The 288,358-nt window shown below is 44.0% G+C and overlaps 1 protein-coding gene and 1 long non-coding RNA gene across 6 annotated transcripts; one reads left to right on the plus strand and one right to left on the minus strand.

Annotated features, from left to right (window-relative positions):
- Window positions 1-87,376: 87,376 nt before the first annotated feature.
- On the minus strand, window positions 87,377-166,953 carry LOC146810030 (uncharacterized). Of its 2 annotated transcripts, XR_014966539.1 has the most exons (4): window positions 166,768-166,953; window positions 141,132-141,280; window positions 88,463-88,693; window positions 87,377-88,128 (listed from the first exon to the last, which is right to left on the minus strand). It is a non-coding gene; the product is annotated as an uncharacterized LOC146810030 (long non-coding RNA). The 2 variants fall into 2 exon arrangements; XR_014966540.1 differs by lacking the exon at window positions 141,132-141,280.
- LOC146810031 (uncharacterized) lies at window positions 130,779-229,283 on the plus strand. Of its 4 annotated transcripts, XR_014966536.1 has the most exons (6): window positions 185,158-185,311; window positions 206,844-206,912; window positions 207,781-207,865; window positions 218,138-218,209; window positions 223,469-223,519; window positions 225,928-229,275. XR_014966536.1 is itself a non-coding variant. In XM_085616911.1 (3 exons), the coding sequence occupies exons 1-3, from the start codon at window positions 219,080-219,082 to the stop codon at window positions 226,147-226,149; spliced, it is 381 nt and encodes a 126-aa protein (XP_085473037.1). In that variant the 5' UTR covers window positions 219,000-219,079; the 3' UTR covers window positions 226,150-229,283. The 4 variants fall into 4 exon arrangements, 1 of the variants encoding a protein (XP_085473037.1); XR_014966538.1 differs by lacking the exons at window positions 185,158-185,311; window positions 207,781-207,865 and adding an exon at window positions 130,779-130,981 and having other exon boundaries at window positions 225,928-229,273; XR_014966537.1 differs by lacking the exon at window positions 207,781-207,865 and having other exon boundaries at window positions 225,928-229,270.
- The last annotated feature ends 59,075 nt before the right edge of the window (window positions 229,284-288,358 follow it).

Consider the following 288,358-nt stretch of genomic DNA (forward strand, 5'->3'; position numbering starts at 1 on the left):
TGGTGTTGTAGGCAGTGTGAAATAATAACCAACATTGTTTTGGTATGTTAGGAACACCCCAGGTCACCTCTAGGTGTTCCAGGGCGGGGAGTCCTATAATTATGAGCAGGGGCTTTATAAAAGAGGTTGAGGAAGTAATTGCACATTTAATTTTTTCCCCTTGAAGATAGTTGGCCTCATAGGCTAACATGGCAACATGTTATGGACGCATAACTATTGCTAGGAGAGTGTAAAATATCATTCAAAGACTCAACAGAATGGTATTACTAAATCCGGCAACTTGGCATTGTTGAATTTATTACAACTTGTACAGAAAAGAAGTTATAAGACTTTCTTCTCTGTAAGCCGAAATCCAACCTCTAGCACTCTTCCCTGATTGGTCAGCCCTGAGGGGATTAGCCAGGCTGCCTTGATTAGGTGATAAGTGGCCTGGCCTGGCAGAGGCTATCTGGTGGACAGAGCTCTGGGAGGCATAGGAAAGCCAGAGCAGGGAATTGGGCCATTAAGTATCAGCTTCAAATGAAGAACAGGTCAAGCAAGTCAGGGCCACTTCCTCTCCCTGCCAGATGAGAGGCTTAAGGAAGGAATTCACAATGTGAGTGGGGGAGTTTATGGAAATAAGCCATACTCTGAGTTTGGTATAATTAGCTCTTGCTGCTCTGCTGAAATTTTAGTCATGATGTATTTTGAGAGAATAGTTCTTTCTGGGACAAAACTATGCCATGCTTTGAAGGAAGTTGTCATGCTTTGGGATGTTGCCCTGCACTTAATTGGACAGGGGTGCTCTCCGCTTGTCGCCAGAGAACACAGGATAAATATGTGAGAGGTGCAGAGCCTCTCAGTTCTGCTGCCTCAAACTACAAGAAGAAGGAGGATTTTCCTGCTAGAATCCTGGTGAAGACTGTGCCTGCCTCATTATCTAGGACTACAGCTCTGAGGACTTTGCCTTCCTTCAAGAGGGAGTAAGGAGCAGACTCCCTGCAGCTATATGTTAACAGAGCCTAACTGACCCTTTTCCAGCCCAGAGTCCCCCTCCTGGAGTGCATCCAGTGGAGTTTTGAGGGGTTGGCCAAGTGTATTGTGTGAAGTGAAGTCCAAGGCTGCAAAGGGTCATTTGGGAGATTCCAGACCCTTGAATTTGTGTTTTGGGCACTTGAAACCCACCAGAAGACCTTCTGGAATGTCCTCCAGAAGTTTGAGAAAGATTCAGAAACTTTTGGGAAAAAGCCCTAGAAGGTGACCGACCTGACCGCGAGAGCTAAGCCAGCCACCTTCAATCACGACCTGCCCAGATTTAATTTTCTTCCTGCTGAAAAGAGATCCGGCTTCCAGAGTTTGACCGGGAGCTCCCTGAAAGTCAAGTCGTCGTACGCTCACCGAATCTGGACGGGTGGAGAGCAGTGAGGGCCCTCGGCGGAAAACACTGCAGAAAAGTCCTAAGGTAAAATTTCGACGAGGCCTACCGCGTGGGGTATCTAAGCAGGGCTCCATCGCGGTCGGCCTCAAACTTTGACTTTGTCCTGGTGAAGCGTGACCAGAAGTCCAGAAGAGGAGATATTGGTTTCTCATCACCAGAAAGTGTTTATTCTTTAAAAAATCATATCTCCCATTCCCTGCATTGAATTTTCATTGTTTTGGTGTCATTTTAAAGATACAAATTTCCAATTTTTATAATTTGGTGAGATTTTTATTGTGTGCGAGGTGGGTCGCACACCGCTCGTCATACTAGCAAATAGCCCCATAGGATTCTGGAGGATGTAGTGACAGCGGCGGGTACACCTATGCCACGAGTAAATAGTTAAAATGCCATCCCTGGACACGTGTTTCGAGGTAATTGCCTCTCGTCAGCAGGGAGCAGGTAAGTATGCGGGGTGCCAAGTAGACTGCCAAAAAATTATCAGGTATAGTACCTCTCACGGCGCGCGGGTGCGGGATCCAGGCTCGTCAACCCATGGCTCAGGGAGCTTAAATACAAAATGCGAGGTGGGTCGCACACCGCTCGTCATACTAGCAAATAGCCCCATAGGATTCTGGAGGATGTAGTGACAGCGGCGGGTACACCTATGCCACGAGTAAATAGTTAAAATGCCATCCCTGGACACGTGTTTCGAGGTAATTGCCTCTCGTCAGCAGGGAGCAGGTAAGTATGCGGGGTGCCAAGTAGACTGCCAAAAAATTATCAGGTATAGTACCTCTCACGGCGCGCGGGTGCGGGATCCGGGCTCGTCAACCCATGGCTCAGGGAGCTTAAATACAAAATGCGAGGTGGGTCTGATAATAATTTTTTGGCAGTCTACTTGGCACCCCGCATACTTACCTGCTCCCTGCTGACGAGAGGCAATTACCTCGAAACACGTGTCCAGGGATGGCATTTTAACTATATACTCGTGGCATAGGTGTACCCGCCGCTGTCACTACATCCTCCAGAATCCTATGGGGCTATTTGCTAGTATGACGAGCGGTGTGCGACCCACCTCGCATTTTGTATTTAAAGCTCCCTGAGCCATGGGTTGACGAGCCTGGATCCCGCACCCGCGTGCCGTGAGAGGTACTATACCTGATAATAATTTTTTGGCAGTCTACTTGGCACCCCGCATACTTACCTGCTCCCTGCTGACGAGAGGCAATTACCTCGAAACACGTGTCCAGGGATGGCATTTTAACTATATACTCGTGGCATAGGTGTACCCGCCGCTGTCACTACATCCTCCAGAATCCTATGGGGCTATTTGCTAGTATGACGAGCGGTGTGCGACCCACCTCGCATTTTGTATTTAAAGCTCCCTGAGCCATGGGTTGACGAGCCCGGATCCCGCACCCGCGTGCCGTGAGAGGTACTATACCTGATAATAATTTTTTGGCAGTCTACTTGGCACCCCGCATACCTACCTGCTCCCTGCTGACGAGAGGCAATTACCTCAAAACACGTGTCCAGGGATGGCATTTTAACTATATACTCGTGGCATAGGTGTACCCGCCGCTGTCACTACATCCTCCAGAATCCTATGGGGCTATTTGCTAGTATGACGAGCGGTGTGCGACCCACCTCGCATTTTGTATTTAAAGCTCCCTGAGCCATGGGTTGACGAGCCCGGATCCCGCATCCGCGTGCCGTGAGAGGTACTATACCTGATAATAATTTTTTGGCAGTCTACTTGGCACCCCGCATACTTACCTGCTCCCTGCTGACGAGAGGCAATTACCTCGAAACACGTGTCCAGGGATGGCATTTTAACTATATACTCGTGGCATAGGTGTACCCGCCGCTGTCACTACATCCTCCAGAATCCTATGGGGCTATTTGCTAGTATGACGAGCGATGTGCGACCCACCTCGCATTTTGTATTTAAAGCTCCCTGAGCCATGGGTTAACGAGCCCGGATCCCGCACCCGCGTGCCGTGAGAGGTACTATACCTGATAATAATTTTTTGGCAGTCTACTTGGCACCCCGCATACTTACTTGCTCCCTGCTGACGAGAGGCAATTACCTCGAAACACGTGTCCAGGGATGGCATTTTAACTATATACTCGTGGCATAGGTGTACCCGCCGCTGTCACTACATCCTCCAGAATCCTATGGGGCTATTTGCTAGTATGACGAGCGGTGTGCGACCCACATCGCATTTTGTATTTAAAGCTCCCTGAGCCATGGGTTGACGAGCCCGGATCCCGCACCCGAGTGCCGTGAGAGGTACTATACCTGATAATAATTTTTTGGCAGTCTACTTGGCACCCCGCATACTTACCTGCTCCCTGCTGACGAGAGGCAATTACCTCGAAACACGTGTCCAGGGATGGCATTTTAACTATATACTCGTGGCATAGGTGTACCCGCAGCTGTCACTACATCCTCCAGAATCCTATGGGGCTATTTGCTAGTATGACGAGCGGTGTGCGACCCACCACGCATTTTGTATTTAAAGCTCCCTGAGCCATGGGTTGACGAGCCCGGATCCCGCACCCGCGTGCCGTGAGAGGTACTATACCTGATAATAATTTTTTGGCAGTCTACTTGGCACCCCGCATACTTACCTGCTCCCTGCTGACGAGAGGCAATTACCTCGAAACACGTGTCCAGGGATGGCATTTTAACTATATACTCGTGGCATAGGTGTACCCGCCGCTGTCACTACATCCTCCAGAATCCTATGGGGCTATTTGCTAGTATGACGAGCGGTGTGCGACCCACCTCGCATTTTGTATTTAAAGCTCCCTGAGCCATGGGTTGACGAGCCCGGATCCCGCACCCGCGTGCCGTGAGAGGTACTATACCTGATAATAATTTTTTGGCAGTCTACTTGGCACCCCGCATACTTACCTGCTCCCTGCTGACGAGAGGCAATTACCTCGAAACACGTGTCCAGGGATGGCATTTTAACTATATACTCGTGGCATAGGTGTACCCGCCGCTGACACTACATCCTCCAGAATCCTATGGGGCTATTTGCTAGTATGACGAGCGGTGTGCGACCCACCTCGCATTTTGTATTTAAAGCTCCCTGAGCCATGGGTTGACGAGCCCGGATCCCGCACCCGCGTGCGGTGAGAGGTACTATACCTGATAATAATTTTTTGGCAGTCTACTTGGCACCCCGCATACTTACCTGCTCCCTGCTGACGAGAGGCAATTACCTCGAAACACGTGTCCAGGGATGGCATTTTAACTATATACTCGTGGCATAGGTGTACCCGCCGCTGTCACTACATCCTCCAGAATCCTATGGGGCTATTTGCTAGTATGACGAGCGGTGTGCGACCCACCTCGCATTTTGTATTTAAAGCTCCCTGAGCCATGGGTTGACGAGCCCGGATCCCGCACCCGCGTGCCGTGAGAGGTACTATACCTGATAATAATTTTTTGGCAGTCTACTTGGCACCCCGCATACTTACCTGCTCCCTGCTGACGAGAGGCAATTACCTCGAAACGCGTGCCCAGGGATGGCATTTTAACTATATACTCGTGGCATAGGTGTACCCGCCGCTGTCACTACATCCTCCAGAATCCTATGGGGCTATTTGCTAGTATGACGAGCGGTGTGCGACCCACCTCGCATTTTGTATTTAAAGCTCCCTGAGCCATGGGTTGACGAGCCCGGATCCCGCACCCGCGTGCCGTGAGAGGTACTATACCTGATAATAATTTTTTGGCAGTCTACTTGGCACCCCGCATACTTACCTGCTCCCTGCTGACGAGAGGCAATTACCTCGAAACACGTGTCCAGGGATGGCATTTTAACTATATACTCGTGGCATAGGTGTACCCGCCGCTGTCACTACATCCTCCAGAATCCTATGGGGCTATTTGCTAGTATGACGAGCGGTGTGCGAACCACCTCGCATTTTGTATTTAAAGCTCCCTGAGCCATGGGTTGACAAGCCCGGATCCCGCACCCGCGTGCCGTGAGAGGTACTATACCTGATAATAATTTTTTGGCAGTCTACTTGGCACCCCGCATACTTACCTGCTCCCTGCTGACGAGAGGCAATTACCTCGAAACACGTGTCCAGGGATGGCATTTTAACTATATACTCGTGGCATAGGTGTACCCGCCGCTGTCACTACATCCTCCAGAATCCTATGGGGCTATTTGCTAGTATGACGAGCGGTGTGCGACCCACCTCGCATTTTGTATTTAAAGCTCCCTGAGCCATGGGTTGACGAGCCTGGATCCCGCATCCGCGTGCCGTGAGAGGTACTATACCTGATAATAATTTTTTGGCAGTCTACTTGGCACCCCGCATACTTACCTGCTCCCTGCTGACGAGAGGCAATTACCTCGAAACACGTGTCCAGGGATGGCATTTTAACTATATACTCGTGGCATAGGTGTACCCGCCGCTGTCACTACATCCTCCAGAATCCTATGGGGCTATTTGCTAGTATGACGAGCGGTGTGCGACCCACCTCGCATTTTGAGATTTTTATTGTGTGTTGTGTCTTACTTATTTACTGTATTGGTGTTTTCAAATGGTTTACTTGCCTGTCTCCTAAGTTAAACTTTAGTGCTTGGTGTCAGCTACCCTGGGTTAAGCAAGGGACTAACTTATAGAGACCTTATTTAGGACACATTACCGTGTTAGTGGCCTGGTTGCTGCAGTTTGGTGCCTACCTACCACTCCCTATAAACCACAAGCTAACAGTAATTTATTCATTAAAGGTGAACAAAACTTAAATAGTTTAATTCTAACCTGTACCCATTGTTAGCTGCAACTTGATGAGAGCAGCTTCAACTGTAGACAGAATGTGTTTTTAAAAATGCAAAGAGATTATTTTGTAAAAGCCAACGCAGACTACAAAATGAAGCATCGGTCTCTTTACTGTAAACAAACAAAACTATTGTTCAGCATGGCACATACTATTTTCAATAAACCTTTCCCTGTTTGAGAAAAACTTCTCTTATAAGCTAACTACCCCAAATAAACAAGTAATGTAAAAAATAGTTAATGAGTCAAACTGGCGGTCGCCAGTAGGTAGTTTTAGTTGGGACCTGATTTCTATTAAAAACCTGTTTTTTAGTTGCCTATATCTTTGGTGTCTTTGATGAATCTTCCTGAAAATTTCAAAACTAGTTTGACGTTCACTTCAGCTGCTGTCTTGAAACTTTCGGGGTGATCTGTCAATCGGGTCCGAGAAAAAGGGGGGTTTCCAAAACGCTTTTTCCCCATGTTGATTTCTATAGGAAACTTTAGACTCGCCTACAGCCGAAACTGCTGAATGGAATTACACCAAATTTAGCATAAAGGTAGATCTTGGTCCAGAAAGCAGCCTTTATGTTAAATGGTTTAAATCTGTTCAGTAGTTCCTGAAAAACTGAAAGATTTCTCAGATATACAACTGTGGCCACGGTGGATCCATGACCCTTTCAGATCTCATGTCTGAGATCTGATTGGCTGCCAACACTGCAAACCTGGAAGTGTTGGCAGCCATCTTGTGACTCGGTTGAATTGAGTCACAAGAAAAAAGATTAATAGAAAAGAAAAGGGGGTAGGGGAGAAACAACCTGACCCCCATGCCTCTAGGGAGGGGTGGTCCCATATGGACCACTCATGGGCAAAAAATATTTTTTGTTTTCAAATTTCCTGCAGGAGTTGCGCCGGGTCCATGAATCCCACTGAAATAAAAAAAAAGTAGCACGGCTTCCCGCGCTCCATTAAATAAAGGCCCCTGGATGGGCCAGGTCCGGGGGCAGTTTATGAGTTAATGCATGGGTGCCTATGTGCCTATTTGGCACCCCCACGCCCGGAGGACCACCACCGCCCTGGAACATAGATAATTAAAGGTGTGCGGCGGCCCGCACGGCCACCCACAGCCCCGTGGGCCGCTACCTCCCTGGGGCTGTTTTTAAAAAATGGGCTGGAGAGGTTCTATGTCCTCCCACACAACCCCGGGGACTGCCACGTCCCCGGGGCTAATGTAATGGGGGGTTCCAGGACCCCCACTGCCTACTGGGACCACAGCCTCCCTGAGGCTTTAACAGTTTAATATCAGGTGCCTCATGGACCCCGCGGCCCTAGGAACCTCCACCTCCCCGGGGCTTTAACATTTTAATGTGGGGTGGTCTTATAGACCCCTCCCCGGCCCCGGGGACTACCACCCACCCAAGGGCTTTAACATTTTAATGTGGGAGCCCCCCGGGCCCTGGGGACCACAAAGCCCTCCGGCCCTGGGGACCACCACCTCCCTGGGACAAGACTCAATATTTAGAAAATGGGAGGGGGGCGTGGCCCCCTTCCCAGGATGTTATGGGCCCCAGGGACCACCCTCTCCCCAGGCCAGGCCCATACTCAAGGACGTGCGCCCCCCTCCTGGAGCCGTTGATGGCCCTGGGTACCACCACCCCCAGGGCAGGCTCCAGAAATGTCCCAGGGTGCCCGACCCTGGGACATTGCAGTGTGCTATGGCTTGGTAGGAGCGGTGCTCCCACCATGCCAAGCAAGCAAGTGTTCCGTTACAGAAAGCAAGAGCATTTTGCTCTCACTTGCTGAAAGCGGAGGACTTCGCTTTTTACACACAGGGAAATGCATGTTAGCAGCCGCCTGCCGGCTCCCACAGGAGGCAGGAAGCAGGCCGGGACCGCGGGGGCCTTCAGGCTGTCCCCGTGGTCCCATTGATGAGTGGGGGCCCTAGAGGCACCCACTTTAAATGGACAGGCCCTGGGAGATGGGGTGCTCAGGCCTGAAAATTTTAAAAAGGAAAAAAAGAAATAAAAATAATAAAAGGGTCATGACCCGTGGGATGGGGTGCCCGCGGTGAAGTGGCCCAGGAAATTCAAAAGAGTCAGGCCATGGGGGATGGTGTCCCTGGGGCCCAAAATGGCCCAGAAAGGGGGGCCACTCAAAAGTAGAAAAAAAAAGTCAGCAACTCGGCAGAAGCCCGCCCCCTTTCTCTACCACTCTGGAAACGCACCTCCTGGTGCGCTGCTGGTGGGAAGATAAAGTGCTCTTGGCTGCTGGTGGTCCTTAGGGGCCAACAAGACCTCCTATTACCTCCACCAAGCCCCACATAGTGGGATTGCTGAAAGGTGGTCAGAGGCCATGCACCTCCAGGCATACTGCTGTGGGGTGGTGAGGTTCCCTGGCCTCCTGTGGGCCGCAGGACTAAAGTGGATTTCTTCCCCCAATCAGCAGTGCACCAGGAGGCGCACTGCAGAGTGGTGGGGAAAGGGGGCGTGGCCTCTGACCACTTCTCAGCTATCCAGCTGTGTGGGTCTTACTGGAGGTAACAGAAGGGATAATTGGCACGCAAGGACCCTCAAGAACCAAGGGGACTTCATGCCCCAACTAGTAGTGCACCAGGAGGCACATTTGCAGAGTGGTGGAGAAAAGGGGCATGGCATCCAACCAGGCCTTAGCAATCCTGCTGTGTGGGACTTAATGAAGGTAACAGGAGAGGTAGTTGGCCACTCTGGAAATGCGGCTCAGCTCCTAATGCACTACTGGTTGGGGCATGATATCCACTTTACTGCTGAGGGACTTCCTGTAAGTCCTACACAGCTGAATTTCTGAGTACTTATCGGAAGCTTAGCTCTCCTTTCTCCACCACACTGCAAACACGACTTCTAGTTTAAAAAAACGTAGAAATTCACTGAAAAAAACAAAGGTTACAAGGACGTTACAGTTAGGAATTAGCATTTTAAAAACCTTAGAAATTCACTGAAAAAAGCAAAGGTTATAGGGACTTTATAGTTAGGGTAGAATTTCACTCATACAAAGCCAGTGAAATTCAGCAGTTATAGTTAGCTGAGCAATGCACTGCTCATGACCTCACATATTACATCACTCATGAGAGGGTCCGTGACATCACTGAAGACATCTCAAATGATATAACTGATGACATCATCCAGTGACTGTGAGTGTTTTTATAGATGTTATGAATGTTAAATATATATACCAAGGTGTATTGGAGAATAAGTGGGTGTATGAGTGCCTGTATGGATAATTCAGTGGGTGCGTGACTGACTTTATAGGTGAGTGATTATGTGTCTCAGTGAATGTATGGGTGAGTGACTGGTTGTGGGAATGTTTGTATCAGTCTGGTAGTTGATGTCTAAGTGGCTGTATGGGTGTGTGAGTGGGTATGCGAGTGGCTGTATGGGTGATTGATTGGTTATCTGAGAACCTATATGGGTGTCTGACTGTCTGTGTGGGTGGGTGAGGTGTGCGTGATGGTCTGTATGGAAAAGTGAGTGGGTGAGTCAGTGGCTGTATGGGTTAGTTGGTGTGTGAGAGGCTATATGGCTGAGTGAGTGTGTGTATGGCAGTGTGGGTTAGGGAATTAGTCAGTGGTATATGGGTGAGTAACTTGGTATGTGAAAGACAGCATAGGTGAGTGATGGGGTGTATGAGTGACTGTATGGGTGAGTGAGTGAATGTAAGTGGCTATATTGGTGAGTGTGTGCTTGTGTCAGTGACGGCATAGGTGGGTGAGTGAGTATGTGTTAGTATCTGTATGAGTAAGTAAGTGGGTATGTATTTGTAACTGTATGGGTGAATACATGGCTGCGTGATTGAATCTATGCCTGAGTGAGTAGGTGTCTGAGTAGATCCATGGGCGACAGAGCAAGTGTGTGAATGGCTGTATGGGTTTATGAATTGGTATGTCAGTGACTGTATTAATGAGTGAGTGGGTGTATGAGTGGTTGTATGGGTGAGTGAGTAGATTTGTGTGTAGATCTATGAATCAGTGAGTAGGTGTGTATTTAATGGTATGCGTCCGTGAATGGGTTTGTGAATGGTTGTGTGGGAGTGAGTGTATGGAATGTTTTATGGAGGTGTGAGTAGGTGTGTTAGTAATGTGGATGATGTCATCCGTAATGTCATTTGAGATGTCATGAGTGATGTCACTGACCATGTCATGAGTGGTGAAACAAATCCCAATTAGAGGGAAATAATGGTGCACAACACATACCACAACTCCCAGTATGCATGAGAACTGAAACTCACTTGGGAGGCCCACCTGAGGGCAATTATTTACTAGCACGCAGAGTGGTGAAGAGGGTGTGTTACCGCTTCTGTGGACTGTTAGCAAGCTTCTGATGAAAGAGCAGGAGCTGTGAAACGCGCCAGGCTATGGAAAACGTTTGGAATAAAATGCCGGTTTGAAAGTAAAGTTTCTGATGAAACATCCTTTGCTGAGTACGTCCTCAATTTTAGACAGCAACTTGAAAACATATAATCATGGCAGTCCAGCTGTGGAACACTGCACCACCAAGAAAAGTGTATTTAGGGCTGAGGGGCTTTGAATCACTCTGAGCCTGGGAGCAGCACAAAGGATTTTTATAAATGCAAACTAAAATTACATTCTGAGGCCCACTGGAGGGCAAGGAAAATGTTTCAAACAAAGCAATTCACTAGGGAGGCCAACCCGAGGGCAATTACCTACTAGCATGCACAGGGGAGAAGGGGGTATGTTACTGCTTGTGTGTACTGTTAGCAAGCCTCTGATGAAAGAGCAGGAGCTATGAAACTCGTCAGGCAATAGAAAATGTTTGGAATGAAATGCCGGTTTGAAAGTAAAGTATATATATATGTCTGACAATGGAGATGCTTTTCTACTGGACCCTCATAGATCTAATGGCAGTGTTTGATTCAGGTGGCGATCGGCAACTCCTTGTAACCGAAAAAAATAGCATGGGTCCCTGGAACCACACTACATTGGTTTACTTTATACCTACAAATTGGAAAACAGTTCATGAAATTAAATACCCAGGCGCCTGAAATCCTTCCTGTCCCCTAGGGTGTGCCATGAGGATCCATCCTTACCCCCACATGGTTTCACTTACACGTTGATCCACTTGGTGCCTTGTTAAGAGGCTCAATGTGTTCATTCACCAGTACATGGATGAGACACAATAATACATTAAAATAACCAATGTCGCCTCTGTGTCTAAAAACAGTTCAGAATTGGATGTCGATAAACTACCTAACTGTAACCCACCAGAGACCAAATTTATACTACTCAGCAAAGACTTACCACAAAAAATTGACACTGACTGACTAGCTGAACTAAACTCAGAAAGCTTCACATGGTATCTGAAGAAATAAGTGAAATCTCCAGTCTTCTGGATAGACTTAATATGTTGTCCATGAGCCCCCCAGATATATCATCCCACCAAACCAGCCTGAGCAGCTGCAATGTACTCATTAAAACACCTCAAACTCATCCTCACAAATCAGGATTTTCGATCTGTTAAAGAAGCCATTGTCATTTCCATGATTAAGAAAATATCTTGCTTGCAGGAGCTATAAAGACAGCATTGGAACCTCTAAAATCTGTCCTCCATTTGGCTGCTCTGCTATCAATGAACTTTCAAGAAATTTTCTGAAGACCATTTTCTGGCTTCCCCTTAGCAAGAATTACTTGTAAGAAATTGGGTTATTCAATCAATCAATCAATCAGGACATTTGTAAAGCACACTACTCACCCGTGAGGGTCTCAAGGTGCTGGGAGGGGGAGGGCTGTTGCTACTGCTCGAATAGCCAGGTCTTGAGTAGCCTCCTGAAGGTTAGTAGGTCCTGGGTCTGCTGAAGGAGGATGGGGAGGGTGTTCCAGGTCTTAGCAGCAAGGTGGGAGAACGATCTGCTGCCGGTCGTTGCTCTTCAGATGCGGGGGACGGTGGTGAGGGCGAGGTCGGCGGAGCGGAGCTGGCGGTTCGGGGTGTAGAAGGTGAGCCGTTGGTTGAGGTATGCCGGAGGTATGCCGGACCGGTGTTGTGGAGTGCCTTGTATGCGTGGGTGAGGAGCTTGAAGGTGATCCTCTTGTTGATGGGAAGTCAGTGCAGGTCTCTTAGGTGGGGTGTGATGTGGCTGTGGCGAGGGATGTCGAGGATCAGGCGTGCAGAGGTGTTCTGTATGCGTTGGAGTCGTTTCAGGAGTTTGGCCGGGGCTCCTGCATAGAGGGCGTTTCCGTAGTCCAGCCTGCTACTAACGAGGGCCTGGGTGACATTCTTCTTCTTTTGGTGGGGATCCACCTGTAGAGCTTGCGGAGAATGCGGAGGGTGCTGAAGCAGGAGGACGAGACGGCGTTGACTTGCTTGGTCATGGAGAGTGTTGAGTCGAGGATGAACCCCAGGTTGCGAGCATGGTCGGTGGGTGTCGGTGCTGCTCCCAGTGCGGTCGGCCACCAGGAGTCGTCCCGGGTCGAGGGGGTTACAGCTGAGGATGAGGACCTCCGTTTTGTCCGAGTTCAGCTTCAGATGGCTGGTCTTCATCCATTCGGCGACAGCTTTCATTCCTTCCCGGAGGTTGGCTTTGGCGGTGAGGAGGTCCCTGGTGAGGGAGAGGATCCACTGGGTGTCGTTGGCATAAGAGATGATGTTGAGGTCGTGCAGTTGGGCGACGTGAGCGAGCGGTGCCATGCAGACATTGAACAATGTCGGGTTGAGGGATGATCCTTGGGGTACTCCGCAGATGATCTCGTGGCTTTGGATTGGAAAGGGGGGAGGCGGACGCTCTGGGTTCTGCCGGAGAGAAAGGAGGTGGTCCATTCCAGGGCCTTGTCTCGGATCCCTGCGTTGTGGAGGCAGGCGCGTAGGGTGCGGTGGCAAACGGTGTCGAAGGCGGCTGAGAGGTCCAGGAGGATGAGGGCCACGGTTTTGCTTTGTCCAGCAGGGCCCTGATGTCGTCGGTGGCGGCTATGAGGGCAGTTTCGGTACTGTGGTTGCTGCGGAATCCGGACTGGGACGGGTCTAGGATGCTGTTCTCCTCGAGGTAGTGGGTGAGTTGTCTGTTGACAGTTTTCTCAATTACCTTTGCCGGGAACGGGAGCAGGGAGATAGGACGGAAGTTCTTGAGGTCCTTCGGGTCAGCTTGGGTTTTTTGAGTAAAGCGTTGATCTCTGCGTTATTGGTTCAGGGGTTTGAAGCCCCATTCAGGCAACAACAACTATTCTTGTATGAGTACCTTAGACTGGAAAGCAACATATTTAAATCTAAGTTTTGAATAAATCATTTGTGGGTATAGCTCCCACTCTCTGAAACTCACTACCTGAAGATATCAGAGGGAAATACAAGCTAAGACTTGAATAAAAGCTAAGCACCTTCATGTTTCCGTTGAGACAGAGGCAAAGATATGCAAATGAGATCACCTTTTTGAAGCCAATTTGCCACTTTTTTCACATGCTGGTAACTTATTTATACCAAACCACGAGAAGTACACTTTCTGAGTGAAGTACTACATTAATGCCAAGTATGCGGCATAAGCCATTCAGCTTTTATTGCTGTAATGGGCAGTTAAATTTCTGATGGGAGCTAACATGGGAAAACATTATTTTGACTCCCCTTTAAGTTTTTCCTTTTTCATTTAACTGCAGGAAAATCGTAGCTTCCTAAACGAAGCGAATGCCAAATTTAGTGCCGATCTGTTCAGTGGGCTAAAATTTAGAGAAACTGTTCAAATAAACACAAATTGACACATTTATTACTGCAAAGGAAAGAGCACATTCGAGTTTATTACTACAGTTCTGCTAAATAGGCATGGGAAAAACACATTGTATGGGCTCCCAGGATTCATATAACAATAGCTTTAAGTGCGTTGGCGGAGAGGGAAGCGTGGATATTACCAACGTGTTGCACCGCCTCTGGGCATCCGAGGCACCAGCGTCGACTCAGTCACCAGGCATACAGGCTGGTAGGGATTGGATATATACCGACCCTTGCGCAGAGTGCAGCAGAGCCCAAGGTTTGACGAGGGGCTCCTCAACCAGGGTCAACATTACAACGAGTGCGGTATCTTTGTAATTGAGCAGTGGTGGAGGCACTTATCGATACTTGGGAGTGCCATTTGGCTTAATATGCAAGACAGTCATTTTCCATTGGGACTGAGACAACTTTTAACAAACACTCCCGAAGTATGGATGTTGCGGTAACAGCAGGAAGTGTAAAAGACATTGACGGACAAACAGCCAATCCCTTCCCTCCTTTCACTCACTGCGTCCAATGAGAAGCCATCTAGCAATTTAAAGCACCGACACTTACATACTGTATCATTTCCCCAATGCGAGCAGAAGAAGGCAGAACGCCGAAACGCGTCCTCACTAAATCAAGTTGAAGGAACCCCGTGAGTGCAGTGAGTCTCGGAAACGGGACGCAGGAGCGCTGATGTTGTGAATGGATCCACCTCCATTCTATGTGCACCCGTCAGCAAGAGTGCAGACCACGTAAAGGCGGAGAGGGAAGCGTGGATATTACCAACGTGTTGCACCGCCTCTGGGCATCCGAGGCACCAGCGTCGACTCAGTGGCCAGGCATACAGGCTGGTAGGGATTGGATATATACCAACCCTTGCGCAGAGTGCAGCAGAGCCCAAGGTTTGACGAGGGGCTCCTCAACCAGGGTCAACATTACAACGAGTGCGGTATCTTTGTAATTGAGCAGTGGTGGAGGCACTTATCGATACTTGGGAGTGCCATTTGGCTAAATATGCTAGACAGTCATTTTTCATTGGGACTGAGACAACTTTTAACAAATACTCCCGAAGTATGGATGTTGCGGTAACAGCAGGAAGTGTAAAAGACATTGGCAGACAAACAGCCAATCCCTTCCCTCCTTTCACTCACTGCGTCCAATGAGAAGCCATCTAGCAATTTAAAGCACCGACACTTACATACTGTATCATTTCCCCAATGCGAGCAGAAGAAGGCAGAACGCCGAAACACGTCCTCGCTAAATCAAGTTGAAGGAACCCTGTGAGTGCAGTGAGTCTCGGAAACGGAAATTCCTTCTTTTATTTTGGTGATATGGCATGTTTGGCTGGGAAAATGATTCCTATGAAGCTACTTTCGTGAGGATCAACCGGTTGTTGTGAGCATTTCACCTACAGGGGCAACTCTCTTTTTTGTAAACACATTAGCGGCCAGCCCGGTCGCGAAATGCACCACTGCTGGATTGTAGCAGGGCCACAGTCTGCTTATTTGGGCGGACAGGTGTGGCACAACCGGACTCGTATAAAAAGAAAGCTGCCTCTATGGAGTCCTCGCCATTTGAAAGTTTGCGTGTGAAGTGGCGATGTCGGCCCACTTGGGCTTAATTTATCATAACTTTGCACTACGGTTCCCATGAGGCACTGCACTTGCAGTTTGGATTTCCATATCACCAAAATAAAAGAAGGAATTTCCGTTGGTGCATTTGACATTCTAACCACGTAATGCCTCTGATGAGGGCGGTGGCCCGAAACGCAGCTTGCGTCAGGCATGTTTGGCTGGGAAAAGGATTCCTATGAAGCTACTTTCGTGAGGATCAACCGGCTGTTGTGAGCATTTCACCTACAGGGTCAACTCTCTTTTTTGAGTCTCGGAAACGGGACGCAGGAGCGCTGATGTTGTGAATGGATCCACCTCCATTCTATGTGCACCCGTCAGCAAGAGTGCAGACCACGTAAAGGCGGAGAGGGAAGCGTGGATATTACCAACGTGTTGCACCGCCTCTGGGCATCCGAGGCACCAGCGTCGACTCAGTGGTCAGGCATACAGGCTGGTAGGGATTGGATATATACCAACCCTTGCGCAGAGTGCAGCAGAGCCCAAGGTTTGACGAGGGGCTCCTCAACCAGGGTCAACATTACAACGAGTGCGGTATCTTTGTAATTGAGCAGTGGTGGAGGCACTTATCGATACTTGGGAGTGCCATTTGGCTTAATATGCAAGACAGTCACTTTTCATTGGGACTGAGACAACTTTTAACAAATACTCCGGAAGTATGGATGTTGCGGTAACAGCAGGAAGTGTAAAAGACATTGGCAGACAAACAGCCAATCCCTTCCCTCCTTTCACTCACTGCGTCCAATGAGAAGCCATCTAGCAATTTAAAGCACCGACACTTACATACTGTATCATTTCCCCAATGCGAGCAGAAGAAGGCAGAACGCCGAAACACGTCCTTGCTAAATCAAGTTGAAGGAACCCTGTGAGTGCAGTGAGTCTCGGAAACGGAAATTCCTTCTTTTATTTTGGTGATATGGCATGTTTGGCTGGGAAAAGGATTCCTATGAAGCTACTTTCGTGAGGATCAACCGGTTGTTGTGAGCATTTCACCTACAGGGGCAGCTCTCTTTTTTGTAAACACATTAGCGGCCAGCCCGGTCGCGAAATGCACCACTGCTGGATTGTAGCAGGGCCACAGTCTGCTTATTTGGGCGGACAGGTGTGGCACAACCGGACTCGTATTAAAAGAAAGCTGCCTCTATGGAGTCCTCGCCATTTGAAAGTTTCCGTGTGAAGTGGCGATGTCGGCCCACTTGGGCTTAATTTATCATAACTTTGCACTACGGTTCCCATGAAGCACTGCACTTGCAGTTTGGATTTCCATATCACCAAAATAAAAGAAAGAATTTCCGTTGGTGCATTTGACATTCTAACCACGTAATGCCTCTGATGAGGGCGGTGGCCCGAAACGCAGCTTGCGTCAGGCATGTTTGGCTGGGAAAAGGATTCCTATGAAGCTACTTTCGTGAGGATCAACCGGCTTTTGTGAGCATTTCATCTACAGGGGCAACTCTCTTTTTTGTAAACACATTAGCGGCCAGCCCGGTCGCGAAATGCACCACTGCTGGATTGTAGCAGGGCCACAGTTTGCTTATTTGGGCGGACAGGTGTGGCACAACCGGACTCGTATTAAAAGAAAGCTGCCTCTATGGAGTCCTCGCCATTTGAAAGTTTGCGTGTGAAGTGGCGATGTCGGCCCACTTGGGCTTAATTTATCATAACTTTGCACTACGGTTCCCATGAAGCACTGCACTTGCAGTTTGGATTTCCATATCACCAAAATAAAAGAAGGAATTTCCGTTGGTGCATTTGACATTCTAACCACGTAATGCCTCTGATGAGGGCGGTGGCCCGAAACGCAGCTTGCGTCAGGCATGTTTGGCTGGGAAAAGGATTCCTATGAAGCTACTTTCGTGAGGATCAACCGGCTGTTGTGAGCATTTCATCTACAGGGGCAACTCTCTTTTTTGTAAACACATTAGCGGCCAGCCCGGTTGCGAAATGCACCACTGCTGGATTGTAGCAGGGCCACAGTTTGCTTATTTGGGCGGACAGGTGTGGCGCAACCGGACTCGTATTAAAAGAAAGCTGCCTCTATGGAGTCCTCGCCATTTGATAGTTTGCGGCTGAAGTGGCGATGTCGGCCCACTTGGGCTTAATTTATCATAACTTTGCACTACGGTTCCCATGAGGCACTGCACTTGCAGATTGGATTTCCATATCACCAAAATAAAAGAAGGAATTTCCGTTGGTGCATTTGACATTCTAACCACGTAATGCCTCTGATGAGGGAGGTGGCCCGAAACGCAGCTTGCGTCAGGCATGTTTGGCTGGGAAAAGGATTCCTATGAAGCTACTTTCGTGAGGATCAACCGGCTGTTGTGAGCATTTCACCTACAGGGTCAACTCTCTTTTTTGTAAACACATTAGCGGCCAGCCCGGTCGCGAAATGCACCACTGCTGGATTGTAGCAGGGCCACAGTCTGCTTATTTGGGTGGACAGGTGTGGCACAACCGGACTCGTATTAAAAGAAAGCTGCCTCTATGGAGTCCTCGCCGTTTGATAGTTTGCGGGTGAAGTGGCGATGTCGGCCCACTTGGGCTTAATTTATCATAACTTTGCACTACGGTTCCCATGAGGCACTGCACTTGCAGATTGGATTTCCATATCACCAAAATAAAAGAAGGAATTTCCGTTGGTGCATTTGACATTCTAACCACGTAATGCCTCTGATGAGGGCGGTGGCCCGAAACGCAGCTTGCGTCAGGCATGTTTGGCTGGGAAAAGGATTCCTATGAAGCTACTTTCGTGAGGATCAACCGGCTGTTGTGAGCATTTCACCTACAGGGTCAACTCTCTTTTTTGTAAACACATTAGCGGCCAGCCCGGTCGCGAAATGCACCACTGCTGGATTGTAGCAGGGCCACAGTCTGCTTATTTGGGTGGACAGGTGTGGCACAACCGGACTCGTATTAAAAGAAAGCTGCCTCTATGGAGTCCTCGCCGTTTGATAGTTTGCGGGTGAAGTGGCGATGTCGGCCCACTTGGGCTTAATTTATCATAACTTTGCACTACGGTTCCCATGAGGCACTGCACTTGCAGTTTGGATTTCCATATCACCAAAATAAAAGAAGGAATTTCCGTTGGTGCATTTGACATTCTAACCACGTAATGCCTCTGATGAGGGCGGTGGCCCGAAACGCAGCTTGCGTCAGGCATGTTTGGCTGGGAAAAGGATTCCTATGAAGCTACTTTCGTGAGGATCAACCGGCTGTTGTGAGCATTTCACCTACAGGGGCAACTCTCTTTTTTCTAAACATATATGTATATATATATATATATATGTATATATATATATATATATATATATATATATATATATATATATATATATATATATAAAAAATATATATATATAGTTGCTGCTACCAGGTACACGAAGCACAGCACTCGCGGGAAACTGTTAACCCAAATTTTATTTAATGTTACAAAGCACAAAAAGAAGCGTTTCAGCGACTGCCTTTGTCAATATCACACGGCAGCCCGAGACAGCGTTATTTAAATAGACCAGCAAACACACATCCAGTTCATTGGTGGTTCGAATCCAATGAAAACGAACAAAGGACTATTGAGATGGACACAGAAATCATTTCGGCCATCTTTTAACATGCAAATTGCAATAATTAATGCATGTCTATACAGCTAAATTCATATAATAAGCTATACATATATACATATATACATTTGTTGTTATCATGCCCTGAATGGGCTGAGGCTATAAGCATTTAGCAAGTCCATCCCAAATATTTTGGTTGTTATAGGCAATTGTAGATATTGAACATAATTCCGCCCGGAATGGGCAAATCCACTGCCCCAATTATATAACGCTAAATCATCATACATCGATTGGATGCTCACTGACAACTTGCCAGTAAGCCACAAGAACTCGGAGAAGAAGTAAAAAAACCTAAATGAAAAGGGAAACCACTCGAAACAAAATCAGAGAAAATAACCAAGGAACTTCAAAAAAGCAAAGAACTTCAAAAAAGCAAAGAGCCCATATAGTTCATTACAGGACTATTTACACTATATACACACAATCCAGAAACCACTGATACTACTATTTACAGATGTACAACTAGTTCCTCCCCACTATTGAGTCCCTGAGGCATTTTAGTCTGAATGTTAATGATGCACCTGGACTCAAGTCTTCGGAGTTTTAGTTGTCTATCTCCTCCTCTGACATTGCCTGGCACATGGTCTAAACAGATATAGCGCAACAGGTCCCTGTTGCTGCTATGGTGGCTTTCAAAATGGCGAGCCACCGGATAAGTTACATTCTTGGAGGCGATGGCTCTCATGTGCTCTAAGATCCTGATTTTGGTAGGGTGTATGGTACTACCGATATACTGGAGTCCACACGGACATACTAATCAGTATACTGTGTGGTTGGTGTTGCAGTTCATGAATTTTTCTATCTTTTTAGGAATCTTCCGACCTGGTACATCATATGACAAGACCTTGTTGCTACTCTTGCACGCCTTGCACTTTTTGCAAGAATGAAAGCCCTTGATCTGGCCAAAGCGTAAATCACTTCTCCCTTGGGAATAGTGACTTTGCACCAAACGCTATCTATTTTCACAAATAGATTAAGATGCACGCAATTAGACATTATAGTTGAAATCATATATCTTGAGTATGTTTTGGTCCTGGCACCACTTGTTAATAGACATAGAAAAAGGTCTCAAATTCATATCCATATTTGCATGAAGTCAGAAACTTAAAATTGGAATACAACAGTAATCCCACATCATTGCTTCAGTGGCAACTATGTATGTTTGTGTGTATATATACATATATATTCACTGAAAAAACCATAGGTTTCAGGGGCGTTATAGTTAGCTGGACATTTCCCTCGTACAAAACCCTAGAAATTCCCCCGTTATAGTTAGTTCAGCTAACTATAACTCGCGCCCCCGCAATGCACTGCTGATGACGTCACATATTACATCACTCATGACATGGTCAGTGACATCACTGATGACATCATTGATGACATCTTAAATGACATCACTGATGACATCACTGATGACGTCATCCAGCGAGTCTGTGTTTCTGTAAAGTTTTAATATGTTTAATATATATAGGGAAAGGCCTGTTGAAGAATGAGTGGGTGTACAAGTGTGTGAATGGATGATTTTCTAAGTTCGTAACTGACTCTATAAGTGAGTCATTAAATGTATCTTACTGCAGACTAGTGACTAAACTGTGTGAATGTCTGTATGTGTCTGTCTGTTGGTGTATAAGTGGCTGCGTAGTTTTGTGAATAGCTATATGAGTGTCTATATGGGTTATTGATTGGTTGTCTGAGTATCTGTATGGGTGCCTGAGTGTTTGTGTGGGTAGGGTGTATGTGACTCTGTGCATAGATGTGTGAGTGGGTGATTCTATGGGTGCATGGTTTTAAGAGTGCAACTGTGATGGACTGTATGGTTGGGTGAGTGTATGTATGGGTATGTTAGTGATTGAATGTATATCTCAGTTGTACATGTGTCAGTAACTACATATGTGAAACGCAGTGTATATGTGTGTAAGAGTATATAACTGTCTATATGTGAGAGTGTGTGATTGTAAGAGTGGCTGTATGGATGAGTGTGTGCTTGTATCAGTAATTGTATAAGAGTGTCAGAATGTGGTAGTATTTTTATGAGTAAGTGAACTTGTGTGTGTATAACTGTATAGGTGAGTAAATTGGAGTGTGATTAATTATTTGCATGACTGACTAGGTGTGTGAGTACGTCTATGGATGATTGGTGGTGTCTGAGTGTCTATATAGGTGTATAATTGCATATGATAGTCCTGTACTGAGTGACTGTAATTATGTTTGACCGTAGAGGTGAGTGAGTGGAGCTGTGTGTGGACCTAAGAGTCAATGAGTGGGTATGTAGTTATTGGTATTGGAGTATCTATGGTTTTGAGAATGGCCGTCTGAAATTTTGACTTGGTGTATCAAAGGTTATATTAGGGTGTGAGAAGATGCACTAATTTATCACATGGATGACGTCATCAGTGATGTCATCAGTGATGTCATTTGAGATGTCATCAGTGATGTCACTAACCATGTCATGAGTGATGTAATATGTGACGTCATCAGCAGTGCATTGCGGGGGCGCGAGTTATAGTTAGCTGAACTAACTATAACGGGGGAATTTCTAGGGTTTTGTATGAGGGAAATGTCCAGCTAACTATAACACCCCTGAAACCTATGGTTTTTTCAGTGAATTACTAAGGTTTTTTAAATGCCAATTCATAACTATAACGTGCATCAAACCTATGGTTTTTTCAGTGAATTTCAAAGGTTTTTTAAATGCTAATTCCTATCTATAATTTATCACTAAAGCTATGATGTTTAATGATTTTCATTGGATTTCTAAATTTTTCTATTCCAGTCTGTCAATTCCTTTAATTATGTTTTTTTTAAATTAATTTTTATCACCTTTTTTTAACGTAGTTTTTCAATTAATTCTTTTAAAAATCAAAAAATATTATTTGTTTTTATTGGGTTTTAAAAAAAAAATTGTTAATGTTTTAAAATATATTTTTATATTTTTTAAACTATATTTTCAAAACTTTATTTTTTATTTTGTTTCCCCATTTTTGGGGGATCCGCGCACCCTATGCGCACCCTTCACGACCTGTACGCGAAAGCATCCGTGTACGGTAAGCGTTGGGTACGTGTTTAGTGCGCGATTACAATGCGACTGGTACGCGACTCCAAGCCTATACGCGACATGTACGATGCACGTTACGCAATTCCGCGATGCGTCATGTGCGTGTATGACACGGTGGGTGCGCGAATCCCGCTAAATATTTTACATTTAAAAAAACATATATATATGTATTTCGTGTGAATATTAATTGAAGACAAACTCTAAACTACTCATAAAAGTAATATATTTTTACATTTAATCCTATATTCTTTTTAAATCCAATTTCGCGGATGCGCGCTGGGTGCGTGCTGCCTATAGGCACGGTGCACGGATCCCATGTGACCTGAAAAAAAGAGATTTGATTGGTTCATTACACTTCCTGTTCTAACTATTGAAAGACTCCACCCATTTCAATCATTCTTCTTAGACCTTCTTTGGAGGAGCATCTCTTTGCAGAGAAGAAGCTTTTTTTACTAAGTTTTCACTTAGTTCAAACTTTTTTACAAAACAATGGCTTCAGGGCAGGAGGGATCTCCAGCATCTCAACATTCTTCTGGAGGTGAATTTCTGGCTGAAGCATCACGCCCGGAAAGATATTCATCCATCGTCTTGAATTTTTTTACTTTTCCAGAGGGGCAATCGAAGACCAATGCCACCAAAGTGACATGCAAGATATGTCAAAGAGTGCTCTCCCGTGGCGATCCAACAAAGAAGTACTCATGTGGTACAGCGAGCATGAAAAAACATCTCAAAACCATGCATCCAATAAACTTGGCACGTGAAGAGTGCCGAAGAATGAGAGTTCTTCCTGGACCTTCACAGACATCAGAGCCAAGTACTTCCCGCGTCCATCCATCGGACCAACACCTGGACATCCGTCCTCAGTTTGCCACACTGAAAGTACTCTGCTTGAAGTGTAATGAGGTGCTATGCTACGGAGAGCAGTCTATTGGCTTAATTTGCAGGATGCAAGAAAGTCATCATTGTAAGGTTTTGTTTTTTTTTATCCTGAAGTTCATTGTTTTGTGCCTCCAGCTCTGTTGTTTCCTTTTTTTCTGAAGAAAAACCCAAATAAATTAAAAATTGTTCAAAACCCCCCACAAAAATATATATAAGAAAAAAGAATGAAAAAAAAGTTCTTGTAAGAACTAACTTTCCTGGTTTAAAAAAAGAGCTATATTTGTTTGTAGGTGTGTGAACGTTTAGATGAATGTATGTGTAGTATGTAATTGACTGAATGAATGTATTAATAGCGTATGGTGAATGAATAAGTGCAGAACTAAGAGGAAGTGCTGAAGCATCATACAGTAACCTCTTTAACTGCAGTGTGCTGTAGTACTTCCGAAGCACAGGGATGCAACATATGTACATAAATATGTTGCAAATCTATGCTTCTCTCTGCACAGCTGCTTAAATTGCAGCCATGTGGTGACACAGGCACCCTTGCACCATGGTGCAAGGATATCCGTGTCATGTGCTGTTTGTTTTTGTGCAGAAAGACACACCTTCCTGCACATAAACAATCAATAAACGCATTTTTCTCCTTCAATGTATGCTGAACATTTTAGCATGCATTGAAGATTTAAAAATGAGGAGAAAAGAAAACAATTCTCCTTGTTCTGCTTTCGTACACCAATTAGAGAATGGTGCAGCATTCACACACATATCGAGATTTATGATTTCTGAGAAATCTGGAGATGTGTCTTGTTCTATGAGTATTCAGTGCAATCATACACAACAACACTTATAGAACAACCTTTCAAAGCAAAGTGGTGCGTATGATGAGGTTGTATTTACATGGAGTAGAAAAAGTACACAGAGCGCCTTTTCCTCTCTTTGTAAATATGAAAGAGTATCTTGCGAAATAACTATGTTACAAAAACTGACATATTTCTGTTTTAAAATTGCTTCCGAATAATTTAAGGTAAGCACAGAGGTTTGTCTGCAAAGATGCTCAAAGAAGAATGATTGAAATTATTGCTGTCCTTCGATAGGTCCAATGGGAAATATTATGAACCACTCAAATCTGTTTTTTTGCAGGTCACATAATACCCGATAACAGAGAGATTTCAAAACTACATCGGTATAAACAGAGTGTAAGTTGTTTAATCTTTGTAGGTTCTTGCAGATCTGCCCATTCTGCATATTTATACTTACTTAAACTTACCTTCACAGTAATAGAAATTAAAAATGGTATACATTTTTTTCAGATTTTTTTTGCAATAAAAATTGATGTCAACTGCTTATTTTAGAATTAGGATCTGTAAAGAAAAGAGAAAATAGTTATAAGATGTAATAATAAATTTTTTTTACAACACAGCGTAATTTCAACAAAGTAATTTGTTTGCCTTTTTTGCTGTTCTCAGAATATATTGAATTTCACTAGAAATAGTGATTTCAATCGTACTCATCACTTAACAGCAGGCAAAAAAAACCAATCAAAAACATTGTTTAAAAAAACCCAACATGCTATTCGCAGTAAAATACCACAAAATACAAATCACACATATATGAAATGCTTATGGCTAACAACATTTTATAACATTAACTTATAAAAACTGTAAATGTTCTCGCTTAAAAATGAGTCAATGAGCACAAAAAAGTCCATAATTCAAACATATACCTTTCCTTGAGGCCAAATGGTATTTTTGCACTCCTTTTTATGTAAATTGTCCAATGGTAGTCTTATTAAATTATAATAATAAATTACTCAGAGAGTGAATTATCTTCCTAAAACTTTGACTTTAAAAATATTAGGTAGGAATTTGGTAATTCCCTAGGCAAACGTTGTTTAAAAACCAACTGTGAATCATTACAAAGTGTCCAGCCTTTGTCACATTTTAGATAGGCAGTGTAATGTCCAGATGTGGTGGAAGGACCATCATGGAAAATTATTGCAATTGCTACAAAAGTCCTTCCTGATATTGATACTTGTGTTGCTACGAACTGCTTTATTAAAGTATACAATTTTCTTCCATCAGCTGTACAACGTTGCATCATTAAAATTATGTATTGTCCATATTTTCTTAAAAATAATGTGTATAACATTTCTGATTTACATTGGCTACACTCCATGTTTTGATTTGCACCTTTAACTAATTTATTAAAAGAAACTGATTTACAGTCTGGTAATGTTAAATACAGAAATCTTTCAGTGTCTACATTAGTGGAACATGTATACATGCAATTTTCACAATGATGTTCCCATTTGTAAGAAAGGCCAAAAATATTTATTTCTACACCTTCATTTTCAAAAATGGTAAGACTATACATTAAAAATTCCTGAGCATCTTGTTGGATATTTTGTGTAAATTGTGTAGAGCCAGAACACACATCCCAAAGATTACAAACATCTGAAATAGATTGTATTTTACTTGTATCTGTTGTCAATTTTTCAAAAACAGAATGCAACAGAGAACAAAATCTTTGTTGCCGATTCTGCATAATTTGTTCTTGCAAACCTTCAAGATAAAAAACAACATTGACCACTAAATTAGCATAGCAGTTGACACCTGAACTATTTTCAAACTGATAACCAACAACCTCTTCAACAGTGTATAATTTCTTTTTACTTGCAATCACAACATTATCTTGTTCTATTCCCTTCTCAACACCATCAGAACAGATATTCTCAAACCTTCTTTTTTGACTAACCACACGCTTTTCAAATACAGGATATTGACCTAAATTTGGAGCATACACCCTTCTTAACCTATTATACTCTTTTACACAGTTTGCATCTGCAGTAACCTTTGTCTCATCAAAATCAATCAAAAACAAACCAGATAATGTTCTGACTCGCGACAAAGCAACATATGCCATACCCTCTTTAAATACAGTAGGTCCAATGTTCACCAATGCACTGTCTACACTTAATCCTTGAGATTTATGAATAGTCACTGCATATGCCAGAGAAAATGGAAATTGTTTCCTACGGACATATAAATCTTTAACAAGCAAAAAACGAACTGAACAACGACCAATTTCTTTAACATCTTCAAATTCAATTCCTTCTTTTTTCTGATAATTAACAAAATCTACCACTTTACCCATTGCGCCATTAACCCCTTCAGTGCCACGCCCTTTCCCCCTCCTGTGTTCCGGGCGTTGGACTAGTGGGAGGGGTTCATGACGAGATAGTCTCGTCATGGGCACAGCGCAACCGTGCTCCATGACGAGACTATCTCGTCATGGGCACTGAAGAGGTTAACTAACCCTTTTTCTACATCCAAATTACGCCTTAAAATTACCCGACAGTTTACACACGCATACTGTGTCTTTTCTAAACCAGCTGTTTTATATATTTTTTTTTCTAAAGAATCCAGTTTTGTTTTCAACTTTCCCGTCAAAATAATAGTGATTCCTTCATGCTCTATTTCATCGATGGCTTCCATTTTTATAATTTCTTCATTTTCCAATTTCAATAGTTCTTCGTTGAATATGGAACACTCGCGCAGTGTTGGCATTAAACAGATCACTGAATTATTTTCAGCAATTTTCATGTACACTTTTGCAGGAACTACATTTTCATTTGGAAAGACATTGCAAAGTAATCGACTTTCCAAAGCTTGTTTGCCATGTTTTGTAAGAATTCCAATTCTTATATCTTGAAGAATACTTCCATATTCAGCATCATTTGCCTGTCACATATTTGTTGTCAGTTGTTTGTATTCAAAATTAGTCCAAATGTTCACATTACCAACACTCCCAAGAGACTTTCTGGTATCTTCATGTGCACGTGTTCTAAATACCGGTTGTCCTTTTACCGGAGTCAGTTGCAATAGATCTCCAAAAACTATGACGTGTTTTCCTCCAAATAACACGTCATACTTTGTTTTAAGAATTTGCTGCATTCTTAAATGCACAAAGGCAAGCATCAAGTTTGAGACCATGCTCACCTCTTCAATAATGAGAAGTTTCATTTTCTTCAAGACTCTTGAAACTTCACAACAAGTTCTCCAGATAGCTTGTGGTATTCCAATTTGTTCTCATGCTCTACTGGTAGCATTAGTAAACAATGTAAAGTAATTCCTTTAATGTTATGTGCTGCCAACCCAGTTGGAGCAGTGACAACACAAGACAAATGCGACTCAGTTGTTTTTTGCAGATAACTTATAATTACTTTAATTAAGAAACTTTTTCCTGTTCCAGCTTGACCACTCACATACATTTGGATAGGTTGAAATGATGTACATGAGCACCCTTTCTTTTCATGAAGTAATCCATGGTCAATCTGCTCTTTCACTTGTTGATATATTTGTTTCTGTCCAACATTTAGTTGTTCTTCCAAGTTTCCTAACTGTATTACATCTTCTTGAGCTTGATACATTGCTGTTTCCACCTCATTCATGGCAGTCGCTGCTTCATTTCCAACAATTGGTTGTCCAAGTGGATCTTGACTCTTGAGTGCAGCAGATCTTTGACTGTCTTGAGAACTGTCTCTAGCAATCTCAGCTGCAATTGTAGCTTCTTGATCAATTTCATCATTCAACATTTTCATATAATTTGCAAAAGCACTGCATTGTATGCTATCTTTACAAGCATTAAATGAATCTTCATAGCTCTGAAAATCTCCAAATAATTCGAGTTCTGAACGCCATGGTTTGAACATTTGCAAAAGGGCTAAATAGTAAAATTCCCTTTTATCAGCACTGTTGCAACTCAGTTTCCTGTGATTAATTAGGTTTCCTTTCCTTTGTTTCCCCAGACATCCTTCAGAACCAATCACTGCATATTTTCCATCATTGATGTTCTCTGTAGTATTCCGTTTAAAAGTGTAGTTTTGCAGCACTTCATAGAGAAACATGTTCTCAAGATGATGACTTCTGTTTGGGTAATATGTGTCCAACATATTCGTTTTCAAAATATCTGTACTTTCTGGTTCTTTTTCTGCTAAATATTCAATTTCTTGCACAGATTTCAGTACCCGATTTCACATTCCTGCAAGACCTAGACTCACCCAAATGATTCTTCTACTTGTGGAATATAGACTTGCAGATGATAACCGATCTGAACATTCATATGCTCCAATTTCACGATGCGATAACATCTTCAAACTGAAATTGTATAATTTTTTACATAGAGTCTTCTCGTGAGAAATCTCTTCCCACATTTCTTTCAATTCCGTCTTTTCTGATTTAGTAATGTAGGACGTTACATATTGTGCAACAGCAATGGAATTGTCCGCAACATACTGAATATCCATGTTAGCATTCCACATGGATAAAATAACTGAATTGTAGTCATTTATGTATTTCGATTCTTCACTTCTTTTTAAGTTGTAGGTATTTTCCGGAGACTTTCTTGTGATGGTATGTCGCATAGCTGACATAAAACTCTTCACTCTTCCTTTAGATAATACAAGACGTGGAAATCCAAAACGACATTTGGTATAGAACTTATCCTTTGACTTGTACTTTCATCGACAGTATTTTCCACATCGATGGCTTTGGAATCGTAAGACTTGTTGTTTTAAGTTTTTATGTTCTTTGCTATTGGGTACAGCACATGTGGCATAATCTTCAATGAAAGACAAAACAGTTTCATCTGAATCTGTTCCAAATTTGGGGGCGTCCTTGATCCATAACAACATATGTATATGAGGAGCACCTCTTGCTTGATTCTCCTTTCTCCCCAAAAAATCCACAACTTCTCAAAGAGGAGGATTCTTTTTATTGCAGATGAAAGACATCATAGTTTCAAATCTATGATTGAAATATCTGCATACATTAACAGGATCCAAAGAGCACAATTCTCCAGGTGTCTTTTATTCAATATTTTTTATATTGGAATTTGCCTCTCGAAGAAATTCAAGTAAATCATCCCAAGCATACTCAGCACAGCTTAGTGTAACAAACCATGTAGGAGTTCCCAAGTTACGTAGCATACATTTCAGTTCTCCATGATGACGGTACCAATATTCATTAGTCTCACGCTGACATGCCATCAGATTAATCAACTGAGATTCTAAATGATCATCTCTCTGATGCACTATCCATAAAATCCTTTGCAGTTACATTTTGCAGATGCATTCCAGTTTTTAAAATGTGATTTACTGCATATGAAAGTCCAGATAAGTCACTTTCAAACAGAAGATGAAACATATAAGGGATACATTGTCGAAATCTTGGATCTTCTTTATAATCTTGTTGTCCGATATTCAGATGCAGGAATCTGCACAGGACGTTCATCATATCATCCACCTTTTCCTGTTGGAAACAACTGCAGGAAACAATGAGCCTCCAAACTCTCTTCCCATACACTCATGGGACTTCCTGTTGCTTTTTTCATTTGGAACAACTCAATCGTATTCCCCATCACCTCTTTGGAATGAAGTGGATGTACACTGTAATGTTCATAGATTTCTTCACATCTGGACATGTCCACTTTTTCTATTGTTTCAGTATCTTCTGCTAAATCTATTTCTTCTTCTCCTACAAACACATTTCTATAGTACTCATTATTTTTTAACAGATACAATGAGGCCTTTTGCACTTTTCTAACATCCACTAACTCTTGACAGATTTTCTTATTCTTAGTAGTAACACCATTAACTAGAATGACTAGTGGCTCATTTTCTGCATGGTCTACACCAATAGTCTCAATATTTGTCCTTAAATCTAACGGTAAATACACAACTCTTCCTTTCAATCCTCTTTGCAACTCTGATGGAGGTAATTTACCTGTTTTAGGCTCCATACGAACAATAGCCCGAAACGGGTGAACACATTGAATGAGAATAGACTCATACGTATTTAAATCTATCAGCTCTGGAGGAATAGCAACCAACTCTAGATTATTATGAACAGCTCTAGCAGGCATTTTATTCTCATCTAATTTGTTATAACAATATTTGCAAATACGCTGCTCAGATCCCAAATCGAAACAATTCTCTACCAACAAATAAGTTACAAATTCCATCCACTTATCATTATCTTCTATTTCACTTTTTAAATACAGATTAACACCCCTAGTCTGATTTTTATAGTGAGTTCTCCGACAACAAATACAAGAAACATTTGGTCTTTCACCTGAAATTACCTTAAACTTTGTGATTTCATCCTCAAAAATTTTTGTAATCACGGGTTCTACATTGTCTTCAACATTTTGTTCTACTAATGTGTCAGTTTCTGCACTCTCTTGCTGAGTGCCAAGGTAACAAAACTCAATATCATCACAAACCTTCTTCACATCTGATACTGAGCCACGCAAAAGAGCACTGTTCAACTCATTTAACTTTAGTGCTGGACTTTTCGCATAATTCAATCTTCTCACTAACTTCCGCATTTGAGTATGATGTACTGCCAGCATCCTGAAATGGTGAAAAACACTTTCACAAACTTTCCTAGAAAGACAAGCCAGAGAATGACCTTGCAAACCAGTATTTTTTCTCGCTCTGCAAGGGTCTAGTCCTTGCAACACCTTAATCTTTGGTTTAACACTTTTACTATATGCTCGTAAAAAACTACATAATTTATCAATAGATTCCTGTCGTACACTACACATACTACTGCAATCCCATGTATACACAGGGTGTTTAGGACGTCTCCCTAGAACTTCAGCAGCTATCACTTATTCTGCATTTCTTTCAACCATTTTCTCTTTCTCAATTGGACAACCATCTCTAACTTCATAACCTCTACTACTGGTGTCAACTGCAAACAGTCATTTTTTGCTCTGTAAATAACTCTCTTCATTAAAGAAAGGCTCTGAACTGGAACTGTGTTTCCATTCTCCCAAAAAAACCTCACAAACATTTTTTCTATTAATTACTCTTTTCCTCCTACTTTTGGCCTTCATTAAATTGATTGGTTTATCTAGTGATCGAATTCTGTTTAATACTAAAATAAATAGTTTCCTTTTTACTTCAAAAGCCTTTTCAACAATGTTTTCAATATGCTTCTTCTTTTTATAAAATAGAGCTCTCTTTTTATATTTCTTCACATCTTTCAGAAAATTATGAACTACTCTCTTGTAAAATATTTTTTTGCGTAATTCCTTATATTGATTTTGCCTTCTTTTAGCATACTTTGTCTTCTTTGACTGAACATTTGTTGTTTTGCTTTTCCTCTTATTTTGATTTTTTTTCTAGTTGTAACATTCTCAGTGGTTTCAGCATTCTGTACACTCTGTTTGCTCCTACAAACATTTTTAATAAATTGCTTTGTGATCTTATCAGAAGATTTTTTCTTTTTAGCCACATTATCTTGTACATTCAATACTTGTGATTCATGTTTCTTCAAGTAATTCTCCTGTCTCTGTTCTTTTCTTTTTCTTTTTTTTCTGGCATGATTGTTCTATTTTAACGTTGAAAAACAGTATTTGTAAAAAAGAATCACAAATAAAAGTATATTAATAACCTTCACATTTATACCATTCTATTACTGTAGAAACACATTTTATATAAAAACTGACTAAGAAACTATAGCCCTGAAGCACAAGTGTGATGATGGTTAAAACACTAAATGCATAGTGCATACTACTTTGAAGCAGTTCATGCCCTAAAGCCTACCTCACTAAAAGAGTACATGCTAACTGACTGAATGATTACAATACTATAAGGAGATACACTGGGTGAGTAACAGGGTGTTTCCTAGAAGTGTATGAATACTGACATGGATATTGATGATGTGAAACACAAGTGTGTAGGCGATGAGACCTACATAGATAGTGGACACATGTTTCAATCCATCCATATGTTAAGGCCTGTCTCACTCCAATACTACTTGGATACTGAATAAAGGATTAGAGTACTGCAAGGAGAGTGCCTGGGTAAATTTTTAAGTGTTCTGGTTTTGGCACAGTGAATGGATTAATCCATTGTGTTGAATGGGTCACTAGAGGACTGCAAGGGGAGTGACAGGGTGTTTGCTAGAAGTGTATGAATACTGACTAGGGAATTGAAGGTGTGAAAGACACGTGTGTAGGTGGTTAGAGGACTGCATGCATAGTGGATATGCATTTGAAGCAATTCATGTGCTAAGGCCTGGCTCACTCCATGAGTAATGGGGAATTAATGAATGATTAGAGTACTGCAAGGAGAGAGCCTGGGTGAATTTATAAATCGTTGACTTTTGGCGCGGTGAATGGATTAGCACATGATGCTGAATGGGTCACTGGAGGAGTACAAGGGGAGTGATAGGATGTTTGCTGCAGTGTATGTATACTGAGTAGAGAATTGAAGGTATGAAATACAACTGTGTAGGTGGTTAGAGGACTGCATGCATACTGGATAGGCGTTTGAAGCAATTCATGTGCTAAGGCCTGGCTCACTGCATGAGTACTTGGGTACTGACTGAATGATTAAAGCACTGCAAGGACACTGCCTGGGTGAATGTATAAGTGGTTGCCTTTCGGTGCAGTGAATGGATTAGTACATGGTGCTGAATGGGTCACTGCAAAAGTATAAGGAGAGTGACAGAGTATTTGCAGGAACTGTATAAATACTGTCTGGGAAATTGAAGGTGTGAAAGACAAGTATGTAGGTGGCTAGAGACCTACATCCATAATGGATAGACGTTTGAAACAGTCCATAGAGTAACACTTGGATCACTGCAAAACTACCTGACTACTGACTGAATCATTAGAGTACTACAAAAAAGAGTGACTCGGTGAATCTTTTTAAGATTTTGGATTCTAGTGCAGTGAATAGGTTAGTACTTACTGCCAAATAAGTCAGTGGAGGTGTGCAATTAAAGTGACAGAGTGTTTATTCGAGTTTATAGATACTGACAGAGAAATTTAAACTCTGAAAGGCAATTTTGTTGGTAGTTACAGGCCTCCATGCATACTGGAAACACGTTTGAATCAATCCATGTGCTAAGGCCTGCCTCACTCCATTAGTACTTAGGTACTGACTGAATGATTAGACTATTGCAAGAAGCGTACCTGGACGAATTTGCAAGTGTTTCAGTTTTGGCGCATTAAATGCATTACTACATGGTGCTGAATAACTCACTGGGACACTGCAAGGGGAGTGACAGGATGTTTGCTGAAAGTACATGAATACTGACTGGGGAATTGAAGCTGTTAAAGACACGTGTATAGTGTGTTAGAAGACTGCATGCATACTGCATAGACATTTGTAGCCCTCTATGTGGTAATTCATGGTTTACTACATGAGTACCTGCAAACTGACTGAATCATTAGACTACTGCTAGGAGAGTGCCTGGGTAAAACTTTTACGTGTTTCAGTTTTGGCGCAATAAAAAGATTAGTACATGGTACTGGATCAGTCACTGGATGAGTGTAAGATGAGTGACAGGATGTTTATTGAAGTATATAGATACTGACTAGTTATTTAAAGAAGTGAAAGACAAGTGTGTAGGTGACTAGAGGCCTGTATGCATACTGGATAGGGGTTTGAAGCAGTACATGCTGTAAGGCCTGGCTCTTTGCATGAATTGTTTGGGTTTTGGCAAAGTGAATGCTTTAGTATATGCTGCTGAATGGGTCACAAGAGGAGTACATGAGGAGTGACAGGGTGTTTGCTTGAAGTATCTGCATACTGACTGTGGAATTAAAGGTGTGAAAGAGAACTGTGTAGATAGTTAGAGGACTGCATGCATAGTGGATAAGCATTTGAATCAATGCATGTGCTAAGGCCTGCATCACTCTGTTACTACTTGAATATTAACTGAATGTTTACAGTGTTGCAAGGACAGTTCCTGAGTGAAAACATAAGCAATGACTACCTTCTAATTCTAACAAAACTTGAGAACAAGAAAGTTTTTAAGCAGTTATGCGTATTCAAACATATGAAGTACCCAAATGCTTCTCTCACAGTGGTTCCCAAATGCACACAGACTCACAGTGTGATTCTAGACGAGCAACACTATCCCTAGGAGTTTACCAAAACTCATTCACTACTGTGGAAGGGGTAAGGGTACTGCACACAACCTACATATTTCAGTACTGCACTTTACTGTCAATCCCTGACTCATTTTATCAATGCATAAACATTGACTGGCTTCTAAAGCTACTGAAACTTGACAACATGACAGGTTTTAAAACAGTTATATGTCAGCAAATACACGATGTTACCAAATGCTTCTTTCACAGTGGTTCGCAAATGCACACAGACTTACAGTGTGATTCTAGACAAGCAACACTATCTCTAGGAGTTTACCAAAACTCATTCACTACTGTTGAAGGGGTAAGGAGACTGCACACAATGTACATATTTAAGTACTGCACTTTAGTGTCAAAGCCTAACTAATTTTATCAATGCATAAGCAAAGACTGGCTTCTAATGCTACTAAAACTTGACAACTTGACAGGTTTTAAAACAGTTGTCTGTCAACAAATACACGATGTTACCAAATTCTTCTCTCACAATCCTTACCCAAACGCGCACAGACTCACAGTGTGATTTTAGGCAAGCAACACTATCCTAGGAGCTTACCAAAACTTATTCACTAGTGTAGAAGGGGTAAGAGTACTGCACACAATCTACATATTTAAGTACTGCAATTTAGTGTCAAAGCCTGACTTATTTTATCAATGTATAAGCAAAGACTGGCGTCTAATGCTACTAAAACTTGAAAACATGCCAGGTTTAAAAACAATTGTCTGTCAGCAAATACATCATTTTACCAAATGCTTCTCTCACAGTGGTTCCCAAATGCACACAGACTCACAGTGTGATTCTACACAAGCAACATTATCCCTAGGAGTTTACCAAAACTCATTCACTACTGTGCAAGGGGTAAGAGGACTGCACACAATCTACATATTTCAGTACTGCACTTTGGTGTCAAAGCCTGACTCATCGTGGCGCCGCGGCCAGGGCTAATGACTCTGGAATCTGGGGATCATGGTTCGATCCCCAGCACCAGAGGCAGATTAGTCCAGCACCATGTGACTCTGGGCAATAGCTTGTTTAATCTTCCCGACGGCCCCCAGCGCCTAGAGACCCTTACGGGTGATTGTTTGCGCTTTACAAATGTGGATTATTATTATAAGCAAAGACTGTCTTCTAATGCTACTAAAACTTCACAACATGACAGGTTTTAAAACAGTTATCTGTCAGTAAATGCACGATGTTACCAAATTCTTCTCTCACAATCCTTACCCAGAAAGAACACAGTCTCACAGTGTGATTCTAGACAAGCAACACTATCCTAGAAGTTTACCAAAACTCATTCACTAGTCTGGAAGGGGTAAGGGGACTGCACACAATCTACATATTTAAGTACTGTACTTTACTGTCAAAGCCTGACTCATTTAAATGAATGCACAACCAAAGACTGACTTCTAATGCTACTAAAACTTGAAAACATGGCAGGTTTTAAAACAGTTATCTGTCAGCAAATACATGATGTTACCAAATGCTTCTGTCACAGTGGTTCCCAAATGCACACACACTCACAGTGTGATTCTAGACAAGCAACACTATCACTAGGAGTTCACCAAAAGTCATTCACTACTATGGAAGGGATAAGGGGACTGCACACAATCTACATATTTAAGTACTGCACTTTAGTGTCAAAGCCTAACTCATTTTGTCAATGCATAAGCAAAGACTGGCTTCTAATGCTACTAAAACTTGACAACATGGCAGGTTTTAAAACAGTTATCTGTCAGCAAATACATGATGTTACCAAATGCTTCTCTCAGAGTGGTTCCCAAATGCACACACACTCACAGTGTGATTCTAGACAAGCAACACTATCACTAGGAGTTCACCAAAACTCATTCACTACTATGGAAGGGATAAGGGGACTACACACAATCTACATATTTAAGTAATGCACTTTAGTGTCCAAGCCTAACTCATTTTGTCAATGCATAAGCAAAGACTGCCTTCTAATGCTACTAAAACTTGACTACATGACAGGTTTTAAAACAATTTTCTGTCAGGAAATACATGATGTTACCAAATGCTTCTCTCACAGTGGTTCCCAAATGCACACACACTCACAGTGTGATTCTAGACAAGCAACACTATCACTAGGAGTTCACCAAAAGTCATTCACTACTATGGAAGGGTTAAGGGGACTGCACACAATCTACATATTTAAGTACTGCACTTTAGTGTCAAAGCCTAACTCATTTTGTCAATGCATAAGCAAAGACTGCCTTCTAATGCTACTAAAACTTGACAACATGGCAGGTTTTAACACAGTTATCTGTTTGCAAATTAATGATGTTAGCAAATGCTTCTTTCACAGTGGTTCCCAAATGCACAAACACTCACAGTGTGATTCTAGACAAGCAACACAATCACTAGGAGTACACCAAAACTCATTCACTACTATGGAAGGGATAAGGTGACTACACAAATCTACATATTTAAGTACTGCACTTTAGTGTCCAAGCCTAACTCATTTTGTCAATGCATAAGCAAAGACTGCCTTCTAATGCTACTAAAACTTGACTACATGACAGGTTTTAAAACAATTTTCTGTCAGGAAATACATGATGTTACCAAATGCTTCTCTCACCGTGGTTCCCAAATGCACACACACTCACAGTGTGATTCTACACAAGCAACATTATCCCTAGGAGTTTACCAAAACTCATTCACTACTGTGCAAGGGGTAAGAGGACTGCACACAATCTACATATTTCAGTACTGCACTTTGGTGTCAAAGCCTGACTCATCGTGGCGCCGCGGCCAGGGCTAATGACTCTGGAATCTGGGGATCACGGTTCGATCCCCAGCACCAGAGGCAGATTAGTCCAGCACCATGTGACTCTGGGCAATAGCTTGCTTAATCTTCCCGACGGCCCCCAGCGCCTAGAGACCCTTACGGGTGATTGTTTGCGCTTTACAAATGTGGATTGTTATTATAAGCAAAGACTGTCTTCTAATGCTACTAAAACTTCACAACATGACAGGTTTTAAAACAGTTATCTGTCAGTAAATGCACGATGTTACCAAATGCTTCTCTCACAATCCTTACCCGGAAAGAACACAGTCTCACAGTGTGATTCTAGACAAGCAACACTATCCTAGAAGTTTACCAAAACTCATTCACTAGTCTGGAAGGGGTAAGGGGACTGCACACAATCTACATATTTAAGTACTGTACTTTAGTGTCAAAGCCTAACTCATTTAAATGAATGCACAACCAAAGACCGACTTCTAATGCTACTAAAACTTGACAACATGACAGGTTTTAAAACAATTTTCTGTCAGCACATACATGATTTTACCAAATGCTTCTCTCACAGTGGTTCCCAAATGCACACAGACTCACAGTGTGATTCTAGACAAGCAACACTATCACTAGAAGTTTACCAAAACTCATACACTACTATGGAATGGGTAACGGGACTGCACACAATCTACACATTTAAGTACTGCACTTTAGTGTCAAAGCCTAACTCATTTTGTCAATGCATAAGCAAAGACTGGCTTCTAATGCTACTAAAACTTGAAAACATGGCAGGTTTTAAAACAGTTATCTGTCAGCAAATACATGATGTTACCAAATGCTTCTGTCACAGTGGTTCCCAAATGCACACACACTCACAGTGTGATTCTAGACAAGCAACACTATCACTAGGAGTTCACCAAAAGTCATTCACTACTATGGGAGGGATAAGGGGACTGCACACAATCTACATATTTAAGTACTGCACTTTAGTGTCAAAGCCTAACTCATTTTGTCAATGCATAAGCAAAGACTGGCTTCTAATGCTACTAAAACTTGACAACATGGCAGGTTTTAAAACAGTTATCTGTCAGCAAATACATGATGTTACCAAATGCTTCTCTCAGATGGGTTCCCAAATGCACACACACTCACAGTGTGATTCTAGACAAGCAACACTATCACTAGGAGTTCACCAAAACTCATTCACTACTATGGAAGGGATAAGGGGACTACACACAATCTACATATTTAAGTAATGCACTTTAGTGTCCAAGCCTAACTCATTTTGTCAATGCATAAGCAAAGACTGCCTTCTAATGCTACTAAAACTTGACTACATGACAGGTTTTAAAACAATTTTCTGTCAGGAAATACATGATGTTACCAAATGCTTCTCTCACAGTGGTTCCCAAATGCACACACACTCACAGTGTGATTCTAGACAAGCAACACTATCACTAGGAGTTCACCAAAAGTCATTCACTACTATGGAAGGGATAAGGGGACTGCACACAATCTACATATTTAAGTACTGCACTTTAGTGTCAAAGCCTAACTCATTTTGTCAATGCATAAGCAAAGACTGCCTTCTAATGCTAATAAAACTTGACAACATGGCAGGTTTTAACACAGTTATCTGTTTGCAAATTAATGATGTTACCAAATGCTTCTTTCACAGTGGTTCCCAAATGCACACACACTCACAGTGTGATTCTAGACAAGCAACACAATCACTAGGAGTACACCAAAACTCATTCACTACTATGGAAGGGATAAGGTGACTACACAAATCTACATATTTAAGTACTGCACTTTAGTGTCCAAGCCTAACTCATTTTGTCAATGCATAAGCAAAGACTGCCTTCTAATGCTACTAAAACTTGACTACATGACAGGTTTTAAAACAATTTTCTGTCAGGAAATACATGATGTTACCAAATGCTTCTCTCACCGTGGTTCCCAAATGCACACACACTCACAGTGTGATTCTAGACAAGCAACACTATCACTAGGAGTTCACCAAAAGTCATTCACTACTATGGAAGGGATAAGGAGACTGCACACAATCTACATATTTAAGTACTGCACTTTAGTGTCAAAGCCTAACTCATTTTGTCAATGCATAAGCAAAGACTGCCTTCTAATGCTACTAAAACTTGACAACATGGCAGGTTTTAACACAGTTATCTGTTAGCAAATTAATGATGTTACCAAATGCTTCTTTCACAGTGGTTCCCAAATGCACACACACTCCCAGTGTGATTCTAGACAAGCAACACTATCACTAGGAGTACACCAAAACTCATTCACTACTATGGAAGGGATAAGGTGACTACACACAATCTACATATTTAAGTACTGCACTTTAGTGTCCAAGCCTAACTCATTTTGTCAATGCATAAGCAAAGACTGCCTTCTAATACTACTAAAACTTGACTACATGACAGGTTTTAAAACAATTTTCGGTCAGGAAATCCATGATGTTACCAAATGCTTCTCTCACAGTGGTTCCCAAATGCACACACACTCACAGTGTGATTCTAGACAAGCAACACTATCACTAGGAGTTCACCAAAACTCATTCACTACTATGGAAGGGATAAGGGGACTGCATACAATCTACATATTTAAGTACTGCACTTTAGTGTCAAAGCCTAACTCATTTAGTCAATGCATAAGCAAAGACTGGCTTCTAATGCTACTAAAAATTGACAACATGGCAGGTTTTAAAACAGTTATCTGTCAGCAAATACATGATGTTACCAAATGCTTCTTTCACAGTGGTTCCCAAATGCACATACACTCACAGTGTGATTCTAGACAAGCAACACTATCACTAGGAGTTTACCAAAACTCATTCACTACTATGGAAAGGGTAAGGGGACTGCACACAATCTACATATTTAAGTACTGCACTTTAGTGTCAAAGCCTAACTCATTTTGTCAATGCATAAGCAAAGACTGGCTTCTAATGCTACTAAAACTTGACAACATGGCAGGTTTTAAAACAGTCAGCAAATACATGATGTTACCAAATGCTTCTCTCACAGTGGTTCCCAAATGCACACAGACTCACAGTGTGATTGTAGACAGACAACTATCCCTTGTACAAAATACATTTACTAGTCTACAAAATCTAAGGTGACTGCACACATTGCAGAAAATCTACTACTACAGATTAGTACCACAATGTTTGTCTCAAAATGATTCCTAAATGCACACAGACTCACTGTGTGATCCTAGACAAACAACACTATCCCTTGCACTATACCAAAACACATTTCTTAATCTACGAATACTACATTTTAGTGTAGAAACATGACTCATTTTGCAAATTCATAAACAATGACTGATTTCTAATTGTACCAAAATATAACAACAGCACAGTTATCTTCCTGCAAACACATGAAAAACACAAATGCTTATCACAGAATATCTATATGCACACACACTGTCAATAACATTATAGACAAAATAAGTACTCCCTGCACTATACCAGGAAAAATACATTAGTCTGATTAAAATCAAAATACAGCACATACATCCCATTACAATTAAATAACTCACCTTTCAAGTTGTTTTGTAGATTAAGAACTATATCAGTCACACACCAGATTTTCTTATACAGAATCTCTGCACTGAGCACCTGTCAGCAAAACCAAAGAATGGCAAAGTTTCCCTCTCATTTTCCACACATATACTTGTAAACACCAAATCACATTCCTTCCCACATAAATTCAAAACCAAACACACATTTCTATTGGTTAAACATTTCAACCCTTTCCAAATGACATAAATTTCAACCCTACCCCCAATCTGCCTTCTGCCTGTTACCATAGAAACAGGTCATGGAACATTGAACTGAGCACACAGGTCACAAGTTCAGCACACAATGTTGCTAATCAAAACAGCAAATGTGCTTGACTTTTCAACATATCAGCTTATCATATATAATGTTCCTTTTAATCACTTTTTGTTAACCAATAAGAATCATGCGTTTAAAAAACAGAAACATGCACCCTACCTTTCAGTGTAGAAGGTTGTCAAACAACCAATGATTTCTTGTCTTTTTTCAAAACTGCATCTTAGCCACCATTTTAGAACAATCTTACTTTTCAAACTGCCATTTCATTTACAGAGACCATCTGAGTGCACCCAGACCTCCCTTCAAGATGCTTAGAGTATGGATTGTGGGACACAGCTATATTTTCTGGAGCCAAAGGTATACAGAAAACAAAGGAATTCACAAAGACCTAGGTTTGCCAAATGTAGACATTAAGTGGATTAGACAGAGAGGGTTAAAGTGGCACCAATTGATGCCATTGGTAAAAACCTTTATGCATATCCAACACCCTGACCTCATAATAGTGCACTGTGGTGGCAATTACCTAGGCACTTTGACTGGGGTAGGTCTGGAAATGCTTATGAAGGACACCTTTGCAGAATTGATTTAACTTTTTCCCCACACCCACACGGGCAGGGTTCTCATCATATTTGAACTGGTGCCTCAAAGAATACCGTGCCTGCTTTCATTTGAAGCCAGAAGCCCATGAAAAAGTGCCGGGGGGCTGGACTGGAGATCTGGCAGAAGCAGTCAGCTGTTTGTTGCTCCACGGCATCTTTCAATAAATGAATGGCGTTACTTACCTCCTTGTGTGGACCCCTCATTGCAGGCAACTTGATGTTTGGAATATATATATATATATATATATATATATATATATATACATATATATATATATATATATACACACACACACGCACACATCATATATATATTGCTTGTTACTGTTGGTTGCAACTTATATAATCAGCAGGTGGCTCGACGGTACATAATAAGCAGTGCTGAATGTAAAACTACCCTACTACTACAGTTTTAGAAGTGAGGTTGCGCTGCTAGGAAATGTGCAAAGGTACAACCCTGATCCTTATAAGTTCTGGATCTACTTGAGCCATGAACATTAGCATGTATACTCTGCGAGACAAGAAGCTTCAAACTAACATATAACATCCAGATTTGATTGAAATAGTTGATACATTCAGGTTTCCGTATGCAATCGATAACACTGTATTACATAAGGGTATCTAAACATAATAAAGACAAAATATAAGTTTTCAGAGCAGTGGAATGTTTTTCTGAGAGGAAAATTTCCGTTTACTACAGTGTGATAGAATACAGCCTCACCATTTCTTTATGAATCTTGTCCTCGCGGTCCTGAGAAGTAACAAGCATAAAACTATTGGCAGTACCTATATTTTTGCAAGAGCATTGGATGATGCACAGCATTAGTCTATTAGCAATATATAGGACAACCACAATTAGCACAACACCAATAATGGATTCAAAAATGTTCATACCCCAACAGCTGAGAACCTTCAATGAACCACGTCCAGGTGCCGTTGGGACTTGGGTCAGGGCCACTTTGAAGCTCATAAAATTTCCTTGCATTTTCAATGTTATCTATATGCTAAGAGAAGTTTTGAGAACATGAGTGCAACAGTATGTTCCTCCCCCTCCTTGCGTGTAACAAGAGGGAGAGAGAGGACTAGTTAGCTAGTCCGAGTCCCCGAGGGTTTATATGTGATTAAACAAAGAGGACTAGCTTAAGTTGACCAAAGTGTTACAGTACTCAAATTAGTTCTGTCACGGGCACCTTGTTGGTGTATTCATGAAGCCCTCACCCACCAACCTAGTTGGTGGCATGCTTCATCATCGGGCCCACCCAGTGACACCTAGTATGTCCCGGGTGTGCTACGACGCCTGATTACAGCGGAGTTGGTATATTGCTAAGAGTTCAGTGAGGTTGGGTGAGTTGTGATTTAAAACGGCTTGGTGGTGGTCCCAGTACCCGAGGGTAAATTAAATTTTAATAACAGACTTAGTGTTGTGGTACAGACTAAGTGATACACTCACTAAGGCGTTTTTCTATATGTGAGAGGGGGATTCCCTTCTCATGCATATGCTTTGGGTTATTAGCCAAGGCTTCCTGGAGGGAAGCGGTAAGGGGATGACCAGTCTTTCTGGTCAGTGCCTGCCTTGTACCTGTTGCCCCGCCGTCATCCTAGTGAGTGTATCACATAGTCTGTACCACAACACTAAGTCTGTTTTATTTCACCACACCTTTTTTAAAAAAACGGTCCTGAGGAAAGCCAGAACACTCTAAGGCACTGGCTGAAACATGTCGACCATCTGAAGGACGCAGGGGGCAGTAACTCGCCACCCTCACGCGTCCTGTAGCCTTACTTTTAACCGCTGGTGACGGCCCAGTTATTAAAATTTAATTTACCCTCGGGTACTGGGACCACCACCAAGCCGTTTTAAATCACAACTCACCCAACCTCACTGCACTCTCAGCAATATACCTGCTCCGCTGTAATCAGGCGTCGTAGCACACCCGGGACATACTAGGTGTCACTGGGTGGGCCCGATGATGAAGCATGCCACCAACTAGGTTGGTGGGTGAGGGCTTCATGAATACACCAACAAGGTGCCCGTGACAGAACTAATTTGAGTACTGTAACACTTTGATCAACTTAAGCTAGTCCTCCCCCTCCTTGACCACTAAGAAATCATCTAAAGGTATTCTGTTTTGGATCTGCATTTTGGAATGGGTCTCTAACTGCTCTGGCATTAATCCTAAAGCTATTCCACTTGAATTTTTCTATTTCTTCTCAAATTTCTGCCTTTCCCTTAATCTCATCTGAAGCAACAGTCATTCTGTACATGGGGATTAAATAATAGAGTATGCTAAAAGTAGTTGAAACAGTCCACTACCCCTCTTTGATAAACAAAGTTTCTTATGACTGGATTGATGTGCCTTGAAAAACAAGTCTCAGTCTAGTCCAAAGTCAGCCAGCATTAGGCTTGCGCACCACAAATGAAACATGTATAACTTCCGTATGGGAGGCATTTGAGAAACAACAGACCATGGGGGAATGCGATACTCAAAAGGAGGTTACTTGAAAGTAATATTCTCCTCTGTGATATCACATGCAATATGTCCAAAAAATACTACAGACATTTGCTTCTTGGTGCTCACAAATAAATCATTACACAGTCATTGCAAGATCAGTCCTTTTTGGCATATTGTGGTTGAAAGGATTGTTAATCTTTTCAAGGCCTTGGAAAGAAGAGGGAGAGATGCCAACACACCCTGGCAGTCTATGCACAACGTGAAGAAGACATACTTTCACAGCAGTAACAAGTAGGTGATACCCTTGAAAGCAGTGCAGCTGCTCCATGCAAGGAAAGGTTTAGTACAGTTCAGTCTTGGAATAATTGCCCATTCTGTGGCATGGATGAACTCCACCACCACTAGCCAGGTGCTCAAGGCAGCAAGGAAGATAGCAGGCCAGACTCACTAGGGGCTCGGGTATCCAGAAGAAGGAGGCTGCTTACCTCGAATGGAAGCAGTAGTAATAAGTAGCTGTTGAGGCAGCATGGCACAGCGGTGGTGAAGCAGGCAAAGAAGGCTTGCACAGAGGCGTTGATCCACCAATACATGATGAGGCTGCAACAGAAATAGCTTCTGCTGCTTTAGGGCATGAGCCCTAAAGCAGTGGCAGGAGCACCTTTCTGTAAGAGAAGTGACTTCATTTGCTCACAGGTGTGTTTGTGATGAGAAGAATCTTGTGTGGTCAGTGCAAGCGGGGCTGTAGTGGGGTCTTTCTCTGGAACATCCAAACATATATCCACTTACCATGAGAGAAGGGCAGGTCTCAGTTGGACACTCAGGTAAGGTAGCTCACACCTGAGAACAGAAACTGTAGAGACATTATATAAGCTTTCTTCAGTATAGTAATTTTCATAATTTCATTTAATTTAACTGTACCTTTGGCCTGGCAGAAGAGACAGGAATGAGGGTGTCATGAGTTGGTGCATGAATATTTCATATGGGCTTAATTTTGTCTTCTGGGCAGGGATCACTCTCAAAGACCACAGGGATAATGGCAGAGATCTGGGATATTTTAATGATGTCTCCGAGCATATCTTAGCTATCTTCTTCAACAGGGTTTTTTTGGGTGCCATAATTCCTTGCTACCTTGCCAGTGGACTGGGAGTGATAGGCACAAGGCAAATGCTGGTCTATTCCTAGGGACTTACAGACTGCCTCCACTACTGGTGACACAAAGTGTGTCCCTCGATCACTACTGATTTGGCTTGGCATCCCAAAGTAGAGGGGGGAGGTAAAGTCTGAGTAACCTCTTAGCTACTGTAATAGGATTTGCACAGACGCATGGATATGATTCCATTCATCTTGAAAACATACATAATACAAAAGGAACATAGGAATCATTTGTACATTTGTGGATCTGAATAAAGTTCATTAGCGTGTGCACGCATTGGCCCTGTGGCAGGGTGAGCAGCAGAGGTGGCCCTTAAGCCCTTTTCCAGCACTGTTTCACAGGCATATGGCACAGGATTGACAATAGCTTTGAACTGTATGGGAAATGAAACACACATACCAAAGGGTTGCAGCTGCTCGTGCCATTACTACCAACATGTATTGCTCCATGATGCAACCTGGGAACACAGAGGAATAGAAATTCTGGTGTGACTAAACATCCAATGCTGTCTCTCCAGACCCCCTCAGAGTCTTTTTTACATTGCTGCTTTATCCAGAACAATTTTTCAGTTTTCGGAGGCTAACTCCTACAGTTGAAACAACTCCTTTAAAGTGGATACACAAAACAAAAGAGGCCTTACAATATACAAAGCAACACCAGCAGCTTTTGACAATGCAGCATTCTTAGGAACTGAATCGGCATGGCATTGCCTCTTGAAACATCATCATGAATGTGCTGGTGAGGGCTGTCAAGCACCACTCATGATGGATGATGATGGGAGAAGATAGACATGTCTGTACATGCATGATATTACCAGCTGGGGTTGTGTCAGCCATGTAAACTGTAAGCAAAGTGCTTGTTTTCTCTACTGTCGATACTGTTGATACTGTTTAAACTTAATAAAGATCCACCTGAAAAGGAAAATGAGGGTGTTGGTGACTGTGGTTTTCCTATGGTATTGGAATGTCATTGTGCATTCTACACTAGAGAGGTTCCACACGGGCGGTTGGGAGAGTTATGTAAAGGTTTCCGCAAGCTGTGGTTGTTTAAGCTGTCTTCTCTGAATAAACCTACTTTCATGGTTCAAGCTGTGTTGGAAAGTTAATTCACAATTTGGCGAAGACTGGGAACTAGGGACAAGACAGCGCTCACATGTTTGGCTCTTCAACAGGTATTTTGTTTTCATTTAATTTTGTGTTATGAGTACACCAGCGGTACAAAAGGGGGTGGTGATGGACGGAGCATCAGAACCAATCAAACACTCACACCCAGTCAACAGATCTGGGTTTGATCCATCACCGTTCTTTAGCCCACTCTGCCACCCCAGTTCAGACATGGCCATATGCAAATCAGTCTGACCCTGTGCCTCATGGGAACAGTCCAGCCCGAACTGCCAAGTGCCATGTCTGAACTGGGGTGGCAGAGTGGGCTAAAGAACGGTGATGGATCAAACCCAGATCTGTTGACTGGGTGTGAGTGTTTGATTGGTTCTGATGCTCCGTCCATCACCACCCCCTTTTGTACCGCTTTGTTCGCCATAAGTTGGCAGGGTATGCTCAGACGTGAGTCCCTTGCTCACTTTGCCACTGGATTCAAGCAAGCCTGGCTGAAGACGGCTGAAATGCCAGAAACCGGTCCTAGGAAGCTTGTTTCCGGTCCAGGGAAGGCATGGCTTGGCATTTCGGGCTGGACTGTTCCCATGAGGCACAGGGTCAGACTGATTTGCATATGGCCATGTCTGAACTGGGGTGGCAAAGTGGGCTAAAGAACGGTGATGGATCAAACCCAGATCTGTTGACTGGGTGTGAGTGTTTGATTGGTTCTGATGCTCCGTCCATCACCACCCCCTTTTGTACCGCTTTGTTCGCCATAAGTTGGCAAGGTATGCTCAGACGTGAGTCCCTTGCTCACTTTGCACTGGATTCAAGCAAGCCTGGCTGAAGACCGCTGAAATGCCAGAAACCGGTCCTAGGAAGCTTGTTTCCGGTCCAGGGAAGGCATGGCTTGGCAGTTCGGGCTGGACTGTTCCCATGAGGCACAGGGTCAGACTGATTTGCATATGGCCATGTCTGAACTGGGGTGGCAAAGTGGGCTAAAGAACGGTGATGGATCAAACCCAGATCTGTTGACTGGGTGTGAGTGTTTGATTGGTTCTGATGCTCCGTCCATCACCACCCCCTTTTGTACCGCTATGATTACACCAGCGGCTGTTTTGAATTTTTCTGTGCTCTGATGGCACCTGCGGCAGTATCTGGAATTTCTTTTGAAATATAAGTGCCTACGTTAATCCATGTATAGCATGTACCACACTTTAAAAGTGTTTTGATTGCACCTGTGGCTGTTATGTAACTGTTTTGTGTCTGCGGCAGCTCAAAGCGTTTCGTGGTACCGTTTTGCTTTGCCAGGATTCAAGTTAACACATGTTTTTTTTGTCTTGCTGAAGTGTGTGGCGATGGAAATTGGCACACAGACCCAATTGTCGTCTGGAGACAATAATCGCAACGTAAAGGAATTGAATGCGCGATTGATTTGACTAAGAGTTTCTATCACGCTATGCTGATGTTGGATTTTGTATCATCCTAAATTTGTCCTTGGGACTGTAGTAACTTTATCCATCAACGTTATTACCTGCATTGTGATTGTTTGAAAATCACTTACCAGATCGTGCTCGAGCACTCCTTCTTCGCGCGCGCCTTGAGGAAACCACAGCGTCTACCATTGTGTGTTTATTTCTTTGCTTCTGCCATTGTTTCATTGTTTACACTGTTAATTGTCCTTACTGTAATGTTGGTTGTGTAACAGTATGAGTACCTCTTAGTTTATTGTGAAGAGGTGTGGCGCCGCGGCCAGGGTGACTCACTCCGGATTATGGGGATCACAGTTCGATCCCCAGCGCCGGTGGCAGATTAGCCCAGCACCATGTGACTCTGGGCAATAGCTTGCTTAATCTTCCCAACGGCCCCCAGCGCCTAGAGACCCTTACGGGTGATTGTTCATGCTTTACAAATGTGGATTATTATTATTGTTAGCTTGTATTATTGTTTTAGTAAAAAAGTTTTTTAGCAATATATATTGTTTGTTTGTTTATGGGTATTATTTTCACGTTTTCTGATTAATTATTGTGTTTATATTTATATATGTTTTTGGGAAATTTTGTGCTTGAACCATTGTTATTTTTATAAACTTGGTCTCTTTGTAGCCATTCTCATTGTGGTGGTCACTTGCCCATACATCATCAGCTGCAGCCCCACACCCATCGGCCAGCACGGGGAACATGTCCAACCAATCTTTCTCCATTGCGTATTCACTGTTCTCTTTCACTTGCGTTTCAGTGGTCTGGGAAAATTAATATGGAGGAGGTACAGCAGTTGGAGCACAAGTTATAACTCTGTCCCTAAGGTTGTTGATTTGATATTCCAGTTTCTCCTTAATATCTTCCATACTACATACTTGGAATTCATGTTTTCGTTTGTGTGCCTTCTCTTGTCCTTCTACAAAGAATGTCCACTGTTCAGCATCTTTTCTATTCAAAAGATATTCATGCTTCTTAGGCAAATTAGCTAATCTCTCAATATCGATGGTACCATGCTCTGCAAAGACTTCGTCCCATCCTCATTAATGAATCCAAACCACTCGTAAATATTTGCACGTGCGTTTATCATATTGTTGTTACATAGAAATGTATAGGAGTCCCATTCAGTAGGGGCTTGCTATGTTTAGATTGCCAATCAATCAATCAATCAATCAATCAAAAAGGATTTATAGAGCACAGCTAGTCACTCGCAAGGGTATCCAGGCTCTAAAAGCCTTGCTGCAAAGGGAGGAATCAGTTGAACAGCCGGTCTTGAGTCCCTTTCTGAATTCTGGGTGAGGTCCTTAGGTGGAGGGGGAGGCTGTTCCAGGACTTGGCAGCAAGTGAGGAGAAGGAGTGTCTCATCCACTGTTGCTTCGGTGGATGCAGAGGGTATGTGCGAGGGAGAGGGAGGTGAAGCGCAGGTGTCTGGAGGGTTGGTGGAAGCTCAAGCGGTGGTTGATATATGCTTGTCCTTGAGTGTGCAGGGCTTTTAGTGCATGGGTCAGCATCATGAATTGACACCTCTTTTGGACGGGTAGTTGGTGGAGTATCTTGAGATGTGGGGTGATGTGGGCCCAATTGGGGTGGTTGAGCATGAGTCTGACAGCTGAGTGCTGTATGGTATGCAGTCTCTGCAGGAAGTGTGTGGTAGTCCCTACATAGAGTGTTATGGAAGTGGGTCCCCTCAGTAAGGACAGCAGGAGACACATATGTTGAATTGAAGGTAGCTTTATTGGGTCACGAAGTTGCAGAGACCCCATCCAGTCCAAGGACCAACCTAAGTGCCACAACAGCAGTTCCAAATAAGTCCCGCCAGATATTCTGGCTATTCTGATTAAATTACACCAGGATAACTTTGTGCGGGTCAGGTGTGGCAGGATGGGGAGTTTAACAGAAAGATTCCCCGTTGACAGGGGGGTGAGGCAGGGATGCGTGCTTGCACCCACCCTGTTCTGCCTCTTTGTCAACGGGGTAATCGCCCACCTGACCAGGATAGAAGATATCGACGCTCCTAAACTGAATGGCAGCAGGGTGCCCACCATAATGTTTGCAGATGACACCCTGCTGCTGTCTAAATCCCCCATGGGAATTCAACGGATAGTGGATGGGTTCTTGCAATTTTGCACTGAGAGGGGCCTCGAAATTAATGCCTCCAAGACAAAATATATGATTTTGAACCCTACCCCCTCAACACGTCCTAACCCCTTGTTAGGTACAGTGCGATTGGAGAGGGTTTCCACATTCAAATATTTGGGGGTAACCCTGAACGAGAAAATGACATGGGGGACACATATGATCAAGGCGAATATGAAACTATCACAGAAAGTGGGAGGTATCATTAGAATGGTGGGCAAATCTATATATCGTCCGCTGGGCCCCTTGATACAGATCTCTAAATCTCAAGCTCGGGGCTCAGTTACATACGGGGGTGAACTATGGGGTCATACTCCTGTTAAAAACCTAACAAGCACAGAGAACAAATTTCTCAGGCAGTTGGTGGCTCTCCCCCCGAGTACGCCGTTGCTTCCTCTGAGATTGGACCTAGGCCTCAGGCCAATCTCCGAGGAACTTGGTTTAAAACCTTTAACCTTCTGGCAACGACTTTGGAGTAGCCAGGAACTTAGTGACTACAGAAGCGAGCTGCAGGACTTCCTAACCTTACCAAACATCAGTAACATCCCATGGTTAAGATATATAAAAAGATCATGTGAGAGTTTAGGTCTAGTGGATCTATGGACCGACCCTGTAAACTCAAGCAGGAGGACCCCTCGAAAGGTACTTTCACAACTCTACTACCAGTCAAAACTGACCACTGCTTTAGACAGTATGCGGGTCGGTTCATTGTCTAATACATTCATACAATTGAAAGATTCTTACCTAATGGAAAGTGTTTTGGATGGTATGGCTCCTGTGATGGCAAGAAAGCTCTATTTGCAGTGGAGATATGGTTCTCTACCTCTGAGGGCCTTTACCAGCTCTTGGTCCCAGCCCCCAACAGCAGAGCAATGCCCAGCCTGTGCATATCCACAGGAAAGTGATTTACATGTGGCCCTTTTTTGTAAAGCCTACCAAAGAGCGAGGAAGTATTGGCTCGTACCCATTCTTAAAAACATGGGATACAGGAAATATTTGCCTGCGTTCAGAATTCTAAAAACCGATCTGTCACCTCCGATTGTTTTTGCAGTGGCAAAGTACTTAATGGCTATGTGGCATGTTCGAATCCGCCTTTTAAAAGAGGGGGGGGTTGTATAATGCCAAAAGATTTTAGAATACTTTTTCATGCTTTTAATGGTTGTATTATGGAATTTTCGAAAGCCATTGTTTACATGTAAATGCTAAAATAACGAAAATTTTACAATTTTAAAATTGCTATGTATTTATATCTTTGATGATCTAAATGATTGAAAATAAAGATTATTTGATTGATTGAATAATTCCTTGGCAACATACTCCACATTCCAAAGCATGTGGAATGTGGGCAACACAAGGGTTCAGGACACCACAATTCCTTCCCCCTTTACTACCCAAAATGAAATTACACATTTTGTACAAACTTAACCAAACAAAAACTGAATGAAACTGAGGAAAAAGAAGGAAGTAAACAAGACAGTATAGTTAATGCACAGAATAAAACAGTACATGACAGATGTCCTAAAGAACATAATCTTGCAAATAGTTAGGAATACGCTTCAAGTGACAAGGCCTACCACCTCTTTCATGCCTAACGGGCTCCTCCAGAACTGCGCGAGTCGCAGCACCTGCAGTGGAGGCAGAAAGAGCAGTAGGTTCAACAGAACATTTCGCCACTCTACTCAAATTCCAGATTCTATGGTCACTTGTCTTTATCGCATTCTTGAAGACTTTAATTACTTTAAAAGGCCCACTGAACTTGGAAGTACCCCCACTGACTTAATCTTGACCCAGTCACCCACAATGACAAAGGTACTCTTCACACTCATTTCATTTCATTTCATAAGGCTTTATTCGAACGTAAAATAAGTTCATAAAAGCACAATTAAAAAGACAACATGATAAAAACAACAGAGGTAGAAAAATCAACAGCGTAAAATTGTTAAAAATTGTTAAAAAAGCATACTTTTCCTGACGTTAATGGATTTGAGAAGAAAAGTAGCCGTGAAAAAACACACGTCTGGATGATACAAATTAAAAAGTAAACACATACAGTCGCGTAATGATTTAACCCCGAATTTAACAAACAAGGGTTTTAAATAAGCTATCCGATGATATTTATACAGCTGACAAAGCAGAAGAAAGTGCATAGTGCTTTGGGGGGTAGAGTTGTCACATGGACATGGACCAGCTGGGGGTAGGTTCAAAGAAGGGAAGGCAACAAGGTTGTGGGCTACTCCCATTCTAAGCCTGGTCAATACATACCGGTGTGCCTTCCAGGTAACCTGAGATAAATAAGGTTGATAACCCGCAACTTCATTCATTTCATGGTAATAGGCATAAGATGAAAGCTTAAGGCTAATATGGTGTCGTTTGGTAAAAGCCTGGTGTAGAAAACGCCGCTTAAGATCAAATTTGGACAACATATCTGCCCCATGGTAATCCATGGTAATATTGATGTTATAGATCTCCCAAAATTTATCGATTACATACTTTAACCATGGGATTTTAGTGTAGTGGTCCAAAGTAAGACAATCAGAAATAATAGCTCTACACAGAGAGGTCTCTTCTTTGGTCCATATGGAGCGCCATAGGATCAATGGTCTAAGTAAAATCAAATCGGAAAGGTAGTCAATGCCTAATTCATTATGCACTAAGGCGTTGGAGACAGAAGTTGGTAGGCACAAAAGTTTCTTCAAAAAATCATTTTCCTCTACCTGGAGAGATCCTGCCGGGGCGTAGCCCCATATACCAGCTCCGTATAAGGCAATTGAAACACACCGTGATTGGAATATTTTCAGCATGTCATTTACCCGCCTATCTCCCAATTTGGTTGCCATGGTAAAGATTCCATACGCGCTCCTGGCCATTTTAGACCGTACATTCTTATGCTCGTTTACCCAGGAATTTTTGTTTGAGAAAGTAACCCCCAAATACGAAAAGTTATCCACAACCTGGACCTTTTGGCCCTCTATAAAAAAAGAGGGCTGTTTCTTTCCGAGCCTGCGACCATATTCCATTACATAAGTTTTAGATTTATTTAAAACTAACTTTCTGCTTTTGATAAATTGCATAAAACCATCCAACAGCTGTTGGAGACCGTATGGTGTACGTGAAATTAAAACCGCGTCGGCCGCGTAAAGTAGCACAGGGACATATTCATTATTAATTTTGGGAGCATCCACTGACAAAGATTTAAGAAAGGACTCAATCTCATTAATAAAAAGTATAAAAAGCAGTGGGGCTAGCACACATCCCTGGCGTATTCCACGCCCGATCTTAAACATGGGAGTGCATTCGCCTTGTGATCCATAACGGACATATGCTCTCAGTTTGGTATATAGGCATGCTAAAAAGAAGACAATACCATCCGGGGCCCCCATTTCTAACAACTTTGCCCAAAAAATGCCGTGATCCACCAGGTCGAAGGCACTACTTAGATCTGCAAAGCAGAGGTAGATCGTGCCAGTCTTGGCCAAAGTATATTTGCTAATGAGCAGCTCTAAATTTAAGCACTGCTCAATCGTGCCACGACCTTTCCTAAAACCAAACTGACTCTCAGCTAAAATACCATTTTCCTCCACCCATTCCTCCAATCTCACTAAGAGCACTCGGCTCATAACTTTTACAGAGGAATCCAGCAGGGAAATTGGTCGATAATTCTTGGCTTCCCCACGATTACCTTTCTTAAAAATTGGAACTAAAATAGATTCTTCCCAGGTCGGGGGCATTTCATTACTAACAGCTGAATTAAAAATATTGGTAAGCAAAGGCCCCCATATTTCTGGGACCAACTTGTATACATCAATTAGTACCCCATCTGGGCCTTGAGCTTTTCCCCCTTTGCTGTCCCGTATGCTGTCTAAAACTTCTTGTACCGTAAAATTTAATAAAAGATGCGGCCATCTATTCTCTAAAACATGAGATGCACCATCTGACTGGAAAATTTTAGAGAAATGCGAGACCCACTCTGCCTGCATAGCGTTCAAAGTTAGTTCCGGAATTTTGTCATCTTTAAGGAATGGAGAATTGACAGTTTTCCAGAACAGGGAACAATTATTCAGTTCAGCTGCCTTAGTCAGGTTGTCCCATGCCTCCTGCTGGAGTTCTAATTTCCTGCGTTTGAGGGTTTCTTTATATCTGGCTCTTAAATCTACGACCAGACCCCTATCTCTAGGTTTTATTGATAGGGCAGATTTCAACTCCCTCAGAGCCAGGGTGCAGGTTGAGTTGAACCAACCCCGCGGTCGATCCTCCTTGTGCTTACATGTACTTGTAAGTTTGGAGTTGATGGCCGCGTTAATATTAATAAAATGCTCTACAGAGCCAAGGGAACCTAAGTTATCTTCTAAGATCGCGATAATATCTGCTAGGCAACTGTGGATGATAAAATCAGACGTAATGTCGGCCTTGTCCCCCTTCCATCTAAGTCTTGTGCCATTAGGGCATTCGGCCTCAATACTAGTGATAGTACGGCCCAGAGTACTGGCATCATCCTTATCCCACAACATAACCTTTACTACCAGGCAGTTATGGTCACTAAGTTGGATGTCTATTACTTTAGGGGCCGCAATCCAGGCCTCGAGACCCGGGGAAATACAAATAAAATCTATTATTGAATTCGTTCCCCGACCTGTAAAGGTAGGACAAATCTCCCCCTTTGAATTTTTCTCATTGGCCATAATACACATATTGTATGTAGCAAGAAGGTTATTTAGGGCGTCTCCATAATGATTATGTTGAAAATGAAGAATCCCATCCTCATGATCGTCCACCAACACGCAGACATTAACCTCTGAGAAAGGACAGGTAGTAATGTTAAAATCCCCGGCCAAAAACAAATCAAAAGCTTCATTAGATTCCTTGAAGAAGTCTACCAGTGCCCTTAAAAGATCTTTAACCAGCTGATCCCTAGAATCATTAAAAATATTGTTGTAAAAATTGATTAAAAGAATGTTCCTACCTCGACTTGTGTGCAGCCATAAAAGCTGGGAGTGAGCCCCAACCTGGACATATTTAATAACCGACAAAGGGGCTTTAATTGACATTAAAACAAGTAGACCCCCCTTGGCTCTTCCGGATACTGAAGCGGTAGCGGGTAACTGATATGAATTGAAACCACAATAGCCTTTAAAGTCGGTGCACCAAGTTTCCTGTAGACAGATAACATCAAAAAGATCTAAAAATTCCGTCCACCCCAGACTATCTGATTTTGATCTAATTCCCGCGATATTCCAACTTACAATATAACATCCGGAGGAACCATGGATACCTGATCCCAAATTAATACAATTACTGCCCTGTTGGGGGGCGACAATGATAGGGGTCTCCTTGTATAACTCAGGGTGACCTACTGGATCTCCCTCCTTACCCTTAGTCATACAAACTATAGTTGACCCAAAAATTACCTCCTCCACCCCAGGCAAACATACAGTTGAGCCTGTATCCAATAAGACTTGATTCCCCTGGGTTACCGGTGGTACCAGACCCGCCTATATTTCGGAATCCAAACAGACTTCAGTGACGTCCATCTTATCCATTAATATGGGCTCTTCTATTAATCCTGAAGCAACACTGTCCTCCTGTCAATCATTTTGGTCCAATCCACTCAAGCATTGAAAACGGTTAGCAGTATCTATCTGGAAACTGTTTACCAAGCTAAACACCCCTTCCCTCCTTGTTTTCCCTCCCCCGCGGTGCATTGAAAAGTGCTCTATATGCTGACTATAGAAAAAACCAAGAGGGCGGAGTGTAATCCCCTGGTCAATACTAGGGCGGGACGTGGCTCTAATCAAAGCTGTCGTGGCAAGGTGGGGAGTACTAAAATGTATAATAACACAATCCCCAGGAATATTTTTAGGGGACATTCCAATCCAGTTAGTTCTAGTAGTAGCCAAAATCTGATCCGCCATAGCCACTGGAAAACCACATTCGCGGTTAAGCCATGCCACAGTTTTGTTTTTAAGGGAATCATATGATTCCACAGAGTGGTAGGGCCTGTCCTCTCTGATAGGTGGTACATTAGTCAGGACTGCCACATATGGTGCGCAATCAGGGGGCAGATTTGGTTGCGAAAGGCTACGATTATTGAGATTCCCCCTTCCAGATGTCCTTGACATAATTCCCGGGGCATGTGTAACTACGTTTGGGGTAATACCAATAGGACATGCAGATATAGCTGGGATAACACTAAGTTCACTCCCAGAAACAGATCGTGTTACATTACCGACAGAACCTTGTCGTTCAATAGCAGGAATGGTCCTACTCTTTGACTGTGTGGGAGTATTGGTGCCCGCGCATAGCTGGCCACTACTAGATTGCTTATTAGGGGGTTGCATGCTTTTACCAGTCAAGCCTACAGTCCCACTTGCCACAACGGGCAATTGAGGGCTATTGTTAGAGTTCAAACCGGATTGCACCATTTCGCCTAATCTGCTCACTTCCCTAGATATAGCCCCGAGTTTATCTAAAAGAGGTATGATAATATTATTTAACTTACTGTCAATCATACCAATTAGCAACTCGAGCTGGTCAGGAGCTAATGTCATATGGGTAGAATGGCCCTCATTATTAGAACAGATATGCTCAGAAGGGCCTGAGTTAGAAACAGAAACAATATTCTTTTTTCTTTTGCGGTCCCCTTTTTTAGAGAAAACCGGTCTGTTAAGATGTGACCCTGATCTTAACACCCTATGTATATTAGGAACCACGGGGGTCACAACAACAATATCGTTGGAAGACCTAAGAGTATCAGATACCCCAGCGACATCAGTTTCTAGCGGAGAAACCTGAATTGACTCAATAACACGTGTACCCTCCCTCACTGGAGAGACTATAGGGGCCGATACTTGGATATCATCAAAAGGGTGGGTCTCAGCAGGAACTGGTTGGCTCGTTATCTCCGGTCTATCGTTACTGGCTAGACCCAGAGATAATCTACGTTCCTTGTTGCTCTTGTCTACAACTTTGACCAAATAATTGTCAAGTGTAGATACAGTAGGGCGAGGGGTCCCAATTGACTTGGACATGTTGCCTGAGAATACAATAGATAAAATATATGGCAAACAAAAACAACCAATTAAAATAAAAAATAGCACTTACTATGAAATGATTTCGACTATTTAAACATTACACATGACACATGCGATAAAAACAAAAGTAGACCACAGCACAACCCTTGTTTGAAACACAAATTGGTAAGGATTGTATATCGAAACAAGTCTGTGATTAACCTGTATTCCTGGGACCATAGGATACGAAGTGCACAACGTTGTGCAACGAACTTAAATCCACAACTTGCAACAGCAACACTAATAGTCCCGACAAATGTAAATGTCACAGTACCTTGCGATAGTGGTCTTATCGAGAAAATATTAGGGGGGTGGCCCGGCCCGGCCTCCTCTGGCCCCTGACGGCCACAGATGGCCCGCCCTCTGCCCGGGCTCAGCCCGGCGCCGCCCGCGCGCGTCCCGCGACGCGGAGGGAGCCTCCGAAGATGTAGCGCCTCCGGGCGCGCTTTCCGCCGAAAGTGGGCGTGCCAAAGCGGAATGCTGGGGGCTGTAGTCTCCCCCTACAGCGGCCTCTGGAAACGGAAGGCGGCGGGGGAGACAAACGGCGATGGAGCAATAGGGCCAACAAACTCTACTCACGAGTCCAGGAGCGCAGGTAGGTGCTACGTGATGCTTGCCAGACTCTGGTTATGAACGAGGACCTCTTCACACTCTTCCTTTCATCATACCTAACCTTCCTTTTATTCATCACCTCTCTTTCCTTCCAGCCCTCAGTTCTTCCTACTCCATCGACCACCAGCAACCTCTTCAAGGTAACCCACAACGGGCAACTTCTATGTTCGGAACCCTTCCTTTAAACAAGCGAAAGGGAGCTACCCCGGTGGAAGAATGAGAAGTAAACCGATCCTCTCGCACTTTTTTTTAACTGCCAACTCCCAGCTTTCACCCCAGGCTACGGCTTGTTGCATGGTATCTTTTTTTTTTTTATTCTCTTTTTATTGAACTAAACCAATGGTACCATGGCGAGACACAGAGAAGCATAATAGTGAGAGATGACAATACAGGCTTGCAGGCCAATGCATACATCCAATGATGGCAACAAAGCCCCTTAACCCTTTCGCTGCGGCGGGAATTCCGCCGCAGCGCTGGGGGGGGTTTGGGGGCAGCGCAGTGGCGCGGTGCTCATGACGGAACCACTCCGTCATGAGCCGCGGTTGAGCTGTGCTCATGACGGAGTGGTTCCGTCATGACTCCGCCCACTGCGCTAATCGCCCACACAGGCGGGGAATTAGCGCCGCGTGGGCGGCGCGGCCGCCTACGGCCGCAGCATGACGGAACCACTCCGTCATGAGCACACGGCGACCGTGGCTCATGACGGAGTGGTTCCGTCATGAGTGGGGAAGGGGTTAAACAGTGAGCTGGTCAACGTGAAGGGCATGGTTCTGCAGTTCAATTGAAGGCGACACACAAAGCCCCCCCCCCCCCCCCCGCGACACATTCCATTTTGCCCATTTACTATCCCATTTACAAGGGCAACCTCTTCGTAGGAAAACGTCTTTTTCAGCAATCATTGCACCGTCGAAGTCTCTGGCCCATTTTGGAAACTTGGGGATATCCACCACTCCCCACCCCTGAGTGATGTTCCTTTTGGCGAGACCGATCCCTAAGGAAGCCCATGTGCACTCCGTTTGAGTTAAGTCTGGGGCCTCCCACAGGTTGCATGGTCTCTTTGAGAACTTTAATAAATCTCTCTACAACACCATTGCATTCTGGGTGATAAAGAGCAGCCCTCTTGTGCGTAATTCCATTGGAGTTTAGAAACTCTTCCATGACCCTTGATGTGAATTGGACACCGTTGTCAGATAAAAGCATTAGTGGAAAACCTTCACATTCAAAAAGTTCTTCTAGAACTCAACTACCACAGAAGACTCAACAGAATTAACAATTTTGATGTCAGGCCACTGAGAAAACATGTCAATGCACACAATGACATAGCGGTCCTAATTCTTAAGCCACACAAGACCTAAGATGTCAATGGAAATGTCCGTCCATGGACCAGAGGCTTGTTCTCTAATGACCATGGGCTGTGTTCTACATTTCAGAACCCTGCCAGAACATGCACACTCTGGGCATGCACGCACTAACCTCTCCACATGCACATCAACAGCTGGCCACCAGTAAGCCTCCCTGATTCTTTCTTTTGTTTTTGCAATCCCTACGTCTGACGCATGAGTACTTTCAATCAACTTGTCTCTCAAGATAAGTGGTGGAAAGAGTTTGCTACCACGCATGAGGAGACCGTCTACAACAGAAAGATCTTCTCTCACATACCAAAAACCCTTGAGCTCCTCCTCACAGTCCTTCTTCTCACACCAACCACCATTGACAAAGGAAATGACTCTGTAAAACAGCATCACAACCCAAACTTTCTCTCCAAACACTCTCGGAAATGAGACCCTCACTGATAAGACACACATTGACTTCTTCTTCAAGCTCCTCACCACCAAACCGCTCAACATCATCTGTCAAATCACCCTCTTCACAGCCGAGCCTGGAAAGGCAGTCCGCCAAGACATTGTTAGAACCAGGCAAATACGAAATATCGAAATCAAATTCCTGTAAAGCCACCACCCATTTCCTAATGCGATGGGAAACAAAGTCAATTCCCTTCTTTGAGTAAACATCCTTAAGAGGTTTGTGGTCTGTAAATATCTTAAATTTCTTCCCCCACAAAAATTCCCTTAGCTTACACACTGCCCAGAACACACCAAGGGCCTCCTTCTCCACTACAGAATAACTACATTCCGCACCCCTCAACAGCCAGGAAATAAACAAAATGGTGTTCTCCTCTCCATCAACCTTCTGCAACAGAACAGCACCCAAACCAGTTGCACTCACATCAGTCATAATATAAGAGACTTTTGTGGGGTCAAAACTACCTAGAGGAGGAGCATCATTGAGGTGTTTCTTGATACAAAGAAATTCCTCTTCACACGACTTAGACCAAACAATTTCACTCCTCTTCTTCAATAGTGATCTTAGGTACAACGTTTTTCCAGCAAAATTTGGAACAAATTTGTGATAGAACACAGCCATACCAAGGAATTTGACTAGTTCCTCCTTATTTGAGGGAGCTCGTAGACCGTTGATAGAACTTACCAAGGGTGCTTTAGGCTTAATACCTGTAGAAGACAGGGAATGACCAAGATACTCTATTTATTTCACATCAAATTTGCATTTGTCTGCTCTAATAGTGAGACCTGCATCATGAAGCTTTTTTAAAACAGACTTAAGTCTTGTGTCATGTTGTTCTAGAGCCACACCAAAGATGAGCACGTCATTTTGGCACACCTTGACACCGTGGAGGCCTCTAAGAATGCCCTTCATTGCTTTCTGAAATACTGACGCAGCAGAGATGAGGCCAAAGGGCATTCTCAGAAACCTAAATGTGCCAAAGGGTGTTAAAAAGGCCGTCAGATCTTGGGAAGCAAGGTGAAGCTTGACTGGGTGGTAAGCGGAGGTAAGATCTAATGAAGAGAAATTTTGCCCCTTCAAGTGAACACAACATCTCAGTTATATTAGGCAAAGGGTAGTGGTCAACAATGACAGCTCGATTGAGTTCTCTTAAATCCACACAGAGCCGGGCCTCCCCATTGGCCTTACGAGCCATCGCAACTGGAGAGACCCACTCTGTTGCTTCAACTTCATGAATTATCCCCTTGGCTAAGAGTTTATCCAACTCGGCCTTCATGCTCTCTCTAACCAATAGGGGCACATTTCTAATTTTGGCAACCTTTGGAATGACACCAGACTTGATTCTTATGTGATGCATATAGTTTTTTAGGCAACCAAGATCACTTGCAAAAACAGAAGGGAATTCCTTGATCCAATCACGATTGGAATTGTTTACCATCCTGACAGGAGGTAATTCCTTTAAACAAACAGAAGGATGTTCATTGGGATCAAGAAACACATGCAAGTCTCTTTGATGAAACCAGCTAATAAGCGAATCACCCTTCATCGAGACATAGGCCTTGCCAGGAATAACCCGTCCCTTGAAGTCAATTGTACCCCAAAAAATAGCCAAGTAGTTGTATAGTTACTCCACCGTATCCTTTCGGTCTAATATCTGGTCTTAAAAGGGTAACCTTGCCCAAAAGATTGCATTCATAAAAGTTCTTTGGAACTAGTGTGATCTTGGCTCCAGAATCAAAGAGCATTTTTACAGGAGCATTGTTGACCAAAACAAGATCATGTGGACCATTGCTACCATCACTTGTAATTTGTAGAATTTCAATTTCCTCGAGATCTTCGTCATAAAAATCAACCTCACTGACTTTTTTATGTCCTTTGTTTGAACGGCAGCATTTAGAGACATGCTCCTTTTTTCCACAAGCTTTACAAACAGCTTTCCATCCTAGACATCCTTTAAAATTTGACAAGTGACCAGGATTACCACATCTGAAGCAATTCCCTTGAAAACGTTTTTGAATGAGTACCTTTTGAGTGGGAAAGGATTTGGGTTTGGTAGACCTGTCTACAACCACTTTAACTTCAGTGTTTTCCTTCTTGTCATTTGATGAGTCTTTACGTATAACATCAATAGAAGCCTTGGAATGCTCATGTATTTTGGCTATGGTGAGAACCTCTTGAAGAGAAGGAGAATCCTTTTGCCACAAGGCATCTCTTGCTTTATCTAGTGTACATCCAAGCATGAATTGGTCTCTTAAACGCTCTTCCAAAGTGGAGCCAAAGTTGCAGGTGGAAGCTAATTTGCGTAAAATGGTTATATATTGTTCAACAGTTTCATCATGTCTTTGCATTCTTCTTCCGAAATGGTAGCGTTCAAGAACAGTGCTTACTTTAGGAGGATAGTGTAAATCTCATTTTTAATACAAATTTCATATTCGTTTAGTGAGGCAGCATCATCATTAGATAGATCTGGAAGATGTTCGAAGATTTCTTGTTATTCAGATCCTAAGCAATGCAGTGATAAAGAAGTGCGTCTCTCTGCACTTAACGAAGTACCACAAACACGAGCATAATGTGAAAATACTTTTTTTCATTTAAGCCATGAAAGTGGAGGATCACCAGGAGTGATTAAGAAGAAGAGAGGGGCAGTAAAGTTTTGCATGGTGATAAGCTGTGTGTGTCAGCGTGTAAGAAGACTCCAGGTGACACCCAGTGCGCAACTAGTATAAGTACCTAGAAGACTGTTCAAACGCTGTGTGCATCAGCGGTTAATAAAATGGCTATGCACGAGTATAAAATGCAACTGTAAAGGTAAATGCAAAAGCTGTGCGCATCAACGGTTAATTAATCACCTTTGCGCAAGATGCAAACATTACAGAACACAAAGGAACACAAGCCGTGCGCATCAGCGATTAATACGTTGGCTGTGCGCAAGTAGTAAATGAAACTAGAACACTTGTGACAAAGCTGTGCGCATCAGCGGTTAATTAATCAGCTGTGTGTATATATTACATGTAACAGAACACTTGTGGAAAGCTGTGCGCATCAGAGGTTGAAAGATCAGCTGTGCACATGTATCGGTTGTATTGTTACAAAGACGGCACTACATGCGATTTGAGAAAGCCGGTCCAGGTTGCTAGGGAACCAACACCAAACAAGCAGAACTTCCTCAAGATGACCGCACGCAACATGACGGCATGACGTAGAAGGAGCGTCAAGCAGATGAGACAGTGAAGCGCATGAGCGCTCCAAGCAGACAAGGAAGAAAAGACTTGAGCGTTTCTCCACACGCTTAAATACACAGTAAGGGCATGAGCATGCACATAGAGGGGTCCCCGCACCTGCCCACGCGGCGAGATGATCGTTGAAAAGGCATCGCGCAGGTATATTGCACGTGTGGCTTTTCTCGCATGTTGGGACCCTCACGTGTTCAGAAATTGGACCCTCTCGTGCCCAGGGACCTCTAAAATTCAATAGTGGACGGGGCCAAGGGGAAAGAGAGTAGAATATGAAAGTCTCAAACCAACCACAGTTCCTCCTTACTTGGAAAAGATGCCATCCTCGTCTCCAAAATGTGGAAATGGGTCCCCTCAGTAAGGACAGCAGGAGACACATATGTTGAATTGAAGGTAGCTTTATTAGGACATGAAGTTGCAGAGACCCCATCCAGTCCAAGGACCAGCTTAATTGCCACACAAGCAGTTCCAAATCAGTGCTTGGCAAAATACTCCACATTCCAAAGCATGTCGAAAGTGGGCAATTCAAAGGTTCAGGAGCCCACACTTGTGTTGCGTAATCCAAGAGGCTAGTGATGAGGGCTTGAGTGACCATACCTCTGGTGCTGATTAGGAGCCATTTGAAGATCTTTCGGGGCATGCACAGAGTGAGGAAGCAGACAGAGAAGACTGAGTTGATCTGGCTTTTCATGGTGGGTTTGCTATCCAGGATGATGCTGAGGTTCTGTGCATGGTGAGTAGGAGTGAGTGATGGCTTGGGTTCAGCAGGTCATCAGGAGTTTATCCGTGGGGAGGTGTTGTTCCTGCATATCAGTACTTCTGTTTTGTCTGTGTTGAGTTTGAGGCATCCAGTCAGCAATGCTAGTCATGCACTGGTGGAAGTTGGCCCTCATTGTGTATGGGTCTTCGATAGAGAGAGGATGAGCTTGGTGTGGTCTCCGTAGGATATGATGTACAGTCCCTGGGTTCTGACTATGTTGTTCAGGGGGGTCATGGAGGCATTGAACAGTGTTGGGCTGAGAGACGAACCTTGAGAGACGCCCATGTGATGTTCTTGGGTTCTGAGGTGAATGGTGCTAGGCGGATTGTCCGATCCCCCATCATGATTCTTTATAGTCCACTCACACTTGGGGAAAGGGTCTGCAGGTACAAAAAGAAACAGAAATCAGAATAGGGTTCCCTTCTGTTATTTCATCTAACTGATCTTGTGGGGGCAGGTAGGGAATGTAATGTGCACTCACATCCACAGTCCTACTTCAGTTTGACAAACCTTCAGTCAACACCCACAGTGTCTAATGAAGGGGTCAGGGTGGCTAGATCAGAAAGTCTCTTTCTCTTACAAGTGCGTCTTGAAGGGCTTGTGCTCTGGGTCCTGACAATCCTGCCTAACATACCTGCTACTACACCACTTCTAGAACCCACCTGCTCTATATCTTGGGTCCACGCTCATACTCATTCTCCTTTTTTCTCTTGAATCCTCACGGTTCAACCTATACAGCCATTTTCCTCTTTAATAACCCATAGTCTCCTACCCAGATGACAATTGTGTATCTTTGATGATACATTAGCCACAGATAATATGCGAGTGAGCAACAGACAAATGGTAAACACTGTTAGACTCTAGCTAAAATTGTGGTTCAATTCGCACTCATTCTTTTAGCCAATTCGCGAGGTCCAGAGCTAGTCAGTTCTTCACACAAGTTGCTCCTTTACCTCTGATGTCTTTTGTCGCCTGCTTTTTTTCTGTTGAGGTGATCCTCGCCACCACATGCCCCACATGTTAAAAATAAAACACAATATGTCAAGAAGCATAAAGTTCAACCAATGTTTAGGGCAAAATTACCAAGCAGCACAGCAAATGAGCAATGGCAATTGTTGATTTCAGCTGACCCAAGCTCTTGATAGAATAAGATCAGCTGGAGTATACAGAAAACATTCATGGACATTGACACCAGTATATTTATGCTTTATCTCAATACCATTTCTTTTAGAAAGTTCAAAAAATATTCATTACATGTAACAGATATCAGATAAATGAGGGAAAAAAGCACACACCAATGAAAAGTTTGCAATTTGGTAATTTAAGGGAATATCAAGAAATAATGTACCTTTCTATTCTATTTATTCACTTTTACGCATTTGAAATATATTGTATATACTATTTATCATCACATGTCACTTTATCACCACAAGTCACCAATATTTTGCTCTTTTGAACTTATGTATTACGACAGCCCATAATACTTTATTCCCTTAAATTACCAAATTGCAAACTTTTCATTGGTGTGTGCTTTCTTTCCTCATTTATCTGATATCTGTTACATGTAATGAATATTTTTTGAACTTTCTAAAAGAAATTAGAAATTCCCGACAGAACCATTGTATTTATATAATACGCCCACCCAGGTTCTGAGGGACACCGGGTCACCCCATTATTTTTGCTCAAATTATCTCAATACCAGTCAATGAAGTTTAATCACATGACAGAAAATTGTTACTCTCATGGAATATGTATCTAATGTGCAGGTGCCAAGATCTACTCCTGAAGAAGGGCTGAATGTCATTGAGGAGAAGATCTCATTCATACATACAACAATAGGCTCATTATTCTCCCAAATTCCAGCTTACACTTGCCAGGTTTGAAAGCGAGGTTGCACTGCTAGGAAATGTGCAAAGGTACTACCCTGAGCCTCATGGCTTCTAGGCACACTAAAGCCTTGAATATTAGCAAGCATGTTCAGTGTCACCTGGAGCTTCAAACTAACATAAAAGAAAATCCATATTAGATTAAAATAGTTGGTATATTCAGGGTCACTTATGACATTGTTAACAGTGTATTACATAGGAGCATATGAACATGATACAGACAAGATTTATATTTCCACACCCGGAAATAGATTGGCCCAAAATAAAGGGTGTTCCTTTAGGGGATCCGACCTCACTGCTTTCAGTTTCAATCCCTATGTGTGTCTGATTTTGGGTGTCTTTCCTATTAGTCTTTTCTATATTACTTGCTCTTACTCCTTGCGGCTTTGTAATTCATCATATATTTTCTCTCTTGTTCCCTGTCCCCCTTACTCCTTTTTGCCCCCCTGATATCTTATAGTTGTGGGTTACAATCACAGAATCTTGCAGGGGGCACTGGTTTTAGAACCAATCATGCAGCATGCCCATAGATGAGAAATGAGTGTTAAGCCATTCTCTTTGTCGGTTGACCATCTTATCCTTGATGCCACTGTGTAACCCACCCTCGTTCCAGGATCTCCCACAAATTCATGACTAGGGCTGTTGTGTGTGTATGACGTATTGCACCTCTCTCTGTTCCGGTGTCAATTCTCTACCATATCAAAGTGCTGTTGAGTTGCCACTCTTTTAGGTTTCACCCAAGGCTGGCAGGGCCAGTCTGGACCCACTTTTCTTTGCCTGGCGAAAGCTGGGGACTCAAAAGCCTCCAGGCTGCAAATTCCACAGGCTAGTGCCATAAAAGCACGCCCTCTCCCAGAGACACTCCTTGCTGAAAGACTGAAAGAGGGATAGGGAGTGAGTGAAACAGGAAGAGACGGGGGGGGGGGGGGGGGAGTACACGGTGCCTAGAAATGAATGATGGAGTGTGAGAGAGGAAGTGCAACAGGGGGGATAGAGAGAGAGTTACACCGAAATCATCATCTTACATAAAACTAAAAGGCAGGGGAGGAGGTGTATGGCTACCATTTTAAACAATGTTATTTCTATTCGCGTGAACATGAGACAATTTTAGAAAGGTATAAACTTCAGTAGTTAGAGTAGTTTAAAATCCAAAATATCCTGCTTTCTACATCTGCCCACATTCATTGAGGACAATTTCCTGGTCGAAATGTTTTCACTTTCGCGTTCTGCCATCTAGTGGCTGCAACTCCTCCTCACAGCTTCATTGACGGCTTTATTTAAGTAAGAAGGCAAATAATACATGATGAGCCACTTGGACGGTTGTTTTCCTAAAGGATCCTTCAACAGCATATTCTATGTTTTTACTTATTTTTTATTTTCTGTAGCGCGAGCGTGACCCACAAGGATTTTAGAGCGCATTACATAGAAGATATGAATAAGAATGAATAACAAGTTTCACATGTACAATGGTCCAGAAATGAAAAGGAAGGTAGGTGCTTGAAAGCAAACATCTACAAATAAATGTAAACTTGGATTGCAGTGGAGGGCAGCAAGATAATTCCAAAGACATATTTGTATTGCAGTGGACTGCGCTGCCAGCCTAGGTCTTCAGTGAAGCAATGATTGGTGTGAATCCATAGATGCCAACCTTTTACAACAGGAAAATTGGGGATTTTGAAAAGAAAATCCGGGGAAAGTATTTTCCCCATTGACTTCTCCTCAAGCAGAGGCAATATCAGGCAGCAGACATCCAAAATAAAGCGATTTTGTGCTTAAAAAATCCGCGAGTCTCCCGTCTCGATAGGGTCTATTGGCATGTATTAATTAGCACAGGAGAAGGATCAAGGTACACAAATCTTGCACCCGTCAGCACAGAATAGAAAAAAGTGGAATAAAATTCACAATGGTGCAACGAACCAGAGGTGCGACCCTTCTTCACCTCTAAAAGGGAATTACTTCCCAAAATGAACAAATACAGCATTGGTTCAGCGCTCAGTTTCTCTTTCTGTTGACCCGGACGCCACGCTGGAACTCTATCGGAGCAATTGCACTCCAAAAATATAATTAAAAACAACATCCATTTTCACCATTCATATAATGAGGAGTATACGGGATGACAACATGTGTATTGGGCCCTGAAGAAGTCCCCGGTGGAGGAGATGCGTTGGCTACTGCACGTTTGCTGTGTTTTTAAGAAAAAGATGACGAATAAAGATTTTTGGGAAGAAACCACTCTCATATTTGTTTATTGAGATGACAGCGATTTATCATTTCAAATCGTGTGCTATGTATTGATGCTTTATGATGTATATATAATGGAACTTGAAACTGAGTGCTGGACGTCTGCTGTATATGTCTATTGGCATTGACGGTGAATCCATGGCTTCCAGCTGTCATTCACACTGAGTGTGTGTTCAATGAGTCCATCAGAAGTTGGTGGCAGATTCAGGAGTAGGTGATTTTTCAGTCGGTTTTGTCACAAAGTGAGGGTTTTGGTCATGTCTGATACTTGTCGGGATGTTGTTCCAGATCCTTGGAGAAAACATAGCTGCCAAGTTATCAGATTGCTTTTGTGTGACATGTACAAGGTTTCAGTGTCTGTAGGAGTGACATTTCAATACCCAAATGTGTGACACTTCGAGTGGTGTTTAAATCACGAAGCAATGAAGATCATGTGAAGAGATAACTATTGTAAATTAGTTTCTTATGAGCATTAAGAAGGTCTAAGAATGGCTTAAACTGCCCTCAAGTTGTAAAGTCAATTTCATGTACTGTGACCGGGTCATACCATTTAAAAATACACAAATCATTCAACACAAACACATGTGTTTCATAATACAAAAAGACGCATTTCCTCCTTGCATGTATCTTTAATTTTAAGTGTGTGCCATTGTTTTTAATTATGAGTAACCTAATGATGAAGAACAACAAAAATAGTGAGAGAAGAAAAATATTTTGTCATTTCTAAGAACGTCAATCACCCCCACCCACTCTGGCACACTATCTCCAATGCAGCGCTTAGGAGTTTGTAGAGTCTGGACTGACCTGGAGTGATTGCCAGGCTGAGGCGCAGACTGCAGCGGCGGCTCATCTGTAATGGCGGAGGAGCGTCGCCTCCCGCCTAAAAGCCAGCAGAAGAAAAATAAAATGATAATAAAATAATTTTATTATCATTTTGTTTTTCTCTCACTGACAGCCGACACAAGTCAACAGTGGGCTGGCCAAACAGACATGCGCACTTGGGTTTCTCCAACCCGAGCTGTGTTGCACAGCTGGGTTGGAGAAACATCACATGCTCCCAGGCACAGTCTGAGCAGCAAACCAGGCCACTCAGACCAATCCCAGTTCTTCTCTCTTGCTGGGAATACTATTCCCAGCCTAAGAGCAGCATCAGGATTGGCACCTAGGAGCCTGTGCAGTGTGCAGCTGTTCGTGGACGTTCGAGAGGTGAGGATCGGGAGAGAGGAGCGAGGCGGCCGCCGCTAGAGCAGCAGGTAAGTACAATTTTATATTTTGTAATTGTCTTCCATACTTTTTTTGTATTTTCCTTCCTTCCTCCCCTGCCCAACCCCTTCGCAATGCGAGCAGCCACCACTGCTGCATATTCGCATCTGTGGATGTGCGGGGAGGAGGGAGCGGGCACAGGGCAGCAGGTGTCACACTATTGTGTCCATTGCAGCGAGGATTGGAAATGTCTCTCCATCTAATCTGACCTCGACCAAATCTTTACAGGGGGCAGCAAGAGAGAGAGGACCCAGTGACAGCACCTGAAGGCGGCAAAATAATTCTGTGCTGCAACTGCTGTCTGCCAGCATAACCATCTCACAGAGCAGCCTGTGAGGGTGGTGATGGTGCGTAATCTAAACAACGGTTTACCTATCACCCTCTGTCACAGATTCTTAATCAGCAAATGATTCTCACATTCATTCACTGGTGGGGCCCATAACACCAACACACGTTCTTACATTCAATAAGTTTCACACGAATCTGTACACGGGTGAAAAACGCCAGACATGGGGTGTACCTTATTATCTATCAGGATTAATTTGCTTTACATTATATACATATTATACAATTTTCATCAACATCTTCAGAATCCTGACCTTAACATCAAGGCACTCCACCACTTGGTCGATGGACCAATTAGTTGGACTGGTTGATGGTGAATTAGAGCTGCTAAAACACAATTAAAGCCTAGGAAACATTTATTTAATTTTCGTATTTAATTAAAAGAACCACAAACTCATTTCTTATTAGTTCAAATTGTGTTTATCTAATAATACATTTCTTTACATTGCATTTATTCCCTACAGCTTATAATATGAATCTAGTTTTATTTAAAGAGAGAGCAAACATTTAGTAATAAGCATGAATTCAGAAAACACAGTCAATTAAATTACCAGTTTGTCGAAAATGACGAAATCTGATCAAACAGAGAGTTATCCGCATTCTCAGGTACGATTCCCAGGACAGGCTGTCTGACCCACAGCAAAAGGATCAAACTGTCAGATAAGATATGGGAAGAAACTTGCCGTGCATTCTATGCAAATAAACCCAAAGCAAACCAAATAAATTACCAACCGCTCACACAACCTAACACCATGTCGATCAGAAGCTATTGATGACCCCAATAGTGGATGAGGGCATTATATACCCTTTCTCCCTCTTACTTCATACTAACATTAAACATTTGGTGACAGAAGAAAATGTTCTGATTGGACATTTCGGGGGGACAGTTCGGGGTTATCTGTAGGTTAATAAAAGTTTCCCAGGGCAACACTGGTTCTCCATGATGACTTGGCATAGGAAGACACAAATTTAACAAGTTTCATTATTTTGCTTCCAGGCAAAAGCAGCGAATGTAACACTTCCAAGATAAAAGTTACATTACACGGGTTCTTTCATTAGAAATCTCAGTGGATATGCTATCACGACCTGCACATCATTATTCGTACATAAGTAATGTGATTGAGCAGTAAAGGTTAAAGCAACAATAAAGGGTGCAAAGCGTAGCTAAATGCTCATCCACTAAGAGCATTAAACGTGTCTTTGCTGGAGATTCAAAGACTTCAATCTAATAAACAAGCCACGTTGCACACCTCCGTAGTTAATGTTCTCTTTTGTTCATTTCTTTGAAACTTGTGCATAAATTGTAAAGTCCATAAATTGTAAAGTTCATATAGACAAGTGAACAAATATCCAGTTTTGAAGACAATGTTGTATTGAATATTTTATTCGCAAAATATATATCCAACTTCAAACACAGCCGGCGCGCGTTTCGCCCACAGGGCTTTTTCAAGGCTGTTTATATGTAAAAAAGAAAGCAAAATACAAGGTCTTCTTGACCACAAAGACAAATGTATTTAAGTACATAATAGTTTTATCCTAAATCATATGGACAATGAAAAGGGAAAGAAAAGTGTGCTAGCGCACCCGTGTTCTTATTATGAAGGAAATAGCAAATGTCAAAAAGACTCCACCACCAAGAATAGTCCCATATCCGGTGGGAATCGAGGTCCAGAAAGTAAGTATGTGGTGAAAAGTTTTTTCACCCGATTAAGACATTTATTTTTAACGTCCAGCAGTCATGATAACAGCACGTCTGTTATATACTGTTAAAAGATAGTATGGCCAATAGATAAAGCCCCACGGTGTTAGGAAGAATTGACTAATGGGCACGAGCGCTGTCTCACCTTAAAGTATCCAAAAACCACTGTTCTAAATGAATTTTCTGTTCGTATTAAATCTCGTGTTGTTGGTTCTATGAGTAAAGAACGCATATATGTTTAACTGAAACATATCCAATTTAGGCTAACAAAATATACGTGTATTTAAAGCACCTGAATTATAATTATTGTCAAGAAACTGCGATTTTGCACAGTTGTTCTTGTATATTAGCAAGTAATGTTCTTACCCCATATAAATGTATCCATCAGGCAATAGTATTTTCATGTATCAAAGCTTGTGATAAACAGCTCTTGGAACAGAGGTATTCGTAAAGAGGAAGCGTGTAAGGACCAGTATCCTTTCTGTTGGAGTGAAATAAGTGAAATAGTGTATTATAGGTTGTCCAAAAATTAACGAACGTGTGTATATTCAACTAGATAAGGAAAGCAGTCTTCACTAATGGTCCTGAATTCTAAGCTGTTACGTTAGACGGACCACATACGATTAAGTAGATGATAATGTTAACAATCGGGATACATGCGGCTCACTACTCAGTAAACATAAGTGTGAACCGGTCAAATATATACCTCAAACATGATACCAAATTCATTACCGACATTCACCAAGTATACGTATAGTGCCAACGGTAATTACACGGGTTCTTTATTGTCCTTTCCGCTGTTCCCACCAATTCATCTGTTGGCAGACGAACACTATCCTTGACAGGGAACACGGTGTCAAAGCTTGGGTCATCTGGTGATCTCCCGAGCCTTCCGGACCTGCGCAGCTAGTATCGCGCTCACATGGTGGCATGTGCTTTATGGGACTCCATCTTGGGTACTGCGGCCTAGTAGGCCCGAATGCCAACTTAAGCAAAAACAGACATAACAGTAATTAAAATATAGAAATGAAGATTATGATGTTTAAACCCACACTAACCCCATTATATATTAGTATTTACCTAGCAGTAGCAATATTTAAAGCAATAATACTTACCACTTAATATCCTTTTGTGCACAAACGATCACAAAGCAACATTAATCATGCAATTTTACTATTCCACCACAATCTAAGGTTAGTTTGCGTACAATAGTTAATTAATTAATTGTTCTGTCATGCAATAAGCATTTTAGTCCCACATGTATCTCGTGTGTATCAAGGTGCAAATTTGATTAATAAGTTTCCACTGCAAACAGGTTATTGGAATTAAAGTTAGAATGATTACGTAATTAATTTCATGCAAATTGGAGGAGGTATACAAAATTTTGTTTTACCTGCTCCATCAATCCCCCCTTTGGTGATTTTAAACATCACCACTACTCACAAATTTCACTGAATTTATCTACGGAAATGGTTTTATTCAGTTCCCCTTGCATTTGTTAGTTTAAATCATAGCATTCTCCATACTGTTTTCTTTTGTTTTCTTGTACACATTATCTTACAATTCTTCTAATCCTATTTCTTCTATCTCTCTTTCTCTTATTTCCTTCTCTTTCCTTTTCTTATTTTCTCTTTTTATCTTATTTTGTAATTTTCTTCTTTTCATGCACCCACATCCTAATCTTAATATTAACACTAAAATAATCACAAAAGTCACAGGTATCAGTATTTTTCCCACAAAGGAGCTACCTAGTTTTGTTAATAGATTCTTAATAGTGGAAAATCCCTTACCAAGTTTCTCCCATACACCTTCAACCTCCATTGGAACAATTTCTCCAGGCAAATCAGTTATATTCTTAATATATTTCTTTAGGCTCTGACTTTCGTCAGGAATGTAAGTACAGAAATGTTGTACTTTCAGCATTCCACAGACTCCTCCCTCTTTTGCCAATATCAAGGGCAAGTCGATTTTGCATTATCATTGCTCTCATGTCATCCATTTCGGTATTTACCATTAAGAACCCCCCAGCTGTGATTTTTGATAAATGATCCACAACTGTAGACAATTTTTTAATTTTATGTGCATTCAGAGATATTCCAACTGCTGGTATCAGTGCTCCAAAGATATCACCTACAATTTCTGACCAACTCTCCCTCCTTCTACATTTTAGTTTTCTACCTATTTCGTGCAATCCGTCATTTCCCCTTTCCACATGAAATCTTTTTGGGAAGACCAGGCATACATAACAAGTCCCGTACCAATGGTCCGGCAACCTATAATAAGCTCTGTTCCTACAGATATAATATATTCCAGGGAATACTGGATCTTTTCCTCCTTTAAATCCCCATCCTCCCATGATTCTGTATAAGTCATGGCATTCATTTGCAGCTACAAAATAATTATCATATACAGTTTTATCTCTTTTTATACATAACTTTCCTCTCTGGGGCCAATCGAAAGCCATTGCGGGATTTGTTTCTCCCTTCAAATGATTTTCCTTCCCAACATCCCAAAACGTTGTTTCCATCTTTTCCCCAGACACCTTGTTTTGCATTTTAACTCTCCTCTCCTCTACCATGTTCAGGAAAGTTTTCTCTTCCTTTCTTAAATTACAAGTAAGTTTATTCTTAAACACATCTGCTAAAGTTAATTCTCTTACTTCCAGAAAAAATTCACCTAGAGTTTTACCAGGAATCACCTTATTTAATTCAGGAACTACAGGAATCTGTGAGAAAATATTATCGATATTAGTGTAATAGTATTCTAACTTTCCAGTTTTATAAAATAAACTGGCTAAGACACTACAAGTTATCCCATATGTCAAAGGAAGGTGATGAGAAGTGACACCTTCTGATACAGATGCAGGTAACTGCATGCAGACATAACAGTCTCTAGCCTCCATTGTTTTCACATATTCATACAATAATTTTGAAAAAACATTGTTAGAAAAATCACTTATGGACCTATCTTTGTGAAGTTCTGTTCTATCTACCCGTTTTGTGACATGACTTTCATCAACTTTCTGCTCATTAGTTCCGTTTACTGTGTGTTCACCTGTATTTTCAAATGTTACTCTAAATGAAATTGTTATTGCTAATATGATCCAAACAAGCATTAGTAATCCTGTACAACAAAAACACATTTTACATCATCTTCTAAGAAATCCACATGTTTGATTTCTATTTTCATTATTTGCCATTTTGGTAATGAGCAGTGTCTTTTGACTTAAGCTCTTTCTTTTAAATTTACCTTTGTCTAAACCTAAGGCCTTAGTTGCCTGCTTGGTTCTTTTTGGATCACGTGTCTTGTCCGGGTTTTAATTCCTTTTTGATTTTCTTTTGTCACTTAATCCATGTATGAATCGTTCTTGTCCTTAGGTTCACAGTCTTTGTTCAGAATTTCCTGATCATCCGTTTCTTCTCTGCTGTCAGACAGGATAACTCTCAGGATTTCCGAATCTTCTTCTCCTTTGTCCACCTCCTGCACAGTCACTCTTAGACTTTCTTGGCTATCAGCTTCCTCTTGTTTATCAGGAAGTGCCACATATGTCCATTCCGGTGACTTGTACTTCTGGTTCGGTTTCTTTATCCTTTTTGCTCTTTGCAAGTTCTTCTGATCAGTGTCCTTTTGTTTCTCTTGACTAGACACTTCATTCACTTGTTCAGCATTATCATACTTTATTCTGGTTAGTCGATATCTCAACCTTTTGATTTTATTGGGCCAAATATCCTCTTTCAAAGGCCTTTTCAATTTAGATCCTTTCCCTTCTCGCTCTGTTTTCCAAGCTCTTTTCCTCAAAGTTCTTCCATTTTTACTTTCTGTTTCGCTTTCTTCAGATTCTGTCTCTGTGTGGATTTCACCTTCTTTGGATTTTATCCTCGAGATTTCAGGTTCACTGTCTGTATCTATCCCTCCTCGTGTTTCTTCCAAGCAATCTTCCTGCTGACTAACTGTCCCTTTTTCTACCTGTGTGTGTTGTGTCCCTACACCTCCTCTGGGTTCTTCCGCAATTACTTCAACCTCACTTTCTGTATCTGATTCCTAACCTTCTATCTCTATTATTTTGGGGGGGGGGATTTCTCTGGTGTTTGTACTCGGAATTTCGTTATCAAAGATTACTTGTTCAGTCTTCTCAGTGGCTTGATTTATTCTTTCTTGTATTCCTACTGGTTCTGTCTCAGAGTCAGAGCTTGGATCAGGAATTTCAAGGCGTCTTCTTAGGGGTATATTTTCTTGTTCAACAATTTGATTTGGACCTGTTTCTTCTGCTTCTGGGTTTTGTCTTGTCCTTGTTTCTTCCAATTCCGATTCTCAACTAGTATCTGATGCTTCTTGGTGCTCTTCTTCAGATTGGTCTTCATGGTTTGGGACTCGAAGAGTGTGACTAGCATGAATCCAGTTCTTTACCCCTGCACACTTCACAGCCGTTGTCGTTGTCAGAATCACTTGTTGTGGCCTTCCCCAGCGTGGAACCAGACAATTTCTTCTTCTGTGTACTTTTGTCCGGACCTAATCTCCAGGACTCAGGTCATGAGCTGGCTTTTTTTCGTGAGTGGTTGCATCTGGTCCAACCTGCAGAAACACAGAATGTACCATATCAGCCAATCTTTTTCAATAATCCAAGACAAAGTCATCAGATATAGGCAGCAGTTTGTTGACAGGAACGAAAACATGTCTCATTACTCTACCCATGATAATTTCATGGGGGCTCAGACCAGTTTTCCTATCAGGAATTGATCTAATGGTCATTAGAACTAGAGGCAAGACATCTGGCCATTTTAGACCTATGGCTAAACACATTTTTCCCAATCTGTTCTTTAAGGTGCCATTTATTTGCTCCACCACTCCAGAAGCCTCTGGTCGGTAGGCACAATGCAGTTTCTGTTCTCATTCTGGAAGTGTGTTCCTCTATCTGTTTCAATTGTTACTGGGAAACCAAACCTAGGAATGAACTCTCTCAGTAGGAGTTTTGCTACAGTAACTCCATAATTTCTTCTGGTCGGGTAAGCTTCAAACCAACGAGAGAACAGACAAATAATCACCAGTACATATCTTAGCCTGCTGCATGATGGCATTTCAATGAAATCATGCTGCATGCGAGTGAAAGGACCTCCCTCCAGTCCTATGGTTCCCAAGCTCACCACAGTTTTTCTTCCTGGATTAAATTGCTGGCATATGAGACATCTTTGACAAAGGCTCTCAGCTATAAGCCGAAATTTTGCATTATACCAGGTCTGTTTAAAAAGTCTAATCATGGTATCCCTGCCTATGAGGGCCTGTCCATGGTACATCCGTGTCATGGCAGAGATCATGCTATTAGGCATTACTGGTCTTCCATCGCTATAAACCCAAACTCTGTCTACTTCTCGTTGTGTACATCCTGATTTTATCCACTGTTTCTTTTCCTCTTCTCCTGCCTCATCCTGTAACTGTCTCACTTCATCCCATGTACTTACAGTGTTAGTAAAAAACAAAGAACATAAATCCATTTCTTTCTCCCTGTTACGATTCAATGATGTCTGATTGCGTGCAGAGTACTGTGCTAGGTCATTGGCAAATTCATTGCCTGCTGACACGTAGTCAGTTCCTTTCCTGTGTGCGCTATATTTTATAACAGCGATCTGTTTAGGCAGCTGTATCGCCTCAAGCAATTTTCCAACTATTTCTGCATTTCTGATTGGAGTTCCACTCGACGTCAAGAAACCTCTTTGGGACCAGATTTGGCTGAAATCATGCACCACTCCAAACCTATACTGGCTGTCAGTAACCACAGTGACTCGCAAATTTCATTACAAGACTGGAGGCTACCATTGTGCAAATACTTTTACTTGCTGCCCAACATACAACCCTTTAAAGAATGTTAATACATCACAATAACTAGAACTTTAACAGTAAGATAACAGGACTGTGTACACTCCAATCTTCCTCTTTTATTCGCTGCTCCTGACACAGCTAAGTACTCCCTCTTGTTGTGACAGTTATTTTCTTATTTATATTTTAGACAATACTACTATATTTTGTTGGTAGATAATCCTATAGATATTATGTTTACTGTGATGCTTACTTGATTTCATTTTATTTTTTCGCATGTTAATTCACCCATTAACGCTTTCTTTCAGGTAGCCCTTCCCCTGTCCAATTTATGGAGGGGAATGGCTTAATAATATCTCCCCTTTCGATCGCTTCCCGATCGAATCATTTCCCCCTACGCGCTGATATTTCGCGCTATTATTAATTTAGCAAAGCAACAATCTTTACCTCCTTTCATCGGGGCCCTAGAAGTAATGCGCGACTAATTGAAATCGGGCCATGATTTAATGCGCGACCTAGAGGAAGCGCTACGTATACGAAAGTAACGTCCAAATCAAAACGAAGACTTTTCTGTCTTAATACGCCCCCTGCCTCTCTCGCGTCTCCTAGCAACCTCTTGGTAACCGGTCCGGAGACGCGATAACAAGGCTTTTGTTTATTAACGCGTGTCCCTGACAACGCGTCCCTTGCATTCCGACTTGGCAGGTTTCCATAGTTACGAATTTAATCTCGTAACGGTGCCTGCCGAGTCGGAGCCAGTCCTGTTTACGATCTTTCCAATTTCAGCCTATTTGAAACTGCTACACCACCCGGTGGCCTATTTTTATATCGCAGGCAATACTTATCTAAAGAGAGCTTATCATTGACTCTTATATTATCTAAACTTACCTGAAAACGTGAGAAAAAGATAATTATACCTGAGAACGTGAGAAAAAGGTAATTATACCTTATTGTACCTACTTTTATATATTTCAAGAGATTTATATATAAAAAAGATCCTCTTTATAAATGGAAACTGATCCTTTACTCCCCCAACATCCCCCTGAGGAGCTAATGGGTGAAAAATTTAAGAAATTTTTGGGGCAAGAACTTAAGTCTTCTGTCAAAGAAGCTGTCGATGCCGCACTATCCAAAAGAAAGAGGACCTCTCGTGTAGAAGAAATTTATTTCTCTCTTTCAGATGGTGATTCACTCTCCAACTCTAGACATACAAAAGTTTCGCAAAACAGGAAACATACGAATGAAGCATTAACTCATGCCAATGAATATGGTAGCCCTCGAGCTACAATAGATCTGGGTGTTCTGAGCAACACAAAAGAGAGATCCCATTCTCTTGGGACTGAGAGAAGAGTTGCCCATAGCGGCATGATAGATTTGGGTAACCTTTACGGTACAAATGATTTTGACAATCCTCAAGTTTCTCACTATAATTTTCACGATTTTGAAAACTCAGACTTTGATGAATTTATTTTTGACCCTCATGATAACTTGGAGGATCTTGATGAGGATCTGGAACAACCCTCTACGTCATCTTGCATTGTTAAAGACCCTCTTGGAGGAGAGATGTACCACGTGGGGAAATATCTGTCTCAAAGAGTTAAAAAACCATTAGATAGGGAAACTCGTAATTTATTACGTAACGAATGCCCTCGGCCCTCTTCGGAGGATAAAGTTTGCAACACCCCCAATCTGGATCCAGAGTTAATTACCTTCCTTTTTAAATATGGAAGGGACCCAAGAAAAGGGATCGAAAAATGCCTGAAACAATGCCAAGATAAATTGCTGGACGTACTTGGACCTCTATCCAAGATCCTGGACATGACGGAAGAGGCTAGGAGCAACAATACTCCAGTAAACATCGAACTACTTAGAGGCTGGTCTCAAAGAGCAATCTGCTTCGTAGGCAATGCTAATGCCAACCTAATCGCTGAACGTAAAAAAGCGGTTCTTTGAAAAATGAACCCTAAACTTGGAGACTTATCTGCTAAGGAAGATTTGAGCGATACCAAAGGCCTCCTCTTTGGGGACAATTTTGTTGAATCATTGGGAAATTACGTTTTGACCTTTAACGCATTTAGCAGAGCTCCATCTAGCATGCGCAGAGTCTTCGGGGGACGACCACTTTTTGGAAGGGCTGACAGAAGGGGACAATCTGTCGGCCGTGGCTGCTATCGGTCCCAATCTATCCCCAAGATGACAGAGGCTCCTTTCGTTCAAGAGGCTTCCGCTACAATTCAAACTTTATCCCCAGAGAACAAGGGGTGGAAGATCTCGTGGCAGATCCAGAGCCTCTAACCAAACCTTACAAGGTAAGTTCAATGCCTTCTCTCCACCTAAAAGTGGCGGGAAGACTAAAATACTTTGCTCACAATTGGGTGAGGGTTACACAAGATCCCTGGGTCCTAGAAACCATTGTTGGGTTCAAGATAGATTTCTGGCAACAACCATCCCAAAAAAGAATTCCAAGAGAATTATCTTTAGACTCGGTAAATACCAAAATGATAGAGTTAGAGATTTCACAAATGTTAAACAAAGGCGCCATCCTGAAGATTCCCTCTTCCAATATCACAGAAGGGTTTTTAAGCAATATCTTTCTGGTCAGAAAGAAAGAGAAAGGTTGGAGACCGGTAATAAACCTGAAATATTTAAACAACTTCCTAACCTACAGACATTTTAAGATGGAAGGCATACATCTCTAAAGGGATATCTTACAAGTCAAGGATTGGCTAGTAAAATTGGACCTAAAAGATGCCTATTTTACTATTCTTACGCACGTAGACTCTCAAAAATACCTCCGCTTTACTTGGAAAGGGACTCTTTACCAGTTCCAATGTCTCCCCTTCAGCCTATCCTCAGCTCCCTGGTGTTTCACCAAGGTCTTCAGACCAGTGGTCAGTTATCTCAGGGAAAGAGGGGTTCGTCTGATTATATACCTAGACGATATCCTCATTATGTCTCAAGACAAAACAGAGATTTTGAATCATCTCCAAATGACCGTAGACCTCTTACAGGATCTAGGCTTTATCATAAATACAGAGAAATCTCTTATGGTTCCCACTCAAGAACTGGAATTTCTTGGCTTTCCAGTAAACACAATTCTTACCAACCTAATCCTTCCCCACAAAAAAGTTACCAAGATAAAGAAACTTGTCTCTCTTATCTTATCAAAGGATCTTATTCGCATGAAAGTCCTAGCCAGAGTTTTAGGTCTGCTATCTTCTTCTATCCAGGCTATTTCTCCCGGTCCTCTCCACTACAGAGGGCTTCAGAGATTGAAAGCTCATTGGTTGAGAAAAGGTCTCTGGTACGAGGACTCAATTCCCCTATCAAAAGACGCTCAAGAGGATCTTTTCTGGTGGTTGAAGAACCTCCAGGCATGGAATGGGAAAGCTATTTTCGGGAACATCCCAGACTTTACTCTAGAATCGGATGCGAGCAATCGAGGTTGGGGTGCTCGCCTAAACAATTATGAGCTTCAAAGATCTTCTAAAGAATTCCAATATCCTAATCCGCCTAGACAATTTTTCAGCGGTTTCATATATAAATCGCTTGGGTGGCGTGAGATCAAAGAACCTCTCAGATATTGCCAAACGGATTTGGTACTTTTGTTGGGATCAAAAGATTACCCTCAGAGCAGAATTCAGTCCGGGGATTCAGAATTTAAGAGAAGATTGGAATTCCCGCTTCCTTCACGATTCCAGCGACTGGAAATTGAATCCAACCCTTTTTGCACTAATACAAGACTTATGGGATCCCTACCTGAAATACTTAAAGCTGCAGATTGATCTAATGCAGACACCTTCTCAAAATTCTATTTGAGACCAACTGAGCATGTTAGCAGTGTAGCTCTACATGGCTTTAAACATTCATAATGATAGCCTCAGGTCTTGTAATGAAATGCCGATTCTCCAATTTTCATGCAGAGAGAATCTTGATTTCATTAAAGACATATGGAGGCTAACATTATCCCACCGCTTCTCCCTGAGATTTTGGGTTTGGGAATATTTGTTTACTTAAGTATATTTACCTTTTGTTGTTATTTGATACATTGTTCTTGCAAATCTTTATCAAGAAGTTATTTCTTTTCACTATACAGTTTTTGTTTCGATTTTTTCTCAGATAACATCTAAGAAAAAGTGGAATTTATTGTTTCTTTCCTGTGTCATCGCTGCCTAAGAGGAAGATTGGAGTGTACACAGTCCTGTTATCTTACTGTTAAAGTTCTAGTTATTGTGATGTATTAACATTCTTTAAAGGGCTGCATGTTGGGCAGCAAATAAAAGTATTTTCATAATGTGAGCCTCCGTATGTCTTTAATGAAATCAAGATTCTCTCTGCATGAAAATTAGAGAATCGTCATTCTTTCCCAACTGGCATGCTCTAATCAGTGCAAAAATGTCAGCAACTTGAGCGGATCGTACTCCTTTTAAACAAGATGCTTCCAACACAGTCGCTACAATACACACAGCATATGCAGCACTCCAAATTCCTTCTCCAGTTCTTAGGCACGACCCATCCACAAACATCACATAGTCGCTCTCTTTCAGAGGCACACCTTTTATGTCTGGACGCGGTTTGGTGCAAAAATCAAGCACTTCAAAACAGTCATGATCAACTTCATCAACTTAACACCGGAGATAATTGCAGGAGTAACACCTGTAATAGACAGAATGATTGAACAAGGAATTCTGAGAGAAATAATGAGGAGTCCATGTAACTCTCCGATCATGGGTTTGAAAAAGCCAAATGGGACCTTTAGGATAGTACAGGATTTCAGAAAGGTGAAGAAAATTGTTGTTCCTTGCTGTCCCGTTGTGCCAAACCCTTCGGAAATTCTATATCAGATTCCCCATGATGCAGAATGGTACACGGTCATTGACTTGTGTCATGTTTTTTTTCTATTCCATTACACCCTGTTAGCCAACCAATTTTTGCGTTCCGGTTCGGGGAGCGTATTTTGGCATGGTGCCGTATCCCTCAAGGGTATACAGAGAGTCCTTCAATATTTAATCAGATTCTAAAGAAGTCGTTGGAAGATTTAAAGATGCTAAGAGGTGAAAACCTCTGCATTCACAGCATCAGGTAGCAATGTTGATGGGTTCACATTAGTGCATCTTACAAGACTCACATTTGTAGCACCTAAAATCACTTTCTCATATTTAGTTAGACGGCTATGCGTCATGAATTGAGTTTTACTTCTTGTCAAAAGGATCGCCACATCATGGGGGACAAACACTCACAGGGTATCCCATAATAATTCCTTCACTCTGTTCTAAACTTTTGCAAGTGGCAGCCACTGCTTGCAAACATCCAGGCAATGCCACAGCTACTGGATCTAGTACAGCTGAAAAATAAGCAATCGGTTGTCTCAATCTTCCATGTCTCTGCATTAACACGGAAAGAGCACATCCATCTCTCTCACTGCAGTACAGTTCAAATTCTTTTTCATAATCAGGCATTCCAAGAGCCGGTGCTTCGCACAAGCTGTCTCTCAATTGTTTTAAAGATTTCAGCTCTTCTTTATTCAGCTCAAGGGGATCTTTCACATCACTCTTTGTCAAACGTCCTAGTGGTTTTGCAATCAGCGAGAAATTGCTGATCCACTGTCAGCAATATCCCACCATTCCAAGAAACATTCTGACTTCTCTCTGTGTCATTGGTGCTCTCATTCCTTTAATTATTTTAATTCTGCCCATTGTTACTTTTCTCAGGCCTTTTTCAATCTTATGACCTAAGTATTGTGACAAAACTGCAATTTTGATGGGGATACCTTAAGTCCTCCATCGACCAAATGATTCAACAACGCAACCGTGTCAACCACACATGCTTCTCGCATCTTTGATGCCACCAATAGGTCATCAATGTATTGAACTAGCACTGAACTTTCTAGCATCTTTAAATCTTCCAACGACTTCTTTAGAATCTGATTAAATATTGAAGGACTCTCTGTATACCCTTGAGGGATACGGCACCATGCCAAAATATGCTCCCCGAACCGGAACGCAAAAATTGGTTGGCTAACAGGGTGTAATGGAATAGAAAAGAAAGCATGACACAAGTCAATGACCGTGTACCATTCTGCATCATGGGGAATCTGATATAGAATTTCCGAAGGTTTGGCACAATGGGACAGCAAGGAACAACAATTTTCTTCACCTTTCTGAAATCCTGTACTATCCTAAAGGTCCCATTTGGCTTTTTCAAACCCATGATCGGAGAGTTACATGGACTCCTCATTATTTCTCTCAGAATTCCTTGTTCAATCATTCTGTCCATTACAGGTGTTACTCCTGCAATTATCTCCGGTGTTAATTTATATTGAGGAATGTTCGGGTAATTTACCCCTTCTTTCACAGTTATTTTCACAGGATCTACCCTTTTTATTAATCCAACATCCTCTCCTGTAAAATCCCACACTTCAGTTTTCACTGTTTTTTTCAATTCTTGAGGTAATCCTTCTGGATCAAATACAACAAAGGCTTCAGTAGTTTCAGGTTCTGAAATTGCCATTGTCATTCTATACAGTACATCTTCGTCGGGAGTCTCAAAAGCTACACCATCAGGTGTACAAAAGATGGTGCAATTCATCTTGCACAATAAATCCCTTCCTAATAGATTTACAGGACTAGTGTCGCATACGACAAATCAATGCATGTCAGGGAATTTCCCTATTCTAACCTTTACAGGATGAGTAAGATAAGCTTTTATCTGTTTGTTTGAAACTCCAACTACTTGGATTGTTTCACCTGAGAGAGGAAGATTTTTCACTTCAGCTGATCTAACAGTTGAACGAGTAGCACCAGTATCCACTAGGAAAGTAATGTTTACTTCATTCACCTTTCCATCCACAAAGGGTCCTATCTGATCTACATCTAGAGTTGCACCAAGTACGCACTCCTCTTCCTCTCCTAGGCACCGTCAATAACTCTCTTCTGACTCACTCTCATCGTGTTGCAGCCAATATTGCGAAATGGCTCCAGTGCGCGGTAGCTTTGTTACCTGTTCTTCGTTGTAGAATCCTGTCTCATTACTGTATCTCTGAGGATTTACGTTCTGTGGAAAAGGTGACTTTGGCACCTGACACTGTTGGGTAACAACCTGCTGCTGTCACGGTGGTTGGCAACTCACCTCATTCTGCAGCTGTGGATTTAATGATGAATTATCACCATTAGCTTTCGGTGGTAATTTACACTCGGATTTCCAATGCCCTAATTGTCCGCAATTATGACATGGCCATTTCTTTTTTGTTTCATCTATGCTAATCTGTCCTTTTCCTTTTCCAATATTAGGCTTTTGTTTTACTTGCCCTATTCCATTAGCTTGTTCGATTAACTGGGCTTCTTGTCGTTCCACCACTTTAACCTGTTCCCACATTGCCTTTTCTTTTAATTTATGCTGTTTAGCTTCAATTTCATCACTAAAATATTTTGCATGTCGTAACACTTCGCCTATCTTTTTGTTTTGCCAATCTACTGTATGTTGCTTAATCATTTCACTAACTTTAGGCCTTAAACCATAAACAAATCGGTACACAAAATGACTCAAATTCTTTTCACTTAATTTCTCGTCTCCACTGTATTGTTTAAAAGCCAACAATAACCTTTCATAATATGGATGCACTGATTCCTTAGCTTCCTGCTGAGTTCTATCAATTTTTACCCAGTCAGTTTCTTTCAAAGGTACTTTATTTTTCAAAAAAGTAATTACCTGATCACATTTTTTCATTACTTCTGGATCTGGGGCTCCCGTCTTAGGATCCCTAGGATACTCTTGTGTTGGCCAATCTATTGTAATCTTACATTCTGCCCATAAATCTGCAGGCACAATTAAATCAAAAAGACCATTCAGATCTATCCATAACACCTTCGAAAGTTTGACAAACCTATCTACCTGTCTGTACCATTCAACTGGTATTTCTCTCAACCTTGGAAAACCGTTTTTAAATGACAAAATATCCTGTCTCGTCCATGGAACATGTACATATCCTCCTCCAGGAATCTCTCTCATGGGACATTCTGTTACTAATGGCTCTTTTTCTCTCACTGGGAAAGCTAGAGAGGCCTTGACTGTAGTTTCCTCTCTCCTTCTAAACCACCTACTTTTCCATCAATCTACATCACCCCATTTTCTTAACAACGCAATTAATTCTTTAATTTGGGTCAATCTCCCTGCAGAATTCAAGTTTTCAATATCCTTTTCAGAAAAATCTACCCTGTATGGCTTCTGTAATGACTTATTTTCTCAAAATCAATTCCCATTTCGCTTGCTGTTTCTTCTAACTTTTCACGCAAAGTCCTTGCTCTCCAAGTTATGCTTTTACATAAAAACATTAACTCCTCATCTTGGTGTGCTTTTCATTTTTCAGCTGGAATTGTTCCTACAATTAACTCTTCTAAAGTCACTTTTAATTTTGCCACATCTAAAGGTTGTGGTTCTGTGTCCTTTCTCTGTAAACTTCTTAACCAATCACTTAATTTTTCAGCTGTTTGTCCTATAGGGGTTGTTGCTATTCTCATTTTATCTGCTATTCCCTCTGGGGTTTCTGGTGCTGATTCTGTTGCCATATGTGTTTTACTTGCTGGACTTTGATTTACAGTTAAATATTTAGGGGTACTTAATCCTGATATTCCTGCAGTAACCTTCCATTCATTTTCTCCTGAACTACTCCTTTCTTTCTCCTTTTGCATACTACAGTTATATGGGACTGTTAAACAATGCTCACTATCTTTTTGTTGATCAAAACAGGTATCACTGGTCCTATAGTTACATGCACAGTCACTGCTTCCATATTCTTTGTTAATTCTCTAATCTTCTCCGTTAATTCCTGTGTAGTTTTAGCTAACTCTGCAGAATTTTCGTTTGCAGTTCCTACGGGTTGTGACATTTCCGAATCTTTAAATTAATTATTTTTCCCTAAATTAGGTGGCATTTGTTCAAAATTTGTATTCATTACAGTCTCTTTTGCTGGTGCACTTGGCGTCACCAACGCAGAATCCTGTTGATATGGAGGTTTTTTTTAATAAAACATGTCCTCCACCACTTCATCCTCTGATTCACTCACTCCATATCTGTAACCTGCTGACTCTGTGTTATTTCTTTTTTTTGTGCATTTCCTACCACTCATCTCTCCAGCATTTCTCAAAGGAAACATACCATCCGTCATGTTTGCATTCCGCCATCTTCTCATCCTGTCCTCATGACTTTCTTGACCACAATGTCTACCAAATATATAATTATGCCTTCTCCCACCCCGATGCCTTTCCCTTTCATACATCTCTTCTTCCCATTCAGTCAAAGCCTCGAATTGGGTAGGTCTAGGTTTTGGTTCTAGTCTCATCATTCTGTCTCTCAAATTTCGTAGTACTGCCAAACTAAATGAATCATTTTCCGGAAACGCTAATACTCCATCATTTTTGGGTATACTTTTCCCAATTCTCCAACCAAATACAAGTATGATAACCATATTTTGCCACCATAAAAGATGCAGGCGTCTTCGGTGGAGGAAGTATCTGCCCTTCCCTAGTTACAATCAGCTTATCCTTTTTAAATATGCTTTTGATTTTTCCAAACCATTACTTTTTCTCTTTCTATAGTGGATCATAGTACATCATTTTTATTTTTAAAAGTTCTTAATGAACTAAGCTTCGTAAATCACTTCTTCACGGCTTCTTCCGTATTCTGACCAATCCTAGCACGACTCACACTAACGCACCAATCCTGAGCATCTACGTCACTCGTGAAATTCTCCAATCCCAGCGCGACTCATACTAGCGCACCAATCCTGTGCGTCTACGTCACTCTGGTAATTCTTCACTCTCAGCGCATCTCACACTAACTCACCAATAAGTGAATGCTTCGTCTGTCTGCAGCTGACCAATCCCAGCTCGGTCTTTCTGACATCAGCCTCTCTCTCACTACTCCTGCTCTTGCTGATCCCTCCTTTACAAAATTTTATCGGCAAACTTTTGTTACGTTTTCTTCAATCAAAATCCGTTCAAAACAACATAAAACATCTCCATTGCCTGTTTCGCTAAAACAAAGATATAGCTTTTTTGTTCATTTACACAAGAATTCTGACTTACCAGTAGGCAGCGCTTACCTCTACCCTACCACAGAATTTTCTGTTTCACCGATAGCATTTCCCTCTACCTTACCCTTCTTACAGGCTTAGGTGAAACCTGTTAGTTTCCCAGGGATAAGCGTATTCAGAGCTCACAATTGACTCCTGTTCTTAAGGCCGCAATTTTACAGGTGGCCTTCTCTATCCATTCACCACTCACACACGGAAAATGTCCCTAAAGATAACACACGACGATGGTACCACTTTGAAATCAGACAATGCGCTGTGCGACTTCACTTGCCACACATTTCCCCCTGCCGGCATACAGGGCAACCAACTTCCTACTTACCGGAAGTCTTTAAAACAATTGCAACATAAAACGCAGCACGAACTCAACATAGAGTGTTAGACATAAACCTTTGAATATAGTGGTTTTATATACACTAAACTAGTCAAAATAATCATTACTAATCACCAAACTGGTCAATAATAACCATCAATCTGCTACCAAGAAATCTGATGGTGCGCAATCTAAACAAGATTTTACCTATCACCCTATCTCACAGATTCTTAATCAGCAAATCATTCTCACATTCATTCACTGGTGGGGCCCATAACACCAACACACGTTCTTACATTCAATAAGTTTCACACAAATCTGTACACGGGTGAAAAACGCCAGACATGGGGGGTACCTTATTATCTATCAGGATTAATTTGCTTTACATTATATACATAATATACAATTTTCATAAACATTTCAGTATCCTGACCTTAACATCAAGTCACTCCAACACTTGGTCGATGGACCAATTAGTTGGACTGGTTGATGGTGAATTAGACCTGCTAAAACACAATTAACGCCTAGGAAACATTTATTTAATTTTCGTATTTAATTAAAAGAACCACAAACTCATTTCTTATTAGTTCAAATTTTGTTTATCTAATAATACATTTCTTTACATTGCATTTATTCACTACAGCTTATAATATAAATCTAGTTTTATTTAAAGAGAGAGCAAAAATTTAGTAATAAGCATGAATTCAGAAAACACAGTCAATTAATTACCAGTTTGTCGAAAATGACGAATTCTGATCAAACAGAGAGTTATCCGCATTCTCAGGTACGATTCCCAGGACAGTCTGTCTGACCCACAGCAAAAGGATCAAACTGTCAGACGAGCTATAGAATGCACGGCAAGTTTCTTCCCATATGCAAATAAACCCAAAGCAAACCAAATAAATTGCCAACTGCTCACACAACCTAACACCATGTCGATCAGAAGCTATTGACGACCCCAATAGTGGATGAGGGCATTATATACCCTTTCCCCCTCTTACTTCATACTAACATGAAACATTTGGTGACAGAAGAAAATGTTCTGATTGGACAGCTCGGGGGGACAGTTCGGGGTTATTTGTAGGTTAATAAAAGTTTCCCAGGGCAAAACTGGTTTTTCATGATGACTTGGCATAGGAAGGCACAAATTTAACAAGTTTCATTATTTTGCTTCCAGGCAAAAGCAGCGAAAGTAACACTTCCAGGGTAAAAGTTACATTACACGGGTTCTTTATTGTCCTTTCCGCTGTTCCCACCAATTCATCTGTTGGCAGACGAACAAGTCACTATCCTTGACAGGGAACACAGTGTCAAAGCTTGGGTCATCTGGTGATCTCCCGAGCCTTGCGGACCTGCGCAGCTAGTATCGCGCTCACATGGTGGCATGTGCTTTATGGGATTCCATCTTGGGTACTGCGGCCTAGTAGACCCAAATGCCAACTTAAGCAAAAACAGACATAACAGTAATTAAAATATAGAAATGAAGATTATAATGTTTAAACCCTCACTAATCCCATTATATATTAGTATTTACCTATCAGTAGCAATATTTAAAGCAATAATACTTCTTAGGTTAGTTTGCGTACAATAGTTAATTAATTAATTGTTCTGCCACGCAGTTACCATTTTAGTCCTACATGTATCTCGTGTTTATCAAGGTGCAAATTTGATTAATAAGTTTCCACTGCAAACAGGTTATTGGAATTAAAGTTAGAATGATTACGTAATTAATTTCATGCAAATTAAAGGAGGTATACAAAATGTTGTTTCTTACCTGCTCCATCAGTAGTGCAATGCCACATTCTCTGGCCAGGAGCGATGCCATCAGAAATAACAAAGTGTTGTCTCCTGGGCCAACCACTGTGGGTGCACATAAAACCAAAGGCGCTGTATTCCACCTAAGGTTGACTCGGGATTCTGCCTAGCTGTGATGTTTTCTGACACCGAATGATTATGTGGCACCGATGGGCCTGGCCTGGTGGAAATTTGTTTATTCAGTGAAACGCTGTGAATAAAATATTACAGCGTTAACAGATTTGACGCAGCCCATATCTCAACATTAATTTTGTCATGTTAGGAGAACTCTTTCTGCAATAATATGGCAACAAGCTTGTTCAACTTAACTAACCGTCATCTGGTTAACCTCATGGATCATAAGCCGGGCCTTACATATCAACATAACATAACATCTACCAAGACGCATATATTCATATCTATTCTAGGCAAAGGAACATTTTAAGCAATTTTCAAACAATCTTTTGGAAAGAGGATACAAGCTTACCTCATAGATATTTATGATTTCTTATATAGGTAACAAATACAGTTGGGCACAAGTCATTCCGCAACATTTGTGATTATTAAGTAAGAACCGTTATTCGGGAGTGTCCATTGAGCTGGGATGGATGGAACAGATGCAGCTACCAATTTACAGCTCAGACCTGGCTTCATAGGGTTACAAGCTTCGTGCAGAATGGTGGAAGCGTAAAGGAGTGGATTACCTAGAAAATTCAGCTGTATTTATGAATACAGGATTGTCTTGTTTGTAACAGAAAACTTAAAACAGTAACCCTCATGCATGGTTGAGGAAAGGGTTGTGCAGTTTAATTTTTATACCAATCCATGGACTTGTGTTTCTGGCGAACATGATCGTGAAATCTAGTCATGGGCAGTGACATCCCAGTTTAGCTGTGTAATAGCTTTCTACTGAGCCTTTCCATGCTGTAGGAGATTTAAATCGTTTAGAAGATCAAGGGCTGATGACATTATAGTGTTTACACAATACACTAATATAGAGAGTGTTTGCATGCCATTATCAATAACTTTATACAGTGGTTTGCATAATTTGCATTTCTCATATTATTTTAGTAGTATCTTTTCCTGAATATCTCTGAATTTCGATATAGATTGCAGAGCCTGAAAAAAAATATGAAGCGTGTAACTTTAGGTGGGTGAGTACCCAGGAAGAAGTCATTAAAATCCATTGTTTTACTAACTATGGAGAGATGCGATGCCAGGCTGGAATGTGCAAACCATCATTGGAACTGCCTACTCACACTGTATGTGGTGACAGTTACAAGTGCATATTTAATATACCTTAGGTCTCGAGGATCAGCTAAAGGATCAGGAATTTTTAAAGAAATTGGTTCATACATACATCAATATTATTCACCCAATGGGGTATGTATCCCTTTATCCCTTCAGGTTGTAACATGGTCCAAACGTCAGTACATTTCTGAATCATTTCATTTGGCTTGGCATACGTAATGTTTTCTTACCTTTGCCACTTTGAAAACTGGGTCAAATTGACTTTTGGAATGGAAGGTTTCTTTAAAACTCTAGTGGGCCTAAATCCCATAGACGTGTTCTGCTTGCCAGTTTTGTAATAAAAAAATCTTTAGGAATTGTGAATACTTTTAATAAAGTTTCCTTATCTCAGGTCTGCCAAAAGCTTGGTTGCCCAAATACTTTTCAATGTTTTCTTTACAATACCCAGAAGGTTGTTGCATCTGATCTGCCAATACTGTTGAACTAAGGGAATTTCCTCTGGAAATCTGTGTTGCTATTTATCGGCGAAACCCTGCAATCCTTCCACAGTATATATTTATATATTTCTCTGGGAGTGCTGATTCTGTCTATGTAATGATGACCAAAATAATGAAACGGAAACACTTCTTTATGATTGTTAGCACTTAAATAAGGGTCTTCATTGTCTAAGGTGCCAATAAATACCAATTTGGAAAACATATGGAATTAGTAAAAGTTTGGTAGGTCCCATTATCTGATAACGTACCTTTTCCCAAATTAACCGTCTAGTACAGGATATGCTGGGATGCTCACAGCATTATGATTCTGACTTGCTCTTTGAGAAGAAGAATGCATTTGTAGTTCTTGAACTGCAGGAAACTTCAGTTTTCTCAGGAATGTAACGTCCATTTTTTAAGAACAGCACTATGATCAGCATAATGATCCACATTAAGAGAAACACTCCAGCAGCAATGCAGAAATAGGACCACAGTAGTATAATGATGATGATGTTGAACAACTGTGGGGTGTATCGGTATTTCATCTAATTCGAAGTCAGAATCATTTCCCTACAGTGTCATTTCTTACAAAGGCATAGTTTCAATTGATGTTGGTTGGCTCATTTGGTGGTTCATTTTAAATCATGGCAGTAGTTGAAACTGTTGGGATTGCTGAAATCACAGCATGATTCTTTTCCATGAAAGTTACCCCTTAGTTTAAAGCTGAAAAGGCTCTGCTGTCCCTGGATTGGGATTCGAGATTTCAGCATGATTGCTCTCTTCTTGGGGTAGTTCATTCAGAGTAGGGAGAGGTTGTAAGGCTCTACTCCGAAGTCTTTTTAATATGAAGAGGGGTTTGCTGAACAGAATCGGCTGCATAGTGCTTTTCAATGTGATAAGTGGACACATTCCTGTTTTGTTTCAAACCAGGCAGCGGAGGTAGGATTACAGTTTGTGTGCATTCTTCCCCAAGAACTGGAATGGGTGGTCTGTAAGATGGCCAAAAACACTTGCTTATTTGGTATCATGTCAGTTGTTAGCACCTTTAGAAACCTTATCTTCGCTGGTGGCAGAGTCGGATTATTCATATTAGATGGCTTGTCTCTGACCGCTTGGACGCTCGCAAGACATTCTAATGTTGGACCAGGTCAAATTCTTTTTCTTCTGCCAACTTTCTAGAATAATCAAGATTGGGTACATACATAGTTACTCTGAAGAGCTTCTCCTATGGAGTGTGACCACCTAATTTTCTTTAATGCTCCATGAACTCCATACATATTTTATAGCCAACTCAGTCCTGTACTTAACACCCTTGTGGTTATGTCTTACTTAAGCGTACCTTTGGCACAATCTTTTCAACTATTGATCTCAGAGCAAAAAAAGGTACGAACAATGCAGACATACTTCCAGAGCAGACATAGCATCCCTGAACTACTTTGTGGGAAACGCAGGACCTTTGTCTGAATGAAAGTTATGAATTGGTCCATTGCTACTAGGCACTACAAGTCTTTTATGACGGTTCGTATGCTCAAGCATTAGCGTTCCTTTGCAGCCAGACCCACAGGAATCTGGAGCATATGCCTATATCATTTTTCTGGATTGATTGGCCCAATATGGTAGAGGCAATTTACCCTGGATGGGCGATTGGAGATAGTAGGTGGAGTCTCCACTGTTCTTGAAACAGTAGAGCATTTTATCTGTTGGCATTGCAGTGTGTAGTTTTTAGTTTATTTAGGTACATTAGGCCAACAGTATATTTGCTGAAGCATGGCCACTGTGGTATTCATGCCCGCCTGAGATGTACTGTACAGGCGAAATGGTTATGCGGCATCCGGCGCTTTTCAAGGTGCCAACTACAAGGGGCTAACTGGCCTGAACTATATTGGATTGCATGTTCTAAATTGGATATGAATCTTACTCACTCACGTTACAGGTTCTACATGGTGGGGTGTTGATGCTGAACGGCCTAATGGCCTTACAAGATTTGGCGACACAAATTAATACTCCCTGAAAAAATCCACTTCTGTGGATGAAATGCGTCTGCTATCTTTGTTGTAAAGCTTTGGAATTCTGTTTTTTAATATGACAAAGAAAAAGAAGAAATGGAACCTTTGGACATTTTTTATGTGGCTTTTCTTTGTGAAAATTTTGAGTGTGGCGCACCTCTGTTTTGCATCGCTATTATGTTTTGACCACAAGGCAGGCACCTTTGGGCAGCAGGTACTCTTAGTGTGTGCACACAGGTACAAATTGGATTGTTTATACCTACTCTTATTGGGACAAAGGGGAGGTGTATTTACTTCTGGCCCGCTGCCTTGTTCTTTTGTTGCCGTAATTTTTAGTTTGCCTAGGTATATAAGGTCAATGGTATATTTTCTGAAGCATGCGTCCCTGGGATGACACTAACCCCTCGTGAGCTGTATACATTAAATCTAATCTAGCAGGCTCATAGGAATTATTCTATCTCCCACTCCAGTTAATGAAACCCTCGGAGTGTTATCTTGATTGAGGATGTAGGGCTATTTGCAGGCAAAGCAGTCCGGAGGCATTTCACCTTCACTGTTGCTTGTATCATTGCCACACTGCCTGTGTCAAACTTGGCTTGAGATCTGGTTATTACTGCTACTTTAAAAGTATGAACTGAGCCTCGGTGGCTAAGTTGGCAGCACAGTTCCCTTTAGTATGGATTTCTTCCATGGTATTGTTGTGTTTTATATTCATGTGTCCCTGCGAGGACACCGTATGTGTTGTGGGATGTATGACGTAACAACGCGAGTCATTACAACGCATGCAGTTACATCGCATTCGTTACAACGACTGCGATGTTACTACACTATGCCATTACAACGCAAGTCTTTACATCGACTTGCGCTAGATGGCGTGCTAACATTAGAAAAGCGTAATTTACTATTCCAACTCCAGTCCACTTAACAGTAGGGAAGGTGTTGGGATAGTAAACTGCACTATTTGTAATGTTAGCACGCCATCTAGCGCAAGTCGATGTAAAGACTTGCGTTGTAATGGCATCGCGTGTTTACATCGCGTTTGTTGTAACGACCGCAATGTAACAGCATCGCGCTGTACTGAATGCGATGTAAACGATGTTTCCCGTATTGTGCATCTCTGTTTCCCTGCGTGGACACCGTACCACCTGTTGCTGTCATCAGCTGTCAGTTGGGCTTTAACAGTTGACAGCTGATGACCCATGCAGCAGCCGCATACCTTGCGCTCCGCCTCCTGTGAAGCCTGTGAATTTAATAAAGACCTTGTTCTACATCCATTTGCATGTCTTTGGAGAATTCTTTACAGAATTTGGCGACGAGCACTAACACAACAACCCACCATCAAAACGTCCTCGAGCAAAGATTTGAAAAATTCAGTCAAACTGTGACTAAAAGAGCCGACAAATCTACAAGTACAAAATTGCGAGAATACAGCTGCTCAAGTAGTTAAGAGTTTGCACGCTCAGAGGAACAAAAGAATTGAGGTCGGTCAGCAAGTTTAACTACGTGAATACTTGGTGAAAGGTCAGCACAGTCGGAAGAAGAAATTTACAAGCTGTGTACAAGTCAATTGAAAGGAGCAAGTACTGTTGAATGAATTTAAAACAAGAGGGTGATGCACTTTTGGACTCAATTGCTCCTTGTGTAGTGTGCCGAACATGTGGAGGAAAAGCCTTTAAATTAAAGATTGAACAAGAACTGTGAATTTTGAAGTAGCCGTAAGAGTCCACTTTCACCAGACAGATTCACCATTTCGTCAGCATACCAGAGCTACAGTTCAACGGTGAACAAACGGCGAAACAACGGTTACCTTCACTGGCAGTTTAATGATCTTCCAACGTTCTCAATCGACTGTGAGCTGCATACTACGCCATCAACAGCTGAAGCATCACTAAGCAGGTGCGTATGGCGCACACGCGCATACGCTGTGGCGGACATCTTAAAACGAGGAAGTCAGCATTCCAGTCTACACGGTGACATGTAACACACGTCTGCGTGGCACCATCTTTGATTTAAAAAAAAAAAATCACCTCACAGCCGGAACTTTGGGGCTGAAGAACCTGAAGCCAACGAACTCCCATATAAACAAAAAGGAGTCGAACTAGTTCAGGTACTGTTTATAAGTGTTGCAAGAGCAAGCCACCATACACATACGCTTTCTAACTTAAAATATTGAGAGCCTATAAATCCCCTAAGTTAAAGGACACAACTTGCATTCTAGCACCGTAAAGACCCATGTAGCGCTGGCTTACTCTGCAGGTGCTTACTTAAACAAGCTAGTTAAACAGCTTTAGCCAAATCCTGCACGATCAAGATACTCACACTGTTTCCAGGCAAGTGACACAGCGCACTCATCTCACCCAGTCATGGCAAGTGGGTACTTGTGGAATCTTTCGCCTCCACAATCATTCTTGCCTACTATGGGTGAACCCATACTAAAGTGGGAAGAGTGGAGAAAGTATTTTATGATTTACATTTCCACAATTGACGAAGAGGAAGAGCTAAAAGTTGAGCAAATGTACAAAATGCTATTGCACTGTCTCGGAGCAGGTGGGATTAAGGTGTACAATAGCATCAACAACAAAATAAGAGCTGAGAATGAGGGTGATGTTTTTATGAATGCCACTGATGACCTCAATACTTATTACAAACCTACAGTTTGCGTGGGTGTGGAAAGGCATAGATTCTTCCATAGAAAACAGGGCAAGGAAGAATCTATCGATGATTATATGTCTGCACTAAAAAACCTAGCCATCAATTGTCGCTTTGGGGGCCTACATGATGAGTTTATAAGAGACCAAATTGTCATGCAAGGGTCTAATTCCAACATCCAGGACAGTCTGTGGGCCAAAGGTGAATACCCGCTACAAAACATTATTGACATTGCAAGGAAAGCAGAGCTTACAGGTCGTTGCGCTAAAACAGTTCTATCGGAGAACAAAGAAAAGAAGGAGGGGGACACTGTGAGTAAATTAACGGAATACAAGCACACCCCCAAACAGACATGGAACAAAAAAAGCCCAAAACCTGTATAAAACGAACAACAGAGTAACAACAAGAGGCATTGTTACAGGTGCGGAAACACCTCCCATATGGCAGATGACGTGAAATGTCCTGCTCGTGGCATAAGGTGCTCTTATTGTGGCATCATCGGGCACTTTCTGAAGGCCTGCCGCAGGAAAAACCCACGTTCAGTCAAACTCGTCGAAGAGGAAGATGCAAACTATCAAGACACGTCTGATGAAGACGACGTCAACATGTTTGTCCTTAACATAGACGACGAGCAGGTGGATAAAATCAGCGAAGCAAGCGCAACCAAATCTAAGAAACCAGTCTGCAACATGACCATTGGGGGGGGTTGAAATAAGCATAGTCGCTGACTCAGGTTCCCCATACACTATCGTCAACAATAAAGTCTGGGAAGAGAAGTTTAAGCCTTGCATTGGTGAGCACCTTGATAAAGCTGACATCACCATCAGATCATTTACAGGCGACCCTATAGACGTATGTGGTTACAGGAAGCAAAATTTTGCATTCAAGGGGAGAGAGTCAATGGGAAAATTGTATGTGTCCTCTGTGGGTCCCTCAGTACTCGGGTGGATGGACCAGGGTAATCTTGGAATAATACTTTACCCAAGCAAACACGACCCTGTCTTAGTAGTCCAAAGTGACGATGACTATGGCAAATCCTTGCTGAACAAGTACCCAAGAGTTTTTAGTGGCAAAGTGGGTGCCCTGAAAGGGTACCAACACAGAATCAAGGTAAAACCTTATAACATTCCTGTAGTACATAAAGCAAGAAATCTGCAATTCTCCATCAAGAACGAAGTGAAAACGCAACTGGACAAGCTTCTAAAAGACAGCATCATCGAACAAGTGGAAGCTTCGGAGTGGTTTGCACCTTTGGTTGTGGCTAAACGACCCAACGGAAAATTGAGATTGTGTGTAGACCTACGAGACTTAAATCAAAACATAGTTGTTGAGTAGTTTCCTCTCCCAAAAATAAGCAAAATGGTTCTCTACCATTGACTTGAAATCAGCTTACCACCAGGTGCCCCTACATCGCGACAGAAGAAGCTAACCACCTTCATCACACCTTTTGGGTGCTTCCGGTTTACCAGGGTACCCAGGCTGCCGCGATGTTTCAGAGACTGATGCACAACATCTTCGATGGGGTCTCTAGCATACTAATCTTCCAGGATGATATCTGTGTGATGGACAGATCGAGGGAAGATCATGACAATAAGGTCAACTAAGTGTTGGAACTCCTTAATGCCTAGGGGTTGATGGCCGAGCACGCACAGTGCAAGTTCACTTGCAAATCAGTTAGCTACCTCGGACACGAAATTACTGGTGACGGTATCAGCCCAAAAGGAGAACTTCTGCAAGCCATCAAAAATGCTCCAGTGCCAAGCAGCAAGGACGAGTTGCGATCCTTTTTAGGTTTATTAGAATTTTACGCGAAATTCATTAAAAACTTTTCGTGCAAAACATACATATTGAGGCAACTACTCAAACTGAAAAACAAGTTTGAATGAACAGATGTGTGTCAACATGCTTTCAGTTCTTTAAAAAAAGACCAGTTACTGGAGAACATTGTCACCACGGACGCAAGTTCGAAAGGTCTGGGCACTGTACTTACTCAAAGGGACTCTAAAGGTGTTGAATGTACAATAGCGTTTGCTTCACGCTCCTTGACCCCCACGGAGAAGAAATTCTCGGTCATAGAGCGTGAAGCACTCGCATGCGTGTGGGCCCTGGAGCATTTTAGACAATTTGTGTGGGGCAACAGGGTCACCTTATGCACTGACCACAAGCCCCTAACTAAGGTATTCGCCACAAAAGGACTGTATACTGTTTCACCGAGACTGGCAAGGTTATCTGTGCGCTTATTCGACTACAATTACACCATTCAGTACATCCCACGTGTGAAAAACATTGTGGCAGACTTCTTAAGCAGAATGCCAGTTGAGTTGGCTGACCAAGACAAAAGATCTGAGGTTGAAGAGTCATGTATAGCCAGCGTTGACGAGAAATTTCATGGTATTTCAAAAGAGGAATGGCTAACTGAGCAATCTAAGGACACTGTTTTATGCCACGTTATTAAGATGTTAACTGAAGGGTGGTCATGCAAGAACAGATTATCTGACTCTTTCCAACACTTTTGGGAGGTCAAGGATGAGTTATCACATGAAGATGGATTGTTTTTGAAGGGTGGTAGAGTTGTCCCTCCCAGTAATCTAAGAATGAGAATACTTAACTTATGCCACGAAGGGCGTTTAGGTATAGGGAAAACTAAATGCAGGGTCAAAAATAACTACTGGTGGCCAGGCATTAGTTTAGCAGTGGAAAGGATTGTCAGGGATTGCACGCTTTGCCTCAACTCAGATAAAACTCAGGTCACCTTCAGACCAACACTGCACCCCATTCCGTGCCCCTCCATGCCATGGGAGAGGATTGGCGTGGACATCATGGGTCCCATACCAGAACATATGGAGCAGTGGTACGTAATCGTCATTATTGACCACTTTACAAAATGGCCTGAACTAAAGTTCGTCAAACAACCTGATTCCTTGTGCATAGTCAAATTTCTAGATGAATTGTTCACACAAGAAGGTCTCCCCAAACAGATAGTCAGTGACAATGGACCACAATTCATGCCTGACGTGTTCAAGAGTTACTTGCAAAGAAACCAAATAGAGCATAAGACAACTTCAGCGTACCATCCGCGGGCAACGGTGCCATTGAACGCTTTAATAGGGTCATTAAAGGTATAGTCCAGTTGGCTAGCAGTAACAACCTAAGCTGGAAACAGGAGATTCTCAAAACACTTTGGGCTTATCGTATAACCCCATGCGACACCACTGGCCTTAGCCCATTTGAACTCATGCGGGGTAGGACACCATTATTCAAAGACAATGTGGGTTGGGTCAAAGCTGCCAAAAGTGTACACTGGTCGGCCGACCATGTAAGGGAAAGATTGGTGCAAGCACAATCCAGTTGCAAGGCCAGGTACGACCTTAAGCATGGGTGCAAGCCAGTTGAGCTCAGAGTCGGGGACACAGTCAAGGTGAAAAGAAGTGGGCACATAAGCAAGGGCAAGGACAGGTACTCCCGCCTCTTCTAGTATGCAAGGTGTTTTGCAACTCTGCTCTCTTGAGCGACGGTAGGGTGTGGCACTTCTCAGCCCTCTCCGTTTGCAAACAGATCCTTAAGGATCCAGACAGAACTGTACCCACAAATCCCTCCAGTGAGCTTCCCATAACCAGCAAGCATAGCAGTGTCCCCTTTGGAACGTCTGATGATGAGTCTGACTTTGAGCCTTTTACCGCCAAAACCACGGCTCACAACTCATCATCTGTCAGTTGGACTTTGACAGTTGACAGCTGATGACCCTCGCAGCAGCCACATACCTTGCGCTCCGCCTCCTGTGGAGCCTGTGTTGGTGAACTTAATAAAGAACTTGTTCTACATCCATTTGCATGTCTTCGGAGAGTTCTTTACAGGTATTTTGAACATCGGCCAAAGGAAGCTTTTTTTTTTTAAGACAGCCCCCTCTCCCCAGAGCTGTTTATCTTTGATTGGTTTCCCTTTTGAATCTCTGAATCTGTCGAATTGCCAATGTGCTAAATGGACATTGTACCTTTGCACATCGAAGGATGAATCTGACACTTGTAATGTAAGTGACTCTTTATCCTTTGAAAGCCAAGTTAGGACTCAAGCTGGACACTGTTTTGGCATCAACAGAAGTTTGAAATCCATAATAATATTTTTCACTCGACAAGTTCCTCAACTGATTGTACAATCCTTTGTTATTTCACACCTGGACTACTGCAATATTCTTTATCGAGGCACTAAAAGATCTGTTTTGAACCGACTGCAGGTTGTCGAAAATGCTGCTGCTAGACGTCTTTTCTCTCTCCCTAAATTCTGCTTGGCTTCTTAACATTTTAGGTAAGCTTCATTGGTCTCCAATTGAGAAGCGTACGAAGTTCAAAGCTCTATTCAGCTCTCATAAAATGCTCAACAAGCAAGGAGCTCCCAGTCTTGCTGCCTTGATGCAATTATATGTGCTTACTAAAGCTTTACGCTCTACAGATGTGAACCTGGCCTTAATACCTCACCCCATAAGAGCCAGAATGGAAGGCCATTTTTTCGATTTCTGACCTTGTGGAACCCTATGCCGCCTAAGCTAAGAAAGATCCAAAATCATTTAAGGTTCCCGAAACAAGTTACATTTGCTCTCCTCCCCTCTACTGCTTTGTCTGACTTGTGATCAGCGCCAGGATGACCATTTTCTAGGGGTAGCTGCGTGCTCTAGAAATCTTTTTAACATAACATAGAATTTAAATTATACCTTGCCCCATAGCTCATAATTGTAAGGACTGGAAAAAGTTGCATTTCTTTCTGCTCGGTGTTGCCTATAACCATATTCCTCTGTTTTAACTTTATTCTTCCCAAGGTCTCAACGTGAGATTTAGGGCCCGATTTAGAATGTAACACAGTACCCTTTCTGCCAAACCCTCGGTCCACCTGCTTAATTATGAGTGAGTAGACCATAAGTTTTTGATGGCAGTGCCCCCACTGATTCCACCATCAGAAAACATACTCTGTTGGAGTAGGGACCATTAGAGTAAGGGCATCAGACTGCCCACTTTATTTAGACTGGTTGATCTAATGTCCTTTATTTCTGTCCATCATCACTAGGGAAAACCTGGTGGTCAAAAACCGAAAAGAATTATGAGCACCCCCTCATACCCTGAAAGAGAACCCTCAAAGTGGCCATTAGTTGTCTGTATTTTAGAAACAGACTCCCGCTTTTTAAGATTGTTTCTGAAAAACAGAATGTTCGGTTCACAGAAACATGGAGGATGTGCACTGAACTGTTTGTGCCTTCGCCGAAGTTGTCGTGGCAGAGGGTTCTGTGAAGGTAGAGGGATCACTCCAGGGCTTTGGATGTGGTGGATGGGAGTCCGGCCAGGGTTATGGAGGTATCGACCTCCACCATACTGACAACCCACCATATTAAATCAGGCTGTTAATTAGGCTGCGTTGCACGAGAGGATGGGAGCAGGAGAGCACCATATCTTAAGACAGATGTCTCTCTCCTCCACTTTCCCTTGCACCGGTGCTGATTTCAGCTGCTGTGCGCCACGAACACACCTTAGCACCGCAGCGCTAGGGTGTGTGTATGAGTGTAGCATAGGTTTTGTTCAGGAAGGATTCCCTTCCTGTACAAAATACTATGCTAGATACAATGCAAAGCTTTTCCAACTTTCAGTGGAGGAGCATCACCCCACTTAAATAACCCCAAAGCCCAAGAGATAAAACATAAAATGGTAATTAATTACCATTTATTTTTGCATCCCTCGTCCCGAACAGAGCATCAGGATGGGGTGGGGCCTGCTGAGTGACAGCAGCAGGGAGGAGGATGGGTTGTATATGCACCGTTTAATGCCTTTTTGGCCGGCCGTCTTGCGATGGCCAGCCACACAAGCGCACTTGAAACATCTCTAACCCAGCTGTCATAGGACAGCTGGGTAAGAGCATGTGCAGGCCTCCAGAGCGCTGTGGAGCACCGAGTAAGGTTGATCTCTCCAATAAGAGAGTTTCTCTCATGCTGCTTAACAGCATGACAGCAACCATGCCAGGATTGGTCAAGCGAGTTTCCTGGTGGCCGGACTGCAGTTGACGAAAGAAGAGATTCAGTGCGGAGGACTCTGTAAGTGTTTAATTTAATTAATTTATTTTATTTTATTTGCGCTTGTGCCCATCCCCGCCCTCCTCGTTGATGCCAGCCACCAAGATGCTGTTACTTCTTGCCTTTTGCTGCTAGTTACCTGTTAGTTACCTGGGTGGGGGAGATTTCTGCTTTTTCATTATCAACACTGCCTGTTCATATAACAACCGCTCTGTGGGTGGCCCTAAGTTAGTGCAAGTGGTGCGCAAGAACACCTGGGGCTATGATAGTTGCATTCCTGGCACACACAATGTCCTTCGCTGATGCCCTCAGCTCCAACAAAATGCATCCCGGTACAGCTAAAATAGTTCTTGATGTAAAAAAAATGTAGGATTTAAGCGTTACACAGAGAAAAAGATAGTGTGAATCTAACCAGCTGCATAGAGCACTTTAATATATTGCTCTAGTGGTGCGCACACGAAGAGTTACACTATATAGTTCGATAGACAGCAGTGGAAAAGAAGTCGTTGTATGCAGGTCATTGCGTACACAAGAAACTGGTGTCACCAGAGCCTTGAAAAAGTGGTAATCCATGAAACATGTGTCAGCTGAATATTTGTATTTTACTGTTTTCAGATGTAATGATGCGGAGCCTTAATATCATTAAAAGCTATTTATTAGACGGACACGGAGCAGTCCGCTTGCTTCATAACTTCCAGTCTCTAACAACTGACAACCCCAGAACCCTTTCTACATTCTACGTGGCCACGGCTACGCGGCCACAGTTCTATCTAATGGCATCACTTCATCTTCCCCCTTCTTGACAACAAATGGCATAACAAATAATAAATGACAAATAACAAAAATAGGGAAATAGAAATAAATCATTAACATTGTTCAATCAGTCTCTGAGGTCTTTTTTGTACCCCTTCTGTTCTTCTAAGAGGAATACAAACATTGGCACCATCCCCTTCTCTACACACTTCATTTGAGGGGCTTAAAAACTTTTTGAAATGTGCCTTATTCCGTGTTTTCACTTTATCCCCATTCTAAGCACTGACAGTTGGACCCTTCACCTTAGTCACTTCCGGGTGAAATCTGCTCATAGACTTTCGTGTCTGATTTTGCCTTACTAATATCAGATCCCCTATATCATAGCTTCCTCTGCGAACATACTTTCTTTGTTCCGCATTCTGCTTCATCTTTTCTTTCATTGCCTCATCTCCCTTTGCAATTTGTGTATGTTCTTTGGGAGGATTCATTGGCATTTGTGGTAAACGTGTTTGTCTAGACAGGGCAAACATTAGCTCTGACGGAGTCTTTCCAGTCGAACCATGAGGAGCATTCCTGTAGTCACGCAACACTTGACACACAGCTTGATTCACAGAAATTTCTGTTAACTTTGCTCTCTGCACACTTTTTTTAATGTGGCCATCAGTCGTTCCACTATAGCATTTGCTTATGGCCAGAGTGGGGTAATTTTCCTATGTTTCACACCCATATAATCAAAATATTTCGTAAATTATTTTCCATTAAAAGGTGGGCCATTGTCTTTTTAAAAAACTTTGGGTATACCCCAAGCTGAGTAAATGTCATCAAGAATAGGCAAAACCACAAATAAAGAAATGGATGACACTGTTTTTACAATTGGAAATCTAGAATATTCATCAATGAGAACAAATAAATAACGCCCAGAATCCAAAGGTTCATAAAAATCACCTGCTAGGTCAGACCAGACAGCATCTGGCAATTTAGACATCTGCAATTCTTCAACAGTTCTTTCTCTTGTGGTGCACTGGCAGAAATGACAAGACTGCACAATTTCTTCTACTTGACTGTCAAGCCTTGGAAACCACACTCTTTATCTTAAAAGAGTTTTTGTCACTGATATCCCTCTATGACTTCCATGCGCAAGACTAATGACACGTCTTTGTAAGCTACTTGGAATGACTATTCTGTTCTCTCTTATAAGAATACCAGAAGTGGCTATTGTCAATTCTGCTTGAAACTTTTTTGAATGCAAGCACATCTCTTTTGTTTACTCCTGGTTGAAATTTCAAAAAAGCATTGATATGCCTCCATTTATTCAAGTTTGTTATTCTTTTCACTTCTACTAAAGTATTGTCTTTATTAGATTTGTGAATTAGTTCTTGTTCGGAGATCACTTCAGGAACTGTTGACTTAATGAAGTTTATGTGGTTTTCTGTATCACTCATTTTATTTGTATCCTCATCTGTTGGATGTCTGGACAAGTAATCAGCTGAATTATATTCTTTCCCTGGTTTATGTATTATTTTAAAATCATAGTTCATTAACTTCAAACTCCATCTTTCAATCCGAAGGGGTCTTTTCACTTTCGGATTTCCAAAAATAGTCGTGAGAGCTTGGTGATCTGTTACTACCACGAATGATCTTCCAAACAAAAAATCATAATAGTACTCACATGCCCAGATTACCGCCAAACTTTCCTTTTCCGGTTGAGAATATTTTTTTCCTATATCCGTCAGGCGTCGGCTAGCATGTGAGACCAAAACTCTTGGGGCATCTTTTCCAAGTTTATACTGAAGCAGAAAGGAACCTAGTCCCACTGGACTTGCATCTACTACAACTTCTGTGCACAAATTTGGATAAAAATATTTCAAACTTGCTGCTGTTGCTATGTCACTTTTTATTTTCTTAAATGCATCATTGCATTCTTTATTCCAAAGGAATGCCCTGTCCTTTTTTCGGGGTGAACTCACTGTAGCATAATCCTTGATATAACGAGAACAATAACTAGCCATTCCTAGAAAAGAGCATAGCTCTGTTATGTCTTTCGGACAAGACATTGCCACTACTGATGAAACTTTCTTTGGACCCGGTCTCATTCTTTTGCTTCAGAATAAATGACCATAAAACGTTAATTCCGTTTTACCAATTTCACACTTTTCAGGCTTCAGTGTTAACCCAGCTTTCATAAGCTCTTGACAGACTTCTCTTAGTGCTTGATCATGTTCAGTTTTTGTTTTTCCAAAAACAAGAATATCATCACTATAATTCATTGAATTTTTTACTGGTCTAATAATTTTTTTTATAATTTCTTGAAAAATCTCTGCAGCTGACCATATTCCAAAATTGAGTCTTTCGTAACGGAATAGTCCCATATGTGTTGAAAAGGTTGTAATGTATCTAGATTTCTCATCAATTTCCAATTGATGATATCCTTTACAGAGATCCAATTTTGAGAAAATGGTCGCCCCATTCAAAATACTGATCATGTCGTTCAAATGAGGCCCAGGATGTCTCTCTCTCTCAATTGTAGTATTTTGTATCCTCATATCAACACAGATTCTAATCTGGCTCATGCCCTTTTTCGGCACCACAACAATCAGAGACACCCAAGGTGTTGGGCCTGTAGCTGACTCAATTATGTCCTGTTTAAGTAACAAATTTGTTTCCCCTTCAACTTTACCCTGCATGTGAATTGGAACTCTCCTGTGCATCTTTGCTACTGGCTTCACTTTCTCTTTTATGGGCAGTGAAATGGTCTTTCCTTTCAATTTTCCAAGATCTTTTGTTAAAACAGGAAATTTCTTTAGTACATGTTGTTCTGTTGTCACATGAAATGTCATACCCAACAGTTCCATTAACTGAGCTGTGACACTGCTTAGCAAACATGGCCCAGCAGTTTCTCCTTTCAATACATGTATTTCTTCTTTAAGAGATACCTTTCCATAAGATAAAGTTTCTTAAAAAATGTCCCTAAACATGCTATAGGGCTTTTTGCAACCCATTGGAAAACTTTGACATTTGATGAAACAAGAAGAGGTTTGTTTTCCATTTTATCATATTCAGTTGTGCACATGATATTACGCGTTGCTCTACAATCTAGCACAAAAGGAACTTTTTGAGATCCCACTAATATGTCAACAGAGGCTGTTTTATCGATATCTTCCTTTTTTAACAGATTGATCTTTTCATCTTCATTTCCTTCTGACATTAAATACAATCGCTCTTGTTCAAATTCATCAGTGGAAGAATCATCAACTCTTACCATTTGCCTGACATATTTCGTAATTCCTTTCACTTGACGCTTCCACATTTTTTCATTATACTTTCTTTTGAATTTGCATGCAGCAGAAAAATGATTCATCCTTCCACATTCTTTGCACTGTTGTCCGAAGGCTGGAAATACATTCATATGTGGAAATGGTTGTCCACATCTATACCATGTTCTTTTCTCCTTCCTAAAGGTTGCTGGTTTTTTCATTCTGTTAATAGTTTTTTCATCCTTTTTTCTTTATCCTTTTCTTCACTTTTGCTCTTTTTCTTGGTCATTTGATGAACTTGTTCCAATACTTTAACTCTTCCTTGCTCCATGTTGTTTGAATGTTTTTTTGCTTGAGCATCAGTACGCGCCATGCATAGAATTGTTTTCAAATCGTAGGTTTTTTCAAAATGTTTCTTCCTGAATTCTACTGAATTGCATCCTTGAATGACCCTTAATCTGACAGCTTCCTCATTATTGAATTTATCAAATTCACAAAACATGACTAATTTTTTTAACTTGGTCACAAATTCATCAATGGTTTCATTGTCTTGTTTATCTATACATAAAAAAGAGGGGGGGACCGGGAGCTAGTTATGGTCCAGTGTCTATGCTCCGTGTTATATCTATAATACTCAAATGGAGACACTGTTCCTGAGGAGGGAAAGGGCAAAAGAGACCAGTTCGGAAAGAGATAAAAGAGACGAAAGGCCTAGGCTAGTATTAGGCCCAAATAAGTTTAGATCAGGTGGGGGGGGCATACCTTAGTTTCTCTTGTTGCCCTCACACACCCCGAAGGATGTCATGCTTCATCATTGGGCGTTTGCTCCTCGTCGGGCCGGCGCTGCAATGCCCTACGGGTCCCCCGAAGGGTCACTTTAGCGGAGATCTTTTAGAGAAAACGCCGTTTGGTGCATGCGGGTGTGTGGTTTGGGTCCTAATAAAAAGATGTGTGGTGATGGGGTGTGTTAGTGACGTGGTAGCCTAAAAATGTCTAAGGGTTACTGGAATAAGGTTTAATGTAAATAGCACCCTTGACATACTAAAAAACCCGTAGGTTGGGTGTTACCTTATTGGAAATGATGTGCCGTTAGGTAACTGGTGTGTGGTCATGTGGTCGACATGTTTCGCGCCCCAATGGTCCAAAAAAGGATCCTTGGCGCTTCCTCAGGACCAAAAAAGGGTGAAAGTGAATGTGGAATGAGGGGTACTACCCTCAGTTACTATCCGGGCGTACAATTCGAGATAGTACTGCTCTCTGTGTGAGAGTCAGGTCGCTCCAGGATAAAAAGCCTAGGTAAATATGGAAAGAAAGAGAAAGGAGAACATCCTGCCTATTAAAGAATGTTCACCTATCCAAGATATTCAAAAAACGAGTACATAATAAAAACATTCAAAAGGGATATCACCTCCACTCACGGGTGGTGGCGTGATGGGGTCTCAACGATAAGCTGCCGGGCGCCTGGGCCAGGGAACGAGACCTGGAATGGAGACAGCCCGTCGCCGATCGGAGTCGCCCATTAGTCCAGGCACTGACCGTGGCAGAGATCAAACCAGATGTCCAAAGCCTCATGCGGCATGCAGTGTGTAGGTCTATATCATTAGGGTTTCCTACTAGGATATGTTACAACACTCACCTAAAAACGGGGAGAATAATGCTCCATAGGTTAGGGGACGAGCGTACACACCTTCTAGTGCTGTGAAGAAGGAATAAATGACAGGCAACTGCTAGTCAACCTTACTCATAATAAATCCAAACTTGTCTGAGCTGTCATATACACTATGTTTGAGTAAATGGCCACTCTCCTCAGTACCTATAAATGCGTTTTTACTCACAGTTTTGCTCCGGCGTGGCCTCTTCACCACCTACCCCAGTCGTCCTCCTACCTGGAATGGAGACGAGGACCTCTCCGGGTTTCTTTTGTAGTTCCCGCGTTGACTAATTGGGGCGATACCCGTGTCCGGTCGTCTACGAGGAGCAGCTGTGTTTGCGTTAGTGTGTGTTGATGCGCATGTGCGAAGGATAGACAGGCGAACTACGCGCATGCGTGTGTCAAAAAATGGCTCTGGCTAGCGTTCTGCTGTTGCCATGGTAATGTGCACAGTTCGAAAAAGCTGATCTCGTGCAGTAAATACGGCGTTCTAATGTGAACAGGTTGTATTATTGTTGGATCGTTATGGTGCCCATGTATGTACAATAAGTTGTAGACTCGGGAGAGTTTATTGTTTTGATGAGTCTCGGGGGCATCGGGGAGGGTGGGGGGAGGAGGGGGGGAAAGAAAATACGTAACTACATAACCAACCCTTCATGGTTTATCGGGTCGCTGCCTACCTGATTGATCAAGACTAAGGAGGGGAAAGTGGAGTTACGTGGGTAGGGTGCTCCTAGTTGCGACAAATCCCCCTAGGGAGGGGCAGATGGTGCCTCAGTCTTAAAGTCATTGTGTGACAGGTGACTCAGTGAAGCATATTCTAGAGCCTCTTGTCTCTTTTGAACAGGGTTGCTCAGAAAGGGAGGTATCACGAAGACAGAGGAGACCCTGGGCATGTTATGGCTTGGTATGAGCTCGTCATAATGTAGTTGTGGGTGTGTGCTGCTAATTTGACTCACAACCGTTTTTAGGTGAGTGTTGTAACATATCCTAGTAGGAAACCCTAATGATATAGACCTACACACTGCATGCCGCATGAGGCTTTGGACATCTGGTTTGATCTCTGCCACGGTCAGTGCCTGGACTAATGGGCGACTCCGATCGGCGACGGGCTGTCTCCATTCCAGGTCTCGTTCCCTGGCCCAGGCGCCCGGCAGCTTATCGTTGAGACCCCATCACGCCACCACCCGTGAGTGGAGGTGATATCCCTTTTGAATGTTTTTATTATGTACTCGTTTTTTGAATATCTTGGATAGGTGAACATTCTTTAATAGGCAGGATGTTCTCCTTTCTCTTTCTTTCCATATTTACCTAGGCTTTTTATCCTGGAGCGACCTGACTCTCACACAGAGAGCAGTACTATCTCGAATTGTACGCCCGGATAGTAACTGAGGGTAGTACCCCTCATTCCACATTCACTTTCACCCTTTTTTGGTCCTGAGGAAGCGCCAAGGATCCTTTTTTGGACCATTGGGGCGCGAAACATGTCGACCACATGACCACACACCAGTTACCTAACGGCACATCATTTCCAATAAGGTAACACCCAACCTACGGGTTTTTTAGTATGTCAAGGGTGCTATTTACATTAAACCTTATTCCAGTAACCCTTAGACATTTTTAGGCTACCACGTCACTAACACACCCCATCACCACACATCTTTTTATTAGGACCCAAACCACACACCCGCATGCACCAAACGGCGTTTTCTCTAAAAGATCTCCGCTAAAGTGACCCTTCGGGGGACCCGTAGGGCATTGCAGCGCCGGCCCGACGAGGAGCAAACGCCCAATGATGAAGCATGACATCCTTCGGGGTGTGTGAGGGCAACAAGAGAAACTAAGGTATGCCCCCCCACCTGATCTAAACTTATTTGGGCCTAATACTAGCCTAGGCCTTTCGTCTCTTTTATCTCTTTCCGAACTGGTCTCTTTTGCCCTTTCCCTCCTCAGGAACAGTGTCTCCATTTGAGTTTCATTGTCTTGTTGACACGTCATGTTAAAGGTGTATCCTTCAAAATCTACATTTCTTTGTGGGTCAAATCTTTCATTCAAACTTTTCATGATGCCTTCATATGTATTTTATATGCATCTGGGAATGTGACAATATTATCTTCCACTTCATCACCCACTAAATTGAGCAGTAAATCCTTTGCTTACTCATCAGTATATTTTTTGCATGTGGCCTTAAGAAAGTGCTCAAATCGTCTTGTCCATTTTTCTCATCTTTGAGCAATTGGTTGCTCATCTGTAATATCAAATGGTAAGGGCATTCTATAAATCGAGCTGGACACATTTTCTTCTTCTTCATCCATGTGTCTGTGTGTTGACTAAGGGTGGGCGGAATTTGCGAAAGTGACTTTTGCAAAATATCGCGAAACGGCAAAAAACTCAGCCATCACGCGAAATTTCACGTGATCGCGGAGATTTTTGTGTGCTGATTAATGCGTTACTGAATTTGACCTTCAACTCGGGCACCTGCTTTATTCATATCTGTAAGACTTACAGATATAAATAAATAAAGCAGGTGCCCGAGTTGAAGGTCAAATACAAGTGCTTCCTGTTGGGGTTTCATTTTTGTGACAGGAGCATCGTGCCAGAATGAATCCTGCCCTGCATATTTACCCAAGAAGATGCCACAGTTTTGTGCAATATCTCTACTCAACTGGAGTACTTTCTACTGGCTAATCAGTAAGTGCTACCTCGTTGGGTAAATGTATAGTGCTTTTCCTACACTACAGCTGCGTAAAGGGCAAGAAAAGTTGACTACAGCGACCATGTGTGTCTGTAATGCAACGTTGCCACAGCGCCCACGGGCGCCGGGGTCCCTCGAGTGAGCTGTCCATCATAGTGGGGTAAAGGGCGGGAAGATGATGCACACCGCTGGGGTGGGGGGTGTGGGGCCAAACGGGAGGGGCTTCCATGCAGTTCACAAGCCTCTTGTTTATAAAGGGCCAGAGAAGGATCAGAGCAGCAGATGAGGAGACAGAACCTCCTGGTGTCAGGAACTACACAGGAATTGCGCTTGAGAAACTCATGGATGCACAGAGCTCCATCAAGGATGACAGCAAGTAGTAGATATGGGGAGAAAGCACACCTGCCTAGGCGACAATTTTCGTTCCCTCGCGGATCGCGGAAGTTTCAACATTTTGGCGTTCCGCGCGAATGCGAAAATGACGTATTTTTGCAATTTCCTCGAACGGAACGGAAATTGTCACCCACCCTGAGTGTTGACACACTGTTTGAACTTTCACCCTCTTCTATTAGTATGGTATCCATTTTAAATTCTTTAGTTGATAATATTCTTTTATTTGATTAAAATTGAGTTGTTTAATTGCTTAATCTTGTTTTATTTGCTTGAAAAAAACTGAATTTGCCTGACCTTAATATGGAGTTGTGTAATATTCAATTGCAATGTCCCAAAACTTGCCTGACTTTAAGAAGGCCACCGAGATTTCTAAAGTCTCATGAGATTTTCTTTGCCTGAATCTAAGATGGCCGCCATTTATGACATATCAGGCAAAATCACGCGAGATTTACTGTGCGCATGCTCGCATTTATCAGAAGCAGTTTGTTCCTCGTGCTGCACTTCGGTGAGGAGTTCTACTTCTTTATTAAATGAATTCAGTGCGCGGTATTAACTTAGCGCGTGATATACTTTAAATGTATTTCTTAATCTGACGACGATTTTTCTTGTTTCAGACAACGCACAGCAAGCGCTCTTACCGTAATTATAAGAGCAGGATGGCAGAGGCAGAAGTGAGTTCGCATCGGCGCCCTTCGCCAATCTGTAATGATGCAGAGCCTTAATATCATTAAAAGATATTTATTAGACGGACACAGAGCAGTCGGCTTGCTTCATGACTTCCAGTCTCCAGCAACTGACAACCCCAGAACCCTTTCTACATTCTACGTGGCCATTGCTACACGGCCACAGTTCTATAGAATGACATCACTACATCAGAGATCCGACAAAACACTCTCAAACCTACCGAAATCTGTGCAAGTTTATTCTTCTAAACAAGCAAAGTGCAGTATTGCTTTGCAAAGCGACACCATGTCCCCTCTATAGCAGTAAGCATCTAATGCTAACCCCTCTCCGATTTGCATTACTTTTTATAGGTTTCTTCAAACAATATCACACATGACAGAAATCGAAACGCAATTCAAAAGTGCAAAAAGGCATTGAGAAAGATAAAAAAATGTAAACTTTCAGACGCTGAGTTAATCTTTTGTGAATCCTCACTTAGTTGTGCCAAACATGGGAGTGAGGCTGAATATGTCCAAAGTGGAAGAACAATACAGCCTGTGTATAACCTGGGCACCAAATGTAAAAGCAGAATGGCAGTAAAATAATCAGCCTGGTATTGCCTACTAGGGTGATTTCAAAGTGAAAGTGATGCAGTTCCAGAATTCCTGCCTTTTGCACCGATTTGTTCAATATGTAAACCAGATCTATAGACATCTTCATTTAACTTTAAGTAGTAGTTATGGCATATCTAAGTGTTAAAATCACAATTACTGTCCGAGCCATCATCGTTATGTATGGTTAATGGAAAGGAAGAGACATCGCCCTTTTAAGGGTGAAGCGAAGAATGGCTGATATGCAAATACGTATGAGAATTAACCGAACTAGCACACTTTTGAGAACCTTCTTTCCCACAACCTTAAACAAAATGCCTTGCAATCAGGACCAGATACTATCTCCATGTGACTCAAAATAAATGTTTGCTTTTTTCAGCTCTCTCTTATTCAATTTAATGTGATATTTGCTCGTGGAAGGGGAAGGAAGTACAACATTGGGCACCAGTTATGGCACGAATGCCAACTTGGTAGCAAGGGCAAAGCCAGGAACAATGTGACAGTTTTCTGAACCACTGACGGATCTGCAATAAGTCCGAATGTGAGGGAGGTGGCATTTGCAACCTCCTCTGGAACTTTAGCAATGTATTGATCTTCATGGAAGGTCTGTTTAAATCGTATATTGGCAACAGGATGGCAAAGAAACGGCCAGTTTAGGGTAGTCTTTATGGTAAGGGAATTTGTCAGGAGTGTGATACCATTGCAGGCATAACACAAGCAAGTGCAGGTATACCATAAGCGGGATAACAGCTCCCTGACCAGTCTCTAGGCAGCTATGCACTGGCTGTATGTGTGCAAAGTAAGGTCATTCTATTCATTGGGTCGACTGCGCGAGGACAGAGCTCCTTTTGGTATCTGGGATGCCAGGTGGGCACAACAGGGAGGCTAATGTTACATTCAGTATGTCCCACAAAGACGCTGCCAATTTGGGATGCACACTCCATGCTATGAGCAGTGCCAACAAGAAGGATGGCGGCAGCCCTGGTACTCTGATTGTCCATGGGTAGAATGGTAAGAACGTTGTTGCACTGATCAGAGTGGAATTGGTATCATAGGTACAGTGGGGAAATCATTGCCAATCCAGCAGGAGAAGGTTGGGCTCTAAATGGTACCTTTCCAAGAGGTGCAAATAAATGTTGTCACTGTGCACTGAGCAACTGTTCCTCGGATGGGTAACAGAGGGGATGTAATTGACATTGTGGCACTCGCCACTATTCATTTAAATAAAGACCCAAACCACAAGGCTAAACGCAAACATAGCTGTCCACACCCACTGTCCGACCCGACAGCATGAGTCCTGACAACTACCACGGATAGAGCTGATAACAGACAAACGTGCTGCATCCTGGGGTAATCAAGGCTACAAAGACACAGAAACTGGTACCTCTCCCTGCAGTCTTGGTATGCATGTATTCAACAATACTGGGCCAGGAGTGGAGAACAGAGCAACGGTAGGAGGCCAGCTGGTGCAGGTGAGCAAAAATATGGAGGTTCATCTGTCCTTTTACAATGGGTGAAATGAATCCAGGCATGCACCCCACAACACTTCACAGCTGTGTGGGTAGTGAACAGAATATGGCAGGTACTCTTCCGCCAGGGCTGCAAGGCAGACTTCCGTTGATGTACTCAGATATGGACCCAATCACCAGGACGGAGGTCATGGCAGGCTTTGGTTGGACCTTCCAGCAGGGCTGCATGGTTCTTAGGACAAAAACTGTAGAGACAGTGTATTAGGTGCCTGCAGTACTGCAGAATCACTTCATCATTCAAAGACAATGCAAGAGTAGTCAATGAATCAGGGCGGTTTAAAGGGAGTAGCATTGGGGTGGCTCATTATTATTTCATAAGGTAGTCCACCTAGAAAGTGTGGCTGTCATTGACCAGATTGCCAGGGGCATGGCGGCGGGGCAATTAATGTGAGTCTCAGAGCAAACTTTGGATAATTTGTTCTTGAGCATACCATTGTGGTACTAAACATTATCAGATAACTTGGCGTGATATGCAGAGTGAGGATGCGGTCTTATTTTTAGGGCTTTACACTCTTCCTACACTACAGAGGAAAGAGAGTGCCTCACATGGTCGCTAGAAATCCTCAAAGGAACCCCAGATTTTAGGGTGAAATCTCTAAGCAGTTTCTTAGCTCCCTTAACAGTGTCAGCACTCAAATTGAAAGGGCCGCTTTTAAAACTGTGATACGGGGGGTGGCAATAAGCACAAGGGTGGGGGCGCGCATTGTTTTACTTGAAAAACTCAAAGAAGTGGAAAATAGGCTGGGTAAGTTAGAACAGGAAGCAGCATCAAGCGACACATGTAAGGATGCGCTGCAAGAGACACACATAACACACGCTGAACTTCTAGAAGAACTTCATACTTTGGATTACCGCTTATACACGCAGATGCAGCATGCAATCGCGGATAGAGCAGGCCCACTACTTGATAGGATTTTTAAAGATGCACCGTCAGTGTCTCCTATTCTTGAAATCAACACTCCAGACGGCGCTGTTGTACGCACTCAATTAGAAATAAACACTGCCTTTAAAAACTATTATGAAAAATTGTATGCGTCGCCGGAAGAGGTTGGTGAAGATGAATACGAGTCCTTCTTTGAGGGGCTGCAGCTCCCACAGTTGCTAAGTGATCACAAACCAGACCTGCAAAGGCCTATACCTAGCATGGAAATAAAAGCGGCAATACAGGCTCTCCCCGCAATAAAACGCCAGGCAATGATGGATTGCCCATCGAATTCTCTGCGACATATTCTGAATTATTAGTCCCCCATCTACAGAGACTGTATCAGGCCTCATTGGACGCCGGTTCACTTCCAATCACTACATTACAAGCGACAGTGGTTATTTCTGCTCCACAGAAATACCACTCGCTATATCCGATCTGCCTGGGCCCCAGAGGGAGCAGAACCTCCAACACACAAATTAACCCACATGCAATACTTGATGGGTCACTTGACAAAATGGTTGCACAGGGGAATTCAGACACACACTTTGGTCTCACTCTAGACCACCCTTAACAAATGGAACACGGATATAGGCCATGTACTCACTGATAAGGAAAGGGGGACACTGTTGGAATACCCAAGAAAGGTATCCAGAAATCCAAAATTTAAATTCATACAGCTCATGATTGTCCACCGCGCTTATTTGACCCCGCACAAACTAAGCTTAATGTTTCCAGACACAGCGGATACTTTCCCCCGATGCCACTCCTCAAAAGCAGCTTTACTACATATGTTATGGGACTGCCCGAGACTGACCCACTACTGTTCATCAATACAAGGAATAGTAAATAGTGTTGCCCCAGTACGGAACAGTGTGTCATTGGAGTATTGTCTATTGGGATTGGGTTCAAAAGGAAAGAAGGGAAGCCCTAGCCGCAAATTTGCGGATCTGGCTCTGATATTAGCTAAGAGAAATATCACTATGAGATGGAAGCCTGCCAAATCACCATTGGTATTAGATTGGTATAATGAAATGGTTAGATGGGGTAGGGCAGAAGGCGCTGAACTTAAGCAGCAGGAACAGAGGGGTTTACGTAAGACACCCAGTTCACTGGAATGGAACGCGATGCTGGAAGAATTTATAGCTATAGATGTGCAAGCAAAATTGTAGAACCCATATATACGTAGTAGGGTCGCTCATAAACCTGTGTTGGGCAAAACGCGGGATGGTGTACGCCAGGCGCGCAACATCCATTGGACTCACAGGGCTTCAGCCCCCCCCCCCTGTTGCGTGTGGCAGCCCGGGATGAGACAGCCTCGCGGCGCACACACAGCCGCACCCGAGCACTTCACAGGTCTTTAAAAGACCATTTGCATGTTAATGAGGCCTCGCTGTTGTTTCACCCCTTCTAAGAGCCCCTGCAGCTCCACTCTGCCTGTGGCTTAAAAGATTCAGCCCCCCCTGAAATTTTTTCTTAGCGCCCCCCCCACCCCCGAAATTTGGCTCTAGTTGCGCCTCTGGTGTACGCCCCTTATTTAATGCAAAGGATATGGAATGTAACTGTGTTATTATGTACAAATGTTTATACTGTAGTGCTGACTGTTAAGCATGTATAACAATGCACGACTGAGTCCGTATGGGGTGGGGGTGGGTAGAAGAGTTCAATATTTGTTTTCATTACTGCAGTGAAATGTACACGCTACGAACAATTGTTTATGAGACTTGTAATGCTAAGAAAGTCAATAAAAATATGATTTTTAAAAAAACTGTGTTAGCACACTGGTGTTTCAATCCTGCTTGACAATATACAGTCACAAGAATATATGAATGGGGGCAATGCTTAGGCATCTCAATAAAGTGCATCTGTGGGTGGACTAAAGGGCCCCAAGAGGTAGGTGAGCAGTGGGAGTGGTCTTAATTCCCTTTCCAAAGTTGTGGGCTTGTCATGGGGCAAAGGAGTGACAAATCTGTTGGGTAACTCAGTGAAAGAAGAGTGCAAACCAGTGGGTTGCTGCAGCAAGGATCGTAACATCTCTTCCAAAATTATCCCGCCAATGGTACAGAATGTAAAGGCTGGCGAGCAGAAACTCTGTGGCCACCACTCTCCCTGTCCCATCCCACCACCCTCCATCAGGGGATAGCCTGTAACTCTGCTTGATCCATGACTATTTTTCATTCTGAGACCCCCTCCTGTAACAGAGACAAGTCCTTAAAAGTGGGTCCAGAAAATGTATCACTTTGTATAATATTCATACCAAGGTCATGGTTTGGAGACAATGCAGCTTTGCTAGCCATCTCATTGGCAAATGCATTACCTTAGGACTCTTCATATTGCGAAGCCTGATGAGCACTTCATTCAACAATAGTAACTTTACATGGCAATATAAGAGCATCCAATAAATTCCTCACATACAATCCATTCTTTATGCAGTAGGAAGAACTACTTTGCAACCAAAGCAGCCCCCAATCGAGAGCCACTTTCAATGTGTATTTAGAATCAGTATATACAATGCCAATTTTGTATGAGGCCAAAATATATGCTTGTGTAAGAGCAACAAACTCAGCTACTTGAGCAGAGTGGACTTGAGGCAAATGTCAGCTGTTTATCACTTCATACAATGTGCACACAGCATATCCAGTGTAAGAAAGTAGGATCTGCTTCTTATGGTTTCCCCCACTATTTGCTGGATGTTACACTGTTTTTGACTAGCATGTCTGGGATCCTGCTAATCAGGAACCCAGTCTATCTGCTTTCTCTCTAAAATGTAATGATATGTACTACTTAGGTACACTCCAGATTGGATACTGGGGTGCCCTTATAAGTCTATAGTATATGGTACGCTGTGCATAGGTACCCCAGAGGCCTCCCGTGGGCTGAAACATGTATTATGCCACCCATGAGAGGCCATGCAAAATGGAACTACAGGTCTGCCATTGCAGCCTGTGTACGCTGGTGCTAGCACCACTTACTATAGATATAGGTTTACACTTAAAACTTATAAGTCACCCCTATAGCAGGCCTTAACAATCCTGGAGCCTTCATAGACCATTCTCCTGGGTTGTCTGTGACTAAGCCAGACATATAGGTAGGGATGCATTATAACCTCGCGGTAAATGCTATCTCGAAAACGGCTGAAACAAAACATATTGTGTTTGGAATCTAACACCTTGGAATCATACCGCCACACCGGTAACCGGTGTGGGGGTATGATTCCACCCTTTTGAAGTGAGCTTCGTGGGGTCACTGGTCTTTCCGGTACCAGCTTTCTCGACCCAGGCAACACAAAATGGTTACCGCCGACCAGAGACACATTTCTGCTTTCCTTCTGCTGAGCCAAGCTCGAGCAGGGGAAGGCAGGACAATAGGCATATGCACACGCCAGGGTGAAGCAGAGCTGCCTGCCGCCCGCTTCCCACCCGCCCTCATTTTAAAATAAGTTAAACTATGTTAAAAATAAGATAAAAGGCCTTAACTGCGGTGCGGTAGCGGCTATCTTGTGGCTCTCCTTTGCTGACATAGAGATGGGATCCTCACTGTTAGATAAGAGGATGCTGACAATTACTCAGTACTGAAGAGTGCCCTCATTGATGGGGTTGGCTTAACCACTGAACAGTACAGGATTAAGTTAATTGACACCCAGAAGGCACAGAATCAGGACGGGGTAGACTTTGTGGATAGTGCTATTAAGGCTCTGGAAGGCTGGTTGCTTGGCAGCAAAGTGAATGATTTCAAGGGATTGTACAATTTGATTATGAGGGAGCATATGCTTAATAATTGCCAAAATCAGTTGTTGCATCAATACCTGGTTGACTCTGATCTGACTTCTCCCCAAGAATTGGGAAAGAAGGCAGATAAGTGGGTAAGAACCAGGTTGAAGCAGAAAAACCAGAACTCTGGTGGTGACCAGAAGAAGCAGGATTCTAAAACTCCAGATAAGGGTGGGGACAAGGGTAAAGATCAAAAGTCTTCATCAGGGCCCCAAAAACCTGCATCTGGGGGGAGTCACAATCCATCAAGGGAAAAGGCAAGAGCAAACCTTGGTGTTACTTTTGTAAGGTAAAGACTAAATCCGGGCGTAGTGCTCCGCTCCGCCCACCTAGTGTATGTAGCGCTGCCTGCTTCGCGGTTTACAAAGTAGGCGTAGCAGGCAGCGCTACGCACACGACAGGGCGAAGCAGAGCTGCCTGCCGCCCGCTTCCCGCCCGCCCTCATTTTAAAATAAGTTAAACTATGTTAAAAATAAGATAAAAGGCCTTAACTGCGGTGCGGCGTCCCGGGGCTCCCTCTTCCACGTTGACAGCAACTTCTTTTCACAAATGCGCATGCGCGGACGCCCTCACATGCGCATTTCATGTGCGGGCGACCACCTGGTGTACCCATGAAGTGGACACAGGTGAGAGCTTACCTGTTAAAAATAAGATTTACAGGCAGCCTGACCATGTCAGAGATTGCATCAGGACTGAGGTCCAAAGATGCTGGAAATTGGAGTGATTGAACCCTCAGATAGTCCTTGGGCTAGTCCAGTGGTCCTGGTACCCAAACCTCATGCCCAGGGTGCTAAGAGAGAAATTAGGTTTTGTGTGGACTGCGGGGAGCTCAATGCAGTCACTAGGACTCATGCTCACCCTATTCCTAGGGCACATGAACTCATATACACTTTGGCCTAAGCCAAATTCTTGAGCACATTTGACCTCACTGCTAGATATTGGCAAATCAGACTAACTGAGGATGCCAAACCAAAAACAACATTTTCAACTCCTGGTGGGCATTATCAATTTATTGTGATGCCCTTTGGCTTGAGGATTGCACCTCTCACATTCCAAAGGCTGGTGAACAAAGTCCTTACAGGCCTGGAAGCCTATAGTTCAGCATATCTTCATGATATAGCTGTCTTTAGCTCCACCTGGGAGGACCACCTAGTCCACCTGAAGAATGTTTTGGAGGCTCTGCAGAAAGCAGGTCTCACTATCAAGGCCAACAAGTGCCAGATAGGGCAGAGTAAGGTTGTATACCTGGGCCACCTTGTGGGTGGAGGTTAGGGTCAGCCCTTGCAGAGCAAAATCCAGACCATCATGGACTGGGTTGCTCCCACTACCCAGACTCAGGTCAGAGCTTTCTTGGACCTGACTGAGTACTACAGAAAATTTGTCAAGGCATATGGATCCATAGTGACTCCCTTGAATGATCTGACATCATCAAAAACAATGCCCAAGAAAACTCAGTGGACAATGAGCTGTCAGAAGGCATTTGATGATCTCAAGCAGGCCATGTGCACTGCTCCCATTCTGAAAAGTCCTGACTATTCCAAACAATTAATTGATTGTCTAAACAGATGCATCTGAGGTGGGGGTAGGGGCTGTGTTTTCACAACTTAATGCAGAGGGTCAGGATCAACTAGTAGCTTTTATTAGCAGAAAGTTGACCCCCAGAGAGAAACGTTCGTCAGCCATTGAGAGGGAAGCCTTTGCTGTGGTTTGGGCTCTGAAGAAGCTGAGGCCATACTTGTTTGGCACTCACTTCATTGTTCAGACAGACCATAAGCACCTCTTATGGCTAAAACAGATGAAGGGTGAAAACCCCAAACTTTTGAGGTAGTCCATTTCCCTACAGGGGATGGACTATACAGTGGAACACAGACCTGGGAGTAACCATGCCAATGCAGATGGAATCTTCAGATATTTCCACTTAGAAAATGAAGACTCAACTGGGCAAGGTTAGTCTCATCACCTTACGTTTGGGGGGAGGAGGGCTGCGTAGGAAAGTAGGATCTGCTTCTTATGGTTGTCCCCAATTTTGCTGGATGTTACACTGTTTTTGACTAGTCTGACTGGGATCCTGCTAATCAGGACCCCAGTCTACCCCAGTCTATCTGCTTTCTCCGTAAAATGTAATAACATGTACTTAGGTACACTCCAGATTGGATACTGGGATACCCTTATAAGTCCCTACTATATGCTACCCATGTACCCAGGGCATAGGCACCCCAGAGGCCTCCCCTGGGCTGAAGCATGTATTATGCCACCCATGAGAGGCCATGCAAAATGGACCTACAGGCCTGTCTAAGCTGATGCTAGCACCACTTACTTTAGATATAGGTTTACTATATCTGTAGGTCACTACACTTAAACCTTATAAGTCACCCCTATAGCAGGCCTTAACAATCCTGAAGGCAAGGTGATGGGTTTTATGTGAGAGGGTGCCCCTGCATGCGCAGAGCCCCTCTGCAGCCTTCAGAGACCATTCTCCCGGGTTGTCTGTGACTCAGCCAGACATATAGGTAGAGGTGCATTATAACCTTGCGGTGAATGCTATCTCAAACGGCTGAAACAAAACATGTCATGTTTGGCATCAAACACCTTGGAATCATACTTCCACACCGGTAACTGGGAGGTATCATTCCACCCTTCTAAAGCGAGCTGTGTGGGGTCACTGGTCTTTCCAGTACCAGTCTTCTCGACCCGGGCAACACAAAATGATTGCTGCCGACCAGAGACACATTTCTGTCCTTCTGCTACTGAGCCAAGCTCGAGCAGGGTAAGGCAGGACAACACACATCCTGTCACAGGGAGGTGTGACCACCTCCCAGACAGGATTTAGTGTTCTGGGGCTGGGTGGGTGCACTTCCAAAGTGCCTGAAAGTCTACATCTGGGGCACACTTGGTGTCCCTGTGCATAGTCTAGTTCGAACCAGTTCTGGGAGCCGTTGGCTCCTACTCTGGCGCGAAACTGGACAAAGGACATGGGAGTAACCTCCCCTCTGTCCTGACCCTCCCCTATGAGGATCCCCTGAATCTGTCAAACCCTCTTCCGTGGGTACATAAGGGCTTACCTGACTGTAGATTTGATGTGGACAAGATTCTGAACAATAAACCACTGACCTTCGACCATCTGGACACTCTGGACTTCGCTGGACTTTGACTGGGCCCGTCTTCGTCCCCCTTTCCATCCAAAGCATTGTCTGTGCCTGTGCACCATACAGGCTCTTTGCAGGACCTGTGGAGCATCAAGGACATCTGAAGAATCTCCCTTGGGGTGAAGGAGTCACTCCCCTGCATTTGCAGGCACCGTAACGCAACTGACCAGTCTGCTGATCCTGAGCTCCTGTGGACTCTGAAGGCTCCAGCAACACAGAAGGTGGGTTCCGATGTTCCTTGACGTTGAGCTGCCCTCTCACCGAGTTTGAAGCCAGTATCCCGGGCACTCTGGTACCCTCTAGTGAGGTGGCTCTCCAACCTCCTAAGTTCCAAAGGGTTTCTTCGAAGTTCACCGAGAAGGGTCCTTAAACTTTCAAACTGCAACCACAACTTCCCCATAGAATTGTACGGAGGCCGCGGACGTGTTAGCACACTGCACCCGTCCTCATTGGGGTCCCTGTTTACTCACCCTGTGTGGTTCCTTGGGGTCCCAGCGATTCTACATACTCTAGACACTGTATCGACTCAAGTTGTGGTTCTTATACCATTATTTTGGTATATGGTTTGGTCTCCCCCTGGAGCCCACTGTGTATGATGCTACTTACAACTGTTTCTTTGCTAAATTATCGTGTGCTTTGTGTTGTATCCTCGTGTAGAGGATACTAGAGAGTCTTATATAAATAAATACATATTTTTATAACTAATGTGTGGTTCTCCTTTCATTTAGTTAATACTAAAGGTGATATTCTGGTAAAACAAGCTGCTTTACATTCCTTCAAGATTAAGCCTGAAGGTTGCACTCCACAGATACCACTAGGATAGCTTTCTAAAGGTTATCTTTGACCTTATACATCATAAGGGTCATTTGGACTGGTGCAAGGTGCCCACTTTAATTAGTGGACAGCATATACCAGGCCAACTTCTCACATCCAGCAACAAGGTTTCCAACATTATTTCTGAGGCATGATCCATCCACATAATAAACAAGGTCGCAATTAGGTATAGGAGCATCAGACAAATTAATCCTAGGTTTGATGAAATGCTGTGTAAAGAGTAGACAACCATACGGTTACCTTTCCTGTATAGTAAGCATTACAGAAGCAAGGTTCAATGCTGGGCAAAGGGCTAATGTGATGTGCGAAGCAGAAAGTAACAGAATCTGGAGCCATTGGTTGCAAATAAAGGGATTGTTGGTGTGAGTTCTGGCTTGGATTTTGGAATTGCTGTGCAGCATTCTGTAACTGCGGGATAGGATGTTAAAATTGAGACATGGCATTTTGAAATTGGTTCATATTCATTGGCATTTGGTTTAAGTTTAATCTAGAATTCCCTATCTGTGTGGGCACAGAAGCTATAATTTGGACCTGTCCCTGCACTGGCATTTGCATCTGTTGCAAAGGTATCTTTGGAATCTGCACCCCTCGTGGTGTTTGCATATTTTCTCCAGCATTTTCAGGATTAAATCGACATTCTAGCTTCAAATGTCCAATTCTATGACAGATGTGACAAGCAATAATCTTTTTTATAGCAGCCACATCTGATCCCAATACTGAACGTACAGGAACACCTCGACCTTTACCCTGTGACACATTCATTCCCACTTGATTTCCCTGAACACCAGGTGGTGGGGCACCTGATTTCCTACTAAAGGAGGATTTTGAAATCCTTTCTGATCTAGCTTGGTCTGGGCCAGCAGGAATTTCTCTTTAATCCTTTTCTGCTTCATGTCCAATTCATGGCTACAATATCACATCAAGAGATTTACTTTACTAACAGATCACACTTTGAGTTATGTGTGTACAGATCTCAGGTTTCAATCCTAAAACAAACTGGGATACAAAAATGCCCATGTCCCTTTCCTCAGGATACTCATGTCCAGTGTGCTGCAAAAACACCGGCAACAATCTTTCATAATACTCATGAACTGTCTCTTTGTCTCTAGTGTGGTTCTTTCAATCTGGAGCCAATCCATATATTTTTGGAGGTACCCTGCCCTTCAAAAAGGTAACAACCGCTTCATTTTACTCCATTGCCACAGGTGATGGTGCATTCATCCCTTTCTCTCTAGGTGTTTCCTTCTTTGGCCATTGCAGCACTGTCTTACATTCAGTCCATAAATCAGAAAGTACACAATACTTTAGAGATTTTTATGAATCTCTCTACTTGTGCATACAATTGCACTGGCTTGTCTCGCAATTTTGGAAATTTTTTAGTAAATGCTGCCAAATCACCTCTGCTCCAAGGAATGTGCACATACGTTCTTCCTGCTATTTCTTCAGGTGGATATACTGTCACTTCATTCTCATATTGTTCATCCTGTCCTCCTCCACTAACTGATTCCTTCTTTTTCTTTTCATCCTTCCTTGAGCATCTAATTTCCAATTTTTCTGTATCCTTTCTTCTGCAAATGCATTTTATCAATTCCACAATATGCAAGTGCATTCCTGTAATTCTCATGTTTTCTATGGCGGGATCATCTATCTCCATTCTTTAACTTTGGTGTAAATGTATGTTATTGGTGAGATCCGCCTCATATTTATTGGCTATTTCTGTCAATTGATCATGTACAAAAATGCCCTTTGTGTAACTTCACAGGTGAATTAATTCTTTCCTCTGGTATTAATTTAAATATTCAAATTACAAACATCCCTTTATCATCTCCTCTAGTTCTACCTCTAAATTTGGTATACCTAAAGGTCTCTTTTTTTGTGTCTAGTTTCTCTGGTGGTTCTACAGCTTACATTTTCTTCAATCTTCTCTCTCCAATCTCTTTTCTATACCGTTACCATTCACTCACACACCTCAAAGAAAACAGAATACAACCTTATCACAACTACAACATTTGCCCTATTAATACTCACACCTTCTAAACCGCAATTGCCTTTGAGTACCGCCTTGTCAGATCTTCAAGTTCTGGACATTGGAATTAGGAGTCAGGACTTTTAAGCAGGGTTTGGGATTTATTTTATAGCTCTATTCACACCGTAAACATTCCCAGTGCTACCAGATTTGTCAGCGCCCAAAATGTGGGGGGCCAATTGATGACCAGTGCAAACCCAAGGCACTTACAACAATGGCCTGCTATTTTTGGCTTTCCTCCATCTTCAGGCAAATGGATCTGTTCCACTGTTTTAGAATAGAGCTGTTCTAAATTTAATTTCAAATAGAATCATCAACTTTTAGGATCTTAATGTTCAGTCAATGATGAGAGGTTTGGAATTGTTTAAAAGCTTTTTTTCTCATTTAAGAGATTAGTACGGTTTTTGCTGTTTTTAATCAAATTAGTCAAATTATAGGAATATCGAGAACGTTTTTGTTAGAGACAGCATAAAATAGACAGTATGTTCTATAAAGGAGATAGTCTCTATCTTAATCAAGAGTCCTAAACTAAATAAGAACCTATAAAGAGTCTTTCAGAAAAGAGCAAGATTCTGGCACTTCTAGTTAGTCAAAGAAATAAGCTCCCCATAAAGAGCAGTTCAGGAAGACTCAGCCTAGTTCCCCAACAAGTTGCTGTAGCAATTGTTGATAAATCAAAATTAATTAATCACAGCAGGAGCTATGATCAACATGTAGAGAAAGTCTCCTCCCAAAAGGGTCAAAGTAAGAGGAAATTGCCATTAGCAGTAGCCCATAGCAATTCAGGCAAGAATAAGGAAAAACAATGCGTAAAGTATTGAGGGTTGGATAAAAAGCATTAAGGAATTGAAGCATAGGATCGCAATGGATTGCATTGGATTGTTCTAGGAACACATATATATGAAAACACAAAACATCTGCAACATTCAGCATGGTTAAGTCATCCTTGTCCAATGGAAATGGGTCTTCTGATAGTCTGTTGTCTCTCCAACCATTTCCCACGTTAATCATTCACACCAGTGAGTAGTTAACTAAATCTAAACGTTTTAAAATGTTTTCTTCTAGATACATGACATCAGCTAATAGAACAAGCCTGCAAAGGTCAAGAGAACCTTTGCAGGCTTGTTCTATTAGCTGGTGTCAGTATCCTATTGCGTAGACAAATTAATTATTATTAATACTGTATTCATTCTAAAATATATTGATATACACTATTTAGAGAAATAAGGAAATTATATGGTGTGAGCAAGCAAAGAAATACATTTCTCTTAGAGCAGCACATTTTACATCCAAATATTTTATCAGCATTTGAAAGCAACATATAAACATTCAAGAGTTACAGAAACCTTGGAAGGCATAGAAAATGGTACCATAAGACATAAGTACTAGAAGGAGTACATGTAAGAATCAGTGTGAGAATAAAGAGACATACTTAATTTAAAACGATATGGACCTACTTATACCGAGACTACATTTAGTGTATCAGAGATTATCCACCCGTTGAAAAATAAGCCCCCCCTAAGATAGGATAACAGGGAATAGTATATTTTAAGCATTAGGAGTATAAGTTACATCTGCTGTATGAGAAATATCCAAGGTAAATACTAGTGTAACCGGGTGAAGGATTGGGGAATGCAGGGGGGAGAAGAGGAAAGGGTTGTGGGATATCCTAGTCCAGGCGTGGGACCGTGTCTAAGGCCCCGAATGTGGTGATAAGTGCAATTGCTTACTTTTCTCCAGAGCATTGAACTTGTTAAGAGAGTGCCAGACAGCACAGGATATCTGGGGATATATTGGGTGGTTGGTTTGTGACCCATACACACCTCTTAGGAAAGAAACCCTAGCCCATTATGTCCGGAAAGAAAGATGGTTGAAGGATTTTCACTCTAGACAAGATGACCTTCAAGCCGATGGTAAGGAAGAGATCAAGCAGTGCCATGTCTATGCTTCGAAGGTCAATCTTAGTCCTAGAAGCCTAAGGGCCTAAAATCACCATGGAAAAATTAACAAGATGGGGGTACTAAAAACAGCTTATAGGTGAGTCTGGATAATCAGAAGATAAGTCGAGGCGCTTCTTATGGTGGTAGATGTTTAGGGGAAGGAAGAAGTGAAATCATTACCTGACAAGGATGTGTCACTTATGAGTTGTTGGGGGTCATTCTATTCTGGCGTGACCGGCCTGAAGAAGCTGCTGGGGGAGCCGCGTGCATTGCTGCTACTGCTGGGGGACTTCAATCCCTACCATCAATTGCCTGACATGTGATGAACTGCGCTTTAAAAAGCACAACACAGCTCCACTGCCTGGGGGCATTCTACTCTGGTACGCCCGTCTTGGAGAAGATGCTAGGAGAGCTGCATGCATTGCTGCTGCTGCTGGATGGACTTCAACACCCCAACATCCCTTGCCTGACAAGCGACAAACTGCGTTTTAAAAAGTGTGCCTCAGCCCTGCTGCATGGGACGTGCCCCCAGGCTGCTCCAGGGCGAAGTCTGGGCCAAGGGCGGGCTAGTTTGTGCCCGTCCAAGACCAGATGAGACTGGGCCACCCCTCCGTTATCGATCTCCCAGGAAAAGATTTCATTATTATGACCATTGCACTAAAGTGGGCGAAAGCTATACAATCAACAAAGGGGCTTCTTGAGTTATCCCACTTATTTGTTGCCCATTTTTGAAAACCAAGGAGGATATTTGGATTATTCCAAGTCTGCTGAACCCTGTGGGAATATGGTAAATAGAAAGCTGCTGGGAGGGAATCCCGCCTCGAGCCCGCCTGCAAAGCATACGTCCATTGCCTGTATGCTGGAAAGAGCTATAGAGGTGGTAATGCTGAAATCGAGCCCTCAAGAGCAGATGATCATTGAGCCTCGGTACAGCCCTCCTTGGGATTACTCTTGGTACAGGACAGCCCACAAATGACTATCTGCTGTCCGCCACGGAACAAGAATCTGTGCCTACTCTTACCCTGAATGCCTCTGTGAGCGATTCCAGTAATATGATCCAAAGGGTGGAGTCTCCAGACAAAAATGCGCCCATGCTCAAGACAAGAATTTGTGCCTACTCTTACCCTGAATGCCTCTGTGAGTGATTCCAATAATATGATCCAGAGGGTGGAGTCTCCAGACAAACTGCGCCCAAGCTCAAGCCTTATGTCAAACAAAAAAGCTAAGGCCTCAACCAGAGGTAAAACTATAGATAGGACTCAGAGAGTATACAAATCATCACGGAAGAGGCCCCTCCTACAAACAAGGGGACCAAAAAGAGATATCGCTACCTCACCACAAATGATGGGAGAGGGTAAGGAACTGTGCTCTATCAATCAGGACATTATGGAACCTTTTTTTGAGAAATGCATACAGCGACAGAGCTACAATAAAACGGGAATTCATTCCTCTCTATGCCCGTATATATGCCATGGAGTTCCATCTTATGGTCTTAAAGAGAACACCAGCCTGTAGCCAACGGGCAAGAATTCTGACTGTCGCAGATATTCCTTTGATTAACATGAATTCAGAGAACCTGGCCCAACAGATGGAGGGGCTGCCTACAAATGAGTGCCCAAAAGTGTGGCAGGGAAAACTAATGCTTCACCAGCACCAGCGATAACTAATGTATCACTAGCCTGAACTAGTAGAAAAGTAAATGATATCCAGAGAAGCAAAGAAAAGACTATGGGAATGCACAAGCCCCGAAAGCTGCTACCTTGAGCAAGCCACTGATTGTTACCGAATGCCCCTTATAAGATTATCCACAATTACCCCAAGAATGTACCCTTATATTATTATGCTAAAAGATGTTGCTGTGCTATCAACTGAAAAGAGTCAGGATTATATGACACTGAAAAACAAGGCGCTAAGGGCCAGATGTACGACCATAGCATTTTGTGACTCGCAAATTGTGAGTCGCAATTTGCAAGTCGCAAAATGCTATGTACAACAGTGTCTGAGACACTGTTTGCGATTCCCAATGGGGTCGCAAATTGCATGCCTCATGAATATTAATGAGGTTGTCGCAATTTGCAACCCCATTGGGAATGACAATCACTCCCTGGGATGGTGGCCTGCTGGGGGTCATGTCTGTGACTGCTTTGCCAATAAAGTCGTTTTTTTTTAATGCAGCCCGTTTTTCGTAAAGGAAAATGGGATGCATTTAAAAAATAAAAATGAAACATTTCAGTTTCATTTTTTAAGGGCAGGCAGTGGTCCCTGGGGCAAGACAAATAGTAATTTGATTCAGATGCAGGAGACTATCTTCCCACACAGGCTTTTGGCTGGCCCACGTTCAACCTCTGCCTACATCATCCATAAAGAACTTGATATCATATACGCAGAAGATTCTATCAAACTCAGTACCTTGAATGACCTTAAATGGAATAGTATTTGGAGCAAACCAGGCGCCAAGTTCACTAGGGAAACCATCCATTGTCTGGAGCTTTGACCACCAAGAATAAATACCCTGGCTCCAGTACATGAAGGGCTGACTACAGGAAATAGAGGAAAGTTTCAGTATCTTGGATCCAACCTGTATCTTACAATTCAGCAAAAAAGAATTCAGAACAGTTTTTCTGGGGAAAGGGGAGAGAGTCCTGGGAAAGACCTAAGCCATCATTGGAGAGATATTGCTTGAGCCCAATACAAGAGGGGATACAAGGCTATCTAATAAATGTGAATATCACCCGAGATAGATACTTGCTAACCAGATTACACCTAGAGTTGCTCCATCATCTAGTTGAATTCCATAAATCAAAGCTATGGCCACCTAATCTATGGGTACCCATACGACAGAAAGGCTAGACAAAAAAAATCCATTTCATGATGTTTTGCAAATTATATAAATATATTAGATCATGTACAATGTGTCCCCTATTTTTAACTAATGGCCTCATTTACCATCAGGAGGCCTTCAATTTTTTATGGAACTTGTCAGACCCTTATACATGTCGCACCCTTCTGACATATATAAAGAAGGCTTACCTAAGCCATAAAACATTGACCCATTTAGATAGACTGTGTTATGAAGAAAGCTGAAATATGGACTGGATGGTTTTAATACAAGTGTCTGAATTTGTTATATTGATGGCATCTTTTAGCGTAAATCATGTATCATATGTTCCAAACCTTAAAATTGATATGTATTTATGGTCCTATGACCCTCTGCTTTTTTGTGCACGTTAAAAGTTTTTTAACATATGCCTATCTATTTTAACTTGATGATTCTTTTTATTAGAAATATTTTTATCTATGTAATAAGGACAGTTTTAAACTTATGTATCATTAATTGTGTGTATGCCACAACTTCTGCACTATAATCATTGGACCGTAATTCCATACTAATATTCTGTTTTTAAATTGTTCGGTGTTGGCAAAACATGAGATTTTTATTCGTTCTCTCTTACTTTTATAGATTTCTGTATATATCCGAATAAAGATTTGAAATGTGAATTTTTTTTAATTGTAGTGGGGAAGAATGTTTGTTATTCAATGTGCATGTGAGAACGTTGTAGGTGAGGCTGAAGTGAGGTGATAAAGTTTTAATAGTATTACAATTTAGAATTGCCCAGATCATTTGATAGGATGCTCAATGCATCTTTGTATTCCTCTAGGTTAAAGGTGGTCTTGTTTCTTTGACATTTACGTGATATATGAATATACATATAATACAAAGAGAACATATTGATAACATTAGAAGGTATAAGTTACATTTAAAATAGTTATAATTAAATAGATTCAAAATGAAACCGTGGTAATTATACCCCTGATGTAGTGCCAGTGATGTAATGACATCCGTGATGTTGAGGTTGGTGATGCAGCGATATACAAGAGCAGGAGTGCTAGAAGAAAGACATGGGTGCTTCCTTTTAGAAAAGAGGTGTTGGTTGGGAGCGGGGCAGTGGTGCAATGTTGACTAAGATGCATAAAGTCCTTATGAGATGGAGATTGAATACTAGAAGGTTTAGAGTAGACTATTGTCTTTGATACAAATAAGACATTTTGAGGTTTCTTTTGGCATTGTGTTGGTGAGAGTTGAGTGCTGGTTAGTGGCTGAGGGGCTGCTGGCTGGGTGGACTAATGGGGCCACTTTAGGGACCTTTGTGCGACCTCATGGTCACAGGTTAAAATCCCGGCAGGTCCACTCATCCTTCAGAGGTCGATAAAATGAGCACCATTAAGTTGGGTAGCAATAAACGTCTGTTATTCTGCACAAGATACCCTTGGGTGAACGTGCGCTATACAAATACACGTTATGTTAGTAGGTAGCTGTATACCTGTTGTGAAAAATGCTGCATATTGCAATTGATGCATGTTTACGTCTACAAAAAACATTGTGGTCACTTCAAATTACCATGTTATATGCTCCCTCCTGGCATATGTCGCACCATATCTAAAGATGAATATCAAGGTCACCTCTAGCTGGTCAGAAGGCATTGTGGTCTAAATCTCCCCAGGCATCTGACTTGCACTTACTCATAGACAGCCTACGTCTCAGGGATATTGAGGAAATGATGGCATGGGAAGAAAAAGAGATTGAAAAGAAAATCAGTATACATGAGCGGGGAGAAGACAGACTGAGGGAAGACAATCTAAAACCTAAATCTAAAGAAGAAATTTAATGGGATGTGCAGAGATAGACAGCAATAAAGAAGAGGTGGGAGAGGGAAGGGGAGAAATGGCAAAGTTGCTGGGAGATGGTAGAAAGAAAAGGTAAGGGGAAGAGAGACTGGAATTGAGCATGCATTTAGTGTGTTGGGGAAGAATAGTGGAGAGTGGGGAGAAACAAAGAGAAGGAGATAGTAAGATAGAGGAGAAAATATAGAGATGGAGTAGGTGATATAATTAAAGAGTTGGGTGAACTGGAGGGGGACAGAGGGGCTTGGAGGAGAGGGAAGAAATGAGAAGAGGAAGGTGACGGTGAGAAGGAAACGGTGTGCGCAAAGAGAAAATTGAGGGGAAATGAGGAGAAAATGAGAGGAAGAAAGAAGGAGGGGGAGGTTGGAAATGAGAAGGTAGGTGCGATAATATATAGAAAATTGGACTGGGACAGAAATGAGATGTGAAGAGAGAATAAAAACGTAAGAGGAATGAGAGCATGGGGAAAGAAAACGGATAAAGATAGAGGGAGTAAGGGAGAGAGTAAGAAAGAGAAGGTAAGAGAAGAGAGGTCAGCACAACGAGGAGAGGGGTTATAGAAGGGCACTTACAAGCTACACCACGGTACAGATGTACTGAGGATGGACTCAGGGGGCCGGTATCAGACCAAGACAAGCGACGGCAGGTTCGGGACAGTAATACTGGCTCAGGGGCGCGGACAGGCTCGGGACCTACCAAGACAGGCAATGCGGGCTCAGGAGAAGCATTAACTGACTGACACCTGCGAGTCAATGGCCTGACGCCCTAAGGAGAATCACGACGAGGGGGAGCCGAACCGACGAGGTGCTGGCCCGACCCTGAGTCCCTGGGGCACGCCCCGCACAGGTTGTCTCTAGGCCCGGGGAGGGCCCTAGCTGGGATTAGAGGGCTTTCACCTCTGCTTCGGCCGTCCCCGGCCCTCCTCACGCCACTCTGAGAATGCCTCGAATAAATCCTCGCCCGTATCCCTAATCCTTGTAAACGGATCATTAAAGCGTGCCGAGAGGGTGGCGAGGACACTGCGCCGCAGCCTGCTCGAGACAGAAGCCGCCTTCCCAGACCTGCCCCGAGGCCTGCTGCGATGAGCCGGCCGCAGCCCGGCGCCTGGTGATGAAGGCTCGGCCATGTGTACCACCATGCTGGTGCTCACCACCCTCGCCCTCCTGCTGCGGCGGCACTTCTTCAACAAGGTGCAACCGTACGTATCGCACGCCTGCCTGCCACGCGGCCACGCGACCCCGCCCCTCCCCCTCCGATCGCAATCTCAAATGAGACTGGGCTTCTTGCAGGGCTTGAAGTGGAATTACAAAACTAGAGGGTCTCTCAAAGGGACGTTGGCGATGTAATTAAGTGCGTGGCTTAAAAATACGCAAGGTAAAAGTCTCTGTTTAGCAAAGTGTGCCGCCCGACTGGTATTTTGCTGTTTCTGTCATTGTATACAGATACATAATACAACAAGTAACATTACATCTACACCAAGTCAGGGCTATTGGCTTTGCCAATGGTTGTTAGTTGTGTAAGATAAGCAACAACTATGGCCTCGTTGTATAGACTATTGAAAATGCTTCAGTTCTGGAAGGGTGAGACTGAAACAACTATAACGATTCTCTTGGAAGTTACCTCAAAGGCAGTGAAGTTTGATACTGCTGCAGAGGTAAGAGTTGTTTCGTCAGGCTGAGGGCAAAAATGGGAGAGCCTGATAGAGACCCGTCTCAGCACCTGCTATTTAGAATTGCCGGCTCTGAGCACTGGCAGGACCCCGGCCCACTTAAAGCCCTTGGTTTCTGGCTCCAGGTCTGGCTGGGAGACATTGAACCTCGTCCACCTGGCCGCAACTGAGTCTTGCTTGTAGCCAACTCCAGAGAGCGTGCCCCTCTGGGCCCTTAAGTTTTGCTGCTCTCCCTCTTCCTATGTTCTTGCTGTGTAGTAAATCCCTAATTTCTTACTCTGTGCACTTGTTTCCCCCTCCTCACTTTCCATTTTTTGCTATCTTTTACCCTCTTCCTCACCTTGCCTTCTTAACCTCTCCTGTCTTTCTGTTTCCCACCACACCCATATCCCACCTAACCAACTCTATGGGGCATATTTACAAGCCCCTATCACCACAGGAGCATCACTTTTTGTGACCTCTGGTGGCTTAGCACAATTTCCCATATTTACAAAGTGGTACTAAGCCACTTAACGTGGCTTTTCGCCACCTTGTAAATATGCCCCTTTTCGCAGCAGTCCTCTGTGGCAAAGGGGCGTGCAATGGGTGTTGCTATGGGCGTTCCACCGTAACTCTCATTGCTTTTTGGCGCTGCCCCAGATTTACAAGGCTGAGGCAGCACCAAAAACGAACGCCATGGATTACCAGGCATTAGAATTGCAATACGAGGAGAAATTATTAATTTCTTCTCATTTTTTGCCCTTTCTATGTGTGTGTCATTCTTCAGCATACATAGAAAGAGCAAATCACCATTATTGATTGTTTATAAATAATCGCCCTTGCAGCGTAGGCAGCCTTGCAACATTGCTGCAGGGTGCCTGCACTGGCGCTAGGAAGGTTTTTTTGCGCCAGTACTATGGGAAACACAGAGGGACACCATATTCTTGTGAATATGGCGCATCCCTGTGTTTTACAAATGCCAGAGCGAGGTGCTGATGAATTTGGCGCAGCTCCGCGCTCCTAAATGTTTTTGTAAATATGCCCTTATATTTCTACTACCTTTACTGTATCTTACTACGTGTGCCCCTGCTGTCCTCTTTCCCACCACACCCACCTGTGCTGCCCTGTTTGTGCAATCATTGTCTTGTCTTACCTTCTCACCCCTGTAGCTCCTGCTGTTCTACCTCTCACCTGTCACCCTTTGGCTCTTTCTGTCGTTCTTTGGTGCTCTCTTTTCACGTGCCTCTTTATACCCTTTTTACCCTTTCTCGCTCTCCTTTGCTCATTTTTTGTCCATCCTTTAATTCCCTTACTCTAGCCTCATCATGCTCTGTTACGTCCAGATTCCCACTTCAAACTCTCCATTACTCCATTTGGCTTCTGTTGCCCTCTGCTTCCCCCTCCCTGCCTGAAGCTGCCTCCTACCTCTCTCACCCTACCTCATTCTGTTGTCTACCTATCCTTGTCTCTCTCAAGCTCTCTACCTCACCCCGCTGTTGTCCACCCTGCGCTTTGCTGTTTCTCACTTCTCAGCCTGCATTGCCCTGCTTCTATACATCATTTGCCCTGTCACCTCCTGCCTTTGCCTCATCTTCTGTAGTTTTGTTTCTTTACCCATTTATATTGTGATTGGAGAGTTTTCTTAGGACTCGTTCTCCTCATCTGGATTTTACCCCTTGAGCTCACCCAATTCTCATAGACTGGGGACAGGGAACTGGCACGATGAGTGAGTGGGGTTCGGTGACGGAGTCCTTCCCTCACCCTTTTGACTGCTTTGTAGCCCTTTGCAGAATTAGCTCATACTGTCTTCATTCAATATCTCAGAGAATATTTTTGAATCACTCAGATCCAGATGTACGACCCTTTTTTGCGGTCGCAAACGGGTGATCGGCCCATTTGCGACCGTAATAAAGGCTCCAGGCACGTACAAACGCTATTTTGTGACTCTCGCTATTAGATAGGGGCGTCCCTTCTTAATAGCTAGTCTCAATGCCATGTACTATTGTTTTCCGACCGCATTTGCAAATGATGTTTTATAGTGTCTTCAAACATATGGTAATACTACCTTCTAGTGTTTCGCAAGCAGAGCATACTCATGAGCTGTTGGTTTGAATATTCTGCAGAAAATGTATGAACTTGTAGTAACAAGCATTGGCGAAAGCAGACACATGTCGATTTTGGGTTATATTAGCTTTGCTAGTGGTTCTCTAGCCATGCTGCTCAGCATTCTAGGATGCTGTGCAGCATGGCTTTTTAAAAAATAATAATAAAAAAAGTCTACAAAGCGATATGCCATCATTTTATAAGCGTGCACACAAAGCATACATGAGCCTTCAAAATGATACAAGCCCTTTTTTTTCATTTTGTTTACCAATCTGAGTTGGATCAGTAAACAAAAAGAAAAAAAAGAATGGCGGTGGAAGGTAAGCAACATACAAGAGAGGGTAAGCAATATGGAGGGGCGGGTGGCTAAGTAACATGATAGATGGAGTGCAGGGGGCAAGCAACAAAGAGGGAGAAGCAACATGAAGGGTGGACAGGATGGGGGCTGAAGCAACACAGAGGGAGGGCAGGGGCAAAGTAACACGGAGAGTGGGCTTGCGGTGGGTGAAGTAACACAGAGGGAGAAGTAACATGGAGGGCAGGGTGACAGCCTGAAGCAACATGAAGAGTACACGAGGGAGACTGCTGGTAAAGACATGCATAACATAACGTATATTTGTAAAGTGCACGTTCACCTGTAGGGATCTTTGCACTGAATAACAGATGTTTATTGCACTCTAGCCTAGTACTTCAACATAAAGAAAAAAGAAGTGCTTGATTAAGGGAACAGTGCAAAGAAACAAATACTTTGGCCATCCTCCAGGGGAGGGTAAAACACATGAAGCGCAAGTGAATGCCACACTCACCAATGTATGAAAAGCAAGTAAATGAGACTGACGTTGAAGCCAACCAGTGGTAAGCAATGGGAAACCTCTAAGCAACAACATGTCTCCCCAGTGACAGCGCATGCAATGTCTCAGGAAGAACCTAAAAATAATCTCAAGTACCAAATAATCACAAGTTTGGAGAACTTGAAATAACTAGACTGTCTAAGACCTGTAAAAGGGAACGGGAGCATGGACCCAGCTGGAGGACATCCTCATTGGATGCACAACTGCAAACTTTACTTCCGCACAGTGGGCCTTACAAAAACTGCCCCACAAAGGTCTGCGCTCCTTCAGTAATAACAAAGCACATAGATAGCGCTAAAATGTGTACACATGCCTGTTCTGCTCTTGGATACAGCTGAACTGGCTCCTGGGCTGAATTTAAACTGGTAACCTGCTATGAATGTAAGCAGAGATATAGGTGTACTGCGCAAATCTAGCCAGGAAGCGTCAAGGCCCACGGGTACATTTGAGTTTTCGTTTACAGAGAGGCAGGTAACAGGTGAGTTTCTGTCATGTGTGGGGATAGTGTTACTTGAAAAGGAGAATCTTCAAGTGCGCCAAGAACATTTACCCATGCAGCTAAATGTGAACATTTTCACAAATTTAAAGAAAATATGCAAATGAAACCTCAACATTGTCTAGGTTAGACCAACCTAGACAACAATGAGGCTAGGGCACACTTATTACCACAAATAACTTGAGCAGCAATGTCCCGACTCTGCAACACATATTTCCTTACTCTTAATAAAATCATAGTAGGCACCGAAATTAGAGAGAAAACAATATGAAAACAGCTTTACTATGCATTAAACTCCTTTGTGCATAAACAAGTCAATGAAGCAAGTAGGCACAAAGCACATTTCTTAATGGGAGTGCAATGTTGCCCTCTGCAGGCCCTGACTCGAGGGTTAGTTTCTGCAGGCAGGCAGGCTGCCAGACAAATATCACCGCATGCTGTTCTGCTGCTGCTACCCTACTAATGCATGTATAAGTCGGGCCAGAGGGGAAATGACGTCACATCATCAGGCCATGTTCTCTGCTGCTAGAGGTAAATGTTTATCAGCAGATCCTACACAACGTCGTGTTTGTGTTTTTTCGAATGATTGTACATAATGGCCATGTTTAGTGTTGTTACTCTGTGCGTGAACGTTTGTATGAAATCCCATGAGGGAAACACCAGCCTGAAAAGCGTCTTCAAAACAAGCATTATGCACTCCCACTGTTTCCCTGCGAGCTGATTGCAAATAATTACAGCACGGCATGAAACAAGAGTAAATGTAAATGTCTGCTGCTGTGAGCTATAATATGTTATGGAACGGCCATGGCAAATATCCTACATCATTTTCATGCCAATAGGATGATGGACTATAGAGGGATGCTCGCCAGCCGAGCAATCTGTCTAATTAACATGCGGGCACGAGAGGAAGCAAAAACAGAGGCGAGGCACAGAAACAAGTGGATTTCAACGGTTGCATTAGTGGCATTCCAGAAGGTTCTCTCTGTCTCAATGTGCCTCACTGGACACGTTGTCTTCCTTTCTTTCAGGACACAGAACATGCAAAAGTCTTAATTTGGAAAACGCGAATAAACTCTAGGTGATGGGTGAAGCGGCGGGGTGGGGAGGGTGTCAGCTGCACCGTGAAGTTAGACTGCAGAGGGGCCACACGAGCCACACGTCAGCAGAAGAGCGCGTGTTTTCAAGCAATCGCCACGAACAGTTGTGCCCTTGTTAGTGTTGACATCCAGATAATCGACGTCTCTAGATACAAATGTGAAATGTGTGGACTGAACAAGTCACTGTCTCCAAGTGTGATCAGATACTTGTTGGTTAGCATCGTGCAATGACCTGTTTCAAACTGCCGGTTAGAGCACGCGCATCATAAGTACTCTGTAAAAATAAGCGATGCTCGACCATCTGTGAGAGGGTCTCTGACCTCTTCATTTTCAAGAGCGCAGTTTATGAAATGACTCAACCAAGGCACCGAATAGAGGCCGATGTATTTTACGAGTTAGGAAGGGACAGGTTGTGAGAAAAGGGAGTAGGGTTCTAGATTAGTAATGGTATTCATACATTCTTGTTGAAAGATCTCTTTGAAACTCAGTCATTCATTGCCATTCACTGAGGAATAAACCATCAATGAATGGATGTTCAGGAACGTCCTATGGATGAGTAAAATAAGACTTAACAAGGTTAGTGTCTAACTCAGGAATAGCTTTTTCTTAGTTGCGCACCAATCACAAATTAGGAATTTAAAAGGGAACATAGGTTAGGGCATGTTTTGACCATTCCACTTCTTTTTTTAAAAATATTTATCATGAACCAGTAGTATACAAATAGAAATAACATGTACAAAAGTACATACATTAAGGTAAATAATTTATCAAGAAACAATCTATGAGAAAGTAGGGAATGAAAAAGAAAAAAGGGGGAGTAGGGAAGGGGGAAAGGAGCTAAAAATTGTTATATTCTTAACACAACTATATTCTGGAAAGGAAAATAAAATAACATATGAAATTAATTTCTGTATGCATACAAGGCAATTTTGAGAAATAAGAGCAACTATTATATTAAGAATTTAAGGAAAAACTTATTTGACATAAGAAAGTTTAGGCAACCAAGACGTCAAGGGGGTTTCCGAACCTCATCTGAAGCATGGACTAATGGAGTACAATGTGAGGCAATATGGGTCAGGTATGAGAATATAGGAAGCCATAAAAGGTCTCTTTTAATGGACATTGAAAGAGGGGAAATGTAACTTGTATCAAGTCTGTGATGGAAACAAACGGCATTCCACCAAGCTTTGAAAGTGACTTTGTCGGCTTGTTTCCAATTAGAGGTTATTAAGTGAAGAGCTATTGCCAATAACAAGTCTACTATTTTGTAATTAGAGGGAGATTGGGGCCAATTAGGTGACAAAGATCCTAGAAAAATGTTGGAAGGAGAAAAGGGAATTTTTGTGTTAAAAATTTTATTAATCTGAGTCCAAACCAATTGCCAGAAATGGTGAATAGGAGTACAATCAAATAGCATGTGTTTGAGATCAGCATTGGTGGAAGGGCAGGACCAACAAGTAGGGGTAGAACTTGTAGAGAAGGAGGCTAATTTTGCGGGAGTAAATAAAACACGTTGATAGACAAAATAAAGGGTTTGAGAGGTATTAGCAGCTCTGGAGGTCTTATGAATTTTAAGCCATATCTTATCCCAAAAAAGAGTTGTCCAACATTCCATAAGATCTTTTTCCCAAGCCAATTCAGCTTTTGTCTTGCTTCGATCAGAAGAAAGAGATAGGGATTTATAAATAGAATAAGCTGAGGAAGAAGTAGAAAGCAAGGGAAATAACAAGGAGCAGCTGGAGGATGGAGAAGACAATGATGGTAATGAACGAAGATACGGGAGAGTGAGGGGAATAAAAGATCATATTGAGTTTTACAGGAAGATGATAAAGCAAATAGTGCTTGAAGATTCAAAAAGGGTAAAGGAATATTGTTACGTATTAGTTGTGAGATCCAAAGTAATCCCTTACTCCTCCAAGAATTCCAGTAGACGGTACGGTTCTTAATGGGTAGTAATCCATTGTGCCAAATGGGCTGTTGATCTAATGAAGAAAACTCTGGATAAGTAGAGGATAACAATGGAGCAATAATTTTACGGGTGTGAGAGATGATTGAAGTTTGAAAAGAAGAAAGATTGTTAGTAAAAGCAAGAGATTCTTGAAAATTGAAAGGTGACATAAAGTACTTCTCTATAGTCAACAGATTGGCGGGTATATATACTGACCAAGAGAAAGCCAACGGGAAGATTGTTTTAAAGAGAAGGTATAATGATATTTTTTAAAGTCGGGAAATTTAAGACCGCCTGAGGTTTTATCTGCTTTCAGAGTGGATAGAGCTATTCTGGGAGATTTATTTTTCCAAAGAAATTTTGTTAAAAGAGAATCAATTTTTTTAAAGTATAATTGAGGAATATTTACAGGAATCATGGAAAGAACATATAAGATTAAGGGAGAAAGCATCATCTTGATAGAATCTAGTCGTCCCCACCAGGAGAGAAAAAGTGGGTGCCAGCGATCAATAGAGTCAGATAAAGTTTTGGTTATGTGCGCAAAATTGAGTTTTAGCGTTTCGGGAATATTAGAAGAGAACCACAGTCCGAGATATTTTATCTTAGAGGTGTTCCAAGACAAAACCTGTGGAAATGAAATCATGTTTGAGGCAAAGCTCATTAAGAGGAAGAACTTCACATTTATCAGAATTGAGACGATAACCGGATAATTGAGAAAATAAATCAACCTGTTTCATAAAAGCAGGAATGGATGTAGAAGGGTTAGAACAATATAAAAGAATATCATCTGCATAAACAGACATTTTAACATGGGAATCAAGTCGAAAACCAGTAATTTGAGCATCTTGCCTAATTCTAGTTAAAAAGGGTTCCAATGCTATTATAAATAAAAGAGGAGAAAGGGGGCATCCCTGACGTACTCCCCTTAAAAGCGGAAAGTAATCAGAAATTTTCCCATTAACAAAAATGGAAACTTTAGGACCGGAATACAATAGTGAAATAAGAGATATTAATTTAGGAGGAATCCCTATCCAATGTAGCACCTGGAACATGAAATCCCAACCAATTCTATCAAATGCCTTTTCAGCGTCCAGCGCTATAGCAGCAATAGGGTAATCAAGAGAGGAAGTTTTACTGGGAATATTAAAAAAGACTCTGGAATTATCGGATGCCAAACGACCTTTAACAAAACCTGATTGCTCTGGACCAATAAGATTAGGTAAAATAGGGTCAATTCGAAGGGCAAGGATTCTTGCAAAAATCTTATAATCAAGATTGACTAAGGAGATTGGACAGTAATTTTTGCAGAGCATAGGGTCCTTATTATCTTTGGGTATTAAACAGATCATAGATTCTTGAAAGGTACCAGAAGAGGCACCAGCTCATAAATGAATTAAAAAGTAAACAGTAAATCCGTCTGGACCAGGTGCTTTCCCTCTCTTTAGAATAGAGACTGCTTGAGTGATTTCGGAGAGAGTGATATCTGTTTCTAAAGACATAAAATCAGTATTATGGGATGGAGGTTGGTCAATTGATTGAAAGAAAGTAGAGAGGTTGGTTAAAGACGGTAGGGATTCGGGAGTGTATAAAGTCTTGTAAAAGGAAACAAATTTGTTTAAAATATTGTTATCTTTGATTAAAGAAATACCCTCAGAATTTCGTATAGACTCAATCTTGGTTCGTTCACGTCGTATTTTCAAATAATTTGCTAATAATTTCCCCATTTTATTTTGACCTCCATAGTAACGTGCACTACTCTTTAAAAGATATGAAGAAGCAGCTTCAGTGGAAGATTTAATAAATTTGAATTTTGCATCGATAAGATTTTTTAATGAAGATTCCGAGTTTGAGTGGTAATAAGTATATTCAAGTTGTTTGATTTCAGCAAGTAATTGGGAAGTTTGGTCTTCAAAATATTTCTTCTTTTGAGAAACAAAATTTATAATAAAGCCCCTAGCAGCAGCTTTAAAGGAGTCCCTGATCATAACAGGAGTAGAATCTGGAGTAGAGTTGAGGGAAAAGAATTCGGAAGCAAAGGAGGAGAATTGGCTTGAGAATTTTGCATCAGATAATAGGGAATTGTTGAAACGCCATCTTCTCAGATGAGAAGTAAAGGGTAACAGATCAAAATCAACAGACATTGGAGCATGATCCGAAATTAAAATGGATCCAGTCTCGGAGTGGGAAACCTGTTGAGACAAGGATTTACTAAAAAAGAGGTAATCTATTCGAGATTGTGAGTGATGGGAGGGGGAATAAAAGCTGTATTTTCGAGTGTCAGTATTAAAAAGTCTCCAAATATCAACTAGGGATTTACGGCTTATGGTAGAAGTAAATTGGGAATGCATCTTAGTGTTGGAAAATTTAACTGAAGAGCGTCTGTCCAAAATGGGATCAAGATCTGGTTACAATCGCCACCAAAAATAATATACTCATCTTCAAGCAAAAGGAGTTTCTTAGAAATATGAGTCCAAAAAACATTATCTACTGTAACTGGAGCATAGACGTTGAAAAGGACTAAAGGTATTTGATTTAACTATTAACCAACGACCTTCTGAATCACATTCCTGATGGGAGACTGACACCTGATATTTTTTATGACATAGAATAGAGACTCAATTTTTCTTACCTAAAGCTTGGGGAGAAAAAACATTACCTATCCAACACCGCTTCAATTTAGACGCTTCAGCATCAGATAAGTGTGCTTCTTGAATTAGTGCTATGTCAGTCTTCAATTTAGCTAAATGGGATAATACCCGTTGCCTTTTTATAGGATTGTTTAATCCTTTAACATTCCATGTAACTACTCTGAAAGTAACCAATCAAAATCAATTTGAACAGTTAGTATGCAAACATTATCGAATAAGTGATACAAAGTAAAATGAGAATATAACCAGATAACTATAATATGAACCGTTGTTATGCAGGTACTAAAAAAACTAAGTTCATTACATAAAGAAAGGTAGAGAATAGGATGATAATGAGAGAAATAGAAGAAAATCCAGATTGGGAAAAAGATAGAGAGAGAAATGAAAAAACTATCACCGATTATGAAGAGGAAAAGGGAAAAAAGAAGAAGAGAGGAAAAAAAGGCAAAGAAAAGAAGGGGAAAGAAAGAAGTATAGGGAGGAAGAAAACACAGAACAGGGATATAAAACAAGTCAAACAACATATGATGATGAAGAAAAATGTCAAAAAGACATACCACAAGAAGACAATGAAGATGGGGAAGGAGGAACCACATAGGAAAGATAACACACCGGACGGAAGACTCCAAGAGGGTGCAGCAAAGGGGAAACCGTCTCCGGGCATTAAACGGAAAAAGTCATACAACAGAGGATCACAGGACCGCACCTGATAAAAAGAAAGGGAAAACATTAGGAGGAATTCTTATACCGCAACCAGATACAACAGGAGAAGGAGGTAAAAACAATTAACGGCAGATATGGAAGGGACAAATAAGATAATTATTAACGAGGAATGTCCATAGAATCATTTCTGCAAGAGTTCAGGAAATGTTGAAGAAGTGCAAGATCTTCATAGTTGGTCGTTTTATTATTATAGGTTACTTTGAAGAGACAAGGATGGAAAAGTCCGTAACGTGCATTCAGGGTACGGAGAGCAGGTCTCATGTCCATAAACAGTTTCTGGCGATCTGCAGTGGCTTTAGCGTAGTCTTGCGCAAAAAAGAGATTTGAACCATTCCAGGTAAGTTTCCCCTTCTGTTTGGCTGCTTGGATAACTTTGAGCAAATCCGTGTATTCAAGGAAATAAAGGATAACACCTCTAGGTTTTATTGACGATGAAGAAAAGTTGGATGAGCGAGAAGGTGGGCCCAAAGGATAAGCCCGTTGAATATTCAATGGAGGAGAACTGGGTAGACCAAGGAGAGTTGGCAAAAAGGATTTAAAGAAAGGTATAGGATCAGAAGTCTCGAGACCTTCCGCCAGACCGTAAATTCGTAGATTGTTGCGCCTGTTGCGGTTCTCCAAATTTTCAACTTGTTGTTTAAGATTCTGTATTTCTCTGTGTATGGCTGGAACCGGGTCCAAGACTACCTGCACTGAGGTAATTCTTGTCTCAAGATCCGCAACTTGTTGCTCGGTATGAGACCAATTATCTTCAAGACTTTGAAGGCATGCATTTGTTTCGGCCATGTATGGTTTAAGCGAGTGAATCTCTTCTAGTAGAAGTTCCATAGATATGGAAGAGGAGGAGTTAGTGGGAGAAGGAGGATTTGCCTTAACTCGCTTTCCTGAAGTGAAAGGTATTTTAGAATTAGGTTTGGAACCTGAACGTGTGAGGAGCCTTTTATCCCCACTGAGTTGGTAAGTGTTTCATCCATGTTGTCCTGTAACACACTAAAGGGGTTGCTATCCTCAAGCGACATGCAGTTAGTGTTCATTTGTTGCGCATTACTGCGATTGGAGCGAGCCATTATATCAAAGAATATGAGCAAAGGAAAAAACTGGAGCCTGTATGTCGGTCCATAAATGGCATTCAAAAGAATATTAAAGTTATATTGAGGAAAGATAAATAGCCACCTAATACATGCCCAGGATAAGTTCAATGACTGAGAAGAAGAATAAACATTGTTATGTAAATCCAGTGAACATGGTATAGGAGAATGACTTGGCACTTAACTCCATGGGAAGACTTAAAATTGCATCCAAGAGAATAAGTGAAACTCTGAGGGAATATTTTGCTCCAGTCCCTAAGAGACTTAAACATATGTAGCAGTCCATAAATGTATGAAGGAGATGAGAAACAGGGTATTTTACCGGCAATTAGGAGATTGGCACTTCAATGCAAAACCTCTGACAGAGAGTTCAGCGGGAAGCGTGGGGAACGATAAGTATGCAAAATGGCCGCCGTGACTCGGCAATGAGCCGCGGCCGTTATCTACCACTCAAAAAACATCGGATACGCTCACCCCGCACCACCGCAATGCTCCAAATATGTGCAGGCGAGGTTCCGCTGCTCGGGGAAGCAGTCCTGCAGTCCGCACTTCCACGCTGGGAGCCCGGAGAGGGCCCATCGCTCTACGCTCTCCCGGAGCTCCTCAGAGCGGCGGCCATTCCCTCCGGCTCTTAAGCCACGCCCCCTGACCATTCCACTTCTGTTGCAAGAGTCTCTTCTTTCACAATAATAAATTCCAAGGTAGAACTCTCCACGTGAGATGGGTTCGAGCGGTGTTGGACCAGCTTGTAAGGTAGGAAAAATACACAAGAGGATAAGTATGAGACAGCAAGGTCGGTGTATGTTTGTAGGTGAGGTTACTATAATGGCACAAACCTAGCTCGGAGCCACTGTAGCAAAGCATCCAGTACAACACATGGTCCAGTATAGATTAAAATCACACACAAATATGTTGTTAAATTAAGTGTTGCAACTTAGAACTGTCTCTTTCTCCCATGTCATTTCTTGTTTTTAAAACTTACATTCTGGCCCACTTAAAAAAAAGCCTTTACTCTTGTCCACCAGAAATGATGGTTCAGGCTGAATCTTGAATAAAAAAAATATGGAAGAGTAGGAAACGGGCTGAAAATAAAAACTGCCGCAGATATTGGGTGCAGCAATACAGGTTTCTGCAGTAATTCCCCATTTCTCAGATGACAATTAGTGTTTCACTTGTAACTGGTAGGTAATTCCACTACTACTACAATTGCATGCAATACAATTACAATTTAGTTATCGAAAAAGGTTCCAAGGCAATTATTAAATACGTTAATGTACGTGTGAGCTTGGAGGAGTAGAGATAGTCTGTTCCAATGTTTTGACAAGATAAAGCTCTACCAGCAGAACAGATGTTACTATCACCCAGATTAATGATACTCGTGTTGTTGCCTTCTGAATTAAGATAGGCTAAGTTGCCTTGCAAAACACACCTATTTGTCAGCAGTGTTTAGCTCAGGGAGCCATCTTGCTGAAGTCAAGATCCAGCATCCTTGTAACTTTCACCTGGTATTACCCTTCTTCTCCAACATCCTGTGACTTTTGCTTGTACACTGTCAACACCCTCCATATCCCAGAGAGAAAGAGAATATACAGGAAGTAGATTGAGGAATAAACACCAGTTTTTTGTGCTACCTCGTTGTCATGGTGTGCTTGTTGTCATGGTGTGCTGAGCCGTTTTTATCAGCTTCACAGCGCAGGTGAAGAAGGTGCAAGGTCGCAGCTGCAAAACAATCGGGTGACTTCAACCCAGCGATGTTTCTGAAGGGTTTTTATGTCAGCAAAAAAGTAGACTTCACTAATGTTTTTATGATCAGTAAAAGTTACACATACCTTCCAAAGCTCTAGGCTTTACTAGCTCTACAGTCCATAAGTTCCAACCTTCATGGTAATATGTGATGGTTATCTTCGTATCTAGGCTGGCTGGGAGAGTGCTTATTGCCTAGTTAAGACTAGAGATTATTTTCTTTCATTCTCCCAGCACATAGCCAACCAAAACATTGTTGGGAAACATAGACATTTCTTCTCAACACTCCTCAACCAATGTTAGGGCATCTCAAGTGGGCTGTTCAAAGGGGACCTCCAAGGTGCTGAGCCCCACTCTCTTCTGATATACATCCCTGTGGGTGAAAAGTAAATATGGAATATAGATGATAATCCCACTTCCTCTTCTGTTGGTTCTCTAAGGCTCCTATCATATTCTCTAATGTTGTGTTAATCCTTTTAATAAGACCGCGGTCCTATGGGGGAGTTATAAAGAGTGTAGAACATGTCTGTAAGGCTGTGCTTATCTCACTTTACGTTCATAAACTTGGACTTGTGGAATTGTTCCTGGCTCAGTATCCTAATAAGGGTTCTGGTTACCATTGATCACTCTTCCCATCTAAAGGACAAAACTTGACTGGCAGTGGATCCAGGCACAACTTTGTCTGCTCTCCTGATTTACCACTCATTTGAGAGAGGATGTGGTGTAATGGCCAGAGCTGCTGACTTTGGAGCTGGGGAAACAGGTTTGAGCCTTGGCGTCAGTTCAACATACTATGACTCTGATAGAGACTTCTATCAGCAGATTCCTCACCTTTTAAACACTCACCAAGCCTCAGAATGGATCTGGAAAAGTATTGCTAGTACCTCTGCCTGCCAATAGGTGGCACAGTGCTCTGCTCTGAAAATTACATGCGGGCCCTATATAGCCACCACCACTCCACACACTGACGTCAGTTCCTTTCATTCCACGCCTCCAAATGTAGATTTGGAGCATCCGATAGAGACTTCTAGCAGCAGATTCCCTACCTTTAAATTTCACAGGCATCAGACTGGAACCAGAAGATTTTTCGTGAGCAGTACCCCTGCACTCCGGTAGGTGGCATCGGACAGCTCCACGTAGTGTCGTCCACGCCGGAAGTGATGCCGTGTCACATATATATTTTACAAAATCAATGGGGAAACCCTGTGTCCCTCAGAACCTGCGTATCAAACAACAAAGCTACAGTGGTTCTGTAGGGTGTAAGACCGATTTCTTCACAGTATTATATTATTTTCAATAGTACCCAATAGGAACACATGCGAAAACCACTTCATGTATACTGAGTTCAATCAGAATATTTATTTAAACTAGGTTTCTCAGGCTGTCAACAAAAAACAGTGACAAGTAGTGCAGTGAAATAAGTGCTCAGTGACTGTTGTGAGGTGGATGCAATATATACAAGTTCAGATAAAATATGTACAAATATTCACAATAGAGATTACAATTTGATTACAAGGGGGGGTCAGTACAGGCTCAAGACTGTCTTCACGGACGATGTGCCATTAGAAATTGTATGCCTTTGAAATAAAGAAAAGGGCTAATTTAGTTCCCAGTCTTCAATCATAAATCAATTAAGGATTACACTGGCTTCTGATTCACATCAGAAACTCTTCGGATTCGAGAAGAAGAGTGCATTTGACAAAGTCAGACCTCAGTTTTTGGCTGTCTACACCCACTCTATAGCCTTGAGGAAGACCCGCCATGACACCCATGAAATAACCTGACGTCAGGGTCGAAACGTCGGTGTTACTAACTTGTTGGCTCAGTAATATCGAGTCTCTTGGTTCTGAATATGATGCATTCTAGCGCACTACCTGAGACATTGATTATACTTGTACTGACCCCACCTTGTAATCAAATTGTAATCTCTATTGTGAATATTTGCAATATTTTATCTGAACTTGTATATATTGCACCCACCTCACAACAGTCACTGAGCACTTATTTCACTGCACTACTTGTCACTGTTTTTTGTTGTCAGCCTGAGAAACCTGGTTTAAATAAATATTCTCATTGAACTCAGTGTACATGAAGTGGTTTTCGCATGTGTTCCTATTGGTACCATTGAAAATAATATAATACTGTAAAGAAATCGGTCTTACACCCTACAGAACGACTGTAGCTTTGTTGTGTCACATATATAGGCACCACCTCAGCGTGCTGATGTCAGTTCTTTTCTTTCTACACCAGCCAGTGCTGATCCGAGACAAGAGCTACTCCTCTGTTTTTGACAGAATATTTGTGACATTTTATCAACTTCTTTTGAGGTGTTTTCTCCTGATGTGCCAAAGATGTCATCAAGGAAAACAGGTTTCAAACCCTGTGGTGCCTGTCACCGCGCCATGTCGATGACCAATCCGCGCCTTGTTAGTTTGTGGTGTCTGGATGCAACCACAATTCCAAATCGTGCTCCGATTGCCAAGCCATGGTGCCGATGGCTCTGATGGAGCTGTCCCTGAAGCTGGTGGCCGCCCAACATGTGCCTCCATGGAAGTCACAGTTCCAGCCGAAAGGAAGGTCCGAAGACAGTTCCTTGAATCCAAAGACCTCTTTGTCCCATTTGAAATCGGTAAGAGGCACAAAAGACACAAGAAGTCGAAGCGCTTCGACTTCTTCTCGTCCGACGTCCAACGCGATGCAGGTGTTCGAAGGCCTGGTTCCTCTGCACCTGCGCCTGGGCCAACTCCGTGTCTCCCCAGTTTTCAGAAGCTGAAGCAACCCCGTTCAAATGATAGAGTTTTATAAAACCATGCGTTTCATATTTGAGTGACCCGACCCCTCCGGCATGCTTTCGGGCCCCATGGGGTCTGAGGTGGCCCCATCTGGATCTGAGCTAGCGGCTCCGGCCTCTGCTCCAATGGGCCTCCATGGATCTGCACAAGCACTGTTCGTGCCATTACGACCTTCCCAGGTGCTGGCCCAATACCGATGCTCCCAGCGCTGACAACCCCGTTGTGATCCCCGAATCCGACATGGAGCCAGAGCTGCATTGACTGACACCGATTCCGGCTCCAACAGGACCCCGTGTCCTAGGTCAGACTTTGAGCCCTCTTCTCAGGGGCTAGGCTTCGGGGAGGAATGGGAGGGGTCACTGGACCCTTTAGAATACCAGTCTTATGATCAGGATATGGACTGGAGTGAGGAATTGGGTGATGCCGGCAGACTGAATATGTCTCCAGATAATGGCATTCTTTCACCCCCTACTGTGACTAAGGAGGTAGGGGCTACATATGCAATGGTGGTGCGGCTGAGGTCCTCGATCTTCAGTTGCCCTTGGTGGCAGCCAAGACCAACATCTTGACAGCGGTGCTGCAACCGGGAGTCTACTCCTCTGAACCCCTAATCCCGTGTAACAAAGCCCTCATCGACGTCCTTCTGGGGACCTGGTCCAAACCCAGCGCAGGGGCTCCTGTGAATAGGACGATTGGCCGCCGCCACTGCCCTGCTACCGGAGACCCAAATTTACTCACCCAACACCCTACCCCAGAGAGATTGGTGGTTCAAACCTCCACGTCCAATGACACATTCCTTCCCGCTCCCCCAGAGGAGGTAATCCGAGAGGCTGGACAGCTTTGGAAAGAAAAAGTTTTCTTCCACCAGCCTTGCATTGTGGTCAGTGAACATCTCATGCTTATTGGGCCACTACTCCCACACACTGTGACAAACGGTTGCGCAAGTGCTGCCGCAGGTCCCTGGGGAGGCCCTGGCCATTCTCTCCCAAGCAGTTACAGACGGGATAGACGCAGCAAAGTTCACTATATGCTGTGGTTTGGACACAACCGACTAGCCGGGCAGAGTGGTTTAGTCGACAGTGGCCTTCAGACACCACGCCTGGCTGAGAACATCTGGCTTTTAGGGGGATGTCCCAGCTTCTCTCATGGACATGCCCTTTGATGGTACCCGTCTCTTTGGAGACAAGGCAGACACTGCGCTGGAATTCTTTAAGAACTTGCTGGATATGACCAAGTCCTCGGGCATCTCGGCTGCCCCAGGTCATCTCCAATCTGCCTTTCGCTCCTTTTGTGGCCACGGAAGAAGTTTTCAACCATGCCAACCCTATCTCAGCCACCGAGCTATGCAAGCTTCCAACCTTTGTATGGATGATGGCGCAGTTCCTAGCGGCCTCGCGAGATGGGTAGCCAACGGTTTGGTCTAGCCACCACCACCCGGCAGCTGCAGCCTCTAAACCTTCCTAATATTGCACTTTTAGATCATGGGCATCCAGTTGGTGTCAGGATCCGCCATCATCTCCACCATTGGCAGTCCACAGCATTGGACAGGTGGGTTTTGTAGATCGTCTGAAGGAGTTACTCCCTCCCCTTCAAGATGACTCTTCCCTCCATGCCACCATCTTACGACCGACTGATGGAGGATCACTTGTCCCTGCTCCGTGAAGAAGTCATGGTTCTCTTGACCAAGGCAGCTATAGAGATAGTTGCATTGCCAGAAGAAGTCTATGGTTGCTATTCCTGCTACTTTATGGTCCCTAAAAAGGACAAGGGTCTTCATCCTATCCTAGATATCCGATCCTCAACTACTTCCTCAAAAAGGAGAAGTTTATGATCTGCAAATTGTCTCCGGTCTTGTCTGCTCTGGACCCAGGAGACTGAATAGTAGCGCTGGACCCGCAGGACGCCTATTTTCACATCCCCCTCCTGCCTTCCCATAAGTGCTACCTGCGGTTTACTGTAGGCTACGAGCATTTTCAGTTCACCGTGCTCCGTTTTGGCCTTACCAGTGCCCCTCAGGTGTTCACCAAGGTGATGGCGGTTGTCACAGCTCATCTCCACAGGTTATGGGTACGATCTTCCCCTATCTCAACAACCGACTGCTGAAGGTGGGCTTACCCCAGACTGTCATCTCCTACCTCCAGTCTACGGCGAACCGCCTGAATTCGCTGGGGTTCACTATCATCATGCTGAAGTCACACCTGACTCCCTCTCAGATGCTCCCTTTCATCAGAGCTGTTTTGGACACACTGCACTTTTGGGCTTATCCTCAACAGCAGCGAGCCCAGAACATTCAGGCTATGATACCAACCTTTCAGCCTTTAGCCTGGGTTTCAGTGAGACTGACTCAGGCTACTGGGCCTCATGGCCTCCTGCATCCTGCTGGTGACACATGCCAGATAGCATATGCTTATTCTGTAGTGAGACCTGAAGTTCCAGTGGGCAAAGAATCAGGGGAATCTCTCCGACATGGTCCAGATCTCGGGAGTATCTGCAAAGGACCTGCAGAGGTGGCTGACAAACCGCAATTGATTTAGAGGCAGACCCCTCTCCCGTCCCCAGCCAGATCTCACAGTAGTGAGAGATGTGTCACTCCTGGGATGGGCCAGACACTTGGGAGAGGTGGAGATAAGAGGACTCTGGTCTCTGGTGGAATCAGGACTCAACATCAATATACTGGAGCTCCGTGCACTCTGACTGGCATTGAAATCCTTTCTGCCCTCCATCAAGGGAAGGCTAGTGCAGGTGTTCACGGACAACACCACCGCTATGTGGTACTGCAACGAACAGAGCAGGTTGGGATCGTGGAACCTGTGTCAAGAGGCTCTGCATCTCTGGACATGGATGCAACAGCAGGGCATTTCCCTGATGGTTCAACACCTGGCAGGTTCCCAGAACGCCAGGGCAGAAGAACTCAGCTTTCATTGGCTAGCGGATCACGAATGGCATCTCCACTTGGAGCCTTAGTTAGATCTGTTTTCTTCCACTGAGAACGCGCAATGTCAACAGTTTTGCGCACGGGAATTTCCAAGGCAGCTCTCACCCGGAGACGCTTTTTGTCTCGAGTGGAGCTGAGGCCTCCAATACACCTTTTTGCCCATACCACCCCTGCCCAGAGCTCTCAAGAAGATAAGGAACAACCAGGCCCAAGCCATCCTTGTGGCTCCAGACTGAGCATGGAGAGTCTGGTATCCAGAGCTTCTGATCATGGACATCGATCCTACAAACAGGCTGCCCCTTTGTGAGGTACTTTTGTCGCAGCAGCAGGGGAGGGTCCTCCATCTGAACCTGTCCACTCTCCGCCTTCTTGTGTGAAGATTAAGCGGTAGCAGTTGACAGCTTTCGACCTTCTTCCTGAAGTCTGTAACGTTAGTCTTGCAGCCAGGCATCCCTCCACCAAGATGGTATATGCCTGCCGTTGAAAGCATATTGTGGTATGGTGTTCATCCAAACACATTTATCCCTTTTCTGTCCCTCTTTCTGATGTGCTGTTATTCATTCTTTCCCTTGCCCAGCAGGGCTCTACACTAGGCACTCTCAAGGGTTATCTTTCTGCTCCCTCTGCCTTCTTGCGGATGCCAGACCAACCCTCCCTTTTCAAGTCCCCTATTGTAAATAGGTTTTTGAAGGGTCCTGTACATTTGTTTCCCCCTTCCCCTTTCGTTATGCTTCAGTTGGACCTAAACTTGGTTCTCACTTTCTTGTTGTGCACTCCTTTCGAGCCTCTACACAATTGTCACCTCAGGCTGCTCAATATCAAAACAGCCTTTCTTGTGTTGATTACATCAGCCCGGAGGGTGAATGAGCTGCAGGCTTTTTCTTCCAAGTCCTACATTCAAAAGAGCCCCCCTATTGGGCCAAAAGGAACAGGGTAGAATAAACCAAAAACAAAAAAGATTTCCCTTTTGTGCTCCCAGTCAGAATGCACTAAATTGAGTTTTCCATATGCACTCTCTATCCATGAACACCAATTATGACTGTCTCCTTTTTACTAAAAGGTTTTTGTGTGTTTATTATTCAAAATAAATTTAAAAAAAATCCACAATATGCATATCAATCAACATTCTATTAAAGATTTAAAAACATGTGGATAAATATATCATCTTAATACATATCAAACAAAGTTTGTATATTTACCCAAACATAGACTGCAGTTATTTAAAATAATTCCTACACAGGCCTCCTTTCTTTGTAGACACTTCTTATATATCCCATAGTATAAATGGCCTTCACTCCAAGGAACAAAGCATTCACAAAAACTGAAGGACGGTAATATGACCGCCAAGTATATACTGGATTACAAATGACCAGAAATCCAATAACATAGAAACATATGGCCTACGTGGTTCCCTCACAATTTTGGAGGTCTTCTATTACACTAAGAAGGGGTGTGATAGCGCTGCAGAAAGAGGGGTGTGGTGTAGAAGAGTATAACCTAGAAATGAAAAGGGCTAGAGAATAGAATACTTCTTCCCTCTGACAAATAGACACACAATTTTATCAGAGGTGACTATATTCAGACCATAGTAATATATTCTTGGAGTGAAGTGCGCAAGGATGAACGATCAAGTAACAATTGTTTTTTGAGTGAAGTTTTATATATGTAAGTTTATCCCAAGGAAGGCGGGGGATTAACTCCAGGAACCACCGCAAAGCCGCGTCGACAGAATTTATATGCAAAAGGACTTGATGTAATAGAATTTTAATCATGTTTTAAAACTGCAATGAAATAAAAGAAGAATTTTGAAGAATACTTGCGGACATGGATTTTATAAAATTCTTTGTCTAAGTTTATCTGTGGTGCACCTGTGCTGTTTGTTCGAATTGTTTTATTCCTGGACTGGATGACATTGTGACAGTGGGTGTTTTCAGTGTGCACACATCTCTCTGGGTAGTTCCAGGTTGCACTTATACAGGCTAGGGATAGCAAGTTAGGTGCTGAGGCCTATAGGGTTCCACTGTCTAGCCTCTTTAACTTCTAATAGAATTTTGATGTATAGGGATTGATTACATTTATTTTTATTGTTTTTATTTGGCTTGTATGTTTATAATGTGGGATATATAAGAAGTGTCTACAAAGAAAGGAGGGTCTGCGTAAGAAATATTTTAAATAACCACAGTCTATGTTTGGGTAAATATACAGACTTTGTTTGATGTGGATTAAGATGATATACGTATCCCTTTTTTTAAAATCTTCAATTGAATGTTGATTGATATGGATATTGTGGACATTTTTACATTTATTTTGAATAAGTGAAATAAACATACAAAAATGTTATTACAAAAAGGAGACAGTCATAATTGGTGTTCATGACAGAGAATGTATATGGAATATTCAATTTAGTGCATTCTTACTGGGTTATTAACAAATATAGACAATTCACATAGGAGCACAAAAGGGAAATATTTTTTGTTATTGGTTTATCATCCAACCCTCATTTCTTCTCTTTTTATCCGGACAAACTGGTGCTCGGGTCTCTTTTCATGTGGGCCAATCTGTCACCTTGCCGACCTTCTACACTCCTAAGAATCCCTTTAAGGAAGAGGAGGGACTCCACTGTCTGGACCCAACAAGAGCTTTGCCGTTCTGCCATGGCCGCATACAAGAGTTCTGGTTGGACGACCTACTCTTCGTGGGATATGTTGGTGCAAAGAAAGGTCGGGGTGGTGCAGAAATGGACCATCTCTCGATGGGTCATCCTCTGCATCTCTGCATCAAGATCACTGGCAAAGAAGCAGCCGCCTGAAGGTTTATGGGCTCATTCCAGTAGAGCTAAAGCTGCGAGTACTGCATTAGCACGTGGTGTCCCAGTCCTGGACATCTGCCAGGCAGAATATAGGGCTTCCCATCACACGTTTACCAAGCATTACTGCCTGGTCAGTGAGGTCCACAGGGACTGGCATTTCACCTGTTCTGTCCTACATGACTTCCTAGTTTAAATTTGCTTGTGTATCTATTGAGAGGTAAGGAATCTGCGGCTAGAAATCTCTATCAGATTAACAGGTTACCTTAGTTAACAGCTTATCTGGTAGAGACTATATCTAGTCACAGATTCCTTTCCATCCCACCCATCCTCCCTGCTCTGCGGACAGATCTCTAGGGTCAGGGCTAATCCCTTTTAGGGCCCTAATTTGGGCACACCAGTGCCACTGCACTTCATAGTTCTGCGCTTCTGCCGTCGAAAGTCGTGAAAAGTAACTGACATCAGCCGCCGAGTTGGCACCTATATAGGTGACGCGAATGTAACTTCTGTCGCGAACTACGCCGCTGCACGGAGCTGACCAATGCCAACTACCGGTGCACAGGGATACTGCTCATGAAAAATCTTGCGAATCCAGTATGATGCCTGGGGAAATTCAAAGGTAAGGAACCTGTGGCTAGATATAGTCTCTACCAGATAAGGCGTTACTGAAGGTAAGTAACTTATTCTTCTCGTCTCTCATTTTCTTCACTCAACATGTTTTCAGTGTACAAAGCATGTCACCTCCAAAGACAACAGGTTCTAAACCCTGTAAAGGCTGTTGGAAGCATATATCTGTGACAGATCCCCACTAGGTTTGCCTGTGGTGTCTTGGGTTGATCAACACCTCCAAGACCTACAGAGACTGCGCATCATGGGAACCTGAAGGCCATCAGTGAATGTGAGGCAAAACTTTATATCATCAAGCTCAAGAAGACACAGTATCGGGACCGCTCTAAGTTCCGCTTGAAGTCTAAGGCTCGATCTCGGTACCGCTCCCTGAGTCGTTGGAGTGGGCCTACTCTAGAGGCCGGTCTTCATTGCACTCCAAGTTCTCTGGTAAGCACAAACAACACAAGATGTCAAATTGGAGTGCTTCTCCTTATCGCCATTCCCACCACCACGGCAAAGTGCATGGGCAGTGCCAACCGCCTTGCTCCTGATCTCAAAGTTAGTCGACAATTATAACAATAGCCCATGTTGTTAAGGTATAAGTTCTTTTAGAACAGCTATCATCTCTACTCTGGGCAACAATAATCTATTGGTCTGTAGGTGCCTCAATAAATACCTTAAATCCTTTAGTATGGCAGCACCACTCCGCATCCGTCCGCTGTTGTTTCTCAATAAACACTGAGCCTGCGTGTAACCTGGCTTTTTATACAGCCTACCTTGTTGAATCTAGATCAAGAGGAGGGCTAACCAATAATGCGACCACACCTCCAAGGAGAAAATATATCCAACTTGAAGACAACCGCAAAGTAGTTCGGCCATCTTGGAATGGTCAAAAGTACTATCTGCTCGGTTCAGGGAACTTTATCTAAGCTTGCACTTACAAGTGTCCTTTACAAAAAACTATATATTATAATCAGCGGCTTCTGTATTTTCATGCAAAACCTTTTCTGCCTACATTGTTGAATCAAGAGGCGGGTCCACCATTAAACCGAAAAATATATCTAACGCGAAGAAGACTGCGAAAGTAGTTTGGCCATCTTGGAATGGTCAAAAAATACTCTCTACTCGGTTCAGGGAACTCCATCTAAACTTGCACTTACAAGTGTCCTTTACAAAAAATATATGTTCTTAGTCAGCGGCTTCTGTAATTTCATGCAAAACCGTTACTGCCTACATTGGTGAATCAAGAGGCGGGTCAACCGTTAAACCGACCACGCCCCAAAGAGAATATTTGTCTAGCGCGAACCAGATCGCAAACATAGTTCGCCCATCTTAGAATGGTTAGAAACAATGCTTGCCTAGCTCACACCATCGGACACTAACAGGTCTATTTGTTCAAAACTATTGGCAGCGGCATCTGTATTTATGTTCCCGACCTTACTGAAAATGTTGCCTCATTTTTACGAGGCGACCCACACGTCTAAAGGTACCACCGTAATAAACAAAGTCATGGTTGTAGCCATGCACGTTGGATGACTCAGCCTAGACTAACATTTGGGCACTTACTACTGGGTACCCAATAAATATAAAATGAACAAATACTGGTAAACCTTCCTCCTGTATGTAGGGCATCCCGCATTACTAGAAGTGGTACCGCCATCTTGAAGAAGTTAAAAGTTGAACCTACACTACTCGAGGGGCTAAAGCTCCCACCTAGTGCACTTACTCGAGGTACCCTAAAACCCTTCACATAAATTTGAGTTTTGCACCTTCAACTGTGAACATGAAAAGAGCTTTAGTTTCAACAAAAGATTTAAAAAAAAAAAAACATTTATGACATTCTTATGCCATTCTTACATGGGCAACAAACCTGCGGGCTGATTTTTACCGTGTCTTAAATCCCAAAACACATATGCTGATATTGTCACCAAATGTAGCACCCAAATCACAGTGCCACTAATTCGTCTGAAAACAGATATTAACCACTCTGGGTTCCAAATGATTATTCCTGGCACTACTCTAGAAATAACCTGTCTTCTTTCATGCATATTGTACATCGGTCAGAGGGTGTCTGGACAACTGATAGACAGCAGTTAATGATTCTGATGCACTGCAATATTCACACAATCAATGCCATCCAGTTTTCCCCGGAGTTTAGCCCTTTCTGCACTGTTCCAAGTTTGCAAATGTACCATTTCTCTGTGTTTAATTTTTTTGTATAAATCACCACCTCGAATGTTCACTTTGATTTTCTCCAAGATGAACCATTTGAACTCACTACAATCATGATTAGCATGGGCATAATTGTCTGTGAGCGTAGCGGTCTCTTTCTTTGTTCTCAGTGCGGATTTATGCTCGAGAAGTCTTAATCTAAGCTCACGACCAGTTTTGCCCACATACCCAAGTCCGCATTGGCATATGAGGAGATATACAACATTCTTACTACGACAGTTGTTAAGAGTATTAGTTCTTATGACAGTACCATTAAACTCACAGTTTTTGTTGATGATACAATGGTCAAAAAATGGAGCAATTGCCACATTTGTAGTTCCCTATGGCTTTAGTGTTCTCAATTGGCTCTGGGCACTACCTATCAGATTCCTATACGTGTTAACCAGGGAATTCCGTATATTTTTTTTTGTCTAAATGAATAGAGAGGTTTTTGTAACTGGATATCCTAACCATCATTCAAAATCTTCCAGTTTCTGTTCACGATATTTTAATCTGGTTGCTCATTGCCGGAAAATTGACTGAAAAAAAATAATTTGGCATGATTTTCAGTCTGTTTCCTATCTTTGTTGATATCCAGCATGTAGTCACGATCATAATATCTCGCACGTTTGTATGAATGGTTAATCAATTTCTTGGGATATCCTCTATCTTTCAGTTTCTTTTTGAGAACATAAGAGTGTGTGTTAAAGTCATCAATTGGCGAACAGTTCCTGCGTAGTTGCAGAAATTGCCCAAAGGGAATGTTAGCCCTCTGCACTTTGGGATGATAACTCCCATAATGAAGAAGAGTATTCATGTCGGTTGTCATCAAAATCATGTTCCTAGTTGCCATCACCTCAGCAGGGTGTGAATGAGCTTCAGGCTCTGTGCGTTCATCCACCATATACTATCTTCTTCCCCAACAAGCTGCTTCTGTGGACTAGGGCATCCTTTCTGCCAAAGGATGTGATACCATTCCATGCTTGTCACCCCTCTAAAGAGAAGGAGAGACTACTTCTTGGACCCCAAGAGAGTTCTGAGCTTCTATAAGAATCGTACCAAAGACCCCCGGGTGGACTATCAGCTCTGCGTGGGGTTCGCAGGAGCCAAAAAAAGGCAAAGCTGTGCAGAAGTGTACCATTTCTCTCTGGATTTTGATCTGCATTAAGATAGTGAAATAGCAGCCTCCAGCAGGATTGCAGGCTCATTCTACCAGAGCCAAAAATGCTATCATTGTGGTAGCACACAGAGGCCATGTCCTAGACATAGACCAGTCAATTACGTGGGCGTCCCTCAACACGTTCACGAAACACTGTTTTCTGGATAGGCAGGTTTGCCGGGAGGGGCCCTTCGCCCGCTCGGTCCTGCAGTTCTTTCTGGTTTGAGTCCTGTTGGACTTGACCCTTTGTGGCTCAAGTTCCTTAACTTTTTGCTTTCCCCCTAGACCTTTTTTCTGACATGGTGTTGCCAACTTAGATGCTTTGGGCACGTTGCCACTGCTGATCAGTTTCAAAGTGCAAGGGCTCCCTGTGTAAAGGGTAATGGTAATTGGTTGTCCATGATTGGTATGGTTGTCTTACAAGTAAAGTCCCTAGTAAAGTGCACTATGTGTGCCAGGGCTAGTAATGCAAATGCTACAAGTGGGCCTGCAGCACTATTTGTGCCACCCACACAAGTAGCCTTAAAGAGAGAACTCAGGCTTGCCACTGCAGTGCCTGCGCACAGTTTGTTAAACTGCCATGTTGTCCTTACAAGTGCACCCACTTGCCAGGCCTTACCCTTCTCTTTCTATGCACATCAAACACCCCTATGGTAGGTCCAGGGTACCCCCCTGGTTAGGGTGCAGTATATGTGAAAGGTAGGACATGTACTAAGGTGTGTACCATGTCCTAACAGTGAAATACTCTCCATTTCGTTTTTCACTGTTGAAAGACCATCTTGCCCATTGGACAGAATGGGGAAGGCTGTGTAATATGTTTCCAGCCTATCTTCCCAAAAGCTTAGGATGGAGAGCTGAAGTTTAGTATGCCTAAACTCACAATTCAATAACACTTTTTTTTCTGAAGGTGGTTTTTGAATTGTGTGTTTAGAAGCCACTCTTTTAGAAGTGGATGGGTGTGTGTGCTCTAACCTTTCTGTGTGTCTCTGCCTGGTTGTGGATTGACTGTCTAGATCTGAAAGTGATAGGATCTGGGGAATGTCTTGACCCAGGCAAGGAGGTGAGACAGCAACAAGCTGACCTGCATACAGAGTGTAGGGGGGAGGAGTAGCCCCTGGAGGTGAAGAGGCCTGGGCTGCAGCCATAAAACAATGGCTCCATCCCCTGCTGAGTTATTAAGGATCCATACCCCCACTATCAAAAGAAGAAGGTGTCACTGGCAGGGAGACACCCAGAACTGGTTTAGACAGGGGTCAGTGCCCCCTGAACACAAAGACTTCAAAGAAATTTAGGGGTATAACTATGAGAGCTGAAGCCCCTGAATGTTGGAATGGAATGGAATGGAACTGAACAGGACTGAAACTACTTCGTGGTCAAGAGGAACCTCTGCCAAGGAAGAAACAGCTGAAGAGACTGAAGGAAAGGACTGACTCTTGCTGTGTGTTCTTGGGCTGGCCTGCAGTTTGCTGCTTTAACCAAGGATAGGCTAAAGGGACTTTGCTGTGTGCTGTGTCCCACTGCTTGAAAGGACTTTGCTGTGCTGTGTCCTGAAGTAACTTAACCCCAAGGGCCCGAGGAGAGCTGGCTCCCTGTTATGGAAACTCAGGAACACAAAAATTTCCAGAAGTGTCTCAGCGACGCTGTGTGTGTGTGCTTTTTGCAGCCTGAGACCTTGGTAAGAAGTGCCCTGTGATTGTGGGCACCTGGAGTCCAAGTAGGTCTCAGCGACACTGTGTGTGTGTACTTTTTGCTGCCTGAGACCTTCGTGAGGATTGCCCTGGGACCGTGCACACCAGAAGTTCAAGTGTGTCTCAGCGATGCTGTGTGTGTGTGTGTGTGTACTTTTTGCAGCCTGAGACCCTCGTAGGAATTGCCCTGTGATCGTGGGCACCAGAAGTTCAAGTGTGTCCCAGCGACGCTGTGGGCGTGTGCTTTTTGCAGCCAGAGACACTCGTAGGAATTGCCCTGTGAACGTGGGCACCAGAAGTACAAGTGTGTCTCAGCGACGCTGTGTGCGTGTGCTTTTTGCAGCCTGAGACCCTCGTAAGAATTGCCCCGTGATCGTGGGTACCAGAAGTTCAAGTGTGTCTCAGCGACGCTGTGTGCGTGTGCTTGGTGTAGCCTGAGACCTTCGTGAGGATTGCCCTGTGATCATGTGCACCCGGAACTCAAGTGAGTCTCAGCAACGCTGTGTGCGTGTGCTTCTTGCAGCCTGAGACCTTCATGAGGATTGCCCTGTGACGTGCACACCCAAAGCTCAAGGGAGTCTCAGCGACGCTGTGTGCGTGTGCCCTGTTGCAGCCTGAGATCTTTGTTATCGCCATATGCAAGGAAGCAACCAAGTCGCATCGGAGGCCCAAGTCACGAGAGGCGGGGAGGAGAGCAAGGCCGCACCCCCAGGTAACGTGTGTTGCTACATGGGGTGGGGTGCGGGCTCGGAGAGATACTCTCTCGGCCTCTCCCCTTCTTGCAGTGCGAGACTCTGTTCCAGCTCGTATCGCGGCCTGTACGTGTCAAGGAGCGGCAGTACCGGGGACAGAGTGTGGAGCTGCACTATGGTTTACACCAGAGCCGTGTTGGGGGCATATGTTGGCAGAAACTGACTGCGAGTCAGTACGAGGGGTGGGGAGACCGTCTAAAGCACGTGATCGGTGCTGGGGTGTATTACGCATTGCATTAATTCTGAATTACGAACTACCTCATTGTTGCATTACGCATTGCATAAGTTAGCAGAACAAACTACCTGATTGTTGCATTACGCATTGCATTATTTCTGCATAACGAACTGCCTGATTGTTGTATTACGCATTGCATTAGTTTGCAGAACGAACTACCTGATTGTTGCATTCTGCATTGCATTATTTCTGCATAACGAACTGCTGGATTGTTGCATTTCGCATTGCATTAGTTTGCATAACGAACTGCCTGATTGTTGCATAACGCATTGCATTATTTTGGCATTACGAATTGCTTGCTTGTTGCATAACGAACTGCATTATTTTTACATTGCAAAGTGCCTGATTCTTGCATTACGAACTGCATAGCATTGCATTAGGACTGCATTGGATCATTTACAATTGCTCATTAATACCGCCAGAGCCTACAAGGGCTGGCTGGGCTAATAACCGGTCAGGAGAAATAGTACAGATACGTATACGTTGGAGTTTTATCGTGTGGTCTCATCATATATCTTTTTATATTAACTTATACTTGTTTTTGTATGAAACTCGTTTGGAGTCCTTTTGTGGTGTCACCATTGGGTCACTGAGAGCGTGGTTGCAATTACTTTAACATTAGCCTTGAAGCTAAGCCTGCTGCTCGTGCCAAGCTACCAAGGGGGTGAGCAGGGGCTATCTGAGAAGGTGTCCTTCCTTTCCCTGACGTGGAAGCGAGAGTCCCTACTTGGCCTAAGGTACCTACCTCAGCCAACTAGGGAATCCCGGTTCTAACAAGTCCATTCACAGACATCCCTCCCATAGGTACTGCTTTGGTATCTATTCAAAAGGTGTGGCATCTATGGATAGAAGTCTCTATCAGGAGAACAAAAAACTTACCTTTGGTAATGCTGTTTCGGGTGAGACTCTATCTAGATGCAGATTGCTCCCCATCCCTCCCTCCCTCCCTGTTCTGTGATGGGATTCTCCTATTAACAAGATCCCATGTCTAGGAATCTGCACACTGGTCTACCAATTTGCTTTTGGGCTCCACATCTGGGAGCACTGACTGTCACGAAAGCAACTGTGCACAGGAGTGGTGCCTATATGCCCAGCACATCATTTGCAGAGCACAACGGCATCACTGCAGAGCTGCATGGTGCCACCTTCTGTCATGCAGAGGTACTATGAAAACATTTTCCGGATCCAGTGTGATGCCTGTGGAATATTCAAAAGGTGAGGTATGTGTAGCTAGATAGAGTCTCTACCACAAAGAACGTTACCAAAGGTAACTAACTTGTTCTTCTGGGCAAATCATGTAATCTTCCCGCAACAAAAAACACAAAAATGAATGTGATTCTGGGTAATGTAACTACTGCTCATGTAAAGCTCTTGATACCTTCCGGTTGAGCTCATGCTATATAAAACTGCTAATAATAAATAAGTAAATAAACCTCCTCCAGGTCTTTCGCTCTTACATCAATTTGGTGCTTCCCCTCTGTATATTCCAGATTACTGTGTTCAGGTAGTGTGACCTGAACACGGAGGAAGGATGTGTGGCATGGTGGAATAGCTCGCCAAGCGTTGGCATCAAATTTAGTGAAATTTGGATACTGTAAAGTAGCCCACCTACTGAATGCATATGTAATAGACTGGGCTGTCCCCCTGCCTTTCTGAGGTAGGACCAACTAACTTGGGGCTACTAGGGACATTCTTAATGTGTTTTACAGAATTTGGACCATATGTAGCACCTTAGAGTCTAACAAGCCACTCCCTTGCAGATGTGACATAGATCTTGGGATCTTACTGGGTGTGACCTCACAGTAGTATGTTCTTCCAGTGAAATACAATTGCACCAACCTTCAGGGCTCGCTCTCTTTTTCCTCCAGCAGAGTCCCCATCCAACACCTTCATATTAAGAGAAATGAAAGAAGATGTATTTCTAACCAAAGGGCTTATGTTAAGGTATGGCTAAACAAGGCTGGGTAGCCTCAGCATAACTTTTTATCAAAAGGTCTCCATGAACCATTGCCTCCCCCAGTCTCTGATTCCTCTAATTTCGTGTGGCCCTTACCATCCAGAATCAAGAAATTTAAAGTTATACCTTGACTGCAGTCCCTCTAAAAGGAGGCTACCCAAACACCAGTACAGTGAACCATGAGAGTGCACTTTAGGACATAACCAATCAGAAAAAAAGAAAAAGATTTGAACACTTAGGAATATAACATTCCTCTTTTCACAGGCTCACTCTGATATCTGTGATGGTGTGTTCAAGTTTGGTGGCATGACTCTTGTGGATGTTTTTTCACCGAAATGGCTGGGGCAGCAGATGTGACATCATGTTTCCATTAGGACTTGATGACATCACAGGGTTGACCACTTACCCCACCCTTAGTTATTTAACAGCCTCATTTATTTATTTAGTTATAGAGCGCAAACATTCATCCGTAAGGATATCACGACGCTAAGGAGAGCACATCCTAAGTGAGGAGTTCAAGGGTGGTGGGGGGGTCCATGGGTAACAGGCCATAATACCTGCTGAAGGGCTAGGAGTGGAAAGCACAGGAAGGGCTCTCTGGACCCATTGTCTTTAGGGTGCTGCTGCTGCCTTCATGATCCCTGAGACCAGAAGTAGCAAGTGCCAAGCCAGGGGTGTAATCATGGGATTTATGTTTTATTTATTAGTTTATAATGCACACCATCACTCATATATAGCGTACTCCGCGCAGTCCCTTTGATTCCAGCCTCAGACATAAACCATGCTGCACAGTGGATGCACAGCCACGTTTTAAGTTGTTTTCTAAATTTCAGGAGATTGGCTTCTCCTCTCAGGGAAAGTGCAAGAAAGGACCAGAGTTTAGGCGTAGGGTTAAAAAACTATTCTCCCCATTTTTTCAGGTGGATTATGCTTCTCTGGTTTCTGGGAGAGAAAGGAAGGCATAGTGCATTGGTAGATTTTATGAAGTAAACAAGCAGCTTTGAATTGAATTTTCTTTTGAGTGACCTCTCGCCCGTATATTTCAAGGACCGTCCGTTATTTGGGTATCACGACCATTGTCCGTGATGATCCCTCATACGGCCGCCTTTTGTCTGTAATTCTGGGGATGGCAGTGAGCTGTGCTGCTCCCCTGTGAGAAGCCTCAGAGTTCTGCAGAACTACCTGCTGGGCCAGCTCTCACTCCTCCTCAGAACTAAAGAGGCTTTAGTGCCACCCCCAAGCTTAACACAGACTGTCGTCCCACCCATTGTCATGCTGTGCTGCTGGCTGATTGTCACATACAGAATGACTATGGGCCAGTTCTGGGCAGTTATGGCATGTGGTGGGTCTCCTCCTGCCCCGGCCTAGGGCACGGCATTCGATTTTTGTCTAGGGGCTTGCGTCACCGTAACAGGGGGCAAGCTCTGGGTGAGGTTGCATTTTGAAATATCTAACATAGACTTCAGTGTTCCTTGTGTGCCAACAAGTTTTATGCGATAACAAAAATGTCAGTTTGACTCTGGTGATTAATGTAAGTGTTGGAGAGATCGGAGTCTTGCCTAGTCCCAGTTTTCACTTATAAAGTAGCATAAAGGGGTAATGTCCCTTCTGCAAACCACAAGGTTTAACAGGCAGCTCGAATAATTGTTTTTCTGTTGATAGCTCACTGGGTTACTGCTGCTGTCACAGAGTTCTTTTTGTTACTTCCAGTGTTTTTCCCCCAGTCTTTCATTAGTCTAAGGTTGCTAAATAGTGCTCCTTTGGATATTAATAAACACTTATTAGGAAAAACAACCCCAAACACTATGTTATGTTTTAAAATCCTGAGTTTGTATTTCTCCAGAACAGGCACTTATTATACAATGTCTACCAGTATGGATGACATGTGGCTCCTACAACTTGTAGCCCTCATTATCTAAAGTAACATTTCCTATACAATGACATACACACATGAGTCATTGCCTCTGTACATTATGTGTGTGATGTAACATTCTTCAACACCTTGCTCTACATACTTTGGATGAGGACGGCTATAACATAAAATCTATACACATGAGAGAGGGTCTATGTAGAGATGAGGGGCACCTTTGGAGGGTGGTAGTTAGGCCATCTGTGGAGAAGTTGGTCTTTTGTGGGCAGGGCGGGGCCGAAAGCAAATATTATCACGCCGGCTGCCACCAGCAATAAAGCTGGCCCTGTCAGAGGCGTAGCTAGAGGTGGGCGAGCCGATAAAAGCTCGAGCCAGCCTTTACCCTAAAGCCTGGCTCAGGCTCAGCTTGAGGTCCCATTGGAACCCATAAAGAGCCGAGCTTTCATATGGCTTCAGCCTGCCATCCTCATTCTACCTTCATGCACAAAAAGGTAAAAATTAGGAATTAACATTTGAGGTAAATGGGGAGAGACACATGGTTACCCATTTAGTGGCTGTTTTGTACAAAGTGAAACTGCAAAACCTGGATTAAATCACAGCTCCCCCCTTAACTAAATTGGATTTAAAATGAAATGGCGCAGTGCGGCGCCGTAAGCAATTTTGTTGCGCCGAGCTGCGTCTTTTCAAAAATGCAGGGATGCGCAGTATTTACAGAAAATGGTGCACCCCTATGCTCTCCCCTGCCCCGGTGCTAGAAAAAGCAGATGTAAGCCAATGCAGACACCCTTGAACCATTTGTGCCTGCGTTGCAGGGATGATTGTGTTTGCGCAGGAAGGGACACCTTCCTGCACAAAATCAAATATTGATGGTGTTTTGCTCCTTCTATGTGTGCGGCAGAAAGCAGCAGCACACATAGAAAGAGCAAAAAACAAGGAGAAATAAAAGTATTTCTCCTCGTTGCGCCACTTTAACTCCTCCCCTTGAAAGGCGTTCGTTTTTGGCGCTGCCTCAGATTTGCCAATCCTTGTAAATCTGGGGCAGTGTCAAAAAGCCATGGGTGTTGTGTGGAAAACCCACAGCAAAACCCATGACACCCCCTTTAACGCAGAATAGTACATGAAAGAGGACCATATTTTTTTTAAGGCCGTGTAAAGCCAATCAAAGTGGCTTTGTGTGGCCTTGTAAATATGGGTCAACACACAGCGGCACCGATGTGTTACAATAAATGATTCTCCGTGGCGCTAGGAGTTTGTAAATACGCCCCCTATTTCTTTAAAGTTATTATTTCAACGTTTCCAGTTAACGGAGAAGGAAGAGCATAATTAGAAATGCCTAATCTCAGTTTTTGAAGGATGGAGCTTCAAATATGTTTAGGCATTCAGTTTTGAGTGTTGGTAAGTATTATGTCTATATTCGCTTCATAATCTATAGATCTGGTCAGTAACTTACACAAATTGTGTCATCTGCATAATAATATGTCTTAATATGAAAATTTTGCAGTAAGAAGTAGCGGTGTAGATTGTGAGACAACATCCTGCAACACCAGTGCTTAATTTGTAAAAAAAAATAAGTGCCAGGGCTCTCATCAGGAGGCCACTGCAGATTCAATACATATTGTCTCTGCTATGTTGTGTGATAATTCTGACTATTTCAGGCGGCCAAAGCTAAAAGAATGGCTTGGGCGACAGATAATAATAATTTTTAATGTATATTAAATTATTAATTAACTGTTGCTGTGGTAAACTCCAAATTAGCTAGACAGCTCCACCTTGTGGCAGACTGTCACAAGCACTGGTGTTGTCAATTAAGCACTGATGCTGAGCTTGGAAACCACCTATTCAAATTAAGCACTGTATACAGTTTGCGATCTTCCATATTAAAAAAAGGAGATTATGTTTTTAAGCAGCTTCTCCTAAGGTTAGGCTTTCAAGACGTTGTTGTAACAGAATGCAGTGGTCTCACACAGAGACGGCTGGCAGCACTAGAAAGTGGTGGGCACACAAATGGGTGGTGGGTGAATAACTGCATTACATAAACTTATACTTATTAAATATATACTTAAACATATCCTTATTAAATAAAGCAAAGAAATAGGCACTCACCTTCCTACATGAACGTCCTAGTCGTTCCAGTTTTCTTCTCCTCATCTCTGCCTCCAGCGCGGGAGCCTCAACAACTCCCCTAACCAATCCTGGTGCTGCTCTCATGCTGGTAACCACTGGGAGAGGCGAGCGGACTCTCCCAGCGCTCTCAAGAGCACTGGAGGCCTGTGCTTTCTCTAACCCAGCTGTCTAAAACAGCTAGGATAGAGAAGTGTAAAATGCGCATGTCTGGTAGGCCATTGCAAGACAGCCGGCCAAACAGACACACACACTATTACACAGCCTCAGAGAAAAACAACATGCAGTTTGGGCACCCCTTCCTCGAGCAGTGAGTCCATTTTGGAAGTCATTTGTTTCAATGTGGCATCCTCATGTGGCCATATTCAGTGGTACAGTAAAAGCAGTCTGTAGTGCCCCTCTAGCACCTGTAATGCAGAGGGCGCAGCTGTTACCCCTGGCGGCCCCTGACTGATGTGCATGGATTTTCCATCACTGTCACTTAGGATGACAGGATGTCCACATTTCTAGTGAGGCAGGCCCAGTTTACCACGTAATTGCCCGGTATCTTTAGGGGGATCTGAATTACAGTGATTGTCATTGTGTTTTTTCATGTAACAATTTTAAGTAGGATAATTCTCATTATAGTGCATGTATAATTTATATTTGTTATTGACATGTTCTGCTTTATTGTGAAGCGCTCTGACGCCCCCAGGCCATGTCAGCGCTATATGAAATCACAAAAATAAAATAAATTCTCTGAACACATCTTTTGTGTTACACTGTGTGCTCCTCTGCTCATTCCGGCAGGGAAATCCTACACATGAACAGAATCGGGGCGAAAGCAGAACACGTGTGAACAACAGTAAACAATCTTAAGACCAAAAGTATAACACATCATAAACGCATTAAAGACACAGTTGAATTGAGGATTAGAGTTAGAGGTGGCTTTCCTGGTGGGATAAAGGTCTGGGCTCTGGAATCCATGGGCTTTCTATTGTGGTCTCACAGCCTTTGCGAGCTTTTAAGGTCATGCAGACCTAGCGCTGGAGCGCGCATGCACGCTCCTCGCTCTGCGAGGAGTTTTTGTAATCAATACGATTTTTGAAGGGGACTTGAAGCCCCGGCCCTTCTTTCCATTGGCTTGCATCATAGCTTATGCTAAACGGTGCCTTTCTATTGCGAAGAAAGCTTTTTAATCCCTCCTTGTTACCGCTCTGTCCGCTTTTAGCCCCGCCCACCTGGACTGGATGCTTTACTGGGGGCGTTACATTCTTAGCACTTTTTTTTACCCCTCCCTGCCTCACGGACATGTGTCAGACCCTGCCATGAAATGTAAGAGCCCGTCGGGGTTGGGGGTGTGGCCCCCTCTGTTCCCTCCTATCCCTGGCTCTTTTGGAATAGCAAAATGTATACAAATAGCCGGGTTTTTAATCTGTAAAGGTACCAACTCTAATGGCAGACTTGAGCCTCTTCCATCGACAACGCTTTGCAATCAAAACCGAAGGTCGGCAAGAGAACTTACCGGCCGTATCCCCTGTGCCACAGCCTTGCAAAAACCTCCTCGGCCCAATAATATGGCAGATATAACGCTTTGACCTCTGCTCAGCGCTGACATCTTATGTAGATCTTGCAACACCGCAGCCATATTTGCCGTGGAAATAAACTAGAAGACGTGTTTGAGCCATAAACTCAGCTGAGCGCTGTAAGAGCAGCCATGTTGGATAGGTCATTGCACGTTCACAGAACTCTAGGATGCAGTTAACCATTCCCGTAGTGTTAGTCCTTTTTTTACGTCTATTGCCCAGGGTTTGCCATTGGTGGAGATGCTGATTTGTGTCATGTCCGAGTTGTTTGTTAGGTTACGGCGGAGAAGCAATAGCCTTTACTGAAATGCCTCGTGACTGACGCTAAGCGCGTACATAGTGATCTGTGTGGTGGAAGTAAAATGTTGCCTAGCAGCATCCGTGTTCCTTGCTCGGAGTTAGATATCTGACAGGCGAGTGCCCAGTGCGGATTTTGCTCTGAAGTGTGGCGGAAATGCTGTGTTGTATCTTACACTGCCCGTTGCCTTGCTTGTCAGTCGCTCTCAAGATGTCTCTGTTTTTTCATGTGCTCTTCATGCTTGCCATCCCAGCACTTTGGGCTCGGTACACCCCCGACTGGGATTCCTTGGACGCGCGCCTGTTGCCTGCCTGGTACGATGAGGCCAAATTAGTGATATTTCTGCACTGGGGAGTCTTCTCGGTACCTTCTTTCGGCTTCGAATGGTTTTGGTGGGACTGGGAAGGCGAGCACAAAGCAGATTATGTAAACTTCATGAAAAAACGCAGTTGAAAATATTGTGACAAAATTGTGTGGTGTGCCACGTTAGAATAGTGAAGTATGCCACTCAGTGACACAATTAACAAATTCACTATTTTACATAGGTCAGTGCAAGCGCTATTCTAGACCTCCTGTGAAGTGCTCTTCTCGGTTACTCGTTCTCCCCCAGCTCCATTGTGTTGCACATTATTTAATGCTCAACATGTGAGGTGTTCTATTATGGGTGGAAAGGGCTTGTGCGTGTTTTTGTGTAGAGTGTAAACACTGAGTGGCTGTGTGTTTTTAGTCCTCCCTTTGTCAAACAATGTGTGTGGTGTGGTTGTGGGAGGTCCATGCATGCTTTGTATAGACAGCGTATGCTGAGTGGATCTGTGTGTCTGTATTAAGGCCGATCTGGGGCAGTGAGACAGTAACACACTTTTGTTAGACGAACCAATAAAATACTCTCCAAAAAAAACTATTATTTCAAACACTGCACAACTCTACAACTAAATCTAAAACCGGGAACTTCACTACACACCACATACACTCCATAACACATGGATAAAAGACATTGCCAGTTACAACGCCATTTACAACGCCAATAGCTCTAACTTAAGCAAATGCGAGACCTATGCATTTCCAATGCTTGTTAGGATGAGTCATAACCTTACAGCAGATGCCCTTTCCCCAGTCCTACTTTTCTGATAAAGGCCCGTGGGTGTCTCCTGGTTCCCATACAATTCAGTAAACCTCTGAGGATGAGTGGGAGAAGTTAAAGCAGCTGGGAAAATCAACGGTATGCAGACAGACAAAGGGAAAGAGAGAGGAACGAGAGGAGGCATTAGAGAAGAGATAAATAAAGAGTAGGCACAAGAATGAAGAAAGGATGAGGAGGAAGAGAAAGTGTAACAAAAAGAAACTATGGGAGGAGAATGATTTGGATTAGGTCTTAAAACTAGTTACGAAAGCAAATAAAGGAATACACGAGAGAAAGAGTAGAAAATAGTGAAGAGTGGGGAGACCACAAAAAGTAACATTTAATTGTATGAGAGCAAAGAGAAATAAGATTTTTTTAAAGTCAAAAGAAAGCAAATAAACAGAAATTAAAAAAATAAGAAATAGAATATGTAGCAAGTACGAGAGGAAGGTCGAAGGGTACAAAATAGAAGATGAAGCACGTATGAAAGTGGAAAGAACAGAAGAGGTAGCAAGTAAAGAATAGAAGTTATGGTATGAACAGAAAAAGGGAAGACTGGATGAGACAATACATGAAAGAAACAGTCTGGAAAATAAAAGAAAAATTGTTTGCACTGAAAAAGAAGGAATTCAGGGAAGAAAACATGTAAATGAGGAGAATTGAAGTTGTGGTATGAAAGAAAACAAACTAAAATTAAGAAAGAACCCCTACAGACCACGCACGCAACCTCAGCATCATCCTCGACTCTTCCCTCACCATGAACCGCCAGGTCAACGCCATCGCTTCCACTAGCTTCAACTGCCTGCGCATCTCCCGCAAGACCTTCAAATGGATCCCCCGACTTCAGAAAGACCGTCACCCATGCACTCATAACCAGCAGACTGGACTATGGCAACGCCCTATACGCCAGATTCAACAGATCTCTCCTACACAGACTCCAGACCATCCAAAATGCTGCCGCCAGACTCGTACCTGGGACCCCACGCCACGAACACATGACCCAACACCTTCGAGACCTCCACTGGCTCCCTGTCGAGAAGAGGGTCATCTTCAAGCTCCTCACCCACGCCTACAAAGCCCTCAACAACATTGGACCCAAATACCTCAACGAGAGACTATCATTCCACGTACCCAAGAGGAACCTCCGCTCCGCCGACCTCTCCCTGGCAGAGGTCCCCCGCATCCACTGAACAGCAGGGACAGCTTTCTCCTACATCGCAGCAAAGACCAAGAACAAGCTCCCTGTCAACATGAGACACTCGCAAACTCTGCACACTTTCAGAAAGGACCTCAAGACCTGGCTCTTCGACTGATCCAGAGCTCCTCCTCCTCCCCAACCCCTCCCACCCCTTCCTCCCCCCACGTCTTGAGACCCTCACAGGTGAGTAGCGCGCTATATAAACCCCTGATTGATTGATTGAGTGGAAATGAATGTTAAGGAAACAGTAACGAGGAAAGAATAGAGCAAATGAGCGGATATGAGGTGTGAAAAAAGAATGGTAATGAAAGTCAAAGTATAAGAGGAGAGAGAAGGCAGGAAAGTGAGAGGAAATGAAAGAAATAAAGATAGTGTAGGAGAAGAAGGAACAAGAGAGCTAAAGTAGGAGACTCTGTTAGAGGCAAGCTGTAGAAAATAATTGAAAATGAATGACAATAGAAAAGAATGAATTAAGTGGGAAGAACGAAGGACAAAACAATTGAATACAAAGAATGCACGAGAGAAGAAAGGGCATAATAGAAGGGAATGAGAGGGTCTGAGCCAGACAGCAAGAAACAGACTGGGGACAAAAGGAGGGTACAAAAATTCAATAGAGATGAATAGAAAGAACTGAATGAAGGAGATCACGTGAACAGAGAGGATGATGGTTAAAAGGTTAAGTATAAGAAAAATATGAATACGAAGAAGGAATGTCTCCTGAGAATAAAAGTTGAAGAAAAGGAAAGAGAATGTTTGAGAGGTGTTAACGATTCTAGTGCTCCGTACTGAACCCGAGTACACTCGTTGCTCACGATCAGAATGTATCACCATTCTTGTACTTTCTTGTCAATGCAAACATATATAAATATATATATCCCTTTAAAAGCTTGTAAATAATAAAAATGGCTCCAAAATAGATATTTAAATTGTTACACTTGAAAACTAAAATTCGTCACATATTTTCCTGAAACAGAAAAAACATCATTGAGCCCCATGAGATACCTGCTTTTATATTCTGTCTTATGTTTGATCACAATTCTGCCCCTCATCCTTCTTCTGTGTATAGTAGCTTCCAAATTGTAGTCCTCCTTTTATCTCAAAGGCAGGTCCCACGTTTTGTGTGGAAAGTATGGTCGCCTTACAGTAAATGTGTGTGGGACCTCCAGAAACCGGGGGATAAGAGAGAGAACAAAAGAGAGAGAAAATTATCCTATTCTCCTACGTGGTATAGGAATTCATCTCTCTCCAGTTCTGAAAGGAGAGGGGGCACCGTAAAGTTTCTTAAGAAAAAAAAAAGCACCAAGAGGTCTTGGAGACATGAAAATATGGCGCCTTTTTAGGCCCTAACATATTTGGTTGCTACCCTTTAAGTCCAAGCATGTTCCATTCTTGCACTGTTGTAATAAGATATACGGGGAGCTTCTTCATTATAAATAAGAGCTCTAAAGTTAAATTTTACTGCATGTTTGAGAAAGGCATGAAGGGAACAACAGAGAAAGTACACATTGGTATCTGGGTGTTTCCTTCCGCTGTCGGGGGTCGGTGAGTGATGTGCAAAGTGTGCCTTTCAAAGTGCACTGTTTATTGCGCCATGTGATCATCTATAGCCGCCAATATCTTCATGCATATTCATTTTGGCCAGGTTTCAGCTTTGGATATCATTATTATTATTATTATTATTATATTTAAGTTTGTAAAGCGCTCAGCTACCCATAGGTTTCCCGGCGCTAGAGACCAACTGAGAAGGGAAAAGTCAGGAGGAAGCTGTTACATATTGAATAGCCAGTTTTTTACCTGTCTACGAAACTTAAGGTAGCAGGGTTCAGTGCGCAACCGGAAAGGAAGAGAGTTCCAGAGTGAAGGGGCCAACCAAGCGAAGGAGCGGCCACCCACTCTGGATCTTTTGATTCTAGGGACCGAAAACAAATGCTGATTACATGATCGCAGAGTACGGGGGGGGGCAGTAGTGCTGTACCAAGGAGTTAAGATAGGACGGGGCCGAACCAGCATTTATTCTGTGCATGAAGCAGAGGGCCTTGAATTTAGTCCGGCTTTTGATGCGGAGCCAGTGCAGAGTGCGTAAAGAGTTGGAAGTAGAGGATGTATTGGGTAGTTTACAGAGCAGACGCGCAGCCATGTTCTGGACTGTTTGTAGTTTACGAGTCACCTCTTTACAAGCTCCCAGGAGAAGAATGTTCCCGTAGTCCAGTCTGGAGGTGATTAATGCCTGGACCACGGTTTTCTGAGTATCCTGAGGGAGCATCCAAATGATCTTACGCAACCACTTAATGATAGTGATACAAGTGGAAGAGGTCTTAACCACATGATTTTTCATGGATAGTTGGTCGTCAAAAATGACGCCGAGGTTACGTGCTGTTTTAGATGGAGTAGGTAAAGTGCCCATTTGAGAGGGCCAATGTTGGGGTCCCCATAAGGTGGTGTTGTGACCGAACAAAAGAAGCTCCGTTTTCCCCCCATTCAGTTTTAGTTTGTTATCAAACATCCAAGCTGCGATGTTACTGAGTCCTGAACAGAGGGAAGAAGGGGAGGAATGTGAACCAGTGGAAAGAGAATAAATTACTTGGGTATCATCAGCGTACGAGTAAATAGTGAACCCGGCTTGCTCCGCAATAGTCGCCAAAGGTCTGACATACAAATTAAAGAGCAAGGGGCTCAAGATGGAACCTTGCGGAACGCCGTACGTTGATTTATAGACTTGAGATGCAGATGAAGAAGAGAAGACTTGAAAAGTACGGTTTGATAAAAAACTAATGAACCAGTTGAGGGCAGAACCGGTGATTCCAGATGATCTGAGGGCATTAATAAGAATGGGGTGGGAGACCGTATCAAATGCGGCACTCAGATCAAGCAAAATGAGTGCCACGGTTTCCCCCCCATCCACTCGGCGTCGTATGTTTTCAGAAACTCCCAATAAAGTGGATTCCGTCGAGAAACCTGAACTAAAACCGGATTGAGATGGGTGAAGAATTCCCCTTGATTCAACATGGGAGGAAAGTTGAGAATTGATGTGTTTTTCCATAATTTTGGAGAAAACTGGGAGAAGTGAAATAGGACGAAAGTTGGATGGAATGCTAGGGTCGGCATTGGCCTTTTTTAACAAAGGCACTATCATCGCATGTTTCCATGCAGTGGGTACAGTGGCTTCTCTCAGAGAAGAGTTAAGAAGATCCCTGATGAGTTCAAGGGACGAATTGTCCAGCATTTTTAATATTTGAGGGGGGAAGGGATCCAATGGGGAGCCAGATTTAATTTTTCTGATAATGTCAGAAAGAGTGTTGATGTTAAGAAGTTCCCAAGTATCGATCAACTGTGGAGCAAAAGAACAGGTATCTTGCAGGACCCCTGAATCCCAGGAGGTCGTAAGATTGGGAATTTTGGGGGGGGACAGCTGGGCAGGGAAATAGGACCTATCCTTTGGAGTCATTTGGTCAGAAGATGTAGTTAAGGCTGGTAGGTGAGACGGAAGAAGAGGAGGGACAGATTTGTCAAACTCAGAATATATGGTATCAATTTTATCGATAAAAAATTCAGCCAAAGAGTTGCACTGAGCAGTATCGAGACAAGGTGGTTTAGGCTGACATAAGGCACCCGAAAGTTTTTGTACTACCTTGAAAAGTGCTTTAGGACGATTTTGTGCCTCAAGGATAGTTAAGTTGACATGTTCAGCTTTTGCAGTCTTGCATAAGGAATGGTATTTAGTTAAGGCAGCTTTGTAAATTTGCTTGGAACACGGATCATATTTTATACGCCATTTACGCTCGAGGTTTTTGCAGATGGTTTTTTCTTTTTTAAGAGCAGCTGTAAACCAGGGCGCAGGCGGATGGTGGAAGTTGTGTTTTTGTAAGCGCTGCGGTATGCAAGCATCGGCAGCATGTGTCAACCAGGTATTAACAGCATCAGCTGCATTAATGCTAGTGATTTCCGTAAAAGGTTTGGAATTCTCAAGACATGAATTGAGTTTCTTAGAGTCCAAATTATTCCAATTTCTAGATAGTCTAGATTCTGTAGAATTAGGGAAAATATTCGGTGGACAGCTAATAGTAACAGAGAAGGTCACCATATAGTGGTCAGACCATAGAATAGGTGACGGAACCTCACATATGATGGTTTCCAAGTTAGAAAGAATAGGGCCGGAGCTGTGTAGAGTAATGTTTAAAGCAGCCAAATCCTGTAAAAGGTTGGTGCTGGCGTAGCAGGAAGGATCATTCAGGTGCAAATTCAGATCACCAATAATTGAGAAGTTTGTCGACTGCTGAATTATAGGTGCTACATACTCAGGAAAAGTGGCGGCCCAGGAGCTCGCTGGGCCAGGGGGACGATAAATGAGCATTCCAGAGAGAGTAAAGTTGGGAGATAACGAAAGTTTAAAAAGGCCGGCTTCGCTGTTAGGAAGTTCAAAGTCATCCCATTTACAGGAATACACTCTATTGTAAATTATGGCTATACCTCCACCATCCTTCATTAATCTATTTTTACCAACATAAGTGTAATTGTCGGGGAGAGCTGCAGCAATATCCGGGCCAGAGAAGTCTTTTAGCCATGTCTCAGTGAGGAATAGAGCTGCAGGTTCCACCGAGGCGAGTAGATCAAAGATCTCTCTCCTATGTTTGACTAATGATCTACAGTTTAAACTGATCAACGTGCGAGTCTGAGGCAGGGCAACAGATGTAGGTTGTAAACGTGATGGCGGGAAATCAGATGAGGCTATGCTGGTTAGGGAGGGGAAGGATGACAGGGAAATAAAGCAGACTGGGCAGGTTAAAGGAATACAAAGAGGATCCATAGTAGTACAATGAGGACACTGTGTTGGCCTGAAGCTAAGGAGGGCCTCCTTAGAATAGATATAACGTGGACCAGGGAGTGTACAACTAGGGGTTATAGCCCCTAGTCCCGGCCCATCGCGGACGGGCGCAGACGGGCTTGCCTTAAGCGCGCCTTCGGCGCGCAAACGGCGCGCCCGCTGCGCTCGTCCGCTGCGCTTCCTAAAGCTGCACATTTATATATGTAATGGAGGATAAACAAGGGGGGTGTGGCCTCAAAAAGGGGCGTGGCCAGCGGCCGCGCTGCTGAAGTCGGCGTGGTGTTCTGTGAAGCGCAAAGGAGCCGTTACATCGCTCGGACTGCTTCACAAAGACCCCAGGCGAGTGAGAGCAATCAGGTAGGTTTAGAGTTTTAAAAACACACACTAGTTCGAAATGTTAAAAATACACAGCCTACTCCCGGCTTTCCACCTCAGGAGAAATGGTATCAAGATCGCTCGTTAAGGGCGCTGGTTAAGTATCGTGGGCGGGGGGCGTGGCCTCAAAAAGGGGCGTGGCCAGCGGCCGCGCTGCTGAAGTCGGCGTGGTGTTCTGTGAAGCGCAAAGGAGCCGTTACATCGCTCGGACTGCTTCACAAAGACCCCAGGCGAGTGAGAGCAATCAGGTAGGTTAAGAGTTTTAAAAACACACACTAGTTCGAAATGTTAAAAATACACAGCCTACTCCTGGCTTTCCGCCTCAGGAGAAATGGTATCCTCAGCAAGCTATGACTCCACAATATGTTTCTTTTCTCAATCTGAACCATAGACTTCTATACATATTCTTATTATTTGTAGTTTTTAACCATGTTAGTCAGAAATATGTCATACGATTATTAACAATTCTTGCTTTCCTGATCCTTGACACGTGCCTGTGCTCGTTTAAATTCTAGCCATAATGAGAGACACAGAGCACTTGTTGCATACATGTTTTGCGATGTACTAATTGTGATATTTTGACTATCTAATAAACGCCTATTGGAAGGAAGTGTCGTTAGACCAGTGGCGGCTGGTGACATTTGAAAGGGGTGTGCGTAAAAGTTTGTAATGAGTGCCCTGTGGCGAGCGAGCGCTGCGAGCGAGTCATACCGTCATAAGGGTTGTTCAGCGGTGTTCTCCCCTCGAGAAAATTTTGAAAAAAGAGCTGGCAAATGGTCCATTCTTAAGCATATTTGAGGAAGCAAGAAGGTTAATAAATCAATAAAGAGACTTCATATGATAATGACATAGGCAGCTGCTTATTCAGTATAACCACAGAACTTCATAACAGACTTTGAGATAACAATGCTGAGTACCTCACAGAAGTTAATTCATAGTATTCTCACATAAGAGAAAAACGATTGAAGAGGCTCCTTAGTGTTCGAGCGTTTGCAAATACATGTTAGGCAAAAATAACCATTCTGGAGTTCAAGTGACTATGCAGTAAAGCGGCCTTTAAATTTTGTCTTTATCTTGTCACATGCACATGATTTGCTGGGGGTCCAAAGACAGAGGTGAAATGTCAGGCAGTGTCTTCTGACAAATTGCTGCTTTTCTCTTCTGATTGACATTGATGTTTGCTCTGACTGCAAAGTGAGAGGATTTTGTAATGCGAAACAAATGTGTGACAATCTTGCTGCTTGTGCTAAAGGAGGTGTGGAACTGAGGAAAAGGCTGTATTATCAAAACACATTTGTAACACAGTAAAATGTAATAAATGCCTTCAAATAAACTGTACACATGTTTCAAAATATATCAACAGTTAAGAAACAAAATAATTTCCCACACATTGTAAGCGTTTATCATTTTATCAGTAGACACACTGTGCAACATAGATCTGCTAACAACCGTCCTGGTCACAACATTAAAGACAAGGCTGGGATTTCCTTTCCCAAAGTTTACACCACAGCACAGACTACAGCCTGAGGCCACACAAGTCGTGCCCTCTGTTACACAGCCCACGGCCCTTGTCCTGACAAATGTTTTGTGTTTATTGCTTCACCTGCATTTGGAAGGAGCATAAGTGTCTGCTATTGGCAGTTTCATTAGGATGAATCCATTTCTCAGGACATAAACTCAGGGCTGCAAACTTGCTGAAGGAAACAATCTATGACAATGCTGCTGTGGGCTTTAGAGGAATGCTTGTCATTTACACAGGTGGCTTTTAGAAATTGCATATTTTTTCTAAGGACAGTACCAAGACACCTGGCTACGTGCAGAAAAGAAACAAAACACATGCCTCATTTCACAATACTAGTGTTACTGCTGATGCATTGGTACCGCACAAGTGCATGTTCAAATGTATGTAAAATACGGCGTCGTTGAGAAGCTTCAAATCAATGCATTTTGTCACATCATGATCACATGAGCGAAATTATCCATCATGGCTAAACACATACAGAATGGGATGCGTGTTGGACCGCATTAGACTCCAGCTTAGCTGAGCAGCCGGGCTTAAATCTGGAGGTCGACAAAAATACATGTCCTGGGTTTTGCAAATGGACTGATAAATCTGCCAAATTATAAGTTTGGCTGAAGCCAGCATGCCAGAAGATATCTACTCATTCCGTTGAGCTATGCTAGAGGGTATTAATGAAATTTGTTATATGTTCAGCTGATTAAATCCCTTATTCAGCTTGCCACATTTACTTGTTTCAGCTTTTCTTTCACATTTGCCTTTTTATAAGGATTAAGTTATGTGTGTACTGGTCATAAATGTTTGGCGCGATAAAAAGACAGCAGTTTGTTTTCATTAGGGAGCACAGTCAGAGCAAATTCTATACATTCTAAAATGCCACAAAAGACACATACAACCACTGTTAAGTTAGGGTTAAGTACCCACCAACACCAGCGCTACTGTGGCACTACCATGTAGTTAACCTTAACCTTGAGTCCTGAGTGACGCCATTTTGTCACTCACTTGTGTTATGCAATTAGAGCCAAGGATGGTGTATATTAAACAACAAAGGCTATTGAGGCCATGCATCAGAAAAGCTTCACAGTACACCACACAAAATCCAAATATAAAGCGACATAGTTCAGGGAGCTAAGTATGTCATTACATTACATATATTGTTCCATTCCATTCTAGGCTATCCACAATTTCTTGATGACACACGATTCACTAGATGCAATGCAGGGCTGAGGTGCACTGACAGCCTTCCCATATCCTAGATTTGCAATAGCAGGGTGGGCTGGCAGCCTAGAATTGAGATGTACTGGCAGAGCTTTGACAGATTCTAGCACTGCAATAGATGGAAAGATACAATGCAGGGCTTATGCGCCTTGACATAGCTATCTTGGGCCTTAGATTATTCACAGAAACAGGAAAAACAAGGTTATAGTTTAACAGAACTTGGGAGGGTTTTATGATTGTGACAGGAAGGAATAATCAAGGTGCGTTTACAAGGATGTGCAAGCTCCGCTCTGGAACTGTGATGGCTTGAGTGGCTAAATGGAGGACAGGGAGATTGGCATTGCTTGCTGGCTTTGGTGTATGGAGACAACAAAATAGAAGAGCTACAATGAAGACATAATGGGGCTCTATTAATCGAACATGAGTGGTCCAAGCGTGTGTGCGTGTTTTCATGTGGTTGTGTGTCAGTCTGTCTCTCTCTCCGGTATTGAAATTGATAGTGATATAAATACTGCTGGTTCAGACTGAGATGCACTTCACTAGTTGCAGACCAAAACACGGTATCAGCGGAATCTTTAAGCCGCTACGCTTTGCTTAAAGTTTGTTTAATTCAGATTCAAGCATTAAAAAAAGTAGCGTGTGATTTATAAATTCTTGATTAATTCATATGTTAATAAAGATATATTCTCAGTCCATGCACTCTTTGTCATCCAATCATAAACTGGTCTCTTGGGAGTCTTTCAGTAAATGTATCAAATTTTATTCAATCCATGAGATATCGACATAAGAAGTCAAAACAATCCAATCAATAATCAAATTGATCTAGCCAACGTGTTTCGTCCATTTTGGACATCATCAGGGCTGCAAATTAAAAAATTAGCAATTATGATCAATGAGCTTTTACGGATATGGATCACGGTAAGGAGCTAGATGGAATTAAGTCTTACACTTGGAGAAGAGTATACGATTAAGGAACAAGACAGAAATTTGTGGATTTCGAAAGAGGGATAGTAATTATGTGATGTAACAGAAACCGCATTCAGAGTTGAAATATTAATTGTTGTGCAGGATGCACCCGGGAACACTGGGGGTGGGATGATGGGTGAGAAGTCAAGCCGGATGGAGTTCCAGAAGGGCTATGCCTCGATACAGGCAGAGGTTGGTTCGCCTAGGCGAACATTGCTGGCGACCGGACAGGATAGGGGGAATAGAAGCTGGAAATTAATCATCCTGGCCCGCCATTGGTTGCTCAACAATGGGGGCCTTTGTCTATTGGGCTGAGTTTGTGTGGACCGGAAATAAACATATGTGGTGTAACCCCACCCTCCTTTTGAGGTTTGAACTGTACAACCAGTTCCTGGATTGGAAGACATGACGATATAACACAAGAGGGATTTAATGACCCTGCGTAGGACAGTAATTTGTGTATCGATATAGTGGTGGTGCGCCTGGGCGCACTTTTCTGGCGCATGGGAATAGGAGCCGGAAGTCAACGTCACAGCCTGGGATTGGTTGCGGATCTAAAGGAGAGCTTTTGATTGGTCCGAACATGTGCAGACCGTAAAGGAACATATCTACCACGAGCTCAACCACTATTTCAGGTCTGAATCACACCGTTCGAGTCCTTATTGGCTGGCATGACGATATAAATAACAGGATTTAAATGACCCAGTTTATGGCGGGAATCTGTGCATCGACACAGCAGTGGTCACGGAAGAAGGAAACGCGAAACACAGGAGGTGAATGATATGGAATAGAGAGGTCCAGATGTGATGGACAGGGCATGCCACAGCTGAGAGGCTAAGTGGCAAATGAAATTGAAGTTGTGGGTTTTGTTAGTATCTAGGGCGGGTGGCTAGTGAAATGGAAGTGACTGACATTTTGAAATATTATCTTTGGTCGGGATAATATTAACAGGTGAACTGTCCGGATCGACCGAAACAGGAGAAGGGAAGATTTTGCCTCTACGACATAGAGGGACATGGAAATGAAGACAGGCAACAAACTAGGAGATGGAAATGGACATGAGAATAAGTGACAGTGTTAATGGCAAGCTAGGTGGGCATTATAATACACGGGTGAATTCATGATGAGCTATGGAAGATCATTGGGGATTACATGGGTTTTTCTTTCTTTGTAGATGGGGAGCAGGACTAAAATTATGTATTAAGGTGCCAGGATAGGCACATTATATGGAAAAATATAACTTGTGAACATCATGGGATCATGAGGTAATTCAATTTTGTATGACTAAGGGTGAATGGGAGGATATATTACTTGCAGCGTAGGGAGTTGCAATAAGAAATGCATCCACAAAGAGGGATCGTATATATAGGATGTTGGTGATACATCAGGTGAATGACAAGTCATAAGTGGGAAAAGATAATCCTTAGTAGAAATGTTATTATAATATATGGAACATGTACTGAATGCTCATGGGTAGATTGTATATAGGCAGGGAGTCTGGGAGTTTTTCAGTAGGGATATCACAAAATTCCTGCTATTTGATATGATACAGTATGTAGATACAGAGGAGTTTTTTGTTAAATGACCATGATTACTGATATGCGGTTTTTGAATTTGCAGCCCTGATGATGTCCAAAATGGACGAAACGCGTTGACTTGATCTATTTGATTATTGTCTTGATTGTTTTGATTTCTTCTGTCAATATCTCGTGGATTGAATAAAATTTGAAATTGGATAAATTTACTGAAAGACTCCCAAGAGACCACTTTATGATTGGATGACAAAGAACGCATGGACTGAGAATATATATGTGGTAATAAAGCAGGAAACAGGAGTTGTCTTGAAAAGATTTAATGTGAGGTTACATGGAAGAGGAGCTAGCTTGGAAGCAGCCAGCTCCAACAGACGCCAACTCAAGAGTAAATCATATACATTCTAATGTAACTAAGCAGCATGAGAACATTCTAAAATAAGCTAAGACATTACAAATACAGACTAACAATAATAGAAGGATATAATAAAACTGAGTAAACCATTAATGAAGGAATAGCTAAACAGATTACTACATTACCTTCCCTTCTTCTAACACAAAAAAATAAAATATTAACAAGAGAAATATAAACATTAAACTCTATACCTTGTAGGTTTAACAATGACACAGGAACTCCTCCTGGCATTCCCTGGGACAGATTCTGTCCTGACAGAAGAGTAACTATCTTGCATGGATGATGAATACGGAGCAGAACATTAAACTTTGGCAACCTTGCTTAGGTTTCACCAAAACCCTCCTTCGACTTGAACAGCATTACCCACAATCTTAATCACCTTGACCGGTGGACCAAATTTACTTTCACCTTTGTTGACATGTACAGTCTTCTTGATTTTAACAGTATCCCCAATCTTGAGGATAGTGGTCTTTGAACCTCTCTTAGAGTCAAAACAAGCTTTTTGCTTAGCTTGAGTGGAAGTAACATTACCTTTCACAATAGACATCAATTTCAAGACATCTGACTCAGCGTTAACCCACTTGGACATCCACCCTGGACGAAAAGATGTATTAGGCTTTCTTCCCCTCATCAATTCAAAAGGAGACACTTTGGTGGACGAATGTGGAGTGGTTCTATAAAACCATATCGTTCTGTTAAGGGATTTAACAATATCATGGTTGCTGGATTTGGCCCATTTTACGCAGTCCCCAACCACTCGATTCATCCTTTCAACAAGTCCATTCCCTTGAGGATGATAAAGGGAACTTTTTACATGTCTTACACCAGAAACAGACAAAAGAGATTCAAAATCTTTACTGACAAACTGTTTCCCATTGCCTGAAACAAATATTTCCTAGACCAGACCTCGCTTAAAAAATCCATGACACTTTTTGTGTCCGCCTCCGTGACAAGCTTGTACTCAGGCCACTTAGAGGCATAATCAACGAGAACCAAAATAAATCTCGAACTACCACTAAGCGTATTATAAGGTGCCATGACATACACACCCAGTTTCACCCAAGGACGGTCTGGACACTCAACCGGTATAAGAGGAGGAATAGAAACTTTAAGGGATTTATCTGATGAACTGCAAACACAACAATCCATTACAAACTCATCAATCTCTGAATCCATTCCTGGCCACCAAAAGGAGTCACGAATGCGACGCTTGGTAAAGGAGGATCCTAAATTTCCCTCATGAGCTCTAACAATAATCCCTTTCCTGAAAGCATGAGGAGGAATAAGTTTGTCATTGCGCAGCAAAATCCCATCTTCCAAAGAAATTTCATCCTCAATTTTAGAAAATGGTTGTAGTGAAGGAGACAAAACATTCTCTCTTGGCCACCCATTCCTAACCAGATTACAAACTTCTTGAAGTACACAGTCATTGCAAAATGCTGATCTCCATTCATCTTCAGAACAAAACTTGAGCTCAGTAATGTCCACTCCTGCAACTAGACAATCCTCACAATCCTCTTCAATAAGATCAGAAAAGGAAACTTTGTCATCATGAATAGCAGTAGGAGAAAAACGAGAAAGAAAATCTGCCCTTCCATTCTTACCACCAGAGATGTGTCTGACATCAAATTGATATTGGAGTAACTTAGTGACCATTCTCATGATTCTGTGAGTGCAATACTTACTCAAACTCCCACCCAAGATATTGACAAGAGGCTTGTGATCTGTTTGGAGTAAAAAACGTTTTTCCCACACATATGGGCGAAACTTTTCAATGGCCCATGCACAGGCCAATAGTTCCTTCTCAATGACTGAGTATTGCAACTCAAGAGACCTTAGTACTCTAGATGCAAAACCAATAGTTTTTTCAACTCCATCCTCCACTTGTGTCATGGTGGCACCTAGTCCTACTTGACTAGCATCAACGGTTAAACAGCATGGTAAACTGGGGTCAAAAGTTTTGAGCATTTTCCTTAGGAGAACTTTAACTTACCCAAATACCGACATACATTCATCACTCCAAACACATTTTGTCCTCTTTTTGAGGAGACTACTAATGGGGCGAACAATTGTGGCAAAATGAGGGATAAACCTTGAATAATATTCACAGAGACCCAGTAGAGATTTGACTCCTGTTTTGTCAGTGGGGGTAGAAGCATTGGTATTGGCCTCCAGGAGACCCGGTCTTGGTTTAACACCATCATGAGTGAGAACATGACCTAAGTACTCTACTTTGGTACAAATTTTTTTGCATTTTTCCAGTTTCACTACAACACCATGTTGCTGAAATAGACTTAACACTTTGTGCAAAATGAGGTCATGTGAAGAAGCATCCTTGGCAAAAGTGAGTACATCATCTTGAAAGACTAACACTCCGTCCACTCCCTTAAGAATTTACCCATTACCCTCTGAAATACCGACGCAGCCGATGCCAAGCCAAAGGCATGCGTCGATACTGAAACATGCCTAGAGGGGACACAAATGCAGTAAGATGACGGGAATCCAGATGCAATTCAACCTGGCGATATGCGCTGGCAAGGTCAAGCTTGGTAAAGAACTTAGCCCCTTTGGTAGACGCAAAAAGATCTTTGATTTTTGGAAGAGAATGTGAGTCAACCCAGATCTCCTTGTTCAGAGACCTTAAATCAACACAATCCCTGAGTTGACCACACCTCTTGCGACAACCAAAGATGAAAGCCATAGGGAGGACTCAGTTGGCTTTATAACACCTTTCTCACACAGTTGCAACAATTCCTTTTCTAGGTCATCTCTCCCACTATAGGGTACCCCTCTGAGTTTGTGTTTGACAGGTAGGGACCCCTCTTTAACTATGATTCTGTGTTCAAAACCCTGAATCTTACCTAAATCAGAGCTGAAAACAGAAGGAAATTTATCTTTGAGTATTTGAACTTCATCGGAACACCCTACAACAAGGACTTGCTCTTTGGTTCCAGGTTTAAGGATCATACCAAAAAGTCCTTGGTGGAACCACCCTAGAATGTTTAGTCCTTTAAGCGCAACATAGATCTTCCCTTTTATTTTACTCCCTTTGAAGCACATCTCCTCTTCAAAGACACCCTATAGGTCAATTTTCCAACCCTCATATGACACAGGCGTGCGATCAGGAGGAAGAAGAGGTTGACTACCATTCCAAGTTTCATCAAAAAGTTTCTGCGTAATCATAGATATTTTGGCACCAGAGTCAACTAAAAGCTTAATGCACTTGCTTCCTTCAGAAATATCGACGATAGGGTCAACACACGACTTAGGATCACCTTCAATGGCATCGCTGGCAGCAGAGTCAGTAACAACTGAAACTACTTCAGAGTCAGAAGAAGACTCAGAGTCAATTAAACATACAGCAGGTTTCTTAAAACTCTTTTGCCCTTTTAACTTTAAACAAACTTTAGCGAAATGTCCTACTTTTTTACAATAACATTAGATGCAGGACAACGTGATCCTATAGAATGAGGTGGGTTATCGCATCTTAAACATACAATTGATCCACCATTACTTGATGTTCCAGATTTGGTAGACTTGCTTAAATTGTTGGTATTACTTTTAAAAGTTTTCGTGACAGACTTAACAGAAGAATTGGGGTTAATAGCGTTAACTGGTTCTACAACTTTCTCCTCTTAATTCTTTTAAAGAGACCATAGAAATTTCTATACTCTTAGCTAATTTAATAGTATCATCTAGAGTCGGATCCCCCATAGTAAGTACTTTCTGTCTAATATTTTTGTCTCTACATTGACATACAAATTGGTCTCTGATGAGTTGGTCTGTGAAGTTTTCAAACCTACAGTCTGCTGCCAACCTGCGTAACACAGAGATGTAAGAATCAACGTCTTCGCCTTCAGATTAAATCCTCTTAAAAAATGTATGGCTGTGGACCATGAGACTTTGTTGTTTATCATAGCGATTTTAAGTTTTTGTACAGTTTCTCTATATTCATAATTTGGAGCACCTTCTTCCTGAGGTAAATCTGGTAAGTGTTTAAACACAGATATCCCTTCGAAACCAAGAGAATGTAGGAGTAAACATTTCTTTCTATCCGCACTAAATCTAGCTGCACCTATGGCACCCAAGTAAGTTTCAAAAGCGTCATGCCAAACCTCCCATCTGATGGCTGGTTCTACAGGAGTGTCTAAAAACGCAGGAGGAGATTGGCCGACTGTAAGGTACACATTATTAGTATAAAAACATTTTTTGTAAAACTATGTAATTTGGTGTGTGTATCACCGCATGAACCCCACAGCTTGGAACTATCCAAGAAAAGATAAAAGGAAGTAGAGAATATATTGTACAAATAAAGGTGTGTGCCTCCGTGAAGTGCACACTGTAGTGAAAATAGTGAAACGGCGTGTGCATCATCATGTCAAACACACAAAACTGTAGGATGGTAAAGTATATATCAATATAAGGTGAGTAATAAGTGAAGCTAAGCTGTGCGCATCAGCGATGTTGAAAACAGGCAGAGCGCAACAAGAAACCAGAGCTCTTAAGCTGAACAAACACAAGCTGTGCGCGTCAGCGATATAAAAACAGCTGGGAGCAACATGAAGCCTTGAACGTTAAAACTGAATGGAGAAAGATCTGTGCACGTCAGCGTTAATAACAGCAGGCAGAGCGCAACGTGAGACTTAGAGATTTAAAACTGAACAAAAACAACTGTGCGCATCAGCGTTAATAATTGCAAGCTGAACGCAACAGGAAATGTTGTGTGTTAACCGAACAAAGACAAACTGTGCGCATCAGTGTTAATAGTAGCAGGCTGTGCACATCAGTGATAGCATGATTGCTAGGAAACTAGAAGACGCTGACGGTCACGCAGGGCCGTATTACATCACAGGATCAGGAACGTGCTGACGGTGATGCGCTGGACTGAGAAACATCATAGGAGACAGAGAGTCCTCGCGCTTTCCTCAAAGGCTCAAGTGGGTATAGAGCGTGGGAGGACTGCAGGCACGGGATCTCTCGCGTGGCAGAAGGCAAAAATAAACAACGAGGAAAATATCCGGTAAGAGAACTTTGGAGAGCGAGGCAGTAGTGGGGCAGAATTTCAAACAATGTGCTAGGTTAGAGGTGATAGCACGGCAAAGTTTGAATGATGCGCTAGGCTTGAGGCAGAAAATAGCAAAATCTTGAAGGACGCGCTAAGTGACAGGAACAAATAACGATAGTAGTGCTTGTTAAAAGTCAAGAAAAAAAAAACACAAAGTAGGGGTGAAATCTGATGGAAGAATATGAAATAAAAACGCCCTACCGTGTCTGTTGACCTGACCAGGGCAGCAGAAAATGTTCCAAATCGTTGTTGTAGCCAAGTACAAGAGTGAAGATCAAAATGACAGAACGTCCCTTAGAGGAAAGCAGACATAAGGCTTATAAAAGAGATATCTTGCACGCTGGGTGGTCCATGTAACCAGGATCGTCGCCAATCAAATGTAGTAATGAAGCAGGAAACAGGAGTTGTCTTGAGAAGATTTAATGTGAGGTTACATGGAAGAGGAGCTAGCTTGGAAGCAGCCAGTTCCAACAGACACCAACTCAAGAGTAAATCATATACATTCTAATGTAACTAAGCAGCATGAGAACATTCTAAAAGAAGCTAAGACATTACAATTACAGACTAACAATAATAGAAGGATATAATAAAACTGAGTAAACCATTAATTGAAGGAATAGCTAAACAGATTACTACAATATCTTTATTAACCCCTTCCCCGCTCATGACGGAACCGTTCCGTCATGAGCCACGGTTGGCGTGTGCTCATGACGGAACGGTTCCGTCATGACAATCCTGTTGGCGGCCGCTCCGCCTGCGCGGCGCTGTTTCCCCGCCTGTGCGGGGCGACAACGCAAATGGGCGGAGTCATGACGGAACCGTTCCGTCATGAGCACAGCTCAACTGTGGCTCATGACGGAGCGGCTCCGTCATGAGCACAGGCCCACCGCGCTGCCCCCCTGCCCCCCAGCGCTGCAGCGGAATGTCCGCAGCAGCGAAGGGGTTAACATATTAATTAATCAAGAATTTATAAATCACATGCTCCTTTTTATTTACGTTTGAATTGTTGTTGAAACATGGCCCAGTGGCAGTGGGACCGCTTGAAGTTGAGCGTGATTGGAAACTCTCGGAATTTGCCAGATTGCATACCATTCCGCCCAGAGTTTGGCCCTCTCTGCCAGTGAGTTGTGTTTTTAATAAAAAAATGTTTTACTCATTTTACCTCCGTGACTCAGCGAGAGTGCCGGCACCGCCTCTGAATTCACTGCCCAAGATGCCAGTTCAGCCACCACCACGACGTCTTTTCCCCCACTCCCTCTTAGTGGTGCTGCACTCAGCTGAAAGTGAGGAGGCCAGACGGACTGAAAAGAGCAGAGGGACAGAATGGCCAATCACAGCAAGCTTGATAATAAAGTCATTAAGTGATTGGCCATATGTCCATGGACGTGAACCACCCCACCCCCAACGCGCCTTGTGTGCATGGCCACTCAACCAGACGTGTATCCTGCCCAATCCTGATGCTGCTCCGTTGCTGAGCACAGTGCTATGATTGGACAGGGCAGGTGGTCAGAGCGCTCATTTTAAGCACAGATGGCTGCGGCTGTGATCCCGCCCCACCTCACCGTTTTACCGGCAGCAAGACTAGGAGGCCTGTAGAGCGCATGTTAGGTTGGCCACATACAGGCAGTCGGCCGACCCGACATGCGCACTTCTTTCAGGCGTGAGAGTCAGTGTTGAAAACCAGGTACGTGCCATGACAATTACTTTGAAGACCCGCCCCCTCATGCGGAACTATCCGGCTCCAGCTAATAAAAAAACCCGATGCCACGGGCCCGCACAGCTGTGGAAAAAACTAAAATATTTATTTCGGGGGCTGGGGGCAAAATATCAGTAGTGCAACGCCCCTACACTCTCAAAGAGGAACCACCCCTGGTTGTGTCCGGGGCTCACTTTGCCACCGGATTCAAGCTAGCCTGGCTGATGAGGGGTGACACCCCGAAACCGGTCCCAGGATGCTTGTTTCTGCACCAGGGAGGACCTGGTTTGGCAGTTCGGGCTGGACTGTTCCCATGAGGCACAGGGTCAAGACTGATTTGCATATGGCTGGGTCTAAACTGGGGTGACATTGTGAGCAAAAGAACAATGGATTTAACCCAGATCTCATGACCGGGGTAAATTTTGATTTGCTTTGCATTCCGTCCATCATCTGTGTGTCTTTTACTTTTAGAAAGATAGCATTTTTCTGCTCTTAGCCCCACGTGACTAAAGCCCGTCTCCAGTACACGTCTGGGGTGGATGGCAGCTGGACTTTGTACATTCTCTCTAGACAGCCACAAACAAAGAGAGCTTAGGTGTGACTGGGAGGTGGCCGTCTACATCCTGATGGCTCATCCTGGGCAGCTTGGGAGAGAGGAGATGACACTTACACCTGAAAAGTGCTGCATACCCCCATGGAGTCAGCCTGGAGCCAGAGTTGGGAGGGTGAACCTCTGTGCACTTCAAAGCCCCTTTTTGAAGTCACCTCCACTTCAAAGGCACAACTGGGTGTAAGTACTGGATCTCTGGCCCCACCAAATCAGACACTATTTGATCTGTGTACAACCCTGCTAAGAGGAAGAACTGCTATGCTGCTACACGGACTGACACTCTACTCCACGTCTTCTTTGGAAGAACTGCTTTTCTATTGTGCTGCCCTGCTGTCTGCTACCCTCTGCCATGCTAAGGAAGGACTGGACCAATCTCACTTGAACCCATAGAGACTCAGGGCCAAGTGGTATTAATCCAGTATTGGGCCTTTGGATGTAGGTATAAAGTGTTGCAACTGACAAAATCCATGCATTGACGATGTCACACTAATTGGAACCAGTGCACCTCCCTCGACACTGATGCATCACCACTGCTGCATGGAGTGCGGACCTCGCATCACCAACTGTACGTTGCATCGACTCTAGGTTCCTACGCATCCCTGCCTTTGCGTGGCTCAGAGCCGATGCATCACTTCATGCTGTTTGCATTGCCTACAACACAGCAGTTTGACAACTACACATTTCTTCGGTGCTTCTCCCTTCTTGACTCTCAACGCATATTTGCCGCTTCGCAGCTCGGAACGACACATAGCCTTCATTGAAAGGATCTACAGCGACGTATCGCCTTCCCTGTTCCTCGCATCATCTTTGATATCAACACATCCAAAGTAATGTTTCAGCGGGCCAAGGTTGGTCCTTGTATCCGACCCTTGCTTCATTGTGGTCGGCCTGAACGTTTGGATTTACCCCATTCAAGCGCGACCAGATGTCCTTTAAGCTTTTAAGCACCATATTTTCATGTATTCTTTAAAAATGTATAGCTCCGGGTATAGTTATTGGACTTTTGTCGTTTTGGTCTTGCATTGATTATAAAATATAAGCTATTTTTCTAAACTAGTGTGGAGTCTTTTTGTGGTGTTCTCACTATGTTACTGTTTGATGTGCTGCCCAAATACTGTACATATTGCCTCTTAAGTTAAGCCTGCCTGCCATGTGCCATTCTACCAGAGGGTGAGCACATGTTAATTTATGGTGTGTATCTGACTTTCCCTGACTAGGATTGTGGTTCCTGCTTGGACAGGTATCATACCTCTGACAACCAGAAACCCAATTTCTAAAATTTACTATAAAACATTTAAAAATGAATAGAAAAATATACATTTTTGCCTTGATGTATGTAAAAGTTTGCACTATTTCTGCTGCCCCATTATACCCTGTCAGAACAGATTCAGGTTCAGAAAGTGTTTAATTTGAGCTAGTGATTTCTTGTGCTCGGTGCCAGCACTTCATTCTCAGCACCAACTCTAACAACAGTCTGCCACAATGTGGCACTGTTTGTCCAATTTTGAGGTGAAAATAATCTAAATTGTCACACTTGTAGGAAATTGGAATGCAGCGGTCAGGAGTTGTGTTGGTGCTGTCATTGGCAGAACTATCAGGGGCAGTGGGTGGTGAAAGTTGCAGTGAGAAGGGCCCTAGCACTTATTTATTTGAACAAATAAAGCACTGGGCTCAGCACATTGCTTGACAAAAGGCAGTCTCATTTAGGTGTAGGTTGAACGATACCACTTCTTAGGTCACTTGGTGTTATGTGTTTGACGCCTGTATTTTTAATCCTTAGTGCTGATGGTGGTGTGTAAACATTTTAATCAAGATACAAGGATTTTTAATTTGCTAATTAGATGCAATTCTTAAATACATTTTTACAAACTATTTAAGATTGATAATTTGATGCAATATATAAGCCTGCTTTAAAGATGTATAAAGCCGTACTCACTTGCAGTTGCACTTACCATTAGTAGCAATCGATCTAAAAGACATTAGTAGAAAGCAATCTAAAAAAGCTAAAGGGATTTGATGCACAGGAGCGGTAAAGTGTTTTTTTGCCCTTCATCAGGCTTTCAAATAGAACCAGGTTATCTTGGCCCTGGTGAAGTTTTTCAACTGATCGTAAGATAATGTTAACCTCGTAGAAAAATAATTGTCATTTTAATCCAGCACAGCCAAACTGGAAAATGCATGCCGACTTTTTTTCTCTAAGTTTACCTTTTGTGAGTTTTTTTTAATATACAGTGACATCGCACAGAAGAAGAGTGGCTTTTTAATTGTGATGAGCACGGTAACTTGAGTACAGTCTCGTCAGAATGTTTTGGGTTTTTTCCGTATATATTTTCATATATCTTTTTAGAAACAGATCGCAATAGTTAGGAGTCTCAGAAATCGGAATTCCTTGAATTTTTGTTCACTAATACCAAACTTTGCAAAGCTATTGATTTTTCTACATCGGAGGATGATGCAAAGATTTGTGGTGATTAGTTAAGGGGCTGTAAAGAAAAAAGGGGGGTTTGCAAAACACGCTTTTACACCGTTGTATGTTCCATAGACTTTTCACTGGAATTTAGCGGGAAAAACCGGCAGTCAAATTTCATTGAGATTTTGGCAGGTATATAGTTTATGGTGTGTGGATAATCCTTTTTAGCATTAGAGTCAAGTAGGGTAAGAATTGTTATATTTACAAGGCACTAAAACCTAGTGATCTATCAGGTCACGGTATACTACAGTATTTTTGCTGGTCTTGCTGATGACAAGTCACTATATGATTTGGCTAATAGGTGTCTTTATAAAAGTAAAAGGCAGTCATGCTTTTTTTTTTACCACACTGTAGCTGTGTTTGGGGTTAGGGCCTTAGATAAAGGTAAGCAGTACGTTTTATATTTTTTCCTCACCTATTATCACTTTATTAAAGCGGTAATAGATAGGGAAAATTATTTATATGTTCAATATATTTTTTTTAAAGTTCACGGGATTGAAAAATACACTGTACTACACTGTATTTGACAAATATAGTGTTCTACTTGGTATTTTCAATTTTTGCATATTTTTGCAAAAATAATACACTGTACTACACTACATTTCACAAATATGGAGTTCTTCAGTACATTTTTTGTTTTTTACATATTTCTTTATTTATTTTCCCTGTAACTACAGTGGTACTTTGTAGGTACTAGTGCAGTACTCCCTAAACATTTTTACAAATATATAAAAAAATTATAAATACATTTCCCAGCTGTTACTACTTTAGAAACATTTGTAAAGGTATCTATTAGTCAATTATATAATGCCTTGTGATCAGCATGTACCACGGTATACTTTGAAGGTACCGCAGTGTACCGTGGCACAATATATAACTACGCATTTTGGGGCTTATAACTTTAACACTACTTTTTTTGATAAACAAATTTGTATTGTTTTGAGAAAGATTACGTACCACACAAAGAAAAAGAAATCAGCAAGAGCACGGAGCACAGTAAAATCATGAACATATACAGGAGCATGACATCCCACAATTCCCTGCCCCATCAGGCGTACACAAGCGCAGACGTTATACAAAGTATGGCAATTATTCCACAGTACCCAACCATTTCCCCCACACCCTATGGTATTTCCTGGGACATCCTCTTGCTGCATACAAGGTTTTTTCTTGGATCGCGCACCAGTCCACCCCCCCCCCCACGCCATCTCCCAGGGTCAGGTGGTTCGGGGCATTTCCACGCCGCCCCAATGTCCCGCTTGGCTACAATCATGGCCGTGTTAAAGAATATCTTTTCATTCCTGGTCCCATCCAGCCCGTCTGTGATCCCCAGTAAGGAGTGACGTGGGTCGTGGGGAACCGTCCATCCCAAAACCTCCGTGAGCCCCTCCTCAATGGCTCCCCAGAATCGAGCCAGGTGAGGGCACGACCAAACCACGTGGAAAAAATCAGCTGGAGCATAGCCACACCTAGCGCAGGACGCATTTGGGCACAGGCCCGCACGATGAAGGCGCAAGGGCGTGAGGTAGGCGGCGTGCAGATAGTAAAGCTGGATCAACCTAAGCTTGGCGGATGCTGTGATCGTCTTTGGTGCCATAAGGGCGTCACGCCAATCTGCCTCATCAAGAGGGCCCACCCAATCCACCCATTGGTCCCGCAACTTGTCCAGCGAAGTGGGAGTATTATTGATGAGAGTGCGGTAAATGCGGGAGATGCCCCCTTTGCCCAAGTCGCCCAACATGGTTTGCGCGTCAAGAGGGGTGTACTCCGGAAGCCTGGTCCCTTCTGGAAGATGCGTGCGGAGGGCGTGCCTCAGCTGCAGATATTTATAGAATTGGGATGGGTGAAGGGAGTAACGGGTCTGGAGTTCTTGAAATGAATGCAGGTGGCCGTTGGCCCAAACATCCCCGAGTTGCGAGACTCCGATAAGGTCCCACAAATTAAACCCCTGCAGCCCACTAACCTCGCAAAGCCAAGTTCCCTGCCAGAGGGGTGTGCATTGGGTCAGCCTACGTGTCCAGCGAGTGTGGCGTAGGGCCGCCCGCCAGGCCAGCAACACGGAACGCGTCGCATCAGCAACTGAGATGGAATGGTTCCCCCGTACATCATGGATTGAATTTTGGATAGGCCCAGTTCGCTCAGCTCGAGCCGATATGCTGGGTCGGCCCAGCCCCCATTAAACCAATCATGGATTACTAGAAGACGTGCTGCCAAAAAGTAAAGGTACAGATGTGTCATCCCCATACCCCCATCAAAGGAGGGGATCCGGCAGGTGGTCAGGGCCAAGCGCGCTCGCCCCCCACTCCAAAGGAATTTAGTAGCGAGACTGTCCAACTCCCTGAACCAGGTTCTGGGGAAGCAGAAAGGGGTATTTTGAAGGACGTAGTGGAATCTGGGGAGGATCATTATTTTGAACAGGGCGACCCTCCCCAGGGGATTCAGGGGAAGCGTCTTCCATTTTTGAAGATCCTCCTTAGCCCTCTTTACCAATGGGGCTACATTGAGAGACCAACCCAGTTCGGGAAGAAGGGTGACCCAAATCCCCAAGTATTTGACCGAATGACGCCGGAGCGGAATGGTGGATTGCCAATCGTAGCAGTCCCTGATTGGTGTAGTGGGACCAGTACCGACTTCCCGGGGTTCAGCCGGAGACCGGATGCTTGCTCAAAGGACTGCAAGATCCGAAGGCACCGCGGCCCGGATACAGCAGGTTCGGCCGGAAAGACCAGGACATCGTCGGCGTATAGGACTATCTTGTCCGCTTCTGTGTTAGGCCATTTCCAGCCGTGGACGCAATCGTCAGCCCGCACCCGAGAGGCCAGAGGCTCCATCGCCAGGGCGAAGAGCAGGGGCAAAAGTGGGCAGCCCTGCCTTGTCCCCCTGGTAATAGGGAAGGCCTCAGACAGCACCCCATTAACCCACACGCGCGCTCGGGGTGGGCGTAAAGAACACGGACCAGAGCCCTAAAGTGGGGCCCAAACCCCATCTCGACCAGCACGTCCATTAGATACGCCCAGTCCACCAGGTCAAAGGCTTTTTCGAAGTCAATAAAAAGGAGTGCTAGGTAGGGAGTAAGGAGGTGCCGGTGGGCCAGGGCCAGCTGTAGCCTCCAAAGACAGTGTCTGGTCCGGGCGCATGGGCATACAGCCACATTGGTCAGGGTGCACCAGCTGGGACAGAAAGGGTTTCAGTCGCTGAGCGAGAATGGCAGCGTACAACTTGATCTCCGTGTTGATAAGGAAGATGGGGCGATAGTCCACGCAGTGATGGGAGGGTGGCTGGGACTTCGGTAGGACCATGATGGTGGCGATGTCTGTCTCGGGGGGAAAGGAACCTTTCTCCAGAGCTTCTTCAAATAGATCAGCCAAGTGGGGTACGAGAGTCTCACAATACAGCGTGTAATATTCTTGAGGAAGGCCATCTGGGCCGGGGTCTTACCCGACGAGACGAGGGAGATTGCGGTGTCAATTTCTTCCTGAGAAAAGGGGCGGTCCAGGTCCCTCAGAGCGAGGGGATTCAGCCGAGGGAGACGCACGTGTCCCTGCTCGAGGAAGGCTGAGAGGGATATGCCAGGGGTCCGTGTCGCATACAGTCATTGGTTATAGCGGGCAAAGACGCGGGCCATCACCAATGGAGCGCATTTCACTGCACCCTCATCGTCAACCACCTCTGGGATGATGCGGTTGGCTCTGGGATATTTAGCCAGGCGATGCAGGATCATGCCGTTTTTATCTCCCCCAGCCATATACTCTTGCCACTGACGATCTCCAAAGGAGCTTAGAGGCATCTAGGGATAACTGCCTAATCTCGGCCCGAAGATGGGCGAGTTGTCGAGCCTGGGCCGCGTCGTAGGACAGGGAAGGGGATTGCTCAAGGCGGAGCGCCTGCGACTCCCGTGAGGTCATTTCCTGCAGCTGCGCCTGTCTCTGACTCCTAAGCTGACCCTTTGCAACTTTAACACTACTTAACCAATTTACACCTACTATCAAAAATTGCCCTGCCCATCCAATAATATATATTCCTGCCAAAAATCATCTACTTCCATATAGCTACTTTCACGATACTTGTTTAAATTACACTCTACTATACATGTCACTCCACTCTATGCCACTACACTCTAGGCTACTCCTCTCTTTGCCACTCCATTCTACGCTAGTGGACTCTACGCCATTCTACTCGACACTCCTCTCTATGCAATTCCACTCTACACCTCTCCACTCTACGCTACTCAACTGTATGCCACTCTACGCCGGTCCACTCTATGCTCTTCCACTCTACGCAACTCCACTCTCAGGGACTCCACTCTACAACACTTCACTCTATGCCACTTAACTGTACGCCACTCTACTCTACGCTATTCCAGTGTACACCACTCTGCTCTACAGCACTCCACTCTATGCCACTTAACTGTATGCCACTCCATTGTATGCCACTCTCCTTTACCGCACTCTATGTTGCACTACTCCAGATTATGTCACTCCCCTCAATGCCCCTCCACTTCACGCCACTCCAGGCTGCGCTATTCCATTCTACGGCATTCCATTCTACGTCACGACACTGTACACTGTTTCACTCTTCCCTGTGTGCTATTAAACTCTATGTCACCCAGTATATGCCACTTCAATCTATGCCACTTCACTCTACACCACTCATCTCTATGTTATCCCACTCTACACCGTTCCTCCCTCCACCACGCAACTCTATGCTATATAGCCGCACAAAGCCACCTATCAGCACTTAAAAGTGCTGAAAATTTCCGGATCCTGTTTGACACCAGGCAATATTCAAAAGATAAGGAATCCTCTGTTAGCTCTACCAGAAAGTGTATTACCAACGATAAGTAACTTCTTCATTCCATTTTCATTCTTTAAACAGATGCTTTAATTATGCTCTGTGACCTGCCTTTCCCCTTGGCTGCTGGCAGCACGCATTGTGCGGTCAGAACTCAACTGTAATAAGTTATTACAGTTGAGTGGCTACATCATTTCTTTAGAATATGCATTGGGCTGTGTCACAAGTCTCCTATTATAAGGAAATTAGAAATTGGTTTTTATACAGGAGTTGCAGAATCCAGTAGCGGTTACTACCGGACGGGGGTGGTGGGGTGGACGGAATGAAAACAAGCATTGAAAATGCAATAGATCTCGCCTTTGATTAAGTTAAAGCCATTTGCTTTGCTAATGGTATTGTATAGCAAAGCAAATGGCTTTAATTTAATGAAAGGCGAGATCTATTGCATTTTTAATGCTTGTTCTTTTCTTTCCGTTCTTTTGTATATTATCGAAGCATCGGTAAAGTGCCCTGTAAAGTGTACACTCAAAGGCCTATATGTAGTAAGACTCGGGTGAGCTACCCAGAGTTAAATGTGCACACGCTGGTATCTGGCACTACCGCACCTCCTTTGTCAATAACACAAAGAGCACTTATCTCCCCCTCGCAGTACGCCCACTCCCGATGTAGCACCTTGTATGGAATGAAATGCACCGTGTGTGAAGTTATTTAAAGGATGCATGAATTAGAGACCCAAATAAAAATATTTTATGAAGACTAAAATATTTCTAAATTATTGATCACTTTTAAATACTGAAACACAAATGCAATTAGTACACCATATGATGAAGTGTGCACAACAGTGCACAGTTACATCTGGATAGGTCACCAGATTCGTTCTATGTACTCACTGACTTCAATGCACAGTTCTAAAGTGATCCTCAATGCATCTTTCGACACCCCCTAATTTATAGGTTTCAGACAAAACATGCCTAGCTCCTTGAAGACTCTTCCAAAACATCTGTTCACTCCAATATACGTTGATGGAATAGGCAAGCAGAATCCCATACATCCAATGCAGGGACCATGCACCTGTGGGAGTGCACGGCCTGGAAAGGTTGTGACCTCTACCTAATAGAAAGAGATGGGATTGTGCGAAGAAACTAAACATCTGTGCTGAAACACAAAATCAGGTTGGTTGGAGTTAGAAAGAGAAAAGACTGTAAAATATATATGATTTATGAAAAACAATTGGTCCTTCAAACATATATGAGTAAGAGAACAATGAATATAGACCAGAATCAGTGCTATATTAGGTAGAGATGTCCATCCGGACATGTAGATTTAATATTTAAACCGTAGTCATTCAAAATCAAAGAGAGCGTAATAGAGTGGGACACAGTCCTTTATCCTTCAACAAACGGCAATTAAGGACAATCAAATATAAATAGACATTTTTTCAGGCAAAACAAACGAGCTTAACGCCAATGCAGATAATAGGGGTAAGCTTTTAGGAAGTAAACAGTAATGCACTGGCTTTAACACATGAGTTTAACGTGCATGCTGTTTAAAGAGTTGACGACGTTTCGATCTATAACAAGATACATAGATCATCATCAGGACGAGAGTTATAACAAGCCTGAAAACACACTGCCTGATTAGCGAGTGCGGGGAGGAGGGATCCAAGGGTAACGGTTGAGGTATTGGTTGCTAACTGTGTGTGTGATGGATGAATCCCATTTCCGAAAGCATTAATTCAATTCGTGGGTGGAGTGCGGTGCCGGTAGAGTAGGTAATTCGCTAGTGATCCTGCTCAATTCCAATTCGGAACACCTAACGGCTCCCTTGTGATCGGCAAGAGCCCTAAACTGCCGCGGACGCCTTCGCTAAATTACCTACTCTACTGCCATCTGGTGGATAAAGTGAGCCTAACGGAATATTTTACCCTCATCTACAGCCCAGCTAGAGACTGTGAGCACCGTGGCCAGAAGCGAGGTGGAGTCCGAAGATGGGATAAACACTATAGACAATGTAAAAATACTAAACCAGCGCTCAGGCTGTCTCTGGTGGCAGCTGCCCTGCCCGGTTACATCCTGTGCACGCCATACTTTACATGAACCTCGAACAATGGTGCTGAAACAGAGAAGAGCGAACAAACGGTTATTTAACCTGTAATTTACTGTTTACCATTATGCACATTATTTAAACAAGCTGCATACTCGAAGCGGCAGTTTAGTTGCCATGATCACAAAATGTAAACAAAATGGCGTTGAACTGTCCACAGTCCCGACGGGCACGTGCATGCTGTCTGCTATGGACAGATGGCAAGAGCAGCCATCTTTGTCCATGCAGACGCATGCATGAGCCAACGGGGAGAATTGATTCCAAAAGGTCCTTTCTGGCGAGAGCAGCGCAAGCACTGCTTTCGCTAGTCGAGACCTAAAAAGAAAGGGAAAGGGGACTTACCTGGGAACGGCCGGCTGCTGCCTCTTCCCCATCCTCTTCATCTTCCTTCCTCCTGTCTCGGCAGCAGGAAGCACTCTGGCTCCCAGGCTCTCCTAAACGAATCACAACGCTGCGTTGTGATTGGTCTGAGCGCCGTGGTTCGATGCTTAGGCGGGGACAAGGAGCCTGTGTATGTTCCCTTCCAGGCTGTGCATTACAGCCTGGTGGGGAACATGCAAAGTGCTCATGAAATGTTTGGCCGGCCCAAGAGGGCCGGTCAAACAGTCATGCGCACTTAGGGAGTGCAGACCACTCCTCCCCTACTCTACCCAGCCCCACCCCACCCGCATGCACTATCTGCAATAGGAAAAATAAAATGATAGTAACAATACGTTATTGTCATGTTATTTTTCCTTTTGAGCGGTGATCTGCCAGCCTTAGAGGAGGAGTCACCACTGGCAGAATCCCATGTACTATAGAAGAATAATCTGCCATTAAGTAAGGTATATGCAAGCTCAAGTCAAATGTGAACTACAAGGAACATGGACCTTTACTCGAGTGGACTACTTAAAAGGCCTGAATTAGTTAAGAAAAGTATTTGTGAGGTTCACCCACAAGCAACTTATCAGCAAAAAAGAATGCTATAATACTTCCTGTGAAGATATTTATAGGGTACACCCTATAAATATGGAGGGTCTCTCAAAGTGGCGTGGCCGATGTAGTTATGGGAGTAGTTTAAAACACCTAAGCTACAAAACCTGTGCTTAGCACAGTGTGCCACCAGACTGGTATTTTGCTGTTTCTATCATTGCATTCAGATATATAATACATACAAGCCAGGACTATTGGCTTTGCCAATGGTTGTAAGTGGCATAAGATAAATAAGCAACAGCTGTGGCTTCATTGTATATAATGAAGAAATGCTTCAGCTCGGAAATGGTGAGACATCAAAGGCAGTGAGGGGTGGTACTGCTGCAGAGTTAAGATCTTTTTTTCAACCTGGGGTTGAGCGCAAAAACGGAGAGCCCGATACAATAGTGACCCGTATCACCATCTGCTTCAAAACTGCCGGTGCTGAGCACCGGCAGGACCCGGCCCACTTAAAGCGCTGGGGGTAGTTTGCTTCAGCCAGATCTTGAAGGTAAAGTTCTAGTTGAGTCTTGTTGGATAGGATGTTTCGAGTTAGTGCAGCGTAAGCGGTTCAGGCCCAACCATAAGGGTTGTGGCAGTGAGTTGCCTTTCAGGTCGGGCATCCTTGATCGAAGGACGCCTGGGCACTGGGAGTTTCTAGTAGAAGCCCAATAGCATTTCATATATATGCCTTGTGTTCCTATCCTACCATCTCTTACGGTGCTGACCTGAGGCCACTCTCACGTGACCTTTGCAGCCGATCCCGCCCCTGTCTAAAGGGGTGGGCTGAGCACAACACAGGGAACATACAGTGGAGGCCTGAAGTGGGGGAAAAGGGGGGGGCGGAGGAGTGATGGATGAGGCAGAACATGGAGGTGGAGAAGGAGGTGTAACAAGGTGCAGGAGGAAGTTAAACGACATCAAAAAGGGTAACAGTGTGCAAAAGATGGGGGTGGCGAAAGAGTGCTGGAGGGGGTGAAAAGATGAGGGGGCGACACGAGGTGCAGGAGGAAATGGCAATTATTTCAAGGGTAAGAGGGGGTGAAATGAGGGCACACGCGGGTGAAGGGGAGGAGGTGAAACGAATAACGTGCAGGAGGAGGAGAAAGGGGCAAGAAGAGAAGAAACCAGATGCAAGATGAGGACCAGCAGCAAGATGGACAGGGAAAGGTGAAATGAAGAGGAGGGGAAATGAGACGAGAAGAAGGACGGAGAGAATGCCGCTGCCCGCGTCCGCAGGGGGACATCAGCAGGGCAGCCCTCTAGTGGCCGCCGGTCGGAGCCTCCCCCCCCCCCCCTTGGTCCATCGCTCTATGAGGCCGCGCCTGTGGGGAGGGGAGGCCCCAATGGGTAGTGCTGGGGGAGGCGGGCCACTGGGCCGGGCGGGGCCAGGCCCTATTTATGCCTCCCGCCCCTGCAGTTCGCCCTCTGCTTCCTGTGTGCTCCTGGCCACGCGAAGACAGTTAGGAACACCATTCACGTGTAAGCTGAACAGCAGTGGGGCCAAAAGACATCCTTGCGTCAATTCGCTTCTTGTAGAAATCTCCTTGGATAGTCTGCTCTGGGTTTCTGAGTAAAGTTGCAAATTATTGCTGTTATGTACGGGTTACAGAACGGGATCCATAATTTAACCCACTAAAGCTAGCTCGCAGGGGCAGGGCACCCATAACAGCGAAGGGAGGAAGGGGGGGCTCTGGCAGTGTCGGGAGCCTCCCCAGAGCTGTGGCGGAGTTACAGGGCGGTCTGGAGGCAGAAGGGTACAGTAAGGGTACCTCTGCGACAGTCGGTACAGTAAGGGTACCCCTGTCCGGCACAGTAAGGGTGCCCGAGCCAAGGTCCGTGAGCCGAAGGGGGTTCTGGGAAGACCGCGACGGTGCCCCGTTAGTCCTTCGGGCGGTTGGGGGGCCTGACCAACCGGGGGTGTGCCATAACACGCTCTGCCCCCGTTAAAAGGGGCGGGAGTATTAGACAGATCACGTGATCCAAAGGAGGATCCGAAAAGAATGTGCCGCACTGCCGGGCATCGACCCACCGTGCGTGCTGGCTCGCAAGGCGAGCGGAGCAGCGAGGGGCTGCTTGCCCTGGATCGCCCGTAAGATAACCCACTCTATCGTCATACTTATGTTGTATGAAATAAACCTGCAGCAGTTCTTCACCCATAACTAATGTGTAAGTGTAATCTTTGGGTGATGTCTGTGCATACGTTTGAGTGGAGCGGATGACGGTGTGGTCACTATGCAGCTGCCCGCGTCCCACGCAGGGGGACATCAGCAGGGCAGCCCTCTAGTGGCCGCCCGTCGGAGCCTCCCCCCCCCCCCCTTGGTCCATCGCTCCCTGAGGCCGCGCCTGTGGGGAGGGGTGGCCTCAATGGGCAGTGCTGGGGGAGGCGGGCTACTGGGCCGGGCGGGGCCGGGCCCTATTTATGCCTCCCGCCCCTGCAGTTCGCCCTCTGCTTCCTGTGTGCTCCTGGCCGCGCGAGATCCCATCCTCTCCGCTTACCCTGCGCGGCGTAGGAAGCGCGCAGCTGGAATGTTATAATGTTTTTTCTTGCGTTGCAGGCGGAGTTACAGGGCGATCTGGAGGCAGAAGGGTACAGTAAGGGTACCTCTGCGACAGTCGGTACAGTAAGGGTACCCCTGTCCGGCACAGTAAGGGTGCCCGAGCCAAGGTCCGTGAGCCGAAGGAGGTTCTGGGAAGACCGCGACGGCGCCACGTTAGTCCTTCGGGCGGTTGGGGGGCCTGACCAACCGGGGGTGTGCCATAACACGCTCCGCCCCCGTTAAAAGGGGCGGGAGTATTAGACAGATCACGTGATCCAAAGGAGGATCCGAAAAGAATGTGCCGCACTGCCGGACATCGACCCACCGTGCGTGCTGGCTCGCAAGGCGGGCGGAGCAGCGAGTGGCTGCTTGCCCTGGATCGCCCGTAAGATAACCCACTCTATCGTCATACTTATGTTGTATGAAATAAACCTGCAGCAGTTCTTCACCCATAACTAATGTGTCAGTGTAATCTTTGGGTGATGTCTGTGCATACGTTTGAGTGGAGCGGATGACGGTGTGGTCACTAGGCGAGGCAAAGGTACAGAAAGGAGCAAGTTGGAGAGGAGAATGTCAAACGAGCAGAGGGCAGGACACCGGGTAAGAGCACGCAAGTGAGAAGGTGAAGGGAGCAGAGGCCCAAAACACGTGTTTCAACTAAAACACCCAGTGACCCAGTGGGCGAAGTGGGCGGGATCGGCAGGGCACGGCGTGCCCCTACTTCTTTAATTTGATCGATTCCGTTCCCCTACTTTATTATTTTAAACACACGTCCAGAGACGGACGGGCTGGCAGAGAAGGAACAGCAACGTCTCTTCCTTCCTCCTCAGAGAAGACAAGGTCAGTGTCGACCTCTGCTCTGCCGCTGACAGCTGTCCCCCTCTCTTTCTCACTCATTCTCCCTCTCTTTCTGTCTTGCTTCTCCTCACTAACTGGAAACTGTGACTTCAAGAAATGGTTTCTCACCCTCTCTTTGCTCCTTTCGTTTATTTGTTCCTCCTTGAAATGGATCCAAAAACGAACAACACTTTTGCTGGAAATGTCTTTTTCGGACATTTTTCTATTCCAAAGTGCAGCCTAGGGATGTAGAGAAATAAAAGGTTCAAAATGTGAAAAAATAACTAAACAAATATTGCTTTATTTATAGGCGCTTTAAAGAGATCTTAGAGACTAAGAGCACCAAAATGTAAGACGAAGCACTGGCCAGAAAGCTAGACTCGGAGACTGGTCGGTGCACCACTGCTGCAGGGAGAACTCCGGGTGACTTGTGGCAACGGTTAGGACGCAGTTCACCTCTTGATGGAGTTGGGAGTTACACAGGCCAGCTCCTTTCCACTTTCTCACTGCGCTACAGTTGCTACTCTCTCTGAGAGTGAGGCGCTGCACTAAACAGCTGAATGAAAACAAGCCTCACATCTGAGAGTGAGGCACTGCACTAAACAGCTGAATGAAAACAAGCCTCACATCTGAGAGTGAGGCGCTGCACTAAACAGCTGAATGAATACAAGCCTCACATCTGAGAGTGAGGCGCTACACTAAACGGCTGAATGAATACATGGCAGGTTTCATAAGGAGGCTCTACTCTTTCAAGAACACTAAGGTCAGGAAAAGTGAGGCATGTTTCAATATTAGCCGAGGAAACAAATATAACCGCTTATCTCTAAGGAGTCACAGGACTCTCCCAAGACATAAACGGCGGCCGCCACTGTAAACGCCTGAAGTTCCTTGTGGTCCATAGCATCCTTGCTTTGGCAATTGTGATCCATAGTTGCTGCAGCTGTGCAGATGGTTGGAATTTAGAATTCGTGTAGCCTGTTAGTCTGAGAAGTCATCAAAATACATATCTGGAATCAGAGAAGTATTCCAATATAAAACTTGTTTAAGAATAAAGACTTGTATTTTTTTTATTTTCTCAAGGATTCATCTACCGGATTGCAAACTCACAGGATTATGGGCAAATATATTATGTTTCTAAAAGCACTTGCTGCCTCCTTCCTGGCCTCCAGCAATTTTCGCCAACAATACAACTGCCATGATAATTCTGGTGATTAATGTTCTTCCTAGAGAGAGATGGAGTTTTGTCAAGTGGAAGTTTTGACTCATGGAAAGGGAGCATAGAGGGTTAATGTGCCTGCTGCAGAGAACATGTACCATGCAGATCACAAACTGCACATAATGTAAATAGGTCAGTGGGTTACTGCTTTTGTCAGAGATCTTTTTGTTACTTGCAGTTTATAAGTTGAAATCCTAACATAGAACAGTGAGCTATTAACTGTCATCTAAGAGCTGAATGGAAACTGAAAGGTATAAATTAGATATTGTATGTTTTCCCCAGTCTTTGATTATCCTAATGTTGCAAAAAGGGTTCATTTGGATAGAAATCAATTCTGGTTATTAAAGAGAAACCCCAACCATGGTGTTGCGTTCTAAATTCAGAATCTGTGTTTCTCCAGACCAATCACTATTAAACTATACTGCCTACCAGTATGGTTGACATGGGACTCCTACACCTTGTAGTCCTTTGTCTTATGTAATATTGTCTATACAGTGATTTACACATGTATGATTGATTGTCTCTGTTTAATGTATGTGATGTAAAGTGCTCTGACAACCTACACTGGTATCAGTGGCACTGTACATCAAATTAAATTCATCTGAGAGAGAGAGAGTATGGTTATGGAGACTTGAAGAGCACTGTTAAAGGGTGGTAGTGAGGGAATCAGGGCCAGCTTTAGGGTGGAGCGACCGGCGCAGCGGCACTGGGTGCTGACCTGTTTGGGAGGAACTGGCCTCAGGGTGGGGTGCAGTGTTTAGCAACAAATTACAATTTAAAATCACCTGCTGCAGAGTTCCTTGTGCCTCCAGCTTTCAGGCACCAATAAAAATGTCATGATAACTTTTGTAATTAATGTTCCTGCTAGAGAGACTGAGATGGAGTTTTGTCTAGTGGCAGTTTTGACTCGCCTTAAAGTAGCGCAGCAGGTTAATATGCCTGCTGCAAAGAACAGATCTATATTTTATGTGGATAGCTGAGTGGATTAGTAAAGCCAGCCTTCACCAGCACTTTAAAACAAATTAAATGCATGTGAGAGAGGGTCTATGAAGAGATAAGGGGCACTTTGGCCAGATGGTAGTGAGAGAATCCAAGGAGGAGGTCAGGGGAAAGAGGGGCGCCAAAAAAGATTGTCGCACAGGGTGCCACCAGTGCTAAAGTCGGCCCTGCCCTTGAGGCCAGTCCGCCTCATCCATTGGTACCTCTATTGGCTTTGTTTTAGCAGTAGTAGCTGCAACTCACCAGGGATTGGCAATGCAGGATTTGCACGCACACCAAACTGTTCACAAACTTCATGGTCTCCCTACTTCATGCACATGCATTTTTAGCATGTGCTGCCTGCTTTGGGGCACTGGAATTATGCAGTAATGGGGGGCAACATTATGCCAGTGTTGACTAACTTATGCAGCAAAAGAAAGGCAGCAGCGTAATGCAGCATATTTTGTGATACTTCATTATTTTGACATTTCTACACATGCTAACAGTCTCTGCGAAGATTTTGCCTTATTAGTACCAGTGTAACATATAAATGCAGTAGTGAGAAAGGTGACAAGTCAACCTTTGCCAAGGACCCTCCACTTCTCAGAAACACAAATCACATCTTTTAGTAACTTTTGATCTGTTTGAGCTACAAACAAATTATTGGTTAAAATCGTCAGACTATGTAGCAGATGATGCATTATATGGCAAATATTGCATAGCCATAATTATATAGTAAACATATGCAAACTAGGATATTTTGCCATTCATGTTTGAGCTGCTCTTGTAGAAAAAGGGAGAAGTGCTGAAGAAAGAAACTCCATGCTCGAAGACAAATGGCTTGTGATTACACTTCAAACCGTATTTGGAGTATTTTGTGATTGGAAACATATCCCACTTTCTGAATGTCAACAACTCATATTATACCTTAATCCCTTTGGCGCTGCGCACATTTTCGCCCTGTCTGGGCGATTTAAATAGTGGGTGGGATTCGGACGGCCGGGGGCCGTCCTCCGCACACGCCCACCGTGATGCATGATGGCCGGGGGGCCGTCATGCGCACCGAAGGGGTTAAATAGACGTGTAATCATTGGTTGAATTAAATAGCGTAATAAGCTGTAACTGGGTAGTGAAATACCAAACAAATACTAAAAATTAGAATGATTTGCTCTTTCTGGCCACACCTCTGACTCCGCCCACTGACCCAAACCTTGCGTTAATCCCGCCCTCTAATTCTCCGCCCACAGTTCCCCTACTTTTTTTCCCCCACTTCGACCACTGCAGTGACCCCAGAAATACGTATTTACATAGATCCAGTTAAATACAGGCACGTGTTCAGCTTGAACACAAATGGGGGCTTACGCTGGGTCTACGTTTCATGCTTTACAGCTACTGCAAGGTGAAGCGTAGGTTACAGTTTGAATGAAGTTAAAGTATAACACACACCGCATAATTCTCGAGAGTTGACCTTGGCTTTGCCATGAACACACAACTTACCATGCCTTACAATCTAGCCAAGATTTGGAATTCTCTCCCCCTCCTAATTAGATCAGAATCCAATCTATCAACCTTCCGAAAACTTCTTAAAACTTGGCTCTTCAGCAAAACTTCGGCCTAAATCTTCACTGAGCTCAACTCACTCCAGCCCCTCCGGCTCAACCCAATCTTTTCACAGCGCTGGGACGCCCCTGGGTAGCCATCGCGCTATACAAATCCTCTTTCTATTCCATTCCATTCCATTCCAACTAGAAGTCAATCAAAAAGTCAGTGAAAACCTGAATTTTTAATTATGCCTTCTGGAGAAAACGAGTGTCAGGCAGTGCTTTAAATGGGGGCAAAATAGTGCAGGCACTCATTTAAATGTGGTGAGTGGGCGGGGCTTGGGGACGGGGCTTAGGGCAAGACATGCCGATGCTTATTGACTTCGATACTACTTGCAGCACATACCAAAACACATGGGAAATGTCTTTCAATGAACAAAGCAGGTTTGTTTACTTATAACAAAAAACACGAAACCCAAACGCGGTGATATTTCAACTTTTTGTTGTTTTGTAAAATGTGCAACATACATTTTTGCTGTTCTCGAGTGACGCAGAAAGAAACAAACAGACATGCACCAACAAAACATTCCACACATTTCCGCTAATATAACTTCCAAGAGTGTCTCTATTGTCTCCCCCCTCCCCCCCTTTCTTTCATTTTTCTCAACAATCACAGGCAAGAAAACATAAGCAGACACTTAACAAAAGAATCGGGTACGCTTTAAAGCCATTTGAACCTGGTTACCTTCCATGGCTTTCTTAATTACGCTATCACTGGGCTGCCTCGATGTCTGTGAACATACAGATGGTATGCAAATGAGCCCACGCTGAATTGTTCAGCTGGGCTCGGCGCAGGTCTATAGAAGTGACTTAGCTATCAAAAAAAGGCGGCCAGCGTTTCATGAGTACCGGTACTCTCCTCGGCAGTAGAGAAGTGCCGGTACTCCGAGTGATAAATCTAAGAAGTGCCGGTACTCAGTACCGGTGAGTACCGGCCCATTTAAAGCACTGGGGTCAGGATAAGAAGAGGCCGTGCAAGTTAACCTGGAAATCATGGTTTATGGGAGCTGAACCAGTTCAATGCAGTTAACAAAACAGCCTTGGTGGGCGACATGCTCCCACCCAAAAACAGCCGCCACAGGCATCTGATAGACATATCTGCTAGAAGCATTGCTTGAGCTGGTCCTATTTCTAGTCATGGTTCATTCAAAATAATGCAGATTACATCTTTTTCACTTCCGGGTGCTGGGGCAAGGAGATTGACGTGGGCCTGAATGCAAGGAGGATGGGTCCCTTGCCTCCTGGTTTAGATATGAAAGGCAGCCTTAATGAGGCACCCTGGCAGCTATGACGCAACCAGGGGGGCAGTGGGCCCTTCAAACCATCTGCACTGTACACAAGAAGGCCCTTTATCTTCCTAGCACTGCTGGGATTAAAGAGGTGTTTCATTGGTACACTCCGGCAAGAAAACGACAGCGCCTTGATGCCTTCGGGTAATTGCGTGCGCTATAAAAATGAAATCAAATCAAAACCCCTGCGCCTTGGAGCCAGTGTACTAGCTGCAGCCAGGTGGTCAGTGAAGGTGTGTGGATGTTTTGAAGTATGTCTGTGAGGAAGGCTCGAAGGCCTGTCTGAGAGGGATATGGATTTATGGGGTCCCTCTGATATCCATCTATATGGGAGTGCGGCGCGCATGCGTAGAAGGAAAGTACATCACATGCTTGTCTATTAATGTGTCTCTTTGTGTCCTGCAGACTCCAGGATGGCGTGGAGGAGAAGAGAAGCTACAGCGTGGAGACAGACCAGCTGCTGTCACCACAAAGGTACCAATGCTGGGCAGAGGGCGGGGAGGGGGAAGGTAGTACTGTCAGGGAAGAATGGAGATGAGGTGGAGGTGAAACTAAAACCTCCCAACTGGACTCAGCAAGGGAAGGTAGAAGACGGAGAAGGAAGGGATGAGAAGGTTCAAAAACATGGGAAGAGGGAGAGGCCGTCCAGGAGAAGCAGTCCTTTACCGATCGTTACTCATTCATCCACTCATGCATGCTGGCAGAAACCTTCACTGGATTGGTTTTAGTCCATCTTTTTCCATACTTGTTTACATTTACAGATGTATACTTTCTAAAGAGTATAAAACACCCTTCCACAGTGATATCACTAGGGAATAAATGCAGGGTTGTGTGAATGGTGTGCATTGGTGTATAGGTCGCTCAGACAAGAACATCAGTGTGGTGGTGGGGAGACGGGAGGGGCTGAGGGTACTGATCGGGCATGTATTAAATTACATATATTCACCTTTTGTTAAGACACGGGTGGGTGGCTTACATGATTTGAACAGAACTACAGGATTTTCAGTCGGGTCCGAATTTGTGGTCAGATACCAAGTTTCAGCCTAATCAGTCTTTCAGTATATTGGTATTTTTTTGTAGTCCATGTACAGAATCTGGTCTAGTCTATGAATGTCAATCGATGATGCAATCAATATAAGTGTTTATACCTGAATGCAGATATTTCTATAATTTAACATAGCAATCATCCCACATTTAGGTCCTTTTCCAGGGTATTTAGGTCATTTTCAAGCACATTTCTTCTATAAGTACTGAAGAAGTGTTGCAAGTGTTATGTGTATTTATTTATTTTATCTTGGTGTTTGGTATAGCGCCACTATGATGCCTTTCGACCTCTTTATAGATGTTGCAGGTTCTGGAGACAGAGGGAGACAAAATGAGAAGAAAATGGATGGTGGAAGTAACCGTGGGGGGGCAAGGGACAAAGGGTACGTGAAGTGATGTTTCAGGGATGAAGGGATAAAGGGATAAATTAAATGCTGGGACTTCTGGAAGAGTTAGTGTGGGTCAGACTAGAATCAGAGGCATTGTCTACGGTTAAATTCACAGTGTCATGGGTAGCAGGAAGCTGGAGCGGAGGCTCAGAAATATAAGGCTGAGGACTGTTGTTTAGGCAGTCAGTCTGATGGTAAAGAGTAGCACACAGGCCAAGGAGGAAAGCCAAGATGCATGGTTTGTGCCTGTGGTGTATAAAAACCGCAGGATTGCAAAGTAGGTCAAATTATGTGGGCAGAATCAGTTTCAGAGTCAGGACATGAAGGAAGTGACCCGATTATGGTCAACCGGGTTACTCGCGACCACCTCTCAGCCTTCCACACAAATGAAGAGTTGGTAAGACAGCAGAGAATACAAACCAAGAATATTTATTAAAAGTACACTTGAGTGGTGTCTGGTCTGACAAGCCTCCTTAGATTGCTGCAGAGGGGCTGACTTCTACCAACAGGACAACGTATAATGTACATTTTCAGGATCACTAAAGACACGCCCAGACTGAAAATTTCCAGTTGGTAGCTAGTGAACAATGGGGATACTGAACGATGAGTTGCAAACCCCAGGACCGGGTACATGTTATCTCAGAGCCAAGGTTACTCGGTCTGCACCCTCTGCTGTAAGGGTGGGAGCAGGCCTATCTAGCGAGAAAGGTATGCGATCACAAAAACAGTCTATTTATTAGCACAGCAAAGCTCAACCTTGGAGGAATACAGGAAGAAAAATATCGCAGCTGCTTTCTGCTGAAGCAGACAAAGTGAGACAGAAATTAGTTTCGATCATGGCTCAAAATGGAGGCTCAAATTAAAATGGTGCTGCAAATGCTAACTTTACACAGACCAATGTACTAGCAGAATTAATGCATGACATTTACTTTTCAATAGACCCTCTTTTTAGCAGGTGCTAACAATTTTAAGGTGAGAGAATATAGAGTGCAGCATAGCGTGTACATAACAAATAAACTTCAAAGTTCAGAGCATTCCATGTATTCAGTATCAAAGGCAGAGGAGTCTTCATATATACCCTTGTCTATCGGCATGAAGCTATCTATCTCTTTCTGAGTCATAATCACAGCATTAGTGGATGGGCGCCTTTTGCTTTGGGGTGAGGAGTGAGATACAATAAGAGCAACAGGCTGGGAGACATTGGACAATTGGACACAGAGGCAACAAGTGAGGAAAATACCAGCGACTATCACTAGAAAAGCAAGGATCTTCCAACCCCAGGATGCGAATATGCCCCAGAACCACCCAGAGGGTGTCCAGATACCATTCTCATGGTGTCGATCGGATGAAAACCTATGTAACCTCTGTATGGTAGCATATACATTGGGGGCATGGTCTAGGATGTATACACAACAGCTACTGCCAATGAGGCGACAGGCCCCTCCCCGGTCAGCAAGGATGACGTCTAACACCATCCGGTTTTGTAAAGCAACAAGCCTCGTAGCCTGGAGCTCAGCTGGGATATTCGTCAGAGTCCCTGCTGTCGTATTAATGACCCCTTCTACAACTCTTGTGAGCCAATGGATATTAAGTCTGTTGGATATGGGGCCCCATAGGGGAACGATACTTTTCATGGCGTCTGTCAACTGTTGCAAAGTAGTATCTGTCTGATCTATGTCTTCTGTATTAATAACCCTTCTAACTCGGGGCAAGTATGCACTCCTACGCTGCAATCGATGGTCCTTATGGTAATTGGACAGTGCTATATACACTGGGGTAAGAAGACAAGGGCGATAGCATATACCTGACCAGCCCCTAGGAAGCCGCACATAAGCTTGAGATCCACAAACAAAATATACATTATATGGTGGCAGCAAAGGCGGGCAATTAATCGCACACAATGTATACGTGAAATTGCAATTGCTCTCCCCCACTTTCACCTTCCCTATTCCCCGAACACAGAAACCAGCTGTTGAGTTTACTACTGGTACTGACATCGCTTCATCCTTAGTAATATTCCGTGTTTGGAAAGATCTGAAATATTCAGTAGCATTGAACCCTTGGAAATCTAACATTTCATTTTGAAGCCACGTTGCATTCTTTACCTGCTCATGTACATTCATGCAAGCTATTGGGGACAATTTACCAGGGGTCCCTTGTTCTCCTAGCCTAGGGGTAAGTATACCCTTGATGGAAATGTATATATATATATACACAGTGCAGGAGTGAGAAGATGTCATATACATAGCAGAGGAATGAAAATGATAATGCACCATAGTAAACAAAGCGAACCACCCCTCGCAACTTCCTAGATAGGATAATGGCATCGACCACAAAACATCACTCTTATGTGTAACTGAGGGGAGTAACCCCCAGATCTTACAATTAGGAACATTAGAAGTATCATGGGCCTGATGCAACATTTGTAAAAATACATTGTCTGCGTAAGTTTTTCGATGTTCTCCTTTGTGAGGTGCCAAAGTAACAAACATGTGTTCAGGGGGGACGGGAGTTGTCTTAATCAAAGAACGTGCAGGATACTTTTCTTCCAAAAACCAAGATATCTCCAACACAAATATCAATGCAATGGCAACTATGGATGCAAAAACTATTTTACTTTTTGTGGACCAACGCCACTCTGGGCGCGTAGGTGCAAAGGGCTGTTCCTCCTCAGTAATGGGCCGACCAAAAGGATACATTGTGTAACCACAGAAAATGGATGCAATAAGACTAATAGCAAAAGACAAAAGTTCCCAGTGTTCGTTAGCGCCTCACTGGCAGACTCCTGTTGTTTATCAACATTGGTGCTTTTGAGCACCGGCGGTGGAGCTGTTTGATAGCTCTTGAAGAAATCCCATGTCCTCCAGGATACCGTACTTCTCTCCTGGGAAGCACATTTAATCGAACCTGTCCAATGTCCAAACAATGCACCAATTACACCTCTCCCTAATCTACTGTTGGCACCATAGGCAAGGTACACCCTGACTGGCGCAGTCCATCCTTACTAATCTGACTTCTCCTTTGGTGCACTGTTCCTCTGTCGAGGGCGCAAATTGTACCTAGCTACGCCAGGCAAAGAGGGGTCAGTAAAGAGGGGTTCAGATACAGAGGGGCCAGTAGAAGAGAAGTCTGGAGGGTCTGGAATTGCCTTGCCCTTTCGGGGGTACTGCTGCAGTCAGTGCCTCATCATTCTCAGCCTCTGTTTGGGTCCACGTAAGCCTGGCATCTGAAAAAGGGACGAAACGTGGGACTTGTTCCCACTCTGAGTCCCTGATCCCGTCGTTGACCCACTGATCGTAGGGCAAGGGTAGAGGCACTCTGCGGCAATGCTGGCAGTGTATCCAGTACTTTCGGCCAGTGACCTTGATGGCAGTGCGTGTGGCAAGGAGCACCTGGACCGGCCCCTTCCACCTCGGCTCCAGGCTCTTCTTTCTCTGAAAGTTTCAGACTAACACATAGTCCCCAGGCCGAATGTCATGGCCTTGCCCCTCGGGTACCCGTGAGAGTCAGTCCTGGATCTGTTGGTCAACAGAACGCAGACTTTTAGTTAACTCATACAAATAGTCCACCAACAGAGGATATTCAATTTCTGAGAACCAACGAGGTCACAAGATGCCCCAAACGTTTGCCGGCGCTCAAACACAACCTCATATGGTGACCGTCCTGTTCTAGAATGGGCTGTTGTTCTTGTGGACAAAGGGCTAATGGTAAAGCATCTGGCCACTGCAACGCTGTGCTCTTCTGAATCTTTGCTAATTTCAGTTTGAGAGTACTGTTGTACTTCTCAACCAAACCAGCAGACTGGGGGTGATTCGCAGCATGAAACTTTTGTCTGATATGCAGTCCCTCACAAACTAACTGGATAACTTTTGCTTTGAAGTGACTTCTGTTATCACTCCAAATCAAAAGGGGCAAGCTGAAACGAGGAAAGAACTCCTTCAGGAGTACTTTTGCACTTGCTATGGCTGTATTCTCTTTGGTGGAGTAAGCCTCAACCCATTTACTGAATGCACAGACAACCACTAACACATACTTCAGATTGTTGACTTGGTCCATTTCTATAAATTCGAGCTGGAGGACCTCAAAATGGAAGGTGGGAGGTGCAAAATTTCCTGGTGGGATAGGGGTACCCTTTCCTGGATTGTGCATCATACACACCATACAATATTTACCCAAATGAGCAGCTGTCTTCGGGGTGTTATCATTTTGCCATAGAGGATCTAACAACTTGCAAATGCCTTTAGCACTAATATGAGCTGTCCCGTGCGCCATGGTGACTACGGGGAGGACATATGCATCTGGTAACATCCATCTCTGTTTCCCTGACTTATCAGTCTAACACCCACCCTCATCCAAACGTGCTGTGATTTCCTGCCATATCGCTAATTCCTCAATAGTTGCCTCACTCTGTATCTTCTGACATTTTCCAGCGTATCCTCAAACATGGTGACCTCGGGCACCCACCTAGCGGGACCTGCTGCAAACATCCTTTTCATGTTCATTCAGGCTGTCTCCTTAGCTGTCTGGTCTGCAAAGGCGTTCCCCTTAACTACATCATCAGTAATTTTCCTGTGTGCGCTACACTTTATTATCGCTAATTTCTTGGGGAGTGTCAAAGCCGACAAGAGCCTATGTACAAGGGGGCCGTGCCGGATCCTCATCCCATGAGAAGTGATAAAACCTCTCTCTGCCCAGAGCCGTCCAAAATGATGGGCGACTCCGAAAGAGTACTGACTGTCAATATAGATGTTGACAGCCAGTCCCTCACTCAACTCAAAGGCTCGAATAAGGGCAGTGAGCTCTGCAGTTTGGGCCAACTGATAGGGAACTCGTGACGGCTCAACTATCATGTGCAGTGTCATGATTGCATATGCAGCTGTTGTAGTGTCATCTGGTAAATTGAAACAAGAGCCATCAACATATAGTTCCCCCTGGGGGTCAGATAAGGGAACATCAGTCAGGTCTGCCCATCCTTTAGTCTCTTCCTCTGTCCGGAAGATACAATCATGTATGTCAATTTCCTCACTCACGTGGCTGGGTTAAGAGTGGCATATCTTTTGATAGTGACGTGTGGTGCAAAGAGAGTTAGCTCATAACCAGTCAGATGCGCACTGGTGAGGTGCTGCATCTTAGTCTTATTCAAAAGGGTATCCACAGCATGGGGCACCATGAATGTAAGGTCAGTATCAAGTATGAGCTCAGCCGATTGTCTTATCGAGACACCACAGCCGCAACCGCTCTTAGACAGCTCGGGAGGGCTCTTGCGACAGGGTCAAGATGCGCAGAAAAATAAGCACACAGCCATTGCTTACCTCCAAAGGCTTGTGTTAAAGCAGAAAGTGCACAACCAGCCGAGGGCAAGGGTTCATTCACATCTTTAGTGGTTAAGCCTAGCAAAGGCTTGGTTAGTAACGAATAGTTAGGGATCCAGTGTCGCCAATAGGAAGTAATGCCAATAAAAGCGCGCACCTCCTTTTGAGTTTGAGGGATAGGCATTTTAACAATGGTACCGATGCGCTCAGGAGTCAATCTCCTACCCTCCTTCGACAGTAGGTGACCTAAATAGGTGACCTCCTGTTGACAATATTGAACTTTGGAAAGGGACACCTTATGTCCATGCTGTGTCAGCTGCAGCACCAATTTAACTGTACTGTCTTTACAACCCTGTTCAGTGTCAAAAGCAATGAGAAGGTCATCTACATACTGAAGCAATACAGTACCTGAGGGAAGCGTGAGGGAATCCAATTGGGCTTTTAAAGCTTGGCTATATTTACTAGGACTCTTAGTATAGCCCTGAGGAGCGCAACAGAATCTAAAGCTTCTGCCAGCTAGTGTAAAATCGAACAAGTACCTGCTTTCTGGATCATTCGGGATACTAAAGAATGCATTTTTTAGATCAATGACAGAGAAGAATTTAGCAGTAGAAGGAATCATTGTCAAAAGGGCAGTAATGTCAGGGACCACCAGGAACTGAGGAATTACTATTTTATTAATTTCGCGCAGGTCAATCACAAAACGATAAACATCTGGATGATCAGCAGAGGAGCTTGAAGGGGCCCTTTTAAGAATAGGAAGAATGGGGCTATTACACACATTCGCAGTTGTCTCTTTGACAACCCATGACGGAATTAAATCTTGTAAAATTTGCAACCAAGCTCGCTCCCCTGCTTGCGGTATTTTATACAGAGGAATACGAGGCAAAACGGCATTGTTTTTAACTTTGATAGAAACCAGGGGTATCTGTAATAGTCCTACGTCCGTGTCACCCATTTCCCACAACGTGGGCGGCACATCCTTGAATTCAGTAGGGAGGGGTGCATCTTTGGACAGACACTGCTTAGAGCTGACTATATTCAGGCCCATTGTCATGTAAACACCTTCCATGGAACAATAAATGGAAGAATGCAACTTTTTAAATAAATCTAAGCCCATCAAATTTTCTCCACAATTAGATGTCAACAAAAAAGGCGAATTCACAGTAAAAGGACCTATAGTCAGTGTAAGAGGTTTGGAAATGGGACTTACAACCGGTACACCAGAAAATCCTACAGAAACATTATTATGGCCAGGCAGAGCTGCCCCGGGGACCAGTGAACCGGAAATAGAGCTATTCATAGCACCTGTATCCAACAAAAATTCCTTAGCTGAGCCATGCAAATCTGCAGTAACGTAAGGACCACGCTGATCTATAGGTATCTGAACTGGTCCCTCAAACTGTCCCTGGCTGTCCTAGCTGTGAGACATCCCTGTCACCTCGTCCATGTCATAATCATTGTGATACTGACCACCCTTTGTGTCATCGAAGTAGTTACTACCCGGAAGATCCTGAGAGGCTGCGGCATGAGCTCTGTCCGGTCCACTAGCTCCACAACACCATCCACGAGAACCTCGTCCTCCAGGGGCCGCAACTTTCTGCAGCAACACCGGACACTCAATACGCCAATGTCCCTCCTCTTTACAATACGCACACTGATTTGGCCCTACAGGCATAGCATTCCGGGTGGTCCGCGGAAGCTGTCGGTCCGAACCACCTCGCCCTCTACCATTTTTACTAGAGGCCTGCAGCAACAACACCTTCGTCTTCAATTCCTTATGATTTTTCTCCACCTTCTCCTCGTTCTCCCTGTGCTCATAATACTGCGCCATACTCAATATTACAAAAGGGGAGGAAGTAGTCCAGGTACTCTCTGAAGCCTGTAACCTAGTCGCAATCTCAGGAAGCAAATTCGTAACAAATCTATTGACAAACAATCGGACGCCTCCCTCCACCGACAAATCCTGTCAGCTGAAATCCCAAAACAGGGAAAGCTAGTATCTCGGCCTTAGGGTTCTCACCAGGGTTCCTCTCTTGGTCCCATGCTTTAATCTGATCCCAGGTACCACCCAATTCCACAACATAGTCCTGTGTGTGCAGCTGCCTCCAGATATCAACGGGCACCAGTAAACCAAAGAACATTTCTATATCCGCAAGCGTCTTCACTGTCAATGAAGAAGCCTCAGTCAGTTCTTTATAATATGCAGTAGGATTTTTTTCTAGGGTCAGGTAGCTGATTCTTGAGGGATAAACCTCACTCCTTTTCCATGGAATATAAACCCATTGCTATTGAAACCAGACCTCCACCCGTGGTCTAGTAACATCATCATGCTGATCCTGCAGCTCAGGTATTTCAGGGTGATATATGGGATGCACTTCCCTCATTGGAAACTGGGATACCGTCTTCGGGCTCTTTTCAAGCAGCCTATGACAATAAGCGTCCAGTGTCGTGACATTAATAAAAACCTCACCAGGAGCCATACCAGAAGCATATACATCTTCCCTAATATCGTAAATAAATTGGGCCGCTACATCATTCAAAAACTGTTCCCACAGCCCAATCAAAGTAGCCGAAATGTGCTTAAGGGCATGCTCCTGCCCAAAAGGCTCATAATCTTTTATTATACTCCACACATCTTCCAAACTGTAAATGGAGTTACGAGCCCACTGGTCTGCTTGATTAGCCACCACCTTTTTCTCAGGTTCCCCCACATCAGATCGTATCAATGCCCGCCCTAACCGGTCCTTGGATTTCGTCCAGTCCCTATCCTCAGGGCCGCGTACTGGTGTCTCAAGATTCTGCAACATCAGGGTATAGGGGAAAACAGTGGGAGTGATAACAGAGGTACCGGGCAATAACGTTTCTGTTGGCTGGGTCGTGGGCTCGAGACCTGATGAAAGAGATACTGAAGCAATGGGCGTTGCCGAAGTGTTAACAGTCGTAGTTGCCACAGACGGCGATGACAAAGACAAGACAGAAGGTGCTGTGGCCAAGGCAGACAGAGCAACAGTAGCAGAGACAGAGACCAAAGAACTGGATAGCTGGGGCTACAGGGGAAGTACGGGGTATACCCTCTGCGGGGCATACAGGGGCAGGGATTGAGCATCCAACAATTCCTCCACAAAAGTATCATTCTCTTTTCGGGAAACATAAGACTTTTCACATTGCAATCTAAAGTTCCTATCGGCACACTCTATTCCCTTTTCTATTTTCTCTCTAACATGCGCTATGGCTTTCTGAGTCAATGTCTGCGTTCTCCACTTCCGGGCCTCTTTTGCCATGTTCTGAGGGAATAAAACATTGACTGCCTACTCCTTTTCTCAAACAATTTATCCTGTAGAAAATTGATTTTCTGTTCATCAAAAGTGCCCGTCAACAGCCACTGCAACTCGGCATTGTCCCTCGTATATTTGTGCCATAACGTACTAAACATAATAGGGCCAAGGCCATGTTTTACATACATGTTGAAATTTGGGGTGCCTTCTGGAGGCGCTGGCTGACTTTCTTCCAATCGAGCATCAGCAGAACAACAACGACAACCCAAACAAAACACTGCTAAGGCACGGCATTTTTCAGAAAACAAATTCACAGTTTATGCCGAGCAGATATTTGCAAATATCTTTACCCAGAATTGGTCCTCAGACCTCATCAAATACAAGTCAAAGTGGTACTAAGTTCATAAAGAACTCAAACAAATTCAAGCGCTTGTCCAAAGGCGGTCCTCAGACCGTGTCAAATACTAATCAAAATGGCGCCATATCCACAAAGAACCAAAGCAAACTCACCTGTTGCACACAGGTCACACAAATTTATTCTCCACTGCCGAATCTTCGGACCAAACAGTCAGATCCAAGGGTTTAGCCGTTCATGACCCCAGTCAGGATGACCACTGGACGAGGCATTGCCCGGTCAGACAGACGGGACAACTGCGAGTACAAGACTTTCTCGTGTAGGGATCCCTGGTCCGCCCGTCCAACCTGATGTGGCCCCAAACTCCTCACCCAGGATGCGCCCCCTGTTGGAGTTCCTGTTCGGGCACCAACAGAAGGAAGTGACCTGATTAGGGTCACACGGGCCACTCGCTACCATCTCTCAGCCTTCCACACAAATTAAGAGTCTGTCAGACAGCAGAGAATGCAAACCAAAAATATTTATTGAAAGTACACTTGAGTGGAGTCCTGTCTGATCAGCCTCCTTAGATTTCTGCAGAGGGACTGACTTCTACCAACAGGACAACGTATAATGTATATTTTCAGGATCAGTAAAGACACGCCCAGACTGAAAATGTTCAGTTTGTAGCTAGTGAACAATGGGGATACAGAAGGATGAGTTGCAATCCCAGGACCGGGTACATGTTATCTCAGAGACAAGGTTACTCTGCCTACACCCGCCGCTGTAAAAGTGGGAGCAGGCCTATCTACAGAGAAAGGTATGCGATGACAAAAACAGTCTATTAATTTGCACAGCAAAGCTCAAGCTTGGAGGAATACAGGAAGAAAAAACAGAGGTAGACAAAGTGAGACAGAAATTAGTTTCGATCATGGCTCAAACTGGCGGCTCAACTTAAAATGGTGCCGCAAATGCTAACTTTACACAGAGCAATGTACTAGCAGAATGAATGCATGACATTTACATTTCAACAGAGATAAAGTGAAACATTAGTGTCGGGCTGATGTAAAGGCGCAAGTAGTGTGATGTAGGGTCAGAAGGGAAGTTTGGGAGAGGGGTAGCCTTGGTCCTCTGTGTCCAGGTCATGGATTGTAATCATGGCTGAACTGCAGACCCTCGGAGGGTGGGGTTGGATTGATGGCCAGAGGGAATGATCCGAGTCTGTCCAGAAGGTCAGAGCTGGGGAACTGACCAGTTTTCAGGTGATCTCTGTAGGATGTCTCAGGTCTGAGTGTGCAGAATACATGGTTAACTCATATTTGTATTACTTTCTTGTACTCAGAGAATCCAGACAGTGACTCACCCAAGTACAGATGGCCACCCCGATGCAGATGGAGCTAGAAGCTAAAAGCAGGTATGATGATGGTAAAATGTTTTCATATTGCACTGCCCCGAAAGACAAGTCTGTAAGGCTGTCGGGGTGAGGCAGTACTATTGCTGGAATTAACAGTGTTGGTGCATTAAATAATTCGAACACAAGGAGATGATGGACGGAGCACTGAAACTTTTTAGACACTCATCCCCAGTCACAGATCTGGGTTGAATCCATCATCATTCTTTAGCTCACTTCGCCACCCCAGTTTCGACACAGCTATATGCAAATCAGTCTTGACCCTGTGCCTCATGGGAATAGTCCAGCCCGAACTGCTAAGCCATGTCTTGCCCTGGACCGGAAACATGCATCCTGGGACCGGTTTCTGGATAACACCCTTCATCAGCCAGGCTAGCTTGAATCCAGTGGCAAAGTCTGGGCATGCCCTGCCAACTAAGGGCGAAGAAAGCGAACACAAGGACTGATTTGCATATGGCTGGGTCCAAACTGGAATGGCATGGTGAGCAAAAAACAATGGATTTAGGCCCAGGTCTCTGTACTGGGGTGAATGTATGACATTGTTCTGCATTCTGTTCATCAATTGTTCCTTTTGCATTAAATTATTCTGCACACTGTGCTTCCGTAGCACCACGCCCTTGAAGATACATTCGCCTCACCAGTGCAACCTGAGTACACAAGTTTATAGCTTCCATCATCGTGGAAACGTGTCAGTGTGGATCTGGTTTCACTGCAGATCCTCTTCTCTGTGGACTATCTGGTTTCCCAGGACATAGGGCTGTTTGTTACAGTGGGGTTGAGTCCAGAGGTTGAGCAGAACGGGTCCCAGCTGCCGCTTATCCGACTGCGCCCCAACGAAACTACAAGCAGGGTTGAGGCGGTTCAACACAGAGAATGACTGAAAAAGGAAGCGCTGGCCAGAGGACAGCCTCTTGTGCACCCCTGCCAAGTGCATGGACCCTTCCAGAGGAGCATTATATGGAGAAGAGAGACCGATATGATGTAAGACCGTCTAGAGTTTTCAAGGGTGGCTCGAATAGGTGTTAGAATATGGCTCTGTGTGTTTCTTTTTGGCCAGAATGTACATTAACGCCTTCTAATACTAAAGCGTTTGTCTTAAGAATGATTGGGGGGCTGAGGGGAGGGACTGAAAGAGTGAGCAGTAGTCAGCCGATGTGGGCTCTTGTGATACTCATCATGGTCTATCGTGAGTGAATACTCTTGCATGGGAGTATCGATACAGCAAGTGTAGAAGGGAGGACAGTGTTTTTCCACCGGCCATGACTAAAGGTGATGCTAGCTCAGAGGTGCCACTGTGGGAGTGACAGGTCATTGGAAGAGGGGCAGTGTATTTGTATCATGTTTATGTATTTGCATGCATGCTTTCAAACGAGGGACAGGGGCTATATATGTTGACATTAAGCTTCAAAGAAGCAGTTTGGAGCACTCACGGGAATTTAAAATTACTTTAACCATTGCGGAAGCTTTTCGGCAACGCTGCTCACGAAAAGGAGCCAGCCTCAACATGCTGATTTTAAAGTCAAGTAATTCAATCCCATTGGAGGTTTATAAAACGTAACAAGTGAAGAAGGACTGCTGCCATATTAATGTCCATACTTTGTTTTTCTGGCGGCCATCAGAGCATTGTATTTTACAGTTCGTCGTCATACATCAATTAGATATTTTACCATCAGATAAGCAGAAATGCCGGCGGGCACACACTCTCATCGTACCATCCCTTTACAAGATTGCCACGGGCATGGTAGGATGAGTGTGTGCCCGCCGTTTCTGCTCCTCTGATGGTGAAATATCTCATTGATGTAAGACGACCTGCATTGTTTTTTTACTTATGGAAGAGTGCGGGTGTTTTCCTTTGGAAGTGAACTGTAAAATACAAAGCGCTGATGGGGAAATAAGAGACAAGACCAAACGGTCACATATATGAGAGGGGTGCAAACAAAGAACAGTAACAAATGTTATTTGGAACAGGTGTACTAGTAAACACAGATTGACACATTTATCGCTATATTGTAAAGCTGGGATTACCCCAATAGAGAGTAACTTGAGACAACACTGATTAATGCATCACCGATTCCACTATAGAATTATTTTACAGAAAAAATCAACTGAGACCATGTTCACACGGCCTAGTTATTGTGATTTTATTTCACTGCAAGGATTTAACTCTGGTTCTCTAAGTTCTGGTTGAACACCTTTGTTAATAACTACTGAACATGAAAAAACCAGCATAGCATAAAACATACTTGCAGATCCGCAGATTGTTCTATGTCGCTTATTACTATAGTTCAAAAAGGTGAGGGTGTAACGACAAACTTAAGGATTGACCTCTCATGAATCATGGCACTGCTTGTCACTCAACAATGGTAAAAATCAGCATTTTATATATATTAAGTGCCGCCCAAGTGGGTGTCATGAAAACAGGCATTCTGGTCTTGATAGTTCTTAAATATGCCCCCAAGACTTGAAAGATCGTTAAAACATGTGCGCTGCTGACTCCGTCCTTCAATTAATATTCATCCCTGTTGGGTGAAAAGCCTCGTCAACATTGCTGCCATTGCGCCAGTATCTACCTGTGGCTCAGGCCCCTCCATTCCCATGGTGTCCGCAGCAACAAACACTCTGGATCCGCTCGAACAGCGGCGGGGCAACTCCGCGGCCGAACTAGCAGCATCTTTATATACACACTAGGTTGCCCTCTCGGAGTTGCCGCACACGTAGGGTTACAGCACAAACCGCCACAGGTGGCACCGGTGACAGCATGCCCTTAGCTCTTCAAATCAGCCATACGCGTTTCGAGCAATTTGGCTGCTCTTGTTCACTGGCACTGAAGACGGAAGAAGCAGGTAGGTTGAGAACTCTTATTTATTCAATATTAAGTCCCGCCCTAGTGGGCATCATGAAAACAGGCATTCTGGTCTTGATAGTTCTTAAATATGCCCCAAGACTTGAAAGTTCGTTAAAACATGTGCGCTGCTGACTCCGTCCTTCAATCAATATTCATCCCTGTTGGGTGAAAAGCCTCGTCGACATTGCTGCCATTGCGCCAATATCTACCTGTGGCTCAGGCCCCTCCATACCCGCGAGTGTCCGCAGCAACAAACACTCTGGATCCGCTCGAACAGCGGCGGGGCAACTCCGCGGCTGAACTAGCCGCATCTTTATATACACACAAGGTTGCCCTCTCGGAGTTGCCTCACACGTAGGGTTACAGCACAAACCGCCACAGGTGACACCGGTGACAGCATGCCCTTAGCTCTTCAAATCAGCCATACGCGTTTCGAGCAATTTGGCTGCTCTTGTTCACTGGCACTGAAGACGCAAGTAGCAGGTAGGTTGAGAACTCTTATTTATTCAATATTAAGTCCCGCCCAAGTGGGCATCATGAAAACAGGCATTCTGGTCTTGATAGTTCTTAAATATGCCCCAAGACTTGAAAGTTCGTTAAAACATGTGCGCTGCTGACTCCGTCCTTCAATCAATATTCATCCCTGTTGGGTGAAAATGCCTCGTCGACATTGCTGCCATCGCGCCAATATCTACCTGTGGCTCAGGCCCCTCCATTCCCGTGAGTGTCCGCAGCAACAAACACTCTGGATCCGCTCGAACAGCGGCGGGGCAACTCCGCGGCCAGACTAGCCGCATCTTAATATACACACAAGGTTGCCCTCTATATAAATATATATCATTTATTTATACACATACATTTGAACGGCAATCCCTGTATAAAAACGAGTCTCCAATTCCTTTATAATAGGTGACTTGTGATGTACCCAGTCGCCTATTATAAAGAAATGACATCAGAACTCAACTGTGATAACTTCTTACAGTTGAGTTCTGACATCACAATTCAGGTCAGGTCACAGAGCATAATTAAAACAGCTGCTTAAAGAAAAATTAAACATAGCTTTTCTTTCTCCTGCTCCATTTGTCTAGCTTAGTGCAGTAGCAACTGGCATGCAAGGAGGGTGGTGGGGCAGGAGGGACAAAAATAAAAGTAACAAAGTAAGCAAACAAAAAATAATTCCTCTTACCTTTCTGGCGCAACATCCTCCTCCTTGCTCGGGTCTTCGGCAGGCAGACTCCGGGAACCAGGAAACTGCAGTAACCAATCCTGGCGCTGCTCTCATGCAGCATGAAAGAAGCACCAGAATTGATTGGAGGAGGTGGCATCCTTTGGTGCTTCCGGGGACACTGGAGCCATATGTCTAAGACAACTGGGTTAGAGCGGTTTAAAATGTGCATGTCTGGCTGGCTGTTGCAAGATGGCCGGCCAAAAAGACATGCGCACTTTAAACTTAGAGTGTGCTGCCCATCACTGCTTTCTGCTGCTGCCTGACTGGCAGCAGCAGAAATCAGAAACCCCTCCTCCCGTCCTGACGCTCGTCTCAGGATGGGGTTTTCAAAAATAACATGGTCATAAATAAAGTTTTCTATCTCGGAGGTAATTTTTTAGTGGGGCAACGCTCCTCCGCCTCAACGAAGATGGTCGGGAAGAGAGTTCCAAAGTTTGGGAGCCAGAGAGGAGAAGGCCCTGCCTCCAGCTCTAGATTTACATATTCTTGTGATACACAGAAAGCTGTGGTGGGTAGAACGTACGTTTCTGGAAGGTTGGTACTTTTTAATATTGTTTTGAACGTAACTCGGGCCTGTCGTTTGCAGTGCCCTAAAGGTGACTACAAGTGCTTTGAATTTTCTTCTTTGGCTGATCGGAAGCCAGTAGAGTGTTTTTAACCTCTTTCGGATTGTGTTGCGCTGTGGAATGTTCAGCACCTGGTGAGCCTCAGCAGTCTGGATTATTACCCTTTATTCTACTTACAAGCTTTTGAGGGGCCCCAAGTAACTGGACATTTGCATAATCTAACCTAGATGTGATTAAGGAATGAGTGATGCAGATTCAATTTTATTTGTCATATCTGCAAAAAGGCTCTCACTTTCATATGAAAGAGGTATACTACCAACCATTTTAAAAATTTTGGGGGAAGGTGATGAAGTGACCATGCATTATGTGGGATAATGTACCCCCTTCCATACACGATAAAGATATTGCAAGTCATGCTATTTGTATGCCAGCAACACGTTACCAATATATATGTGAGGTACACTGGGGAAGCACGAACTAACATTCTAGAAGTGGTTGCCTGGCTTCTGGTTGCAGGTGCCCTTATGTTGTAAGGCATAATGGGGAAGAGCAGTGGAGGGGCATTAATAAGGAGATGAAACTTAAAAAGCAGCAGCACCCTGACTCCCATTTCTCTTTTCTAGGTGTGGGCCCTAGGAATGCAGTGCACTTTATTGAACATGGCTAGAAAACTGGTGAGTAAATTGCTTCTTACCCTTTTATTATAGAGCTATTGTAAATGAGACCCTTAAAATATTGGGTGAAATGCTCTACATTGTTAGATAGTGTGTGCCTTGTGGGACTATTTAAGTGGAAAGTTACAAGCATCACAGCTGCATTTTTCTTTGATGGTAAAGTTCAATCTTTTTCCTATTGAAATGCATTGTAGTGTCTGGCTGCTTTTGAGGATCACAAAAAGGGTCATGTAGAAAGGGCGGTAATAGATTTTAGTCACAATAGACATAATTTATTGGTGTTGCCATATTAATTGTAGGAATTGTGGTGAATTCACACTGATGCTCTCCTGGCCTTCCATGAACAATCTTTCTTGGTTAGGGTTGCAAGAGTAAAAGTAGGACACCTTTTCTATAAATTCACAAATGTCTTTCTCATCTATGTGAGAGAAAAAAGTCTGAAATACAGTGCAAAACATGTACTGACAGCAGCAGCAGCAGTAGTCTGCCAGTTGATTTCCCAGTGTCCTACTCCAGCTTCACGACAAAGTTCTAATGAACCTCTAGAATGCTAACTGTCTATATTATTGAAAAAAAGGCCCATCCGGTAAATCAGCTGTTTTAAAGAAATGTGAAGTTAAGTATGCATTGTAATTTTTATGGCTTTATGAATTTCTAAACGGCTAAAATTAGTTAGTGAGAGAGATTCCTACCTAAATCCAGCATCTCCTTCCCATATCTGTTCCCTTAGTCTATGTTTCCTCTCTGTTATTAATAATACCTCCTTACATTTTAAATAGTACCATCTTGATATACATAGAGGATGTTGTCAGTCTTCCATTTAAATGCAAGGAAGTGTCTATTTTTGGAGGTGCAGGAAGCTATTTTCAGACAGATCGTGTATTTAAAATGAATGCATTTGTGCTCCTGTTGGTAACGACATGAAATGAGTTGCTGTTTAGACATTCAATATTTCTTTTTACTTCTCTCATTTCCTTTTATTATTAGTTGCATATCCCTTCACGATTTTCAATCAGTTGTAAAATAATTAAATAAAAGGAAATAATAAAACAAATTAAAAAATATATATCTAATGCTTATACAAAATCTCTCTCTGTATACCTTACGAACGACCAGAATTCAAAGTAAATTCTTGAAAAATATTTTAAAATAAGTGATATTGTAAAATGAGATTGAACAATTAGGCAACTATTTTAAAACACAGTGAAAACCGTTATGGGCTGCACAGTTTTCCCAAACTGGCAACTCTTTAAATATATAATACAAACACAAGAAAAGGAACGTTTTGGGGACTCGTTTCTGGAACTTGCAGCCGCACAGACAGAGAACCATTGTCATGTCCCCATAGTGCCCCTGCCTCCTCACCTATGGAGCAAGAGTTCCTTTCCAGAAGCCCGGCAGCACATTCCCTGTCCCAGGACAGGCTCTAAACCTGCACGTGTGAGAGAAACTGGCGATCACCAAGGAAGCCAGGGAGCTCTTGGGTAACTGAATATTCCAACAACTCCACCAGACTGGGGAGGTTCATGATAGGACGAGAATTGGAGCCCCCTGTATTTGAAAGGTTAAATTCCTTCCAAAGTGGAGTTACTAATCCTTTGCTGGCTCAGGATGAGTGACTTTTTGAGGAATAAGTTGAGCGGGTGTTTGACAATTTTGGTAAAAGAAGCAGTATGTTGTTTCTCTACTTTGGCCAATCTGCAGCGCTGAGCCAGTCACAATAATAATTCTGGATGATGGTCCCTCATATCACACAAGGAAAATACTGAAATGCAATCAATCCAGACGTTTCTGCAGTCTCCAATGAAATTGCCCATGGGGCCCGTCATCTTTTACGTAGCATGATATCGACAGCCTGCTGCTGGTCTGTATGTCTTCCTACAGAACAGGTGCCAATCCCTCTAAGCCCACTCATAGACCACTTTGTGGTATCATACAGCCAGTCCTGTTCCACATATTGTTTGGAACAAACATGAGCCCGCTCCAAAATCTTATAAACCAGCATTCCACTTCTGTACCCCAGCAGATGGAAGATACATTTATGGGTCCTCTTAAAATGGTCAAACTCAAATTTAAATAAATAAACTTCAAGCTATACTTTGGGTCACACATAGAATAATTGGGACTAAAATCTATTCCATAATATAGCACGAAATTGAGGCCAGACCAAGCACCTTGCTTCTTGGAGTCTCTATACTGCCCACCAGAGGCTCTGCATCCGCATCAGCTGGAGATAATGTATCTGCCACCCACTCAGTTCTTATTGCCCTCCTTGCACCAGGGATCTCCAGTAGAAATTGGTCCACACGTTGAGTAGCAAATATTTTGTCAGACATTCATTTACAGCTCCAAAATTGTATTTGAAAGCTTCAGTTTTAATCAGATTTTCGGCTTTTTTTGTATCACAGCGAGAGTCCCGGGATCGCTACCCTGACCCAAATCAGGATCTTTACTCCACGCCATCGCAAGCAGACCTGGCCTTCCAGCATCAAGCCTGTCGGCGACAGCTCTTGCACCTCCTGGGGCATGGAGACTGGGAGCCAGAAGACCTTGGTGGTGGTCCAAATGAGTCTGTCACACTCATGAGATGGGGAGGGCGCTCTGCACCTTCAACACAAAGGGAAGGATGAAGAAATCTTGAGTACAACAACTCAGCGCCTCCTGATACTTCAAGTTGCACTCATTGTGAGTGAGTTTCACACTTTGGAATGTCGCCTCACTCACACTTGGAAACTACCATTTTGCTGCTCATAAGACCCCCCTCTCTGACACTGATTGGCATTTGAACTCTCCAACTTAAGGGATTTATTTCCAAAGCAGCATGAGGAACTCAACATGAACACAATTGACTAGACCCCAGAACCTTTACCTTAGGGTATTGTAGATCCCATTCCAAATAAAAGGCGGGTGCAGTCTTCTCCAGTCAGATATTAAATGCTTTTCACCTCCCCTTAAAATGGTGGTCTGAAGTGTTTCTCTGGTGGCCCATGTTGAGTATGCAGAGACCACATTTTTTGTGGTGGTGGCTTAACCTGCGAATGTGCCGTTCTTTCACTGCCGCGATGCAGCACCCACAATGAGAGGCAAAAGGGTGGAGGGTGCTATGGACTGCATGGAGAAGATAGACGTTTGTGTTTCTAGGTAAAGAACACACATTAGCATTCTCTCTCCCTCTTTGTACTGTCACGGTTAGATTGCAACCTCTATGCTAGAAACAGCATGAGTAGCAGTAGTGCAAGCTTCCCTCACATGAAGGAAAAGTACAGTGCAGGGTGCAATAGTGCAAGTATGCAAGTTCCCTCATAAAGAAGAGGTGCAGCACGGGCAACAGCAGTGCAAGCTTCCCTTATACAAAGAACAGGTACAACACAAACAGCTGTAGTGCAAGCAACCCTGACAGGCAAAGCACATGCAGTAGGAGTGAAATCACTCCTTATGCGCATATCAACTACAGTACCGGCATCAATAGTGTAAGCGGCCCTTCTGCACAAAACAAACAGCAGTGCACAACATATTAATGCAAAAACACAGTAATAGCACAGACCGCAGCAATGCAATCGTTTCCCACACACAGAATAGTCAGAGGACTAAAAGCAGCAGTGCATGCCTTCCTCTCCCACAGATAACTATGGGTCTGTGTTAGTCAATGTGATTGGACGAAGGGATAGGATTCTGAGATTTCCCAACATCACTACTGCAATGAGAAAGGTGGAGCTCTGAGGTGAACTGGGAGGGAAGAGGTCTGGGGACCTTAGGGGTGGCAGTGAGAATCAGAACAGTACTTTTTAGGTGAACATACCTTTTGACATCATTAATTTGTAGAACCACAAGCCACTCCATAAGTAAATATAGGACTCATATTATATCAAATCCCGTCAATGCCGCTGAAACACAGACCTCACAACAGGCAAGTGTGTCTGTGTGTCCACGTAATGCCAATGAACCGCTGAATGCTTCAAGCAGCATGTTTACGTCGGCAGGAGCATTTTGGACATGAAAAAAGGATATGTGGGCACGTTGGTCGTTCAGAGCAAACCAGATTTAAACAAATATACTGTGTGCTGAAGATATGGTGGACAGCAATCTGCTTTTAGGCCATTACTGGACAGCTCACTTATGTAAGGTTTTTTTACTGTCTATATGTACATTACAGATATATACATTTTTAAATGCCACATGTCACATGCCTATAGCAGGATTAGAACTCCGATCTTTAAGTTCCAGTGTCATAATGAGTCCCTTTGACTTTGCTGATAATAAAAGCTGTTGCTCAAATTAGAAGGTAGTACGCAGGAGCCTGGAGACGGTTAACATGCAACCTGTTCAACCCCATCACTCTCTACCAATTGAAAAAGGTTCTTTCCGACATATGTCAGAATATAAGTTTAAGAAAAACAGAAGTAAAATATACTCACATTTGCCAAATACCGATCTGAAGGTACATATGTATGTAAATTGTATTTTGATAGCGCAAACTAAGCCAAAAGGCAGCAGAGCTCTGTGCATGGCCATAGACCAGCATAAAGTCAAGGATAAACAGAGAGGGAGCTGGGTTGTGAACAATGAATGCACTGTAATGTTGTGTTCTGTAAAAAGGAGAGTCTTCAACTCTTTCCTAAATTAGAGCAGCGTTGGGTGGTTCTGATGGATACAGGGATGTAGTTCCAGATCCTGGATGCATAGATGGAAAACGCCGTCCATCTTTTTTTAGTTTTCTTTACACTTGGTAGTCTGCATTTTAATGTTATCCTAGCTGCGGGTGTGCCGAGAACCACCAGACATGGAGAATTTGTCTGCAAGATAAGCAGGGGTCCTAAAAGTGATTAACTTGTATATGGTACAGCTGGTTTTGAAGATGGTGTAAGCAAGGGGAGCCAGTGGAATTGCGTCACAATGGGAGAGATGCGATCATATTTCTTCAGGCCCTGGATGAGAGGTGTGGCAGCCTGTAGGATGCCCCTAAGGGGTGTCAGTGTGGCTTCTGGGAGGCCATGGAGCAGGGCATTACCACCACCCAGATGTGAGTATGAGGGCTTTAATAACTATTCTGGAGTTTCTTTCTGGAAGAAATGTAAAGTCAGGCTCGCCTTGCTGAAGAGGGACAGCGTGCAAGTATTAACATATATTTGAAGGGCTCCAAGTATATTTCCTTCTTCCTCCTGTAAAAAACACAAAGAGGCTCTCCCACTTTGCATCTCTCCTCCCTGCCCAAAACCACAAGTGTTGATATTTTCTTTGTTCTACCCCTTCTAATCACAACTAGGATACTTTGACAATGTGTGCTTATGAACCTCTAAGTAGTCATCATAAGATAAACAAATTTACTTTATATGGAGGAAAGGTCAAGATAAGCAGGTTCAAAGTGTGAAATGCTTCTGTGAGATGGCCCCCAAGCCATCAGTAAGTGCTAATGCACATTCATTATTTACTTTGTTTCCTCATCCTGTGGCATCGGTATGTGTAGTTAGTCAAAATGAAAACTTTAGAGGTTCAGCTGGATATGCGTCTGTTTCTGCTTTGCTGCGTTTGCACCTGTGCTGTATTACAGATGTGGCGCAGTGATCCCCTTAGTCATAAATAAATAATGTATTTTTAGACAATAGGAGAATGTATAGGTATCTGTCACTTCTTTTCTTGCGAGTGTCCTCTATCAGAGAGTATAAGGATACTTTTTGTTAAGATACTCTCTGATAGGGCTGGGATTTTACTATCATATTATTATTTATATTGCAGTATTTGCCTACAAATCAAGTGTATCAGAATTATTAAAATTATAATAAACAACTCAGCATATAATATGCAGATTAGGGCAAATGTTAAATGGACCCCATTCATATTTCATTCCATTACACATTCCTAACCTGTTAGTTTATTCCCAACACAAAACCCTAATTGCAAGTGTAAGTACTAGTTATTACACCTTATAAATAGTAATAAGGTACTAATTTATCCATTGTGAAAATAGTCTATATGCATAGTTTTGGGGGTTATACAATGCTGTTTTTTGGTGATTAACATACCAACCTCTGCATGGTAATGTAAATATCATACCCTTTTCCCCAGTTCAATTCCAGCAGTTTTGACCTGCCGAAATTCATGACGGGTAAGGTATTTAAAGCTTGCGATAATTACCGGGTATGTTAGATACAACTCAATTCTGAATTTTTACCCCTGCACAAACAGGAGTTTTGCACAGGGGATGGAAAACACTGAGCCACTCATAATCCGGGCCAAATTGTCCCCCATGTCTGAGGTCACCCAACTAATCTTGCTGTTTTATTTCACTAAAGTTAAATGATGTCAACTCATGTATAGTTTCCCCTCATCCCTTGTGCCTTCATGGGGTCAGCAGTCGAAACACATGAATTCAGCATCTTCCCGTTTGTATAACCCTGCCCTTGCACTGGTACCTTATATACCTTTATCGACAATGATGCCTTTCGAACTGAGTGGGGGGGTCATTCATGCTCCGCGCCTGCTTTCCTTTGCTTCAGAAATGTGCAAACAATGCCCCTTTGCAAATACATACAGAAACACATCCTATGTTCTCATTCTTCTTTTCAATTGTGGATACAGCATGTGCACCAGAGAGGAGTAAAGATGTTAATTCTCTGTCCTGTTAGTTTCAGTGGTATCAGAAAGCATGGTGTATCTTAATAGAAAGCATGGTGATAAATCAAACATTTTTAAGCATTACCGTTCTAACATTTAATATGCTTTTCTAGGCCCTATGCCTATTGCACACACTCTGTAATACTAATGTCATTTTTACATACAATCTGGCCTATCTTGCAAGAAACACATTTATTTTCACGAAAGCACTACAACATTTGACAGCAGAGGCAAATAGGCTGTTGGTAGATACTCTGAATCTGTGGCACATAGAGGTGGCACACAGTCAATGCATCCCAGGGGGATTCCTGGGGCGCCCTGGGACCATCTTTTCCCCAAGGAAGGGGAAAGATGGTCACGGGCACCCCAAGCATCCCCCTGCAGGAGGGTGCAGTCATTCATGACACCTGCTTACAGTGGAACCTGTGCCCACATTTGAAAGACAGACGGGTTGCACCCTGCAAAGTGACGTATCAATGGCTACGGATGTCTGGTTCGTCTTCCAGTAATGCGCTGTTTCCGGTGCAGGCACTGTTTTGCATCTGTAGATGGAGAAGCGCATCTTTTGTATCAGGGATACTCGAAGTACGGCCCCGGGGCCACATGCGGCCCTCCTGACCTTTAATTGTGGCCCCCTGGCGACCTGCAGCTCTGGGCTGCTGTTCACTTGACAGTTCAGGAACATTCAGAAAGCTGTTAAACGGGCATAAATAAAGGTTTTTTGGTTTCACATTTTGCAATTCAGCCCGTATCAGATGAGTATAACTTTCCCTCTTACATTATACATCAGAAGTTAATGCTCTGGCTTTCATTCTTGGTGCATGAGAATAGAGCATTGGTTGCAGACAAAAGTCACGTGACTCGGTTTGTTGTCCACACCATAATTCTGCTTCACATTCCCTATGCCCACCTTTCATTACCCTGACTCTCACCCGGCTGGCATAAGTGCGGCCCTCGGGCATGCCACAGATAGTACTTTGTGGCCCCGGGTAAATGTTTGCGAGTACCCATGCTTTATATGGTGCACAGACTTATGTGTGTGCCTCGACTCAGCTCAAATAAGAGATGTCACTGCTACTCAATTCATGGTACTCAATATACTGACATTGTAAGGAAGAGTCTACATTTATGAGATCTGAAATAGATCACTTCATGTACCTACAATGAGTGTTACCTCTCTGAGATAACCTGCCAGTGTCACACAGAGTGCCAAGTTCAGGGATTTAATCATTCATCCAAAGATGGCACCTTTCTGAACTGATGGGCCACTTAAAATAAAAGAAACATGGGAAGAAGGACGCATTCCTACAGTGAGTGAAAGAGAGTGGCGGTAGGGATGGTGGGATACAACGGACTAAATCAAGAAGGAGGGAGAATGGGTGTGGAAAGCAGGGCCTGAAGAAGGAGGAGGAGGGCAGATGACCTCTGCTGCATAAAGCCGGGCGGACTGCCTCGCGTGGAGCCAAATCCAGCAGCTGAGAGCAGAGTGTCCTTCCCTGCAGCTCCTTGTCCGAGCCCCTGAGCTCTCCACTGCTGATGAGGTGGCTGGCAGCTTAGCTCCCCTTCAGCCCAGGAGTTTGAGTGACAGCCGAGGCCGCCCCTGCGCCGCAGTGAAGGAACAACTGTTAGAGTAACATTCATGGCTGAAGAACACAGAGAAAGGAAAAGAAAACTGAAAATTGAGATTATGACGAATGGAGTATTGGAAGAAGAGAAGCAAAAGTGTAAATGGGACTGAAGGTAGAAGAAGAGGGAGTAAAAAAAAGATGAAGAAAGAAGGGAGAATTCGAGGAAAGAGAAGAAAATATGACAAGTGTAGCATTGATTGCAGTTCATGCAACATCTGGCAGATGCATTCCTGCTGCAGTTCCATTGGGGGCCTGCAGGAGCTTCCTTGTGGGCCTGCTGAGGCTTGACATTACAGAAGAAGTTCCATCACATGCCTGTAGAAGCTCAGGAAGTTGCCCAGAAGAGTGTCTGCTGCAGATTGTAACAAATAAAGTGATGGAAGGAATGTATGAATGAATCATAGCCACTGGTGCTCGCTCAGACCTCAATCCAGTCCATTATTTCTTGCCCATTGTACCATTGTGGAATGAAAACTGGTCTTGGGATGCTCGTATTCCTGTTCAGAAGGGGCCTGGCCTGGCTGTTCATGTTGGACATGGGTTCTATGCTCACTGACACAGGACTCAAATTATACCTCACTGACTAAGGAGGCCAAAACCGGTCCGGGGCAGCTTATGTTCTTGTTTAGAGGTTCCTGGCTTGGCAGTTTGGCCAAATGGTTCCTATTGGAGTATGGCCAGCCTGATTTGTGTATAGCTGATCTCTGTCTGTAGTTACATAGTGGGCAAGGAACAATGGCCTGGATAGCGGGCAAGAGCGATTGCCAACCGGTACATCCAGACATGGGTCCTGAGCTGAATATCACAAAGAGAAGAGGGTTAAAGACAAAATTGCGTGAAGAACCATAAGTGTGGGGGAGATACACCAATTTTGTAAAACTGCCCTCACACACAGCAAGCTGTGTCATGTTTCATCATAGGGCTGCTACTACACCTCCGCGCCAGCCAAACGCTGGAGGTGGAGCAATAGGGGAGGGGAAGACAATACAACACACAATATAAGTGGAACCAAAGGTGAGTTGAAAGTGCAGAACCAGTGATAGTCAGTGATATAAAACCGATACCGGGAAATCCTTATTTCAAATTTAATATAAGGTGCCCAGAACGGATTTAAAAACCAAAAAACGTGGGTGGTAGGTTGGAGAGCTTATAATGAGGTTCCAACCCCCCCCCACTCTGCATAAATGTCGACATGTTTCAGCCAGCTCTAAATAATAACCCGGCATTCCTCAAGACTTCTCACCACACAAGTTCCTAGGTGTAGAACCTTCCTCCTCCCAATTTGGAAGATAAAGAAGAAAAACACCTCAAGTGAGGTCTCTCGCCTTTCGAGAGGAACCTATAGTGATTAAAAAGACAAATAAATGAACATCAAACTGGTGGATACTCCCCAAACACACACAAAAACGATCTTCACAGAAGCATACTCACACCTCCCCTCATGTGGGGAAAAGGTGGTTGCTTTCAGTCACAATGTCAATATAGCTACTTGCTATAACCCTTCAGTAATTAATATACAAATCAGGAGGTGTAGTCATAAACAATAAACTACAGAATAATAAAAATAAATAAAATAATTGCTCAGAGGACACCACAGCACCACCCGGCACCATACACTGTGCCCAACTTACCAAGTTTATTGAATTAGTAAACTCGAAATGGCGGGGGAGAGAGGACAACCGTCCACACGCACTCTCTGTAAAGAGGTAATGCTAAGGTAAGAATTTGAATTTGTAAAGAAATATATTGTACACTCAAAGGGCTTCTATTTATCAAGCGCCAAAAGGTGTCTTGTCAATAACTGAAATCCGATTTATGCACGATCGTCTAATACTAATGCTAACCATCTCTCGTACTAGGAAGTTGTTTGTTGTTACTCTGGTTTATATAAACAAACAAGTATATGTATACACACAGGACAGCTATAGTATAAAAGCAGTCACGGAGACACCACACAAAATTAGGTTGAATATTGCTCCAAAGAGATCACAAAGAAATGCCTTTGTTGTTTGAAGAAAAGTGCCCCGTATAGATTAAATATTCAAGACCCCCATTCCTCGTTTCTCCACTGGCGTAGCATGTTATGCTTTGCTTTTAAATGCCCCCTAGGTCCCGCTTACTGCTTTCTAGGACAGCTATCCGCCACCGTATTACGTTTCTCCTTCACCGCCGCATAGGATACTGAACCGGCGTTTCCTCGATACTTTTGAGGGTGAATAGGCCACGCCCCTTGATGGGTCCTGAGCTCACTGTACTACAGAACGCAAGCTGTACCTCACTGGTGACTCTTGTGTATGCTGAAACTGGTCTGAGGTTGTTTGTGCTCCCGTTCAGAGACCTGGCATAGGTCCCATGCTCAACATGTCACGGGACTAAAGCTATACCTCAGTGAGGAGGTAGACTGAAACTGGTCTGGGTTTGCGTGTGTGCTTGTTCAGAGCGGGTCTAGGTTGGCATTTTCAGTAAACTGTTCATATTGGAGCATGAACAAGTCTGATTTTTATATATCTGGTCTTTGGCTATAGCACCCTAGTGGACAAAGAACAATGGAGTGCAATGCATCCACAACAGATTGCCAACAGACATGCCCAGATGTGGGTCCAGATTTGAGTCCTGTACCACAGGACTCAAACTATCCCTGACTGATAAGTCTTGAGTATGCCAAAACCAGCCTGGTGGTTGCTTGTTTTTCTGTTCAGAAGGGATCTGGCTTGGCTGGTTGGCTTGAACTGTTCTACTGGAGCAGGACTAACGCTGATTTGCATGTAGCTGTTTCCCTCTCTACAGGGGGATAGTGGGTGAAAAACGAGGGATTGCCAAGTGGTCTGAGCGATTGACAGTAGCAGAGACTGTAAACATTCCTACCCCCTTCATGCTTGTGTTTTCCTCAGTGGACTGGAATATGGAATGATGATTTCCAGTGGCTGAGAGTATTTGAAAGCATTCCATCTTTCATCTTACTGTTTTGCTCTGTTTTTTAACTGCACAAGCTCAGCGTGGTCCCACCAAGAGCTCAGTGGATTACAAAAAATGAATTACAAATTAACAAAGCAAACTCAGCTGCAAGTGCATTGGAATGATTAATTTATCCATCTTCTAACCCATTTCACAACCAAATGTGCAAAAATGTTTGTTGAAAATTACAGCATTTTTCCCTAGACCTCTCACTGCCTTGAAATGGCCCTTGTGCAAGGTAAATTTGCGTTGTGTGTATGAGCTCTGTATACCATAATCCTGGCTACAACGCAGCAAAACCTTGTACAAGGCAAGTGCACGGACGGGAGGCACGGGCTAAAAGGGGAAATAAGTGGTTAATGTTTACAGTTAAAGAGGCGAAAATTGAGGGTCCATAATAGCTGCGAGAAGGGAAATGACAAGATTATTTTCAGAGGGAGTGTGGTAGTCTGGCACCATGGAGGTCATAAACTGATGGGGCGTTGTTTGGAAAGATGAGTGTTGAGCTTTGTTCAGAAGTCAAGAAGGGATAGTGCCCACCACAAGTGGATCAGGAATGGAGTTCAGATGTATACAGAGTGCCTGATATCTCCTTTTCTCCTTCTGTATTCTCTGGTCTTACGCCTGGCTATGTTCCTGCTGTACGTGGTGTGTGGTCCACCAGGTCTTAATCTTGGTTGCCACGTTTTGTGTTTGAGGTGACTGCCTCGTAGATGATGCAGCTGGTATTGAATGTGATGTATGGGCCCAAAGGGAGCCTGGGGAGTTCCCTGTGCACAGATTTGACTGTCATACTTCTAAAGATCGTTCATCAGGCTTGTTGCACCATGGAAGATATTCTTCACCAGAGTCCACAATTGATGCTGTACGTGCTGTTTGGAGAGAGATGCTTGCGCTGATGTTGTTTACGCAATACCTGCCCTCTGCGTGCGGGGGAAGGTTTACACAACTATGTCATTAAAATAGTTAAGTGGACTAATCCATTCATTATAGACATTTATGTCTTGATGGTCACATGTTTAAATCGCAAACGTCTACGAAGCCTTTCATCTTTCTGAGTTTCATAATACGACTACCATTGAGTAACAGCACTTTAGCATCCCCTAGAGACCAAACAGTAAAGTGTGCTGTTTATTGTATAATGAATTACCACCACTAACCGGGCTATAACTCTAATTTGTAATATCTGATGAACACTGTGCGCATGAGCGAAGCGAGTCCAGTTGCTCATTTGCTGCTGTTCTAGCTTATGTTAATGTTCTTGGCGTCACATTTAGTGTTGAGCTTTGGCAGCAATACTGTCTGCATGTGACACTGCAGCATCAGTATGTACAAAGAAGGCCATCACTGCTGCCGGTGGTCATATTATGCCCATTTGTGTGGTTCGATGGGCAGACACTCCTTTGTTGACTGCTAAGCAAGTTCCATGGCTGGTTGTATAACGGCAGTCCCTATGGGTTGCTCCCTGCCACTCTAGGGAGACTAATCAGAGCATAGGTTTTGGATGGCTGCATAATGCCCATTGCTAAGGATTGCTGCTGTACCCCTCCTGTGTTGACCCCAAAGCATGTAATCTAGCTGATGCAAGATTGCACTCCCCTTCCGATCTGGATACTTGCTTTGCCATATTCAATACAGTTCACATTGTATGATGCTGCCCAGTCCGAAAATTGTAGGCATTCACATGCATGCACGACTGCGCATTTTTCACACTTTCCGCATACACACATGCATATGGGTTTCTACACACTTGCCTCAGAGGGGCTTGAGCAGCCTTTGTCATATATGCACTACGTCAAAACAGTTCCATCATAGGTCGCACTGCACTTACACACTTCCTATTTTTCCACGCACAGGCATCTAATGGTTAAGCATCCTATCCAAAACCTTGGCTTTAACTTCACGCATTCGTGCAGTGACAAAACACAATAAGAGTGCCACTGTGCCCTTCATGCATAACATAAAAAACTACCCATGGAGGCTACTTGAAAAACACACTCTTCCTTTCATAGCAATAAGACAGAATAGGGTTCCACCCGTCCATCTGCACCTCTTCTGGAGTATGCACCATTACATGACTGCAACTACATTACAAACCTTTTCAGTGTGCGGGAAGCTTGCACTGCTGCTGCTGCTGTGCTAGATATGTTCTCTGTGTGAAAAATGTCACTGATTCTGACCACATGTGGTGTTGTTTGCAAGAGGGAATCGTCTTGTGCTGTTGCCAATGCCAGTAGTGAGATGAAACTAGAGGGGGTCCCCCATAAAAGTACATGCAGCCCCACCCCCCCCCTTTCTTTGGATCCAGTCGGAAGCTCTTAGGCCAGGGGCCTGCCAGTGTCAGTGGGGGGTCCCATCGGAGCTCGGGGGACCCCTGCACCACAGGGGCTTCAGGGGCTTTTGGTACGCCAATGGTGCACTTGTTCAGTGTGTGAGAGAAGCTTGCATTGCTGCTGTCTGTTTAGTGTCTTTTATGAGAGCGAAGGAGATGGATGCTTGCGGTGCTGGCTGTGTGTGTGTGTGTGTGTGCGTACAAGTGTTTGTAACTAAGGTTCTTTTTAATTTCTAGCAATGTACACGCTTTGTACGGAGGAACTCCCTAAGAGTTGGTCGGTCCTGGAAGCTTGCACTTCTGAGGCATGCTCTGTACTGTGTGTGAGGGAAGCTTGCGCTCGGTACACGCTGTGTTATGCGCATGAGGAAAGCATGAAGCGCTGCCTCCCGCAATGTACCTTTGCGTGTGTCAGGGAAGCCTGCCCCCTCCACTCCTGCCCTCCCCCTCGCCCCGCCACCTGCACGTGTTCTCTTCTCCTCTTCCATAAGCCGGGAGGGCTGCATTGCTCGTTGCTGCTCCGTGTCAGACCTAAGCCGCTGCCAGCAGCAGGTAATTAGCGCCCTGCTGACCCAGCGCTGTTATCGCGCTCTCCCCTCCAGCTCACCTTGGCTGAGCCCACAGAGTGCCGGCGAGGACAGGGGATAAGAGCCTGCCGTGGGAGCGCTGATGGACCAGATAAGAGGCGGGAAGAGGCGCCCCCGGGGTGCCGACGGCTGATGGATTCGATGCTCTTCAGTTAGAGGGGCACTCCAAGGACATGCAGGTGAGGCAGGCGCGAGGGGGGCCCTTTCAAAGGGCGAGAAAGCAGGCACCTCCACACAATCACATGACAACTCACACAGGGATAACAAGACAGTTAACAAGCGGCCACTGAAGCCAAAGTAATGACGATGTTCGCTACCATGGGCAGCCATTTTTATTCGTCATGTGAGAAGCTGCATCCCTAATACATTTGGGAAATCTGTGTTTTTCTTTATTTCTGTATTCTCTTTCTACTGGACTGCGTCCGCCCTTTGTTTAATACGCTTTATTATACTTCATTGCACTCTGCGACCGGATTAAGGAAATAATGGAGCATGTACGCGTATAAGGCTCCTAGTCTCTTGAGAGTTCAGCCCTACTCTCCTCAGAGTACCATATAACCCATCTATCGTTCAGAGTGTCCGGTATGGTTGGTGAGCCGAGCCCCAGATGAAAATGTTGAGATGTCTGGGCGCGTTTCGTAATAGTTATTTTTAATGTATATTGAATTGTGATCATCTCTAAATTAGTCAGACAGTGCCACCTTCTGGCAGACTATAACAAGCGCAAGTGTTGACAATTAAGTGCCGGTGCTGAGCACCAGAAACCACTCGCTCAAATTAAGCACTGCTTGCCTGGACCCAGTGATGTTGAGATTGAGAATCTTAAATCACAATTTTGTCTTTATGAATACTTGAGATGCAACTGTGGTCTCATCTGGTGGGTTTCGCAATGACTTTTCATGACTGCTGAATTTCACTTGTGCCTTTTTTCCATTTCTTCTAGCCTGTCACTGTTCCCACCCTCACTCAGGGAAGGAGGCAGGATGCTACAGCGTTACCTGTGCCCGCTGAAGGTTATAGGAATGTTAATGTCTGAAAAACTGAAGGGGTTGGTTCTTCAGCTGGGCTTATAGTCCATAACCCAACATTTGTCATGAAGCTGTCCTGGACTTGGTGTACCTTTGTCTCATAGAACCAGGCCATTAATGTTCTTACAAACTATGCTTGAGGAGCAAGCTGTATTGTCAGGGCCGAGTGTGCATTGTGGATGAGTGCTAGAGCTGTTATTGAAATGCTAAGCTAAGGGGACACAAAAAACAACTCTTTGGCCCTGCATAAAAGAACCCCAACCCCTTCCTCAGCCAATGCGAGATTCCATAATACACTCTTTCTGTTTCCAGCACTAGGAGAAGGCCACATGCTTTCTGGTGTCACAGTCCAGAAAAGGAGGGGCCTTAATCAGGTTAAGCATGCTGCACATGGAGACTGCTGAAAACCAAGGCTGTCTAGTTTCGATTCAGCCTCATGCCTCTTTCTTCCACTAGCCTACACTCCCTGTCTGTTTTTCGTACTCTCGCAGGTTCATTGCCTGCCTTACCCTTTTGTCTCGGTTTCCCTTTCTTTATTTCTCTTTCTTATCTTATTTCATCGGGGTCAAACAATCAATTTCTTTATTTTCAACATAATTCTAATAAAAATACAATAATTAAATCAAAACCACTTCCACATTGTACAAAAGTAAAACAATAGTAATAATGTACAAAAGTTAAAAATCTGTATACCTTTCATACAGTGTATGTCTATGTGGGAGTTGAACCTCAAAAATCTTCTGAACCCCTAGGAAAATCATAATTAGAAACTGGGACTACTCAAGAACTGAGGTCTAAATCAATATTAAATTTGAAAGATTTAATGCAGAATAGTTAAATTCAGAGTTCCAGAGAATTGTGCATATTTTCCCATGAATGCTCAGATACGGAGTACAGAATTACAGATCATAACAGAAACCCTAGTTATTAAATAAATATATTTCTAAATCCTAAGGTGTCCATTAGGATGTAGGGCGGATTGCCACCGCCCGCATGGCGGTGGCGATCCACCCTACATCCATCCCTGCCCACCACCCATTTCCCCCCGCCATATTAGTATGGCGGGGATACCGCGGCGGACGGGAAGACCGTCCACCGCTTTTCCGCCCGGTCGACAAGTCGACCGGGCGGAAAAGGGTTTAATATGGAGGCGGTGTCTGCTAGAAACCGCCATCCATATCAGGATGCAGGCAGGAGGCAGCCTTTCAGGCATGCGGAGTTTGAAGTTGGGGGAGTGGGGGGGCACATCGGGGGTACCTATGGTACCCCCTGCATGTGCATGCACAACATGGCAGGCACCACACGGTGCCTGCCACGTTGTGCATGCATATGCACAACATGCATTTTTGGCATTGCGGCAGGTGATGCTGAAAGCACCGCCCGCCGCAATGTTCAAAATGCAGGTTGAGCCCGCCAGTGTGGTGGGTGCATCCTAATCACCCCCACGGGATCGCCGCACTTATGGCAGGCAGTCCCTTTTTACGTCCTAATGATGCCATAAGTGTCTAACTCGTAAAGAGTACTAACAGCATCCTAAGTGAAGAAATCTCAAAACAATCTTTTAGAGTTTCAGGAGGAAAATGGAAAGTTGACCCCAATCCTTCAAAGTCAGGGTTTTTTATACACAAATTATACATAGTAATTAATAAAACCACAAACTGCAAACATGGTATGATCATGGTTAGGTTGTATTGGAAAATACAAAGCAATTTCGTAAATCTGAAAGATTTTTAACACTAACCCATTTCTTAAGGTAAGAAAAATCTTCCACTTGCTTCCTCAGCAGCAGCACTCCGAAGATGTACCACAGAATATGAAACATTTTCTCAACAACAGCTCATAGAATTATATTCTGCTCGCTTGCATCGGATCTAGAAGTGGAAATCCTTCTGATACATCAGGCACACAATAGACAGTCTTTAACAATACATGCTTTCTAACACTATAGTCCAATTGTGTTATACCTTTCTGTGTTCCACGGAAACTGTAGGGAGAGAATAGTTACAGCGGGTAGCTGAATGGGAGAGGGGATGAGCAGGAGCAAGACGAGCAGAACACTAGAAACTGCATCCATTTTAAAATAACAGTGTCTCACAGAAAAAAAGGTGCCATAACTATACTGCATTTTTAATCACACTTCTAAATGAGATCATATTGTTTTAAGTTCAAAATCATTCGCATCACTTAACAGCCACATGCATTATTAAAATTAATTCATACAAATAAATTGTCACCCAAAATTGCACATCAGAAAATCTTTCACAATCTAGACACTAGACATTATCCGTATCTATTAAAATCAAATGCAAAACATCTGAATTCAAGCCATATTTTGGTAAAAGAGAAACCTTTAGTAAAAATATCTAGTCTATATAGGCCTGAAATATAATTTCCAATTGAAAGAGTGATATCAAGGTGCTTCATAGAACATAAAGTGACTTGTGCATTGTTACGTCCTTTAAGCCTTTACTTCTTTAACACTGGACGGATGGACTTTTCCTCTCGGCTATAAAAAGCGAAGTCTAATAAGTCCAGGGATGGCACACGCCACGCATACTTGCACGCACTCTTGAGCATAGGTGTATCCGCCGACGCTGACCTTCAGGGACCATTTTCATTGGGGGAACACGACTGGTAGGTGTAGCAGTGTGCGACCAATCTGATGTAACTTTATATTCAGGCTCCCTTGAGCCGGTGGAGTCGACGGACTCATGGTTACGCACCTGCGCGCTAAGAGAGGTACTAGACCTGATTATGTTTTTAGCAGCTTACACAGCAACCCCACTCTCATTTTCCTACTCCCTGCTGACGAGAGGCAACTACCTCGAAACACGTGTCCAGGGATGGCACACGCCACGCATACTTGCACGCACTCTTGAGCATAGGTGTATCCGCCGACGCTGACCTTCAGGGACCATTTTCATTGGGGGAACACGACTGGTAGGTGTAGCAGTGTGCGACCAATCTGATGTAACTTTATATTCAGGCTCCCTTGAGCCGGTGGAGTCGACGGACTCATGGTTATGCACCTGCGCGCTAAGAGAGGTACTAGACCTGATTATGTTTTTAGCAGCTTACACAGCAACCCCACTCTCATTTTCCTACTCCCTGCTGACGAGAGGCAACTACCTCGAAACACGTGTCCAGGGATGGCACACGCCACGCATACTTGCACGCACTCTTGAGCATAGGTGTATCCGCCGACGCTGACCTTCAGGGACCATTTTCATTGGGGGAACACGACTGGTAGGTGTAGCAGTGTGCGACCAATCTGATGTAACTTTATATTCAGGCTCCCTTGAGCCGGTGGAGTCGACGGACTCATGGTTACGCACCTGCGCGCTAAGAGAGGTACTAGACCTGATTATGTTTTTAGCAGCTTACACAGCAACCCCACTCTCATTTTCCTACTCCCTGCTGACGAGAGGCAACTACCTCGAAACACGTGTCCAGGGATGGCACACGCCACGCATACTTGCACGCACTCTTGAGCATAGGTGTATCCGCCGACGCTGACCTTCAGGGACCATTTTCATTGGGGGAACACGACTGGTAGGTGTAGCAGTGTGCGACCAATCTGATGTAAGTCTAATAAGTAGGCTTGGGCCAAAATTCCGTTTTGTTCGCGGAAATTGCGATAATTTGGCATTTTCGCGTTCCGCGTCAAGCGTGAAAAAGTCAAAATTTCTGCATTCCGCAGCCTAGCTATAATTTGTTTCTTGCTCGCGCTGTAAAATAATACATTCTCGCGTGCGCGCGATCGCCTTACCTGAATCCCCGCGTTCGCCGACAAGTTTTCCCGAACCGGTCGCGTTCTCCACGAGATGTTGGATTGTTGGTAGCCATTTGCACTGTCACACGACAGTTCGCGCCCGCAGTAACGTCATGCGTCGCGCGATCACATCTTTCTTCTCGCGATCATGCACCGCGAGACAAGTGAAAACAAGATGGCCCGCGAGCAACCGCATGGGTAAGTTGGCGAGACGCGACCACGCAGAAAATACCGCGAACGGGCGGGAAAAAGACTTCCACATCTTCGCGATATTTCCGCGTGTTTGCGGAGATTTTTAACATTTTCGCGATAATGTGCGAAAGTGAATTTCGCAAATTCCGCCCACCCCTACTAATAAGAGATGTACCACTGAATAATTCATTTTGAACTCACAGACAGTAGTCAACTTTTCTTCTGAAATAGCAATTTTTTTCTGAGGTCAAATCTAATGAGAAAAAAAAAAGTCTAGATCCCCCCAAAAAATGTGTCAGTGCCCACCACCTACAACGACTTTCACAAATCAAGCACAGGGTTCAAGACTCTCAGACGGTGCAGGGGTAGAGATGCCTGGATAGGTCCCCAGCTCTTTCGCTGAGCTGTGCCTACACTCTCGCAATACCATTTACCTATTTTGTCTATCTGTCCTGCTGTCTGTTCCATCAAGGAATTTTAGTAATATTAGTAAAATATGCCTAGAACTGCAGCATTTCCCTCACATTTTCATAAAGGTGCCTTGAAGGAGAACAAACAACGCCATGCATAATTGAATGTGCATTCCTAACAGTTTTCGTCAAATTTTACTGGCTGAAAACACTTTCAAAACTGCCTTTCACACACATTTTTCAATGTTCCCAGCTTGTTTTAAAAGACTCAATTTCCAACTAATTACCACAAATAGTTGTAAAGGCAGAATAGTATTAATCCCACAAAATGTGATGCAGTCTTCAAAATAGCTATTTGACAGAGTCGACTGTGAGTCTCTTTCTAGTGTAAGGGTACACCCGCTATCACTCCAATGGGGAAACCCACAATCAATGTATTCTTCAACTAATCCAGTGGTAATTACTCACTTAGATCACATTTGTAAGAAGCAAATGGACTAATAGGGTATCTGTAGCAGATATATATTATCAAATATATATGCAAATAGCAATACAACTAAATACACAAAAGTGCAGATGACAGTGCTTAGGTGAGTGCAATTATGCATACAATACATACGAAAGATACTGTCAATCCTCTCTGGTTCATTACAACATTTGATAACATGCATGTACACATATTGTACACAGTGCCGGTCAAAATCGATTAAGGAACCAAGAGAGATCCATGTTGACGTTCCGACCCTGTATGAATGAAAAGAGTCTCTTCAGGACCAAGTCGTCTGACTCAATACCTCCATATATTGGGAGATAGAATCCCAGTCTAAATAAAACTTGTTAATGGGTATTATATGCTGTTATAGAAGACACAAATACCTAGTAGAATCACTCACCAATGAGTAGTACAATTGGTGTGTGTCAAATCACATAAGTCCAAAACCCACTAGTTAGATGGACTTCTATGTGGATAAACCACATCCTATGAAATGAAATCTTATTGGATTACCACTCTATTAGATCACCTGTATCAGCCAATAATCCAAAGAGGGCAACACATTGGATCTATTTAACCCATGCAATAGAAAACCTATCAGGCTATCATACTTATAATGAACAAAAGTAGACTTGTTTCTACCAATTACACCTGTACAGTGGCACACCTTATAACCAATAAATGTAACACCCTGTGTCAAGCGACGTCCTACTTATTAGTCAGCTGAGGTCTACTGTGATAAGAACTCAAGAGACCGTGCATGTGAATTGCCAACACCATTCATGAACCATAAGTCTATAGAACACAAACCTTTGAGCGACCATCTTCAATTACTCGCAAGGTAATTCTTCATGGATACCCGCACCGGTCACAATCCGATATCGGGAGGTCTATAATATATAAGTACCACTTACAACGGAGTATCATCTGAGAAAATCATAGTATCGTGGTGCATCGATGCCCGCCTGGTCTCATGCATATTTATGCAAATTGCAGTGTGTCCCAATCATGCTACAATACTTCATGCTGAGTAGTATGGATCACCTGTAGGAAAGTGCCCCTTCTTACATGATCACCCCCAACTATTTTTCTGATTTCTGATGCACTTTAACTGAATGTCCCTGATAATCAGCTTCCTAGTGCCTGTGTTCTTTCCAAAAACTGTACCTTTGTTTCCACAATTGGCACACCTCTAGCACACATATAAATCCCTTGTAAAAGGTACCACTGGTACCAAGGGCCTTGTGACCAGAGAGGGTCTTTAAGGGCTGGAGCATGTATTGTGCCACCCTCAGAGACCCCTCACCAAACATATACCCACTGCCATTACAGACTATGTGTTTTGGTGCAGCTAAAACTGAAGAGTCGATATGGCACACATCCCTGTGTGCCAAGTCAAGTCAAGTCAGGGACATTTGTATTGCGCACATATCACTTCCAAGAGTCTCATGGCGCTTGCAGACGGCTCGGAAAAAGGGATGATGGCTTAGTTTTCAAAAAGCCATGTCTTCAACTTCTTGCAGAAACAGCTATGTTCGGAAATGCTACGCAGATGTGAGGGCGTTTTGTTCCAGGATTCTGGTGCCATGTATGGATTCTAAGGGGAGTAAGCAATGCCTCATTACTGGATCTGAGCATTCTGCGTGGCTGATACCAGCGTAGCTTTTGCGACCAATATTTTGGACCGTTTCCATACATATGCTTATGAATCAAGCAAAGAATTTTAAAAAGGATTCGCTTTTTCACTGGAAGCCAGTGGAGAGTTTTTAAACAGGAGGGAGAAGAAGATCTTTGCGGAAGGTCAAGGACTAGCCTGGCTGAGGTGTTCTGCAGGACCTGGAGCCTATTTAAAAGGTTTTCATTTATTGAGAGCAGTAGGGCATTACCATAGTCCATTCTATTTATAATTAATCCCTGTATTAGTGGCTTCCGCGCCTCAATGGGGATCCATTTAAAGACCTTCCGCAGACTGCGCATAACGCCAAAACAGATGCCAATGACACGGTTTATTTGGTTTTTCATGGACAATTGATTCTCCATGTGGAAACCAAGATTGCAAACCATTTCCTTGGGGGTTGGGCAACGGCCTAGATTGGGTGGCCACCAAACATGTGCCCAATGTTCCGTAGCCTTTCCTAAGAGCATGATCTCTGACTTACTACCATTTAGTTGGAGATGCCTACACACCACTGTCTGTGACATAAGTAAGTCACCCCTCTAGCAGGCCTCACAGCCCTAAGGCAGGGTGCACTATACCACAGGTGAGGGCATAGCTGCATGTAATATGCCCCTACAGTTTCTAAGTCCATTCTTAGACACTGTAAGTGCAAGGTGAAGTCATATTGATTACATGGGCTGGGTGTTTGTCATTATGAACTCCACAGCTCCATGATGACTTTACTGAATGCTAGGAAATTTGATATCAAACTTCTCAGCATAATAAACCCACACTGATGCCAGTGTTGGATTCATTGTAAAATGCCCTCAAATGGCATTTTAGAGATTGCCCCTGAAAAATGACCAACCTCTCTGGTGTGCAGCTGACTGGTCTGCACCAGCCTTCCACTTTTAGACATGTTTCTGACCCCTGAGGTGGGAGCCACGTACTCTCGTAGGTCAGAAACAAAGCCTACTTCGGGTGGAGGTGCTTCTCACGTACCCTGAGCTGAAGTGACACGCTCCTTAGAAAATTCTTCATGTTGGATGGAAGGATTTTAGCCAATAGGATTAGAGGATGGCCCCTCTCCAAAGGGAGGGGACATACAAAGGGCGTAGTGACCCTAAAAGGGAAGTAGTCCATTGGCTACTACCTTCTAGTACCTGTAATGCCCCTAAATTGTGTATTTAGGGGCACCCCTGAACCTTGATTCTTAGATTACTGGTGACCTAAAGAAGAAGAAGGACCGAAGAGTCATGCAGCAGTGAAGACTCCAGACGACAACTGACTTGGTCCCAGTCCTACCGGCTTGTCCGCAGCCCTCAAAGAAACCTGCTCATAGAAGCAACTCATCCTGCGGGCCCAGTGACCAAGACTGCCTGCCTTCCCTAAAGATCAAGAACTCCGGAGGACAACGGCCCTATTCACAAAGAAACCTCCACCAAGGACTCCCTTGCCTTCTGGATCCACGAGTCCCGCCTACTCTTCACCTGATGCTCACTGGTCCAGTAGTGAAGTCTCCCCAGCAATCCTAACCTCGAAACCATCAGTCTCTGACCTCTCCTGGACCCCACGAAGACACCTGCAGCCTCAGCACGAAGGATCTCTCTGACCGCGATCGGCTTCGGGAAAGATTTTCCGACGTCTAAATGCACCCCAGCATCCTCAGCCTCCCTACTTTGAGGAACCCAGCCGATAGTGCCCCGGCTTCCTCCGACATCCAAACTTACCTGCCCAGTCATTGGTCACCTTTTTCCAGCCTCCTGGTCCGAGCCTGCAGCAACTTTGTAAACCCAAGTTCCTCCATCCACTTGAATTGGGTGCCCGGCGCTGTCTATGCACCCTGTCCTGCACCCGATCACCCCTGTGCCGCTGGTGGTGTATGATTTGTGCTGCCTTGTTCCCCCCTATGCTTGCTTAAATCTCCGGGGTCTGTGCCCTGAAACTGGGGGTACCTACCTTCAACCCGGCACCTCTTTGCATGCCCCACTCTCCATTGACTAAAATTGGGCCCAGTGCCCAAATTTGACCTCTGCACCTGGCTGCCCCAATGCCGCTGGTGGTGCAGTCTCTACACTTACCTAACCCTTGCCCAGTGTTGGTACAAACCCCTGAAGACTGGATTTGTTAGTCATGTACTTACCTGTGAAATTGTGTGATTATTTCCCTCCCATAGGTTAACATTGACTTGTTCAAACATTTTTCCTCCCATAGGTTAACATTGACTTGTTCAAAAAATGCACTAAAAATGCACTAAGTGGCCACTTTTTTAACTTAAAAACGGTGATATTGCAAAACGTATTTTACTGCAACAAAGTATCTTTGGTTCTAAGTAATAAACATACAAAAAGTAATATATTTACATACAATTGGTCTCGGATTTACCCACTGAGTGTGTGTAATCGTTCCTTGCCTGAGTGTGTACAACAAATGCTTAACACAGCCCTCTAATAAGCCTAACTGCTCGACCACACTACCACAAAAGAGAGCACTTTGTATTATCTACTTTAGCCTCTATAAAGCCTCTAGGGATCCACTGGACTCGGTGCACACTACAACTTACTTTGGTGTAGAATGTACAGAACCAGCTACCTACACTACCCGAGGGGCGATCCATAGTGCGACTGTGCCTGTTCAATAAATGACCATATATATATATATATATATATACACACACTGTGTGCCCAATTCTTCCTAACCATTCCCCTGCTCTGCATTTAACCAGCCTACTCACTTTCCCCAAACACTGCCATAGCAAGCACATTTCTGGTGTGGGAGTTCTTAATGGGTACTGGAGAATGCAGAGGGCAAGTCTGAGATTTCAACTCTGAAATGTAGTGCTTTCGAGGCTCTGCAAGATGCTAGAGCGACAAGTGCTTCAGAAGCAGGTGAATTAGTGACCCCAGCAACCTGTTCCGAGGAAATGGACTACCAATGGGCATGACATGGTTTTGCCCGTGTCACTGGTAGACTTTTCATGTAAGGATGAAGATGGCACAAACAGCTCAGGATGTGGAACGGACGTTTATTAAAGTGCCTCAGAAAAACATGGGTTTATCTTGATCACAACATAGCTCTTCCCAAATTAGTTTATGCACATAGTAAAAGAGGGATTATGGATGAGGGAATAGAGGGGCATAAAAGAGGACTCCCAAGTTAATAAAAAATATAAGAATATAGATGTTTTTGCTGAATTTGAGGAGTTGCTGTTTTTAGGTGTAGTCATTCATTATGTGTGTTAGTTCTATTTTATAAGTTATTTTGAGCATACATTGTCTGGTAGGCCTCAATTTGCGCGGGAAGTTCTACCACGTTCTCAGCTGCAACCAGAAATTGCATGTCCAGGGCCTAATAAGCGGTGTCAGATATGGGACGTTTCTCCCATCCCAGCAGTCTCTCCGAACTGTAAAGGCTTACCACTGCTATCAGCCGCGCAGCAGCTACGCTCACCTCATTTCACCCGGTAGCTAAGACCCTGCAACAGAAAGCTAAGCTCTGTCTATTACTGTGGCAGCGGTTACATTGATTCCTACCAGAGGAACCTGTTAGGCTGGGCTCAGAGGAAGAAAAGTGAACATGAGCCCTGAGTTTGGAGCAAATTATCACTAAAAGCATTTACTGGAGGACCTCAGTAATTTACTAAATATTGATTCAATACGAGTTTTTCTGTAGTGCTCCAAGCTCCTTTCAATCCATGCAGTGCAGATCCAAGGCAGTGCGCTCAGGAGAGTGAGTGGCACAGCAGAGCATCCTCGAAACATGCCCTCTGGTCCAGAGAGCACCAGAAAGAGCTGCATCCAACCTCAGTCTAGAAGGATGCAGGAGGACCGTGCAGATCGAGGCATGCTTATGTCGTGAAGCTCCAGGCCCAATTCTCATCCATTTCTTAACTTCTCTGTACCTGAAAAGTCAAGCCCTTGCACAGTGGTGGGTTTACCACTTTTCACAATCCTTTGCTGAAATGTGCCTCAGGAGTTGTACCAGCCACAGGTAGGCTTTTCTGAATTGTTTATGTGCCTGTAAATTGGCATTTCAGTCGGCATAAATATATGCATAGTACAATTCTGCCTGCATAAATGTCACTGCTTTTATGCAATGGCACATTTTTATTTCTCATGCAAACCCATAAATGTTGAGGGTGCTAACTATGCCTTTCCAGGCTAGAAATGGGTTTACTCCTGCCCAGAGCAGAAGTTAATTTCCAACCATATTCATCCATTTCTAGGGTGGGAAGGGGTTAGAAGGGGTTTGAAAAAATCCACAAAAAATCCATGTTGGGTTCATGGCTGTTTCCAAAGTTTCGAGGAAAACCCGACATTGGATCACACACTCTCCCAACCCCTTGAATGTAATTTACTCCAGTCTAATACTACAGTATTGTAGGATCATTTCAGGTGCACGTCAAAGTATTTACTAATGCAGGGTATTCTTTTGAGAATGCCTTACACCCATAAATCCAGCCATTTGAACATGTAATCAAATGTACACGCACAAATTGTTTTGTGGCTTGGGCTCATGAGGTTCATTTACTTTGGTGGCCCTTACAAGATCTCATGTTGGCCCCTGATAATAATCCAGACAAGTCATTGCACACATTTACATGGTACACCCTACTCTAATTTCTCAACAGTCACCGTTATATTATGTTATTTGACTTTATAAGGCGCACAGCTACCCCAAGGTGTTTCCCTGCGCCAGCCTGAAAGGAAGGTGGGAAAGAAAAAGGAACCACAAGTTAAATAACCGAGTTTTCAGCAGTTTTCGAAAATTACCATAAACCGTTTCTTTACATAGAGAAATGGGAAGAGAGTTCCACAGGGAGGGTCCTAAGTAGGCATAGGATCGACCACCCATACGCCTCAATCTGATTCTAGGGACAGTTAATTTAAGCTGAGTAGTGGAGCGAAGAGTGCGTGAGGGTAAATAGGGTTGAACTAAAGACTGAAGGTACTGAGGGGCCGTAAACAGAGTTTTGATAAATATTTATCTAGGAGTATAATTATCTATGTGTTTCGGCTTAACTGACTGCAGTATTTGAAAAGTGCTTACACAGGTTGGGTGCTGCTCTGGTCTTACCCACGTGTTTTGTTTCGAACTCATACACACAATTGTACATGGTTAAACAACAAGGGGGCAGCCTCCCTCAGAGAGGCTCCAAGTGACGTCACACAGAAGGAGAGCAGAGCTTGAGCTGCCCATTCCACTCTGAACTCTGAGGGGGAACCGACCTCCCTCTTGACACCGACCCCATGTACCATTTCATGATTTCCATACTTGCCTCCACCTCTCTCTGCCCCCTCCAAACGGTCCTCATGGTCAAGCAAACATGGCATCATGCGAGGTGTATTTTTGCCACAATCGCAAATGCTCCTGGTGAAAGGTGGAGGAGGTGCTGGGCGCAGCGAGTGGGCTTTACACTTCTCCCATTTCCATGAAGACCCAGGTGGCTTGCGCTCACTCTTCAGTGCGTTTGCCTCGCCGAGGAACCACTGGGCCAGACAATTGTATTCTTATCCGCATGACCTGGTGTGGGAAGCAGAAAGGACCTGGCTCCGTAGGTTTACAGTTCCTTAAAATAATCACTCACCGACTCCCAGAGTGCACTATTTTAAAATATTTGAGGCCTCCTTGGTTGCTTGGAGTTGGTATAAAGGGGCAGAATTTACAACCAGTTGCTGAAGGCGAATGCAGACGGTGTAGAAGCCTGGACAGTGAAGTGAGGGAGGATTCGGCTGCATTACACAACTGTGTTGTAAAACTGCTCTCTTGTCCTGTCATCAGGCAAACCCCACTACTCCGATAGTAGAAGAAGCCGATCATCTGACCAAACCTCCTGTGCAGCGGCGGCTCCTCCGCAGTGGCGGAGGAGCGTCATCCCACGGCCTGGGTCAGAGCCAGCAAGCAAAAAAGAAAACAATGTCATAGTTTTATTTTTCATTTGCCGGCTGTGAACCAGCTTGCACAGGGAGGGGTGGGGCGTGGGGAGGAGGAGTGCTACGTGCACTCCCTTAGTGCTCATATGTGTTTGGCCAGCCGTCTCAGGCTGACCAAAACACACATGCTCACTTAGTTCTCTCCAGCCCGGCTGCATTGAACAGCTGGGCTGGAGAAACCCCCGCAGACTCCTTGGTCTGAGTGGAGCGTCTTTCCAACCCGCTTGGACCAATCCACATGCTGCTCTCACATGAGAGCAGTTCAGGTATTGCAGGGGGTCCGTGACGAGGCCCCCGTGCTTGCTGGGACCAGGAAGGATGAGGTTGAGCGTGACGTGGGAGGTGGGAGGCGGGATACTGCTCCAGGTAAATGTTTCTTTAAAAAACAAAAATTATTATTAAACGCCCCGCACGCGCTCCGCCTCCCACGCTCGCCCACCCCCTCCACCCGCCCCAACATTTCTTTATTGTGGCGGCCGTCACTGCTCCTGTGCGATGGTGATGGTCGGGTTGAGTCCGATTGAGTGGTTTTAGACAGCTCTTGGCGCTGTGGTGAATGCTGCTACGAATGTACCAATCTGTCGCCTGGTACACAGGGTCACTGGGGGTTATAAAACAACCTGGCATGGAAGTTTCTCAAATTCCAGTAGACAGAGCAAAGTGCAAGACCAATAGGTCAGTGCCCCGGGCAATAACACAGTAAAATATTTCTAAGGCTGAACAAGGCAAACTAGCATTCAATATTCAGACTCCCTGAAGAAACTCTCTTAAAAAAGGTTCCATTCATGAACACCTTTCAAACATCTCACAGTGGATAGATCACGAATCCTCTTCCGGATTCCAACAGGCGGGTGGCAACCCCCGATAAAGAATCACGACCCTGTATCTGTAGCCCACTAGGTCTGCCAATCAGAAGAAGGGGCAAGGTCTGGGAAATCTGACCCTCCATGGTACCAGGTGATCCCTGGGCCTGCAGGCACCAGGTGTGCAGGCCAGGTGATGGAGAGAACTCCCAGCTCTGGTACAGTCTCAGGTGCCTCACCGTAGACTAAGAAGGGCCTGTCCTTCCTTCAATCAATCAATCAATCATGGAATTTATATCGCGCACTACTCACCCGGAAGGGTCTCAAGGCGCCTGGGGGAGGGGGTCTGCTACTGCTCGAACAGCCAGGTCTTGAGCTGTTTCCTGAAGGCGAGGTGGTCCTGGGTCAGCCGCAGGTGGACGGGCAGGGAGTTCCATGTCTTAGCCGCCAGGTAGGAGAAGGATCTTCCTCCGGCGGTGGCTCTCTGGATGCGAGGGACGACGGCGAGGGCGAGGTTCGCGGATCGTAGCTGGCGGGTGGGCGTGTAGAAGGTCAGGCGGTCGTTGAGGTACCTTGGGCCCAGGTCATGGAGGGATTTGTGTGCGTGGGTGAGGAGTCTGAACGTGATCCTCTTGTTGACAGGGAGCCAGTGCAGGTCTCTCAGGTGGCTCGAGATGTGGCTGCGTCGGGGGACGTCCAGGATGAGTCGGGCGGAGGCGTTCTGGATGCGCTGAAGTCTTTTCTGAAGCTTGGCTGTTGTACCGGCGTAGAGGGTGTTTCCGTAGTCTAGTCTGCTGGTGACGAGGGCCTGGGTGACCGTCTTCCTGGTCTCGGTCGGGATCCAACGGAAGATCTTGCGGAGCATGTGGAGGTTGTGGAAGCAAGATGAGGAGACGGCGTTGACTTGTCTGGTCATCGATAGGGAGGAGTCCAGGATGACGCCCAAGTTGCGTGCGTGGTCCGTTGGCTTGGGTGCGGTGCCTAGGGCCGGGGGCCACCAGGAGTCGTCCCATGCGGAGGGCGACGGTCCCAGGATGAGGACTTCTGTCTTGTCCGTGTTCAATTTCAGGCGGCTGGTGTTCATCCATTCGGCGACGTCTTTCATCCCTTCGTGTAGGCTGGCTTTGGTGGTGTCGGGGTCTCTGGTGAGGGAGAGAATCAACTGGGTGTCATCGGCATAGGAAATGATGTTGAGGTTGTGTTGGCGTGCGATGGCAGCGAGGGGTTTCATGTAGATGTTGAAGAGAGTGGGGCTGAGCGACGATCCTTGCGGGACGCCGCAGATGACTTCGGTGGCCTCAGAGCGGAACGGAGGGAGGTGTACTCTCTGTGTTCTGCCGGAGAGGTATGAGATGATCCATTCCAGAGCCTTCCCTTGGATGCCGGTGTCGTTGAGGCGTTGGAGTAGGGTGCGGTGGCAGACAGTGTCAAATGCTGCGGAGAGGTCTAGGAGGATGAGTGCCGTTGTTTCACCGTTGTCGAGCAGGGCTCGGATGTCGTCGGTGGCTGCGATGAGGGCGGTCTCGGTGCTGTAGTTGGCTCTGAACCCGGACTGCGATGGGTCGAGGGATCCGTTCGTCTCGAGGAAGGCGGCCAGTTGCTTGTTGACGACCTTCTCGATGACTTTGGCAGGGAAGGGAAGGAGCGAGATGGGGCGGAAGTTCTTGAGGTCGGTCGGGTCTGCTGTTGGTTTCTTCAGCAGAGCGCTGAGCTCGGCGTGCTTCCAGCTCTCCGGGAAGGTGGCTGTGTCGAAGGAGGTGTTGATGATGTCTCGGAGGTGGGGTGCGATGGTAGCGGCGGCCTTGTTGAAGACATGGTGGGGGCACGGGTCGGTCGGAGATCTGGAGTGGATGGTGTTCATCATGCGTGTCGTGTCTTCGGGGGTCACCTCGGTCCATGTCTGGAGGATGGCGGCGGGGTGCGTAGGTTCGACCGATGGGTGCGGGGGTGGGACGCCGAAGCTGTTGTGGATGTCGGCGATCTTGCGGTGGAAGTACGAGGCGAGGGAGTCGCAGAGGTCCTGCGAGGGGGTGATGTCGTTGTTGCCGGAGCTGGGGTTGGAGAACTCCTTGACGATGTTGAAGAGCTCCTTGCTGTCATGGGCGTTTTTGTCCAGTCGTTCCTTCAGAGCTTTCTTCTTTGTGGTGCGGATGAGCTGGTGATGTCTGCGGGTGGTGAGTTTGAGGGCGGTCATGTTGTCGGCAGTCTTTTCGAGGATCCAGGCCTTCTCGAGGGTGCGGCAGGCCTTCTTGGAGTCCTTGAGTTCGTTGGTGAACCAGGGGGCCTTCTTGCTTCTGGGCCTGTTGAGAGGGTTCTTCAGTGGGGCGAGGTCATCGGCACAGGAGGTCAGCCACTGCGTGAGGTCGAGGGCTGCTGTGTTAGGGTCCGTTGTCCTGACAGGTGGGTTCTGTCTGAGGGAGGTGGCGAGCTGGTAGACGGTGATCTTGCTCCAGTTTCTGTGGGGAACCTGCTTCGGGTGGTGGTGGACCGTGTTCTTTTTGAAGCTGAAGTGGACGCAGCTGTGGTCAGTCCAGTGAAGTCCGGTGGAGTGGCTGAAGGTGACATGCTTGCTGGATGAGGGGGTTGAGCGTGTGGCTGGCGTAGTGGGTGGGCGTGTTGACCAGTTGCTTGAGTCCGAGGTTGGCGAGGTCGTCCAGCAAGGTGGTGGTGTTGCGGTCGTTGTTGTTCTCCAGGTGGAAGTTGAGGTCCCCGAGGAGGATGTAGTCGGCGGAGGGGAGGGCGTGAGGGCTGATGAAGTCCGTGATGTCTTCGCAGAACTGTGCGCGTGGTCCCGGCGGTCTGTAGATGAGGGTGCCTCTGAGGGTTGTCTTGGGGTCGGTGTGGATCTGGAAGTGCAGGTATTCGGCGGCGTTGAATGCGTCGATGGAGTCAGTCGAGATGCGAATGGTGCTTTTGTGAACGATGGCGATGCCCCCTCTGGTCTGGTTGGCGCGATCCTTCCTGATGATCTTGTAGCCGTCCGGGATGGCTATGGCGATGTCGGGGGCTGAGGAGGCGTTCATCCAGGTTTCCGTGAGGAAGGCGACGTCTGGAGATGCGGTGTCGAGGAGGTTCCAGAGTTCCACGGCGTGTCTGTGGACGGAGCGGGTGTTGATCAGGATGCACTTGAGGTGGTTGCTGTTGTCCGTCTTGGTGGGTGCGGTGCCGGTTCGGAGGCAGGAGAAGTTGCAGGATCGGCAGACGAACGGTCCATGGGTGCGTCGCGGGGATGCTCCGTAGCACCCGTGGGCTCGGGCGGTGTTGAGTGCGATGAGCGTGGCGGCATCATAGGTCCTACGGGGGGGTTGGCGGACGCGGGGGCCAGGGGTTCTGGCGCTGGGCGCGGTCCAGGCGCGGACGGGCGCAGACGGGCTTACCTTTGGCGCACCTTCGGCGCTCAATCGGCGCTCCCGCTGCGCGGTCGCTGGGGGGGCGTCATAAGTAAGGAGCCGGGAGGGGGGGTCAGCTGGGAGGCGGGAGGCGGGAGACCAATGGGCAGTGAGTGGGGGCGGGATCCGGGGTCAGCGGCGGGAAGGAAGAAGAGGACCCAGGGCAGCGGCGGGAGAGAAGGCGCGTGTGAGGGAGGGCGGCAGCACCTACCGAGGCAAAGAGTAAGCTGCACGTGGAAAAGGGGTAACACACAAATGTGGTGCAGAAATCAGCCTTTATTAAGGTCATCATTAAGTCGATGATGTCTAAGAAATATGGGTGCAAGAACACAATTCTGTCTCATACCCCTCTCATACCCTGTTTTACTTCCACGTTTTTACTTTCCTTTAATAATCCTCCACTTTTTGTTAGCACTTATTTCACTGATAATAATCTGTGCCTTTGGCGTGCTCACCTGGGTTTCTTTTTCCACGATGTTTCTCTATTCACCATGTGAAGTACCTTGTAGTCATCTAATAAGGCACAGTGCGGTGGTCCCTAACCACACTTTGCCAATGTGGTTATGGCCACGGCTCCATGCACCGTGGAAATACCTTTCAGAAATCCTACAAAATTGAGGAGTGTAAGCCTGCTTCTGTTGCCCACCTATTCAGCAAGAGTCCCACTGTTGATCCTGATGGAAGCTGAGCGTAGCCCAGATATAACAGTCTTCTGGTGATGTTTGCTGAACCTTTCACTAGTCTGGCTATTGACATGAGTGCATTACTAGCTCAAGATTGGGAATAAGCTGCAAGCTCGCCATTTAGGGTTCGTTTTCAGGGAACTACTACTCCAGCTATGAGGCTTAACACTGTTGTAGAATTTAAAAGACTGTTTCACAGTTTCCTTTTTCAGGCAGATTTCTTCCTGGTTCAACACTTTAGCGTTCTGATTCAAAGCAATGCCATGAACTAAGCGTCAAGGGCTGGGAGTGGTGAAGGGCTGTTCTCTTTCCTTCTGGCATGCTGGAGGCAGGGGCAACTCCTACCAAGAATCACAGTGCGATCTTGCACAGTAGAACATGTTGTGAAATATGTGAGGTGTCTCATTAAGAGATTCACAGGCGGGGAAAAAAACCTACTTGGCAGTCTTATAATGCTTTATTAAAGGCATTCAGATAAGCCAGACACCAAACTCTCCTAGTATTGGGAAGAGAGAAGAGCCAACCAAGCCAAAGACTCCTGGAGAAGAACCCAGATGGAAACCAGCTGCAAAGAGCAAAGAAACGGGGACCAAGACAAAGAACAAGTGGGTGATGAACACAACGAAATTAGGGAACAAACATATTGTTAAGCATCTTCCCCTCGTAACTGCTTCTCCAATTTATGATTCAAACAGGAACTGACATCACAGGAAAGACTCATAGTTCCGATGCTATCTTCTCGACAATCCACCTTCTTGGAAGTGTAGTCATGTGAAGAACACCAAGATAGGCTGCCTTTTTCTGCTGCTGGGTTTCACAGTTCGACTACCACATTCATTGACAAATGGCTCCAACTTTGTCATATCCTGCTAATGTTAATGCAATGCTATTCTACCACAAGTGGAACGTTAATGTGATGATGCTGTCAGAATGTTGGGGATCTGTCAGAGAAGTAACAGTTGACTGGGCTGAGCTGCCTGCTGGCTGCTCCTGGTGGGGTATCCCTCTGGTCTTGATCGGATCTTGATCTGGTCTTGTTCTAATCTTCCTGTGATCTTGTACCATCTTCTAATAAACCTCTTTAAATCATCTGACCTGAGTGGACTTGATCACTACAAACTTACTATGGAACACCCTTCTCGATTTTAAAATAAAAATCGCAGCTCAAGACACGAGGACACTTAGCAATGCGCAATCTGAATCAGCAAGTCTGAATGTGCAGCATACACACAGTCTTCCTCTAGCTGCAGACAGTTTCAGGTATGTTTTGTGTACACTTGTGACACTAAGACTAACTGCTTTGCCCAACTGTATTCTTGCATAGATGTAACCAGATATTCCACTTCACCAGTTTTTTAAGTTGTCTTATAATTTAGCAGAAATTCCGTTTCCTTCCTCTTTTACAGATTTCGAACATATATTTTCTTCACATGAGACTCATTTTTAATTAGATTCTTTTAATAAAAGGTTTTACTCTTGTATTTTCTATATAAATAAGGTGTCCAAGCCATGTAATTTCTTCTGGACACACAGTTTTCTATAGCATAAGAACTGAGCAACACAATAGAAATCCTAATACTGCTAAATTGTCTTGCTGTCATTGGAGGTCAACTACATTCCCATCATCGTGGGTGCAAAGTAGCAGTCATCAAACCGTCTGAAGAGCTACAGTCATCTTCCCCTAAGCAATAATAAACTAATGTAGGGCATCCAAATGCTAGTTTAACACTACTTGAGCATCATTCAAACTGGATTTTCATGTGATTGGGAAGACAAGCACACAGTCATAGTCATATGTATATGCATCACACTATGACCAGGGGCTGTATTACACAAAGTGCCCAAGGGGTGCAACCGGAATTCAAACCCGCTTTGTGCGGACCTGGGGTACTTTGGTATTACAGAAGGGGTCGCAGACGCTTGTGCGGACCCTTCTGTAATACTGAAAGCGCTGCCGCCCATCTCAAGAGGGCATTGCCTCATTTGCATGGGAATCCCTTTGCCTTGCGCCAGCACTGTATCATAGATGAGGGCGCAGAAGCATAAAAGTTGTCAGGAGGCACACTGACAGTCCAACCCCCGATAGCACCCTGGGGAGGGGCGAAAGGAGGTTCTATGGTCATTCACTCCACCTGCCTGCAAGAGGATCTCTAATCCCCTTTAAAAGTGTAGGCAGGTCGCCCCCTGCACTGTGAAACATGAAGCGGCTATTTCAAAGCCTCTCAGTTTTTCACCTGAATGCGCTGCCCTGGGGGCAGCTTCAGTTCGCAACACCCTGGTGGCAGCCTATTCTATGTACTAGGGCGCACTTTTCCTGTTTGCGCTCGGCGCATCTGTTTAAGGTGCACCAGGGGCAAACAGGGAAAGTGCACCCTTTACATAATAGGGCCCCAGATGGCGTTAACCTTGAGGTGATGTTCATTGATCTCTAACTTTGGTATTATTTCTCACAAAATTATTACCTGATGTTAATACTTGTAGTTTTATCATTATTTTGTTTGCTTCTGTGCAATTTCTTCAACATAATCAAACGGTTTATGGTTGTATAGTTTTAGGTAGCACTTCATAACCCTGACACGATGCAGAAGCATAGAACCAGAAGGGTAGCACGCAACACCTTGGAGGAGTACTTAGTTGCAAGAGTGATGAACCACAGTGTGATCTATGTGAGAAGTGTTTTGGTATCATGTGTGTTATGATAAGAGAACAAGAGTGGTGCTCTTACCTTGTCTTAGTTCACTGCACCTAGCCGTAAGATGGCAGGAAAAGGAATGAGAAATACTACACATGCACTTTTTCCTAACTTTATAGATGGGCTTGCTTAAGAGGTCTCTATAGAATTCACCCAGAAGCGATAAAGAAGCAGCCCGCTGCATGCCCTGGGGACAGGCATCTATGGGAAATGCACCATGTAACACGCTGGGAGAACAAGTAAGCAACCCTCAGACACTGTCTGTATACAGCTAGCCACAGTAATGGATCCCTCCAGAACCAATGAGAATTAACGCCCAGCCCTGCGCAGAAGAGACGCAACTATAGTGAATGCCCTTGAGGTACTATTCATACGATGGAGGAGCAACCACAGGAGTGCGCCTTGTTACAGAGTGAAGCGCTCGAGGGTCCAACCAGGAGAAGCCGTCCATGGACACGCACTGGTATCAGGTGGTCCGTGTAAAAAATGTAGAGGGTCTATTCAGGAGCGACAGAGGACTGGACCCACAGCATGTACTGCATACAGGCAGCCATTGTAAGTGAAGGGTGTACAAGAAGTAACAAAGTAACATGTACACCTTTAACTTGGACATGTGGTGGGAACAGCAAGAGACAGCAAAGAGGAAAGATGGTGGTTGACAAGAATTAACTCTCAGCTGATAAAGATGTGACAAGACATCTAGAAGTTATACTGGAAACGAGAAAAGGACTTCATGATTCTTAGATAAAGAACTGTGTGCCATTTAATGCCCAACATGTGTTGAATGGAACTTCCCCTGTAAAGAAATGTGAAAAATGCTTCATTTTTCCTTTATGGGCATCCAGATACAATATGGTTTTACAACATTCTTGAGGGAAACGGTATGAGGATGCTGCACCTGAACAGCCCTTCTCGGTACAGATAACTTCCCCAGTAGATCTGTGAAGCAATCTTTACAATCATCTTCATAGGACAGGAAGAGGTTGTTCTCTTTACTGTGTCTTTTAATACACACAGCAATGCTGGCTGAAACTGAAACCAACCAGCAATGCAAGGCGGCCACTATCCTGTAACATGACTCCTCTCAATAGCCCATGATGTGGCCTCCTGAAAGTGATACCAGGAAATGACAATGAGCAGCATGGAGGTAAACATGCAACTCTTTGTGGGAAATACTCTCTGCTCTGCTCTCCACAGTGAATGACATCGGATACAGGGAAGCTCAATAGGTAAAGGCACTCAATAGCAGGTCTTTTGTGAACTGGTGAAACCTTAAGAAACAATGCACAGCTAACATTAATAGTTTGCATTGTCGTAGCTAATTAGTGAAACATAATCCTTATTTTATTAAAGACACACAGGTGAGTATCATGATCCCCATCAGCCAAGCAGTCAACAAAAACCTACATTTCTCTGAAACTCTGAGAAAATGAGAAACCAGTGAACAGACAGGTTGGGAGACGAACAGTCATTGTCACAGCCTCCAAACCCTCACTGGAGCCAGCAGGACCCCTTTCCTTGATTTTAGTAAACTAAACAAGCAGTGGCAAAGCCAGTATGTCTCACATATGCGAGAGCTATTGGCTTTGGTATGTACACCAGCGTGGCTGCTGTTCTGCATGGCTAAAACTTAGTGGTGAGGAGTGGGGATAGAATGGAGTGGGGGTAGAATAGAATGGGGTGGATTGGGGTAGATTGAAGTGGGGGAGTTGCGTAGATTAGTGGGGTAGATTGGATTGGGGTAGATTTGGGTGGAGTAGATTGGGATAGATTAGAGTGGGGTATATTGCAATGGGGTAGATCGGCGTAGAGTGGGGTGGGATATATTGGGGTAGATTGGAGTAGAGTGGAGTAGGTTGGGGAGGAGTGGGGTGGAGTGGGGTAGATTGGAGTGGAGTGGGGTAGATTGAAGTGCAGTGGGGTAGACTGGGTGGATTATAGTAGGGTAGAATGGAATGGAGTGGGGGTAGATTGGGCCGGTTTGGAGTGGGGTAGATTGGGGTAGAGTGGAGTGTGATAAATTGAGGGAGTGGGGTAGATTAGAGTTGTGTGGGGTAGATTGGGATGGGATGGGGTGGGATAGACTGGAGTGGGGTAGATTGGGGTAGAGTGGGATAGATATGAATGGAGTAGATTGACGTGAGCGAGATGGAAGTGGGGGAGATTGAATTAGGGTAGATTGGGGTGAGATGGAGTAGATTGGGTTTAAGGGGAGTAAATTGGGGTGGAGTGGGGTAGATTGGAGTGAACTGGGGTTAATTGGAGTGGGGTAGATCGGGGTAGAGTGGAATGTGGTAGAATGGCAAACAGTGGAGTGCAGTGAATTGGAGCAGATTGGAGTAGGGTATATTGAGTGGATTATGGTAGGGTAGATTAGAGGAAAGTGGCAGGGGTGTAACACAGGCCCCCGCTGTCCCCGCTGTGCAGAAGGGCCCCCGAGCTGCACAGTACTAAGGCCTGAGAGTTCCAGACTAAATCCGGAACAGGGGCCCCTCCATGTACCTTACAGGGGGTCCATCAATTTTCGTTATGCCACCGGGAAGTGGGGTAGTTTGGAGTGGAGTGGGGTAAATTGGAGTAAGATAGATGGGGGTGGTGAGTAGATTGGAGTGGGATGTGGTGAATTGGGGTGGGTGGGTTAGATTGGAATGGAATGGGGTAGATTTAAGTGGAGTGTGGTAGATTAGAGTGAAGCAGAGTGGGGTAGATTTGGGTAGAGTGGATTGCAGTGTGGTAAATTGGAGTGGAATAGAGTTGATTGTGGTAGATTGGAGTGGAGTAGATTGTGGAGTAGATTGGAGAGGAGTTGGACGGATGGCAGTGGAGTTTGGAGTGGATGAAGTAAATTGGAAAAGAGTAGGGTAAATTGGACTGGGTAGATTGGAGTAGAGTAGGATAGGTTGGAATGGAGTTGAGTAGATTAGAGTGGAGTAGGTAGGATTGGGGTACATTGGAGTGGGGTGATTGGGGTACATTAGAGTGGGTTAGATTTGAGTAGTTTGGAGAGGAATAAAGTGGGATAGATGGAGCAGAGTACCTCATCAATTACCCAAGTGCCCACCCACCCATAAAGAGAAAGCTAACAATAGCTGGTGCACTCAATATCCCAGGGCAGATTTTCACATAAAGAAGGATTTTTACACCGCGCAGAAATTCCAAAACAAATATAGACAGAGAAATACTTTGAAGAGACGTATAATCAAATAGATTATGGAGTTAACAATAAAGGATTCAACAAATCAAGATAATCCTCCTATATTTAGACACGTTTTTAATCCAATTGTAATAACTGAAGTACACTTAATTTTATAGTGATAACAAATTACAATAAGTCAGGGAATAACACAGTCAAAATCAAACTTTTTAGCTTCCACACTTGTGAACAACTTCAAAAACGTCTTAAACTACATGCAACATGTCATCCATTATACATTAGCAAAGATCCTAAACTAAAAATAAAGTTAAAAACAAAACTCTGTACACATGTAGATGAAGAGTAAAAATGTAATTGCTTGAACTGTGAAAAGACTATGCTTTGTTTAAAATGAAGAGAGCAATGAAAATTAGGAATACCTGTGTTGAGAATACCTGCGTAATCTCAATGCTTCTCAGAGAAAAAAAATTAAAACAAATTTAAAGGACTATAAATAGAATATAAAGAATTACTGAAATTAATTTTGGACATTGAATTTCTATTTTATCGCTCCAAATGTTTTCAGACTCACTGTATGTGTGAGAAAAATACACATAGAGTAGCAATTAAGGTGATGACAATCTAAATATATTGTTAGAAATAACATTCAAAAGATTGATCTGTAACTGGTAACTTCTGTTACTGACCCCATTGGAGTTAAAAGGCCACTCGTAATGAGGGCGAAGGACAGCATGGCCCACTTTCGACAGAGGTGTACATGATGATGGCGTCGTGCAGTGACATCACTAAAGGGCTGCAAATAATTTATTACACAAGCAAAGTTTTACAAAATTAACGATCACTAAGTAGTTTGAAGAATTTTGCAACTTGCCTTCAACTTCCCCGATCAAATACTTTTCGTGCTCATCTCAATATGGTTATAACATTTTCTAGCTGGTGTAGGTGTTGCACCAAAACTGCTTATTGTGTTTTCTCAAAGGTTGCCTTTAAGACCAGATATGCGCTTGCTACCTTTTCCTTGCGACTTTGAGACTGGATGGATGACTGACACTTGCAAGGGAAAGGTATGTATGATAAAGATGAACACAATAAACGGGGGCATTGATTCACATCTCCTTTATTCATCAGCTTCGTGCGCCTGCTCCAACGGACTTGAGCCAACTTGAGAACCCAGCCCTATCTTCCATTCCAGAATCCTCTTACCCTTCTATATTATGTTACTTCATCACATTTCTCCCCTCTTTTAAATAAAGAAAACAAAAAAAAAGAACAATGAAAGAGAAAGTAAAACAAACTCAGCAATGTTCAATTAAGCACTTAGGTTTATTTAAAAGTCTTTCGGATTTCCTAGTTACTTGTCTTTCTTGTTGAATACTTGGTTGTACACCTTCATGTTCAATATTTTGATTTACTTTTTTGAAAAATGTCTTATTTCTTGTTACTGTTTCGTCATCAATCTTTGCTGTTGTTGCTGTTCCATGAATTTATGTTCTCTCCATTGGCACTGGGTGAAATCTACTTTGTGATTTTTTTTTACCTGTTGTTGACGAACCAGTACCAAATCACCTATTTGATATTCTTGGTTGCGATATTTCCTTCTATGTTCTGCATAATATTTCATTTTATCCTTTGCTTCTTTGTCTTTTTGTAATATTTCTTTATGATATTTCGGCGGATCTGGAGGTAAGTGTGGTAGGCGAATTTGTCTTGGTTAACCAAACTTTAATTCTCAATGACACTTTACAGTTGATGTGGGTGGAGTGTTTCAGTAATCTCGTGAAACTTGACACAAAGCTTGATTTAGAGATAGCTGTGACAGTTTTGCTCTTTGCACAGCCTTCTTAATGGTGCCCATCAATCTTTGTACCATTCCATTTACTTAGGGCCACATAGGAGTTATTTTCTGATGCACAATTCCTAAATAGTTCATACATTTTTGAAACTCACTCCCACTAAACGGCGGTTCATTATCTGTTTTTAAAACATTAGGATCCTCCATGTGGAAAATATTTCATCTAGAACTGGAAGTACTACAGATGTTGATGATACCACTTTTACAATAGGAAAACGTGAATACTCATCTATTGTAGCTAATAGATAGTGTCCTGAGTCTAGTGGTCCATAACAATCTGCTGCTACATTAGCGCACACAGCATCTGGCAGCTCCGACATGTGTAATTCTTCCTTTCCTCTTTCTCTAGAAGTACATTGGCATATATGAGAAGACTGAACTACTTCTACTTGCTGATCCAGCCTTGGAAACCACAACTTTTCCCTTAAAAAATTCTTTGTGGCAGAGATCACCCTGTGACTTTTGTGTGCTAAGTCAATAACTCATCGTTGTAAACAAAGTGGGATGATCAGTTTATTTCCTCTTAAAAGTATTCCAGAAGAAGTCACTGACAGTTCAGATTGTATGTTTTTTAATGCTAATATATCTTGTTTCCTTATGCTTGACTTCTGGAGCAATCCAGAAAATCCTGCCATGCTCCTTTGATTTGGTGTACGAGTACAAATCCCTAATAAACTTGACAACTGATAAGTCGGAATCAAAACCTTTTGTCGTGCCCCCTAAGAATTCACCAAACCCTTGTTCTGAAGAGAACCCCTAAAGAAAGTGTGGGTTCGAAACGCGTAGACCTGGATCAATTGGGTATCCTAAATCAACCAGTATCAATATGGACGTATAAATTCATTTGTCTAAAGAAACTATTGGAAGCCCATATTAGATACCTCTGGACCCTTTATATTTTCCAGTACTAAGAGCACTTTCTGTGAATGTAATGCTCTGGTCTTGTAAAATCTTGGATTGGTGAAGATGCAATTTTAGCCTAGCTCATGTAAAACGTTTGTGTTATCACAATGTATATTTGATTTATCTTTCCATATTTCACACATGTTTTTCAAATATTTGTCACTGTATATCGATCAAGTTGAATGTAGATTGTCCTTGCTTTAATCACACCAAATGTGAAAGTTTAAAAAACGTTGGTGTTCAATCATTACTAAAACAAATTTGAGGTCATGATTATGGAGTAAAATGCACCTCATGCATAAGTAAAGATGTGTTTAAATCTCACAACTACCTGATTTTGTTTTGTCTATACAATCGACTTAAAATGACTAGCACAATTTGTCAGTCTCCAATTGTTTTTACGTATAATCTTTGTTACTTCTTAGGTAGTGGCATACATACACGTAGCCTCAATATATTCTGTCTCTGTAATGATTCCTGGTACTACTGATTTGAATATAAAACATATATATTCTTCTGCCTCTAATTGCTGACCTATCTGTGAGTTGAATTGCTGTCTGGACAAATAATCGGACGGATTATATTCTTTTCATGGTTTGTGAAAAATTCTGAAGTCATACTCTATCAATCTCATTCCCCATCTTTTAATTCTAGGCAGCATTTTCATTTTCGGATTCCCAAAAATGCAAATATGAGCTTGGTAATCTGTTATTATCACAAATGGTTTTCCATATATGAAATCATGATAATGTTCACATGCCCAAACAACAGCTAAACTTTCCTTTTCAGGCTGAGAATGTCTTTGTTCAACATCAGAGAGACTTTTACTTGCATGAGACACTACATATCTAGGAGTTTCTCTTCCAGGCGTATGCAAACCAAGATTGCACCTAATCCTACAGGGCTAGTTCTACCACCAATTCCGTTCACAGATTTGGGTCAAAATATTTTACGATTTATTTTAGCATTCAACAGACTTTATTTCCGTCATTGTAGACCATAAAAAGCAGATGATACAATACATACATAGCTAAATTTGAGCAATTAAAATTCATCAGAGAGAAATTATTTAAAAAACAGCCAAAATGCATTTTAAGTTAGTCAAGTATCATTACAGCAATAGTTCAATTGGTAAAAATATAAAAGCAGGTTAAATAGGCAAAGTAAAAAAGTTAAAAAAGGATAAAATGGGAAAAGGTACAAAGAGGACTATTTAAGGATGATACTGGCGGTTTAACAACACCCTAAACCTATGCCACATAGAATTGAGAAATCGGGACACGGCAAATACTGTGGGGGGGTGAGTATCAAATCTCAGTATTCTATATGCCTCTGAACACTGCCTGCATCCCAAATTCCTACAGAGTGGTACGAGCCAACGCCATCTAGCTATTTTATAGCCAGTGCAAAAAAAAATAGACCATGAATATCGGTCTCGTCTAGGCTATTGCAAGCAGGACACCCAAGGGAAGGAGCTTTTGACCATTTGTTCGAGAATGCATGAACCGGCAAGGTCCCTATTCTAAACTGGATATATAACTTCCTTGCCCTGGAAGGTTTTATATCATCCAGAAATGGCTCGAAGAGGTACAGATCTTTAAAATTAAGGAAATCAGCAGTTAAGTGCCCTAGTTTGATGCTCCCCTGGATATCAGCCAGTCTAAGCAGTCTATAAGCTCTTCCTAGTTCTAGTCGTGAAATTGTCGGGTTACACTTCCTGAGGGTTACTCCATAGGTTAGGGAAGCCTAGTCTGAGGCATACATCTTTTATATACACAAACCATGGTAATTTTCCCGCACCTGGGAGTCCCATTATCCTCTTGAGTTCAGCCAGGTAGACTGCTAATTCAGGGGTCGCCCATAGTCTACGCCAAAATGTCAGCGGCCTCAAGCCGATCTCCTTCGCAATAGGTCTGATTCCTAAATCCAGGCGTAGGGGGATAAGGGGAGTGCTTGGCGGTAGGCTCAAGAGCTGTTCCATAAATGTATTCTCTATTTTGGCCAATCCGCCAGAGGGATGGTGACCCGAGTTATGCCCCATACATTACAGCACTCCTAATTTGTACTTTATATATCTCAGCCACTGGGCCAGGCGGTTTGTATGATGATTTCCTAAACGTTTTTGCAATTCCCCCAACCATCTGCGCTAGCCTCAACCCTGCTTTGTCTAGTTGTGGGCCCCATTCAAACATTTCGGCCAACGTGACACCAAGGTTATCAAAGACAGTCACCCTCTCTAACAGGGAGCCATTTAAGGAGGGGTTTGGACGAGATGTTATGGCTGGATTAAAGACCATACATTTGGTCTTTGATGTATTGATTTCCAACCCCCTGTTTTTGCAAAATAGAGAGAAACTGTCAAGAATCCTTTGGATGCCCATAGGGGACTTAAATAACAAGAAGGTGTCATCCGCAAACCTCATTGCTGGCACCTTACCATGCACCAACTTTGGGGCATTGTTGTCCACTACTTCATTCAATTGTGCCACCAAAGCATTAATAAAAAGACAAAGCAGAGTAGGGGCCAGCACACACCCCTGCCTTACTCCTCTGTTGACTGGGAAATGGGGGGTTAGTTTCCCAGATTTCCCATACCTTACTTGGGCAAAATTACCTGTATGCAGACGCTTGATCAATGACAACAGGTAGGGCGGAATACCCAATTGTTCAAGAACCACCCACAGTTTGGCTCGGGGGACCAAATCAAAGGCGATTTAAGATCAATGAATATCAAATAGAGGCTGTCACCCTCTATTGACACCGTCTTCCAATATAGTAATTGGAGCCTGAAGATTTGATAAATAGCGGAGATGTTCTTCCCAAAACCATCCTGATACGCATTCAGAATTTCACGCTCTTCCATCCAAGAGTGGAGGCGCTCGAGGAGAATCCTAGCGAACAATTTCTGGGTGACGCCAATCAGGCTGATCGGGCTATAGTTGGTAGGCAGGAGAGGTGAACCCTTCTTAAAGACTGGGAACATTTTAGCCCCTGACCAGGTGTCCGGGATATTCATGCCATTCAAAATGGCATTAAATATTGCCCAAAGGTAGGGTCCCCATATATTAGTTTCCTCCCGGAATAAATCTCCAGGAATCTTGTCTAGTTCAGGGGCCTTTTCCAAGGGGACGCTTCCTGATTGCATTTAGAACTTCTGTTAGAGTAAACCCTTGGGGGTCTTCAGGTAGAATCCCTGGGATTTCTAGCAATGTTCCATCAGTGGATTCTGTGGCTTTCTCAGTGGAGTACAGAGCTTGGAAGTGAGATTTCCATGCGGCTGCAGCAATGTTTGGCTCCAGGGCTGAGTTCTCTATGCTACTGTCTGTACTCACTAGCAACCAGAACGTCTTCATGTCCCTGTTAGTAAGTGCTGTTTTAATGGCATCCCATCTTTAAAGCTCCCAGTTCTTCTTGGCTTGCTTGGTACTGTCTCGATAAGGGCCTTGTTTGATTTAATTAGGGATCTATCCTTTCTTTTGATGGCATCTATAAGGGCACCCTTTGCCTTGCGGCAAGAATTATTGAACCAAGTTAGTTTGGGACCCTTTTTCGCCTTAGAATGCATCAGAGGATTACAAATATTTGTCAAACTAGTGGTCAATTCTACGTGCTGAGCCTCAAATCTACTGATAGTTTGTGGAGAGTTAAGTGACAGGGCCGCCTCCTCCATTTCCATTAAGGGCAAAATAGTTAGAGAATATAATGCGGCTGCCTGGTCTGGTGACTGCTTGAGTGTTTCCCATCTAATTCTCCTTCTATTGTTGGCAAGTGTTAAGTTGCTACCTACAGGGGAACTAGTGGTCGTGGGATTGTAGAGGTCTGGAGGCTCCAGTTCCAGTATCAGGGCGTTGTGATCACGGTCATGTCTCGGGATGACAGAGAAATCGACAACCCACTGCCATATGCGTGTTTCCACTAGTATATAATCCAGCAGAGAGGATTGTCCTGTTCGATTAAAGATTAGCTTCCCTGGCTGGTCTGACTTAGTACGGTCATTGCACGCCCTCAGGGAATGAGTTAGTGTTACTGCACTAATCTGAAGAACCAGGGGGGTCCAGGCCTTTACCCGAGGAATTTGAGGGCCAGGAATTAACCAAAGACAATCCCCATTGCTAGGAGGAGCATCAGTGGGAGTAGCAAGGGGCTTGAATTGACAATTAAATTCTCCCCCCTATATCAGCCTTGCATTCGGGGGTGCTGATTCAATAAACGTTTTTAATAGATCTATGGTCGGGGATTCCTGTGCAATACTTACAGGATGGGAATAAATATTAATGAAGGCTATTTTGATCCTGGAAGAAAAGGTTAGTAGAATACACTGGATGTCACTGGATAAGGTGTTCAACTGCTCAACAGTACAATCCAAGTAAGTAACAACCCAAATTGCATAAGCCCTCCGAGGGTCTACCTCTTCCCCCCATCATAGCCAACACATTGAAGTTTGCATGACCCCTCCCTTGCCCAAGTCTCCTGAAACATACACACATCATGGTTGCCTACAAATTGTCCCCAGTCTGGGCTTTGCAGTTTACTTTTTATTCCGGCGATGTTCCATGATAAAACCCTCAGTTTATGGCCGGGATTAAGGTTATCACCATGTGCATTATGACTGTAGGGGTTGGGGCTTTGAGTGAACTCTAGCTGGGCCGTGGACGTTACTTCAACAACTTCCAGTAGGGGGCCACTCCTAACTGAACTATATGTTAAAAAGTTGGGAGAAGGGAGAGCTGGGTTGTTAAGAAAATCTACATCAGACCTGTCATAATCTGGGGCTCCCTGATTGAATTCAAGTTGGTGATTCCCTACTTCATCTTCATTTATAGAGAGGATACTCTGGGTCTGTAGCCCACTATTGCTCATCTCTAATTCTTCTGTTGGCCCCCCGAGTCCCGGAGCTAAGAGTGTGATCACATTGTAGCGCGAGTCAATCCACCTCCTCAAGGGCCCCAAATCTGTTTACTACTGGGATGTTAAAGAGGGTCCTAGGGGGTTGACCTACTATTGGATGGAATTGGAACCGATTTGTTGGTGCCCTAGTGGTTGGGGTCCAAGATAAGGTGTGGTTGTGAAAATAGAAAAAATCCAGGGTATGAGCTCGAACTCCTGTGTATGGTGCATAGGAGCGAGCAAATTGGCCTGCTAGGGTTTGTACAGTCAGGGGATTACTGAAATGAATAACTATGCAGTCTCCTTGCATTGATTTTGGATTCTTACCCACCCACCCAACTCTTCGAACCATTAACATTTCTCCTGCCCTGTCATAAGTGCACTGCTTGTGCCTAGTGAGCCAAAAAAGGCACTTGTTCCTTAGTTCCAGCTGAGTTTCTTTCTGGCCATTTTTAATTTTGGGTACACCTGTTAGTACAATAACATAGGGGAGCGAGGCTGGAGGTAGATTTATGGTCGGGGTAGTCAATAGTAGTGAACCTGTGTCCTCTTCCTCTACATGGTTGAACCTTTCCCTGCCTACCCTCTGCTCTGAATGGGTGGGCCTTCTTCTTTGTAAATCCTCATTGTTGGGAGCAAGGCTGATGCTCCCATTCACATTAGTAAGGCTCCTAGGGCCAGTTGTTATCCTCAGATCTTGGGCTGGGTGAGTGCCAGGCTTTTCTGAGTGAGGCAGAGAATTTTCAGCTGACACAGTGGTATGAGCCTCTGCCCTGCCAACACTCATTTGGACATTGGAGGATGCAGCGCTCAAAGAGCCACATTTACCTGGGGAGGATTGGCCTGCACTGTCCGTCTGGGAGCTACACTCTTTCCTCTTCTCTGTAACAGGGGTAGTGTTAACAGAGGGATTGGCCAGGCTGCTCTGGCCTGTTAGCTGACCTCTGCCTATATTGTTAAATAGGAGCGCAAGTTCTTCCTTGACAATTGCTCTCATCTGGGCTTCTAACTCCACTATCAGATTCCTTGCCCAAGAAGGGCAGTCAGAAACTATTTGAGGGTTAGTGGGGAATTCAGTCACTCTCCCAGTGCTAGCTAGTTCATCCTCGCTGGATATTAATTCTGGGTTTTTCCTTCTCTTAGCTCTTGCCCCATTTCCAGTTTTACGTCTAACACTCGTAGATGAACTAATGGTGGTGCCACCTTTACAAGTTGCTGGCCTGACTGGGAGTTGTTGTGGAGATAGTGGAGGTGACTCAATTGATCCAGACATAAATTCTGATAATCCAGATGCGGATCCAGGGATTATTGGTTGGGAGATGTGTGGCTCAGGCCCCTGGCAGAATATATCTGGAGTTAAAGATAAGCGCCTTTTCGTCAACTCTATTTCTGTCGATACCACCCCTATAGCCCCATGAAGCATCCTGTAAATTGAAGTTTGGGGCAAAGGAGCCGGAATAGGCACCTGGAGGTGTTTTTTCACTGCTCAAATACGCTTACCCATGTTCAATTTAAGGAAGGGTAGAATACCAGCTCATCCCCAATGTGAGCCTACTCAGATTTGGGTAGACTAGGGCACAAGACTATGGTAACAATTGGAAAAAAATTAATACAAAAGATACAATCTAGGAGGCCGGTTGAACAAAGGGCACAGAAAACAGTGAGAAGGAATGTTTCAAGAAGTCAATAATCACGAGAAAAAAATGGACTCAGTTGATGGCCAACTTAACATGAGGCTTATAAGAATTTAAATGAAAGGAGAGTCTTCTCAGTATCCCCAATTATATCAGTCCATAATTCACAAATGTCCAAAGAAAAATCGACAGGCCGGGTTCCAGTTGTAATGAAAAAAAATTCAATTTAATTCCAGCAATCTCAAAAAGACATTTTCATGTTCAATATAAAACGGTCTTGACAGCCTACGCGTTTCGTCCTGTGCTGGACGTAATCAGGGCTGCAAGAAAAAAATACATATCAACACTAATCAATATATTTACATCAGAACATTATGTTAACTTTGTTATATAAAGTCCTGCCTATCTCCATTCTATACTGGATATCCCAGGATCCTGACATTCAATACTGCCAAACAAAGCAGTATATAATTTATTTATACAACAAAATAATGTTTTATTTATTTATACATATAAATTCATTCATACAAATGATATCAAGATCAGCAACATCTATATACCATTACACTGATGGTCGTAGTCTGAATACCCTAAATCTTATATGCGAGTGCTTATTGGACTATTTTGTCCAATTTTATTACTAAAGAAGTAAACATAACTAAATAAGTCTTATTTACAAAACCTTACCGGACTATTTAGTCCATTTATTTTGTTACTAAAGAAGTTAAATAAATAAGGGACATACCTAGATTTAAGTTCTGCACTTGATTGATCCTTAATGTAATGACATGTCTTCCTCTGATAGTTCTTAACTCATAAATTTCAGATTTCTAGAGGTGAAGTATGAAATCATTAATTCTTAACACAATAATTCTGATTGGCCTAATTCTTCTCACTGTTGCAATCAAAAACCTACCTATTTCGTTGTATTGTCCATATTTAAGTTGGTTCTTATATTTTTCAGTTCAGCTCTATTCCTCACTGTGTTTGATTCCAACGTGGCAGTATATATTTTTCCACACACCACTTGATAATCTTCTTATAAAAATATACTAGGATAGAAGAGATTAATCCTCGTAAAAACCCTATATTCATCCACAATTCCAAATCCTTTATGTCTACTCCAATCAATATGTTTTATTGTGGTACATACTTTCAAGAACTAACTTTCTTCATCCTGAATTTCTGCTCTTCATATTTCTTAATCCAATTATGTGGGGCCCCTGTAATTGTGAACACAATTACAGGGGCCCCACATCAGTAAATTACCAAGCGGAGGACTGTTAGTGTGAATAGCAACTCATGTAATTTAATGTAACACAAATGCTGCAAGGCAAGTCAGTAAATGGACATTCTGTATCCACAGGTGAACCTGTGCCCCAGGCAGAAGAGGGAGAGACACAGGAGGCACCTGGGCAACACCATATTCAGGAGGAAGAGTCCCAGACACCCACAGATGTCACACCAACACCCAGACCTAGGAGGTACACAGTGGGAAGCCTACAGGAGATGGAGGGGGCAGAGGAGGAGAGCACGGGAGGTCCACAGACCATGCCCGAAGAGCCAGCACAGTCTCCTGAAACACTGTCACCCATGCAGCGTAGCCACACCAGTGGTCTCCGACTCAGACCAAGGACACACAGTCCGTCTGAGCAGGGTGGTGAATCCAGTGTCTTCGCAGGTCTTGAGGGCACCATGGTGAAGGTGCAGCGGCTGCAAGGGAAGACAATGCGATTAATGCAACGTCAGATGGTGTCCAGGAACATGAGGGACATTAAGGAGGGCATCAATGGACTGAACAACACTGTTGCTGAGGGCATGCAGGACATGACTGAGGCAGTAAGGCAGTTGTGCAGCAAATTGGACAGTGAACGTGGCGCAAGACGCAGGGAAAAACAGCGCATGGAGGGATACACCAAGGCGGTCAACCGCCTATGCAATGCCACATCTGTGCTGAGCAGACGCACAGTGGCCATGCAGTTGGAACTGTCCCACTGCAGCCAGGATGTAGCTAGGGGGTTGGTGCAGGTCACCACTGCAGTTGAACTGCTCCAGACAGCCAACATAGCTGCCACGGGGTCTGGGGATGGTGGAGACAGTGAGGAGATCACCAGCCGCAGCAGCATAACTCCACCCGTTGCCGAGCCCAGACGGCGTAGCGCAAGGCAAGGGCCAGCAGCAGAACAGCCCTCAAGGGAGGGAAGTGTGCACAGTGAGCAAAGCACTGCTGTGCGTGGCCGCAGGAAATGAGCCCATACTGCTGCTGACAGTCGCTGATGGGTGAGGTAACCCATGTGACTCAGTAAGAGTGGATGACAGTGTGCATGCAGTGTGGTAATCCCACGCTGGGCTACACAAGGCACACAGAGTCCAATATGGTGAGGCGTGTGCATTCATATTGCCTGATGTAAGGACAATAAAACACTGTTAAACAATTGTCATTAACTGCTTTGTGTCCTTACTTAGAAATAGTTGCGTGTGATCTCAGCACGTCTGTGTCTCCCATCTGCCACTCCTACAACACCTGCTGTGCTGTGCAGTGGCCGTGAACATTCCTCATCCTCCGAGTCTGAATCGGTGATTTCAACTGGGGTTCCCTTCTTTGTGGCCAGGTTGTGTAGCATGGCACAGGTAGCAATGATTGTGCAGCATACCTCAGGCGGTACTGCCGTGCACCTCCACTTTTGTGGAGGCAGCGGAATCTGCTCTTCAGGAGTCCAAATGTCCGCTCCACCACATTCCGCATAGACTTATGGGCAGCATTGTATCTCCTCTCACTTGAGGTAGATGGGTTGAGGAATGGAGGGGAGGGGGGAGTAGGAAGGCACGCACCGCATATGCACTGTCACCTAAGTGGGAAAGGATGAAACATCAATCGCATTCAACAACAGATACAAACAAGGTATACATCAGGGTATGTCACATGCATTTACCTAGCAGATATCCTTCTCCAAATTCACCCCCAGCCAGACGTGTATAAATTCCACTGTGCCTGAAGATGTAGGAGTCATGCATGCTCCCTGGGAATTTCGCTACTATATCAGTTATGATGTGAGACGCATCACAAATTACCTGAACGTTGATTGAATGATATGATTTCCTGTTCCAATATATGTACTCTGTAGCAGAGGGGGGCAGATTGCAATATGTGTCCCATCGATGCAACCTATAACATGGGGGAACTGGGCCATCTGATAGAAATCCATCTTGGTCTTATGCAGTTCCATTTGCGTTGTGGGAAACCGGATATAATGGTGCATTCTTTGAAGCATGGCATACAGGAAGGTGTTGAAGAAGTATGACAGGAAACTTTGTGAGACAGCTCCAGCCACAGCTATCAACCCCTGGTAACTACCTGATGCAAGTAGGTGCAGGGAACAAAGTACCTGCACACGTGGTGGAATTGCGTGCGCCCTGCGTGTCTGTTGCTCCAGGATTGGGTGCAGGTCACCTATCAGGTCCAGGATGGTAGTGGAGTGAGGCCTGTACCTCTCATGTATTTCTTCTTCTGTGATTTGGAAAAGGGTGATGCGCACTCTGTATATGCGTTCCTGTCTCCTCCTCATCTTCAGTGCTGCTGCTTGCATCCACATCCGCCTTGCAATGACATAGAGGGCTGCCATTGTGTTGAAACTGATGCATTCTGGGGCTGTTTATATGCCGTGCACCTGGTTAGCACTTGCTTTGAGTTGGTGGTAATTTGCGACTCGCAAATAGCGATTTTACGAGACATCGCTATTTGCAACTTTTCCTACATTGGTTTGCGATTTTATTTTTGCGATTTTGCAAAGCGCTATTTGGTAGTCGGTGGGTCGAATTCGCAAAATAAGGAATTGCTAACTGACCTCTTTTTTTTTTTTTAGAGATTCCTTATTTTGCGCTTGGTTTTTTCACTCTCTACATTTCACAGGGCTCTTTTGCAATCGCAAAAACGTAGAAATTCTGCGAATTTCTGCGTTTGCGATCGGTATTTCGTTTCCTACATCTGGCCATTTGTAATCTACCTTAACTGATTGTCTATTTCTAATTGATGATATCCTTTACATAAGTCAAGTTTTGTAAACACAACAGCCCCATTGATGCTGCTGATCATATCATTCTGGCGAGGATCTGGATATCTCTCTCTTTCATGGCAGTGTTTGGAATTCTCATGTCCACACAAATCCTAATATCTTCAGTGGTTTTTTTTGGAAATGATTACAATGAGCGACACCCATGGCGTTGGACCGGTTACTTCTTTAATTATGTCCTGCTCAAGCAATAACTTTATTTCTTTCTCTGCTTTCACTTGCATGTGAACTGGAACTCTTCTGTGTGTTTGCGCTATGGGTTTTACTGTTTCATTTATGTGTAATGTAATTGCTTTATCCTTTAACTTGCCTAAGCCATTAAATAACTTTGGATATTTCTTCAGGACTGGATGATCTCTTATTATATTAAGAGTCACTGCTAACAATCACATGAATTGAGCAGTTACATTGCTCAGCAAACATGGTCTTCGGACTTCTCCTTGCAAAACATCTATTTCTTCTTTGGTAACTATATCTCCATACTTTAGTATTTCCTCAAATAAACAGGATGTTCAGCTACTCATTGAAAAACACTCACATTTCAAGGGTTCAGAAGTGGTTGCTCAGTCATTTCAGCATATTCACTTATGTGCATTATGTTGCATGTCACTCTACTATCAAGCATAAACTGTATTTTTTGGGAACCTACTATAAGATCAACTGATGTAGTCTTCTGGATATTTTCTTTCTTTAACATATTAAGTTGCTGTAATTCATTTCCTTCTTGCATCATATATAATCTTTCACATTTCAAAACAAAAGCACAGGTGCACCACAAGTCAAAGACTCAGGAAGAACAATAATATAATTCATTCCCCACATCGAGGTTCTTCAAAAACAGTTCCTTTTTATTCCAAGATTATAATGATTCATTTTTTCATTTTAAAATACAAGATCATAGATACAATTTGATATCAACAGCACAGCCGACGCGTTTCGTCCTTGAAGCGGACTTCTTCAGGGCGTGTATAAGATGCAAGACTAATCAATCCTATTCGGAAAGAATAGAGACAAAGTCAGATCCGTGATTTGTAGAGGATTCCCCTTTTCCTTATGTATAATAAGATTATATCAGAACGTTGCATTTTCTAGGGTCACCATAATGTTATCAATCTGACCAGGTCACGTCATTTCAACCATTTCTTTGTTGTATAATGCGAAAATTATCGATCTTCACAGCCGATATGGGGCTGTATCGAACGCCCGAGTGTTCCGGAAATAACGGCTGGCGGGCAGAGACAAAAAAACGGAGCAGGGCAGGAAAGGAGTGGTTTGCATACTCCTAAGTGCACAATAACTGTTTGGTTGTGGCCCTCTCAGGCCTCCCAAACCAGCCTACGCACTTTCCCCGTTCTCCATGCAGGCTGCATTACAGCCTGAGTGGAGAACAAGCCCAGGCCCCCATTTCCTTGTTGAGCGTCGAACCAGGATGCTCAAAACCAATCACAATGCTACATTGCAGCGTTATGATTAGTCAGTGAAGCCCGGGTGCTTACCACTCACAACGCTGCATTGCAGCGTTGTGATTGGTTAGGGGTGCCTGGCTTCCTGTCCCACAAGGAGAGAAGGAGCTAGAAGCAGAGTCGCCGCGGCGACACCGGTGGCATGGTAAGTGTCTACATTTTATTTTTCATTGCGCTACCCCGCTCTCTTGCCCCCCCTCATCCCTTTGCGCCCGCCCGCCACTCGCAAGTTATGTCGGCTGCCACTGATACTGCCTAGGGCCAGAGCAAGGCTTAGGCAGGCCACGGCTTGACTAGAGTGGCATTAACTAAGGCGTGGCATAATGTGACCGCTGCCAAACACAGAAAAGGTGATGGGAGGAATGCTTGCAATAAGTCTAACCACTGTCAGTCATTCTGGTAGCATTACAACCCATCATTCTTTTGCCCACCATGCCACCTCAGTTTGGACCCAACCATATGCAAATCAACCTTTGCTCTGTTCCATTAGAAACAGTCCAGCCCAAAATGCCCATCCAGGTCCTCCCTGAACCTGAACACAAGCAAACCAAGACCAGTTCTCCATGACTGGAGCTCTTCACTCGGGTGCAGCTTATTTGCAGTGGCCACTTAGGGCATTACATCAAAACACAGAAAAATTAAGGTGGAATGGTGGGTAATAGAACACTGGGTTAAATGCTACCCTGAGTGACTGCCAGTGGTTAGACTTATTGCAAGCAGCCTCCCATCACCTTCCGTGTGTTTGATAATATGACCTGTGACCACTGTCATTGACATACAGTTGTGCAGTGTGAGCTACGGCACCCATCAGCGCTAGTGGTGAGCAAGGCAGCTACGGACTGTAAAGCTGTCCCATCCTCCTTGCGCCCCATCCATCCACCCAGGGCTTGGTGTGATGCAATAATGTGCAACATCTGGAAAAAAATGACAAAATCCTAAAGATATCTGATAGGAAGGAGGTAAGTTGCACGAGTCAAAAGAAGAAAGATGTAGGAGGAAGAAAGGGGAGATTCAGCAGGGCAGGTGGGAGGGAGGAGACAGGTGGTGTAGTGCCAGGGGAAAGTGTTCGTGTGACGGTTGAAAAGGATACGGTAAAACTGCAAGGTGAGAGGGGTGAAGAGCCAGAGCATGAGATGTGGCAGAATGGAAAGCAACAGGAGAGAAGGACAAGCAAAGATGGAGGAGAGGTGAGAGAATGGAAAGGGGCAAGAGACAGAAAAAAAACAGAGGGTGGAGAGGTGGCAGAAAGAATGGAAATGTGCAGGAAGAGAGGCAAGATGAAGGGAGAAAGGTGCAGAGGTGATCGGGAAATGGACACTGAGGAGTCATTGAGGGACACAAGTCCAGACTCAAGTCTGAGGTGACTATGCTGGAGGGAGAGGTGGGTGGAGGCAAGGGGTAGCATGGGTTGTGTAGCTGCACCAGGGCCGGCGCTAAGCATGGGCAGTGTGGGCAGCTGCCCAGGGCCCCGCGGCCTTCCAACTATGACGGGACCCCCCACGAGGCCATCATCCTTCTGAAAACGTGCCATTGTACTATTTACAGGTGGGCAGCGCCCTACCTTGGGCTGTGCAACCGTGGTGCAGCTCAAGGCCAGAGGCGGGGCCTCCTCACCTGGACCCGGCTACCATGGGCTGAAGGGGAAATATGACCCAGCATCCCTTTCAGCTGTGGCAGACTGGGCAGGGTTTGTGGCCGTGATCTGCTTTCCTTTGCTGGCAACTCTTTCTCTTATCCTAATCGCTGTATCTGCATGATAATTGCAGATGCTTGAACTGGCGTGAGGTGAGAAGTGAGCCATGCCCCTGCATGAATGAAACGCAGAGCATCCTGTAGGGCTCACAACAAAACAAGCATTTTCAATGCAACAGGTCTCGCATTTATGCGAGTTTGAGCTATTGACATTGTAAATGACAATGCCTTTTATTTATGTTTTGGTTTTTGAAACATAAATAAAACGCATTGTCATTTACAATGCCAATGGCTCCAACTCGCATAAATGTCAGTAGTAAGAAGTGCAGTTCCAATGCCAAAACACAACACCATGACATGGCATGACATGCAGATTGTGCAGCAGATGGTGGATTGTGTGGCAAATATGGCAAACCCATAACTGTGCACAAAAACGGCGCAGCTGCAGGATTTCGTAATCATAGTGGCTCAGACTGTGGGGCTCATTTCCAGTTCAAGTGTAAAACAATGGGGCAATAGCACGCCGATCTAATAACACGCAAGGTGCGGTAATACCCACAATCAATATTAAGGCATTATTGTTCCTGATCAGGGCAAGGTGTAGCATCCGGAGCGCTGCACATCAATTATTGCATGCTTTGCTTCTTTCCAGTTTCCTCCGTTTACGTTTCACGAATGGTTTTTTTCCTGACAAAACTCGATAGGAGGAACATCTCAGAATTTCTTCTTTTCCCATATAATTCAGAATCAAGTGTCGCATGCCAATTCCCGGTGGTGCCCAAATCGGGAGTACAGGCCTTAGAACTCAGGATGAGCAGATGCGAAGAGAAATTACACAGCAGTGGCACTTATGTGCAATCCAACTGCCAGATAACATAACATAGCACTTTGTGGACAATGCCAGTAGTAAGAAGTGCAGTTCAAATGCCTAACACAACACCATGACATGGCATAACATTAAAAATGCCACACTAGTGCTATAAAGCTCTGTACAAAATCTACCATACAATAACATATAGAAACATTATATAATATAAATTGCATGGCATATTTTCACTTTGGCAGCAAATTGATTTTTAGCATGAAGGTGAAATTTGCATTGTGCTGCCTGTCTAATTTCAAATACAACGCCGCACATGGACTCGAGTGAGTGTTCCAACAGCTAGTATCACAGAGTTCGTCACGCACAAGTTCATTAGTGAAGACCTTCACGCCTGTCACATCTGTGCGTCCTGGGCTGTGTTAAAGCGCGACGCATCTTCCAGTTATTCTCAATAAAACAACAATGTGCTCTTTGAAGTAGCACACAGTTCGAAGCCACTAGAGGCCACGCGAAATGTAGGGGCGTGGTCTGTTGTCTCTGTGATCTTAAAGTAAAAAAGAAAAAATTAAACCGAGTGCAGTGCCCCTGAAGCGGGCACCGCGCTCAGTATTAAAGCTTTAAAAACAAGTCTGACTGCTGCTGGGCATCTCTGCCAACAATATTATAATTTGTATTATTTGTACGAAAGGCTAAGTGACCGCGTGGCTGTAATGGGAAGTAGATTAAACAAAACATGATCTCGGCGCCCAGAGTAAATAAAATTACATGGGGAAAGGACTGCAACAGAGAGAGCGTGTCGCTTTTAATAGAGAATGTACTTTAGATTTGGTTAATGGGAATAAGTGCCGTGCAGGAATGGGAGTTAAGAATGCTGCCATATAAAATAAAAGTATTGTGTGCATACTCCAGGGTGGGATGTGGTGTTGAGGGATGGCATGGGGAGATTAAGTGAATTGGAAGCAGCACCTTGGCGAGGAAAGGGTTCAAAGAAATACAAACATGCTTGAGAGCAGTGCTTTTATTTAATAGGTAATTTACTTAGCGGTAGCATGTAGCTGGCGCCCTTTACACAATGAACTGGACACCCCTGCAGCTATTTCACGATGAGATGCCCACTCCGGGGCGGAAGGGGGTGTTAGGGGAAGGCAGAGAGAGATTAAATAAAGTGTAAGCATAGCCGTGCGTGCGGCGAGGAGAGGGCAGAAATAACAAGACAAGCCCGGCGGAGCGTGGCGCGTGCGCTTGGCGGAGGCGGGGGAGCACATTCCAGGCGGGGGAGCGGACCCTTTGAAGTGCGATGCCAAATGGATTGCATGGCGGCACGATGCGCGTGATTGTGCGCGTGCTAGCCATGCAATCCGCTTTTTGGGAGCACTTTTAAAAGCCCCTTACAATAGTCTCGCTTTGCGATCGCTTACGCGATAGCAAGGCGAGACCTAAAAACAGAGTGACCTCACGTCACGATGGGCGCTGCTCAAGTCCAATGAAGGGAAAGGGAGAAGAGCAGAAAACGGAGTGAGAGGTTATTATTCTTTTCTTTTTTTCCATTGTTTTTTTTCAAACCAGCATGTTCATCCAAAAGAAACGTAAACCGAGTTAAACATAAATTGTGACTCCAGTTGAATATAAGCACTTGGTGTTTTTTTTTATTTTAATCTAATTTACATGAAAAAAGGAATAATGAAAAATTGGGTCGGTAAAAGAATGGTGGAGATAACATGGAGTTGGTAGGAGGGAAGGAGGGGTGACCCCACAAACATCCTCACCACCCCGAGGGGAGTGCAACGACCCCTCCAGAAAACACCCAAACTATATAACCTGTCAAACCACTCACCATTCCTTGTTGTACACATCTGTAAAGGAAGCACTACTCCCCGGCATCATGTTTGTGCATACCTGAAATCCCGAATTCCAGTGTCCTGGGTACAGCTAAGGAGGTCTGGTGCTCTCTTTTGCTTTTCATAGAAGTATTGAGGGAGAGGCATATCTAAAAGGGGTTAGGCAAACAAATGACAGTAAGAGGTGGGGGAGATGACAGAGTACAGCAGAGAGGAGCGAGCTGAACATAAGGGGCAAAACAGATATATAGAAAGAGACGCTTAAGGAAAGGGAGGTGGGGAAGGAGTGATGTAGTGATGTGTATGTAATGACAGAATCAATGAGAGTAGGGAAGAATCTTGGTTAGGTAAAAGTAATTGCATGCAAAGGAGAAATGTAATAGGCTTGGGGAGAGTGGGAGGATGGAAGGGGAGAGAATGTTGTAAAGTAACAAGAGCAGTGGTGTAACACAAAATGATGGGGACCTCGCTGCAGAATGTGATAATGGGCCCCTGAGTCTCCCACATTTTACAGATATTCATTGGCCCTGGTCTGAATGGGGGCCCCCTGAAGTGTTGTGGGCCCACCTGTGCGGCAGGGGCCTGTATTGTGTCCTGGCACAAGACGTGAAGCAAGGTAAAAGGCCAGGGAGATGAGTGATAAATAGCAGCGCATGTAGGGGAGAGGTGGAAGCTTGAGGGGCAGATACTGCGAATTGAGGGTAGAGAGAGAGATAAAACATAAATAGTTGAGCATGGAGGGGAGAGGTGGACGTAAAGGGGAGGAACCAGTAAACAAGGTTAAGGCTGGAGAGTAAGATGAAAGGTGAGAGGCAGTGCTTGGATTGAAGAGGTAAGTATAAAAGAAGCAGAACCATCAGGAGAACTGGAGAGGGTATGGGGAGTGTTGGATGTAAGAGGGCAGGACAACCACGAGCAGGTAAGAGGCAGGGGGAAGGTAGATTTCAGAGAGGTAGAACCAGTGAGAGAAGTTTAGAGGCTGCAGAGAGATGAGAGGTGAAGGGTTCAGCAGGTAGCTAAGAGGTGGGTGTAATTAAGGCAAAATTAGTGAGAAAGGTAAGAGACAGTAGTAGAGATAAAGTAAAGTGTAGAGCATGGAAGGGAGACGTGAATGTAAGAGGCAGAAACAGTGAGACGAGGTGAGAGGCAGGGGGCTCATAGAGAAGAGGTGGATATAAAGGGGACAGACCAGCAAAAAAACGTTAGGAGGCCAGAGGAAAATAATGAGGGGTGAAGGGCAATACATGGATGTGGCATGAGGCAGAAAAATCAAGAAACCTTACACAGGGGGAGGAGCCTAGCGCGTAACCAAGATGGCCGCGTAGGCTCAAGGCTCCCGAGGGCCTCCGCAACCTCCCACGTCTATCCTGAATTAATCCTGGTTTCGTCGACGGGCTTTTGTTGCTGAACTTGAGCTGAGGTGCCATCCGTTCTCCAAATTTAAAATCGGGCTCGGGGAACCGGAATGGTTGCGATCTGAAGTTTACGGCCTGCTCCTGCCTTGGTCCCAAACTCGAGTTGGTGAGGTGCCCGGGTACGAAGCGAACAACAGCGGCATGCAGGGCCTGGCCTGTCACGTACCCCCCACTTTCACTTTCGTTTTCGCACCTGTTTGCTGACATCGGCTGAGGGACCTTGATGTTCCAGAGGAGCGTGGATGGTGGAGTGTTTGGCCTGGATCTCGGACTATACACAGGCTACAGTCCGTGACGGCTGTGGTCCCTTGAATTAGCTATCTGGTCCCTACTCCTGTGCTGGCAGGTGCCGATCTCAGTGGTCACCAGACGATGGCGGCGAGGCTGGACGGAGACAAGCAGAAACCCAAGAATACCCGGCGGGGAGTTTACACCCAGGCTAATAACATGGACCACTATGCGCAGACAAAGGTGGTGGGTCGCATAAATCGCCGGAAAGGTCCAAGGATGTCTCGGGCCTATCTGCTGACTTGACTTTGATAGACGTCATGGGCGCCATTGAGGAGATGAAGGCTGCAGTGGGTCAGCAGTTTGATACCCTGGCTCGTAAATTGGATGCGGTCCTGATCGATGTAAATCTGGTCAGGGCGGATCGGTCTAAAACAAATGAGCGGGTCAATGCTTTGAACCACACAGCGTCGAATCTAACTGTGGATGTGGCCGCCCTGCAAACGGAGGTTCGTAGGTTACGGCTGGCCAGTGACCTAACTGACCGTCGACTTGAGGATTCCGAAAGCAGGGCCAGGGGGAACAATGTTCGCATAATTGGGGTACCGGAACGGTCGGAGAACCCTGCTGCTGACCTTTTTGTGGAGGATCTGGTGGTCAACCATCTCGCACCCAAGGGGCTGAGCAAATTCTTTGCGGTGGAACGGGCTCACAGAATTCCGGGTGGTGCGCCGAAAGTGGGTGCTCCCCCGCGGCCTATAATTGCCCGACTTTTTAACTTTCGAGACAGAGATGCTATCCTTCAGGCGTCGAGGGTGAATGGGCCGCTGAAGTTTGACAACTCCAACGTCAGCTTCTATCCGGACTTTACGCAAGCGGTCCAAAAACAACGACTGGGATTCTTGGGCGTCAAACGGCGCTTGAGGGACATGGAGCTGAAGTATGCGATGCTATTTCCGGCCAGGTTGCGGGTTGAATTCGAGGATCGCTCGCACTTCTTCAACCGGCCGGAGGCGGTTGGAGACTGGTTGGATACCCTGCCCCGGAGTCGAGGTCGGGATGGTCAGACGGCAGAGAGTGGCGAGGGTTCGGCGGAACAGGACTAGAACTTTGGTTCCCGGTGATGGACTAGTTTGGTGACGTTTTGTACCTTAGCTCTATGGGACTCAAGTTTGGTGTAATATGCCCTTCAAATGCTCGGGGGTTGTGGAGAGCATATTGGGGCCCTTTCCTCCTTCAGGGGTTCTTTTTGTGGTTCAGTATATGTTAGGGCGACAGGCACACTGCAAGTTGGGGGGGCTGTTCGGGCTCAAGCAGGGGTGCAGGGAGGGGGGAGTTGTGGTTTGGATATTGTGGGGGAGGGGGGGTGTTGGGGACTGTTTGTTTGTTTCACAAGGCAATGTGAGGTTAGCTGCTGATTTGTCCTGGTTGTGTTCTCCGGGATGTGGGCGTCTTGCACGGGAGCGGGGTGGGGGGTAGGGGATTGAGAATACTTTCGTGGAATGTGAACGGACTGGGGGATAGGATCAAGCGCGGGGTGGTGTTGCAGTTTTTGAAACAGATCTCGCCCGACATTGTTTTCCTGCAGGAGACACATCTGATTGGGAACTCCTTCCATGCCCTGAATAGGCGGGGCTATCGCCTTGCTGTTCACTCTGGTTTCACTTCTGGCTCTAGGGGAGTGGGTATCTTGGTCAGGGCCTCTCTCCCGTTGGAGGTGGACGAGGTGCTCCACGATGATAGAGGGCGATATGCAGCATTGGTGGGGAGATGGGAGGGTAGAACTGTTTCGCTCGTTGCTGTTTATGTGCCACCGGGATTGCAGACGGCTACATTTGCTGATTTGGGGCGTTTGGTCCTGGGACTCCCTGGGGGGGTTCTGGTGTTAGGGGGTGATTTTAACGCTGTTGTATCCAGTATAGAGGACCGTCACCCCACCCCAGGGATCTCCCTAGAGCCCAGGCCTGGCTGGGTGGCTTTCTAGATACTTTAGGACTTATAGATTGATGGAGATTGATGCACCCGGGACAGGCACAATACACCTTCCACTCGGGGGCCCACGGGAGTCTCTCGAGACTTGATTATATACTTATGCCGGCGTTCCAGGCTGGCATGATCGGGGAGGTGCGTCATTTGGCCCGAGGTATTTCTGACCATTCCCCTCTATTGTTGCAGATGGAGGTTGTCCCTGGGGCAGAGGGAAGAGTAGCACCAATTAACCTCTGGTATTTACGTAACCCTAATATTCGTGCGGAACTGGTTAAGTCCATTGATCATTACTTCGAAGATAATGTAGGGTCAGTGTCGTCTGCTGTCTCCCTATGGGAAGGTTATAAAACGGTGATCCGGGGGCATGCTTTGTCTCTTATTTCCCATGCTAGGAGGTGCGGGAGGGAAGAGGTGGTCCGCCTGGAAACTGACATAGCGGAGATGGAGGGGGATTTGGAGCAGGGTGTTACGGATGAGAAAGTGCACGTTCTCAGCCTTAAACAGTCAGATTATAGAGCGCTGGTCACGGATGCTGCTAAAAGGATGAGTAGAGAGCAACAAGGACGACTGTATGATGTGGGAGATAAGGCCGGAAAGTTGATTGCTTGGTTGGACAAGAAGGAGAGAGCGAGTAGAGTGGTGCCGGTTGTGGAGAGAGTGGATGGCGTGTGTGTGACTGACCCGGTAGAAATTGTTAACTGCTTCGCGGATTACTTCCGTGGGGTATACTCTCCGGTCTCTGGGCGTTCGGAGGAGGACTCTCGTCTGTTGCTTAGAGATATAGCATTGCCGTCCCTCTCGGAGGCTGATAGCATGTTGATGGAGGCGAAGTTGTCGCCGGATGAGATTGCTTTGGCCATTCGCTCGATCGCTTCTGGTAAGGCCATGGGTCCCAATGGTCTCCCCATTGAATTATATAAGTTGCGTCCAGATAAGATAGCACCGTATCTCCGTGACATGTTCCTCGCTGCACGGGCGGCGGGCTCCCTCCCCCTTGACCAACGTCTTGCCACCATAGTTGTGATACATAAAGAGGGGAAGCCGCGAGACCGCTGTGCCTCCTACAGGCCTATCTCGTTGTTGAACGCGGAACCCAAAGTCCTGGCTAAGGTATTGGCCAATCGCCTGGTTCGGGTCGTGGGCGACTTGATTCATCAGGACCAGTCCGGTTTTATACCTCATCGTAACACCGCCCTGAACCTGAGGCGGTTGCATGGCGTGCTTGCTAGAGCGGAGGTTATGCGTGAGCCGGCCTTCTTGGCGTCTTTGGACGCTACCATGGCGTTCGATACTTTAGAGTGGCCGTATATTTGGGCTGCATTAGCAAAAATTCGGGTTTGGTCCTGAATTCATTGGGTGGGTAAAATTACTATACGCTGACCCATTGGCGCAGGTGGTGGTGAATGGTAGGGTGTCGGCTCCCCTCGCGCTGGGGAGAGGTACGCGACAGGGCTGTCCGTTGTCGCCCCTCCTCTTTGCACTTGCTTTAGAACCTCTCGCTGCCTGGTTGCGTTGGGAGCCGTCGTTGCGGGGCATTAGATGGACGCCGGAATTTGAGGACCGTGTCTCCCTTTATGCGGATGACATCCTTTTGTATCTCACCTCTCCTCGAAAGTCCCTAATTGTATTGGTGGACGTATTGAATTCCTTCGGTCGTAATTCTGGCCTGGTTATCAACTGGGCCAAGTCATGTGTTTACGTCCTCTCGGGCGAGGCCCCCCTCCTCCCGCGGGGGTGCCCTATTCAGATTGCTACATTGGGGTTCAAATATTTGGGAATCTTCATATCACTGGACCCCACGGTCCGCGATGAGCGAAACCTTCTCCCTCCACTCCAGCGATTGAAGGCCGACGTCGCGCGGTGGCGACGGCTTCCGCTCTCGTCACTCGGACGGGCGGCACTGTTTAAAATGATGTCGCTGCCTCGCTTCTTGTACACTTTACAAAATACGCTAGATGTCATGCCGGCCCGTTAATTCCGTGAGGTGGAGGGTCTTCAGCGCCAACTGTTTTGGGATGGGCGACCGAGGATCGCTCTCGCCAAGTTGACACTTCCTTGGTATGATGGGGGTGTTGCCCTCCCCGATATTAAAAGGTACTATTGGGCATCTCAGTTGGCGGCGGTGAACCACGGGATATACGGTCCTGCTTTGAATCCAGCCTTCGAGATGGATAAGTTATTACTTCCAGGCGGGAATTACAATAGGGCACTGTATTCGGCGACTCCGGATGCACGGTTGACGGGACCAACGCAAGTTGCGGTACGCGTGTGGCATGCGGTGAATGCTGCGATGGGGTGGAGGGATCGCTTGACTCGAGCGACGCCGTTGTATGCCTCCCAGCGCTTGGGTTGTCTGTGGAAAACGAAAGGCTTCAAGAAATGGGACATGATTGGTATAAGTAAGGTGGGTGAACTCTGGGCGAAAGGGTCCTTTAAAACATTTGAAATGCTCAAAACTGAATACAAATTAAATGATAGGGAGTACTTCCGATATGCACAGGTCTACCATGCGCTGTGTTCGGTTTTTCCGGATGTTGCTGCTATCCCAGAAAATTCCCCGTTGGAAGATAGAGTGTTAGATGGCTATGTGCCCGACAGCACTATTTCTCTGATCTATAAAAAACGTATTAATGATCGTACGGACTTGCTGACCCATCTGCGGGAGGCGTGGACGGCCGACGGATTGGAACCGGACGATGAGGATTGGGTATCGGCGGTGGCCTCCCCGAAAGAGGTGGCGATCCCGGCCCGCCTTCGATTTGTGCAGCTGAAGATACTCCATAGAGTGTATGTCACAGGGCCTGGCTTGATACGTATGGGTTATTCGAGGGATGGAACGTGTAAGCGTGGCTGTGGCTTGTTGAGTACCTTTCTTCATATCCTATGGGAATGTTCGGAGGTCGTGCGATTTTGGAACGGAGTACATACTGTAATGGAGGAGGTCAAGCATGTCGCTTTGTTACCAGAGGCCAGGAGGTGTTTGCTGAATGTCTGGGAACCAAATGACTATAATGCGGCGCAGACGCAGTGGGTGACTTTGGGGTACATGGTGGCTAAGCGCAATATTGCACAGTTGTGGGGTTCCCCGAGGCCGCCTACGGTTTCGGTATGGAAGGAGAATATGGATTGGTGTATGTTCAGGGAGAAGACGGTGTATGTGGCGAGAGGCAAGCCTGGGAGGTGGACTAAGGTGTGGGGTCCATGGAATTCCTATCGTGGAAATATCTGCGCTCCGCCTCTGCTGCGAGAGGTCGACGTCGCTTTGTCCCCCTAGCCGCGCATTCTACGTAATTGTGTGTGCTTTGTCCTCTTCTCCGCTGCCCCCCACTGCCACCTCCTGTCAAGAGTTATTCCAGATAATGTGGATCTTCCCCCGTCCTGGGGAGCGCACGCTGCTATTTCGGACTCTCATTGCCTTGTTTGTGTGTTATTGTGTTTTTTGTTTTTTTTCTTCTATTAAAAAATATGAAACCGTCCTTTTTGATCGCCCTTGGACTGTGGCCGCGGCCTGTTATATGTGCTTATGAACTACCGGGAGCTTTTGCTTCTGGCTCATTTGAATGTATGGCGCTGCCTTGCTGGCTCCCGAGCTTTCTAGCGGCCGGCCCTTGTGGTTGTAGGCCCTTGTTTGTATCCTTTTTAATGTGTAATAAAGGTTTCTTATAAAAAAAAAAATTTAAAAAAAGAAACCTTACACAGGGAAGAGAAAGGGAATGGTGAGAGGT

This window comes from Triturus cristatus, chromosome 7, assembly GCF_964204655.1.
Source record: "Triturus cristatus chromosome 7, aTriCri1.1, whole genome shotgun sequence".
NCBI classification, from domain to species: domain Eukaryota; kingdom Metazoa; phylum Chordata; class Amphibia; order Caudata; family Salamandridae; genus Triturus; species Triturus cristatus.

Bases quoted from the DNA above. Each gene is read 5' to 3' on its own strand.
- LOC146810031 (XM_085616911.1), top strand. From the start codon at position 219,080: ATGACTGAAAAAGGAAGCGCTGGCCAGAGGACAGCCTCTTGTGCACCC. The intron at 219,188-223,468 runs GTAAGACCGTCT...TCTCTTTTCTAG, and splicing joins AGAAGAGAGACCGATATGAT to GTGTGGGCCCTAGGAATGCA. The intron at 223,520-225,927 runs GTGAGTAAATTG...TTTGTATCACAG, and splicing joins TGAACATGGCTAGAAAACTG to CGAGAGTCCCGGGATCGCTA.